Source organism: Lissotriton vulgaris, chromosome 12 (assembly GCF_964263255.1).
Source record: "Lissotriton vulgaris chromosome 12, aLisVul1.2, whole genome shotgun sequence".
NCBI lineage: Eukaryota > Metazoa > Chordata > Amphibia > Caudata > Salamandridae > Lissotriton > Lissotriton vulgaris.
In genome coordinates, this window is record NC_141700.1 from 8,465,182 (window position 1) to 8,708,974 (window position 243,793).

A 243,793-nucleotide genomic window follows, 5' to 3' on the forward strand; every position below is an offset into this window, starting at 1 on the left:
TAGCTGTCATGGAGGGGGTGTGCCTTGGTATTGTAATATTTCTTTCCCTCTTTCTGGGCCTGCTGTTGACATCTTAAAGTGCTCTCCAAGTTTGCTCTTGGGTAGGGCCCAGTCTTCCAGTGCATGAATAAGAGGAGGGGTTGGTAGCGGTGTCTTCTCATGTCTACTGTGTTCATGTCGCGATGCCGCCCAGAGAGTGTCCAAACGTCTTGTAGCAGCACGTAGCAGTGTTGTATGTACGAAAGGGTTTGCAAGAGAGTTTGAGGGTTGACTTGACAGGCATTGTATATAAATGAGTGTAATTTCTGGTCAATTTTGTTAAATTGTAGGAGCAACCAAGTGTTTGTTGTTCATGTGATACCAATGTCATTGATCGCCGTTATTCTCCATCGGGGGAGTGTTGAGGTTTGCATGGCAGGACAAGGAGAGGTGGTCCCCCAACTGCAGGACAGGGAGAGGTGGTCCCCCAACGGCAGGACAATGGAAGGTGGTCCTCCAACGACAGGGGAAGGGAAGGTGGTCCTTTAACGACAGGAGAAGGGAAGGCGGTCCCCCAATGGGGGACAAGGGGAAGCGGTCCCCCAACTGCGGGACAAGGGAAGGTGGTCCTCCAACGACAGGAGAAGGGAGGACAGTCTTCCAACGGCAAGACCAGGAAAGGTGGTCCTCCAACGGCAGGACAAGTAGAGGTTGTCCTCCAATGATAGGAGAAGGGAAGGCGGTCCCCCAACGATGGGACAAGGGGAGGTGGTCCCCCAGTGGTCTATAGTCAGTGTCCAATCTGATACGATTGGGGTGATCCCTGCTGCCCTCTTACACCACCAGTAAATTACTCCATTGAGCTGCCCAGTGGAGGTTGGGGCCCCACCTCAGCAGGCACACTGAAGGCGACGTCGAATAATTCCTCTATACACCTTGAACTCCGGCTCAGTGTTGTGCGCCCTACTTGTGGATTTGGCAAGAATAACCATAGGGAGAGACGGAAGTGGAGACTTCAGGGAGGAGAGGGATTGGTTCGACCGCAGGCTCTACCAGGTCCCAACAGGGATAGCGCCAAGCTCCTGACCATGAGCCCTGAAGCACCCCACCCTCAACCACGACACCTTTCACCTCAATACCCACGATGAAGGTCTCACGGGAGACTTCACATAGTCTGGGTAGTAGATGGAACCGCTCCAGTGGAAAGACTGTGACGTCACTTTATGGCAAAATGTGTTTAAGCAGCACATTTGAAACCACTTGAACATTTTTCGACTTTTAGGTTACACAACTTGTAACAGTTGCACTAAAACAACAAACGTGAGCAAAATAGTTTTCTAAAGCAAAATACACCAATGTTATGCAGAGTAAACCGATTAAGCGCTCTCCATAGTTTTCAAAGCCGTGATGTGAGTTAAATAAAGGTAGGTGGCTTTGGCGTCATGTAAATGAGGTTAGTCTTGTGGGTCACCGAGGTGCTGGCTCGGAGGCAGGGGATGTGGACGTTGGTTTTAGGGGTCTTTGGAGACCGTGCAGATAGGGAGGTATGACAGGGTTTGTGGCTTAGGGAGTCATGGTAGACAACATGTCAACTTCTCTGAAAAAATGAACATTTGTGGAAAATATTATAAATTTTTTGCATGTGGGAGATGACAATTTGCACGGGAATATGTGAAAAAGATGTTGAGTATCAATATAAACTTTCCTCAAAATAATTCTAAAAATAGTATCTGATAAACACTCGCTATAATTGTTTTCAATTTTCTTTAAGGTTTAGAGCACAAGTTGGTAGAAATATGTGGACTTTTATCTTCATCTTCATTGCTCTCTTGTGCTCCCATGTGTGCATTTGGATATGCAGGTGATGTTGGCTCTCTAGCCTAGGGGTCTCCAACCTTTACTTCTGATCAGTGAAAATCGCTGTGAGCTACAGAAGGCCGAGCCGCTCGCACGTTGTTACCAGATGACTCTGCGCCCAGCTTCATTGACCTTCACCCGATGCCCATAGAGCCCGATACTATGGTTTGAATAAAGTACTTTGACTGGGCGCAGTCGCCTGTGTCGGTGAGAGCGCGGTCTTTGGGGATGTATGAACATGTGTGCATAAGAAGGGGATATATGTGTATTGGTGACTGAGAGTTTGTGTTGTATGTACTTGTTGCACATGACATACCTTATGTCATATGTTGCACCGTTACACAAGATACAACCAATTTTTGTAAATGGGAAACATTTTGGAGCGTAGATAAATGTTCTGCAAAAATGTTCATAATATAGAAAAAATGTCAGCACTTTATATTTCTCCCTCTTCAAATGTTGGCTGCATTTTTCAGTTATAAATATGGCACAGTGTCTATCACCCTCTGGGAGCAAGTTGCCTGCTGTGTAAAGGCAGCACTTTGAAATAGGAGTAAATTAAAGAGTTAACTTTGTGTTCATGTAGATTCCATAAAACCCTTCATTTACATTTAATCCCATTTCCAAGTGTCACATTTACAAATACCTGCTGCCATCTTGCACCTAGTGCCTGTAAACAAGGTGCCATATCTATTACAGAAAATACAGCCTTTTGTTTAACTGGGAGGAATGTAAAGTGAAGAAACATGCTCCATAAAACGTTAAGCATAATTGGCTTAATTGAAAGTGGAGAAAAACATTAAGACTTAACATGTCATAGAAATATTTTTCTTCGCTTTATATTTCTCCCATTTGAAAAAAAAATGGCTGTATTTTTCAGCTATAAACATGGCACGGTGTCTGCTGGCCTCTGTAAGTAAGAGGCCCGCTGTTTGTAAATGCAACACTTTGAAATGGGAGAAAATTAAATTGTAGAGTTCACTTAATAATTAAGGTAACTTTTCCTTTTCTCTCATTTAAAAGCATTCATAAATATCCTTTTGTACTCCTGCTCCAATATTGACTCAGCAAGAACTTAAGATTTGAATACCTCAGTGCTTCAGTTCTTCACCTCTGTGGCCAGCCTGGGTCATAAATCTGACTGAGCACTGCTCATTATCAGGCCCTGTGATCTGCAGCCTGATGATAATAATGTAACATGAACGCAGCCTTCCCTTAACTTTAAAAGGAAAATGTGACCCTGTGCTTATTTAAAAATGAGCTCAAGGCTGCAAGCTACTCTGAAGGGGCCTGTTAGCTACTGGTAGCTCACGATCTACTGGTTGGAAACACCAGTGCCTGATCTACATAATCTCATGGATGTCCAGTATCAAATTTACATTTAGACTTGAAAACACTGGATTCCGCCTATTACCAGCTAAGAGTGGTACGTCCTCATCCCTAACTAGATTGCTAAAATAAGGACCCCAAAGAATTTTCAGATGTTATGAAAGCAGCCATTTTCATTGGTGCTAAGCTGGGTAGCTCCTTCAGCAGTACTTAACTTGAGCCAGTAGTTTCCGGTGCTCGGCACCAGTACTTAATTGCCAACACCAGCACTTAGGACAGTCTGCCACATGGTAGCGCTGTGTGCCTAATTTGGAGACAAGCACAACATGTGTTTAATACTTCAATATACATTAAAAATGACTAATACCTGCTGTCAAAGCCATTCATAAGGGTTTGAGGACCTGGATTAGGCATAATTGCCAAACTTATATGAGTGTGATTGTTGGTAGTTTGGTTTTTCCTGTACTCAGCAGAACTGACAGTGGCAGTGGGTGGTGGAAGACAAGTGGCCTCCTGAAGAAGAGAGAGACACACACACACACACACACACACACACACACTCACACTCACACTCACACTCACACTCACACTCACACTCACACTCACACTCACACTCACTCTCTCTCTCTCTCATGGAGTGTGATAGATTTCAACTGAAGCTGATCCTTAACATCAGGCGCTTCATCTTGGATTCCAAAACCAGCTTTTTTATCTTCTGAGTTCTCATGACTGATTCTGCCTCCCCTGGTTCATTTTCTGTTCTTTAGCCCTCGGCTTTCACACCTGGCGTCTTAAACTCTCAGGTCTTTTGTTCTGGGAGTTCTCACCCGTGTTCTACAGCCCTGGCTTCCCCACCCATAGGTTGTGCAACTCTTTGCTAAGAAAGGATCGCCTTACAGGAGTCCTTTGTTCCTCTCAGATTCTTGGGTGTCCGGTTGGGTTTCCATAGGGACTCTGTCCAATTGCGCCTTGTGAGAGCCAGTATCCAGGCTCTGCAGAGGCACTTGCAGGGGAAATTTACAGCACATGCGAGCTGTATCATAGCAAGGTCTGTTACGACAACCTGTACACAAAATGCTCATATTTGTTGATTGTTTTTCTGAAATCTATTTTGTACAGAATTTGTACCACTTTGCAGTGCTTACAGCCAAGAGGTGAGACTTGCATCAGATGAATGATGCTTAAATGGAAGTAGTGAGACTTAGAAACCATGCTCTTGATCTCGGCTACTACTGACCCAATACAGGAAGGTTTATATTGATGACATTTTACAAAGTCCCACCTTGTAGTCAGAGCCTTAACACCTATTACACCACAGACTCAGACCTGTGCCCAGGCCCTGGGGTGCTCTGAAGTAACTGCAAGGAGACGCGTAGCACAATAGAATGCTTATAAAATAGTAATTTCGAGTAGAAGTTGGTGGTGTGCTAAACAGAACATCTTTAAAGAGTAAATTGGGTCTACTGCAACTTTTGGGGTGGGGCTGAGGGGTTAAACCCCCAGTAAACCTCTCCAAGTTTAGGCAAAAAGTTTGAAAACGTCTGCTATGTCTACCTGTCTCCGCTGCATCTCTGCCTCTTAAGAGGTTGACCTGCTAAATGGAGGACCTGCTCTTATTGAAATCTATATTAATTTCGTTTTCCATGTGGTCGAAAGTGGAAAGAAGTTTTACAAAATCAATCATTTTAGATCGCGTCGCCTTGGATGAAGTTTCTCAATCCCCCGGCTCTCTTACTTGAATGCATCTTTTTGTACCTTATTTAACTTGTCGGTGTGTACAGATTCACTCATTGAGGCAACTTTTTTGTAGCCCTAGGCATTTTGGAAGAAAGTGCGAAGAGCTGAAAAAATCGACGGTTGCTTTTTATATGTCGCTTACCCTGCGGGAAGGCTATCAAAACTATTTGTCCTGTGTCAGTAACGTCCACCGTTGAGTTGACGAGGCTTCGCGTCGGTAGGGTTCTTCATTTGGTCGCATTCCCTAATTTGAAGATTCGCCCCTCCTACATGACACCCAGCCCATGTGATGGTGTGACTAAGCAAAGCACTCAGCACTTTATGTAGTTCTGGGATTTTTACAAAAATCTGAGCTGCTATTATTTGAAACCAATTTTTCGTGCTCAATATATTAGAGATGATCAAAATGCACTGAATTTCCTGCTGGCCCCTGCTGATCACTTTGTTTTTTTTAACGCTGCCCTTTTTGTAACGAGGACTAAAAACCTCGGGAAAAGTATTGTGTTAGATATTATTAAGGGATACATTTGGCTGTTTTCTAAATATTGCTTTTATGATCAGAAAATAAAGTGGGGCTGTCTTTTTATATTAGCATTTTATGCTGCATTTTTATTGCATGTACTTTTATGGCTGTTAATAAACCGAACTGAGTAACTTGGTTAAGCTTAAAGTTCTTTTTCACCACATTTTTTGTTAAACGAATTTATGTACAGTTCAATACAGAAGCAAAAGGTTTCTCAGGAGGGAGTGCCTTGGAGTCTCGTACTGAAGTAGACGTGTCTGGCCTGAATCTGTGTCCTTGGAGCTGTGCATAGAAGTAGATGTGTCTGGCCTGAAGCTGTGTCCTTGGAGTTGTGTACAGAAGTAGACGTGTCTGGCCTGAAGCTGTGTCCCTGGAGTTGTGTATAGAAGTAGACGTTTCTGGCCTGAAGCTGTGTCCTTGAAGTTGTGTACAGAAGTAGACGTGTCTGGCCTGAAGCTGTGTCCTTGGAGTTGTGTATAGAAGTAGACGTGTCTGGCTGGAAGCTGTGTCCTTGGAGTTGTGTAGAGAAGTAGACGTGTCTGGCCTGAAGCTGTGTCCTTGGAGTTGTGTATAGAAGTAGACGTGTCTGGCCTGAAGCTGTGTCCCTGGAGTTGTGTATAGAAGTAGACGTGTCTGACCTGAAGCTGTGTCCTTGGAGTTGTGTACAGAAGTAGACGTGTCTGGCTGGAAGCTGTGTCCTTGGAGTTGTGTAGAGAAGTAGACGTGTCTGGCCTGAAGCTGTGTCCTTGGAGTTGTGTATAGAAGTAGACGTGTCTGGCCTGAAGTTGTGTCCCTGGAGTTGTGTATAGAAGTAGACGTGTCTGGCCTGAAGCTGGGTCCTTGGAGCTGTGTATAGAAGTAGGCGTGCCTGGCCTGAAGCTGGGTCCTTGGAGTTGTGTATAGAAGTAGACGTGTCTGGCCTGAAGCTGTGTCCTTGGAGCTGTGCGTAGAAGTAGATGTGTCTGGCCTGAAGCTGTGTCCTTGGAGTTGTGTGAGAAGTAGACGTGTCTGGCCTGAAGCTGTGTCCTTGGAGTTGTGTGAGAAGTAGACGTGTCCGGCCTGAAGTTGTGTCCTTGGAGTTGTGTACAGAAGTAGACGTGTCTGGCCTGAAGCTGTGTCCTTGGAGTTGTGTATAGAAGTAGACGTGTCTGGCCTGAAGTTGTGTCCCTGGAGTTGTGTATAGAAGTAGACGTGTCTGGCCTGAAGCTGTGTCCTTGGAGTTGTGTGAGAAGTAGACGTGTCTGGCCTGAAGCTGTGTCCTTGGAGTTGTGTGAGAAGTAGTCGTGTCTGGCCTCAAGCTGTGTCCTTGGAGTTGTGTATAGAAGTAGATGTGTCTGGCCTGAATCTGTGTCCTTGGAGCTGTGTATAGAAGTAGACGTGTCTGGCCTGAATCTGTGTCCTTGGAGCTGTGTATAGAAGTAGGCGTGTCTGGCCTGAATCTGTGTCCTTGGAGCTGTGTATAGAAGTAGACGTGTCTGGCCTGAAGCTGTGTCCTTGGAGTTGTGTGAGAAGTAGACGTGTCTGGCCTGAAGTTGTGTCCTTGGAGCTGTGTGTAGAAGTAGACGTGTCTGGCCTGAAGCTGTGTCCTTGGAGCTGTGCGTAGAAGTAGATGTGTCTGGCCTGAAGCTGTGTCCTTGGAGTTGTGTACAGAAGTAGACGTGTCTGGCCTGAAGCTGTGTCCCTGGAGTTGTGTATAGAAGTAGACGTTTCTGGCCTGAAGCTGTGTCCTTGGAGTTGTGTGAGAAGTAGACGTGTCTGGCCTGAAGCTGTGTCCTTGGAGTTGTGTGAGAAGTAGACGTGTCTGGCCTGAAGCTGTGTCCTTGGAGTTGTGTGAGAAGTAGACGTGTCTGGCCTGAAGCTGTGTCCTTGGAGTTGTGTATAAAAGTAGATGTGTCTGGCCTGAATCTGTGTCCTTGGAGCTGTGTATAGAAGTAGACGTGTCTGGCCTGAATCTGTGTCCTTGGAGCTGTGTATAGAAGTAGACGTGTCTGGCCTGAATCTGTGTCCTTGGAGCTGTGTATAGAAGTAGACGTGTCTGGCCTGAAGCTGTGTCCTTGGAGTTGTGTGAGAAGTAGACGTGTCTGGCCTGAAGTTGTGTCCTTGGAGCTGTGTGTAGAAGTAGACGTGTCTGGCCTGAAGCTGTGTCCTTGGAGCTGTGCATAGAAGTAGATGTGTCTGGCCTGAAGCTGTGTCCTTGGAGTTGTGTACAGAAGTAGACGTGTCTGGCCTGAAGCTGTGTCCCTGGAGTTGTGTATAGAAGTAGACGTTTCTGGCCTGAAGCTGTGTCCTTGAAGTTGTGTACAGAAGTAGACGTGTCTGGCCTGAAGCTGTGTCCTTGGAGTTGTGTATAGAAGTAGACGTGTCTGACTGGAAGCTGTGTCCTTGGAGTTGTGTAGAGAAGTAGACGTGTCTGGCCTGAAGCTGTGTCCTTGGAGTTGTGTATAGAAGTAGACGTGTCTGGCCTGAAGCTGTGTCCCTGGAGTTGTGTATAGAAGTAGACGTGTCTGACCTGAAGCTGTGTCCTTGGAGTTGTGTACAGAAGTAGACGTGTCTGGCTGGAAGCTGTGTCCTTGGAGTTGTGTAGAGAAGTAGACGTGTCTGGCCTGAAGCTGTGTCCTTGGAGTTGTGTATAGAAGTAGACGTGTCTGGCCTGAAGTTGTGTCCCTGGAGTTGTGTATAGAAGTAGACGTGTCTGGCCTGAAGCTGTGTCCCTGGAGTTGTTTATAGAAGTAGACGTGTCTGACCTGAAGCTGTGTCCTTGGAGTTGTGTGCAGAAGTAGACGTGTCTGGCCTGAAGCTGGGTCCTTGGAGTTGTGTGTAGAAGTAGACGTGTCTGGCCTGAAGCTGTGTCCTTGGAGTTGTGTAGAGAAGTAGACGTATCTGGCCTGAAGCTGTGTCCTTGGAGTTGTGTATAGAAGTAGACGTGTCTGGCCTGAAGCTGTGTTCTTGGAGCTGTGTACAGAAGTAGACGTGTCTGGCCTGAAGCTGTGTCCTTGGAGTTGTGTGAGAAGTAGACGTGTCTGGCCTGAAGTTGTGTCCTTGGAGCTGTGCATAGAAGTAGACGTGTCTGGCCTGAAGCTGTGTTCTTGGAGCTGTGTATAGAAGTAGACGTTTCTGGCCAGAAGCTGGGTCCTTGGAGCTGTGTATAGAAGTAGACGTGTCCGGCCTGAAGTTGTGTCCTTGGAGTTGTGTACAGAAGTAGACGTGTCTGGCCTGAAGCTGGGTCCTTGGAGTTGTGTATAGAAGTAGACGTGTCCGGCCTGAAGATGTGTCCTTGGAGTTGTGTACAGAAGTAGACGTGTCTGGCCTGAAGCTGTGTCCTTGGAGTTGTGTATAGAAGTAGACGTGTCTGGCCTGAAGCTGTGTCCCTGGAGTTGTGTATAGAAGTAGACGTGTCTGACCTGAAGCTGTGTCCTTGGAGTTGTGTACAGAAGTAGACGTGTCTGGCTGGAAGCTGTGTCCTTGGAGTTGTGTAGAGAAGTAGACGTGTCTGGCCTGAAGCTGTGTCCTTGGAGTTGTGTATAGAAGTAGACGTGTCTGGCCTGAAGTTGTGTCCCTGGAGTTGTGTATAGAAGTAGACGTGTCTGGCCTGAAGCTGTGTCCCTGGAGTTGTGTATAGAAGTAGACGTGTCTGACCTGAAGCTGTGTCCTTGGAGTTGTGTGCAGAAGTAGACGTGTCTGGCCTGAAGCTGGGTCCTTGGAGTTGTGTGTAGAAGTAGACGTGTCTGGCCTGAAGCTGTGTCCTTGGAGTTGTGTAGAGAAGTAGACGTATCTGGCCTGAAGCTGTGTCCTTGGAGTTGTGTATAGAAGTAGACGTGTCTGGCCTGAAGCTGTGTTCTTGGAGCTGTGTACAGAAGTAGACGTGTCTGGCCTGAAGCTGTGTCCTTGGAGTTGTGTGAGAAGTAGACGTGTCTGGCCTGAAGTTGTGTCCTTGGAGCTGTGTATAGAAGTAGACGTGTCTGGCCTGAAGCTGTGTTCTTGGAGCTGTGTATAGAAGTAGGCGTTTCTGGCCAGAAGCTGGGTCCTTGGAGCTGTGTATAGAAGTAGACGTGTCCGGCCTGAAGTTGTGTCCTTGGAGTTGTGTACAGAAGTAGACGTGTCTGGCCTGAAGCTGGGTCCTTGGAGTTGTGTATAGAAGTAGACGTGTCCGGCCTGAAGTTGTGTCCTTGGAGCTGTGTATAGAAGTAGACGTGTCTGGCCTGAAGCTGTGTCCTTGGAGTTGTGTATAGAAGTAGACGTGTCTGGCTCGAAGCTGTGTCCTTGGAGTTGTGTAGAGAAGTAGACGTGTCTGGCCTGAAGCTGTGTCCTTGGAGTTGTGTATAGAAGTAGACGTGTCTGGCCTGAAGCTGTGTCCTTGGAGTTGTGTATAAAAGTAGATGTGTCTGGCCTGAATCTGTGTCCTTGGAGCTGTGTATAGAAGTAGACGTGTCTGGCCTGAATCTGTGTCCTTGGAGCTGTGTATAGAAGTAGACGTGTCTGGCCTGAATCTGTGTCCTTGGAGCTGTGTATAGAAGTAGACGTGTCTGGCCTGAAGCTGTGTCCTTGGAGTTGTGTGAGAAGTAGACGTGTCTGGCCTGAAGTTGTGTCCTTGGAGCTGTGTGTAGAAGTAGACGTGTCTGGCCTGAAGCTGTGTCCTTGGAGCTGTGCGTAGAAGTAGATGTGTCTGGCCTGAAGCTGTGTCCTTGGAGTTGTGTACAGAAGTAGACGTGTCTGGCCTGAAGCTGTGTCCCTGGAGTTGTGTATAGAAGTAGACGTTTCTGGCCTGAAGCTGTGTCCTTGAAGTTGTGTACAGAAGTAGACGTGTCTGGCCTGAAGCTGTGTCCTTGGAGTTGTGTATAGAAGTAGACGTGTCTGGCTGGAAGCTGTGTCCTTGGAGTTGTGTAGAGAAGTAGACGTGTCTGGCCTGAAGCTGTGTCCTTGGAGTTGTGTATAGAAGTAGACATGTCTGGCCTGAAGCTGTGTCCCTGGAGTTGTGTATAGAAGTAGACGTGTCTGACCTGAAGCTGTGTCCTTGGAGTTGTGTACAGAAGTAGACGTGTCTGGCTGGAAGCTGTGTCCTTGGAGTTGTGTAGAGAAGTAGACGTGTCTGGCCTGAAGCTGTGTCCTTGGAGTTGTGTATAGAAGTAGACGTGTCTGGCCTGAAGTTGTGTCCCTGGAGTTGTGTATAGAAGTAGACGTGTCTGGCCTGAAGCTGTGTCCCTGGAGTTGTGTATAGAAGTAGACGTGTCTGACCTGAAGCTGTGTCCTTGGAGTTGTGTGCAGAAGTAGACGTGTCTGGCCTGAAGCTGGGTCCTTGGAGTTGTGTGTAGAAGTAGACGTGTCTGGCCTGAAGCTGTGTCCTTGGAGTTGTGTAGAGAAGTAGACGTATCTGGCCTGAAGCTGTGTCCTTGGAGTTGTGTATAGAAGTAGACGTGTCTGGCCTGAAGCTGTGTTCTTGGAGCTGTGTACAGAAGTAGACGTGTCTGGCCTGAAGCTGTGTCCTTGGAGTTGTGTGAGAAGTAGACGTGTCTGGCCTGAAGTTGTGTCCTTGGAGCTGTGTATAGAAGTAGACGTGTCTGGCCTGAAGCTGTGTTCTTGGAGCTGTGTATAGAAGTAGACGTTTCTGGCCTGAAGCTGTGTCCTTGGAGTTGTGTATAGAAGTAGACGTGTCTGGCCTGAAGTTGTGTCCCTGGAGTTGTGTATAGAAGTAGACGTGTCTGGCCTGAAGCTGTGTCCCTGGAGTTGTGTATAGAAGTAGACGTGTCTGACCTGAAGCTGTGTCCTTGGAGTTGTGTGCAGAAGTAGACGTGTCTGGCCTGAAGCTGGGTCCTTGGAGTTGTGTGTAGAAGTAGACGTGTCTGGCCTGAAGCTGTGTCCTTGGAGTTGTGTAGAGAAGTAGACGTATCTGGCCTGAAGCTGTGTCCTTGGAGTTGTGTATAGAAGTAGACGTGTCTGGCCTGAAGCTGTGTTCTTGGAGCTGTGTACAGAAGTAGACGTGTCTGGCCTGAAGCTGTGTCCTTGGAGTTGTGTGAGAAGTAGACGTGTCTGGCCTGAAGTTGTGTCCTTGGAGCTGTGTATAGAAGTAGACGTGTCTGGCCTGAAGCTGTGTTCTTGGAGCTGTGTATAGAAGTAGACGTTTCTGGCCAGAAGCTGGGTCCTTGGAGCTGTGTATAGAAGTAGACGTGTCCGGCCTGAAGTTGTGTCCTTGGAGTTGTGTACAGAAGTAGACGTGTCTGGCCTGAAGCTGGGTCCTTGGAGTTGTGTATAGAAGTAGACGTGTCCGGCCTGAAGATGTGTCCTTGGAGTTGTGTACAGAAGTAGACGTGTCTGGCCTGAAGTTGTGTCCTTGGAGCTGTGTATAGAAGTAGACGTGTCTGGCCTGAAGTTGTGTCCTTGGAGCTATGTATAGAAGTAGACGTGTCTGGCCTGAAGCTGTGTCCTTGGAGTTGTGTATAGAAGTAGACGTGTCTGGCTCGAAGCTGTGTCCTTGGAGTTGTGTAGAGAAGTAGACGTGTCTGGCCTGAAGCTGTGTCCTTGGAGTTGTGTATAGAAGTAGACGTGTCTGGCCTGAAGCTGTGTCCCTGGAGTTGTGTATAGAAGTAGACGTGTCAGACCTGAAGCTGTGTCCTTGGAGTTGTGTACAGAAGTAGACGTGTCTGGCCTGAAGCTGGGTCCTTGGAGTTGTGTGTAGAAGTAGACGTGTCTGGCCTGAAGCTGTGTCCTTGGAGTTGTGTAGAGAAGTAGACGTATCTGGCCTGAAGCTGTGTCCTTGGAGTTGTGTATAGAAGTAGACGTGTCTGGCCTGAAGCTGTGTTCTTGGAGCTGTGTACAGAAGTAGACGTGTCTGGCCTGAAGCTGTGTCCTTGGAGTTGTGTGAGAAGTAGACATGTCTGGCCTGAAGTTGTGTCCTTGGAGCTGTGTATAGAAGTAGACGTGTCTGGCCTGAAGCTGTGTTCCTGGAGCTGTGTATAGAAGTAGACGTTTCTGGCCAGAAGCTGGGTCCTTGGAGCTGTGTATAGAAGTAGACGTGTCTGGCCTGAAGCTGTGTATAGAAGTAGACGTGTCTGGCCTGAAGCTGTGTCCTTGGAGTTGTGTATAGAAGTAGACGTGTCTGGCCTGAAGCTGTGTCCTTGGAGCCGTGTATAGAAGTAGACGTGTCTGGCCTGAAGCTGTGTCCTTGGAGTTGTGTGTAGAAGTAGACGTGTCTGGCCTGAAGCTGTGTCCTTGGAGTTGTGTACAGAAGTAGACGTGTCTGGCCTGAAGTTGTGTCCTTGGAGCTGTGTATAGAAGTAGACGTGTCTGGCCTGAAGCTGTGTCCTTGGAGCTGTGTATAGAAGTAGACGTTTCTGGCCTGAAGCTGTGTCCTTGAAGTTGTGTACAGAAGTAGACGTGTCTGGCTGGAAGCTGTGTCCCTGGAGTTGTGTATAGAAGTAGACGTGTCTGACCTGAAGCTGTGTCCTTGGAGTTGTGTACAGAAGTAGACGTGTCTGGCCTGAAGCTGTGTCCTTGGAGTTGTGTACAGAAGTAGACGTATCTGGCCTGAAGCTGTGTCCTTGGAGTTGTGTAGAGAAGTAGACGTATCTGGCCTGAAGTTGTGTCCTTGGAGCTGTGTGTAGAAGTAGACGTTTCTGGCCTGAAGCTGTGTCCTTGAAGTTGTGTACAGAAGTAGACGTGTCCGGCCTGAAGTTGTGTCCTTGGAGCTGTGTATAGAAGTAGATGGTTTTGCCGGCCATCACTTTTCGGGTGGTTTGACGGGAAGCCTTGCATTTGTAGACGCATACGGAAGCAAATGTATCTGGGAGGAAGCTGTGTCCTTGCAGTCCTGTACAGAAGTAGATGGTACTGCAGAAAGCCAAACTTCTGAGCCTAATATGGAAGCAAGTAGTTTGTCAGAAAGGCATGCACTTGGAGTCTCAAAGCAAATGGTCTGTTAGTAAGCCATGCCTTTGGAGTCCTACACGCAAGCAGATGGTTTGACAGGAAGCCACACTCTTGTACAGAAGTAGTCCGTTTGTCCGAGAGCCATGCCCTTCATGTCCCCGATCAGATATGTCTGGCAGAAAGGCGTGCCCTGGGAGCCTTGTACCGAAGCAGATGTGCCCTTCTTGAAGCTGTTTCCTTGAAGTCTCATAAAGAAGCAGATGGTTTAGGAGGAGGCAACACCCTTTGAATCTTGTGTAGAAGAAGCTTGCTTTGGCAGGGAGCCATGTCCTTGAAGCCTCATACTGAAGCAGATGGTGTCCGGCAGAAAGCGGTTCCTTGGAGACTATACACAAGCAGATGGTGTCTGGCAGAAAGCGGTTCCTTGGAGACTATACACAAGCAGATGTGTCTGGCAGGAAGCAGTTCCTTGGAGACTATACATAAGCAGATGTGTCTGGCAGGAAGCGGTTCCTTGGAGACTATACATAAGCAGATGTATCTGGCAGGAAGCAGTTCCTTGGCGACTATACATAAGCAGATGTGTCTGGCAGGAAGCAGTTCCTTGGAGACTATACATAAGCAGATGTGTCTGGCAGGAAGCAGTTCCTTGGAGACTATACATACGCTGATGTGTCTGGCAGGAAGCAGTTCCTTGAAGCCTATACATACGCAGATGTGTCTGGCAGGAATAAGTTCCTTGAAGCCTATACATACGCAGATGTGTCTGGCAGGAAGCTGTTCCCTGGAGCCTATGTATATATAAACAGATGTGCGTGGTCAGAAGCTGTTTCTTGGAGCCCATACATAAGCAGATGTGTCTGGCAGGAAGCAGTTCCTTGGAGACTATACATAAGCAGATGTGTCTGGCAGGAAGCAGTTCCTTGGAGACTATACATAAGCAGATGTGTCTGGCAGGAAGCAGTTCCTTGGAGACTATACATAAGCAGATGTGTCTGGCAGGAAGCAGTTCCTTGAAGCCTATACATACGCAGATGTGTCTGGCAGGAAGCAGTTCTTGGAGACTATACATACGCAGATGTGTCTGGCAGGAAGCAGTTCCTTGGAGACTATACATAAGCAGATGTGTCTGGCAGGAAGCCGTTCCCTGGAGTCTATATATGTAAACAGATGTGCGTGGTCAGAAGCTGTTTCTTGGAGCCCATACATAAGCAGATGTGTTTGGCAGGAAACAGTTCCTTGGAGACTATACATAAGCAGATGTGTCTGGCAGGAAGCAGTTCCTTGGAGACTATACACAAGCAGATGTGTCTGGCAGGAAACCGTTCCCTGGAGCCTATATATATAAACAGATGTGCGTGGTCAGAAGCTGTTTCTTGGAGCCCATACATAAGCAGATGTGTTTGGCAGGAAACAGTTCCTTGGAGACTATACATAAGCAGATGTGTCTGGCAGGAAGCAGTTCCTTGCAGACTATACATAAGCAGATGTTTTTGGCAGGAAACAGTTCCTTGGAGACTATACATAAGCAGATGTGTCTGGCAGGAAGCAGTTCCTTGGAGACTATACATAAGCAGATGTGTCTGGCAGGAAGCAGTTCCTTGGAGACTATACATAAGCAGATGTGTCTGGCAGGAAGCAGTTCCTTGAAGCCTATACATACGCAGATGTGTCTGGCAGGAAGCAGTTCCTTGAAGCCTATACATACGCAGATGTGTCTGGCAGGAAGCCGTTCCCTGGAGTCTATACATACACAGATGTAAATAAAACAACCGCAAAGGTGCACCACAAAAAGCAAGACAATAAGTGCAAATGGTATTTAAGCACAATGAAGAAATTTTTCTCAAAGAGATGTTGATAGTCTTCTGTTAATCTTTATTTTCAGTTTGCAGTGAAACATACAGCCGACGCGTTTCGTCCGAAACTGGGACTTCTTCAGGGCTTTAAGTTTGTGGTACGTCGCTTGTGGAGAGAATGTGAGAGGTAACCGGGGTCCAAGGGGCGCCTTCCCGGACACTGTAATCCTGATGTGCGAGCCGGAATGTGTATTATTTCATTCCAATGCCGAATTAACAGGGTTGGACTGTGAGCATGCTAATGGACGATGAGGGCAGTGCTTTACAGGGTTCCTGAGCAGTGAAAACGTCCTTGCCACCTTAATTTGTGTCTGTCTTAAACCTTATACTGAGTAGTTTGTAATAATAGTGGTGGACAGGTGGTCCTCTTAGTCCAAGGGAGGAGGGTGCACATCGTCGCTGTGGGTGTTTCGGCGGGACGAGGGCCGTGGATGGGCGCCGGCTGTTTTACTAGGAACGGCCTGCTGGAACACAGTGCCCACACCCTCCTCCCTTGGACTAAGAGGACCACCTGTCCACCACTATTATTACAAACTACTCAGTATAAGGTTTAAGACAGACACAAATTAAGGTGGCAAGGACGTTTTCACTGCTCAGGAACCCTGTAAAGCACTGCCCTCATCGTCCATTAGCATGCTCACAGTCCAACCCTGTTAATTCGGCATTGGAATGAAATAATACACATTCCGGCTCGCACATCAGGATTACAGTGTCCGGGAAGGCGCCCCTTGGACCCTGGTTACCTCTCACATTCTCTCCACAAGCGACGTACCACAAACTTAAAGCCCTGAAGAAGTCCCAGTTTGGGACGAAACGCGTCGGCTGTATGTTTCACTGCAAACTGTAAATAAAGATTAACAGAAGACTATCAACATCTCTTTGAGAAATATTTCTTCATTGTGCTTAAATACCATTTGCACTTATTGTCTTGCTTTTTGTGGTGCACCTTTGCGGTTGTTTTATTTGCACTGAAATTCCCTAGGGAATAGGCATAGTTATGATGGGTGCCATCCAGTGTGCACACAATCCCCTTCATTAACTCAAGGGCCATAGAATATTACGGGGAGAAAGATAGTCAGGTGCTGACATTAGGAAGGGTCCATCATTACAATTTGTTCCTTACATACACAGATGTGTCTGGCAGGAAGCCGTTCCCTGGAGCCTATACATACGCAGATGTGTCTGGCAGGAAGCCGTTCCCTGGAGCCTATACATACGCAGATGTGTCTGGCAGAAAGCTGTTTCTTGGAGTCCATACATACGCAGATGTGTCTGGCAGGAAGCAGTTCCTTGAAGCCTATACATACGCAGATGTGTCTGGCAGGAATCAGTTCCTTGGAGACTATACATACGCAGATGTGTCTGGCAGGAAGCAGTTCCTTGAAGCCTACACATATGCAGATGTGTCTGGCAGGAAGCAGTTCCTTGAAGCCTATACATACGCAGATGTGTCTGGCAGGAAGCTGTTCCCTGGAGCCTATACATACGCAGATGTGTCTGGCAGGAAGCCGTTCCCTGGAGCCTATACATACGCAGATGTGTCTGGCAGGAAGCAGTTCCTTGAATCCTATATATAAACAGATGTGTCTGGCAGGAAGCAGTTCTTTGGAGACTATACATAAGCAGATGTGTCTGGCAGGAAGCAGTTCCTTGAAGCCTATACATACACAGATGTGTCTGGCAGGAAGCCGTTCCCTGGAGCCTATACATACACAGATGTGTCTGGCAGGAAGCCGTTCCCTGGAGCCTATACATACGCAGATGTGTCTGGCAGGAAGCCGTTCCCTGGAGCCTATACATACGCAGATGTGTCTGGCAGGAAGCAGTTTCTTGGAGACTATACATACGCAGATGTGTCTGGCAGGAAGCAGTTCCTTGAAGCCTATGCATACGCAGATGTGTCTGGCAGGAAGCTGTTCCCTGGAGCCTATACATACGCAGATGTGTCTGGCAGGAAGCCGTTCCCTGGAGCCTATACATACGCAAATGTGTCTGGCAGGAAGCAGTTCCTTGAATCCTATATATAAACAGATGTGTCTGGCAGGAAGCAGTTCTTTGGAGACTATACATAAGCAGATGTGTCTGGCAGGAAGCAGTTCCTTGAAGCCTATACATACGCAGATGTGTCTGGCAGGAAGCAGTTCCTTGAAGCCTATACATACGCAGATGTGTCTGGCAGGAAGCAGTTCCTTGAATCCTATATATAAACAGATGTGTCTGGCAGGAAGCAGTTCCTTGGAGACTATACATAAGCAGATGTGTTTGGCAGGAAGCAGTTCCTTGGAGACTATACATAAGCAGATGTGTCTGGCAGGAAGCAGTTCCTTGGAGACTATACATAAGCAGATGTGTCTGGCTGGAAGCAGTTCCTTGGAGACTATACATAAGCAGATGTGCCTGGCAGGAAGCAGTTCCTTGAAGCCTATACATACGCAGATGTGTCTGGCAGGAAGCCGTTCCCTGGAGCCTATACATACGCAGATGTGTCTGGCAGGAAGAAGTTCCTTGAATCCTATATATAAACAGGTGTGTCTGGCAGGAAGCAGTTCCTTGGAGACTATACATAAGCAGATGTGTCTGGCAGGAAGCCGTTCCATGGAGCCTATACATACGCAGATGTGTCTGGCAGGAAGCCGTTCCCTGGAGCCTATACACACGTAGATGTGTCTGGCAGGAAGCCGTTCCCTGGAGCCTATACATACGCAGATGTGTCTGGCAGGAAGCAGTTCCTTGAAGCCTATACATACGCAGATGTGTCTGGCAGGAAGCAGTTCCTTGAAGCCTATACATACGCAGATGTGTCTGGCAGGAAGTCGTTCCCTGGAGCCTATACATACGCAGATGTGTACGCAGATGTGTCTGGCAGGAAGCCGTTCCCTGGAGCCTATACATACGCAGATGTGTCTGGCAGGAAGCTGTTCCCTGGAGCCTATACATACGCAGATGTGTCTGGCAGGAAGCAGTTCCTTGAAGCCTATACATACGCAGATGTGTCTGGCAGGAAGCCGTTCCCTGGAGCCTACACATACGCAGATGTGTCTGGCAGGAAGCAGTTCCTTGAATCCTATATATAAACAGATGTGTCTGGCAGGAAGCAGTTCCTTGGAGACTATACATAAGTAGATGTGTCTGGCAGGAAGCCGTTCCCTGGAGCCTATACATACGCAGATGTGTCTGGCAGGAAGCCGTTCCCTGGAGCCTATACATACGCAGATGTGTCTGGCAGGAAGCCGTTCCCTGGAGCCTATACATACGCAGATGTGTCTGGCAGGAAGCCGTTCCCTGGAGCCTATACATACGCAGATGTGTCTGGCAGGAAGCCGTTCCCTGGAGCCTATACATACGCAGATGTGTCTGGCAGGAAGCAGTTCCTTGAAGCCTATACATACGCATATGTGTCTGGCAGGAAGCAGTTCCTTGAAGCCTATACATACGCAGATGTGTCTGGCAGGAATCAGTTCCTTGAAGCCTATACATACGCAGATGTGTCTGGCAGGAAGTCGTTCCCTGGAGCCTATACATATGCAGATGTGTACGCAGATGTGTCTGGCAGGAAGCTGTTCCCTGGAGCCTATACATACGCAGATGTGTCTGGCAGGAAGCCGTTCCCTGGAGCCTATACATACGCAGATGTGCGTGGCAGGAAGTCGTTCCCTGGAGCCTATACATACGCAGATGTGTACGCAGATGTGTCTGGCAGGAAGCCGTTCCCTGGAGTCCATACATAAGCCGATGTGCCTGGCAGGAAGCCATTCCGTGGAACCCATATATAAGCAGATGTGTCCTACCTTTAAGCCGTTCCCCGGAGCACATATGTGAGAAGGTGGCCTGATATGCAGTGGTCACTATTCTAGTGAACACTATGTATCAGTCCAGCAACCCTTATTGATGATTGGTTGTAAGTCAACCTTATAGACCAGCTATCCTAGTAGCGTGGATACGAGCAGTCTAAGGCTAAAGACTCGAGAGGGCGTGTTAAGCCAGCTGTTATACCACATATACCCCTTGAACACCAAGTGAAAGGACACCACACAAGTGTTATGAAAATAAACAGTTATTTATTAAAGATCACAACAGCCCTGTACTCTTTATGAGGACAGGGTACTAAGCACAAACCAAAACTCTTACAAGAATACTTAAGTTAGCACAGTATATACAAATGCCCGAGGGGCACGGAAAACCATATACTAGAAAAGTGGAATGCGAAATTACTAGCAGGTAAGTACAGTACTAATAGGCTTTGGAATCGCTAGGACTTGACTATAGAATCGTTAGATTACTTCTAGGAGACCCAGGGGACTCGGGTGCAGTGTGTGCACTCTCACGCGAGATGCGGGACAAAGTCTATGGTAGCTAGGAATTGCAAAGTTAGTGTTCTCGGGCGAACCCGACCTGGTAGGAAGAAAACGAAAGTGGATTCTGACCCTTGGATACTGAGGCTATGCTGGGGAACCGAAATGCCGAAGTTACCTAGCCCAGGGGCTGCAGCTGCATAGGACTCAAAGGACGTCGGGAATCCTCGTGGACGGACCAGGAGCCTGGAAGAAAGAAGTTGCTGGCAGGCGACCAGTGAAGAAAGTTCGGTGGATCCAAGCCTGGATCGGTGGAAGATGATACCTGAAAGCAGAGGGGACCAAGTTCGTGACTACTAGCCAGTAGTCAGTGGGCACCAGGAGGGCACCGGATGGTAGCCACCTCGACAAGGCGTGTGGGTGACGCTGGGCTCGGAGATCTCACGGACCAGGAGGCGTTGTCGGCGACCAGGAAGGAGGATCGAGCTGTCCCACGAAGATAGAAGCTGTCGGCGTCGCTGGACCCAGGATTGGGCAACAAAGCCTTGGCAAATTCAAGCCCACGCGGTGGACCTAAAATGGCGTCTGGAGTGGACCAGGAGGGTCCGGGGTGCCTCTCTTCAAGAAGGAAGCAAGGGCCAGTCTGGAGCAACCAGACCAGCAGCAGTGATGTCGTCGGGCGTCGTTCAGAAGGCCACAAGCCAGCCGGCTAGTAGCCAAACAACGCGGTGCACAGCAAACAGCAGAAGGGCCCCACGCAGATCGTGGAGATGCAGGGAGGCTGACCTTGGGTGCTGGAGCTGCGCAGGGTCGGGGCTTCTCGGACCCCAAAGCACTCACCCGTGGAGGACACGGTGGGCTTGCAGTAAAGATGTCGTGCAGTCTTGGCGATCGTCGGTCCCTCGAGGTCTCGTCGCACTCACGGTTCTCAGCTTGGCTGTAGAGGTGAGTAGAGGTCAGAGGTGCCAGGGAAGCCGGGTCTCGTCGAGCTGGGTCGTCGGATTCGTGATGAAGGACTTGCAGCAGACCGCAGTGTTCTTTAGGATGGTGCCCGCTTGATGCAGGGTGACTACTCCTTAGCCACAAGGGAGAATCTTGAAGAAGAAATCTTGAAGTCCTTTCGAAGAAAGTCGTGTCTTGATTCCAAAGATGATCTAATTTGAACAGGGGGCCCGCTCCCATCTTTATACTAAAAAAGGGGGCTGACCCGGTGACTAGGTCCTGCCTATGGGTGGGACTAGGTGGGGGGTGGTTACACCCCTCAGCCATGCCGGACTTCCCCAGGCCAGGGGCTGGTGTGCCCCTGGAACTGGTTCAGACCGGCCTATGCGTAGTGAGCACCGGGGTGCCACTCAGCAGTCACCTTCCTGAAAAGCCCTGCCTACCCAGGATACACAAAACCATGTCTGGGACGGTGCTAGCACCGCCCCTGACAGGAAACCCTTTGTCCAGGCTCCCCTCGCTGGAAGGACTCCCAGCTGCAGGGGGTCAGACTCGTGTCTGTGGTGGCAGCATCCATTTTGTGGAGCTGAGGCTTCGTTTAACTTTAACCGGGGTTCACAGTTACATACATGTCGTGTCCCTCTAGAAGGGTGGAATGCTAACCCCGTCGCCAGAATTGGTGAGGGGTTAGTATTCCAATTCGTATGACACCTTACTCGACATGTTTTGATAAAGCAATACCAAAGTTAGCATTTAACCGCGAGGATTATAATGCACTTAAGAGTATATGGTATGCGATATCATGGAACAGCTATTAGGACTTGGTTCCGCAAGCTGCAGACAGGCTCAGCTCATGCCAGAGCACCATCTCACACGATTCCAAGCACTCTGCCTTCAGGATTGTCAAGGCCTGCCATAGGAGTGACTGATAGGAATCTGTGTGTCCATTTTAGGGTTAGGTATAGGTATACTATACCTACAGCAAAGGGTGATTACACGACTTTGCCCCAGCTGTCATGCAGCCAGTTGTGTCAAATTTAGGAGGCCAGCCAGGGGTGGCATAATACATGCTGCAGCCCCTGGCAGCCCTGGGTACACCCATGCCCTGAGTTACAGGGTCTGATAGGGTGGCCCAGTACCAATTGGAAATGCACCTAGGGTGCATGGAATCCATTTTAAAGAGAGAGCAGTAGGCCTGGGGTCCTGATTGGCAGGGCCCCAGGTCGACTATGTCCAAAACCAGCTAAAACACAGGGCAAAAAAGTTGGGGGCAACCATAGTCAGGAGGTACCTTCCTACAACATACATAAGCAGATGTGTCTAGCAGGAAACAATTCCATGGAGTCCATATACAAGCAGATGTGTCACACCTGGAAGGTCTTCCCCACAGCCTATGTATAAGCAGATGTGTCTGACAGAGCAGATTCCTTGCAGCTCTGAACAGAAGGCGGTGGCTCTTGCAGGTAGCTTAGTCCTTAGTACTCAGTCTGGAATCATTTTCTGCCTGGCTTTTGAGCCTGTACGAAGGGTTCCCGCCCTCTAGCTGTTCTGCGGGATATCTTTTCATATGCACCTCTTTTAGGTAGTCCAGACGCCGAAACTGAGACCTGCAGGTCTTATCTGACAGCGGTTGGCAATTGTAGGGACTCTAACGAGGAACCTGTTTTTATTTCCTAACAACTTTTTATGGCAAACATTCTTTCTAGCCACCTTTGCATCAGCTCGCCAGATGAGTGAATCTCTGTTCCTCAAAATATAAAAATGCACTGAGGACAAACTTCTTTCCTGTCCAAGGAAGGCAAGTTCCAATTTCTATATTCATCTGGATATTTCCAGGCCACTAACCCATGACTGTTAGTGTCAATATATCACCAACTACTTTTTGATGGCAAATTCTTATTGCTGGGATCTGCATGGCAGCCAAGTGGGCTACTCTTTATTCTTTATGCAAGTACTGTACACTGGAGTTGAGCTATACATTGAGAATAGTCTGCTTAGCCAAAGAGGGTCTTGAGCTCTGTCTGCTTAAGTGCCTTCCCCACCGTCCTGTTTTTAACATGCACAAGAATCTGCCTACATAGAGAAAGGGAGCTGAGGGCTTTGTGGAAAGCACAAGTTACTTCTACTCCTACTGTGTCATCCCTCATTCCTTCATATAAGCCCCCACCTTCACAGGCTCTCAGGCCTTATACCGAGGACACCCATGGCCGCTGAAGAGAAGTAACTGAGGGGAGGCTGAGATGTGATTGCGTGGCGCCTTGGTGGCAGAGGACTGCGCTTTCCAGTTGGGCTTCCAAGATGCTTTGGTAAAGCCCATTGGTTCCTCGACGTTTGCAGACAACATGCCTTGTATACACAGACGAGGGGTGGGTTGAGGGTCACACAGTGAGTCCTTTGTGCTTCCATTGCAGCATGACCTGTGGCTCTTTGCTATGACGTCACATCTTTCTGTGTTTGTGACATGAATCTTCTCCTTCTAACAGGGAGGAGCCACAAGGTGTGCAGACTGTGTGGACGCTGGCGCCTCGTGAGTCCTCCAGATGATGCTGGCGCTCTGTGACCCTCAAAGACACTTGCATCAGTGACTCAAGGCTGCAGATAATGCTGGTGCTGGCATCGCGTTCATCATGGCATTCTGGGTTCAGCTGGGGCTCCTGCTATGGAAGAACTTGACCTATCGAAGACGACAAACTGTAAGTCTCTCTCACCCTTTCTTTCTAACTGAAAGTACTTTGCAACTTCAATGTAAGGCAGAGTGTTATTTTTACTATTATGCAGCTCTTGAAACATGTGATATCTCCCCTTTTCCAGGCCCGCTCTGTGGTTAAGCCGCAGGTATTCAGTCTCCTCCGGCCGCTACAAGTGAAGATTGCCTCATACTGCCATAGCCACATGTGCATACTGAAACCTCCCTCAACTACTGCTAGTGCTATGTGCACCCTCAAAGGCACATGCTACTCCTGAAACTGCTGCCCCCCCCCCAATGCCAGTGCTGTGTAGAGTCTAGAGGTGATATACCGCTCCCCTGACCACTACCACTGGTGATGATCATCCCACGTGGAATGCAAGATCCCTCTGACACTACTGGTTCTGTGTGTACTGCTCCTCAGCCAGAGGTAGCGTATGGCTTCCTCCAACCTCTGCTGGTACTCACAGCTCTCACAGGCCTTCTGCTAACCACTGTCAGAGCAGTGCGCAGCTCAGGGGTTTTCTCGTTCTAGCCCTGTGCTTTTCACAGGTGCTGTAAACCATGTGAAAACTTAGATGCATGAGTTTTTGAGTGCCTGATTCATGCGGACTGGTGGTGCGGCTTTGGGAGGCAGCAGTAGCTGTGTGCATTGTTTCAGTGCAGCGCGTGTGCTGGTCTTAGCTGGGACCTCTATGGTCGCCTCTGCCTGAGTTAAGTTCTGAGTTCTCCAGCTCTCTGTGTCTCTGGGTGGGATTGATTACAAACACTCTTTAAGTTATGTTATACATTTTATAAAGACCATAGCTGCCACAGCAACCGGGCTTCCTAGCTCTAGTTGCAAAATATAAACCAGCTGCAACAATGGCCAGGGGCGCAGAATGCTCAAAAAGAAAACCCTAAGAGGAAACAATCCAGGTCTTCAAAAATTGCTGAAGAGAAGTGGTTCTGAATGTACCTGATCGAAAGAGGAAGCGCATTCCAGGGAACTGGTGTGTTTGCATGAAACGAATGGCCTCCCACTCTTAGTGTCATAACACGAGGAACAGTGGCCAGCTTAAGGTTGGCTGAGCGCAGGGGCCATGGAGGTCGATGCAGGGATAGCAAACTAAACAGAACGGGCCCCTAGGAGAGTAAGATCTTATGGGAGGTACAGGAGGTCTTGTAGTGCACACGCTTCTCCACAGGGAGCCAGCCCAGTTTGAGAAGGAGGCCGAAAGCCGGGCAGAAGTTCAGAAAAGAGTACAACAGCCTCGCCACTGAGCCTGCCGGAGTCTTCGGATCACTGGCATGTTGACTCTTAGACATTGAATGTTGCAGCAGTCTAGCCGGATAGCATTGCTGCCTGAATGATGGTCTGTCGGCATGTTGACTCTTATACATAGAATGCTGCAGTAGTCTAGCCGGGATAGCATTGCTGCCTGAATGATGGCCTGTCGGGATGTTGAATCTTAGACATAGAATGTTGTAGTAGTCTAGCCGGGATAGCATTGCTGCCTGAATGATGGCCTGTCGGCATGTTGACTCTTAGACATAGAATGTTGCAGTAGTCTAGCCGGGATAGCATTGCTGCCTGAATGATGGCCTGTCGGCATGTTGACTCTTAGACATAGAATGTTGCAGTAGTCTAGCCGGGATAGCATTGCTGCCTGAATGATGGCCTGTCGGCATGTTGACTCTTAGACATAGAATGTTGCAGTAGTCTAGCCGGGATAGCATTGCTGCCTGAATGATGGCCTGTCGGCATGTTGACTCTTAGACATAGAATGTTGCAGTAGTCTAGCCGGGATAGCATTGCTGCCTGAATGATGGCCTGTCGGCATGTTGACTCTTAGACATAGAATGTTGCAGTAGTCTAGCCGGGATAGCATTGCTGCCTGAATGATGGCCTGTCGGCATGTTGACTCTTAGACATAGAATGTTGTAGTAGTCTAGCCGGGATAGCATTGCTGCCTGAATGATGGCTTGTCAGCATGTTGACTCTTAGACATTGAATGCTGCAGTAGTCTAGCCGGGATAGCATTGCTGCCTGAATGATGGCCTGTCGGCATGTTGACTCTTAGACATAGAATGCTGCAGTAGTCTGGCCGGGATAGCATTGCTGCCTGAATGATGGCCTGTCGGCATGTTGACTCTTAGACATAGAATGTTGCAGTAGTCTAGCCGGGATAGCATTGCTGCCTGAATGATGGCCTGTCGGCATGTTGACTCTTAGACATAGAATGTTGCAGTAGTCTAGCCGGGATAGCATTGCTGCCTGAATGATGGCCTGTCGGCATGTTGACTCTTAGACATTGAATGCTGCAGTAGTCTAGCCGGGATAGCATTGCTGCCTGAATGATGGCCAGTCGGCATGTTGACTCTTAGACATAGAATGCTGCAGTAGTCTGGCCGGGATAGCATTGCTGCCTGAATGATGGCCTGTCGGCATGTTGACTCTTAGACATAGAATGTTGCAGTAGTCTAGCCGGGATAGCATTGCTGCCTGAATGATGGCCTGTCAGCATGTTGACTCTTAGACATAGAATGTTGCAGTAGTCTAGCCGGGATAGCATTGCTGCCTGAATGATGGCCTGTCGGCATGTTGACTCTTAGACATAGAATGTTGCAGTAGTCTAGCCGGGATAGCATTGCTGCCTGAATGATGGCCTGTCGGCATGTTGACTCTTAGACATTGAATGCTGCAGTAGTCTAGCCGGGATAGCATTGCTGCCTGAATGATGGCTTGTCAGCATGTTGACTCTTAGACATTGAATGCTGCAGTAGTCTAGCCGGGATAGCATTGCTGCCTGAATGATGGCTTGTCAGCATGTTGACTCTTAGACATTGAATGCTGCAGTAGTCTAGCCGGGATAGCATTGCTGCCTGAATGATGGCCTGTCGGCATGTTGACTCTTAGACATAGAATGTTGCAGTAGTCTAGCCGGGATAGCATTGCTGCCTGAATGATGGCCTGTCGGCATGTTGACTCTTAGACATAGAATGTTGCAGTAGTCTAGCCGGGATAGCATTGCTGCCTGAATGATGGCCTGTCGGCATGTTGACTCTTAGACATAGAATGTTGCATTAGTCTAGCCGGGATAGCATTGCTGCCTGAATGATGGCCTGTCGGCATGTTGACTCTTAGACATAGAATGCTGCAGTAGTCTGGCCTGGATAGCATTGCTGCCTGAATGATGGCTTGTCGCATGTTGACTCTTAGACATAGAATGCTGCAGTAGTCTAGCCGGGATAGCATTGCTGGCTGAATGATGGCCTGTCGGCATGTTGACTCTTAGACATAGAATGTTGCAGTAGTCTAGCCGGGATAGCATTGCTGCCTGAATGATGGCCTGTCGGCATGTTGACTCTTAGACATAGAATGTTGCAGTAGTCTAGCCGGGATAGCATTGCTGCCTGAATGATGGCCTGTCGGCATGTTGACTCTTAGACATAGAATGTTGCAGTAGTCTAGCCGGGATAGCATTGCTGCCTGAATGATGGCCTGTCGGCATGTTGACTCTTAGACATTGAATGCTGCAGTAGTCTAGCCGGGATAGCATTGCTGCCTGAATGATGGCCTGTCGGCATGTTGACTCTTAGACATAGAATGTTGCAGTAGTCTAGCCGGGATAGCATTGCTGCCTGAATGATGGCCTGTCGGCATGTTGACTCTTAGATATAGAATGTTGCAGTAGTCTAGCCGGGATAGCATTGCTGCCTGAATGATGGCCTGTCGGCATGTTGACTCTTAGACATAGAATGTTGCAGTAGTCTAGCCGGGATAGCATTGCTGCCTGAATGATGGCCTGTCGGCATGTTGACTCTTAGACATTGAATGCTGCAGTAGTCTAGCCGGGATAGCATTGCTGCCTGAATGATGGCCTGTCGGCATGTTGACTCTTAGACATTGAATGCTGCAGTAGTCTAGCCGGGATAGCATTGCTGCCTGAATGATGGCCTGTCGGCATGTTGACTCTTAGACATAGAATGCTGCAGTAGTCTGGCCGGGATAGCATTGCTGCCTGAATGATGGCCTGTCGGCATGTTGACTCTTAGACATAGAATGTTGCAGTAGTCTAGCCGGGATAGCATTGCTGCCTTAATGATGGCCTGTCGGCATGTTGACTCTTAGACATAGAATGTTGCAGTAGTCTAGCCGGGATAGCATTGCTGCCTGAATGATGGCCTGTCGGCATGTTGACTCTTAGACATAGAATGTTGCAGTAGTCTAGCCGGGATAGCATTGCTGCCTGAATGATGGCCTGTCGGCATGTTGAATCTTAGACATAGAATGTTGCAGTAGTCTAGCCGGGATAGCATTGCTGCCTGAATGATGGCCTGTCGGCATGTTGACTCTTAGACATAGAATGTTGCAGTAGTCTAGCCGGGATAGCATTGCTGCCTGAATGATGGCCTGTCGGCATGTTGACTCTTAGACATAGAATGTTGCAGTAGTCTAGCCGGGATAGCATTGCTGCCTGAATGATGGCCTGTCGGCATGTTGACTCTTAGACATAGAATGTTGCATTAGTCTAGCCGGGATAGCATTGCTGCCTGAATGATGGCCTGTCGGCATGTTGACTCTTAGACATAGAATGTTGCAGTAGTCTAGCCGGGATAGCATTGCTGCCTGAATGATGGCCTGTCGGCATGTTGACTCTTAGACATAGAATGTTGCAGTAGTCTAGCCGGGATAGCATTGCTGCCTGAATGATGGCCTGTCGGCATGTTGACTCTTAGACATAGAATGTTGCAGTAGTCTAGCCGGGATAGCATTGCTGCCTGAATGATGGCCTGTCGGCATGTTGACTCTTAGACATAGAATGTTGCAGTAGTCTAGCCGGGATAGCATTGCTGCCTGAATGATGGCCTGTCGGCATGTTGACTCTTAGACATAGAATGTTGCAGTAGTCTAGCCGGGATAGCATTGCTGCCTGAATGATGGCCTGTCGGCATGTTGAATCTTAGACATAGAATGTTGCAGTAGTCTAGCCGGGATAGCATTGCTGCCTGAATGATGGCCTGTCGGCATGTTGACTCTTAGACATAGAATGTTGCAGTAGTCTAGCCGGGATAGCATTGCTGCCTGAATGATGGCCTGTCGGCATGTTGACTCTTAGACATAGAATGTTGCAGTAGTCTAGCCGGGATAGCATTGCTGCCTGAATGATGGCCTGTCGGCATGTTGACTCTTAGACATAGAATGTTGCATTAGTCTAGCCGGGATAGCATTGCTGCCTGAATGATGGCCTGTCGGCATGTTGAATCTTAGACATAGAATGTTGCAGTAGTCTAGCCGGGATAGCATTGCTGCCTGAATGATGGTCTGTCGAGTGCAAGGATCAAAAGATCCAAGAATGGGATTGAGCCCTCGCAGGAGCCCGATACACATGCCCACCACCGATCTCGCCAGACCGTTAAAGTTTAAGGTGCTGTTCATCCAGACGTCTAGATTTTAACAGCAGTCTTGGGTCAGGGGAGGGAGGTCCAAGGGAGGAGGCACAACAATGGTCGCCCCAGGAGTGGCTGTCTTTCCTAATAGGAGAATTTCTGCTTTGCTTGTGTTTAGTTGTAAACAGTTGGCCTCCATCCACTCTGCGACAGCGCGCATGCCCCTTTGAAAACTGGCCAGGTTTCACATGGGTGTTGTCAAAAAAGGAGCGCAGGAGCTGGGTGACGTCCGCATAAGACACCAGTGCAAACCCCAAAGATTGCACAACGTGGCCCAAAGGTTGAATGCAAATATTAAACAAAGTAGGGCTCAGAGAAGAGCCCTGGGGCAGGCCACAGCGCAGAGCATGCGATTGGGAACTGTAGCGGAGTGGGAGATGACCTGAACACTTCTCTCTGAAAGAAAGAAGGTGCAGTACCTATGCCGATGTCCTGTAAGCGCCTGAGAAGGATTTTATGGGACACCGTATCAAATCCGGTGCTTACGTCACGCACAATCAAAGCTGCGGGTCTGCCTTCATCTAAAGTACATTTAAGTCGCTATACCTTTGTCTCTCTCTAGGTGCCTTTTCTGCCCACTTGCTTGTCAACTTTTGCCTCTACATCTGCTTCTTGTCTCGGTATTGCGTTCTCATGGTTTCTCTCACCTGCTTATGTTGCGTACTGAGGTCGTTCGTCCCTGTGGGTCTCTTCCTGGGCTCTGCTCACTGTATTACTGCTCATTCTTCTCTTTACTCCTCCCAGGTGCAGCTGACCATCGAGCTCCTATGGCCGCTCTTCCTGTTCTTCATCCTGATCTCGGTGCGACAATCCCACCCTCCCGTTGAGCAGCACGAGTGTAAGTGCTTCGGATGCAGTGCGTCCTTTGTAGTCCATTCTTTTGTATTTGTTATCGTACACAAACACTTGGCAGCTTTCTTGTTTCTGCGTGTGGACTGCTATAGGCACAGAATTGAGTAGAAATAGAAATGGCTGTGATTTTTTATGAACACAGGGTCAGAAGCGGAGGATGGAGCTCTTTGAGAAAGTTACTGAAGGAACAAACGGCACAATACAGAATTTGCAGAAGGTTGATGTTAGTGGACAGAAAGCCTCAAGTCGGCCTGTGTGGTCCAAACAAAGAGCAGTGGACTGTGGGAAGAGTCGCGCGTGGGATCCTGTGCTCCATACACAGCTGGTCACCTGCCTTAAACTTGTCTGACATTTACTTCCCTACAGTTAGCTCACAAACACCTTTACTTTGCCTGCGTATATTGTGCTACACCATAACTTTGCCCAAAGCATCATGAAAATAACATTTAAATTGGATATAGTTGGGGGTTAAAAAACACAATAACAGTCCCTTTTAAGCCGCGAGGGCCGACTGCAAAGCCACTGTGGTGGGGGTCGCCCCTCCAGCAGTCCGGAGGTGGACAGCCCACTTGACTGGGAGTACCTGCCGACCTGCTGGCGAGTAGTTCTGGAAAGAGTTTCCACAGATATGGCAGGAGTCCCTACTCAGTAACTACTCGGATGGAAATCCTTCGGCTCCGTGGAGGTGGTGGTTCCTTCATGGCTGGCGTGCAAGCAGGATGTTTCTCATAGCAGAGACTAAGAGATGTAAGGCCTGATTTTGAGATCGGGGATGGGTTTACTCCATCACAAACATGACAGCTATTCCGTCCACTGTATTACAAGTACCGTTGGATATTATAGCTCTTGTAATATGGCTGACAGGATCGCGTCACTTTTGTGATGGAGTAACCCGTCTGCCGTACTCTTATTCAGGCCTTCAGTTTCTTAGGGAGAATTTACACCCCCCTAAGCTGAGAGCGAGGAATGCTGCAGCTAGCTGAGAGCGAGGAATCTTGCAGCTAGCTGAGAGCGAGGAATCTTGCAGCTAGCTGAGAGTGAGAAACACTGCAGCCAGCTGAGAGCGAGGAATGCTGCAGCTAGCTGAGAGTGAGGAACACTGCAGCCAGCTGAGAGCGAGGAATGCTGCAGCTAGCTGAGAGCGAGGAATGCTGCAGCTAGCTGAGAGCGAGGAATCTTGCAGCTAGCTGAGAGTGAGGAATCTTGCAGCTAGCTGAGAGTGAGGAACACTGCAGCCAGCTGAGAGCGAGGAATGCTGCAGCTAGCTGAGAGTGAGGAACACTGCAGCCAGCTGAGAGCGAGGAATGCTGCAGCTAGCTGAGAGCGAGGAACGCTGCAGCTAGCTGAGAGCGAGGAATGCTGCTGCTAGCTGAGAGCGAGGAATCTTGCAGCTAGCTGAGAGCGAGGAATCTTGCAGCCAGCTGAGAGCGAGGAATGCTGCAGCTAGCTGAGAGTGAGGAACACTGCAGCCAGCTGAGAGCGAGGAATGCTGCAGCTAGCTGAGAGCGAGGAATGCTGCAGCTAGCTGAGAGCGAGGAATCTTGCAGCTAGCTGAGAGTGAGGAACACTGCAGCCAGCTGAGAGCGAGGAATGCTGCAGCCAGCGATCTAAGAACAAAGAATGCTGCAGCCAGCTAAGAGCAAGGAACTCTGCAGCCAGCAGAGAGCGAGAAACGGTGTAGCCAGCTGAGAGCGAGGAATGCTGCAGCAAGCGATCTAAGAACAAAGAATACTGCAACCAGCTGAGAGCGAGGAATGCTGCAGCCAGCAATCTACGAACAAAGAATACTGCTGCCAACTGAGAGCGAGCAATGCTGCAGCCAGCTGAGAGTAAGGAACTCTGCAGCCAGCAAAGAGCGAGAAACGGTGCAGCCAGCTGAGAGCGAGGAATGCTGCAGCAAGCGATCTAAGAACAAAGAATACTGGAACCAGCTGAGAGCGAGGAATGATGCAGCCAGCGATCTAAGAACAAAGAATACTGCAACCAGCTGAGAGTGAGGAATGCTGCAGCCAGCGGTCTACGAACAAAGAATACTGCAGCCAGCTGAGAGCGAGCAATGCTGCAGCCAGCTGAGAGCGTGTAACGCTACAGCCAGCTGAGAGCGAGAAACGCTGCATCCAGCTGAGACCAAGAAACGCTGCAGCCAGCTGAGAGTGAGAAACGCTACAGCCAGCTGAGAGCGAGAAACGCTGCAGCCAGCGATCTAAGAACAAATAATACTACAGCCAGCTGAGAGCGAGGAACACTGCAGCCAGTCAGCTGATAATTGAGCAAGAAGGTGCTACTACTTGCAGGCGATCTGTGAGATAGGAATGGATCCAAGCAAGGCTGGTACAAGGATTCTCAATCCTGCTACTCAAGATTGAGTGGTTGATTTTGTCAAAGCTGCTTGGAATAAAGGTGTTCCCTTGACCGTAGCACCGGGACCACCAGGAGCCAAACAAAGCCACCCAACAGTTATGCCAGGATGGACAGGGAGATCATCCCGTAAATGAAAGAGTCATCAAGAGTCATCAGACTGAGACTGATTTTTACGCGTCCCACGATCCTGACTAAAGAGACAAGAACGACTCTGGAATCAACTGCAGCTTTCGGATGGGGTGCGGTCCTTGAGTTGGTCTGGATTTTACCTTCTTCTCCACTAAAGTGCTAAGGATGAAGTATTCTCGTCCACAGCCCAGCTATCCCCAGTGGTGCTGAAGGCAAGACTATCCTCAGCGCTCAAAGAGTTCTACGTTTCCATTGTTTGATTGGGAGACGTTTAATGGAAGCTTGAGTGCTGAAGGTGCCGGTGACTAATTTCCGTGCTAGGCAGAGGAAAATAGTTAATGTTGTCACATATTCCGACCCTTCTTATGTCCTGCCTAGACAGCACATACACTGCCTCTTGCGAGGCCTATTATTTTCTAATAGCGGGCTTAGAGCTCAACCATTGCTTACAATTGGTTGGCTTCATTACCACTTTACTCTCCTTGCTCTTATTGGTCAGCTACTATAGGCTTCCTTCTTCTTCCACTGGCGCATGGATGCATTACTTGTGTCCTTCCACTGCTCACTTTTTAAGCCTTATATTTTCTTTGTGTTGAAGCCCTATGTAAGGCGAAGGGCTTTTTGCAGGTTTCACCCCATTTTATATCCCCGTTTTGAGTACTAGGCTCTGGTGCAATGGCTACAAAATGCCCTGCGCCCTCCTAATCAGGACTCGGTGCATGTGCTCTGATCCTTAAAAAGGTAACTGGTTGATTGGCTTATACCAAATTTACATAAAGTAATCTACTTATAAGTCCCTAGTATATGGCACCAGGGTACCCAGGGCCTGTAAATCAGAGTGTCCCCTCAGGACTGCGGCACATGTTGTGCCTCTTGAGTGGGACAAGGTAAAACGTGTCTCCCAGCCTGCCTCTGTAGAGTCGATGGGCAGCTTTAAACTGCTAATTCAACTCTGCTATTTCAAGCAAAGGCAACTCCCAAACTCCCTTTCTAAGGGTGCAAGTCATCCCTACCGCAGGCTTAACACGTTCTAAGGCAGGGTGCAACATATTAGTAAAGTAGAACATGTATTTAACATGTTCTAGTAGTAAAAACCTGAAATTTTACTGTGAGAGAGATTAGTGGCCCCTTTGCAAAGTACAGAGTTGCAGCTGACAACTCAGCTGTGCTAACTTCCGAATGAGGCTACCGAAGCACCTTGTTACATTAAGTCTGAATTGTTGCTGAAGTCGAAATCAATGTAACTTGTTGCTACATGCAATTTTTAGAAAGTTGCTACTCTGTTGCCCAAGTGTTCCAGTGGACATTTCCTGAGGCTGGCCATGAGACAGACTTCTGCCTGCCTGGGGAGACCGTCTACCCGCCTGGAAAGACGTGCAAAAGGCTCCCAGAACAGGTAACAATGGAGGCCGGCTGTTGCAGGAGGCATTACCTCATCCTGGAAGAAAGCCACACAGGGTGTTACCCAAAAGGTGAGATTCAAAGGGGAAGCCGCCATTCAAGGGCAAATGGTAACCACACACAAGAGGGCTGGCGCTTCTCTTTTGGTGGACAGTTTGGCATCTGGGACAGAGAGGCAGAAACGCTGGCAAACTGCTTTGATTGTAGCTGCACCTCTAGGGCGGGCTACTGAACTCTTGAGGCCGATAAAGGGGTTCCTCCATCTTGACAGTGGGCAGAATGTAGCCTTCTGGGGTAGCTGTATGACACGTTTTACAGGAAGTTTGAAATCAGATGAGAAGTAACCTAGTAGACCATTGGCTAGTGACCCCAACCTCCCTTGAGGGCTATTTATGGGCATAAAAGGGACCTCTGGCACACAACACTCAGATGTTACTTGACTAGAAGGAAAGCACTGAAGAAAGACCACCCTGCTGACCTTTGAACTGGCAAAAAAGAGGCTGCACTGTGGCTGGACTGCACCTGCTGCTCCTTGGGCTAGTGAAGGAAAGGACTGTCCCTCCTTTTTCCTGCTCGTGGAGCAGTCGTCCACCAAACCCAGCTTGAAGCGGGGACTCCAGGAGTCAGTGGCTTACTTCCTGTTTGTAGCACAGGGCCATAAAAGCTGAAGGAGCCGGATGGGGCGAGTTGGTAGCTCAAATCACTGTATCGCCGCTCCTCTCCATCGTGCGGCCCAAGAGACCAGGTTATGATGCTCAAATGTTGCACCCTGGTCTGCTGGACCCGGGAGAGTCATCTGAGTGTGGATTGGTCGTCCACAAGGGGGTTATTGCAGAAAGAAGAAAACTGCTGAATCTGCTCTACCAGGCGAATGGTAGCCCAGTGGCAAGTGGACGTCTACTAACCCAAAGAGGACTTCAAGAGACGTTGTTGTCTCCCACACAAAAATTTACACAGCCAGTGCTGGATGCTTCTGAGCGCTTTTTGCCTACTCCTCTATGGTCTGTGTTGCCCCCACACACCTCTCTTGCTCCATGTTGCCCACTGTCCTCCAGGCCCACCAGCAATAAACAAGCTCTATGACGCGGCCCTCACTGGCCATGCTTCTTCTTTGTTCATGCTCAGGCACCGCCGCTAAATACACAGCAAAGCCCACGGCTCTCCTAGGTGAGACCTAGATTGGATTGGCCAAACTTCGTAGCTACAAGGATCAACAAAAGCATTTTATCGATAGCGAGGCACAAATGGGGCATTAACAAGCTAAGAGTGGTAAAAGCATCTAGGGTTCACGAACAGAGTTTGCAAAGAGAGGGATAAAGCTCTCATGTGTTTGAAGTTTTGAATGTTGGCTTGTCTTTCCAAGTGTTCCTGCTCCTCGCCACAAAGCCGCAGCCTCTCGTGTCTTCTCAGAGTTAGTTCGAACTTCAATTTGTTAAAATTTCCATACAGCTTTTGTACACATTATCAGAGAGTTGTTATTTCAGCAGATTCCTAAATGACCTGCTTACACCCACGTCCCATCTAAAGCTCCCTGGATGAATATACTCCTTCCCCACAGCACAGACAGTGTGCTTGTGTGCAACATGTGTGCACTTCATAGCCAGTGGACAGTTTAATACATCATTTTTCGGGCATTTGAGTGCTCTGCAAAGGATGATTATTGCACACAAGGAGAATGTGGTACACCTACTAGGTAGCGCCTACGTGCAATAAAGTTTTTACTGTATGCTATATTTCATCATTCCACCTACTAGCACATGCAGTATTTTAATCAGGCGTTGTTTGCTGTAATGTATCGTGATGGAGAGTTCGTCTTCCCATTTATAGCGGTCACACGATACTTAAAGAAGCTTCACAGCGCTTGTCACCAATGTGATAATAAGAAACAGTCAAGCACTCTAGCACCGGCCGCTCACTAAATTGCATCTAGGCGCTGATAACAGGAATTACCGTTAATAAGTTCAACAGCAATTACTTCACCCACTCCATTTCCGGTCTGTCATCTACAACCCCCAGATTTATATAGGAGGCGCCAATCCACTGACTATCTCGTTGTCTTAGTTATTACAGTTGTCCGTTTGGCCTTGCCTCAGACCAGTGCAGCACCAAAGACGGCCAAATATTGGTTCTGGCATCGATGAGCTCACCATCTAGCCTGGTAAACCAGGAATTAGGGCCAACTAACCATGGGACGGGGCTAGTAAACCGCAACTTCTCAAAACGTAGCAAAAATTCTAGAACTGGCTCTGTCTTTTACCCCAGACAAGTGTAGCCACTTGAAAAATAACCCCTACATACATTGGAATTTCCATCACTACTTTCATGTTTGGCTGCATTAGGTGTTTTAGCCTTTCGAACTATGGCCCACATGCATCATTGTGACATTTTGCACTTCCTAATTTGCGAAAAATAAGGAATCGCAAATTAAGAAGTGCAAAATGCTATGCATCATTATTTTCGGTATTCATTTGTGATTCGGTAAAAATCGCAATTTTTACCGAATCCCAAATGAATACCGAATTCTTAAGTTAATTTTCGCAATTCCCATTGATTCCTATGGACCAAAAGGCCCATAGGAGTCAATGGGAATTGCGAGTGGCACTTTGAAAATTTCATGGGTGCAGGGGGGGGTCCAAAGGACCCCCCCATGCACCCCTGAAATGTATTTTTCGCATCATGTTTCACACACACATGTCCTAAGGACATGTGTGTGTGAAACATGAATGTTGAAAAAAAAACATTTTAAGCATTTTAAACACTTATCCCAAATTTACCGAGTGGTTCAACCACTCGGTAAATTTGGCACCCTAATTGCGAATTTACAGTTTTAAATTTAATGATGCATTGCTTTTAAGAAATCGCACATCTGCGACTTCTTAAAAGCACCCGCAATTTTAGAACTCGCAAACATGTTACAAATTCTAAAATTGCTTCATGCATCCCAAAAAGCACTTTTGCATTCGCAAACGGCCGATTTTAAGGAATCGCACCGTTTGCGACTACAAAAATGCTTGATGCATGTGGGCCTATGTGTACAGATCACTGAGGGGCGCAAACACTGACATATACACATTAAAGTGACAGACAATCATATGCAGATAGATGGCGGCCCGTACACTTACACAGACAAACAAACCCATGCCCAGACTGACAGAAGCATTCAGACACACCTCGCACTATTAAGAAAACATTGAGCAAATATGTTGTGCATCTCTCTACAAATTTCATGGAGATATGATTCTAGGAAATAAGGCCCTCACCCACATCTTATGGCATTCTTCATCATCAGACTTCCCACACCGGGCCTCTTGTGTGTGCAGGTGGTCGACCACTTACTATTAGAGCAAGGTTTCATTTTGTGAAGACCTATCTTTTATTCTAGGATATTCTGGCTGGATTTAAATTGCCTGTGACGTTGATGATGGGTATGGATTGTAGTTCCCCAGTCTTCTTAAGTCATCAGCATGTTTCAGCCGTTCTTTCTTAAGCCCTTTGTGTTAGCAGCCTTCATCAGGACGTTAAGTTGTCTCGGGCTGTCTTGAATATCTTATGGTTATTGGATTTTTACCCTATGTATATAAACAAAAGGTGTACATGTAACTTTCTCACATGCACCATTAACTTCTAAAGGTATTGATTGAGAATTACTGCCATCTGACTTGGAATTTTCGCATCATCCTGATTTTGCAGGAGAGAATATACAAAGATAATTGCTTGTTTGCTTAGTTATGTTTATCATACACTGCCTCTAGGCAGTGTATGATTCCTTTGGGACTTTATTCTAGATTGTCTGTGATTCCCTAGGCACTAATTTGTTGTTTGCTTGTGAGTTCTTGTATGTTAATTTCTTGCTGACTTTGTTTTTACTTGCAGGTCACTTCCCCAACAAAGCCTTGCCCTCAGCTGGCACCCTGCCGTGGATTCAGGGCATCGTCTGTAATGTGAACAACCCCTGCTTCCGCTACCCAACGCCGGGGGAGACTCCGGGCACCGTGGGTAACTTCAAAGAGTCCATGTGAGTTCCAGCCGTGTCCTGTGTATGTAATGAGGGTGCAGGGGGTTGAACTGGTGTCTCTGGGGATTGAAGCTATAAGAAGGTGACAGAAAGGGACAATTTGACAAGAAAGGACCCAGGGCTCTTGTTGTCTTACTCGCTACAGTGACGGCATTGACCCTGGTTATTTCATTATGCATTCTGGGATAGGGTTCGCATGAATGACCTTCTGTGGAGTCCCCTTCCACATGTTGACATTTCAACGTTGGTTCCAAGGGCCGCTTCTTCCATGTTGTGAAGTCTGTGGTTCCAGGAGATTTGTTGATTGTTGTGAAGTCTGGTACACACCTTACTAGCATGTTTGTGAACACACAGAATACATATATGGAAGTTTCTTTTGCCTGATGGCACAAGCGACACAATGTATCTTTTGCTGGGGCCTCTTTTGCTACTTGGGGACGAAGTTGAGGGTAGAGGCGTCCAAATCGCATCCTAATCAGTTCCTGTTTGATGGTCGATAAAAAAGCTGCCTCGGAGTAAGGCTGTTCCGTACTTGAGTCGTATGAATTTATTACTCACCACCTACGTGATCTTTTTGTGAGTACCGCTTTTTCTTCCACCCTGCTGTTCTGCTGTATGCATTTTTTCACATATTTCTTGAAGGTAAAGCTGTTCGGTTGCCATAAGTCTTCGATACCAAGATTCTGTAAACTTTCCTGCAGGTACTTGGTGAATTGACAAGATTTATCTTAGCCCAGACTAGTTGGGCCGGCGATCCCTCCGGGGCACTCCATGGTGGATGGCAGGACTCTTGCCTGGCTTTCACCAGGGCAAATTCTAACCTTAGGTGGGCGGAAGAGGCTGACCTTGGAATCTGGAAAGCTTGTTCATCCGTTCCCATTGCAAGCTTCTCCAGCAGGGCTGCACCTTCGCCAGCACTATCTAAAGTTGGAATCAATTTTGATTTGATAACTGTTATCAGTGCCTTTAGATTATGCGCCCACAAACTGTTCCTCAGGTTTGACAAGGCGAAGTTTAAAGCCTCTGCTTTTGCAATAATGTATTTTTGTGCATCAAAATAATTTTGTGAGTCCAGTTTGAACCCTAAGTACTTATGTTTCAGAACGTCATCAATGTTGAATCCATTTAGGCACCAAATTCCCATTTTTCGTTATTCGCCGTTTCAGCGGTATCACTTTAGTTTTCTTGAGGTTGATTTCCAACTGATTACTCTGAGTCCTCGGCGAGCCTGTTGATCAGCCTCTGCAGGCTCACACGGACATTACTTAACAGCAGAAGATTGTCTGCTTACAGGATGTTGCTCAATTTTTGAGACCCAAGACTAGGTGCATGAGAAACCACTTCTGCCAGAGATGAACAGATAAAACAACAGCGGCACGAATACACATCCGTTTCAGTCAAAAGGAGGTGTCAATCTTTCTGGATAAGTGGCGTCTGTCCCCCACCGTGACTTTTATCCATGTTGTTAGAAATGGGATTTCTGGTTGGCCAAGGCTTGCGCCAAAGCCAGGCAGAAAACAACCCCTCTAGTCAGGGCAAGTGTAGGAAATGGGATCCCCGGCCGACCAGGGCTTGCGCCAAAGTCAGTCAGAGACCACCACTCCCACGTCAGGGCAAGGGGGTCACACGCCAAGACAACCCCTGCTCACCCTCTAGGTAACGGGGCGCGAGCAGTCCGGCCTATCTCGGAGGTCATGTGTAAAGCATTTGCGCACGCACCCCCAGCAACAACCCCCCGGGCCCCCCACAAAAGGAACTCCACACAAGGTATATATGAAAATAGTCTTTGTATTAAAAAGGACACATGGGAACACACACTTTACAAGGTGCCAGAGGCACGGGCAGGGTTTACAAGGGACTATGCACAGGGCAGGGCCAAGGGACCACTGCTAGGGGTATGCACATGATGGAACTGGCATTAGAACACATAACCACTGGGAGCTTCCTAGAACTAGTACTAGAACACATAACAACCAGGAGCCTCATGGAACTAGCAGTAGAACTCACTCTAACCAGGATCAATATACATGGGACATCGGATAATCAGGAGGAAGGAAGGACAAGGTGCATAACACAACAGAGGCCCCATCAGCAGGGCAACACGTAATAACTCTCAGAATCACATTAATATTAGCCAATAGCGTTCCACAGGCCCGCTGGTCTTTCTGGGGCTAGGACGCCCAATGTCACGATGTTCAGGGTAGGCTGCTGGTAGCCAGGGACAAACCTACACGTGGCAGCTGCCCACGAAGTGCTGGGCAGCTGAGGGGCATCGTGGGAGCCTCGCAGGCTCGGGGGGATTAATGTGCCATGAAGGAGCCTCCAGGGCTCGAGAACAAGATGCTGGCTGAGCCTCACAGGCCCAAAGGAACAACGGCCAAAAAGGTGGAGCCCTTCGAGGCTCATGAACAAGGGGGGAGTCCCCCTCGGCGGACTCGATCTCGCTGGGGCCCCACGGGCCATGACTGAGCCTCTCGTGGCTCGGGAACGAAGCTGTGGGCAGGCGGGGTCCCCCTCGGGGGACCCGGCATCTCTGGGGGCCCTTCGGGCCTCGAGGCACAACAGGGGATTCACTAGAGGGGAGGGGCGGGCACCGGCAATGTGCCCCGACACCCCTCCTCTCTCTCCTGCTGCAGCACTCACCGGTCTAGGGGCGCCGGTCCTCTCTCGCTCTCCGGGGCTCTCCCTCACTCTCGGGAGCCCCGGTGGGGCTGGCAGCTTCTCGGGGGCAGTGCAGGAGCGCGGAGTAGGCTCCCGCCGCTCCTCCTTCGTCGCACTCCATGGGCCGGCCTCCCTCCTCTACTCGGGCCGGCAGCCAATCACGGCCCGGCCTGGGGGATGATGCTACGGGGGAATCCCGGGCCGGCAACCAATACCAGCGCGGCCCGGGGATGACGTCACGAGGGTCCCGGGTGGCGGCAGTGAACTCGGGGGAAATGACGAGGAGTGGGCTCCCTCGAAGAATACAGCAATTCGGGGGATAAGCGAGGTAGGCACTTGCTGGGGTTCAGGAACCTTCCTAAGCATGGGGCAAATGCCGGGTGGGCACCGGCTCGTTGAATGAAGCGCTCCCAGCGCTCGCCAAAGGAATGAAGCGCTCCCAAGCGCTAGAGGTCAAAGAAAACAGCAGAGTCCATAGAAGAGTCCAGGACCTCAGGTGGAGCACCGCAACTCCTATCAGGAAAAGGCCATCAGAAGTCCAGGAGCAGGGCAGGGCCCAGGGAGGCAAGCCAACCCTGAGCCCAAGCAGCAGCACGCCCCTCGTAGATTCAAGTTGGGAACAAGAACATTTTCAGAGTGTCACAGCACCCTTTTTATACACAACATCCTTTGTCTAAAGGGGCAGGCAGGGAGAGAACCAGCTGGAACTGGTTATGGGGGATTCTTTTCACTGGCCAGGCTAGGGACATCAGACGCACCCCAGGGGGTGGAGACAGCATTGTGTGGGGAAAACCCAGCCTCATTCAGGACCCTCAAACGAGACAGTCAATCCACAAGCAGGCCCAGGCTCACTCATCCCCTCACATCAGCATGCTAAACACTCCATTCACCACCGGGGCAGACCCTGCCAGATTCTGGGAGCCAGGCTCACCAGCCAGCCTCAGCCAATCACACGCCAGGCACACATTCCACAAATATGCCAACTTCTAAAAGTGGGACTTCTACACTAGACACACTCATGCCGCATATACCGTTGCACAGCATTCAATCTCACGAGTTCACACATACCAGACTCGACCCTGCACACCCTACGCATCGGGAACTACCAGGGACACATACATTCCCCATGCATTCCTATGGAAGGGCAGGTCTCTCTCTTCACACGCACTCAGAGGGGGAAACACCAGCCCCAGGTTACATATAACAACAAAACTTCAGGGGTGAACCTGCCAGAAGGGCCAAGTCCAACAGCAAGCAAGTCACCCGCCAAGATAACCCTTGCTCACCCCCTTGGTAGCGTGACACGAGCAGTAAGGCTGATCCCGGAGGCAATGTGTAAAGCGTTTGCGCAACACACACACCTAGCAGCAACACACTAGGCACACCACAAAAAGGAACTCCACACAAGGTTATATATGAAAATAGCCTTTGTATTACCATAAACACATTAGATCATAATCACACAATTACACTGTGCCAACGGGCACTGGGCAGTATTTACAGGGGATTATATACACAGGACAGGGCCACGTGGGCCACCGTCAGAATCAGCACTTAGTAGAAATAGCACTTCTAGAACATAGAATAATAGTAGCACAAAAATAACAATTGTAGAACACAACCAGTAACCACTGGTAAAATGTAGGCACACACTATGCAATCCTAATCACCTTAGGCGTAGATCACGCAGGGAAACATAAACTCACTAGTTTAAAATCTATTAGGCAAAACAACCTCCTACTCATAAAAACACTTTTAGAGGTATGGGCATAAAGGCATTGCACATTACGCATACATCATATTAGGCAATTATTATCACAAACATAGTAGGTAATCACCTTGCGCAAAAATCTCATGAGACATAACCATGCGCCCTAAGCGAGGGCACAACACCTAATACTGACCCCAGGCCAACTGGCCTCTCAAAAGGCACCAACGCCCTATGTCCAAAGGTCAGGGCTACCAAATTCGAATGCAGCAATGCGCAGGGCGCAGGGCACCACCTAAACGTTGCAGCTGCCCACTAAGTGCTAGGTAGCTGTGGAAAGGAATCTGGGCACCTGCGGGCCTCTTGACCCTCTTCTGTGGCTCTCAAATAAACCACCTGCATAAAAACCACGTGGGCTCTAAAACAAATATGCCCTGAATCGCCAGGAAATGCCCCCGTGGGTGTGGGAGCCACATGGACTCTGAAACAGAAATGACCCTAAATCAAGTTGGAGCCACGGGGCTCTGAATCACCAAGAAAGCCCCGTGAGTGTGGGAGCCATGTGGGCTCTGAAACAGAAATGCCCCCAAATCAGGTTGGAGCCACGGGGCTTCGAATCGCCAAGAAATGCCCCCGTGGGTGTGGGAGCGACATGGGCTCTGAAACAGAAATGCCCTCAAATCAGGTTGGAGCCCACGGGCTCTGAATCGCCAAGAAATGCCCTGTGGGTGTGGGAGTCACGTTTACTCTGAAACAGAACTGCCACCAAATCAGGTTGGAGCCACGGGGCTCTGAATCGTCAAGAAATGCCCCCGTGTTCGTTGGAGCGGCACGCTGCCTTCTGGGGCCGCTCTACAATTAGATCGGAGCTCCCCCCACCCGAGGCGCCCGTACTCACAGGCTGCGGCTGGGCATGTCGGGACTCCTCTCCTTGCTGTCCCGCTGCACTCTCGCTCCCCCTCCTCGGGACCCGGCCTTGGTTCTGGGGGCCGCAAGGCTGGCGGACCTTGCCAGGACTTCCCAGTGCGGGGTGGGCTCCCGCCTGGGTCTCTCAACGCGGCGCTTCCTGCCGCCGGGCACTTCCGCTTCAGTCCGCGAGGCCCCGCCTACAATCAGACGGGCCACGGACTTCCTTCATAATACGGGGAGAATGCGGGGTAGGCACCCGCCTAAATGACAAGGTCCCTGGCGGGGTGGGCACCCGCTAGGGGGTTTCAAAACGGGCACAAGGTCCTTGGCGGGGTGGGGACCCGCTAGGGATATAAAAAAAAATATGACAAATGAGTGGGGTGGGCACCTACTAGGGAGACCTAAAAACGGCAGGTCTGCGGGGTGGGCACCCGCGCCGTAAATCAGCGCAAACGGCGGGTCAGGTACCCGCTAGGACTGAGCCAATATGCAGGGTGGGCACCTGCCTTCTGAGTAGTGATTGTGGGGGAAATCCCACACAGGGCAACTGCACGCTGCAGGCCCTCCACAGTCCTCCTGGAATGGAAAATAAAGCGCTTACAGGAAGGCAAAGCAAAGCGCTCCACAGCGCTGTAGTCCCAAGGAAGTCTCTCAATATGCAGGGGGGCAAAGGCTGGGCCCAGGGGCCAGCTCACAGGGCCCTCCAGCAGGGAGGCAGTCCCCAGTGGCGGTTCCTCCAGGTGCCCAGCAGCATCAGGCCCCCTCTCAGGTCAGGAACAAGTGAGAACAACATACATGGGGTCACAGCCCCTTCTTATGCAGGCATTTCCTTTGTCTGGAGAGTGCAGGGTAGGGGGAAAACCAGACGCAGCTGGTTCTAGAGCACTTTGTTGTTCTCAGCCCCTCTCCCCATTCACAGCACAGGCTAGGGACATCAGTCGCACCACAGGGGGCTGAGCCAGCATTGTGTAGGGAAGGCACAGCCCTATTCAGGTCCCAGGTGCACTCCTCCCTGCCATCAACATGCAGATCTCTCCATTCACCACCGGGGCAGACCCATCCTGACTCCTGAAGCCAGGCACACCAGCCAGCTCCAGCCAATCACAAGCCAGACAGTCAACTCACATTTACTACACAGACGTGCCACCTTCTAGAAGGGGCACTTCCTCACTAGACACATTAAATCTGCGCACACCACCATGCAGCATTTAATCTCACGAGTTCGCACATACCAAACTCGCCCCTGCACTCCCCACACATCAAGAACACATACATTCCCCATGCATTCCTATGGGAGGGCAGGCCAATCTCACTACACGCACTCAGACTGCGCACGCACTTTACACTGGGACACAGGGTTAAAGTGCGCAGAAGCCTAAAACAACTAGTATCAGGTCACAATTAAAAGCAAAAAGTCCCAGTGTTGCATGCTGTTTTCATTATGAGACCCCAAACCATCAGGTTGGTGGTGGTTCCTTGCCTTTTAGGGAACCCTGTTTGGTTCATAGGCAGCTTTTTGCCTCCGTCTCCCGCTCCTGTAGTTCTTGCAGTAGTCGTATTAAAATGTATTTTAGGTCCACCTTGAGCCGTGATATCAACCTGTAATTGTTGGGGGATGCAGCTACCCCACCCTTGAAGATGGGGTGAATCACTGAGTCTCTCCAGCTTTCTGGAGAACTTTACATCAGTAGTATTTGCTTAAACATTGAGTTAAAGAACCCAGCCCAAGTTGTGACGTTGTTGTTGTGTAGCGCAGTTGCTATACCATTAGGGCCGGGTAAGCAGCTGGAACGCAACTTCTCGATTATTTTTACCAAGGCCTCCATTGAGAAATCTAGTGGTTACATTGAATGGCCTGGGATGTCGGTAACTCCATTACTGTTGGTTGGCGGGGTCATCAACTCATGTGGACTGTTGCTGTGATCCTTTCAATGTGCGGTCGAACCTGAGGCAGAATGGTCATCTGTTCTGCCCTTATAATGTGTTCTTAGATATTTAATCCATTCTTCCTCGCTTATGTTTGTGTTATTTGCAACACTGGGGCCCTTCTCGAGCTTTTACCAGTTTCCAGAAACTTCTATGGTCGTTTTGGTCAGAGGAGTAAAATAACTTTGCCCACAAGGCTTTATATCTGTCTTTCTTCAGCAGCCATGCCTCCTTCTTTAGGCTCTTATGCTCCATTCGTAGACATTTTAGTAAAGCAAAATCCTGTGGTGAGCGCCGCAGTTGATGGAGCACTTTGTTTATCCTTGACCTAATAAGGCGAACCAGATTTGGCTGGATAACAGAATGCTTGTGGGTAATATTTATACCTTTCTCTGGGTTGTTAGCCGGATATCTTGCTGCAACAGTCTCCGGGGGGGCACTCCCAAGCCTTTATTTGATTTTCCTTGCTGGGTGGTATTTCTTTCAGGGTTCCCTATGCCTTACTTGCCAAACCTCCAATGTTATCTGCTCTCCATTTGAGGCATTTAATTTTTTTGCGTTCGCTTCAGCCTGCACTATCCACGCCTGATCTAATACGGACATGTCGGCACTTAGAAGTTTTGTGGGTGGTGGTCACTTTCAGATCTGTCCTAGGTTTTCAAGTCAACTACTTTGCTAAACAGTCTGGCGCTCACCATTGTATATTCAAGGTAGGAAATCGTCTTATACGAGTGCCTTGTCCATGCGGGTGGGATGTCCCCCAGGGGCGCCCATTGAGTATTACCAGACCAGCTGCTTCGCAAGCCTTCAAGATCCTTTTCCCAAGGTTTTCATGGTGTCTGTGCATGGGAGGACTGTGTACTAGCATCACCTGTAACACATCGTTGCCAGCTTCGTATGTGTCTTGAAAAATGTTCCGATAAAATTCTGTGGTAATTACCAGGTTTGCCATCTGTTTATCCCCTTTCCACCTTGTTGATTGTTGTGAAGTCTGTTGTTCCAGAAGGATTGTTGCATATTGTGAAGGATCTCTTCCTGTACTGTGAGAGGTCACCGGGGTAACCAGAATCTCTTCCTTTACAGTGAGAGGTTACTGCGATCTCTTCCTGTATTGTGAAAAGTTACCGGGATCTCTTCCTGTACAGTGAGGGGTTACCAGGATCGCTTTCTGTACAGTGAGAGGTCACCAGGATCTCTTCCTGTACAGTGAGAGGTCACCAGGATCTCCTCCTGAACAGTGAGAGGTCACCAGGATCTCCTCCTGAACAGTGAGAGGTCACCAGGATCACCTCCTGGACAGTGAGAGGTCACCGGGATCTCTTCCTGTACAGTGAGAGGTTACCGGGACCTCTTCCTGTACAGGGAGAGGTCACCAAGATCTCTTCCTGTATCGTGAGAGGTCACAGGGATCTCTTCCTGTACAGTGAGAGGTCTCCGGGATCCCTTCCTGTACCATGGGAGGTCACTGGAATCTCTAACTGTACCGTGAGAGGTCACCGGGATCTCTACCTGTACAGTGAGAGGTTACCAGGATCTCTTCCTGTACAGTGAGAGGTCACTGGGATCTCTTCCTGTACAGTGAGAGGTCACTGGGATCTCTTCCTGTACAGTGAGAGGTCACCGGGATCTCTTCATGTACAGTGAGAGGTCACCAGGATCTCTTCATGTACAGTGAGAGGTCACCGGGATCTCCTCCTGTACATTGAGAGGTCACCAGGATCTCCTCCTGTACAGTGAGAGGTCACCGGTATCTCTTCCTGTACAGTGAGAGGTTACTGGGACCTCTTCCTGTACAGTGAGAGGTCACCAAAATCTCTTCCTGTACCGTGAGAGGTCACCGAGATCTCTTCCTGTACCTTGAGAGGTCACCGGGATCTCTTCCTGTACAGTGAGAGGTCACCGGGATCTCTTCCTGTACAGTGAGAGGTTGCCAGGACCTCTTCCTGTACAGTGAGAGGTCACCGAGATCTCTTCCTGTACCATGAGAGGTCACCTGAATCTCTTCCTGTACAGTGAGAGGTCACCGAGATCTCTTCCTATACTGTGAGAGGTGACGGCGACCTCTGCCTGTACAGTGAGAGGTCACCGAGATCTCTTTCTGTACCGTGAGAGGTCACCGGGATCTCTTCCTGTACAGTGAGAGGTTACTGGGATTTCTACCTGTACAGTGAGAGGTCACCGAGATCTCTTCCTGTACCATGAGAGGTCACCGGGATCTCTTCCTGTACCGTGAGAGGTCACCAGGATCTCTTCCTGTACCGTGAGAGGTCACCAGGATCTCTTCCAGTACAGTGAGAGGTCACCAGGATCTCTTCCTGTACAGTGAGAGGTCATCGGGATCTCTTCCTGTACAATGAGAGGTCACCGGGATCTCTTCCTGTACCGTGAGAGGTCACCAGGATCTCTTCCTGTACCATGAGAGGTCACCAGGATCTCTTCCTGTACAGTGAGAGGTCATCGGGATCTCTTCCTGTACCATGAGAGGTCACCGGGATCTCTTCCTGTACCGTGAGAGGTCACCAGGATCTCTTCCTGTACCGTGAGAGGTCACCAGGATCTCTTCCAGTACAGTGAGAGGTCACCAGGATCTCTTCCTGTACAGTGAGAGGTCATCGGGATCTCTTCCTGTACCATGAGAGGTCACCTGGATCTCTTCCTGTACCGTGAGAGGTCACCAGGATCTCTTCCTGTACCATGAGAAGTCACCGGGATCTCTTCCTGTACAGTGAGAGGTCACGAGATCTCTTCCTGCTTAGTGAGAGGTCACCGGGATCTCTTTCTGTACAGGGAGAGGTCACTGGGATCTCTTCCTGTACCTTGAGAGGTCACCGGGGTCACTGCGAACTCTTCCTGTACAGTGAGAGGTCACTGTGATCTCTTCTTGTACCATGAGAGGTCACCGGGATCTCTTCCTGTACCGTGAGAGGTCACCAGGATCTCTTCCTGTACCGTGAGAGGTCACCTGGATCTCTTCCTGTACAGTGAGTGGTCACTGGGATCTCTTCCTGTACAGTGAGAGGTTACCAGGATCTCTTCCTGTACCATGAGAGGTCACCGGGATCTCTTCCTGTACCGTGAGAGGTCACCGGGATCTCTTCCTGTACAGTGAGAGGTTACTGGGATTTCTACCTGTACAGTGAGAGGTCACCGAGATCTCTTCCTGTACCATGAGAGGTCACCGGGATCTCTTCCTGTACCGTGAGAGGTCACCAGGATCTCTTCCTGTACCGTGAGAGGTCACCAGGATCTCTTCCAGTACAGTGAGAGGTCACCAGGATCTCTTCCTGTACAGTGAGAGGTCATCGGGATCTCTTCCTGTACAATGAGAGGTCACCGGGATCTCTTCCTGTACCGTGAGAGGTCACCAGGATCTCTTCCTGTACCATGAGAGGTCACCAGGATCTCTTCCTGTACAGTGAGAGGTCATCGGGATCTCTTCCTGTACCATGAGAGGTCACCGGGATCTCTTCCTGTACCGTGAGAGGTCACCAGGATCTCTTCCTGTACCGTGAGAGGTTACCAGGATCTCTTCCAGTACAGTGAGAGGTCACCAGGATCTCTTCCTGTACAGTGAGAGGTCATCGGGATCTCTTCCTGTACCATGAGAGGTCACCTGGATCTCTTCCTGTACCGTGAGAGGTCACCAGGATCTCTTCCTGTACCATGAGAAGTCACCGGGATCTCTTCCTGTACAGTGAGAGGTCACGAGATCTCTTCCTGCTTAGTGAGAGGTCACCGGGATCTCTTTCTGTACAGGGAGAGGTCACTGGGATCTCTTCCTGTACCTTGAGAGGTCACCGGGGTCACTGCGAACTCTTCCTGTACAGTGAGAGGTCACTGTGATCTCTTCTTGTACCATGAGAGGTCACCGGGATCTCTTCCTGTACCGTGAGAGGTCACCAGGATCTCTTCCTGTACCGTGAGAGGTCACCTGGATCTCTTCCTGTACAGTGAGTGGTCACTGGGATCTCTTCCTGTACAGTGAGAGGTTACCAGGATCTCTTCCTGTACCATGAGAGGTCACCGGGATCTCTTCCTGTACCATGAGAGGTCACCGGGTTCTCTTCCTGTACCGTGAGAGGTCACCGGGATCTCTTTGTACAGTGGGAGGTCACCGGGATCTCTTCCTGTACCATGAAAGGTCACTGGGATCTCTTCCTGTACAGTGAGAGGTCACCGGGATCTCTTCCTGTACATTGAGAGGTCACCGGATCTCTTCCTGTACAGTGAGAGGTCACTGGGATCTCTTCCTTCTTAGTGAGAGGTCACTGGGATCCCTTCCTGTACAGTGAGAGGTCACTGGGATCTCTTCCTGTACCGTGAGAGGTCACCGGGGTCACTGCGATCTCTTCCTGTACAGTGAGAGGTCACCGGGATCTCTTCCTGTACAGTGAGAGGTTACCGGGATCTCTTCCTGTACAGTGAGAGTCCTGACGTCGCCTTCCTAACGGAAACATGGATGAACGCTTCCTCCGCCCCTGACATCGCCATCGCTATCCCTGATGACTATAAGATCACACGCAAGGACCGCACCGACCATACAGGAGGTGGAATCGCTATCGTCCATAAGAAAACAATCCGCATCTCAACCAGCTCTGATGCCAACCTCGCCAACTCCGAACACCTTCACTTCCAGATCCACATCGACCCCAAGACCACACTCAGAGAAACCCTCCTCTACAGACCACCTGGACCACACGCAAAATTCAGTGAAGACATCACGGACTTCATCACCCCACACGCGCTCCCCTCCAAAGACTACATCCTTCTGGGAGACCTCAACTTCCACCTTGAAAAGATCAACGACCGCAACACCGCCACCCTCTTGGACAACCTCGCCAACCTCGGACTTAAACAACTGGTCACTTCCCCCACCCACATCGCAGGTCACACTCTCGACCCCATCTTCACCTCCAGCAACCATGTCTCCTTCAGCCACACTACGGATCTCCTCTGGACTGACCACAGCTGCGTTCACTTCACCTACAACAAGCCGAAACCCATCAACCACCCCCAACCAACTCTGCAAAGAAACTGGAACAAAATCACCACAGAGCAGATCTCCACATCACTCCTTCAATCCTCCCCAGCCCTCTCTTCTAACGCCAACGAAGCCGCCTCCAACCTCACCCTTTGGTTATCCAACACCGCCGACACCTTAGCACCACTGAAAAAACGTCAACACAAACTTGGCTTCAAGAAGGCCTCATGGTTCAACGACGACCTCAAGAAATCCAAGAAACTGTGCCGCTCCCTTGAAAAGGCCTGGAAAAAAGACCCATCCACCAGCAACAAGGACGCCTTCAAAAGCGCCATCCGTACTCACCACCAACTGATCCGAAAATCCAAGAAAACAGCATTCAAAGATCGACTTGACAACAACGCCCACAACAGCAAGGAACTTTTCAACATCGTCAAGGAATTTTCCAACCCCTCGGCCAACTCCAACGACATCACCCCCTCTCAAACCCTCTGCGATTCCCTAGCCTCTTTTTTCCACAACAAGATTGCTGACATCCACAACAGCTTTGACAACCAACCCGGAAGGCAACCCACCCTACCATCAGCTGACCATCTTCCCCCCGTTAACACCCTTAACGCCTGGAACCCAATCTCCACTGAGGACACCATCCGCCTGATGAATTCCATCCACTCTGGATCCCCCACAGACCCATGCCCCCACCACATCTTCAACAAAGCAGACTCCGTCATAGCTCCGCACCTCCGAGACGTCATCAACTGCTCCTTCAACTCCGCTACCTTCCCAGAAGACTGGAAACACGCTGAACTCACCGCCCTTCTGAAAAAACCAACAGCAGACCCCACGAACTCAAAAACTACCGCCCCATCTCACTTCTTCCATTCCCGGCCAAAGTCATCGAGAAAGCTGTCAACAACCAGCTCTCCGCCTTCCTCGAAGCCAACAAATCACTCGACCCCTCACAATCTGGCTTCCGAGCCAAACACAGCACTGAGACCGCACTCATCGCAGCAACAGACGACATTCGAACTCTACTGGACAATGGAGACACAGTCGCCCTCATCCTCCTCGACCTCTCTGCAGCCTTCGACACAGTCTGCCACAGCACCCTTTTACATCGCCTCAGAAACATCGGAATCCAAGGAAAGGCACTGGAATGGATCACCTCGTTCCTCACCGGAAGAACCCAGAGAGTCCGCCTCCCACCATTCAAGTCCGAGGCCTCTGAAGTCATCTGCGGCGTACCACAAGGATCCTCACTCAGTCCCACCCTCTTCAACGTATACATGAGCCCCCTCGCGGCCATCGCCCGCCAACACAACCTCAACATCATCTCTTACGCGGATGACACTCAACTGATCCTATCTCTCACCAAGGACCCCAGCACCGCCAAAACTAACCTACACGAAGGAATGAAAGAAGTCTCCGAATGGATGAAACAAAGCCGTCTGAAACTGAACTCAGACAAAACAGAAGTCCTCATCTTAGGTAAATCCCCCTCTGCATGGGACGACTCCTGGTGGCCGGAAGCCCTCGGAAATGCACCCATCCCGACAGACCACGCACGGAACCTTGGCGTCATCCTGGATTCTTCACTCTCAATGAACAGACAAGTCAGCGCCGTATCCTCTTCCTGCTTTAACATTCTTCGCATGCTCAGAAAAACATTTCGCTGGATCCCCTCCGAAACAAGGAAAACAGTCACCCACGCTCTAGTCACGAGCCGACTGGACTACGGAAACACCCTCTACGCAGGTACCACCGCTAAACTCCAGAAGAAACTACAACGAATCGAAAACGCCTCAGCCAGGCTCATATTAGACATCCCACGCAACGAACACATCTCTGGTCACCTTAAAGACCTCCACTGGCTACCCGTCAATAAGAGGATTACTTTCCGACTGCTTACCCACGCACACAAATCACTCTACGACATCGGACCAGATTGCCTCAACTCTCGACTGTCCTTCTACACCCCCTCCCGCCAACTTCGCTCTTCCAGCCAAGCCTTCGCCACTGTACCTCGCATCAACAAGACCACCATGGGAGGCAGATCCTTCTCATACCTGGCTGCCAAAACATGGAATTCACTCCCCGCTTACCTTTGCCTCACCCAGAATCACCTAGCGTTCAGAAAGCAGCTTAAAACGTGGATATTTGACAAATAATCCACCTCCCCTTCCTAAGCGCCTTGAAACCCTCTGGGTATGTAGTGCGCTATATAAATGTTATGACTTGACTTGACTTGACTCCTGTACAGTGAAAGGTCACCTGGATCTCTTCCTGTACAGTGAGAGGTCACTGCCATCTCTTCCTGTACTGTGAGAGGTTACCAGGATCTCTTCCTGTACCATGAGAGGTCACCGGGATCTCTTCTTGTACCATAAGAGGTCACCGGGTTCTCTTCCTGTACTGTGAGAGGTTACCAGGATCTCTTCCTGTACCATGAGAGGTCACCGGGATCTCTTCTTGTACCATGAGAGGTCACCGGGTTCTCTTCCTGTACAGTGAGAGGTTACTGGGATCTCTTCCTGTACAGTGAAAGGTCACCTGGATCTCTTCCTGTACAGTGAGTGGTCACTGGGATCTCTTCCTGTACAGTGAGAGCTTACCAAGATCTCTTCCTGTACCATGAGAGGTCACCGGGATCTCTTCCTGTACCATGAGAGGTCACCGGGTTCTCTTCCTGTACAGTGAGAGGTCACCGGGATCTCTTTCTGTACAGTGAGAGGTCACCGGGATCTCTTCCTGTACCGTGAAAGGTCACCAGGATCTCTTCCTGTACAGTGAGAGGTCACCGGGATCTCTTCCTGTACAGTGAGATGTCACCAGGATCTCTTCCTGTACAGTGAGAGGTTACCGGGATCTCTTCCTGTACAGTGAGAGGTTACCGGGATCTCTTCCTGTACAGTGAGAGGTTACCAGGATCTCTTCCTGTGCAGTGAAAGGTCACCTGGATCTCTTCCTGTACAGTGAGAGGTTACCAGGATCTCTTCCTGTACAGTGAGAGGTTACCAGGATCTCTTCCTGTACAGTGAACGGTCACCTGGATCTCTTCCTGTACAGTGAGAGGTTACCGGGACCTCTTCTTGTACAGTGAGAGGTCACCTGGATCTCTTCCTGTACAGTGAGAGGTCACCTGGATCTCTTCCTGAACAGTGAGAGGTTACCGGGACCTCTTCCTGTACAGTGAGAGGTCACCTGGATCTCTTCCTGTACCATGAGAGGTCACTGGGATCTCTTCCTGTACAGTGAGAGGTCACCTGGATCTCTCTGTACAGTGAGAGGTCACCGGGATCTCTCCCTGTACAGTGTGAGGTCACTGGGACCTCTTCCTGTACAGTGAGAGGTCACTGGGATCTCTTCCTGTACAGTGAGAGGTCACCGGGATCTCTTCCTGTACAGTGTGAGGTCACTGGGACCTCTTCCTGTACAGTGAGAGGTCACCGGGATCTCTTCCTGTACAGTGAGAGGTCACCGGGATCTCTTCCTGTAAGCAGGGATGTCATAGTTGGCACCGGGATCTCTTCCTGTAAATTCCATCCCTGCTACCCTACTCCCTGCTTCCTTGGGTACCATTCCTTTTGTCTCTCCCATCATTTTAATATCCCTGCTTCTTGCCTGTGTTTTGCAGCCTGTCTCGTCTGTTTGCTGATGCCCAGAGACTCCTCTTTCTTGGACGGAACAGTCACCTTGTGGAGGGATTCCGGCGTCTCTTGGCTGCTCTCCGCGACTTTCAGGGGCGCCAGCGCCCAAACACAGGTAAAAGTCATGATACATTGCACTTAAGCTTCAGGTTTCTGTTCTTGAGTGGATCCCCAGTACCTCCCCAAAAAGCAGCAGTGATGCTCCCCCGTGACAAACGTCTGCCTAAAGCACTGTGGGACATCATAACCCCACCCTACTTTTCAGAGAATTGTTTAGGAACGCGTCATCTTCGCCCAGGTTGCTCTTATCGGCCCCACAGAATCTCACCCACCACCACATCATGTCGGCTTGGCTATAACTGGCTCCTTGTGCGTGAGGAGACCAAGGCACTCTCTGATGGGATGTCAGTGGATGAGGGCAATGTTGAGGGTGTGTTCCACCATCACTGCAGTATCCTCAATCCAAGTCTTACAGGGGGTCAGATGTACTAAGAAAAGGTTAAAAAAAAAGTGGTCACAGCTTTTTGCCACCGGACCCTGGTCTTCTGAAGTGACCTATGTACCCCTTGGTCAAGTCACAAAAATCACCATTCACAGGGGTTCGCAAAATGACCTTCCTATTGAATATTAATCAGAGAAATCACAATTTGTGAGCCCCTGTAACTTTCTGCAGTCACAGGGATAGTGCTCTGCAAGGGGCAGCAGACCACCCTACCTGTGTTTGCATTCTCAAATAGCAAACATTTTTCAAAGTAGCCCGTGAGTCAGGGCTGCGTTCAAAAATAGAAGTTTTTAATTTGGGAAAACATCAGGAAGAGCAGGCACTGCTCCCCTGGACCACTGTCCACTCCCTGGGAGGCTGCCAATATGATTCCGGAAGGGGAAGGGGTCCCAGGTTCCCTTCCCCTTTATGAATCCGTTAGCACCTCCCTTGAGGGGTTGGAAACGATTCAATGGTTTGCGACCAGAATTGTGGGCCAAACTGCATAGCATACCGATTCGCAGTTAGGAAGGAACGCCCCCGTGCTGGCCCCTGATGGATAGTGTTCGCAGTCCGATTGCAGGGAGCTGGCCCGTCAGAGCATGCTCGGCTCTTTAAAAGTGATTTGCTCTGGGGACGCAAGACTCTACATACGATACATAGGGCCAGATTTTCAAAAAAGACGCGCAGCGCAGCACCCAAGGAGGCCGCGCTGCGTTGCGTGAATGGGGAAGAGCAGGAGAGCGCCATATTCACAGAGCTAAAGCACTCTCCTCCCCTCTCCCTAGCACCGGCGCTGATTTCAGCTGCCAGGCGCCACGCACACACCTTACACCATAGCCCCATGGTGCAAGGGTGCTTGCCTGCGTCTAGCCTGGGGTTTGTGCAGGAAGGGGCCCGTACTGTACAAGATATTATGCCAACTCAAATTCAAACATTTTTCCTACTTTGCATGAAAAGTCTAAAAAAGACATTTGGAATAAAAATATTTCTCTTGTTAACATTTTTTGGAAGTGAACCCTGTCCACCATTGTTTGTAGATAGGGTTTTGTGTCATGAGTCATGGGTGGCTGCACGGGAACACCCTGACCGCCCATATAATACCCCCTTGGCGCTAAGTGACACAAAGTAGTGCTTCACACTGCTTTGCATTACTTTTAGGGCACTTTCCAGCCCACAATAAGTTTTGCACTGGAAAGTAAATTTTCACTTTTGTGACGCTAACCCACCACAAAATGTTTGAAAATCTACCACATAGTCTGTTCTTTAGAAGTGAAAAATTGGACAAACTTCAGGGTTTTTTGCCACCTGAAGACTGTCCTAAAGATATTTTGGGCTTCTGTTGTGGAACTGGAAGGATAGAAAGGGTCCGAGTCTGCTACGAATATAGGAACAACCCTACAGTAGGCAGTACCCAGTGCTCAAGATATACTTCAGAATGAGACGAAAATCCTGGATTTCTGGCCTTCTCTGAGTGGTCACTCCTAATCCAGTGAGTTGGGGGATTTTAAGAGCTGATGGGACGCTCTTCCTTTGGTACCTAAAGCGATCAGCCCAGTTTTAATTGTTTCAACGGATTGCCATGGGAGGCATGTCTTCGTGCTGGTGTTTGTCAGGTCCACGAGTCGCATGGATTGCAACTCCTACCAGTCTGCTTGCTAAACTAGATGTTTGCACATGTGGCCCTAAATGTATGAAGAATGAGCTTACCTTTGTTGAGCGTGACCAGGCGTCTACTAGCCGGGCCCGCCATCCTTAACTAAAATTCATGAGGTGGCAGCATGTTGTCCAATCGGGAACGATGATCATAATTCAGAAGCAAAACAGCGAACATGCTTCCATTGCACTGCTTTTCATCCCCTTTCTGGGCTGGGGTCACACCGGTCCAGTGGCATGCCTAATAGGCCCAAAAAAGCTGCACACAGCACTTTAGGGCTGTTCACCCAGTTTATTTGGCCTTTCTTCTGAGAATATGATGGCAGCCACTTAATCTTTAGTGTGTGCATGCTGCCTTCTCACACTACAGTGAAGTAAGTACTTCAGCATGGACTGACCGCGGTGTAGTGACTCTGCTGCGTCAGTCAGTAGGTATCCTGACGCCCAGAGTCAGAAATTCCTCACCCTTAGGAGGGAACAGCCCCAAAGGGGGCTTCAATCAGGGCAGGGAGAGTGAGCAGCCTCTTTGAGGGGCAGGGGGCCCTCAGTGATTTTAATCGGAAGCCGGGGAGCGAGTTGTCCCTCAGTGGCTGAATGATGAGTGCAGAAGTCAGTTGTACCCAAGAGGCCTCATTTAGAGTTGGGGAGGAGTGAGCTGTCTCGTTCCTGAAATTGCGACAGAGGGGTGAGAGTCCTTTGGAGGGTAAAATAAAGAGTGCAGAAGAGATCTACACCTAAGAAGGCTGGTTAAGGGGTGGAGGAGTGCGGTGGGCTCGGGTGCCTGTCTGTTGTGCTCTTCCATTGCTTCTTCCTTGCTCTTTTTCCTCTTCCACTCCTTCCCTCTTCCTATTTTGTCTTCTGTCTCTTCTCCCTTTTCATATTTCTCCTAGCCCTGCCTCATTTCTCTCACCATCCTCTCTTCCCTCCCGCCTTCCTTCCCTGTTTTATTCTCTTTTTCTTCTTTCCTCTTCCCTTGCCCTCTTCTTTTTCCAACCCTCTGTCTTTTTCTTCCTTCTTGTTCTGAGAGGTGTCATCCATTTCTTATACTTTCTCTTCCCTCTGAATCCTTCTAAAATATTTGTGTCTTTGTTTCAGTGTGGATTCTGCAGAACCTTCTAAAGTCCGAGGAGACCTTCTCCCAGTTCCTGCAGGCGAATGCCTCTCTGCCTCCAGGGGTAGCGGAGACCCTTCTGCAGGCTCAGCTCACGCCTCGCATTGTGAGTATCTCTGGAAGGTGATATCTTAGCACCATGGGTCTTTGATTTATCTACCTGCCCCTTAGGTAAGGATGCACTAAGAAAACCAAATATATTCGAATGATCAAACCCATTGAGCATTAGAGCACAAAGTCAGTCGGAATTACCAGCTGAGATCCAGTCGACAGCGGAACCCCTGGGAGTTGGGTGAGTAAGCTGGAATCCAATGGCTAATCGACACCTGTCACATTCATGTCACATACGGGATGTGCATAGTATGAACATGGTCTTAGTCAGAGTGCCAGAGTTTCAGGCATGTCCTCTTCGGTGGGTTATCCCTCCTCGATAAAGGCTTGAAATGTGACCCTCCTTGTGGTCTAAGGGAGTGCAGAGGGACCATGATCAGTGATTCCTGCTCTTTTTGGAAGACCGCCCTGAAAATGCTGGTTGCGTGTCTGGCTTGAAGCCTTGAAAACTGGGGTCTGTTCAAGTGTAAGGGCTCTTGTGTGCAGGTGTGGCTGAGATTGGCCTCATTCCAAGGCTTTCAAGTTGATTCTCTTATGGATAACAACGTATAATGCGATACAGTAAATCATTTAATATAATCTAACACAAATGTAAATGGGTCGATGGCTAGCGTTGTTCAGGAGGGTAGGTATATGTTTAAACGTCAATAATTAGAACAGGATTTTTGTTTTAATTTTTTTAACTGGGAGGTTGATGGTGTGCCCCCAGGCAGTTCCCAGCTGCCATAAGAGGACGCAAGTGTGCAAACTGTAGATCGACAGTGTCGTCACTGGAGAACGGATGTAGACGACTACAACAGTCACTATTTAGAGGAAGCTAGATGGAGCTTTCAGCGCTTGGCATTTGTGGCTGCTACATTTGCCCTGTCCCAGTATTTATCTAATGTATTTGTATTGCACTGAAAACGTCACACAGAGTCACTTCAACAGTAGTAAGGTTTACAAAAGTGCTTCTTGTCATTTTCCTTGAATTTCGTTTTTTTGGGCCTTCCTTCTTTAGAGACAGTATTGCCTTTTATTGCACCAAGTGTTTATTTTTCCTCTGTCGGGCTCCTTAGAATGTATTCCCAAACTGTGGCAATGGAGCTGCCATTGACTGTGATTGGCCTCTTTTCCTGGATGGTCTGTGAGGTGCCTAGGCTTCCCATCTGCTGGTGGCTGGTTGTTGACATGTCCACCCTTGGTGTTTCCTTTCTTCCCCAGCTATCTCTCGCTCGGATGGGGGTGCCCTTGAAAGAGGTGGTTTGCAGCACCTCTTTGCTGTCTCAGGTTTTAGTGATCAGCGACAATGAGACCTTCGTTGAGGTGCAGAGGGCGCTGTGCGCCCTCCCCGAGTCTAGCCTGCTGGCCATGGAGCGGACCTTCCTCTCACAGGTTGATTACTTCCGTCTGGTACAGGTAAGTGTGGCCCTTCATACATGTACTGGACTGCTGAGCGTGTGTGTGTGTGGGCATGGTTGGTCTGTCTACCAGGAGCACCAGGCTCAGATTGTTGGAAGCCCACGCCCCAGCTGTAGCATAGCTATGGACTTGTTCTACAGCTGTACCTCAGCTGTACCTCAACATCTCAAACAATTTGCATATTTGGAGGTCAGATTTTATGCCCCTTCTGCCTTTTGCCTTATTTGCTTTATCAGTGAGTAAGGGCACCAAAGAGTAGCAAATGTTTATGTAAGAGGGTGTGAGAATAGTTCACACCGCACAAACTCTGAAAACATCTACTCACAGCCCTCACACCATACTCCATATGATGAGCAAGAAATCAACCAAGCATAGACATATTAAGAAAAAATGCTCTTTCAGTACTTCCCAAACGTTTCACACAAAAACAGGACGGGTATTGAAACCCCCCAGGCTCTTCAGAACTAACCATTCCTGAGAGCAAACTCAGAATAATCTTACACCTTGGAGGTTGGGAATCCTTAGGAAACCCTACCGACATGTGGCTGTGTGTGATGGTGGAAGATGTAGGGATATCTGCATCTAGACGTTTCTCGCCAGGATAAACGCCACCGCATACCATGTCTACTTGCTTCCCCACACAGGAGAGGATGCTGTCTGAGGCAGATGCTGCGGAGGAGGTGATGAAGGCCTTAGACGCCTTCTCTCGGGGAGCAGAGGTTCTGGCACAAGAGGTAAGACCATCAGCTCCGTTGGTGGTAAATCACTGGCGCCAACTAAACTTCTTTCTTTCATAAGGGCAGTGGGTGAGCTCTAGAACAGGATGGAAGAGAGAAGAAGCACCCTCCAGACCCTCGCGGTATGAGAGGAAGAGAGTAGGCTCTTAAAATGTGTCTAGAAACAAGCTCGGCTCATTGGCTGTGAGGATTGAGAGGGGTCTTGGAGAGCAGCTTGGATGACTCACCTCCTCAGGGGCATTCAATATTGGGGGGCTTGGACAGCATGGAGGGCGCCAGCATTCAAGACTGAGGGGCTTAGACAACAGCATGGAGGGCGCCAGCATTCAAGACTGAGGGGCTTAGACAACAGCATGGAGGGCGCCAGCATTCAAGACTGAGGGGCTTAGACAACAGCATGGAGGGCGCCAGCATTCAAGACTGAGGGGCTTAGACAACAGCATGGAGGGCGCCAGCATTCAAGACTGAGGGGCTTAGACAACAGCATGGAGGGCACCAGCATTCAAGACTGAAGGGCTTGGACAGCATGGAGGGCGCCAGCATTCAAGACTGAGGGGCTTAGACAACAGCATGGAGGCCGCCAGCATTCAAGACTGAGGGGCTTGGACAGCATGGAGGGCGCCAGCATTCAAGACTGAGGGGCTTAGACAACAGCATGGAGGGCGCCAGCATTCAAGACTTAGGGGCCTAGACAACAGCATGGAGGGCGCCAGCATTCAAGACTGAGGGGCTTAGACAACAGCATGGAGGGCGCCAACATTCAAGACTGAGGGGCTTAGACAACAGCATGGAGGGCGCCAACATTCAAGACTGAGGGGCTTAGACAACAGCATGGAGGGCGCCAACATTCAAGACTGAGGGGCTTAGACAACAGCATGGAGGGCGCCAGCATTCAAGACTGAGGGGCTTGGACAGCATGGAGGGCGCCAGCATTCAAGACTTAGGGGCCTAGACAACAGCATGGAGGGCGCCAGCATTCAAGACTGAGGGGCTTGGACAGCATGGAGGGCGCCAACATTCAAGACTGAGGGGCTTAGACAACAGCATGGAGGGCGCCAGCATTCAAGACTGAGGGGCTTGGACAGCATGGAGGGCGCCAGCATTCAAGACTTAGGGGCCTAGACAACAGCATGGAGGGCGCCAGCATTCAAGACTGAGGGGCTTGGACAGCATGGAGGGCGCCAACATTCAAGACTGAGGGGCTTAGACAACAGCATGGAGGGCGCCAGCATTCAAGACTGAGGGGCTTGGACAGCATGGAGGGCGCCAGCATTCAAGACTGAGGGGCTTAGACAACAGCATGGAGGGCGCCAGCATTCAAGACTTAGGGGCCTAGACAACAGCATGGAGGGCGCCAGCATTCAAGACTGAGGGGCTTAGACAACAGCATGGAGGGCGCCAACATTCAAGACTGAGGGGCTTAGACAACAGCATGGAGGGCGCCAACATTCAAGACTAAGGGGCTTGGACAACAGCAGGGAGGGCACCAGCATTCAAGACTGAGGGGCTTAGACAACAGCATGGAGGGCGCCAGCATTCAAGACTGAGGGGCTTAGACAACAGCATGGAGGGCGCCAGCATTCAAGACTGAGGGGCTTGGACAGCATGGAGGGCGCCAACATTCAAGACTGAGGGGCTTAGACAACAGCATGGAGGGCGCCAGCATTCAAGACTGAGGGGCTTGGACAGCATGGAGGGCGCCAGCATTCAAGACTGAGGGGCTTAGACAACAGCATGGAGGGCGCCAGCATTCAAGACTGAGGGGCTTAGACAACAGCATGGAGGGCGCCAGCATTCAAGACTGAGGGGCTTAGACAACAGCATGGAGGGCGCCAGCATTCAAGACTGAGGGGCTTGGACAGCATGGAGGGCGCCAGCATTCAAGACTGAGGGGCTTAGACAACAGCATGGAGGGCGCCAGCATTCAAGACTGAGGGGCTTAGACAACAGCATAGAGGGCGCCAACATTCAAGACTGAGGGGCTTAGACAACAGCATGGAGGGCGCCAGCATTCAAGACTGAGGGGCTTGGACAGCATGGAGGGCGCCAGCATTCAAGACTGAGGGGCTTGGACAGCATGGAGGGCGCCAGCATTCAAGACTGAGGGGCATAGACAACAGCATGGAGGGCGCCAGCATTCAAGACTGAGGGGCTTAGACAACAGCATGGAGGGCGCCAGCATTCAAGACTGAGGGGCTTAGACAACAGCATGGAGGGCACCAGCATTCAAGACTGAGGGGCTTGGACAGCATGGAGGGCGCCAGCATTCAAGACTTAGGGGCCTAGACAACAGCATGGAGGGCGCCAGCATTCAAGACTTAGGGGCCTAGACAACAGCATGGAGGGCGCCAGCATTCAAGACTGAGGGGCTTGGACAGCATGGAGGGTGCCAACATTCAAGACTGAGGGGCTTAGACAACAGCATGGAGGGCACCAGCATTCAAGACTGAGGGGCTTGGACAGCATGGAGGGCGCCAGCATTCAAGACTGAGGGGCTTAGACAACAGCATGGAGGGCGCCAGCATTCAAGACTTAGGGGCCTAGACAACAGCATGGAGGGCGCCAGCATTCAAGACTGAGGGGCTTGGACAGCATGGAGGGCGCCAACATTCAAGACTGAGGGGCTTAGACAACAGCATGGAGGGCGCCAGCATTCAAGACTGAGGGGCTTGGACAGCATGGAGGGCGCCAGCATTCAAGACTGAGGGGCTTAGACAACAGCATGGAGGGCGCCAGCATTCAAGACTTAGGGGCCTAGACAACAGCATGGAGGGCGCCAGCATTCAAGACTGAGGGGCTTAGACAACAGCATGGAGGGCGCCAACATTCAAGACTGAGGGGCTTAGACAACAGCATGGAGGGCGCCAACATTCAAGACTAAGGGGCTTGGACAACAGCAGGGAGGGCACCAGCATTCAAGACTGAGGGGCTTAGACAACAGCATGGAGGGCGCCAGCATTCAAGACTGAGGGGCTTAGACAACAGCATGGAGGGCGCCAGCATTCAAGACTGAGGGGCTTAGACAACAGCATGGAGGGCGCCAGCATTCAAGACTGAGGGGCTTAGACAACAGCATGGAGGGCGCCAGCATTCAAGACTGAGGGGCTTAGACAACAGCATGGAGGGCGCCAGCATTCAAGACTGAGGGGCTTGGACAGCATGGAGGGCGCCAGCATTCAAGACTGAGGGGCTTAGACAACAGCATGGAGGGCGCCAGCATTCAAGACTGAGGGGCTTAGACAACAGCATGGAGGGCGCCAACATTCAAGACTGAGGGGCTTAGACAACAGCATGGAGGGCGCCAGCATTCAAGACTGAGGGGCTTGGACAGCATGGAGGGCGCCAGCATTCAAGACTGAGGGGCTTGGACAGCATGGAGGGCGCCAGCATTCAAGACTGAGGGGCCTAGACAACAGCATGGAGGGCGCCAGCATTCAAGACTGAGGGGCTTAGACAACAGCATGGAGGGCGCCAGCATTCAAGACTGAGGGGCTTAGACAACAGCATGGAGGGCACCAGCATTCAAGACTGAGGGGCTTGGACAGCATGGAGGGCGCCAGCATTCAAGACTTAGGGGCCTAGACAACAGCATGGAGGGCGCCAGCATTCAAGACTGAGGGGCTTGGACAGCATGGAGGGCGCCAACATTCAAGACTGAGGGGCTTAGACAACAGCATGGAGGGCACCAGCATTCAAGACTGAGGGGCTTGGACAGCATGGAGGGCGCCAGCATTCAAGACTGAGGGGCTTAGACAACAGCATGGAGGGCGCCAGCATTCAAGACTGAGGGGCTTGGACAGCATGGAGGGCGCCAACATTCAAGACTGAGGGGCTTAGACAACAGCATGGAGGGCACCAGCATTCAAGACTGAGGGGCTTGGACAGCATGGAGGGCGCCAGCATTCAAGACTGAGGGGCTTAGACAACAGCATGGAGGGCGCCAGCATTCAAGACTTAGGGGCCTAGACAACAGCATGGAGGGCGCCAGCATTCAAGACTGAGGGGCTTAGACAACAGCATGGAGGGCGCCAACATTCAAGACTGAGGGGCTTAGACAACAGCATGGAGGGCACCAGCATTCAAGACTGAGGGGCTTAGACAACAGCATGGAGGGCGCCAGCATTCAAGACTGAGGGGCTTAGACAACAGCATGGAGGGCGCCAGCATTCAAGACTGAGGGGCTTAGACAACAGCATGGAGGGCGCCAGCATTCAAGACTGAGGGGCTTAGACAACAGCATGGAGGGCACCAGCATTCAAGACTGAGGGGCTTGGACAGCATGGAGGGCGCCAGCATTCAAGACTTAGGGGCCTAGACAACAGCATGGAGGGCGCCAGCATTCAAGACTGAGGGGCTTGGACAGCATGGAGGGCGCCAGCATTCAAGACTTAGGGGCCTAGACAACAGCATGGAGGGCGCCAGCATTCAAGACTGAGGGGCTTGGACAGCATGGAGGGCGCCAGCATTCAAGACTTAGGGGCCTAGACAACAGCATGGAGGGCGCCAGCATTCAAGACTGAGGGGCTTGGACAGCATGGAGGGCGCCAGCATTCAAGACTGAGGGGCTTGGACAGCATGGAGGGCGCCAACATTCAAGACTGAGGGGCTTAGACAACAGCATGGAGGGCGCCAGCATTCAAGACTGAGGGGCTTGGACAGCATGGAGGGCGCCAGCATTCAAGACTGAGGGGCCTAGACAACAGCATGGAGGGCCCTCAAGGTTGAGATTAAGGATTGAGGACTCCGAAGGCAGCACAGTGAGCTCTGGGGGTCCGGATCATGGCTCAATGAGAAGGATTAAGGACTCCCGCTCTGGATTGAGGGTCTTAGAAGGTATGACCTCTCAGGCTCATCTAAATGAAGGTGATATCTGCTGCTCAGAATAGGGGTGCTCCTTGGGCAGTAGGAACAGGGGTGGGAGCACACCGCTCCACCTCCCAGCAAGCTTCGCTCCTGGCATTGTGGTGAATGCAGTCTCAGTTACTTGCTTGCTTCAAGAGTGTTCGAGTGTTTCGCCACAGTTGGCGCAGATAGCGCTGATCTCTAGACACGTGTTTCTGGTTCTTTAACCGTTATCAGTAGAGATTACAGTCTTTCAAATTTGGGGTATGCTGAGTAGGCTGTCAACATCTTTCTCAGGTCAGGTACCTCCTTGGGCAGTAGTTCACGCTCTCAAGCTGATTAGCTGGAGATCCAGCTTTTCATCACGAAGAGATTGCAGAAGCATGCAGTTGAATGTTTTAGAGTACAGCATGGGAGGCCCTCCCGGTCTGGTTTGAGGACCTGGAGGGCAGCATGGAGGGCTCACATACCCTCGGACCTCTAGGAATGAGGTGTCAGAAGCAGAGCGGTGGTCATAGGAGCTAAACGCCTCTTATGAACCAGAGAACAGAGAGGCTCGGACGCAGATCAAGTGAGTTCCAGGTTTGTGACTTTATGGAGTGTAGACCCAGAGGCCGTGAAGGGACAGGGCTGAGGATTCACAGGTCGCAAGAGTTCCATACGGTTGATGTCATCCAGGAATTAGGGGACAATCGGCTCATCCACCATCAGTCTACAAATGCCAGTTATGCGTTGGAGGACAGAGAGATCCAGTGAGTAGATAAGAGCCCGCCTGTAGAAATGTGTGCACTGAAGTTGTTGCAGGGACCGTGGGACTCATAACCATGTTTGAGCGTCCTGGCGTCATGGGACAGACATGGTCTCACTGGCTGGAGCCCTCCGATCATATGGAGTTCAATTGTCCAGTTATGGTCCCTGTAGCACATATAGCCAGTATATTAAATGCTTACATATTTATTTTGTGTTGTTTCCTCCTACCTCTTGATAGCTTCCTGCTATGACCAGCTTTCCCGACTTCCAGAAGGAGGTTCAGGGCCTGACGCAACGCAACGCCAGCACTTCACAAGGAGTGTTTGAAGCTGTCTCTCGGATTGTCTGTGGCCCTCAGGGCTCTGGTGGGCTTAAGATACCATCACTGAACTGGTACGAAGACAACGACATCAAGGCCTTCTTGAACCGGAGCGGCACAGAGAATCAGGAGACATTGCAGGACAACTCCACAGGTGAGGGGAGCTGGGCCCTGGGTTAAAGGTTCTGTTTCAGAAAGCGGGTGGTGGAGAAATAGCTGAACTGGCCACTCAGGGAGGAGTGACCGAGGCTAAGCTTTTTGGCGCACAAGCTGGACCAAAAACAGAACTGGTGGCATAAGAACAGTTTATGTTTTTATGGAAAACACTTTAACTTTGGGGAATTTGAGTTTGTAGTGTTGGGTCTAGGCGCTCAGTTGAACCAGTGCTCCGACAGGGCTTTGCTCTGAGCCCCTTCAGTTGAGCCACTCTTCTTCCTTGACCTGCTCAAGACTCCTCAGTGCTCATGAACGCTGCTCTGCGTGATTCACTTGTTAATACTATGCATGCCCGAGGTTGAACGAAGTGTGTTGGCGGCTGGGAGTTGTGCCCCATTAATAATGCATTTTGATTTTCTTTAGGTCTGGGAGATATCCAAACTAGTTAGCAGGAGATGAAAGGCTTTGTAAGCCTCTGCCAGGCAGTGGCCCTTGTTTGCCTTAGTACAGAAATATGTGAGGCACCTGCACATTTTCACTTCTAGCCACAATTCTGTTGTCGCTGCACTGTGTACATTCCCACAATAGTTTCCTTTTCTTTACTTCTGCAATGCTTGCTTCTCCTCGGAGAGATCTATGCTCAAGGCTGTGCCGGACACCTGGTCTCAGCATCCGGCTTCAAGGAGCAACGTTCATTCAGATGAGACGAGAGCTTCATCAAGGTCTCCCACGAAGGAAGCCTGCCTTCTAGTCCCTGAGTCTTCTGCATGTTAAGGCACTTGAAGTTTTTAGTGCTGTTAGAAGATGTTTGACCTTTAAAGGGAGGAAGGATTCCAACCACCCCACTTCCATTCCAAAGTACCACATAGAAGGTGGCACGAAAACAGACAATAAAAGCTCTCATTTGATGATAACTCCCAGAAATCTTGGCACTACTGAAGAGAATGAATCCAATACAGAGAAAATACAGCACGCAGTGTCCCTTTAACATATCCTCTGAGCTCAGCAAGAGGGAAAACAATCGGTCAGTGTTCACCACTAGGTGTGAGTGGGAGAAGCCTTCTTAGCAGGCAGAGCGAAAGTGGGAGCGTTAATAAGCACTCTGTCTATCTGGACTCGGATTATATTCATGTATCAGGCTCCTGCCGAAGCTCTGCAGAGTCCTCAAGGGGGAGAAATGCTGCTTCTTGATAGAAATAATAGATGCCCCTCTCCCCCCCACTGGTCCATCCTGGTGTCCTTGAGATTTGGCTGTGTGACTTCCTGACCTGTCAGTCACATCTTCTGTCTTAGGATCCCAGTGCTGACACGTGGGAGTAATAAACCCGTTCATGGCATACTTGCCTTAAAATGTTCTTGTGTTCTTGGTCATCTGGTTCTGAGACCACATCAAGCGAAGAGCCGGCTAGGCTGATCTCTGGTGGACTTCCCGTCAGTGCTTCGAAACGAGTCCATCCCACCAGTTGTCCAGGACGAGCAGAGAGGTAAGACGCAGAGGGACAGTTGTGGTGCTCTGTTTAGATTTATCTGCCACCTTTGACACGGGCACCGTCCGAAAAGGTGGTAACAACATTATTATTTCTTCAACTTAGAATTCTGTAGAAAACCCTACCATGGCTACCTTGGTCTGCGCAGGCCGCAGTAGCAAGGACTTGCATGCTTCCGCCTAGACTCCGGAAATGCACTGTGTCTTGGAATGAATAGTACTGAAGAAGCTCAGTGGCTTTCAACTGATCCAGCATTTCATTGTCCTGTTCTGCACACAACTCAAACATGGGGCAGTATTGCTGAGGGTCCTTGCTGTTTCTCTTGGTTACCTCTTCAATAAGGGATTCAATCTAAAGTGCTATGTGTAATACATTTGGAAATGTATGACTCCTACGCTCTGCTTTTGGATAATATTTTTTCTATTTCCTTCCTTTTCAGAACCCTGCAATCTCCAGCTAGTCGCTCCAGGGTTTAGAAAGGCCTGATAGGGTGCTGGCTACTTGAGAGTTGTGCTGCCTTCTCTATGAGGCGCTCTCTCTTTCAGGCTGTGTTTTACCCCAAAACACTCAGCATTTCAGGCCCTGAAAATTTATTCATACTGCTGAGGATTTTCTTTCTATTTCTCTTCAGACTATTCTGATGACTTTGCTATAACGTACAGAAGCCTTTAGGTGCCAGTGAACTTTATATACCCCTTCATCAGCCTTCAATCACTCATCTCTCTCACTCTCTGTAGTTCTAGCTCCCAGATTATTCTAGTGCAAACAAAGTACTGGTAGAACTATTGCCACCCTGGCAAACCTACCAGCAGGCCTATGGAATCTCCTCCATAAGTTCATCATTCTTGCCCATCCAAGTGGGCACAACTCCCAAAATGTGATTGGTGAATTCAGTCTTTAGGCATTACTTGGGGACCTTACTCTTGGGTAGAGTCGGTGATGCCAGAGCAACTCCTAACTTTGCAAAGTTTTCTGAGGGGCAACTTAAACAAGCACATTGAAGCAGTTGCCCACCCGATGAGCCATTTTTGCATCAACACCACCATAAACTCCACCTCATCCACCTCCACCCTCACCATTTATAGTATCTCTGCGCTTACCCCATACCTCTGCCCAGAGCCTGGCTGAAGTTCAAGCAGCCATTACTGCTTCCTGTCACCCTGCCTTAAAATACCTCGAGGCAGCTGCGGCGCTGCGGGAATCAATCCCCAGAGCCCTAGGGCTTGACATGCGCCTTCAGTCCCAGCCACGCTCGCCCCATGGTCACCTGCTATGGGAATCCATTGCTTGTTGCTGAAGTTATCAATACTTTGGTATTTTCCTTTTATTCATTGGATTGAGATGTTTAGAAGATGCTTAATTCTGTGATGTGGGCGATGCAGTTTGTAATGTCTTTACCCCAAACTGTGGCAAGAGATTACCAGCGCTTACACACAGCCAGAAGGCGCACTCCTTCTGTCAGGCTGTATGGTGCCGGATACCACAATCAGCCCGAGGTTGTGCCTTTGTATCACCTAACCCCGCACAGATGCCTCCGCGCCCCGGTCACCTTGAGTGGTGTTCTGCGAACCGAACCGTGTGGAGAGCCAGACGTGAAGAGTTCTGGCAGGACTGCTCAATTCAACCCTGGGAATAGTTAAATCAATCAGGGAGATTGTAGGCACGCTACTCACCCGTGCAGGGTCTCAAGGTGCCGAGGGGATGGGTGGGGTGGGTGGGGGGGGGGGGTTGTACTAGCAGTTCCGCGTTAGTCGAATCTTGAGCTTCTTCCTTTGTTTGCCAAATGGATCCCATGAGTTCCATGAAGGGGGATGAATACGCCTTGTGCTTTACCTTTGCAAGATGGTGGTCTATGCATAGAATGCTATCTGAGCTTCCTGATGCAAGAATAAGTAGAGTCTATACTGTGAAGTCAGTTCCTTTTTGAAGCATATAGTAGTCATTTTGAATGGATGAGTGTGTTCCCTTTGTTAACTCATTTTACGCTGCTTTCATTGTATTATTGATACTACTTCTACCCCTGATTTTTTTATTTCACATCTACTGGATTCTACTTATGTATTATCTCAATTGGCTCTTTGTTCTTTCCTACTTGCAGGGCTACTTTGGTGCCTTGCTAATCGCTTCAATGATTTTTTGTTTATCCTTTCTGTTTTTTTTTCTTCCTATCTGGGACCCTCTTAAGGAGACACTTGTCACACACATTGCAGGGTGATGCTGTGGCTTCAGAGGAGTCGCCCGTTCTTCAGGCAGTCATGAAAGTGTCTAAACAGACCATCGGAGCATCTAGTCTTGACACAGCTGTCCCTTCCCTACTCACATTTTCCTTTTAACATTTAATACCTCGCTATTCTCTTAGTTGAGCAATTGGCATCCGTCCAAACATGTACTTAGTAATTTAATTTTGATGATTAGCGGGTGGAAGCTGTAGATTTTGAAGTCGGGGGGATGAAATGTTATAAGATTGCTGAACTCTCACTTGCCTTGTTCGCAGCTCCTCACTGTAAAGAGATCATCAGAACCCTGGAGTCCAACCCCTTATCTCGGATCATCTGGAGGGGGATAAAACCACTCTTCCTGGGGAGAATCCTCTATACCCCGATCACGCCGGTCACCGAGAGAATCATGGCTGAGGTGAGGCGTCCATCCACACACCCTCCGTGGTCACACTACCTTGCAGTTATGATAGTGTCTGTCACTTCAGGATTGGTCAATTAACAATGTCAGTGACATTGAGGAAGTATCATGTTTGGATGCACGTGTGCATTCAGGGCGAGAGGACGCGATGCTGCAGGACGGGCAGCGCAGGCTGTGCCCATCGGTCATCCTGCACCTCACAGAGTCAGTTAGGAATGCCCACCCTGGGACAACCCTGGCCAAGGAGAGGAGGAATGTTCACTGTATCCCTCCAGGTCCCTGAAGATCTGAATGATCTCCGCGGGCCTCCCCTGGTGAAGGAAGGGAGAAGGTATTCATTCTGTGCGGCTCCATGTCCGCGAAGACCAGTGGTGGTCACCCTGGTGCACCCCAGGCCATGCCGGGGAAGTGATGTATGTTCTCACACACTCCATGTTCGTGATAGTCGTATGTGATCATCGTAGGCCACTATAGGTCCATGACAAGCAGCATCAGCCACCGAGAACCACACGGCCACAGAATGCAGTTTAGGGCATCTTTGTCTACCTGGCCTGGTGGCGGCAGACCTGCTGTTGATCTCTTTCACGTCATCAGACGCTGGGATGGCCTTTTTAGACCATACTGGAGTATGATATAGCAAGGTATCCCATAAGGTATGTGGAGCCACATTCAGGAAATGAGGTTGTGGCCCATCCTTCCCAGGATTCCCTGTGCCAGTGTACCCGAAGAGGCCAACACACATCTCATGAGAGGCGTGAACCTGTGCATGAGCCGTCTGTGGCCTGTCGGGGTCAGTAACCCTGCAGCAACGCTGTGCCTGGTCCACAAACTCACCAAAGTCCCTCGAGCTAGGGGAGGTCCCATGAGGTTCACAAGCTGTCAAATAAAAACTTTGGACCACATAAACTCTGCTTCATCTCCTTATTCTCTTCTCCTTTAGGTGAATCGCACGTTCCAGGAGCTGGCGCTGCTGCGGGAAGTGAAGGATGCCTGGGCAGAGATCGGGGGTCAGATCCAGGCCTGGATGACAAGTAGCCGGGAGATCGTCTTACTTACAGTCAGTGTCTGTGTAGCCATTTCTTATTTGGCAAGATTGTAGTGGGTGTGCAGAAAGGATTCCTCTACAGGGCCTTCACACACATGATTCAACCGGAATATGTATTCATAAGAATGTGGGAGGGTTCGAAGGACGGGTTCGTCCCCTTCAAACCCTCCCACGTGCTTATGGTGCCTTTGAACATGTGAGTCTTATAACAACTGCAATTTGTGTCAATGTCATGTGATGGAGTGTGTAGAAAGAGTAAACCTGCATGCATGTGTACAAGCAACTAGCCATGGTGCGTCTGTAAATAGGCTCTTGACTGATGCAAGGTGTAGGCGGCAGCGGCAGGAAGGTTCAGGTGGGTTGATGGGGGTTCACTGAGGCAGCGGGGTAAACCTTCTTTTGAAGGAACCTCTGCAACAAACGTGTATTCCAATTTTTCATTTCCACCTTGGAGAAAAGGAAACTTTCTACAGGCCGACATCAGTACAGCTGTGCGCAAAGGATCTCTGTTATGAGTGACTTGACAGACTTTTACAGGGTGAGGGTGCAAGTAAGCAGGTGCTCGCCAGGTAAATAAGCTGTATCCCTCGCCTGCAGTCACTTCCACCACCCTCTGTCACCTTGTAGCTTCAGTTGAAATGCAATCCAAAAATTCCCTGTACCCAGGATATGAGTTAGCAATTGTCTTGTGGGCATGAGAAAAAAAAAAAAAACTCCTCTAGAATATTCTATAATAAAATTCTAGGTATACCTCTTCGTAATTCTCTAAGTAGGTATTGTATTGTCTCTAATGCCCCGCTCTCCTAAGCAAACACATTACTTGTAAATACTAGTGAAAAAAGAGGGGGGTTCACTGTGTATTCAACTCGGCGCGACCAATATAGTCAGCCCTAAGTAGGACTATACCAACATCCACACTTACACAATTCGTACCAGAAAAAAAGTTGTGGCGGAGAGGAAGGCACCTCACAGGCGAACACCCTCGGGGCAAATATTGTGCCCCTTTCTCATCATAGGTGGCCGTTCCTATTTCCAGAATTTGTGAATCAAGTGAAAAAAAGGAAAAGGGTAAAGAAAAAGTGCAGAGAAAAGGAGCTTCAGAGCATAGCTCCTAACAGAGTGATAGTAAAATCAACAGTCAGACCTCTTGAACCACTTTATTACTAACTGAGGTCTAGGCTGCTGAGTTAAAAAGGCTGGTAGCTTATTGTCGCTTACCACTACCTGCAACCGACATGTTTCACTGCCCGTAAGAAATTATGGCAGATTCTTCAGGTTTAACACTCTGTTGCTGCACCCACATCAAAACATCTTTAAAACTGGAAGCTGCCGAGTTGAAAAAACAAACATAAAATAATTTTAGGACCCATTCTGAACCTTAGCATTATTAATGTTTGGATTCTTAAATCCAAAACAATGTCCTCCACCAGTTTATTTTGATTAGAATAAAGTAGAACTTTACCCTGGATCAGCTATGCTCGATCGTACCAGCTGAAGAGGCAGATCTCCGCCTTACTGTTGGTTGTCGTATCAACCTAAAAAAATCATTTAAGGACAATAGGTATAAAACTAGCTATAAGACTAGCATGCCCTTAGTAACTAATTTCAGTACTGTCCTGTTATCACTTCGCCGGAGACAATGTATTTCAAACAAGATATCTATTGTTTCAGTCAGATCCGATTGTGTGTAAAGAAAAAATGTGAGATGTATCCCACTAAACCCATTTCAAGCGTTTACTGTGGCTACTGGGTTTTGGTCCCGGCTGGTAGCTAAACAAGATTTCCCAATTGTGAACATGTAATATAAATGCCTTCTTATATCAATCTCGCGTCTCAAAATCGTTCATTTACTTAAAGGAAAATCCTCACTCATCACATATGATGTTGCAGCCCATTAAAAAAATTCCATCACAGTTGCCATCGTGAAAGATATTGACAACCACGGAGGAAGCCGCTGTGCCGCTAAACTAAATAACACCGCCCACGGGTCCCCTCCTCACCATACAGGTTTTGAAATCGCGCCGTAAATCATCCCAGGAACAATTTCGGGATTGAAAGCGCGCAATTTAAATGCTCCGTGTAGACGCCTGAAAACACACAACCCCCGGTCACGTGATCGTGAACACCTCGTCACGTGCAGCGGTGTAGCGTGTAGTCATCCAAACAGAGGTGGAAAGCCGACCAATACGGGGGCCATTTTAACGTGGTGGAATCAACACAACCATGTACATATTATGCCCTAAATATTACAAACTCACGGTGTTTGGTTTACAACCCGGAGTGTTAAGTGTTATTGAAAAAAGGTTTTGATCGCATTCATCTCTGATTAAATGGTGAATATAATTTTATCAACGGTTAACTAGATCGAATTATTAACCGAGAATTCACTATTTTTTGTTTTTATAATAATGAGCAAAGGAGGGGGGAAATATACCAGGCTCTGCCACTCTCGAGTATTAAATCTGGATGGAATACATAGATGTTTAATAATACAGTGCAAAGTCGGTAAAACGGATGGAAATGACCAACTAATGCGGGGGCCATTTTAAAGTGGCAAAGTCATTGACACTTTAGAGTTCAATTTTGATGGGGTACATTTAATGTTTACTGTGCTTTCACAGAAGATCCAGAGAGGGGATTCCAATCAAAAAGATATAAACCCTATCCCTTACTGTTGGGATGTACACAGTGATTGATTGCCTCACCCAGTAGCATTGTATAGTTGTTGATGTTCTAACAATTAATGTACTATCAACAAAGGAAAGGGTGGTATACTCTCAAATGGGTTCAAATGTTCCCCCTACTAAGGCTATGTGATGGAGCACAACATGGTTGTTCGTGCCTGTCACTCATAAAGCTGAGGACACAACCGACAGCGTGGGTAGAAACAAACGATGATGGTAAATGAACTATTTAACTTTGTTCCACTCGATAATTTCATTCAAGCCATGCTTGTCACTGCCCTCTCTGAAGATCCATTTCGCTTCCTTAGTGATCAAGATTGATTCGGCATTTGTAGGGTTGCCCCTCACTGTCTCCAACACTGTCCATGTGAAAGTGTGTTTTTCTTGATGACAATGTTGGACCAGTTTGGTTGTGAGCTTTCCTGCCCTAATGGTACTAAGATGTTCCTGTATACGGACTTTTACTTTTCTCGTAGTGAGTCCGATGTATTGTAGGCCACAACTGCACAGTAAACGATAAACCACATTGGTGGTATTACAGTTACTGAACTGGTTAAGAAACCATTCTTTCCCTGTGGATAAAATGACACTGCTGCAACTCTTGGTCAACGGACATACAGAACATGTTCTGCACGGGTAGTGTCCCTTTGGTATTGTTGTGGAGTCATTTCTCATAGGTACCCGATCCCGGGTATGCACAAGCCTGTCCTTAAGGTCACCTGACCGTTTAAAAGCAAATCTGGGAGGAGGCATGGAAAAATCCTTGTTACTTAGTAAGTCCCAGTGTTTTCTAATAGATTGCCTAATCTTGGTAGCCATAGGTTCATAAGTCATAACCACTGGGAGGCAGTCCTTTTTCTCTTTGGTACTGTGCTCAAGTAAGGCACTGCGGGGAGTATTGAGAGCCCTCTTCCTTGCGTTCCTAACAACTTTGTGGGGATAGTTCCATTGTTCTAATCTCTCGATAAGGTCACCAGATTGCTCAACAAATGCTTCGGTTTCGGTGCAATTTCTTCGGTATCTAAGAAATTGGCCCACCGGGAGGTTATCCCGAAGGGCCCTGGGATGGTACGAGTTGTACAGTAGGAGTGAATTTCTGTCTGTGAGTTTTTGATGCACTCGTGTGCTCAGAGTTCCATTTCCATTGGCCTCTATGTCCAGATCTAGATAAGTCGCTTTTGTGCGGCTATAGGACCAAGTGAATTTCAAACTCTGATCTTGTGAGTTTAACCAGGTGAAAAACTCAAGTAATGACTCCTCTGAGCCAGACCAAATGCAGAGCACATCGTCTATATATCTCTTCCAGAGACAGATCTGACTCTGGAACGGGTTGGTATCCGGATAGACGATGTGCTCCTCAAACTGGCCAACGTATATACAAGCCAAGCTGGGGGCCATAGTGGCCCCCATCGAAGTGCCAGAGGTCTGCAGGTAGAGCTGATTTTTATACATGAAATAGTTGCGGGTCAAGGCCACCTCGACACATTCCATGACAAATGACTGCGGAACATCATAGAACCATTCGAGTTCCCCCAGGGCGCGCGCTGCTGCCACCAGCGTAGCGTCCTGGGGGATACTCGTGTACAGGGACTCAACGTCAATGGTTGCTAACCATTGCACTTCTGGATCATAAGGTACATTCTCCAAGATGTTCAAAACATCAGTAGTATCCTTTATAAAGGAAGGTTGATTAACCACTGCTTCACGTAGGAAGAAATCTGCGTACTGTGAGAGAGGCTCAAAAATAGATTGTATCCCCGACACTATAGGCCTACCAGGTGGTGGACGGGTGGGCTTGTGTATCTTTGGTAAGATATATAGTGCCGGGGTCCTGGGGGTGTCATTAACCAGGAACTCTGCCTCTTTCACCGAAATCCATCTGTTAGTTTTAGCTCTGCTTACCATTTCCTGAATAAGTTTTGATAGTTCATCAGCGGGGTCTTTGTTTAGAGGGCGGTAGTTAGCGCGTACACTTAGCAGTCGTTGTATCTCTGCGTCATAATCCTTAGTGTTTAGTACAACAACTGCACCCCCTTTGTCTGCTGATTTTATAGTTAACAGACTGTTCTGTTCCAATGACCTTACTGCTTTCCAATCATCTGTAGTCATATTCGTTTGTCTAGAATGTTCCTGGGATTTTTCGAATGTTTCAATATCACGTAGAACCCTTTCCTCAAAGACAGCCACCTCTGGACCTATTGTGGCCACATCTGACCAATTTGCCCCGAGGGTGTTCGCCCGTGAGGTGCCTTCCTCTCCGCCACAACTTTTTTTCTGGTACAAATTGTGTACGTGTGGATGGTGGTATAGTCCTACTTAGGACTGACTATATTGGTCGCGCCGAGTTGAATACACAGTGAACCCCCCTCTTTTTAGGTTTTGCCTCGCGAAAAGATGCGCTCTGCGCATCTTTTTTGCGCAGGCAAAAACCTAATGAGAACTGTAGTGTGGGTTTGGGTCGGCCCTCGTCATTCATTGGCTGGCTCCATAAATGGAGCCTAGCCATTGGACGAGGGGCCTGTCCGTCAATGCCGGAGGAGACACGGGGGCGTTCCCGAGATTCTTTGGCTTTTGGCTACGTCAGCCGAAAGCCTCTTCTCGGGAACGCCCCCGAATCTGGTCCGGGATTGAGGGCACCCGCCGGGAAAGGGCATGAAGGTCAAACCAAGCTGCAGGGAGGTATCGCCGGCAGCCCGTCATCCGAGGAGATGGTTGGCTGCAGGGAAAGTAGGAGGCATGAAGATTATACCGTGCTTACTTTGAGCAGCTGAGCTGGTTGCAGGGGTCCACCAGCGCTCGTATGTGAAAACCCGCACTTATTATTGTTTTAACACCAGCCTCCATCCAAAATAAGAGACAGAAACGGGGTGAAGACAGATAAAGAAAATGACGGTAAAACGCTGACAAAGGGAGAAAGCAGGGATTAAAAAAAACCATGCATGAGTGAAATAAATGGGCAGGACATGTATGGTGGTTCATGAAAGAGATATGAGGTGGAATCAAGGTTAGACAGCCTTGGTGTTTTACCTGTCGCCCACCCAAAATTGCGTGTGCAGAGTGCAGAGTGGAGATTCAGATTCCAGAGTGCAGAGTGCAGAGTGGAGCTTCAGAGTGGAGCTTCAGAGTGGAGCTTCAGAGTGGAGCTTCAGAGTGGAGCTTCAGAGTGCAGAGTGGAGCTTCAGAGTGGAGCTTCAGAGTGGAGCTTCAGAGTGGAGCTTCAGAGTGCAGAGTGGAGCTTCAGAGTGGAGCTTCAGAGTAGAGCTTCAGAGTGGAGCTTCAGAGTGGAGCTTCAGAGTGGAGCTTCAGAGTGGAGCTTCAGAGTGGAGCTTCAGAGTGGAGCTTCAGAGTGCAGAGTAGAGCTTCAGAGTAGAGCTTCAGAGTAGAGCTTCAGAGTAGAGCTTCAGAGTGGAGCTTCAGAGTGGAGCTTCAGAGTGGAGCTTCAGAGTGCAGCTTCAGAGTGCAGAGTGGAGCTTCAGAGTGGAGCTTCAGAGTGCAGAGTGGAGCTTCAGAGTGGAGCTTCAGAGTGCAGCTTCAGAGTGGAGCTTCAGAGTGGAGCTTCAGAGTGGAGCTTCAGAGTGGAGCTTCAGAGTGGAGCTTCAGAGTGCAGAGTGGAGCTTCAGAGTGGAGCTTCAGAGTGCAGAGTGGAGCTTCAGAGTGGAGCTTCAGAGTGCAGAGTGGAGCTTCAGAGTGGAGCTTCAGAGTGCAGCTTCAGAGTGGAGCTTCAGAGTGGAGCTTCAGAGTGCAGAGTGGAGCTTCAGAGTGGAGCTTCAGAGTAGAGCTTCAGAGTGGAGCTTCAGAGTGGAGCTTCAGAGTGGAGCTTCAGAGTGGAGCTTCAGAGTGGAGCTTCAGAGTGCAGAGTGGAGCTTCAGAGTGCAGAGTGGAGCTTCAGAGTGCAGAGTGGAGCTTCAGAGTGGAGCTTCAGAGTAGAGCTTCAGAGTGGAGCTTCAGAGTGGAGCTTCGGAGTGGAGCTTCAGAGTGGAGCTTCAGAGTGGAGCTTCAGAGTGCAGAGTAGAGCTTCAGAGTAGAGCTTCAGAGTAGAGCTTCAGAGTAGAGCTTCAGAGTGGAGCTTCAGAGTGGAGCTTCAGAGTGGAGCTTCAGAGTGCAGCTTCAGAGTGCAGAGTGGAGCTTCAGAGTGGAGCTTCAGAGTGCAGAGTGGAGCTTCAGAGTGGAGCTTCAGAGTGGAGCTTCAGAGTGCAGCTTCAGAGTGCAGCTTCAGAGTGGAGCTTCAGAGTGGAGCTTCAGAGTGGAGCTTCAGAGTGGAGCTTCAGAGTGCAGAGTGGAGCTTCAGAGTGGAGCTTCAGAGTGCAGAGTGGAGCTTCAGAGTGGAGCTTCAGAGTGCAGAGTGGAGCTTCAGAGTGGAGCTTCAGAGTGGAGCTTCAGAGTGGAGCTTCAGAGTGGAGCTTCAGAGTGCAGAGTGGAGCTTCAGAGTGGAGCTTCAGAGTGGAGCTTCAGAGTGGAGCTTCAGAGTGGAGCTTCAGAGTGGAGCTTCAGAGTGGAGCTTCAGAGTGGAGCTTCAGAGTGCAGAGTGGAGCTTCAGAGTGCAGAGTGGAGCTTCAGAGTGCAGAGTGGAGCTTCAGAGTGCAGAGTGGAGCTTCAGAGTGCAGAGTGGAGCTTCAGAGTGGAGCTTCAGAGTGCAGAGTGGAGCTTCAGAGTGGAGCTTCAGAGTGCAGAGTGGAGCTTCAGAGTGGAGCTTCAGAGTGCAGAGTGGAGCTTCAGAGTGCAGATTCAGAGTGGAGCTTCAGAGTGCAGATTCAGAGTGGAGCTTCAGAGTGCAGAGTGGAGCTTCAGAGTGGAGCTTCAGAGTGCAGAGTGGAGCTTCAGAGTGGAGCTTCAGAGTGGAGCTTCAGAGTGCAGAGTGGAGCTTCAGAGTGGAGCTTCAGAGTGCAGAGTGGAGCTTCAGAGTGCAGAGTGGAGCTTCAGAGTGGAGCTTCAGAGTGGAGCTTCAGAGTGGAGCTTCAGAGTGGAGCTTCAGAGTGGAGCTTCAGAGCGGAGCTTCAGAGTGCAGCTTCAGAGTGGAGCTTCAGAGTGCAGAGTGGAGCTTCAGAGTGGAGCTTCAGAGTGGAGCTTCAGAGTGGAGCTTCAGAGTGGAGCTTCAGAGTGCAGAGTGGAGCTTCAGAGTGCAGAGTGGAGCTTCAGAGTGCAGAGTGGAGCTTCAGAGTGCAGAGTGGAGCTTCAGAGTGCAGAGTGGAGCTTCAGAGTGCAGAGTGGAGCTTCAGAGTGGAGCTTCAGAGTGCAGAGTGGAGCTTCAGAGTGGAGCTTCAGAGTGCAGAGTGGAGCTTCAGAGTGGAGCTTCAGAGTGGAGCTTCAGAGTGGAGCTTCAGAGTGCAGAGTAGAGCTTCAGAGTGGAGCTTCAGAGTGGAGCTTCAGAGTGCAGAGTGGAGCTTCAGAGTGCAGAGTGGAGCTTCAGAGTGGAGCTTCAGAGTGGAGCTTCAGAGTGGAGCTTCAGAGTGGAGCTTCAGAGTGCAGAGTGGAGCTTCAGAGTGCAGAGTGGAGCTTCAGAGTGCAGAGTGGAGCTTCAGAGTGCAGAGTGGAGCTTCAGAGTGCAGATTCAGAGTGGAGCTTCAGAGTGCAGAGTGGAGCTTCAGAGTGGAGCTTCAGAGTGCAGAGTGGAGCTTCAGAGTGGAGCTTCAGAGTGCAGAGTGGAGCTTCAGAGTGGAGCTTCAGAGTGCAGAGTGGAGCTTCAGAGTGGAGCTTCAGAGTGCAGAGTGGAGCTTCAGAGCGGAGCTTTAGAGCGGAGCTTCAGAGCGGAGCTTCAGAGCGGAGCTTCAGAGTGGAGCTTCAGAGTGGAGCTTCAGAGTGGAGCTTCAGAGTGGAGCTTCAGAGTGCAGAGTGGAGCTTCAGAGTGCAGAGTGGAGCTTCAGAGTGGAGCTCCAGAGTGCAGAGCGGAGCTTCAGAGCGGAGCTTCAGAGCGGAGCTTCAGAGTGCAGAGTGGAGCTTCAGAGTGGAGCTTCAGAGTGGAGCTTCAGAGTGGAGCTTCAGAGTGGAGCTTCAGAGCGGAGCTTCAGAGTGGAGCTTCAGAGTGCAGAGTGGAGCTTCAGAGTGGAGCTTCAGAGTGGAGCTTCAGAGTGGAGCTTCAAAGTGGAGCTTCAGAGTGGAGCTTCAGAGTGGAGCTTCAGAGTGGAGCTTCAGAGTGGAGCTTCAGAGTGCGGAGTGGAGCTTCAGAGTGCAGAGTGGAGCTTCAGAGTGGAGCTTCAGAGTGCAGAGTGGAGCTTCAGAGTGGAGCTTCAGAGTGCAGAGTGGAGCTTCAGAGTGGAGCTTCAGAGTGCAGAGTGGAGCTTCAGAGTGGAGCTTCAGAGTGGAGCTTCAGAGTGGAGCTTCAGAGTGGAGCTTCAGAGTGGAGCTTCAGAGTGGAGAGTGGAGCTTCAGAGTTGAGATTCAGAGTGCAGAGTGGAGCTTCAGAGTGCAGAGTGGAGCTTCAGAGTGCAGAGTGGAGCTTCAGAGTGCAGAGTGGAGATTCAGAGTGCAGAGTGGAGATTCAGAGTGCAGAGTGGAGATTCAGAGTGGAGCTTCAGAGTGCAGAGTGGAGATTCAGAGTGGAGCTTCAGAGTGCAGAGTGGAGCTTCAGAGTGCAGAGTGGAGATTCGGAGTGCAGAGTGGAGATTCAGAGTGCAGATTCAGAGTGCAGAGTGCAGATTCAGAGTGCAGAGTGCAGATTCAGAGTGGAGCTTCAGAGTTCAGATTCAGAGTGGAGCTTCAGAGTGCAGAGTGGAGCTTCAGAGTGCAGATTCAGAGTGGAGCTTCAGAGTTCAGATTCAGAGTGGAGCTTCAGAGTGCAGAGTGGAGCTTCAGAGTGCAGCTTCAGAGTGCAGCTTCAGAGTGGAGCTTCAGAGTGGAGCTTCAGAGTGCAGCTTCAGAGTGCAGCTTCAGAGTGGAGCTTCAGAGTGGAGCTTCAGAGTGGAGCTTCAGAGTGCAGAGTGGAGCTTCAGAGTGCAGAGTGGAGCTTCAGAGTGGAGCTTCAGAGTGCAGAGTGGAGCTTCAGAGCGGAGCTTCAGAGCGGAGCTTCAGAGCGGAGCTTCAGAGTGGAGCTTCAGAGTGCAGAGTGGAGCTTCAGAGTGGAGCTTCAGAGTGCAGAGTGGAGCTTCAGAGTGCAGAGTGGAGCTTCAGAGTGGAGCTCCAGAGTGCAGAGCGGAGCTTCAGAGCGGAGCTTCAGAGCGGAGCTTCAGAGCGGAGCTTCAGAGTGCAGAGTGGAGCTTCAGAGTGGAGCTTCAGAGTGGAGCTTCAGAGTGGAGCTTCAGAGCGGAGCTTCAGAGTGGAGCTTCAGAGTGCAGAGTGGAGCTTCAGAGTGGAGCTTCAGAGTGGAGCTTCAGAGTGGAGCTTCAAAGTGGAGCTTCAGAGTGGAGCTTCAGAGTGGAGCTTCAGAGTGGAGCTTCAGAGTGGAGCTTCAGAGTGCGGAGTGGAGCTTCAGAGTGAAGAGTGGAGCTTCAGAGTGGAGCTTCAGAGTGCAGAGTGGAGCTTCAGAGTGGAGCTTCAGAGTGCAGAGTGGAGCTTCAGAGTGGAGCTTCAGAGTGCAGAGTGGAGCTTCAGAGTGGAGCTTCAGAGTGGAGCTTCAGAGTGGAGCTTCAGAGTGGAGCTTCAGAGTGGAGCTTCAGAGTGGAGAGTGGAGCTTCAGAGTTGAGATTCAGAGTGCAGAGTGGAGCTTCAGAGTGCAGAGTGGAGCTTCAGAGTGCAGAGTGGAGCTTCAGAGTGCAGAGTGGAGCTTCAGAGTGCAGAGTGGAGATTCAGAGTGCAGAGTGGAGATTCAGAGTGGAGCTTCAGAGTGCAGAGTGGAGATTCAGAGTGGAGCTTCAGAGTGCAGAGTGGAGCTTCAGAGTGCAGAGTGGAGATTCAGAGTGCAGAGTGGAGATTCAGAGTGCAGATTCAGAGTGCAGAGTGGAGATTCAGAGTGCAGAGTGGAGATTCAGAGTGGAGCTTCAGAGTGCAGAGTGGAGATTCAGAGTGGAGCTTCAGAGTGCAGAGTGGAGCTTCAGAGTGCAGAGTGGAGATTCAGAGTGCAGAGTGGAGATTCAGAGTGCAGATTCAGAGTGCAGAGTGCAGATTCAGAGTGGAGCTTCAGAGTTCAGATTCAGAGTGGAGCTTCAGAGTGCAGAGTGGAGCTTCAGAGTGCAGATTCAGAGTGGAGCTTCAGAGTTCAGATTCAGAGTGGAGCTTCAGAGTGCAGAGTGGAGCTTCAGAGTGGAGCTTCAGAGTGCAGCTTCAGAGTGCAGCTTCAGAGTGGAGCTTCAGAGTGCAGCTTCAGAGTGGAGCTTCAGAGTGGAGCTTCAGAGTGGAGCTTCAGAGTGGAGCTTCAGAGTGGAGCTTCAGAGTGCAGAGTGGAGCTTCAGAGTGCAGAGTGGAGCTTCAGAGTGCAGAGTGGAGCTTCAGAGTGCAGAGTGGAGCTTCAGAGTGGAGCTGCAGAGTGGAGCTTCAGAGTGGAGCTTCAGAGTGCAGAGTGGAGCTTCAGAGTGCAGAGTGGAGCTTCAGAGTGCAGAGTGGAGCTTCAGAATGCAGAGTGGAGCTTCAGAGTGCAGAGTGGAGCTTCAGAGTGGAGCTTCAGAGTGGAGATTCAGAGTGGAGCTTCAGAGTGCAGAGTGGAGCTTCAGAGTGGAGCTTCAGAGTGGAGCTTCAGAGTGGAGCTTCAGAGTGCAGCTTCAGAGTGGAGCTTCAGAGTGCAGCTTCAGAGTGCAGCTTCAGAGTGGAGCTTCAGAGTGGAGCTTCAGAGTGCAGAGTGGAGCTTCAGAGTGCAGAGTGGAGCTTCAGAGTGCAGAGTGGAGCTTCAGAGTGGAGCTTCAGAGTGCAGAGTGGAGCTTCAGAGTGGAGCTTCAGAGTGCAGAGTGGAGCTTCAGAGTGCAGAGTGGAGCTTCAGAGTGCAGAGTGGAGCTTCAGAATGCAGAGTGGAGCTTCAGAGTGTCAAGAGCAATGCCAATAGCTCTAACTTTAACAAAGGCAAAACCATTGCATTGTAAATGCTTGTTTCACTAGTATTGTGTTTGCTTAGGAGAGCGGGGCATTAGAGACAATAAAATACCTACTTAGAGAATTACGAAGAGGTATACCTAGAATTTTATTATAGAATATTCTAGAGGAGTTTTTTTTTTTCTCATGCCCACAAGACAATTGCTAACTCATATCCTGGGTACAGGGAATTTTTGGATTGCATTTCATTGAGTGGAGGACTTTCCCTATCAGTACCCTTTATTTTCCCTCTAAGCTTCTCTTGTTATTATACCTTGTAGCTTCAGGCCAGGAGGCAGAACCCTGCCCATTCAAGCAATCCGGCAGTCTGGGTGCACTCCTGCCACCTTCGAGCCTGCTTTCTCAGGCAGGGAAGCACTTTGGATGCACCCCATGTCTAAACTCACTTGCACCCCCACCTGAAGCTCCATCACTTTACTGAGCAGTGGGAAGGTTTCAGTCTTTTATCTGGTGAACACATTCCGAAGCGAGAACACATCACAAGCCGTTGAAGAAGGTCTTAACAAGTGAAGGGAAAGGTTGCAATCAGTCGGATGTTGAGTGTCGGCTGTTGTCGAAGAGAAGGCGCATGTTTGCTGTAGACTTTGTAGCGCGCCCCAGAACACACCAGATTTCTGTTTCTTGAAGTTGCCCAGTGATACTGAGGAGAAATTGGAGCCTGGAGACTTAGAAATAGTGTTCCTTGTGACTAGGGAGCTGGTTTTGCTGGAGAAAGGAAGGAAGGTTTGAAAAGAGAAGATTATGTGGTTAGTGGGTTAAGTAGGTCATTCTTGGTCAACCAAAGGATGAGGAGGCAGCGTCTGAAGCAGGATTGAGTGTGAAGTGAAGTGTACTCTCCAGAGCCTGCTTCTAGCCGCTTGATAACAGCTCATTGGGTTGGTCCATAGTGACATTTGGGCGTAAACAGCGCAGTCTTCAGAAAAAAAAGGACTGGAACCGATTTGAATCGAGCCAATAGGCTGCAGGAGTGTTTGTTGTATAAGCATCTTCGGTTTCTTTGTATATTTCATACAATCTCTTCCCTTTCATTTGTACAGTGATTGCAGCCATTGTTTGTGCATCTTTGTTTTTTATTGACTGGAATAAGTAATGTTAATTGAGGGGGAACTTCAGTTTTATCGTATTCTTTGCACTGCAACCAACTCGAGTAGTCACTTTTACCTTCCCCCGCGGAGGCTGGTGGTAGGAGAGGTCCAGTTGTGTTGCTGTTGTCCCCTTAGTGCAGTCTCTCTTTGGCTTCAGTGGTAGGCATGTGGCTTTGTCACGCTTCTGCCTTGAGAACTTTGGATAAAGTCTTTAATCAAATGCAAAGCCTGTCTACATCCGCTTAGGGATGAGAATTGCTTCGGAATGGGTTTTATAATTCCCTGAAACACCTGCTGCATCGTGGCTGCAGTTACTTTGATACAAGTCAGTGGTGCGCTGGATTCGGGGACCAGTAAAGATTTCCAGATGGGTCCATCTCATGTGAGGTTGGGGTGAATCACGTGCACGCTAGTTTGCCTTGGACACACAAACTCGCCTTTGACTGACCCACTGATGGCAGTTCATGCAGATGTCATCTGCCGGCATCTCTCCTCACTTGTCTGTGGTCCGTTGCTGTCTTCACATCCTTCCCTCCTTCTCCTTCCATGGCAGACCTTGCTGAAGACTCCATCCGTGGCTCAGCTGGTGGATCAGAGGCTCGCCAACAGCTCATGGAACGCATCATCCATCGCCGGCTTCCTCGCCGGTGATGGCAGCTTGACTTGGAAAGAAGCCTTCGCCCAGGTGGACCGCCTCATCGCCTCGCTCTCCCGGTTCATTGAGGTAGCCGCGTGTTCCTTTCATCCTGTAATGTGTTTTGTGGGCTTCTTGCAGAATCCCTGGGATAAAAGCAAGCGTCTCCTCTTTCTTCATAACCTTGTACCCGTCTTTCCCTTCTCTCCTCAGTGCGTGTCCCTGAATAAGATCGAAGCTGTGCCCTCTGAAGAAGGCCTGGTCCTGCGGGCCCTGCAGCTGCTGGGAGAGAGGCAGTTTTGGGGCGGGGTGGTTTTCTTGAATCAAGATAACCAGACAGCCATGGCCAATGAGACGCCTCCGAGCCACGTCACATTTAAGATCAGAATGGACATCGATGACGTCACTAGAACTAACAAGATCAAGGACAGGTGAGCAGAGAGTGGGATCCTCTGAAGCGGGATTTGTGCAGACAGGGACCAGGCCATTGCTGTGCAGGTGCAGACCAGGTAAGGGGGGTACAGGCGTAGACCAGGTCAGGGGGGTACAGGCATAGACCAGGTAAGGGGGGTACAGGCGTAGACCAGGTCAGGGGGGTACAGGCATAGACCAGGTCAGGGGGTACAGGCATAGACCAGGTCAGGGGGTACAGGCGTAGACCAGGTCAGGGGGGTACAGGCATAGACCAGGTCAGGGGGTACAGGCATAGACCAGGTCAGGGGGGTACAGGCATAGACCAGGTAAGGGGGTACAGGCGTAGACCAGGTCAGGGGGTACAGGCGTAGACCAGGTCAGGGGGGTACAGGCGTAGACCAGGTCAGGGGGGTACAGGCGCAGACCAGGTCAGGGGGGTACAGGCATAGACCAGGTCAGGGGGGTACAGGCATAGACCAGGTAAGGGGGTACAGGCGTAGACCAGGTCAGGGGGTACAGGCGTAGACCAGGTCAGGGGGGTACAGGCGTAGACCAGGTCAGGGGGGTACAGGCATAGACCAGGTAAGGGGGGTACAGGCGTAGACCAGATCAGGGGGGTACAGGCATAGACCAGGTCAGGGGGTACAGGCATAGACCAGGTCAGGGGGTACAGGCGTAGACCAGGTCAGGGGGGTACAGGCATAGACCAGGTCAGGGGGGTACAGGCGTAGACCAGGTCAGGGGGGTACAGGCATAGACCAGGTAAGGGGGTACAGGCGTAGACCAGGTCAGGGGGTACAGGCGTAGACCAGGTCAGGGGGGTACAGGCGTAGACCAGGTCAGGGGGGTACAGGCGCAGACCAGGTCAGGGGGGTACAGGCATAGACCAGGTCAGGGGGGTACAGGCATAGACCAGGTAAGGGGGTACAGGCGTAGACCAGGTCAGGGGGTACAGGCGTAGACCAGGTCAGGGGGGTACAGGCGTAGACCAGGTCAGGGGGGTACAGGCATAGACCAGGTAAGGGGGGTACAGGCGTAGACCAGATCAGGGGGGTACAGGCATAGACCAGGTCAGGGGGTACAGGCATAGACCAGGTCAGGGGGTACAGGCGTAGACCAGGTCAGGGGGGTACAGGCATAGACCAGGTCAGGGGGGTACAGGCGTAGACCAGGTCAGGGGGGTACAGGCATAGACCAGGTAAGGGGGTACAGGCGTAGACCAGGTCAGGGGGTACAGGCGTAGACCAGGTCAGGGGGGTACAGGCGTAGACCAGGTCAGGGGGGTACAGGCGCAGACCAGGTCAGGGGGGTACAGGCATAGACCAGGTCAGGGGGGTACAGGCATAGACCAGGTAAGGGGGTACAGGCGTAGACCAGGTCAGGGGGTACAGGCGTAGACCAGGTCAGGGGGGTACAGGCGTAGACCAGGTCAGGGGGGTACAGGCATAGACCAGGTCAGGGGGTACAGGCATAGACCAGGTCAGGGGGTACAGGCGTAGACCAGGTCAGGGGGGTACAGGCATAGACCAGGTCAGGGGGGTACAGGCGTAGACCAGGTCAGGGGGGTACAGGCATAGACCAGGTAAGGGGGTACAGGCGTAGACCAGGTCAGGGGGGTACAGGCGTAGACCAGGTCAGGGGGGTACAGGCATAGACCAGGTCAGGGGGTACAGGCATAGACCAGGTCAGGGGGTACAGGCGTAGACCAGGTCAGGGGGGTACAGGCATAGACCACGTCAGGGGGGTACAGGCGTAGACCAGGTCAGGGGGGTACAGGCATAGACCAGGTCAGGGGGTACAGGCATAGACCAGGTCAGGGGGTACAGGCTTAGACCAGGTCAGGGGGGTACAGGCGTAGACCAGGTCAAGGGGGGTACAGGCATAGACCAGGTCAAGGGGTACAGGCATAGACCAGGTCAGGGGGGTACAGGCATAGACCAGGTCAGGGGGTACAGGCGTAGACCAGGTCAGGGGGTACAGGCGTAGACCAGGTCAAGGGGGGTACAGGCATAGACCAGGTCAAGGGGTACAGGCATAGACCAGGTCAAGGGGGTACAGGCATAGACCAGGTCAGGGGGTACAGGCATAGACCAGGTCAGGGGGTACAGGCATAGACCAGGTCAGGGGGTACAGGCGCAGACCAGGTCAGGGGGTACAGGCGCAGACCAGGTCAGGGGGGTACAGGCATAGACCAGGTCAGGGGGTACAGGCATAGACCAGGTCAGGGGGTACAGGCATAGACCAGGTCAGGGGGTACAGGCATAGACCAGGTCAGGGGGTACAGGCGCAGACCAGGTCAGGGGGTACAGGCATAGACCAGGTCAGGGGGTACAGGCATAGACCAGGTCAGGGGGTACAGGCATAGACCAGGTCAGGGGGTACAGGCGTAGACCAGGTCAGGGGGGTACAGGCGTAGACCAGGTCAAGGGGGGTACAGGCATAGACCAGGTCAAGGGGTACAGGCATAGACCAGGTCAGGGGGGTACAGGCATAGACCAGGTCAGGGGGTACAGGCGTAGACCAGGTCAGGGGGGTACAGGCGTAGACCAGGTCAAGGGGGGTACAGGCATAGACCAGGTCAAGGGGTACAGGCATAGACCAGGTCAAGGGGGTACAGGCATAGACCAGGTCAGGGGGTACAGGCATAGACCAGGTCAGGGGGTACAGGCATAGACCAGGTCAGGGGGTACAGGCGCAGACCAGGTCAGGGGGTACAGGCGCAGACCAGGTCAGGGGGGTACAGGCATAGACCAGGTCAGGGGGTACAGGCATAGACCAGGTCAGGGGGTACAGGCATAGACCAGGTCAGGGGGTACAGGCGCAGACCAGGTCAGGGGGTACAGGCATAGACCAGGTCAGGGGGTACAGGCATAGACCAGGTCAAGGGGGTACAGACATAGACCAGGTCAGGGGGTACAGGCATAGACCAGGTCAGGGGGTACAGGCATAGACCAGGTCAGGGGGTACAGGCATAGACCAGGTCAAGGGGTACAGGCATAGACCAGGTCAGGGGGTACAGGCATAGACCAGGTCAGGGGGTACAGCCGCAGACCAGGTCAGGGGGTACAGGCGCAGACCAGGTCAGGGGGGTACAGGCGTAGACCAGGTCAGGGGGTACAGGCATAGACCAGGTCAAGGGGTACAGGCATAGACCAGGTCAGGGGGTACAGGCATAGACCAGATCAGGGGGTACAGGCGCAGACCAGGTCAGGGGGTACAGGCGCAGACCAGGTCAGGGGGTACAGGCGCAGACCAGGTCAGGGGGTACAGGCGCAGACCAGGTCAGGGGGTACAGGCATAGACCAGGTCAAGGGGTACAGGCATAGACCAGGTCAGGGGGTACAGGCATAGACCAGGTCAGGGGGTACAGGCGCAGACCAGGTCAGGGGGTACAGGCGCAGACCAGGTCAGGGGGTACAGGCATAGACCAGGTCAAGGGGTACAGGCATAGACCAGGTCAGGGGGTACAGGCATAGACCAGGTCAGGGGGTACAGGCATAGACCAGATCAGGGGGTACAGGCGCAGACCAGGTCAGGGGGTACAGGCGCAGACCAGGTCAGGGGGTACAGGCGCAGACCAGGTCAGGGGGTACAGACGCAGACCAGGTCAGGGGTACAGGCATAGACCAGGTAAGGGGGTACAGGCGTAGACCTGGTCAGGTGGGTACAGGCATAGACCAGGTTGGGGGGTACAGGCATAGACAAGGTCAGGGGGTACAGGCATAGACAAGGTCAGGGGGTACAGGCATAGACAAGGTCAGGGGGTACAGGCATAGACAAGGTTAGGAGGTTACAGGCACAGACCAGGTCAGTGGTGTGCAGGTGCAGACCAGATCAGTACCAGGCACACAGACCATAGACCAGGCCTGAGCATGGAGGCGCAGGCCAGGTCATCGCTGTGCAGCCACAGAACAGGTCAGTGACACACGGGAATAAACAGGTGACTGTTGTAAAAGTGTTGACCAGGTCAGTGCCGGGATCATGTTGACCAGGTCAGTGACATCAAGGTGTGGACTACGTCTGTGTCAGGGTTTAGATCAAGTCTGTTTTATACAGGCACAGCCCAGGTGTGTTTCATACAGGCAAAGCCCAGGTCTGTTTCATACAGGCACAGCCCAGGTCTGTTCCATGCAGGCATAGCCAGGTCTGTTCCATGCAGGCATAGCCAGGTCTGTTTCATACAGGCAAAGCCCAGGTCTGTTTCATACAGGCACAGCCCAGGTCTGTTCCCTGCAGGCATAGCCAGGTCTGTTCCATGCAGGCGTAAATTAGGTCACTGTCAAGCAGGCGTAGCCCAGATCAGTGCCTCCAGGTATAGACAAGGCCAGTCCCACTGTGCAGGATTAGATCTGATGTTGTGCTATGCATAGGTCTGTTAGTGCACTTCATCCTCCTCTCCGAGAGCGCCTCGCCTGAAAGATCTCTCTGTTTCAGAGTGCAGGACACCAGGGGCGCTCCATGCCTGCTGTGCAGCTCTGTCTCTGAGAGCCTCCTGGCAGTGGGCTGCCCCGTAAATGACCCCATCACGCAAAAAAAGACCCGAAAGAGGAAGAAAATCAGAGAATGAGCGAGTAACAGTGCAAATCAGGGGTAGCAAAAAGCCCAGTCTTGAGCTGCTTCCTAAAAATGACTTCTGACTGAATGCATCCTACGTGGGTGGGAAGTTGGTTCCAGGCCTTTGTACCCAGAACAGAGAAGGATTTACCTCCTTGGGTTTTGAGTCTGAAAGAAAGGGGCTTAAGATTAGCATGGGAAGGACTCCGGGTCCTGTTGGCCGTATAGTGGGTGAACATGGCCATCCAATATCACGGCCCAATCGATCTGTAGGCTCTCAAATGAGTAAACAGATTTGAAAAGGACCTTTTAATGCACTGGCAGCCAGTGTAAGGCTTTTGGAGCTGCTGAGGCTGATGATCGCCGTGTAAGCTTCAGTGCAGCTGTAGCCATATCTTCTACCACCTGTCGTTTATGAGTAGTTTGTTTGAGGAATCTGCATACAAACTATTGCAGTAATCCAATCTGGAAGTTATCAGTGCGAAGGCCACAGCCTTTCTTGCAGCCAGTGGAAGGTACGCAAAGAAACGTCCATTGATTTTATTAGACTGAAAGACATGCCTGCTACGGCAAGAGCTTGTGGGTGGAAAGCAAATTGTAATCCAAGGTTTCGTACAACATCAGCAGTAGCAGGCGGGGTGGCCAAATGAGTCCTCCAATGGGCTGGGGCAAAGGAATAGGAGTTGCCAAGCAGCACAGTCTCAGTCTTATCAGTGTTACATTTCAAGTGGTTGGTCCGCCTCCACCTGATCACTTAGTTTAGGCATTTTTAAAAATGTCACTCCGAGCCAATGGATGCTTTATCCAACGCTAAGATCAGAGCGCGTCATCAGCATATGAGGTGGTTTCTATTAAAAAATAGGTAATCAACGAGATCAGGGGAGCCCTGTCAATGTTAAATAATGTAGGGCTGAGGATTGCGCCCCGTGGTACCCTGAGGTGACTCCTTTCAGGGGACGAGGAGGTCCTCACAGAATAGTTTGTCTGAGGTCTGTGAGGAAGGATTTAATCCTGGACCGGGCAAGTTGAGAAATCCCACAGTCTTAACACGTGCGAGCAAAATGTCATGAGAGATGGTATCGGATGCAGCAGATCAATCTAATAAAATCAATACCTCATTCTTTCCCGCACCCAAAGTCAATTTTAAAGTGTCTGCAACTTCCATCAGAGCTGACTCTTTGGAATACCTTGAGCAAAAGCCAGACTGCCGCGGAAGAAGTATAGTAGCCTCTTCCAGAAAAGCAGTTAATTGCCCATTTACCTGTTTTTCTGTGATTTTGCTTAATGCAGTAAGTAATAATGAAATAGGGCAGAGATTTGAGAGAGTTGTAGGGTCAGCTAGGTATTTTTCTGCAGCGGTTTGACGACTACCAGTTTCCAGTCCGTTGGTACCTCAGCAGTGGCCCTTGAGGTGTTCAGAATTTCATTAATCACTGGATTAACAATGTCAACAACTTTAGGAAGAATGCGAGGAGGGCAAGGGTTGTGGGGATTCTGATTTACAGGACAGTATAGCCTGCCGTGACTGAGCTAAAGTGATATCCTGGAAGGCTGTTAAGGGTTCAGTCCCTACTTTGGACGACATTTTCATCACCATATTGCCCATCGGAGGAGTGATAATTGTAAAACCCCGTTGAATGCCCCATATTTTCTCTAAGAAAAACACCGACATTTGGTCAGATAAATTCCGAGAGGGTGGGATCTCCATAGCCAGTACTCTATTTTAAAAAATATATATTTTTATTACATTTGATTTTTTATGCAAGGAGCAAACAGGTTACAGAGAAAACAAATAAATCAGACCCGCAAGTAATACGTACAAAACCATATGAGCAATACAATACAGTGTAATATAATATAACATATGAGCACATGAAGGAAAAAAAAAGAAGAAATAAAAAAAGGGCGGCATAAAAGCAATTAATCAAACATTCCGTTGATATGAGAAAAGCCATGAGAATAATCAGAGAATAATCAGAACAGAATAGTCCACTCATTATATCCATTCGCTAATAGGGTTCCAAATTTATAGCCCTATACCCCTCTTACGAATGCCCTTTGTTTTATATATTGCAACCTCAAGATTGTACACAGATAATAACTGGGCCCTCCACAAAGAAAATGAAGGAGAGTCCTGAGATATCCACTCTTTGGAGATACAACCCTGAAAAAATACTCATCACCACACCAATGACAACAGCAGAGGCGGAACGTTCCTTTTCCGCTTTGAATCGAATTAAAACATTCCTGAAAAACACCATGATTCAGGACAGACTGAATGCCTTAGCAATGCTTTCCATAGAGAGTGAGTTAGTTAAAAGAATACCAGACTTCAATGTTCAAGTCATTGAGAAGTTTGCTTCCATGAAAAACAGACGTGCTGATTTTCATTACAAAAAGTGAACACTCTATTTAAATGCTACTAGTTTGCGTCCTGTTTATTTGTTTGTTATTAAAATACATCTGTGAGGTACTCAGCAATGCATTGTGTTTCAAAGTCTGTTATGAAGCTCTGTGGTTATTATGAAGATGAATAAGCAGCTACCTATGTTATATGACACCACTTTATTAATGTAATAACTGCACTTTCACAATTGCTTTATTAACCTTCCTGCTTTCACAAATTTGCATGAAAATGCACCATTTGTCCACTCTTTTTAAAAAAAATTCTCGGGGGGAATTCCCCCCGAACCCTCCTTAAGGGGTTCGGGCTCACTCGCTACGCTCGCTCGCTACGCTCGCTCGCTACGGTGCAGTACGATTTGCATTTTACGCCACACCACTTTTAAATGTCACCAGCCGCCACTGCCTGTAATACTGACATACAAATGAAAAGAAAAGAGCTGTAGTCAAAACTGTGGCCTCTGTACCGAACAACACCAACTCAGCATTAATACATATGGGGGAGCCTAGTATTTCAATCAAGAAATGTTGAATAGAGCTGAGTAGGGGTCCAAGTTTAGGACATGAAAAAAACATGTGTTGCGCATGAGCCGCAAAACAGCCACATCGACTACAGCTGGTACCAGGACCGGTACTCCATTTGGAGACTTTCCTGGGAGAATAGTACAGATCATATAGAAGCATGTAATGTTGGGCCAGCATCTTACCCGAGATCAAAACCTCCTTGACAAGACAAATAGAGGAATGAAGATCAATAGTTGAGATATTTAATTTAGTTCTCCATTTCTCCTGACACTGATCCAGATGCTCTGGAAGTAACAGAATTCAACTAGAATAGAAGAAACCAATGGGAAGCCCTTTTCCCATCCCTTCTAACAACGGGAATTGTTTGAAACACGTTTCGTATTGCCCAAGCTGAACATAGTAACTGCGGATCTGAAGAAATTTAAAAAAATTGTTTTTATGTACTCCCTATTTGCGTTGTAAGTCATTAAAAAGTAGTGGCTGCAGGTCATTAAACATATCACCTACATTACTTATACCCAGCCAATACCATTTCCTAGTTGTTACATCTCGAAAGATATTAGGAAAAATTCCTTCCGCCTCAAACGGGACATAACGGTTTATTTGAGGAAGCCCCATATACCGCCTAATTTGCCTCCACACTGAAAATGCCGCAATCAGAACCTTAAACTTGTTTTTTTATAGTAGCTAGGCTCCAGTATTTTCAGAAGACAGCCATTGGCCTTCTCCCCAATAAAGAATTCATAGACTGCAGGTGTATGGCACTGCAATAGATTGCATTTTTTACCAATGATTAAAGGAGAAATAAATTGCAAAACAGATGCCCAATAATAAAATACGAAATACTGAATACCCCACCCACCCCTTGATCTGGGAAGTGCCATTTTTTTAAATGCCCTTCTATTTAGTTTATACCCCCAAAGAAATCTTGAAGAAATATTTACAAGTTTTTAAAGACAGGATAAGGGAAATTCTAATTCTACAGATCTAAAGAAATTTTGGGAGAACCAACATTTTTAAAACATTTGCTCTTCCATATAGAGATAAATGCAGATGATTAAGGCGTTCTAAAGTAGAATTAACACCGTCTAAGACTGGATTAAAATTAATCTCAGGGATCCTGCTAATAGGTGATGCAATTTTAATCCCTAAAAACGTAGCCTCTGTAACAACGGTTAAATTCCTTGGGACATCATCCCCCACATACAGTATCCGAGTTTTTTTTATGTTAAGCTTGTATCCCGAGAAATGACCGAATTGATTAGCCAATGTTTCTACTGTCATTAGAGCAGGAACCAAATCTGTGGTTAAATCACAATGTCATCCAGATAGGCGAGAGCTCCATATTCCATCCCTTTTATACTAACAGGTTTGATCTGTATTGATTTAGCTAATTTGACCCAAAAAAATCTATATATAATGCAAATAATAAAGGGGACGTGGGGCAGCCTTGTCTGGTACCACGTAAAATAGGAAAGAGGTCCGAATCTTTACTTGCTAGACGAATAGATGCTTCAGGGGCCAGATACAAAGTCCTGATAGCCTGAAACATGCGTGGTCCGAATCCCTTCAAGCGTAACACCGCCCACAAATATGGCCAGGCAACCCTGTTGAATGCCTTTTCGGCATCCAACAGGGTCACACCTATAGGTGTTTTAGTCACCTCTGCCCAGTCCATTAAAGAGAAAACACGCCTCACATGGTCTGTTGTGTCGCGGCCGGGGATAAATCCGTGCTGAAAGGGTGAAACTAAAGAGGATATCATAGAGGAAAGTCTAGTGGCTAAAATGTTGGGGTACTGCTTACTGGCGGCGTTTATTAAAGATATTGGCCTGTAAGATGATGGCAACAGGCCAGGTTTATCTTTCTTTAAGAACATAGTTATTATAGATTTATGCCAGGAGGCCGGAGGTGCCCCACATTATGCCCTGACACACACCCTGACACACACTTCCAGCAGATGTTTCTTCAGAATAGGAAAAAAAGTTCGAAAAAATTCCAGAGGAATCCCGTCAGGACCTACTGCTTTTCCTAAAGCTAGCGATGATATCGCCAGCTCTAATTCCTGCTCTGTATACTCCAACTCTAAGGCTTCCCTCTGGATATCAGTACATTTAGAGAACTCCTGATCACCCAAAAGCACCGTTAGTTCATCTTCTGTATCTTTATCCGAAGAGTCCTCACTAGAGTAAAGGTTAAAGTAGAGCTCTCTAAATACTTCCAAGATTTTGCCCGGCTCAGTGTTTATTAAACCATTGGCATCCTGTATTGCGTCCATTTTCCTAGCCACTACTTTCTGCCTTAATCGTTTGGCTAATAATATGCCAGATTTTTCCCCAGCCTCAAACATATCAGAGCGAAAAATCGCGATTTGAGCCGCTAATTTCTCAGCATAGCATTCGTAGATTTTCATTCTCTGAATAGCGAGATCTCGCACCCTCTGTTCAAATTCTACTTGATTAAAATTTGAAGTTTGCATCAGCGCCAGCTCTAAATCAAGCAGTTTAGTCATCTCTAATTCTTGTTTGGCCCTGATATATCGCTGTTTATTTATGGTAAAGCTTAGTGTTTCCCCACGCACTCCAGCTTTAAATGCATCCCAGACTATACCCACTTCAGCAGAGCCAGCATTAAACTAAAAAAAGTCAGGAATCCACGTGGCCATATGCTGGCGATATCCCTGATCAACCAATAGCTGGCGATCGAAGGTCCATGAGCTCCTAGTGTTAGGGGCAAAGAGGTATCTTCTACTCAAGAATAACCGGATTATGATAAGATATCATTTTGGGAAAAATATCTATTTTGGCATTGATTAACAGGTCTACTGGGGCAAGAAAAATAATCAATACAAACATGTTTTTGGTGAGGGGCAGAGAAAAAAGTAAAACCAGGAATAGCTGAGCACATAAAACCCCATACATCAACTAGCCCAAATTCGTTCAAAATACCCTTTATTGCTTTAAAGACTTTAGGCGTTCTACCTATATAGGAGGAATTAAGACGGGGATCAAAATCTCCTGGTAAATGAAAATTTAAATCTCCACAGATCACAAGGGGAGAAGGCCATTGAGCCAACTCAATACTAATCAGATAAAGCATTTCAGGATCATCTAGATTGGGGGCGTATATGGTACACAGAGTGAAAAAAGAGCTATAAATCCTAATTTCCACAATTGCCCACTTTCCATATGGGTCGGCTTTGGCACGTTTACACTCTCCCCACCCATATTTTTTTTTAATTGCTACCCCTTTAGTTGTTGTACCTTGACGTGTGCATACCAAGGTTTTAAAGCCAGGATCTTTCAGGCACATCCTGATATTCCACACAAGATGAGTTTCTTGAATACAAAGTATCTGTGCCCCCATACTCTTGAGAATCTGTGCCATCACCCCACTTTTCTTTCTATTATTCAGAGAAAATGTAGCCATTATCCAAAAAGATGTTGAAGATCAGTGCAGACAATTTATTGTTACATCTTCTCAGCTGCAGTCTCAAAAAATATAGTAAATTACACACTCTGGCCCACATGCATCAAGCATTTTTGGAGTCGGATTCCTTAAAATCGGCCGTTTGCGATTCCAAAAATGCTTTTTGGAATGCATCAAGCATTTTTTGAAATTGCAACATTTTTGCGATTTCCAAAAATGCGATTGCTTTTAGGAAATCGCAAATTTGCGATTTCCTAAAAGCAATGCATGAATACTTTTGAAATTGCGAATTCGCAATTAGAGGGACAAATTTACCGAGTAGTTGAACTACTCGGTAAATTTGCAAAAAGTGTAATTAACACTTTTAACGCATTTTAAAAGCATTCATGTTACGGACACACATGTCCTTAGGACATGTGTGTGTGCAACATGATGCGAAAAATACATTTCAGGGGTGCAGGGGGGGTTCATTTGAACCCCCCTCACCACCCTTGAAATGCAATCAGGATTTGCGATTTTGAAATTGCGAATTCGCAATTCCCTTTTGGCCCATAGGAATGAATGGGAATTGCAATTTCGCAATTTCAAAATCGCATTTTTTATGCGATTCGGTAGAAATTGCGATTTCTACCGAATTGCATAAATATTTAAAAAATAATCATGCATAGGCTTTTGCGAATTCTAAATTGCGATTCGCTTTTTATCGCAATTTAGAAGTCGCAAAAGCTGAGATTGATGCATGTGGGCCTCTGTACCTGTTGTTCCTTGCCCCCCAACCCCCACCCCTACCCCACCCCTCACACACCCTCCCGACTCTCCCTCCCAATGCACCCCCCCACAACCCACCACTGTGAGGCAAAGGGACTGAAGATTCCCTATAAAGGATGGAAAGAGAGGAGTAGGCGCTCCCCATACACCCCCTTGCCCCCTGCTATAATTGAAAGAAGAAAACATCTCCGAAAGGAGATTTAAATTGACCCTATAACAGAGAAGAGAAAAGAAGAAAAAAAAAACAGAAGCCAATACACACTCGGGCAGGACAATACTTGACCTTGAAAAAGAATCTACCCAACTCGCAAAGATTTGCAAGGGCCGAGCAAACCCTACTCCAGACTCTTAAAGAGAATCTAGAAACTCCTTGGCCTTAATCTCTGAAGTAAAACACACAGTTTTATCTTTAGTGATAACTGGCAGTTTGGCAGGATTTAATAAAAAAACCTGTGCTCCCTTGCTTTGAAAGGTCGGAATAAGTTGGCGGAGGTGCCATATCTGCTGTACGGTTGCCCGACAAATTCGCAACCTTTTGCGATCTGGACGCGCCAGGTTGTAAAGTTGCTCACGTAAAAGAAAGTTATTGAGGCAAATAAGAATTGCCCTTGGTTTGTTTTCGGCACACCCAGCCCCCTTCCGGATCTGGAAGGGAAATCTATGAGCTCTTTGAAGCTCCCTCTCCCATTCCCATTCTTTTAACTCCGGGAAAGCTTCTACACACAGATCTATTACGAATTGCCGAATATCTTTCCCTTCGGCCCCGTCAGGGACCCCCAATATAAGGAGATTATTCCTCCTTGCCCTGTTTTCCATATCACAAAGCTTCCAGCTAATATCATCCTGCAGAGTGTGCAATGCAACAACGTCGGCTTTACAAGAGGAAAAGTCATCTTCAATGGTGGAGATTCTGTTCCCAGCCTCTGCAACTCTGGTAGATAGTTCATAATTAGTTTTGACAATACGGGGAACAGAGTTCTGTAATTTTTGAACTGCTCCATGTATACGAAGGCTCTCTGCCTTCGTCTCCTCACGATGAATCATGATTGCCTGATAAATTGTCGAGAGGGTGAAATTACTGGCAGCATCGTCAATTGGGGGCAGATTACTCACTATGTCAAGACTCTCAGCCGGAGTTGCCATTTGCTCAGCGGGAACTTGTGATAGTAAAGAGTTACCCAACCCTGGAGCAGTTAGAACAGTATTTTACCCACTAGAAGATCTTAAAAAATCTTCTCTTCTTCCAGAAGAGCCGAGCTAGCAAGACTGCGATCATCTGCCCAGTCAATCTCCAGTTCCGCATTTACACCCTTTCCCTCCCCATCAGAGACCAGTGACACATCTGACATAGAGTAAAATTTCCCTCATGAGTCACACGAGTCAAGATCGTTCAATATGTCCTTATCCACGGAGGGATCAGTTACTACAGGTAAAGACCTTGTGTCACCATCCATGATATCAGAACTTGGTAACTCAGAAATTATACAAAGCGAAGAGGGTGGTGGATTCTGTAATAAGGTGGCAACAGCAACCTTGGTACTTGACTGGCTAGCTAACGTCGGCAGTGCATTCTTATCTTCCCTTGACTGAGTCTTTTTCTTAGTCTGATTAACAATAGCCCGAATTGTTACCTTTTGCCCTTGCGGGGGGTCATCAGAAGCTGATATCCCCGGTGCACCAACAGAAGAGACTACAGACAGAGATAGAGTCAGAAGGGGATACAACAGATCCAGCATCTTCGGGAGCTCCCTCGCCAGACTTCTCATTCACTCCATTTTTAGTTTTATCTGTTCTTCTCCCCTGTAACTGGATATCTGTGGTGCCTGGACCTGGACCTGGACCTGGACCTGGTAAAGCCCTCCCTGGAGTGTTGGCGGCCGCCGCTGCTCTCGTAGTAGCTCCCTTTGGTACCGTGATTGAAGCAGCATTCTTGGGTCTCATTATATAATTTTGAATAGTCCGCTCCAGGTTTTGCCACAATCCCTCCAAGTGCACCATGGTCTCCCTCCCAACCTCCCAAACAATCCATTATTTTGCCGCCCGTGAAGGCAATGTTTCCATTTTAGCAGAGGGTTAGAGCCACGGTGGGCAGGGGAACGCCGGCAGCTCACTTACTCGGACACAGCCGTGTCCGCCATCTTGCCTCCCAGATTGAACGTCCTCATAGCCAGTGCTCTAGGTTGTAGAAATGATTTAGAAATCTTAAAAATGTTTTTTTTATTGGATTGGGTTTCATCAATCTGAATGTAGGCTTTTTTGGCGGACTTAATCTGACATGATAGGTTTTCAACGCCATTTTAAAATGAAGCAAGTCCTCTGCGTTATAAGCCTTCCACCACTTCCGTTTAAGTTGCTTGCAGCGAAGACATTGTTCCGGTATGGCCCGGATAATCCATGGGGCTGAGTCGAGGATCTGTGCTTCCTAAAAGAGATTAACGGGGCTAGGTCATCAGTTGTATGGATAATCCAGTTATTAAAGGACGAGACATCCTCCTCAATGTTATGTTCCCTGTAAATGTAGGGGTGGAGCTGGATAACTGCATGGAGAGATTGGGGTTCAGCCAGAAATTTGACCCAGTTCCCTGAAGTTTGGGGGCCTGACACTGAGGAAAGAGTGGGGAGACTGTCTAGCTCGAGCCGAATTCTAACAGGATCCAGCAAGTGGTCAGACCAGGCCTGCCAGATGGGGAATCTACCACCAGATTTGTGTCATTGGAGCAGACCCCATCGGGGTATGACCTTCAGTGTGTGCGGAGGAAGTAACCAATCGTAGAAGACCAACTATACTTAAGGTCTCAGTAAAGTTAGCTCCCTCAGGATCTTTACTGCACTCCAGATGGAAGTTAAAATATCCCAAAATTGTGAAATGCACATAATGAAGTACAAGAGGCGGTAATGCATCTTCGAAAGATACTAAAACAAATAGGGTCTGGTCCTGAGGGACGATAATTAAGACCACCTACAAAAGACAGGGAGTTGTATCCAGGGGTAAAGCATGGGCAATGTCTGGGTTACACCACTCTTTGAGCCACGATTCCGTAAGAAAAAGAAAATCCAATAATCAAATATTAGGTTTCTTGCGCGTGTTCACTCTAGGAAAATACATTAATAAGACCAACTAGTAGTGACCTCTCAGCAAAAGCCTGGGCAGTAACAGGAAGTCAATAGTCAATAAGTCAATAAATTTATATAGCGCGCTACATACCCAGAGGGTCTCAAGGCGCTTGAGGATGGGAGGGGAATTACATGTCGAATATCCAGGTTTTAAGTTGCTTTCTGAATGCTAGGTGGTTCTGAGTGTGGCGAAGGTGAGTGGGAAGTGAGTTCCAGGTTTTAGCCGCCAGGTAGGAGAAGGATCTTCCTCCCATGGTGGTTTTGTTGATGCGAGGGACAGCGGCAAGGGCTAGGTTGGAGGAGCGTAGCTGGTGGGGGGGGGTGTAGAAGGAAAGTCGTGTGTTGAGGCATTCGGGTCCAAGTTCGTAAAGTGCTTTGTGTGCGTGGGCTAGGAGGCGGAATGTTATCCTCTTATTGACGGGAAGCCAGTGGAGGTTTTTCAGGTGGCCAGAAATGTGGTCTTTACGCGGGATGTCTAGTATGAGTCTGGGTCTAAGGGGGCTCCGAAAATGGCTTTCCTCTTAAGACAAGACAAAGGGCATAAATACAAGTTGGGGAGAAAGTGCAATCACAGTGTGGAATAGACTCATTACATGATTTTAAAAGAACAGATGACATAGAAATAGCTAGAGAGAAATGAGCAGGGTGGCTGGCCCTGGTTGTGTTCCGACCGTTCATGAGCACAGACAGGCTTACCTTTGGCGTGCCTTCGGCTACTTCCTAGAGTAGGGCAGCAACAGAGATGTGTGCCTCCATGTGACTGCAGCAGATCTCTTTACTTCAGGGGGAAAAGCCACAGCTGGGACTGTAGCAGAACCCCATATCCGAGACAGAGGGTCCATAGCAGCTCCCCTGACCTCACTGGCACTGCTGCAGCTCTCCCGGCCTCACTAGCACTTCTACACCTCTTGTGGTCTCCCAGGGACTGAACACAGCTCCTTGCACCTCTAGTAGTAGTCCATCCTGCTGAGTTCCTTCTGTCTTCTTCTCCTCAGGTTCTGGGACCCAGGCCCGGCTGCGGATCCGTTTAATGACATGCGCTACGTCTGGGGGGGCTTCGTCTATATCCAGGATCTGGTGGAGCAGGCGGTCATACGGGCTGTGACCGGTACCCGGGCACGGACTGGAGCCTATGTACAGCAGATGCCCTACCCATGCTACGTGGATGACATGTGAGCCCCAGCCCCTCTGACCTGTTCATTGTAGTAATAACACATGTTGTTTCAGGGGCCTAAGTGTGAAAGGTGCAACACAACAGGGCAGTCCTGTTCCAGTGCACAGTGATCACATATTGTACACGTCTTGTCTCTGTGTTGTTGTGTAGTTCTTAGATGTTATTATTTTGTGTAAGTCTGATCTATTCCTCTCACCCTTGATTTCTTCTTCTCGCTCATCTCTTCCTTCTTCTCCTTCTCCTGCACTCCTTCTCCTTCCCTACTTTGTGTATCACATTTTCTCCATGTCTCCCTACTCTCCTGCCCTGCTCTCCCTTTTGACCTTACCCTTCTCTTCTCCACACTTCTTTGTGTGTCGCCCAGCTCCTCCTCACCCTCTTTCTCCCATTTCTCCTTTACATCGACACAGATTCCTGCGAGTCCTCAACCGTTCCATGCCGCTCTTCATGACGCTGGCGTGGATCTACTCCGTGGCCATGATCATCAAGGGTGTGGTGCGAGAGAAGGAGACGCGGCTGAAGGAGACCATGAAAGTGATGGGGCTGAGCCGGGGCATGCTGTGGCTCAGCTGGTTTATCAGCAGCCTGCTCCCCTTCCTCATCAGCTCACTCCTTCTCATCCTCATCCTCAGGGTAGGTGCACCTCATTCTCTGGGCACGTTATTCTCCTTTTCAGGGTAAGTCATATTCATTCAGAGTGTAGTTTATCTGAGCTCTGCCAATAGTTTGTCCGTCCTCATCCCAAGGGTAAGTCATCCATAGCCTAGGAATAGATGGTCCTGATCCAAAAGGTACATCTTCTTTGTCCCAAGTCAGGTAGTCATAGTTCCTCTGGTACGTCGTCCTCATTCCGAAGACAGACCATCTTCATCCGAGGGTAGGTCGTTCTTGCCTCAAGAGTAGGCTATCCTCATCTCAAGAGTAGGGCAGCGTATCTTGAGTGTAGGGCATCCACATCCTAAGCGTAGACTGTGCCCATCCCAAGGGGTAGTGCCTATCCAGAAGGTAGGGAGTCCTTCTCCCGAGAGTAGGGAGTCATTCTCCTGAGGGTAGGGAGTCCTTCTCCTGAGGGTAGGGAGTCCTTCTCATGAGGGTAGGGAGTCCTTCTCCTGAGGGTAGGGAGTCCTTCTCATGAGGGTAGGGGGCCATTCTCCTGAGGGTAGGGAGTCCTTCTCATGAGGGTAGGGGGCCATTCTCCTGAGGGTAAGTATTCCTTCTCCGGAGGGTAAGGGGTCCTTCTCCTGAGGGTAGGGAGTCCTTCACCTGAGGGTAGGGAGTCCTTCTCCTGAGGGTAGGGAGCCCTTCTTCCTAGGGTAGGGAGTCCTTATCCGGATGGTTGAGATTCCTTCTCTTGAGGTTAGGGAGTCCTTCTCCAGAGGATAGGGAGTCCTTACCCTAAGGGTAGGGATTCCTTTCCCTGAGGGTAGGGAGTCCTTATCCAGAGGGTAGGGAGTCCTTATCCCAAGGGTAGGGAGTCCTTATCCCGAGGGTAGGGAATCCTTACCCTAAGGGTCGGAAGTCCTTATCGTGAGGGTAGGGAGTTCCTATCGGGAGGGTAGGGAGTCCTTATCGGGAGGGTAGGGAGTCCTTATCGGGAGGGTAGGGAGTCCTTATCCTGAGGGTAGGGAGTCCTTATCCAGAGGGTTGGGAGTCCTTATCCAGAGAATAGGAAGTCCTTATCCAGAGGGTAGGGAGTCTTTATCGTGAGAGTAGGGAGTCCTTATCGTGAGGGTAGGGAGTCCTTATCCAGAGGGTAGGGAGTCCTTATCCCGAGGCTAGAGAGTCCTTATCGTGAGGGTAGGGAGTCCTTATCGTGAGGGTAGGGAGTCCTTATCGTGAGGGTAGGGAGTCCTTATCGTGAGGGTAGGGAGTCCTTTTCCCGAGGGTAGGGAGTCCTTTTCCCGAGGCTAGGGAGTCCTTATCGTGAGGGTAGGGAGTCCTTATTCCGAGGGTAGGGAGTCCTTATCCAGAGGGTAGGGAGTCCTTATCGGGAGGGTAGGAAGTCCTTATCGTGAGGGTAGGGAGTTCTTATTGGGAGGGTAGGGAGTCCTTATCGGGAGGGTGGGGAGTCCTTATCGGAAGGTTAGGGAGTCCTTATCGGGAGGGTAGGGAGTCCTTATCGGGAGGGTAGGGAGTCCTTATCCTGAGGGTAGGGAGTCCTTATCCTGAGGGTAGGGAGTCCTTATCCAGAGGGTAGAGAGTCCTTATCCAGAGGATAGGAAGTCCTTATCCAGAGGGTAGGGAGTCCTTATCCAGAGGGTAGGGAGTCCTTATCCAGAGGGTAGGGAGTCTTTATCGTGAGGGTAGGGAGTCCTTATCGTGAGGGTAGGGAGTCCTTATTCCGAGGGTAGAGAGTCCTTTTCCAGAGGGTAGGGAGTCCTTATCCCGAGGGTAGGGAGTCCTTTTCCCTAGGGTAGAGAGTCCTTAACCAGAGGGTAGGGAGTCCTTATTCCGAGGGTAGAGAGTCCTTATCCAGAGGGTAGAGAGTCCTTATCCAGAGGGTAGGGAGTCCTTATCCCGAGGGTAGGGAGTCCTTATCCAGAGGGTAGGGAGTCCTTATCCTGAGGGTAGGGAGTCCTTATTCCAAGGGTTGAGAGTCCTTATCGTGAGGGTAGAGAGTCCTTATCCAGAGGGTAGGGAGTCCTTATCGTGAGGGTAGGGAGTCCTTATTGTGAGGGTAGGGAGTCCTTATTGTGAGGGTAGGGAGTCCTTATCCCGAGGGTAGGGAGTCCTTATCCTGAGGGTAGGGAGTCCCTATCCTGAGGGTAGGGAGTCCTTATCCTGAGGGTAGGGAGTCCTTATCGTGAGGGTAGGGAGTCCTTATCCTGAGGGTAGGGAGTCCTTATCCAGAGGGTAGGGAGTCCTTATCGTGAGGGTAGGGAGTCCTGATCGTGAGGGTAGGGAGTCCTGATCGTGAGGGTAGGGAGTCCTTATCGTGAGGGTAGGGAGTCCTTATCCTGAGGGTAGGGAGTCCTTATCCTGAGGGTAGGGAGTCCTTATCCTGAGGGTAGGGAGTCCTTATCCTGAGGGTAGGGAGTCCTTATCGGGAGGGTAGGGAATCCTTATCGTGAGGGTAGGGAGTCCTTATCCCGAGGGTAGGGAGTCCTTATCATGAGGGTAGAGAGTCCTTATCCCGAGGGTAGGGAGTCCTTATCCCGAGGGTAGGGAGTCCTTATCCTGAGGGTAGGGAGTCCTTATCCTGAGGGTAGGGAGTCCTTATCCTGAGGGTAGGGAGTCCTTATCCTGAGGGTAGGGAGTCCTTATCCTGAGGGTAGGGAGTCCTTATCCAGGGGGTAGGGAGTACTTATCGTGAGGGTAGGGAGTCCTTATCGTGAGGGTAGGGAGTCCTTATCGTGAGGGTAGGGAGTCACTATCGTGAGGGTAGGGAGTCCTTATCATGTGGGTAGGGAGTCTTTATCGTGAGGGTAGGGAGTCCTTTTCCCGAGGGTAGAGAGTCCTTTTCCCGAGGGTAGAGAGTCCTTATCCCGAGGTTAGAGAGTCCTTATCCTGAGGGTAGGGAGTCCTTATCCTGAGGGTAGGGAGTCCTTATTGTGAGGGTAGGGAGTCCTTATCCTGAGGGTAGGGAGTCTTTATCCTGAGGGTAGGGAGTCCTTATCCTGAGAGTAGGGAGTCCTTATCCAGAGGGTAGGGAGTCCTTATCGTGAGGGTAGGGAGTCCTTATCGTGAGGGTAGGGAGTCCTTATCGTGAGGGTAGGGAGTCCTTATCGTTAGGGTAGGAAGTCCTTATCGTGAGGGTAGGGAGTCCTTATCTTGAGGGTAGGGAGTCCTTATCCAGAGGGTAGGGAGTCCTTATCCCGAGGCTAGAGAGTCCTTATCGTGAGGGTAGGGAGCCCTTTTCCCGAGGGTAGAGAGTCCTTTTCCCGAGGGTAGAGAGTCCTTATCCCGAGGTTAGAGAGTCCTTATCCTGAGGGTAGGGAGTCCTTATCCTGAGGGTAGGGAGTCCTTATCCTGAGGGTAGGGAGTCCTTATCCTGAGGGTAGGGAGTCCTTATCCTGAGGGTAGGGAGTCCTTATCCTGAGGGTAGGGAGTCCTTATCCTGAGGGTAGGGAGTTCTTATCCAGAGGGTAGGGAGTCCTTATCCAGAGGGTAGGGAGTCCTTATCGTGAGGGTAGGGAGTCCTTATCGTGAGGGTAGGGAGTCCTTATCCTGAGGGTAGGGAGTCCTTATCCTGAGGGTAGGGAGTCCTTCACCTGAGGGTAGGGAGTCCTTATCGTGAGGGTAGGGAGTCCTTATCGTGAGGGTAGGGAGTCCTTATCGTGAGGGTAGGGAGTCCTTATCCAGAGGGTAGGGAGTCCTTATCCCGAGGCTAGAGAGTCCTTATCGTGAGGGTAGGGAGTCCTTATACCAAGGGTAGAGAGTCCTTATCCTGAGGGTAGGGAGTCCTTATCGTGAGGGTAGGGAGTCCTTATTGTGAGGGTAGGAAGTCCTTATCCTGAGGGTAGGGAGTCCTTATCCTGAGGGTAGGGAGTCCTTATCGTGAGGGTAGAGAGTCCTTATCCTGAGGGTAGGGATTCCTTATCCCGAGGGTATGGAGTCCTTCTCCTGAGGGTAGGTCATTTCCATCCCATAGGCGAATCCTCCCCGTCACAAGTATTGGTCTTCCTCACGCTGATGATAGGCGATCATCATCCTGAAGGTAGATGATGCTTATCACAAAGATATTATGTGCTCATATAATGGATATGGGTTCCTCATCCCAGGGCAACGCCTTCCTCATCTCAGGGCAACGCCTTCCTCATCCCAGGGCAACGCCTTCCTCATCCCAGGGCAACGCCTTCCTCATCCCAGGGCAACGCCTTCCTCATCCCAGGGCAACGCCTTCCTCTTCCCAAGGCAACGCCTTCCTCTGCCTTATCCCAAGGCAACGCCTTCCTCATCCCAAGGCAACGCCTTCCTCATTGTGAGGTTATTCTACCCTCTTTCTGAGATAGTCTCACAAGGTATCAGGTGCCCATCCCAAGTGTATGGGGCATAACTTCGACATCATCCTGAGGGTACTTTGTCATCATCTTGAGGGTACTTTGTCATCATCCTGAGGATACTTTATCATCATCTTGAGGGTACTTTATCATCATCTTGAGGGTGCGTTATCATCCTTGAGGTACATTGTCCTCAACCCAAGAGTTGGTGATTCAGTTGACCTGGGTAGCTGGTTGGCATGCTGAGGGTTTTTGGTTGTCATGGTGATGGCAGGAGATTTTCATTTTAAGGGTAGGTGCTCCTTTTCACAGGGGAGAGTCGGCACCCACCACGAACTTTCACAGCCTCTTACATGCTCCAGGTTACTTCAGGATGTTAGGTCGGTGTGTGGCCTTTGACTGGCTTGCCTATAAGCACCATCTTGACAGTAGATTTCAACAGATGATGTAGCAGGTGCTAACGCCTCTTTCTCCCTTGTTCCACCAGGTGGGGGACATCCTCCCATATAGCGATCCCTCGGTGGTCTTCCTCTTCCTCTCAGCCTTTGCAGTCGCAACCATCGCCCAGTGCTTCCTCATCAGCACCTTCTTCTCTCGGGCGAATCTAGCATCGGCCTGTGGAGGTATCATCTACTTCTCCTTCTACCTGCCCTACGTGCTGTGCGTGGCGTGGAGGGACTACATTACGTACACGCTGCGCATCTTCGCAGTAAGTATGTATGTCACATTCTTCTGAGTGGGCATATAGGTCTGTGTTTATACCATACTGGTGCAAGTGGTGGGCACTGGTGCAAGCCTCTCACAACTGGACGTGTTGTAACTGTCTTGTTTCCCTGCAGAGCTTCCTCTCCCCAGTCGCCTTTGGCTTTGGGTGTGAATACCTCTCCCTGTACGAGGAGCAAGGAGTCGGACTACAGTGGTACAACATGAATTCACGCCCAGTGGAGGGAGATCCATACACCTTTTCCTCCTCGCTGCTTCTGTTGCTACTCGATGCCTGTGTCTATGGAGCAGCCACCTGGTACATAGAAGCAGTGTTTCCAGGTCAGTAGCATATCACAGGCATGCACGCTTTGCCTGTTCCCATAGCATGTCCAACATAAATTCCACTCATACCATGACCCCTTAATGGTACACATAGCGCAACGCTTCTTAATATCAGTGGTGAAGGAATGGAAGAGGGTCGGTTGGGAAATCTTGTGAGCGGGTAAACAATCTTTAATGCTCCACACACTACAAATCGGATTTCTTTAGACCATTGCAAAAGTTTTTGGTACGACTTTGGTCTTTATAGAAGTTGCTAGATTAGTTGGATATCCTGCTGGTGCCCTCACCAGTGAAAGGTTTGCCCTTTCTCACCTGTAACGATTACTAATGCTACTAACGCTCACTGCCCACTGGTGTAAGCTCCTCAGACTACAAGCGAGTGTCGGCTTTTCACACTGTTCCTCAGTGCTAACTCCTATTACTGCCTATCTTACCAGTGTGCCCTACTGTCCAACAGTGCCTGCTTCTCACACTGGCACCAGAGCCAGCTCTTCACTGTGCCTGCCAATGCTAGTTTGTCTCCTGGTTCACCCTTGCCAGCCCTTGACACTAGCCACCTGTTGAAATCATCCGCGCTCTAGAGGTATAGAGGAGTGTACAAACTGAATGCTTTCTTGTCGTCTCGACACAGGCTGTTAACCGGGTGCCTATTTTATTGCAGCTCTCAACCAATTTTATGAAGAAAATGTTGGAAGTCGTAACGTGGCCTTATATCTACTACACAGATAGGGGCAGCGTCAGGGTTTTTGACTACACTCCCTTCCACATGCACATATTCCTGTACTCCGATTTAAGAAACCCAATATACAAGAAGTGAATCCAGGAACCCATTAAAGAATAATTTCATATGAATTGGATGAGAAAACACGACAGGCGTAGGCGAAGCGATGCTTTGTAAGCCGTGAGATGGCACTTTGATTTCTATCATAGTTAAAAAAACTCCGCTTCGTAGTCTGACTATGGTGCTCCGATGATATGCTGATTTTCCACGGTGCCCCCATGCTCCCGGTACTAGCACTGTTGGAGGGGTGGAGCATGTCTCAGGCAGTGGCTGTCTTCATAATTGAGGAACATAGAAAAAGTTTACACTCCTCGTTCTCTACAACATGAGCTGCTGTAAAATAAGAGTCTTTTTTCATTGCTGTGTTGGCTCAAATGTCTCTGTGAATCACCTGGAGCATTTTATCAGATCAAGAAATAGAAACACCATAATCTTCATAATTACTCCACATGCCTCAGTTTATTTCCAAAAGGCTTTCATCTTAGCATGCCAGACTTGTAAGCAGTGGAACTCGCAATGCCAGGGGGCATTGTGTGAACGCTTCGGCCTGCCAGGCTGAAACACTCCCTGCAATCAATAACTCGCTTTACTATAGCCTGGCACTTCTGCTTTGCTTTTCTTTGAAGCAATAATAACGTGTTTTGCTTTTAGGGTAAAGGCAAAAGTAGTTAGAAAAATAATGATTTTATATTTCAGATTTTCTGCCTTTGGATAGGGAGAACCAGGTGGAAAATGGGAGGGCCTTTTGGGGTGGGTGTGTACGTGTTTCAGAGTAAGAGCACGGGGACACCGTTATGTACTTGTGTTCGAAGAGTGAAGTGTCAGTGGTAGAGAGCTGCATGGCTCTTTGTTGGGTCACAATGTGGTGTGGTTGTGAGTGAGGGGAAAGCAGTCGGTCTTGGCAACAAATCCTTCCAGTCATTCTGCGCATTGCATTTCGTTCTAGGTCAATATGGGATTCCCAAGCCCTGGAACTTTCCTTTTCTCAGAAGCTACTGGTTCAATGCCTCTCCGTATGAGGACAAGATTCCATTGGCACCCGATGTCCTTCCATTGGATGGTAAGAGCTTTTTCTCTTTTCTCATATTTGTCTTTCTCGACTGGCATCCCTGCCTGTTTCACTTCTAACATTTTTCCTCTCTTGCCAGATGTTTTCATTCTCTTATTGTCTATCCGAGCTCCTCGTCAGGCAAAATAGGGTAGCGCTGTTTCTGGGTTGGGGAGGTGGTGCAAGCTCTGCGATAATCACCTGAAGTTTTAAGTGTGAAGCGAGAGCGAGTGGCTTGAGTGACTGATTGGACTAATTGTGTGTTTGTCTCTAGTGTGACCACCTATTAACAACAGACCTAAAATAATATTGTTCACCCCATACATCTAGAGCGAGGAGTTTTTGTTTTCAGATGCCCTAGAATAGAGGTCATCAAAGCGCCGAGCTGTGGCCTCTGCGTCCCGCTAGTATCTGCAGTGGGGTGCACAGTGGGACATTTCTACAGTCTTCCCAGTTGGTGCAGGGGAAGATCATGAGCAAAATGTTTTAAAGTAATTTATTATTCTCAAGATTTTTTTCTTTTTCTCCATGCCACTGTGACATTAAATTGTGGACTGTCACCTACAACCTGCCCTATACAGGGTCCAGAATCTACCACTTCCTGGCATCCTTTCCATCCATGTATAAGATTCTAGTATCTGTGGTTCTAGTCACGGGCCCTAGCATCTGCAAGGAACAGTTTTCTTTTTGATACATCTGAGTATTTCAGCATTTATTTATAGTTGCTCACAGTACGTAGTTGACCGCAAGAGTGTTTTAATCAACATAGATGATTTGTCAAAACATTGAAGGGTGCTCTTTGAGCCCGCATCACCTCATTGCTCTCTCTGACATAAGCAGTGCTGATGATTGGCCAACCATGGAGGCCTCCGGGTCCGGTGCACGTGGGGCACTGGGAGGACGCGAAGGCAGAAGATTGAGTGGCCATTGAGAGGCCAAGTCTTGTGGTAGGGGCAGAGGAGTGCTTACTACATGGTTCACCCCATGATACCATGTGGGTTGATGAGTTACCCAATGTTGACTTGTTGTGTGGAGCTTATGTCCTCATGCTTCATCAGAGTCATGAATGCAAAAACCGTTGCTGGTGCAAAAGATCCCCTCCCAATATGGAACTGCTTGGCACTGCGGACCACACACCCGCGTGACCTTCTCTGTTCCCCGGGCGCGCAAGCCTCGAGCTCTGCAAGCATTGGTGCCAAATCCCATAACAAGTTGGCACCTCCAACAAGGTCATCATGGGAGATGTCGTGGGTGGAATAGCAGCCTTCTGTACACCTTTCCGCTTGTGCCACTACTACCCAGAGTGCTGAAGAAGATCAAGCTCGACCGGGCCCAAGTCATTTTTGTGGCTCTGAACAGGACACGAAGAGTCTGGTATCCTGAGCTCTTGAGCATGGCTATCGATCCTCCGATCAGACTGCCTCTTCGGGAGGATCTTCAGTCGCAGCAGGAGGGGACGGTCCTCCACCGAACCCGTCCAGCCTCCACCTCCTTGCGTGGATATTGAGCGGCGATAGTTGACATCCTTCGACCTTCCTCCTGAAGTCTGTAAGGTCATCTTGGCAGCCAGGCGTCCCTCCACTAAAACGGTATACGCCTTTAGATGGAACAAATTTGCGGCATGGTGCACAGCAAAGGCTGTGGATCCCCTTTCTGCCCCTTTTTCAGAGATTCTCCTCTGCATTCTCCCTTTGGCCCAGCAGGGCTCTGCTCTGGGGACCCTTAAAGGCTATCTTTAGGCCTTTCTTCGCCTTCCTGATCAGCCTTCTCTTTTCAAGTCCCCCATTGTAGACAAATTTCTGAAGGGTATTACTCATCTCTTTCCTCCTTCTCCTTTCTTAATGCCCCTGTGGGACTTGAATCTTGTCCTCACTTATCTTATGTGCGCTCCCTTTGAGCCCCTACATAATTGTCCTCTTCGTCGTCTTACTTTGAAAACTGCTTTCCTGCTCGCCATCACCTCTGTCCGCAGGGTGAGGGAGCTTCAGTCTCTGGCTTCCAAACCTCCTTTTCTTGCTGTTCATCCGGACAAAGTGGTCCTTCGTACTAGGCCCTCTTTTATGCCCAAAGTGGTTACCTCTTTCCACATAGGTCAGACCATCACTTTGCCCACCTTCTCCCTCCCCCGCATCCCTCCAAGGAGGAGGAGAGACTCCACCGTGCGCTGTCCTTCTACCTTGATCGCACTTAAGACTTCCGGGTGGACGATCAACTCTTCGTGGGTATGTGGGCGCCAAGAAAGGTTGGGCCGTACACAAATGTAACATCTCTCGATAGGTTGTCTTATGCATCAAGATCTGTTATTCTTTGGCTAAAAAAGAACCCCCAGTAGGAATGTGCGTCCATTCCAGCAGGGCGACGGCAGCCACTACTGCATTGGGACGTGGAGTTCCGCTGGTTGACATCTGCCAGGCAGTCACGTGGGCATCACTGCACACATTCACAAAACATTACTGCCTGGACAGTCATGTCCAGAGAGAAGGCTTTTTCGGCTGTTCTGTTCTCCAGGACTTCTTGGTGTGAACTTAGTTCATAGACCCACCTCCGGGGTTGGGATTGCTGGGTTATCTGTTCTAAGGAAACGAATCTATAACTACAGTCTCTTTCAGATAAACAAGTTACTTACCTTCGGTAGTGAGGTATGTACTAGACATATGTAGTTATAGATTCCTCACTGCCCCACCCATCCTCCCCGTTCTGGAAACTGACTTCTAGGGATACGGACTCTCTTACAGGGCCCTAGTTATGTGCACCAGTGGTCAGTATCTGGCATGGCTCTGCACTTCTGGCGCGGAAAGTCATGTCAGAAGTGACCAACATGCAGGGGCGGCGCCTAAGAAGACACCGCAATATCATCTCGGCGGCCATGACCCAAACGACAGACGCGGAGTCGACCAATGCCACCTACCTATATGCAGGGGTACTGCTACTAAACAATTTCTCCGGATCCAGAGTGACTCCTGGGGGTAATTCTAAAGTAAGGAATCTGTAACTACATATGTCTCTTACAGATACATTGTTACCGAAGGTAAGTAACTTGTTTGTTAAACTGTGCTGTGAGCCATGTAGACTGTGCTCTGAGCTGTGATATTCAGTTTCTGGTTTGGTTCACTGATGCTCCTTCGGTGCACTGAAGTTCCTGTTTTTTCTGTCCCATGTGTTGTCAGAGACTCTGCTAGTGACCTCTTAACCTTTGGCATCTTTGGGAGTTCCAGGTCTCACTGAGGAGGCACCAGTGCACCTGCCGCTGGGAGTGGCGGTCTGTAACCTGGGGAAGGTCTACCATAGCAGGAGCAGCGGCCCCAAGATCGCCGTCAACAGCTTGAACTTGAACTTCTACGAGGGGCAAATCACCTCCTTCCTGGGTCACAACGGAGCGGGAAAGACCACCACAATGTAAGCCTTAGAGATGGGAATATCTGGAAACAGGGCGACACGAGCAGTGATGGATAGAGGGGGAGGGCGACCACCAAAGAGAGATTGAGGACCACCACAATGTAAGCCTTAGAGGTGGGAAGTTACATCATAATTTGAGAGAAAGACCACAGCACAGCACAGTGTGTGACATAGAGATGAGGGAGGGACAGGGTGAGGGATGAAAAACGATGATTAGAGCAGAAAGGGGTGACAGAACAACTGGACATGAACAGAGGGGTGCACAGTAGGTGACAAAAGAAGCTACTAGAGAAAATGTGATGGGAGAGGAAAAGAGATGAGAAATGTAGAAATATATACAGCACCCAACATTGCACTAAAGTATATGAAAGCAACTCTGATTTTTGAGAATGAATTTAGTTCTCACTATCCAACCTAAAACTAACACACAACAGATAATAGACGACACTTTCCACACGCAACAAGCAAACCTCTGATAACCCATATTTTGCCTTTGTTCTGACATCCAACAGATCTGTCTGTACTCGGCAATAACACTGTTGTTCCTGGCCGACCTACAAATGGTCATACTACTTGCTCATCATCCTATTCATAACAATGCACCTGTCAGGGTTCGTTGAAGTGTGACATTCCACAAGGGATATAGCCAGTGGTCCACGTCGTCCACTTGTTCTTATCAAGATACGGAATAGTAATGCCACAATGAGGAACCAAGTGAAAATGGAGAAAGGGTAAGACTCAGGAGACCCTGGTTCAGAAATCGTGCCGCCTTTTAATGAGCCGTGGCTCTGCAATCTTGACAAAGCCAAATACCGGCCAAGACTGTGTACAAAATAATAGAACGCACAGCACATGGATCAATAGTGTGAGCAGCTTACCTCTGGCCCAGCTCAGGAGGACACTAACTGGCCCAACCCTACCTGGATACAGGCCCAGAGCTGAAAGACGCTGAGGAGAGCCGCGCTGCGTAGACGGTTTGGAGGCAGGGTGCTGCTGGATGAGTAACAGATGAAGATGCAGTGTGCAGTTAAGGAGAAGAAGAGGCTGTGGAGCTTTAAAGGAATCCTCTGTACAAGGCCACGCGATAAACTGGTTTGACAGCGAAAAGCTAACACCAGTAGGGATGTTGTTGGGCACATACCAAGTGCCTGTTGATAGTCTTACACACTAACTCTGCCCTACATGCCCCAGAATTTCTGCCCCTAACCCGGAAGTGTAGCTACACCATCTCTGTCTTATGCTAGTTCCATGTGCACACCTTACACAGTGTCCATGCCTAACCTCTTCTGATCCTAAATGAGGTCTAACCCCGGATTACTGGTCCGGCTGTACTGTGAAACAAAGGGAAATGAGGTAAGGGGTAGTGAGAAGTGAGAGGGAGTGGGACAGTAAAGGGTGTTCTGGAGCAGCGTGAGAGGTAGGTTTAGGTAGGGTAGGAGGTTTGAAGGTCAGTAAAGGCGAACTGAAAAGGAAGAACAAAAGTAAAGGGAATAGATGGGCCGAAGGGGCCTGACCCGCGCGCGTGGTGGAGAGGAAATGTCTGCAGCGAGTGACCATGCCTTTCCTTTGGTTTCCACAGGTCCATCCTCACTGGCCTCATCCCTCCCAGCTCTGGTACGGCCTATGTCCTGGGCCGGGATATTCGCACAGAGATGGATAGTGTCCGGACCGCAATGGGCATGTGCCCTCAGCACAACGTCCTCTTCGACATGTAAGTGATGGAGGTGGACCTGGAAGGTCTGTGCGACTGGGGAAACTCAGACTGTGGGAAAGGGAAGAAGAACCTAGGGTACAGGACACAGAGTCGAGGATTGAGTGACCATGTCTTGAGCACCGGGCCATGTGTGTGTCATCAGCACAATGTCCTCTTTGGTGCTTAGGTTCCACGGTTACAGAGGTGGAGCCTGGACTTGGGATTCAGAGATGGGGACTCCTCACAAACTCTGCACCCAAGTCTAGAGTACAGGAGGAGGTCACGTCTAAGGTAGAAAGGCGCTACTAAGTCTAGGATGGAGGGAGGTGAAGTCTGTGATCACAGGGGGAAAGGTGTGTCGCAGCATAGAGGAGAGCAGTGTATAGCAAACAGGCACAACGTCAGGGGAGGTAGGATACAGAGCATAGGGTGGAAGGATGCAGAGCACAGGGTGGAAGGACGCAGAGCATATGGTGGAAGGATGCAGAGCATAGGGTGAAAGGATGCAGAGCATAGGGTGGAAGGATGCAGAGCATAGGGTGGAAGGATGCAGAGCATAGGGTGGAAGGATGCAGAGCATAGGGTGGAAGGACCCAGAGCATAGGGTGGAAGGACCCAGAGCATAGGGTGGAAGGACGCAGAGCATAGGGTGGAAGGATGCAAAGCATAGGGTGGAAGGATGCACAGCATAGGGTGGAAGGATGTAGAGCATAGGGTGGAAGGACGCAGAGCATAGAGTGGAAGGACGCAGAGCATAGGGTGGAAGGATGCAAAGCATAGGGTGGAAGGACGCAGAGCATAGGGTGGAAGGATGTAGAACATAGGGTGGAAGGATGCAGAGCATAGGGTGGAGGGATGCAGAGCATAGGGTGGAGGGACGCAGAGCATAGGGTGGAAGGATGCAGAGCATAGGGTGGAAGGACGCAGAGCATAGGGTGGAAGGACGCAGAGCATATGGTGGAAGGATGCAGAGCATAGGGTGGAAGGATGCAGAGCATAGGGTGGAAGGATGTAGAGCATAGGGTGGAAGGACGCAGAGCATAGGGTGGAAGGATGCAGAGCATAGGGTGGAAGGATGCAGAGCATAGGGTGGAAGGACGCAGAGCATAGGGTGGAAGGATGCAAAGCATAGGGTGGAAGGATGCAGAGCATAGGGTGGAAGGACGCAGAGCATAGGGTGGAAGGATGCAAAGCATAGGGTGGAAGGATGCAGAGCATAGGGTGGAAGGATGCAAAGCATAGGGTGGAAGGATGCAGAGCATAGGGTGGAAGGATGTAGAGCATAGGGTGGAACGACCCAGAGCATAGGGTGGAAGGATGCAGAGCATAGGGTGGAAGGATGCAGAGCATAGGGTGGAAGGATGCAGAGCATAGGGTGGAAAGATGCAGAGCATAGGGTGGAAGGATGCAGAGCATAGGGTGGAAGGATGCAGAGCATAGGGTGGAAGGACCCAGCGCATAGGGTGGAAGGATGCAGAGCATAGGGTGGAAGGACGCAGAGCATAGGGTGGAAGGATGCAGAGCATAGGGTGGAAGGATGCAGAGCATAGGGTGGAAGGACCCAGCGCATAGGGTGGAAGGACCCAGAGCATAGGGTGGAAGGACGCAGAGCATAGGGTGGAAAGACGCAGAGCATAGGGTGGAAAGACGCAGAGCATAGGGTGGAAGGATGCAGAGCATAGGGTGGAAGGATGCAGAGCATAGGGTGGAAGGATGCAGATCATAGGGTGGAAGGATGCAGATCATAGGGTGGAAGGATGCAGAGCATAGGGTGGAAGGATGCAAAGCATAGGGTGGAAGGATGCAGAGCATAGGGTGGAAGGATGCAAAGCATAGGGTGGAAGGATGCAGAGCATAGGGTGAAAGGATGCAGAGCATAGAGTGGAAGGATGCAGAGCATAGGGTGGAAGGACCCAGAGCATAGGGTGGAAGGATGCAGAGCATAGGGTGGAAAGACGCAGAGCATAGGGTGGAAAGACGCAGAGCATAGGGTGGAAGGATGCAGAGCATAGGGTGGAAGGATGCAGATCATAGGGTGGAAGGATGCAGAGCATAGGGCGGAAAGACGCAGAGCATAGGGTGGAAGGATGCAGAGCATAGGGTGGAAGGATGCAGAGCATAGGGTGGAAAGACGCAGAGCATAGGGTGGAAGGATGCAGAGCATAGGGTGGAAGGATGCAGAGCATAGGGTGGAAGGATGCAGATCATAGGGTGGAAGGATGCAGAGCATAGGGTGGAAGGATGCAAAGCATAGGGTGAAAGGATGCAGAGCATAGGGTGGAAGGACGCAGAGCATAGGGTGGAAGGATGCAAAGCATAGGGTGGAAGGATGCAAAGCATAGGGTGGAAGGATGCAGAGCATAGGGTGGAAGGATGCAGAGCATAGGGTGGAAGGATGCAAAGCATAGGGTGGAAGGATGCAGAGCATAGGGTGGAAGGATGCAGAGCATAGGGTGGAAGGATGCAGAGCATAGGGTGGAAGGATGCAGAGCATAGGGTGGAAGGACGCAGAGCATAGGGTGGAAGGACGCAGAGCATATGGTGGAAGGATGCAGAGCATAGGGTGGAAGGATGCAGAGCATAGGGTGGAAGGATGTAGAGCATAGGGTGGAAGGACGCAGAGCATAGGGTGGAAGGATGCAGAGCATAGGGTGGAAGGATGCAGAGCATAGGGTGGAAGGACGCAGAGCATAGGGTGGAAGGATGCAAAGCATAGGGTGGAAGGATGCAGAGCATAGGGTGGAAGGATGCAAAGCATAGGGTGGAAGGACCCAGCGCATAGGGTGGAAGGATGCAGAGCATAGGGTGGAAGGACGCAGAGCATAGGGTGGAAGGATGCAGAGCATAGGGTGGAATAGGGTGGAAGGATGCAGAGCATAGGGTGGAAGGACCCAGCGCATAGGGTGGAAGGACCCAGAGCATAGGGTGGAAGGACGCAGAGCATAGGGTGGAAAGACGCAGAGCATAGGGTGGAAAGACGCAGAGCATAGGGTGGAAGGATGCAGAGCATAGGGTGGAAGGATGCAGAGCATAGGGTGGAAGGATGCAGATCATAGGGTGGAAGGATGCAGATCATAGGGTTGAAGGATGCAGAGCATAGGGTGGAAGGATGCAAAGCATAGGGTGGAAGGATGCAGAGCATAGGGTGGAAGGATGCAAAGCATAGGGTGGAAGGATGCAGAGCATAGGGTGAAAGGATGCAGAGCATAGAGTGGAAGGATGCAGAGCATAGGGTGGAAGGACCAAGAGCATAGGGTGGAAGGATGCAGAGCATAGGGTGGAAAGACGCAGAGCATAGGGTGGAAGGATGCAGAGCATAGGGTGGAAGGATGCAGAGCATAGGGTGGAAGGATGCAGATCATAGGGTGGAAGGATGCAGAGCATAGGGCGGAAAGACGCAGAGCATAGGGTGGAAGGATGCAGAGCATAGGGTGGAAGGATGCAGAGCATAGGGTGGAAAGACGCAGAGCATAGGGTGGAAGGATGCAGAGCATAGGGTGGAAGGATGCAGAGCATAGGGTGGAAGGATGCAGATCATAGGGTGGAAGGATGCAGAGCATAGGGTGGAAGGATGCAAAGCATAGGGTGGAAGGATGCAGAGCATAGGGTGGAAGGACGCAGAGCATAGGGTGGAAGGATGCAAAGCATAGGGTGGAAGGATGCAAAGCATAGGGTGGAAGGATGCAGAGCATAGGGTGGAAGGATGCAGAGCATAGGGTGGAAGGATGCAAAGCATAGGGTGGAAGGATGCAGAGCATAGGGTGGAAGGATGCAGAGCATAGGGTGGAAGGATGCAGAGCATAGGGTGGAAGGATGCAGAGCATAGGGTGGAAGGACGCAGAGCATAGGGTGGAAGGACGCAGAGCATATGGTGGAAGGATGCAGAGCATAGGGTGGAAGGATGCAGAGCATAGGGTGGAAGGATGTAGAGCATAGGGTGGAAGGACGCAGAGCACAGGGTGGAAGGATGCAAAGCATAGGGTGGAAGGATGCAGAGCATAGGGTGGAAGGATGTAGAGCATAGGGTGGAACGACCCAGAGCATAGGGTGGAAGGATGCAGAGCATAGGGTGGAAGGATGCAGATCATAGGGTGGAAGGATGCAGAGCATAGGGTGGAAGGATGCAAAGCATAGGGTGAAAGGATGCAGAGCATAGGGTGGAAGGACGCAGAGCATAGGGTGGAAGGATGCACAGCATAGGGTGGAAGGATGTAGAGCATAGGGTGGAAGGACGCAGAGCATAGAGTGGAAGGACGCAGAGCATAGGGTGGAAGGATGCAAAGCATAGGGTGGAAGGACGCAGAGCATAGGGTGGAAGGATGTAGAACATAGGGTGGAAGGATGCAGAGCATAGGGTGGAGGGATGCAGAGCATAGGGTGGAGGGACGCAGAGCATAGGGTGGAAGGATGCAGAGCATAGGGTGGAAGGACGCAGAGCATAGGGTGGAAGGACGCAGAGCATATGGTGGAAGGATGCAGAGCATAGGGTGGAAGGATGCAGAGCATAGGGTGGAAGGATGTAGAGCATAGGGTGGAAGGACGCAGAGCATAGGGTGGAAGGATGCAGAGCATAGGGTGGAAGGATGCAGAGCATAGGGTGGAAGGACGCAGAGCATAGGGTGGAAGGATGCAAAGCATAGGGTGGAAGGATGCAGAGCATAGGGTGGAAGGACGCAGAGCATAGGGTGGAAGGATGCAAAGCATAGGGTGGAAGGATGCAGAGCATAGGGTGGAAGGATGCAGAGCATAGGGTGGAAGGATGCAAAGCATAGGGTGGAAGGATGCAGAGCATAGGGTGGAAGGATGTAGAGCATAGGGTGGAACGACCCAGAGCATAGGGTGGAAGGATGCAGAGCATAGGGTGGAAGGATGCAGAGCATAGGGTGGAAGGATGCAGAGCATAGGGTGGAAAGATGCAGAGCATAGGGTGGAAGGATGCAGAGCATAGGGTGGAAGGATGCAGAGCATAGGGTGGAAGGACCCAGCGCATAGGGTGGAAGGATGCAGAGCATAGGGTGGAAGGACGCAGAGCATAGGGTGGAAGGATGCAGAGCATAGGGTGGAATAGGGTGGAAGGATGCAGAGCATAGGGTGGAAGGACCCAGCGCATAGGGTGGAAGGACCCAGAGCATAGGGTGGAAGGACGCAGAGCATAGGGTGGAAAGACGCAGAGCATAGGGTGGAAAGACGCAGAGCATAGGGTGGAAGGATGCAGAGCATAGGGTGGAAGGATGCAGAGCATAGGGTGGAAGGATGCAGATCATAGGGTGGAAGGATGCAGATCATAGGGTGGAAGGATGCAGAGCATAGGGTGGAAGGATGCAAAGCATAGGGTGGAAGGATGCAGAGCATAGGGTGGAAGGATGCAAAGCATAGGGTGGAAGGATGCAGAGCATAGGGTGAAAGGATGCAGAGCATAGAGTGGAAGGATGCAGAGCATAGGGTGGAAGGACCCAGAGCATAGGGTGGAAGGATGCAGAGCATAGGGTGGAAAGACGCAGAGCATAGGGTGGAAGGATGCAGAGCATAGGGTGGAAGGATGCAGAGCATAGGGTGGAAGGATGCAGATCATAGGGTGGAAGGATGCAGAGCATAGGGCGGAAAGACGCAGAGCATAGGGTGGAAGGATGCAGAGCATAGGGTGGAAGGATGCAGAGCATAGGGTGGAAAGACGCAGAGCATAGGGTGGAAGGATGCAGAGCATAGGGTGGAAGGATGCAGAGCATAGGGTGGAAGGATGCAGATCATAGGGTGGAAGGATGCAGAGCATAGGGTGGAAGGATGCAAAGCATAGGGTGAAAGGATGCAGAGCATAGGGTGGAAGGACGCAGAGCATAGGGTGGAAGGATGCAAAGCATAGGGTGGAAGGATGCAAAGCATAGGGTGGAAGGATGCAGAGCATAGGGTGGAAGGATGCAGAGCATAGGGTGGAAGGATGCAAAGCATAGGGTGGAAGGATGCAGAGCATAGGGTGGAAGGATGCAGAGCATAGGGTGGAAGGATGCAGAGCATAGGGTGGAAGGATGCAGAGCATAGGGTGGAAGGACGCAGAGCATAGGGTGGAAGGACGCAGAGCATATGGTGGAAAGATGCAGAGCATAGGGTGGAAGGATGCAGAGCATAGGGTGGAAGGATGTAGAGCATAGGGTGGAAGGACGCAGAGCATAGGGTGGAAGGATGCAGAGCATAGGGTGGAAGGATGCAGAGCATAGGGTGGAAGGACGCAGAGCATAGGGTGGAAGGATGCAAAGCATAGGGTGGAAGGATGCAGAGCATAGGGTGGAAGGATGCAAAGCATAGGGTGGAAGGACCCAGCGCATAGGGTGGAAGGATGCAGAGCATAGGGTGGAAGGACGCAGAGCATAGGGTGGAAGGATGCAGAGCATAGGGTGGAATAGGGTGGAAGGATGCAGAGCATAGGGTGGAAGGACCCAGCGCATAGGGTGGAAGGACCCAGAGCATAGGGTGGAAGGACGCAGAGCATAGGGTGGAAAGACGCAGAGCATAGGGTGGAAAGACGCAGAGCATAGGGTGGAAGGATGCAGAGCATAGGGTGGAAGGATGCAGAGCATAGGGTGGAAGGATGCAGATCATAGGGTGGAAGGATGCAGATCATAGGGTTGAAGGATGCAGAGCATAGGGTGGAAGGATGCAAAGCATAGGGTGGAAGGATGCAGAGCATAGGGTGGAAGGATGCAAAGCATAGGGTGGAAGGATGCAGAGCATAGGGTGAAAGGATGCAGAGCATAGAGTGGAAGGATGCAGAGCATAGGGTGGAAGGACCCAGAGCATAGGGTGGAAGGATGCAGAGCATAGGGTGGAAAGACGCAGAGCATAGGGTGGAAGGATGCAGAGCATAGGGTGGAAGGATGCAGAGCATAGGGTGGAAGGATGCAGATCATAGGGTGGAAGGATGCAGAGCATAGGGCGGAAAGACGCAGAGCATAGGGTGGAAGGATGCAGAGCATAGGGTGGAAGGATGCAGAGCATAGGGTGGAAAGACGCAGAGCATAGGGTGGAAGGATGCAGAGCATAGGGTGGAAGGATGCAGAGCATAGGGTGGAAGGATGCAGATCATAGGGTGGAAGGATGCAGAGCATAGGGTGGAAGGATGCAAAGCATAGGGTGGAAGGATGCAGAGCATAGGGTGGAAGGACGCAGAGCATAGGGTGGAAGGATGCAAAGCATAGGGTGGAAGGATGCAAAGCATAGGGTGGAAGGATGCAGAGCATAGGGTGGAAGGATGCAGAGCATAGGGTGGAAGGATGCAAAGCATAGGGTGGAAGGATGCAGAGCATAGGGTGGAAGGATGCAGAGCATAGGGTGGAAGGATGCAGAGCATAGGGTAGAAGGATGCAGAGCATAGGGTGGAAGGACGCAGAGCATAGGGTGGAAGGACGCAGAGCATAGGGTGGAAGGACGCAGAGCATATGGTGGAAGGATGCAGAGCATAGGGTGGAAGGATGCAGAGCATAGGGTGGAAGGATGTAGAGCATAGGGTGGAAGGACGCAGAGCACAGGGTGGAAGGATGCAGAGCATAGGGTTGAAGGATGCAGAGCATAGGGTGGAAGGACGCAGAGCATAGGGTGGAAGGATGCAAAGCATAGGGTGGAAGGATGCAGAGCATAGGGTGGAAGGATGCAGAGCATAGGGTGGAAGGATGCAAAGCATAGGGTGGAAGGATGCAGAGCATAGGGTGGAAGGATGTAGAGCATAGGGTGGAACGGCCCAGAGCATAGGGTGGAAGGATGCAGAGCATAGGGTGAAAGGATGCAGAGCATAGGGTGGAAGGATGCAGAGCATAGGGTGGAAGGACGCAGAGCATAGGGTGGAAGGACGCAGAGCATAGGGTGGAAGGACGCAGATCATAGGGTGGAAGGACGCAGAGCATAGGGTGGAAGGATGTAGAGCATAGGGTGGAGGGATGCAGAGCATAGGGTGGAAGGACGCAGAGCATAGGGTGGAAGGATACAGAGCATAGGGTGGAAGGATGCAGAGCATAGGGTGGAAGGACCCAGCGCATAGGGTGGAAGGACCCAGAGCATAGGGTGGAAGGACGCAGAGCATAGGGTGGAAAGACGCAGAGCATAGGGTGGAAGGATGCAGAGCATAGGGTGGAAGGATGCAGATCATAGGGTGGAAGGATGCAGAGCATAGGGTGGAAGGATGCAGAGCATAGGGTGGAAGGATGCAGAGCATAGGGTGGAAGGATGTAGAGCATAGGGTGGTAGGATGCAGGGTCTAGAATAGAAGGGTGCAGGGTCAAGAGTGGAGGGGCCTATTGTGTAGGATAGAGGGATGCAAAGTCTAAGGAGGGAAAACAAGGTCTAAAGAATAGGAACAATGAATCTATGGTGGGGAGTTGCAGAGTCTAGGGGGCCTCTTCTCCTACAGACCTGTAATTTCCTCCCACCCAGATTATGTGGCCGTATATCTTAGTCTTTGAACTCCCATCAGAGGCTCAGTGACTCCCCTCACCTGCTTCCCTATGGTTAATCTCTTCCCAGGACTCAGTGTCCCTCTAGACTGGACTTTGTGGCTCCTCTCCCTTGGGCGGTGTGTGCCCCTTCCCTCACTGGTTCTCTCTACCTAAGACTCTATACTGTTGTGCTTCTATACAAAGTCTGTACCCTAGACTCAGAGACTCCTGTCCTCTGAGCCATGTGTTGCTGGCCTCCCCACTGACTCGCTCTACTCTAGACCCAATACCCCTGTACGTTAGAACCTGTGACTCCGCTGAGCCGTGTGTTGTAGGCCTCCCCACTGGTTCTCCCTGCCCAGAGCCACTGAGGCTCTGGGCATGATTTAGAGGTGGCCAGACTGGTCCATCACAAATGTGACCAATATTAATTCTGTCTAATTCCAAGTGATTTAGGACTCTACTTATAATAAGGTGAACATGACATCAGTCACGTTTGTGATAGAGTACTCAGCCGCCAGCATTAAAACATGCCCACGGTGTCTCACTACCCTGTTCTCTCTGACTCCTCTCTCCTGGACGGCGTGCGGCCTCCTCCCATTGGTTCTTCCAATCTTTCAACCCAGAACTCTATGCTCCCGTAGCCCAGAACCTGTGACTCTTTTACACTGCGCCCTCTGACTCCTATCCGGGACGATATTCTCTCATGTTAGCAAAAGCAATTCCCACAGGCATTTATCCAAAACTGACAATAGTGTTTATTTTTCGAAGCAGCCACAAAACTAGCTAATTTCGGTATGGTATTTTTTTTGATTTTGGTATTTCTCCGTGTATTCTATACAGTACAGATACAGGAGCTTTCTCAGATGTTTCTGGCATGCCTGTGTCTGGTTGAAGCCCTGGTGGTGGCCCTGATGTAGGAGAGGGTATGGGATTAACTCCAGCTGGAAGAACTAGGCTCATGTGTGTGGCTTATGCATTTATGTATGTTAACGGGCACCCTGCTTTTGCCTGTACAACTTAATTGTGGTGTGGGGCTTAGCATCCTTTCAAGTCCATCACTGGTTAATTTTACAGACAAAATGGTGGTTATGGATGTGTTCTGAATGACTTCTGTGTACCCAGTTAAGGGTGTACATGCAGCTTCCTTTCACCCCCACACTCCGGAACATTGCTCCTGCCTCCCTCTAGCTCTTGCTCACTCTCACATTGCAAATCAAACACTTAGATTAAAAGCTCTTAGTTGCACATGAAAAACTTGGCTAACTCCCTGGTGTGTTTGTTCTCATCTTGGATGGGGTTCACGCTCAGGTTTATAGATATTGGACTGTTGGTGAGCATCAAGCTGGTCTTCGTGATGGTAACTGCTGAGATGGTGTAAATGTTAGTCCTAGAGAGTGTGGTCAATTCTCCATATGACCACGGCAGCCCGTTGGATGTCCCATAGAACAAACCACTGTCTCTTGATTGTCTCGTCACTTGCATGAGTCTTCTGCCCTCTGAGTTCCTCTTTCCTTTGAGTGTGGTCTTTGTTCCGTGACACTGCGTCTTCTGCTTTCTCCCCAGTCTCACCGTGGAGGAGCACGTCTGGTTCTATGGCCGCTTGAAGGGTTTGACCAATGAGCAGGTGAAGGAGGAGTCCAAGCAACTCATCCGGGATGTCGGGCTCACACACAAGTCCAAGGAGCCAACGCGCAGCCTGTCAGGTGAGTACACTGGCCATCAGGGAACTGTGAGATGATGATGTCAGAGCTGGTCAATGTGCAGTGTTAAAGTGGAGCTCATCAACAAGCTTACGGGCAACCGCACAGGAGAGGGCACTGTCCTCGAGCCAAAAGGGGTGCTTCTGAAGTAGTGCATTTTTAAGTGTGTAAAGCACTTTCTCAGGTGAAGAGCACACAGGTATGTTGGCTATAGAATGACCGAGCAATGTCACAATGTCTTCTTTCAGCATCCTCTCCTGCCCTAGTTGTGTCGCACACGATCAGTGTTCAGCTGAAACAGTAAGCTTTCCCAAAGTTTTGTCTGGTCCCCTTTGGTCTGGTCCCCTGCTCTTTGCGATAGTGGAAGGTTTAGGGCCTCGCTTGCATTTAACCAGCATGATTTTTAGGTCTCGCCAAGGCAGCGCTTACGCTGTCTCGTCGAGACATGCTGTATTCAGGATATGTTTGAAACAGACAGTTTACCTATACCTCAATGCTGAATTCAGACAATGAATGCTGACTTAGGGATAAACCAACTTTACTAGTTTTATCCCGACATTGATTTATGTCATTTATTTATAACTTAATTGTCAAAATCTTTCTTTTGTGCAGAAACAAGATCGTTATCAACTTCATGTATTGCCATATATTTAAATACAAACAAACAAATCCTTAAAATAAACAGTGAAATAAACACAATGGTGAACATGTGATTACACATACAAAAAACTTTTTTCCTTCTGATTGTGGCGTGTCATGGAACAATTAATCAAATACTGGAGAAAAAATCACAAATGACAGTGCAAAGCGTGAGGCGAGGGAAATTAATCAAGGTCACACCCCAAATCCCGAGGACAAATGAATTAGATCAAATCAGGAAAATGTCATTGTCCCTAGTCATTCACCATCTTGCGGGTTCTCTGAATCCCAGAGTAGCTGAACTCAGCCTTAGATGTCTATCGGATCACGAATGGAATTTCCTACCAGAGGTGGTGCAAGGTCTCTTTCAGGAGTGGGGGGACCCTTGGTTAGATCTATACGTGTCCGCTGAGAAGTGCAATGTCAGCAGTTTTGTGCGAAAGAATTTCCAAAGCGGCTCTCACTCATAGACGCTTTTCATCTCAGCTCAGGCCTCCTGTACACCTTTCTGCCCATACCACTCCTGCCCAGAGTTCTCAAGAAGATTAGGAACGATCGTGCCCAAGTCACCCTTGTGGCTCCAGATTGGGCACAGAGAGTCTGGTATCCCAAGCTGCTGAGCATGGCCGTTGATCCTTCGATCAGGCTGCCCCTCCGGCAGGATCTTCTGTGGCAGCAGATAGGGAACGTTCTCCACCTAACCTGTCAACGCTCTGCCTTCTTGTGTGGAGATTGAGTGGCAACAGATGTCAGTTTTTGACTGTGAGAAGGTGGCCTGATATGCAGTGCTCACTATTCTAGTGAACGCTATGTATCAGTCCAGCAACCCTTATTGATGATTGGTTGTAAGTCAACCTTATAGACCAGCTATCCTAGTAGCGTGGATACGAGCAGTCTAAGGCTAAAGACTCGAGAGGGCGTGTTAAGCCAGCTGTTATACCACATATACCCCTTGAACACCAAGTGAAAGGACACCACACAAGTGTTATGAAAATAAACAGTTATTTATTAAAGATCACAACAGCCCTGTACTCTTTATGAGGACAGGGTACTAAGCACAAACCAAAACTCTTACAAAAATACTTAAGCTAGCACAGTATATACAAATGCCCGAGGGGCACGGAAAACCATATACTCTGAAAGTGGAATGCGAAATTCCTAGCAGGTAAGTACAGTACTAATAGCTTTTGGAATCGCTAGGACTTGACTAGGGAATCGTTAGATTACTTCTAGGAGGCCTAGGGGACTCGGGTGCAGTGTGTGCACTCTCACGCGAGATGCGGGACAAAAGTCTATGGTAGCTAGGAATTAGAAAGTTAGTGTTCTCGGGCGAACCCGACCTGGTAGGGAGAAAACGAAAGTAGATTCTGACCCTTGGATAGTGAGGCTATGCTGGGGCACCGAAATGCCGAAGTTACCTAGCCCAGGGGCTGCAGCTGCATAGGTCTGAAAAGACGTCGGGAATCCTCGTAGACGGACCAGGAGCCGGAAGAAAAGATGCTGGCCGGTGACCAGTGAAGAAAGTTCAGTCGGATCCAAGCCTGGATCTTGAAGATAGATGACACCTGAAAGCAGAGGGGACCAAGTTCGAGACTACTAGCCAGTAGTCAGTGGGCACCAGGAGGGCACCGGATGGTAGCCACCTCGACTAGGTGAGTGGGTGACGCTTGACTCGAAGATCTCACGGACCAGGAGGCGTTGTCGGCGACCAGGATGGAGGATCGAGCTGTCCCACGAAGATAGAAGCTGTCGGCGTCGCTGGACCCAGGATTGGGCAACAAAGCCTTGGCAAATTCAAGCCCACGCGGTGGACCTAAAATGGCGTCTGGAGTGGACCAGGAGGGTCCGGGGTGCCTCTCTTGAACAAGGAAGCAAGGGCCAGCCTGGAGCAACCAGACCAGCAGAAGAGTTGTCGTCGGGCGTCGTTCAGAAGGCCACAAGCCAGCCGGCTAGTAGCCAAACAACGCGGTGCACAGCAAACAGCAGAAGGGCCCCACGCCGATCGTGGAGATGCAGGGAGGCTGATCTTGGGTGCTGGAGCTGCGCAGGGTTGGGGCTTCTCGGACCCCAAAGCACTCACCAGTGGAAGACTCGGTGGGCTTGCAATAAAGATGTCGTGCAGTCTTGGCGATCGTCGGTCCCTTGAGGTCTCGTCGCACTCACGGTTCTCAGCTTTGCTGTAGAGGTGAGTAGAGGTCAGAGGTGCCAGGGAAGCCGGGTCTCGTCGTGCTGGGTCGTCGGATTCGTGATGAAGGACTTGCAGCAGGCCGCAGTGTTCTTTAGGATGGTGCCTGCGGATGCAGGGTGACTACTCCTTAGCCACAAGGGAGAATCTTGAAGAAGAAATCGTGAAGTCCTTTCGAAGAAAGTGGTATCTTGATTCCAAAGATGATCTAATTTTAACAGGGGGCCCGCTCCCATCTTTATACTAAAAAAGGGGGCTGACCCGGTGACTAGGTCCTGCCTATGGGTGGGACTAGGTGGGGGGTGGTTACACCCCTCAGCCATGCTGGACTTCCCCAGGCCAGGGGCTGGTGTGCCCCTGGAACTGGTTCAGACCGGCCTATGCGTAGTGAGCACCGGGGTGCCACTCAGCAGTCACCTTCCTGTAAAGCCCTGCCTACCCAGGATACACAAAACCATGTCTGGGACGGTGCTAGCACCGCCCCTGACAGGAAACCCTTTGTCCAGGCTCCCCTCGCTGGAAGGACTCCCAGCTGCAGGGGGTCAGACTCGTGTCTGTGGTGGCAGCATCCATTTTGTGGAGCTGAGGCTTCAGTTAACTTTAACCGGGGTTCACAGTTACATACATGTCGTGTCCCTCTAGAAGGGTGGAATGCTAACCCCGTCGCCAGAATTGGCGAGGGGTTAGTATTCCAATTCGTATGACACCTTACTCGACATGTTTTGATAAAGCAATACCAAAGTTAGCATTTAACCGCGAGGATTATAATGCACTTAAGAGTATATGGTATGCGTTATCATGGAACAGCTATTAGGACTTGATTCCGCAAGCTGCAGACAGGCTCAGCTCATGCCAGAGCACCATCTCAAACGATTCCAAGCACTCTGCCTTCAGGATTGTCAAGGCCTGCCATAGGAGTGACTGATAGGAATCTGTGTGTCCATTTTAGGGTTAGGTATAGGTATACTACACCTACAGCAAAGGGTGATTACACGACTTTGCCCCAGCTGTCATGCAGCCAGTTGTGTCAAATTTAAGAGGCCAGCCAGGGGTGGCATAATACATGCTGCAGCCCCTGGCAGCCCTGGGTACACCCATGCCCTGAGTTACAGGGTCTGATAGGGTGGCCCAGTACCAATTGGAAATGTACCTAGGGTACATGGAATCCATTTTAAAGAGAGAGCAGTAGGCCTGGGGTCCTGATTGGCAGGGTCCCAGGTCGACTATGTCCAAAACCAGCTAAAACACAGGGCAAAAAAAGTTGGGGGCAACCATAGTCAGGATGTACCTTCCTACACAACCCCCCCCCAAACGAAAGGAGATAAGGCTATCCTTGTCCAGGTAAGCCTCTATTACCTAAGTGGCCATATAAGGAAGTACCAGCTCTGGCTTGGTTTCCCCCTGTGTCATGGTCCACTAGGCAACCCCTCACCCTAAGGGTATCTGAGGGTCTCCACCATAGGGAATCTCTGTCTCTGGTGTGTCTTGGGAAAGAAGAAGGCTGATGCTGGGATGGAGTACTGAAGTGAGGCTCCTCTACCTTTGGGCTCAACTTCCTCCAATCACCATTCATCATGTGTGCCTTTCTTTCTTTAGCTGAGATGCACTGAGCTCTCAGGGTCAGCCTCTGGCTACCTAAAGCTGGAGGCTGAGTCCCTCTGTTTGGCTTACTGGAGGGACAGGTCAGGTCTGGGGTTTTTAGGCCCCATGTTTGGCTGTGCCCAACAGTGTCCAGCTGTGGGAGTTCCCTAACTACTTTTAAGGGGGATCCCTCAGGAGTCTGTTCTATTTTCACTTGGCTAGGTTTACCAGCTTCAGTGATCCTAATCTGCTGATTAGGGGGTTCTTTTGGACAGGGGGCCCTTTGGGGTCCACCACTGGCCTCCCTGGTCTCTTCAGCCCTGGGCTGACTGAGGCAGGGTAGAGAGGTGCAGGTTACCTGCTCCAGACTGGGTCCCACCTGGGAAGGGTCCACTGCCATCAGGGGTTCTGCCAGGCTAGGCCTGACTACCTCTGGGGCAGTTCCTTCAACAGGGGTAGAGTCAGTTCCCTGAGGAGGCTGGCTCTCACCTAGTGTCTGGGAGGGGGAAGACTCTTCTTCCTCCTCAATGCTCTCTGTTTGAGTGGAGTGATCCATTGTTTCAGGCTTCACAACCTCACTATCTGTCTGAGTAGAGGCTGAGACCATTTCAACCTTGCCAACCTTTTCAGGAGGGCACTCAGTCTGTGTTTGGGCTGTGACTGTCACAGCCCTCCTATCCTGTTCTGAAAAGTCTGTCTGAGCCTGGGCAGTGGCTACCACTGCCCTTCCAACCTTTTCAGGGAGGAATGGTGCTTGGACTGGGGCTGTAGCTATTACTGCCCCACTAACCTGTCTGGATAGGCCTATCATTCTGGAATGAGTTTCTTGTTCCACCTCAGCCCATGCTGAGAGTTCCAGGTCATTCCCCAGTAAGCAATCTACAGGTAGGTTATCTGTCACTGCCACTCTCATGGGCCCTGTGACATTACCCCAGCTGAGCTTGACTACTGCCATGGGATGCCTTCTTTTCATTCCATGAATGTCTGTCACCTGATAAGTAAAACCAGGGGTCAGTTGAGCAGAGGGGACCAGATGGTCACTCACCATGGTGAGGCTGGCCCCTGTGTCTCTGAATGCCTCAACTTTCTGACCATTCACTAAAACTTCTTGTCTATACTTGCCCAAAATGTGGGGTCCAGTAGTGAAGTTGGCAAACCCCATGCCAGTCTCACAGACAAGAGTGTGGTCAGGGAACCTGGCTAAGCCATAGTCCTCCTGTTGGCCCAGAGTAATGCCCACCACATTCTTGGGGGCACTCCCACCACCTGGGGGATTACCACTAGTGGTAACAGGAGGTTTAGGAGTATTACCTGGGGGTGTATTTCCCTTATTGCCATTTTTAGGGCAACTGGCATCACTTTTGTAATGGCCCACCTGTTTACAGGTATGACAATAAGGTTTCTTTTGCTCTGAAGGAGTATTCTGGGACCCACCACCCTTGTTGGAATTTTGGGGCCCTTGGGAAGTCTTCTCTGTGGATTTATCCCCACCCTTCTCTTGAGGCTTGGTTGATTCCTTTTTCTGGTCACCACCCTGGTTTTTAGGCCTAACCCTGGTTCTGACCCATTTGTCTGCCCTCTTACCCAATTCCTGTGGAGAGGTCAACTCAGAGTCTACCAGGTGCTGATGTAATAGCTGGTTCTGACAATTATTTAAGATTTGCTCCCTCATAATTAGATTATACAATCCTTTAAAATCAGTAACCTTACTACCCAGTAGCCAGCCTTCAAAAGCCTTAGTGGCACAATCAACAAAGTCAGTCCAATCTTGAGACTGAGTTTTCTGGGTGTCTCTGAACAGCATCCTGTATTGTTCAGTGGTTAAACCAAACCCATCAACCAGTACATTTTTCAAGACTTGGTAATTGTTAGCATCCTCCACCCTTGTGGTGAGGAGCTTATCTCTACCTTTACCATCAAAGGAGAGCCACAAGATAGCTGCCCACTTACTTTGGGGAACACCCTGCACAGTGCAGGCTCTCTCCAAAGCAGTAATCCATTTGTGGATGTCATCCCCTTCTTTAAAGGGGGGCACTATCTTATTCAGGTGCTTTTTATCAAAACTCCTTTCCCTATTGCTAGGTTTATTGCTGCCACCAGTGGGAACTAGCCCACATAATTCTTGCTCTCTAGCAAGGGCAAGTCTCTCTTTGGCCAGGGCAAGTTCTTCCCTTTCAATCCTCAGTTTGACTGCCCTTTTTTCAGCTTCATACACTCTCCTCTTAGGGGAAGACATTCCTCTGTGAGAAGAGTTGAGAGAGCCATTGGTTCGAAAGGATCTGCTAGAGCCTCTTGATAGAGACCTAACTCGTCCATTCCCAATGTTAAGCTGACCTGAGAGTGGGCCCAGGGGTCCCCCAGTACCAAGCTCATGTCTGCTTAAGTTGGACCTGCTTAGTCTACTGACTTCTAGCTGTCCCTTATCTGCCTCATCCCCAGACAACTCATCCTCCTCCTCAGCATCATCTGCCTCATGGAGGGGATGGATATCAAAGGGACCCTGTAAGGAGGGCATACTTCCTTCTGGATTAGAAGGGTCTGGGTTACCAGCCCTACTGGCATCATAGGCCTCTAAGAGACCAATCAGAAAGGAAGTGGTGGGGTTAGACCCCTGTTTTAGTTTCCTGAGAGTACACACTTGTCTCATCTCATGGAAGCTAAGAGCAGTATATTTAGAAGGGACCTGTGGAGGGTCCACTGACACAAGGGGAGACTCAGCGTTTCCTCCTGTGACTGACATACTGCTTCTAGTGTGGTGTAAGTGATGCACCTACCTACACTATGTGTTACCTACTGGTCCCTTGCTAGAGTTGTAGCCAAGGTGTGCTAAGCCTTGAGGAGCTACAACAGCTGGTTCAGTAGAACTCAGAGTATTCTAAGCTTTAGTTATATGTACCTAACAGTACTTTATGTGATCTTTCAACAAGATATTCTTAGGATACGTGTGGTAAAACAACAGCAAGCTCAAATCCCAACCGCTGCTCACCAATGTGAGAAGGTGGCCTGATATGCAGTGCTCACTATTCTAGTGAACGCTATGTATCAGTCCAGCAACCCTTATTGATGATTGGTTGTAAGTCAACCTTATAGACCAGCTATCCTAGTAGCGTGGATACGAGCAGTCTAAGGCTAAAGACTCGAGAGGGCGTGTTAAGCCAGCTGTTATACCACATATACCCCTTGAACACCAAGTGAAAGGACACCACACAAGTGTTATGAAAATAAACAGTTATTTATTAAAGATCACAACAGCCCTGTACTCTTTATGAGGACAGGGTACTAAGCACAAACCAAAACTCTTACAAAAATACTTAAGCTAGCACAGTATATACAAATGCCCGAGGGGCACGGAAAACCATATACTCTGAAAGTGGAATGCGAAATTCCTAGCAGGTAAGTACAGTACTAATAGCTTTTGGAATCGCTAGGACTTGACTAGGGAATCGTTAGATTACTTCTAGGAGGCCTAGGGGACTCGGGTGCAGTGTGTGCACTCTCACGCGAGATGCGGGACAAAAGTCTATGGTAGCTAGGAATTAGAAAGTTAGTGTTCTCGGGCGAACCCGACCTGGTAGGGAGAAAACGAAAGTAGATTCTGACCCTTGGATAGTGAGGCTATGCTGGGGCACCGAAATGCCGAAGTTACCTAGCCCAGGGGCTGCAGCTGCATAGGTCTGAAAAGACGTCGGGAATCCTCGTAGACGGACCAGGAGCCGGAAGAAAAGATGCTGGCCGGTGACCAGTGAAGAAAGTTCAGTCGGATCCAAGCCTGGATCTTGAAGATAGATGACACCTGAAAGCAGAGGGGACCAAGTTCGAGACTACTAGCCAGTAGTCAGTGGGCACCAGGAGGGCACCGGATGGTAGCCACCTCGACTAGGTGAGTGGGTGACGCTTGACTCGAAGATCTCACGGACCAGGAGGCGTTGTCGGCGACCAGGATGGAGGATCGAGCTGTCCCACGAAGATAGAAGCTGTCGGCGTCGCTGGACCCAGGATTGGGCAACAAAGCCTTGGCAAATTCAAGCCCACGCGGTGGACCTAAAATGGCGTCTGGAGTGGACCAGGAGGGTCCGGGGTGCCTCTCTTGAACAAGGAAGCAAGGGCCAGCCTGGAGCAACCAGACCAGCAGAAGAGTTGTCGTCGGGCGTCGTTCAGAAGGCCACAAGCCAGCCGGCTAGTAGCCAAACAACGCGGTGCACAGCAAACAGCAGAAGGGCCCCACGCCGATCGTGGAGATGCAGGGAGGCTGATCTTGGGTGCTGGAGCTGCGCAGGGTTGGGGCTTCTCGGACCCCAAAGCACTCACCAGTGGAAGACTCGGTGGGCTTGCAATAAAGATGTCGTGCAGTCTTGGCGATCGTCGGTCCCTTGAGGTCTCGTCGCACTCACGGTTCTCAGCTTTGCTGTAGAGGTGAGTAGAGGTCAGAGGTGCCAGGGAAGCCGGGTCTCGTCGTGCTGGGTCGTCGGATTCGTGATGAAGGACTTGCAGCAGGCCGCAGTGTTCTTTAGGATGGTGCCTGCGGATGCAGGGTGACTACTCCTTAGCCACAAGGGAGAATCTTGAAGAAGAAATCGTGAAGTCCTTTCGAAGAAAGTGGTATCTTGATTCCAAAGATGATCTAATTTTAACAGGGGGCCCGCTCCCATCTTTATACTAAAAAAGGGGGCTGACCCGGTGACTAGGTCCTGCCTATGGGTGGGACTAGGTGGGGGGTGGTTACACCCCTCAGCCATGCTGGACTTCCCCAGGCCAGGGGCTGGTGTGCCCCTGGAACTGGTTCAGACCGGCCTATGCGTAGTGAGCACCGGGGTGCCACTCAGCAGTCACCTTCCTGTAAAGCCCTGCCTACCCAGGATACACAAAACCATGTCTGGGACGGTGCTAGCACCGCCCCTGACAGGAAACCCTTTGTCCAGGCTCCCCTCGCTGGAAGGACTCCCAGCTGCAGGGGGTCAGACTCGTGTCTGTGGTGGCAGCATCCATTTTGTGGAGCTGAGGCTTCAGTTAACTTTAACCGGGGTTCACAGTTACATACATGTCGTGTCCCTCTAGAAGGGTGGAATGCTAACCCCGTCGCCAGAATTGGCGAGGGGTTAGTATTCCAATTCGTATGACACCTTACTCGACATGTTTTGATAAAGCAATACCAAAGTTAGCATTTAACCGCGAGGATTATAATGCACTTAAGAGTATATGGTATGCGTTATCATGGAACAGCTATTAGGACTTGATTCCGCAAGCTGCAGACAGGCTCAGCTCATGCCAGAGCACCATCTCAAACGATTCCAAGCACTCTGCCTTCAGGATTGTCAAGGCCTGCCATAGGAGTGACTGATAGGAATCTGTGTGTCCATTTTAGGGTTAGGTATAGGTATACTACACCTACAGCAAAGGGTGATTACACGACTTTGCCCCAGCTGTCATGCAGCCAGTTGTGTCAAATTTAAGAGGCCAGCCAGGGGTGGCATAATACATGCTGCAGCCCCTGGCAGCCCTGGGTACACCCATGCCCTGAGTTACAGGGTCTGATAGGGTGGCCCAGTACCAATTGGAAATGTACCTAGGGTACATGGAATCCATTTTAAAGAGAGAGCAGTAGGCCTGGGGTCCTGATTGGCAGGGTCCCAGGTCGACTATGTCCAAAACCAGCTAAAACACAGGGCAAAAAAAGTTGGGGGCAACCATAGTCAGGATGTACCTTCCTACATTGACCTTCTCCTCAAAGTCTGTACCATTATTTTGGCAGCCAGCATCCCTCGTGAAGACGGTTTACGCCTGCCATTGTGTAAAGTTTGTGGCATAATGTACAGAAAGACACTTTGATCCACTTTCTGCCCCCGTTTCTCAGAGTCTCCTGTTCTTTCTTTCCCTTGTCCAGCTGGGCTCTGCTCTGGGCTCTGTTAAGGGATATCTTTCTGCAATTGCTGCTTTTCCTCGGTTTCCTGACCAATCTTCCCTTTTCCAATCTCCTAGTGTGCATAGGTTTTTGAAGGGTTTGCAACATATGTTTTCTCCCACTTCTTTTGTTATGCCTTAATGGGACCTTAATCTGGTGCTGACATGTCTTATGTGCGCTCCTCTTGTGCCCTTTTACAACTGACCTCTCAGGCTCCTCACCATCAAGATGGCCTTCCTTGTGGCAGTAACATTTGCCAGGAGGGTCAGTGAGCTTCAGGCCTTGTTATCCAAGACAAACTGGTGCTTCATTAAGGCCCTAGTTTTCCACAGCAGTGGTCAGTGTACTGTGTTGGCTCTGCACTTCTACAGTGGAAAGTTACAAAAAAGTAACTGCCATGCGCGCCCTTGGGTGGCGCCTATACCGGCATCCCAAACACCATTTACAGCGCGGACGCCGCTAATGCTGTTAAGCGGACCCGAACGACACCACCTACTGGTGTGCGGTGGTACTGCTCATAAAAACAATTTGGATCCCGCCTGACGCCGGGGGATAATTCTAAGGTAAGAAATCTGCAGCAGATAGAGTCTGTACTAGATAAGGCATTGCAGAAGGTAAGTAACTTTCATTAAGTCTGTCATCATAAAGCGAGCCAGGTCATCCTACCACCAATGTTTGCCAAATATGCTCCTCCTAAGAATCTCTGCCAAAATGATGCACAGATTAATCGAAATATACCTATCATAAATCGCTTGAGGAGATGGGCCCCTAAGGTATGGTTATTACAGATTTGACTCTCAGGAGCCGTCCTGTACCATGTCTCAAGTGGTAATTTCATATGGAATTTGTCCCGTTCTGTAATAAAAGATCGCCCGCCGCCCTTTATTTATTTATTGCTTTGTGAGGTCTGTTCCTCTGCCCATGTTGAGAGTTCTCCCCTCCAGAGTCGGATACATGGGGGTCCCATTACACTTTCCATGCCGTGGCTATTTGTGGTTTGGCTAATAGTGCATGATCAGAGAACCTGCACGCCATTCTACTGTATTTTGTTCTTGTGTGGGCCGTTGTGGTTCCACCACCTGAATTTTAAGCATGACTACATGAGTCCAGTTGGAACTTAATAAGGAACTTGTCCAAAAATTATCCTTGGGATTGGCTCCCACCAGCTCACATCTCGGGCATTTATCTGGCACAGTAGTGAGTATTTTATGTTAGCGGCTGTGCAGCCAGAGGGACAGAGCACCACAGACTCTTCCAGTGGGTGAAGGCAGAGGAGCCCCTTTCAGAGTGAAAGCTGCTGCTGTCCTTTCTTCACAGAATATGAGGTGACTGTCAATGGTTGCAGTGATTACTTTCCCAGGTGGAGAGAGATGACCGTGGGCAGACTGTCTATAGGCTGTCCAAAGAGGTTTGGGTGTGTGTGTGTGTGTGTCCCTTGCTTTGTTTGTGTGTGTATGTGTGAGAGAGAGAGCTTTGTATGTATGTGATGCATGTTTTACATGTGCTAAGTGAGTGGCCCCTCTTCATGCCAGCCTGCGTGTACCCCCTGCTTATGGCCACCTCCTTGAATCTTGATCTACCTGGTGAGTGCTGGAGGCTGCCTCCTTATTCCTTTGTTACCGGAGGTCCCCACCATATTCCACCGCTGACCTGAAACACCGCTACCCCAGTTTGTGGCTGAGTTGTTGTTGGTCACCTAGAAAAGGTCCTGTCTGACTTGAAAAGTACACATCGCCTTGAACATTTTAAACTGGATCTGAAAGTAGGCCTTCTGCTTAACCCATTCTTAGCCCTGCTCTCATAGGACGCCCTGGGTCTCACCAGTAAATCACTTTTGTTCTTGTAATTCCCTCCAGAATATCTCAAATCTGTTAATAAACACATTCAAATGGCACTAATTGCATCATAATTAATGACACTGTGCTCAGAAGCCAGACAGTCCCCACATTTCTCTGTGGAGCCCAAGCCTACTTCATCATTCAGAAGTGTCAGTCGTTCCCATCATGATTCTCCCCAAAAAATGGTCTATGTTTGAAGTGTTCCAAGTCAAAGCATCCGCAGTAGGTTTCAGTGTTGTGACTGTCAGACAATATATTTGAATGCAGTTTATAAGTTTCTAGCATCGAAATCCCCATCAGGGTTGGTGCATCGATGTTCAGGGGCTGCCTGATGGAGTGTGTCTCAGCAGCGTTACTTAAACTTCTGGCCTCTGCAAAGAGGGCGTGTCCTTCACAGAAACAGCTTTGTTTCCAGTACATTGCAAGGGTATCATTCCCTGGATAGTAAAACCATCTATAAGACAGCCCTCAAAGAATACCGCAGAATGATCGAGGAGCACAAAAGGGACTTTCTGGCTTCCAGAATTAAACATGCTAATAACGGTGCCAGGGAGATCTTCAGCATAGTTAGGTCCTTTACGGACCCCAACGCGCTGACTCGGATTCAGCCTGCCTCCCAGTCTTTGTGTGATAAACTTTCACAATTCTTTGAGAAAAAAATAGAGACCATCTATTCCACCTTCCCTATTTCCACCAGTGAAGGCCCGAAAGAGGAATCCACTTCTCACATGCCCCAGTCCCCCAAGCTGATTGACTTTTCAGTCATCTCCGAAGCCGACTCCATGGCAGAACTACTCAAATGTAAGTCTGGCTCGCCCAATGACCCTTGGTCAGCCAAACAATACAAGAAATTGGCTCCCCTGCTCAATCCCTACTTGAACCACATCTGGAACGAATCCCTAAGAATGGGCTGCTTTCCCGCCAAATGAAAACATGCCTCTCTGATTCCTATTTTGAAAAAACCCAACCTGGACCCTGACAACCCCAGTAACTACAGGCCGATTTCTCTTTTGCCTGCCCCAGATCCTAGAAAAACTGGTACATTCCCAGCTGGCGAATTATATCGAATCCAACGGGCTCCTACATGACTCTCAGCACGGCTTTCGGTCGGGCCACAGCACGGAGTCAGCCCTTGTCGAAATGGCATACTCGGTGAGATGGTCGCTAGACCGGGGGTTGAGGGCGGTGTTAGTGCTGCTGGATCTTTCAGCGGCATTTGACATCGTCTCTCATAAGATCCTGCTGAGAAGACTGGGAGACCTAGGCATTGTCGGAACGGTTCTTAAGTGGCTCTCTTCTTACCTATGTGACCGCACACAGCAGGTATATACCTCTCCTTACACCTCCTCAGCTAGACCACTCAAATGGGGAGTCCCCCAGGGCTCATCCCTGAGCCCGCTTTTGTTTAATGTTTATTTTACCCCCCTGGCTAAACTGATTGCGCGAACCGGGATTAAATCCACCTCCTATGCTGATGATATTCAGCTACTTTTTACCTTTGAGACTCCCTCCGCCTCTGCCTTCGATCCCCTGAAATCCTGTCTTAAAGACATCTCTAGTTGGATGGACTCCAATTCCCTCCGACTCAATGCAGGAAAGACAGAGATCCTGTTTTTTAACTCCCCATCCCCTTTGGATTCCAATCTCTGGTGGCCAGCTGACCTGAGCCAAGCCCCCACGCAGGGAGTGCGCTGGGACAATCAGCTTAGTTTTAACGCTCAGGTCCAAACAGTAGCAGCATCTTGTTTTGCAAAGATCAAGACGATTAACCGGCTTATCAACTATCAGCCGGCAGACTGCCGTAAGACTGTGGTACATGCACTTATAACATCCCACCTTGATTACGCCAACGCACTATATCTTGGTATCACAGCAGGCCTTTGCCACAAACTTCAGACTGTCCCAAATGCTGCCGCCCGGCTGGTCGAGAGAATCCCAGCCAGACATCACATCTCTCCTCTCCTCCAAAAACTACATTGGCTACCGATAGCCAAGAGATGTGTATTCAAGGCCATGACGCTGGCCTTTCGTGCTTCCAAGGGCAATGGCTCTGCCCACTTGAAAAGCACTCTAAGGCCGTATGTCAAGGCAAGGACATTACGTTCTAACTCCCGTGGGACTCACGGTATTCCTAGCGCTTGGACGCCTCCGGGCAGCAATTCGCGCTCTACAAATTCACATCCTATCCTATCCTTCTTCTCCTGGAAACCCCAAGATTCAAACGTTATCGTACCGGAGGGAAAACCTTCGAGGTTTGTGCCACTCAGTGCTGGAACAAGCTTCCGATTACTCTACGCGCATGTCAAACTGAAGCATTCCGAAGGTCACTAAAGACCCACCTTTTTTCCTCATAAGGTTCTCCTCTTTTTCCTACCCTCACTGTCTCCAAGTTTTACCAGCGCCGGGACGCCCCGTTGGGGCAGCTATGTGCTTTACAAAACACACAATAATAATAATAATAATATCATTCAGGGGTCCTCGTTCCTCACCCTAATAGTGCATGGAACGCTGTGTCCACTGAAGAGACGTACCCGAACTCAAGAGGCCAAGGTTCCTTGTTACAGAGGACGTCAAGACAATTCTTCTGGAATCGAAGGTCGAATGCACATCCTGATGCTCCAGAAGCAAAGGGATTCCTTACAAACCTCTACTGATGGTCTGGATCCTACATGAGGTGTTCAGTGGTTCAGGTGTTAAAGACTCTTTCATCCGCTCACCGTCTCCTTTGTGTGAGTGATGCTGCTTGCTTGTCTGTGCCAGGAATGGAATGTGAGTCTGGAACAAATTCATGTTGCAAAGAAACATGTTACTTTCCTGTAACAATACTTTGTCAGATTCCCATTTGTTAGAGATTTGCTGGTGAGCCCATCCACTCCTTACCCTATGATCAGTCAGACTGAGGACGAAGGGCTTACAACATAACCTGAAGCGAGTGGAGGATTTGGGCATTCTAGGTTTCCAGTTGATGTCATCGACTGGTCTCTCCATGTATACCGCAACAAACACATAAAAAAAAATACCATCATCAAACGCCGCATGCACCATGGTTTTCCACTCTCTCTACTGTTATTCGCCCTGGCGATAGAACCCCTGGCGCAGCTTATCCGCTGTGATACGCAGATCTGGGTCAAGCAGGTGGGGATTGGCCTCGAGAAACTGCATCTGTTATACGCTGATGACATTCTTCTGTTTCTGCTAAATCCGCAGCGCTCCGGGCCACAATTTCTGTCCCTCCTTCATTTGTATGGCGAGGCCTCTGGCCACCGGATTAATGAGGGCAAGTCCTGCCTAGTGGAGGTGACGGGCAATGCTCAGGAGAGGGTTTGGAGCCCCAACATTCCTTTCTGGCGCAACTCCTTTAAATACCTTGGGATTCACATGTCCTCCTTCCTGGACCTGGTGTGGAATCTTAATTTCCAGGGGCTGGCCCAAACACTCAAACGCGACTTAGGTCGCTGGGCGACCCTTCCATTTAATCCTCTGGGGTGTACCACCCTCTTTAAGATGGTGTCTGCCATGCTACTTATATGTCCTGGGTAATTACCCCCATCCCATGCAAATGGTTTTACTTTCTGAATAACACAATCACCACTTTTGAGTGAGCGGGTGGCAGGCACTGGGTGGCTTTTCAAACACTGCGCAAATCCTCCTTTGATGATGGTCTGGGGCTATCTGACATATATCTTTATTACCTGACAACCTACTTAGTACCACTCAATGAATGGTTCACAGGTGACCTGACGTACCGCTTGGAGATCCACTCTCTGGGTTTAGATAGTCTGCTCGAGCTAATGTACGGGCCCGTCTGCCCATTACACTGCCCTCTTGTACACAGGTGTCTCTTACCTGCTGGAGGACGTCCCTTCGCCTCGTCGGCTGGGACCGTCGGCTCACTGAGTTGCCCCCTTTGTGGAGAGAAGCACGGCTGCCTCAGCTCTCAACCCTGGAGGGCTTTGCTCCCTGGGACCGGATTGGGATCTTTTATCTGGGGGATGTCTTTAGAGGGGCCACCTTGTGACGTTTCAGGATTTGAGGTCTAAATACTCCTTCTCCAACTTAAATGTTTCCGATATCTCCAACTACGCCATGCCTTACAGGCACACGCCCTCCCAAACAAGGCATTAACGGAATATAGCCGGCTTGAAGCGAAGATTTTCTTTGGGCGTCTGGGTAAGGGGGCCATCTCAAAGATTTATCGTTCATTGGTCATCCATGCCCCCGATGGCCTTGCATGTTCGAAGCAGCGATGGGAGACGTGGGTGGGAGACCTGGATGAAGACAAATGGAGGAAGGCTTTCATGGCACCCTGTGAGTTGGCGATTTCAGCGCAACTGTGTATGGTTCATTCTGATTATCTGCACTCCACATACTTCGCCCCCCAGTGTTTGCAACGCTTCTCTGCTGATGTCTCTGCTGTGTCCGCGAGGTGTGCGCTCCCGGCAGCTGATTTCCTTCCACATGGTTTGTCCAATCTTCAGGCCGTATGGGGAGGGGATAGGCCAGGAGCTTTCCTCTGTCCTGGGCCGCACAGTGGAGTTCACTCCTTGCACTGTAGTGCTGGGGCTGGTGGAGGCCTTTGGGGGCCCGCAGGGCGAGTGAGCCATTTTGGAAGTGGCCTGTCTGGTCACCAGGAGGGATGTGGCGGTGTCTGGAAGTAGCAAACTCCACCAAATGCCAAATGCTGGTGTAAGGGGGTGGACTGGTGCGCGCAGCAGGAAGAGGCAGTTTTTGTGGCCCGTGGCTGTCCTCAGAAGCACGGCCGTATATGGGGAAAACGGTGTAATCACTACGCACTGTCATTGTAATTCCATGCAGTTAAGCCATTCTGTTGTCAGGTCATATGTCATTGCCTGTAAACGATTTCCGTCTTGTGAAATTATGTGTCTTGCTGTAAAACCTTTAATAACATTTGTTATTAGAAAAAAATCATCAATTCCAAATGCAGCCGCTAGAAGCAGAATGATGCCAGGCACGTGAATCTAAAGAGGTGTCGAGCTGTAATGCCATCGCTACTGGTAGCTGATGTCTTCCCCTCCACCCTCACAGGGCCTGCACTGTATGTGTATTCTGAGTGTTCCATTATTTAACCAGTCGTCCAGTGAGCTCTCTTGACCTCTTCTCCCTAGGCGGGATGCAGCGGAAGCTTTCGGTGGCCATTGCATTTGTTGGTGGCTCCAAGGTGGTGATCTTGGACGAGCCAACGGCTGGTGTAGACCCCTACTCACGCCGTGGGATCTGGGACCTGGTGTTAAAGTATCGTAAAGGTGAGACGGTGGGAGATACACAGTCGAGGCTGCTCGTCTTTGGTGGACTCCATACATTGGTATAGGATCTGTTGTGCTCCTCGGGGATGGAAGACAGGTGTTCATGGTCTGTACCACAGGATGTGTGAATCTGCTCCCCAAGGAGGTTTCACTAAACAGGCAGTCTCTTCTTCACTCAACAGGCAGTCTCTTCTTCTCAGCGGTCTGTGCCACAGGACGCTCTCGTTCATGCCTTTCCTGCATGTCAGTACCTGCTCTGGGATTTCTATTCTGTAGCCCTGTGAAACCAGCATTCTTGAATGTTGCCTTAGCGATTTGTGTAACTTGTTTTCCTTCATGATTTGACTTTCGTACTTGTAGGATGTCTTAGTGTAGTGATTAGGGGGATATTAGGTAGATCTGTCTAATATTGCTGCTGCATGGAATTTAGGGCTGTTCTGTAAAACAAGTATACCTCTTGGGCTGTAAATATATAAAGTGAAAAGCATTGTATAAAGTGAAATGCATTGTATAAAGCAGAAAGGATTCCTTCGACAGAAGTGGTGTGCTTCTTCTGGTGGCTGGTGGACCAGCATTCACATGTGCCTCATTTCCACACTCTCCAGCCTTCCTTCATGCTTCCCAGCTCTGCTATGATGTATGAGGACTTGGAATCCTAGAGTTTTAATTTGTAGATTTTCCAGACCCCGATGATCCTTTCGATTGTACCAGCCGTCTCTTCTGGTACCCCAACATTGTCTGCTGGTGTTGATTTGAAAAATATCAGAGGTGACAGGTCCATGTGCTTCTGTTTGCTTTTGGGATTTATTCCTCCAGGACGCACCATCATCCTGTCCACCCACTACATGGATGAAGCTGACCTGCTGGGGGACCGGATCGCCATCATCTCCCAGGGGCGGCTGCGCTGCTGCGGGTCACCGCTCTTCCTGAAGACCAACCTGGGCACCGGTTACTACCTGACCCTGGTCAAGCAGCAAAGGACCAACGTGACCAGCAGCAGCATTGCCAGCATGGGCAAGAAGGTAACTCTGGGGGGATGGAGAAAGGGAGGTGTCTGATAGTAGAGACTGAGCTCAATAGGAGGAGGCAGGGAAGAGTTTGGGCACCTCTGACGCCCCAACATTGTCTTCTGTCACTATATCTCTCTGTATCCTTTTCTCAAACACTCTGTCTTGTTCTTCGTATGCTCTCTCTCACTTTGTCACTTGGTTTTATCTCCTTTTCTAACTCTCTTTGTCTCACCTTCTTTCTCCTTTGATATTTCTTTCTTTCTGTGGCCAGTCCTAAACTTTTCACCTACCAATCACTTGTTTGAGATGCCCTAGAATAATAAGCCAATTGGAAGCAAAACAAGACCACCACTCCCAGAATGCTTTAGGCTATCAAACTAATGCCAAGAACTGAAAATGGTGTCTGTAATGACCCTGAGGGAGGCAGTCAGCCTACATTAGCTTGAAACCAATATTCTGTTGCCTCAGATTTCACTTTTAGTTTTTAGTTGCTTGCTTATTCAGTTTGTATTAGCACGAGGTGGGAGGCAGCAGGTTTATCACTGGAAGCAAGAGCAATGTTACTGCTTGTTCCTCATGATGTCCGTCATTCGCTGCAGCAAGATCTGTTTTAATATTCTAATTGATTGGGTAAGTCGACGATGGCCCGGCACACACGTGCTATACCAGTTACCTAGCAGTGTTACCCTTCGCATACGTAGTTTAGGCTTGCGGGAGCCTCTCTTGTTTGTTCTCATTTACATTTCTGATCACTTCTGTTTCAATTCACATGCATGATAGTTTGGCATTTCATGGCTTTCAGCTATTTATTGGATCCAGATCATGTTGTGAGCGCAAACAAGATCTTCAGCATCCAGTCCTTGATTATTCAGCATCTCAGAAATCACAATCCTCTGATCATATTATTTGACGGAGACCACTAGCTCGAGGTGGTTTCCTCTTTCATTATCTCGTTCATGTTTCAGAGTCTTTTACTTCCTGCACAATTAAGAAGAGGCGAGTTTTTGGAAGGATTTGGCCCTTGATATGGCTTTCCCTTCCAGGGCCCGGCTCAGCTCAGGAATGTAAACTTCCTTAGACTAGAATCAGCATCAGTTTTATGTACTCAAACCGGCTCTTTAACCTTTTCTCAGTAAGGTTTTAAGAAAGCTGTGCTTGTTCTCTCTCTCTCTCTCTCTCTCTCTCTCTCTCTCTCTCTCTCTCTCTCTCTCTCTCTCTATGACCGCCTGAGATTGGAAATTCCACTAAAATCTTCCGAGAAGCAAGTTGTAATTGCGTTGGGTTGTTTGCAGGAGGACAACGCGTCGCAGCAGAGCTGTGACACCGGCCTGGGCAGCGAGCAGCCGAGCGAGACCAGCTCTGCAGGTCAGTGAGCACTCTTCATCCCACCCTGGGAACCACGTAGATCTTATCCATCAGTATCTCAAGCCGCCTCCATCTCCTCCCTATCGAACCCTTCTTGATGTCTCCATGATCTGATCTCTGTTCTTGATGCACATCGACCACTGAGGGAGAACCTGTTGCAGCGGTATCACAGGAAGTGGGCTCTTTAACGTATCCTTGTTTTGGCCAGGGATGTGACCTGTGCTTTGCATATAAGTTGAAGTGCACAACCTTGTAAGCTGAGTGCAAGGATGCCTTCTTTTTTGCATAGAAACAGATTGAAATGATCCTGAAGAACTAAGCATATTTGCGATTTCACTCTACGGCTGCCTCACACATGAAGTACCGCTGTTACATGTGTCTGGTACCCGGCTACCCCTCCCTGCATCCCACCCCATTCCTACTGTAAACCATTGGTGCCACAATGGTCCAAAACCCAGCAGAGTGGTGCACATCCAGCACGCAACACAATATGCCAGAGGTGGCCTCCAGGTTTGAGTACGGCGCACCAGAGGGGCATCCAAAATGGTGCACCACATGCCAGGGGAGTTCTCCAAATTTGAATACGGCACACCAGAGGTGGCCTCCGGATTGGAAAACAGCATGCCTGAGTTAGAGTTTGGTGGATGGGTTACTCTGGCACAAACGTGACTGCTATCTCGTCATCCGTCTCACAAGTGCGGTGTATCCTATGCAGCTTGTACTACGGCGGACGGATTTCCGTCACATTTGTGACAGTGTCGCATGTCCACCAAACTCTGAATCCGGCCCTAAGTCTGAAAATGAGGTGCAAGAACAAGGCACAATGTTCTAGCAGAACTTTCAGACGCGGGGTACAGTACTCCAGATGAGGCCTCTCCATTGACGCTCACAACATGCAGCTGTAACTCGCCTCTGTTTTCATGCTGAGGTCATTGCTTCCCCTTCATTGTAAAACCCCCCTTGCCAAGGTGCTTGTCCAAATGTTTACTCACGTCTACCAAAGGTGCTTGTGGGTGTGTGTAGATGGTTTGTCTGTTTTTATTTGGGTATTAGGGGCCAGTTCTGTCTCCTGAATCTGTTGTGCCTCCTGCAGCTCTGTCCATTCCGTACATCCCCAAACTCCAGCACGTCCTCCTTTAGTCTATCTCCCAAATATCTATCTTTCATTCCCTCGTGAGCATGTGCAGGGCTGTAGTGTGTCAGAGCAGAAACGCACACATTTTTATTAGCTCTTTCATTAAAGTAAAGCTGAAAAGATAAAGTAAAAACATTATCATACATAATGTGTGAGCCGGACCAGAGCGAAGCATTAGATATCTGTTCATAATGCATCGAGTAGTGTTGGTATATACATTTTATGCCTCCCAGCACTCTTGCTCTGCTTGGTTGCTCTTCTGTGTTTTAGCTCACTCCAGCCTGTCTTCTCTTCTCTTCCAGATGTGTCTCTCCTCTCTGCTCTGGTCCAGGCGCATGTCTCCGGCTCTCGCTTGGTGGAGGATATGGGCCATGAGGTGGTTTACGTCCTACCGTATGGTGGTGCCAAGGATGGCAGCTTTGCAAAGCTTTTCCAGGAGCTGGACTTGCGTCTGGCTGAGCTGGGCGTGTCAGGCTACGGCATATCGGACACCACGTTGGAAGAGGTACGGGACACCTTCTGCCACCATGATGGGTTATCTTTATTTTGTTTTGTTGAGAATTCAAAACTTTATTATAATGAACACCATTGCAATATATTTAGATGTAAGAAGCATTATCGGTTACAATAGTCAAAACTAGGACAAATCTCCAACCGGGATTGAGGATGTAAAAAACTAACTACCAACAGTATATTGCAATCCATCTTGAGAGGAATTCAGGTGCATTGACAGCACTATACGGAGAATAGAAACGGAGGACTTTTTAATTCATTGCAACAATACAATTCTCTGCTGACTTAGATACAAATATCCAAGTCGTAGGCTCAGACAGACTTAAAGGTTACTATTCCTGCTAAGGTGGGCCATTTGTTAGCTCAGTGAGCCAGTCGATGACCTGCAACACCCCAGGTGATTTCCCGTTTGGGATCATCGTGTTCCTTTCTCCAGACTCTACACTGTCCACAGAGTGCAGAATCTGTTTGGTGTTTCACTTTGAAGATTCCATCCATAAGAACATAGATGGCTGCAGGCAATGACCTAAATGACATAAAGTGGGCTGCAGACCACTTTAAGAGGCTGATCTGTCAAAGACCGTACAGTGCAATCAGAGAGGGTGTGAGCCTCACCTCTGTGGTGCTGTGACAGCTAAGTCATGATTTTCTTTTTATTTTTGTTACGAGTTTCGGGGCCAATACCGGCTTGCTTCCTTTTCATTTATAAGTAGTTGGTCAAACGCACTCCAAGATCTTGCTTGCAGAAAGGTGTTCAGTAGCCAAGTTGCCTTTAAAGGCCCTACAAGTTTATCTGCTCTCTTGTTAAGGACATTTTAGGTGCAGTAGAGATTCTTGGTGCCCCCACCAGAGCCAAGCAAGAAAGAGGCCCCTCAAGGGACTTAGCTGCCGTGGGGTTAAAAAGGAAGTGCTCTGCAATTGGTGAGATCACCAGCCCACTTTGACTTTGCTTCTGTAAGGACGCCTGTTTGATGGCCATCAAGGACTTGGGAGTCTAGGTTTTGGAAAAGAAGACCTGGGTATCTATAATGTTGAACTGGGAACAGCCAAACCTCAGATTCAGTTCTACCATAGAGTACTTAGTCATTCAGTTTGAGGCAACAGCAGTGTGACTCAGGACACAAGTGGAGAAAGACATTGTTTGTTGCAGTGGATGCCTGATACCATCTGCCTGACCTGGAACCCCAAGACAAGGCCTCTCACTGGATACAGTTTTAGACCTCAGGACTGGGGAAATTACAGGTGACTGAGCACTCCATGCAGTGTGAGACAGTACACAAGTACTTACGGGGCACTGGATTACAGCAGGACACCGTATGCAGTGTGAGGCAGTAGATAAGTGGTTACAGGGCACTAGATGTACAGCAGAGAACAGTATGCAGTTTGAGGCAGTAGAACAAGTACCTACAGGGCACTGGATGTATAGAAGAGCACCTTATGCAGTGTGAGGCAGTAGATAATGGGTTGCAGGGCACTGTATGTATAGCAGAGCACTGTATGCAGTGTGAGGCCTAGGAACAAGCAGGTACAGAGCACTGCATGTACAGGAGCACCATATACAGCCCGTGGCAGTGGGTAAGTAGTTATAGGGCACTGGAGGTCCAGTAGAGCACCTTATGCAGAGTGAGTCAATGGAACAAGCAATGACTAGGCACGGGGGGCACAGCAGAGCTTGGATGCAGTGTGGGGAAGTAGACAAGTATGTATAGGGCACTGGATATATAGCAGAGCATCATATACAGTGTGAGGTCATGGAACAAGCAGTTACAGGGAACTGGATGTACAGAAGAACACTGTGCGCAGTATTGGGGAGCAGAACAAGCAGTTTCAGATCACTTGATGTACAGCACACCACTATCCACAGTGAGGTAGCAGAGCAAGTACTTATTATAGGTCACTGAATGTACAGCAGAGCACTGTATGCAGTGTGAGCCTGTAGAACAAGCAGTTACAGGTCGCAGGATGTACAGCAGAGCAATGCAGTGTAAGGCTGAACAAGTACTTACAGGGCACTGAATGTACAGCAGAGCACTGTATGGAGGGTGAGGCTGTAAAGAAAGCGGGTAAAGGACACTGGATCTTCAGCAGAGCATTGTATGGAATGTGAGGCAGTAGAGCAAGTACTTACAGGGCACCAGATGTATAGAAGAGCATCGTATGCAGTGTGAGGCAGTAGACAAGCGGTAACAGGGCACTAGATGTACAGCAGAGCACCGTATGCAGTGTGAGGCAGCAGATGAGCAGTTACAGGGCACTGCGTGTACAGCAGAGCAGCGTATTCAGTGTGAGGCAGTAGATCAATCAATCAATCAATCAATCATGACATTTGTATAGCGCACTACGAACCCGGAAGAGTCTCAAGGCGCTGGGGGGAGAGGGGTCCGTTATTGCTCGAAAAGCCAGGTCTTGAGTTGCTTCCTGAAGGAGAGATGGTCCTGGGTCAGTCGAAGGTGGGTGGGGAGGGCGTTCCAAGTCTTGGCTGCCAGGTAGGAGAAGGATCTTCCCCCGGCGGTGGCTCTGCGGATGCGTGGAACGGCGGCGAGGGCGAGGCTGGTCGACCGTGGCTGGCGGGTGGGCGTGTAGAAGGTCAGGCGGTTGTTGAGGTACTTGGGGCCCAGGTCGTGGAGAGCCTTGTGTGCATGGGTGAGGAGTCTGAACGTGATCATCTTGCTGACGGGGAGCCAGTGCAGGTCTCTCAGGTGGGCGGAGATGTGGCTGTGTCGGGGGATGTCCAGGATGAGTCGTGCGGAGGCGTTCTGGATGCGCTGGAGTCTTTTCTGTAGTTTGGCTGTGGTTCTGGCGTAGAGGGTGTTTCCGTAGTCCAGTCGGCTGGTGACGAGTGCCTGGGTGACTGTCTTCCTGGTTTCCGTGGGGATCCATTGGAAGATCTTTCGGAGTATGCGCAGGGTGTTGAAGCACGATGATGAGACGGCGTTGACTTGTCTGGTCATCGAGACGGAGGAGTCCATGACGAAGCCCAGGTTACATGCGTGGTCTGTTGGCTTGGGAGTAGTGCCCAGGGCAGGGGGCCACCAGGAGTCGTCCCAGGCGGAGGGAGATGATCCCAGGATGAGGACTTCCTTCTTGTCTGAGTTCAGTTTCAGACGGCTGTTCTTCATCCACTCGGCGACGTCTTTCATCCCTTCGTGTAGGCTAGTTCTGGCGGTGGCTGGGTCGTTGGTGAGGGAGAGGATCAGCTGGGGGTCGTCGGCGTAGGAGATGATGTTGAGGTTGTGTTGGCGTGCGATGGCTGCGAGGGGGCTAATGCAAACGTTGAAGAGGGTGCGGCTTAGCGATGATCCCTGTGGTACGCCGCAGATCACTTCGGTGGCCTCGGATCTGAACGGGGGGAGGCGGACTCTCTGGGTTCTTCCGGCGAGGAACGAGATGATCCACTCAAGTGCCTTCTCTTGGATTCCGATTGCTCAGGCACTGCCCTAGGGTGCGGTGGCAGACAGTGTCGAACGCTGCGGAGAGGTCCAGGAGGATGAGGGCCGCTGTTTCCCCGTTGTCGAGCAGGGATCTGATGTCATCAGTGACTGCGATGAGGGCGGTCTTGGTGCTGTGGTTGGCTCGGAAGCCGGACTGCGAGTCGTCTCGAGGAAGGCGGCAAGCTGTCTGTTGACGGTCTTCTCGATGACTTTGGCAGGGAAAGGGAGGAGCGCGATGGGGCGGAAGTTCTTGAGGTCGGTGGGGTCCGCAGTTGGTTTTTTCAGGAGGGCGATGAGCTCGGCGTGCTTCCAGCTTTCCTGGAAGGTGGCAGTGTTGAAGGAGGCGTTGATGATGTCCCGGAGTTGGGGTGCGATGATGGAGTCGGCCTTGTTGAAAACGTGGTGGGGGCAGGGGTCGGTTGGGGATCCGGAGTGGATGGTGTTCATCGTGCGGGTGGTGTCTTCGGTGCTGACCGGGGTCCAGGTGCAAAGGGTGGTGGTGGGGGGCGCTGGTTCGGTGGTTGGGTGCGTGGTTGGCACGCCGAAGCTGTTGTGTATTTCGGCGATCTTGCGGTGGAAGAACGAGGCGAGTGAGTCGCAGAGATCTTGCGAGGGAGTGATGTTGTTGTTTCCGGCGCTGGGGTTGGAGAGCTCTTTGACGATGCTGAAGAGTTCCTTGCTGTTGTGGGCGATGTTGTCCAGTCGTTCTTTGAATGCTGTCTTCTTGGTGGTGCAGATCAGCTGGTGGTGATTGTGGGTGGCTTGCTTGAGGGCAGTCATGTTGTCTGTGGTCTGGTCGTTGCGCCAGGCTTTCTCGAGGGTACGGCAGTTCTTCTTGGAGTTCTTAAGTTCTTTGGTGAACCAAGAGGCTTTCTTGCTGCTGTGTCTGCTGAGGGGGGGTCTTCAGTGGTGCGAGGTTGTCTGCGCAGTTGGTGATCCACTGTTTGAGGTTGCTGGCTGCTTCGTTGGGGTCCGTTGTGCTGGCGGGAGGGTTCTGGCTGAGGCAGGTGGTGAGCTGGTCGGCGGTGATCTTGTTCCAGTTCCTGTGAGGAGCCTGTTGCGGGTTGTGGTGGGTCATGGTTCTTCTGAAGCTGAAGTGGACGCATCTGTGGTCAGTCCAGTGGAGTCCGGTGGCGTGGCTAAAGGAGATGTGCTTGCTGGAGGAGAAAACTGGGTCAAGCGTGTGGCCAGCGTAGTGGGTGGGGGTGTTCACCAGTTGCTTGAGACCGAGGTTGGTGAGGTTGTCCAGCAGGGTGGTGGTGTTGCTGTCCTTGTTGTTCTCCAGGTGGAAGTTGAGGTCCCCTAGGAGGATGTAGTCAACGGAGGGGAGGGCGTGCGGGCTGTTGAAATCTGTGATGTCTACGCTGAATTGTGTGCGTGGTCACGGGGGTCTGTAGATGAGGGTGCCTCTGAGTGTGGTCTTGGGGTCGGTGTGTATCTGGAAGTGTAGGTGTTCGGCGGCTTTAACGGTGTCGTCGGAGCTGGTCGTGATGCGGATGGTGTTCTTGTGTATGATGGAGATGCCACCTCCAGTCTGGTTGACGCGGTCCCTCCGGGTGATCTTGTATCCGTCCGGGATGGCGATGGCGACGGCGATCTCGGGCGCTGAGGAGGCGTTCATCCAGATTTCCATGAGGAAGCCGACTTCTGGTGATGTTGTGTCGAGCAGGTTCCAGAGTTCGACGGCGTGTCTGTGGACGGAGCGGGTGTTGAGCAGGATGCACTTGAGGTGGTTGCTACTGGTGCTTTGCTTGGCGGGTGCGGTGCAGGTCCGAAGGCAGGTGTATTTGCAGGCTTGGCAGGTGAAGGGTCCGTGGGTGCGCCTCGGGGTGGCTTGATAGCAGGCGGGGGTTCGGCCGGCATTGAGTGTGTTGAGGGTGGCGGCGTCGTAGGTTCGTCGTGTGGTCTGGCGTCGGCGGGAGCCAGTAGTTGTGGCGCTGGGCACGGTCCGGGCGCGGACGGGCATAGACAGGCTTGCCTTTGGTGCGCCTTCGCGCAAGATCGGCGCGCCCGCTGCGCGTGACCGCTGCGCGTACGCGCGGTCTCCATTTAAGGCGAAGTGGGAGGGAGGAGCAGCTGGGAGGCGGGAGCTGGGAGGACACAGAAAGAAAAGGGGGCGGGCCGCGATGTAACAGCGGCGGGAAGCGGGGAGCGAAGGGGGGTCACACCAGGGGCACAAGAGGCAAAATCGCTAACCTACAGAAAAATCAGAGTTACAGTGCAAAACAAAAACGAAACAAAACAGATGCACAGGAGGGCAAAAACAGAAGGAAGAACGAGCAGCAGCGAGGGGGCAGCGAGGGGGCACCGAGGTCAAGGGCGGACCTGAGGTGCTGGGCACAGACTCGCCTACAGCTGGAGGGCCGTGCGGCGTGGGGGTGTCCTGAGGTGGTTACACTGCACTGGATGTACAGCAGAGCACTGTATACAGTGTGAGGCAGTAGACAAGTGGTTACGGGGCACTGGATGTACAGCAGAACACTGTATGCAGTGTGGGGCAGGTGATGAGCAGTTACAGGCCACTAGATGTACAGCAGAGCTCTGTATGCAGTGTGAGGCAGTAGATACGCAGTTACAGGGCACTGGATGTACAGCAGAGCACCGTATGCAGTTTGGGGCAGTAGATGAGCAGTTACAGGGCACTGGATGTACAGCAGAGCCCTGTATGCAGTGTGGGGCAGTAGATGAGCAGTTACAGGGCACTGGATGTACAGCAGAGCCCTGTATGCAGTGTGAGGCAGTAGATACGCAGTTACAGGGCACTGGACGTACGGTAGAGCACAATATGCAATGTGAGGCACTAGACAAGCGGTTACAGGGCCCTGGATATACAGCGGAACACTGTATGCAGTAGATAAGTAGTTACCGGGCACTGGATGTATAGCAGAGCACTGTATGCAGTGCGAGGCAGTAGGAACATGCACATGCATTTCATTGTGTGTGGAGCACTTTACACAATGGAGCACGACAAGGGAAGGAAGAGTCTGTGATTGTATCTTGTTTTCTCACAGTGTTCATTTATACATTCCAGATATTTTTAAAGGTTGCGGAAGAGACAAATGTTGATACGGAAGAGCCCGAAAGGGATGTGGGCGTCTTTAAAGGAGCTACTGACCTCTGCCAGGACAGTGTGAGAATACAAGGTAAGATGGGGAGGCCCGTGTGAAACGAATAAGGTGTTTTAATCCTGTCATTAGACGTAGATGATTAATTTGTATCACAAGTGTTCTTACTTCTTTACATGCAATTTGTATATTCATGCAACATGCATATCCCCGTTGTACACACACATCTCAATGGTACATGCATAATGTCATGATACATGCCCATCATGATAGTACTTTTGTATCTCCATGGCACATGCACATCACCTTATTACACACGCATCTGTGGCACATCACCATATTGCACATGTATCTATGGCACATACAGTTCAGAATAGAACATGTATGTTACCATGTTGCATGCACATCTCAATATCACATGCACATCTCTATGGTGCATGCATATCACAGTGGCACATGTATTTCTCCACTGTGCTTGTTGTGCACCACCTGCCAGGTTACCATGAATTAATTTCCCGACTTGAGTTGGTGGCCTGGGTTTAATAACCTGCATGGAGCGGCAGATTGTCATCGGGATGCTGACAGCGGACAGTAGTGGGGAACTGACAACTAGTGCAAGTCGAAGAATGATTCTTTGTTTCAATGAGGTACTCTCACATTAGTGGTGTGGATCCTCTGTTCAGTTGTAAAGCTGAGTTATTCCGGTGCGGTCACCTCACCCGGAACCAGAGCGCTTTTTTGAACGGCACCACCGCCGAATACATCCCCGCATTACGGGAGATCGACTTTCCTATCACGAATATCGCTACCTTTCCTTCACCTCAAAATATGAGGACTTGTCCAGTCTCCTAAACCCAAAGGCTTCAGAATAACTCAGCTTTACAACTGAACAGAGGATCCACACCACTAATGTGAGAGTACCTCATTGAAACAAAGAATTGCTACACCTACAGATACTAATAACCCGGTCTCGAGCGGAGCCGGGTCGGAATTATCACCGGCACCGCGACCTGTAGCCATAATTCTCTGATCTACAGCCCTGAGGAGTCGCGAAAAGTGTGTTTTTCCTGCGACGAAACACGTGTCGGCTGGCCTTCTGGAATCAATTAAAGAAAAATCTGAAACACTGATGATCGAATCCTTCGCCTTTAACAAATGAACTTTATGTCCATTGAGACATCTTATTGCTTTATACTTCATTCTTTCTTGTGTGCAACAGGTTTTGTTTGTAAACATGCCGAGGGCTGCTGCCTGTCCCTGTGGTGCAGACATAACGAAGAGTTACTACCCCTAGAAGGCAGGGCGAGAAGTAAACAAGGGCGGGAATGGAGACCTGCTGGGTGGGGCTCATCTTTGGGGTCTTCCCCATTCAATCCACATGTATGTGTTTGACCAATTCCTTGTCATGTGCATAAAGGTGTGTGCTTTGCATGTGCACTATGGACCAATGCCTGACTGCGTAGGACAGGCCAGGTTGGGAGCTGTTGGTGCAGGACAGGCTAAAGTCTGAATGTGCAGAAAAGCCAAGGTCTGCCCATGCATGTGCATACAGCTTCACTGCTCTCACTGGACACATACACTGGTCAGTGGGGTTCACTGCCATCCTGTGATGACCTGTCTTGTTGTTCTCTGCAGACGGCAGTGTAGCAGTGCAACTGGGGAGCATCAGTGGAAGAGCCTCGGCCTGTATTCCGGAGAAGGCCTGTGAGGACGGAGATGCTGTGGACGCTGAGGCTACAGGTGAGTCTGTGTCTGGTGACTGTGTGTATCTCTGTAAAGGTACCTGTGTATGCATGATTCAGTGTCTTTGTTCAAGGCTCCTGTCTGTGTGAAGGGCTTGTGTGTGAATCGTATGTGCCTGTGGTTCAACCTGTGCAGGTGCTTATGTGCCTGTGGAAGTCTGCCTGTACAGGTGTATCTGTGTAGGCTTCTATGTATCTAGGGAATGAGTGAATACATACTTTTCTCAGGGATCTCAAACTCAAGCCACAAGACCATGTAGTTTATGTATTACATCAGCTGTACTGGCGAGTTTCCTAGATTTAGAGGGCATGCTCTTTCACTGCGACTAGCTGGGCCGGGATCAGGAAGATACAAATAAAAGTAAGGAAGGGCAAGGACACAGCCCTGCTTTAAGCCCTTTATCTGATAGATACTAGTAGCCGCAGATTCCTTAACGTAGAAATATCCCCAGGCGTGAGACTGGATCCAGAAACTTTTAGCCACAGCATCCCTGCGCGCCGGGGGCGGGGGCGGCATCACGAAACTCCCCCAGGCGTCGTCCGTGTACGTGACGTCAGCGAGGTCACATAAGTCCCACCCCAGCGCGGGTATGTCAATTTTTTCCTTTTCCGCGTGCCACGTGGATCCGGTCTTGCTCGGGCCTGCCTTGGACCCTTTTTTCCTTACCTCATTATGACTATTTTTTGTGGAACAGTGTGTGAATGCCTTCGGGCTTCAAAACTTGCACTTCGTGTGGGCGTCTTATGTCGGCGACGGACCCTAACCTCATTTGTATGTGGTGTTTGGGGGAAGATCACAGCACCACTGATTGTGAGGCGTGCCAACAGTTGAAGCCGAAATCGCAGCGGGAGCGCCGGATGGAACTTCTCTCAGCGCGTCTTTCAAGGTCGGCTTCATCCCCTCAATCTTCCTCGGCAGACGGCTTCAGAAGCGGCCGTTCTCGTCGTCCTCACTCCTCTCTGATGTCACGAGAGCGTCGATCCCCGGTGGGTAAGTGTCGCAGCCTGTCCCCGGGGGGCGGTGTTTGGCCTGCCGGGGGCGTGGACTCTCCGCGGGTGATGCGGCCCCACGTGTCATCTTCCTAGCCACCGTTTCCCGGTGAAGGGGCGTCGAGAGTCCATATGGAGACATACGTGGCAGCTTTGCAGGCCTTGCTGGCGTCTCCTCCTTCCCCTCCTGGGGCATCAGCGGACCCCTTGCCTTGCACGGGGCCCTCCACGGCTCCGCTGGTGACTCTGGCGCCAGCTGGTTCGGATCCAGGCTTGGAGGATGTGGTGCTGTTGGGGTGCGGCTCCGCTGGGGTCCCTCCTTCGCACTACGGCACCTCTGCTTCGCCACAAACTCCCGCAGGAGTCCCTGTGGTGTCGCGGAAGGTTGCCGGGGCTCAGGTCGCATCCCCGAGCCCCGCTCGGCCCTCTGGGCAGGCGGAGGCCTTGTCCATGGCTAAGCTGAAGCCGCCACAGCGCCGGCACCTGCTGGTCCGGGCGGTGCCACAGGTGTCAGTGAGCCCTCCTCGTCCGGCTGTGGGTCGAGGAAGGGTGGGGACCCCTCGTCCCCCTACAGGCTCCTCTCGTCCCTCCCTGCGGATGGCTGCCTCGTCGGAGGGCGAGTTGGAGGTTGAATCGTCCCTGGCGCCGCCACATGGTTCGCCAGACCACCTCTGTTACATCCTGGGCCGAGGCTGGCGGAGATCTTTGTGTCCCTCCCCTGGTCCCCCTTGTTCCTCCACGCAGGTGGCTGCCTCGATGGCGTCATCGAAGGGTGGCTCCCCGCCTGTTCCAAGGCCGCGGTGTCCGCTGGAGGAGCGGCAGGTTCCCCATTCTTCGATGCCTTCTGACTTCCAGGTCTGGCCTCTGCCCACCCCGATTGGCTTCGGGGCAGCTGCCTTAGTTTGCAGTTGTTGCCCACGGAGGAGCTGCGTTCTCCACCGCTGGGCCCTACGGAGGCGGGTGCGGCCTTCGCTCACACAGTGTCCACGGCTGTGGGTATCCTGCGCATGGGTGACCCGATTGCTCATTTCCCGGTGGACCATCTCTTGGAGGTTCTCCACCAGGGCTCTGGTGGGAGGGAGCTGTTGCTTCCCTTTGAGGGTTTGCTTCTTTCCTCCCTGATGGGGGCTTGGAGGCGACCTGCCTCAGGGGACCCGGTGCCCCAACATCTTTTGCACCGGCACCTCCCAGCCCCGCGTGACCATGCGTGTCTTTCCCTCCACCCCTCTGCCGCTACTGTTGACTCCGCCATCCCGGGAGGCCCGCTGGCTGGACTCTTGGGGGCGCAATATGTTTGCCTCGACCAGCGCTACCCTGTGGGCCATGAACACCTTTTGCATGTTGGCTAGGGACTCCTCTTGTTTGTGGGACTCGGCTGAGTCCTTGGAATCCGCAGCTTCCCAGGAGTCTGTTCAGGTGGACCCTATGTGGGGTAGTGGTAGCTGTCATATAGCTTACGCTCTGCTAGGGTGTTCTGGGCGCCGTCGGGCCTCATCCGGAGGGAGGAAACTATGGGACTCAGTAAGGAGCCTATGGCAGAGAGATGGAAACATATGCTAAACAACCTGCAGGAGACAGGGGACACTATGGAAGAGGGGGTGGCGGGGCACTAGGCTGACACTACATGCGAGAGGGGCGGGGGCGCAGAGAACGCCACACCAGACACATACTTCGGTGCACTACGCGAAGCAGCGGCGAGGCAACACCTGATGAGAAGCCATGAGAGTCAAATGAGTGGGAGCAGGGGGGTGGGTTTAGGCTGGAGGGGCCGAGAATTAGGGCAAACGGTAATGTTATTTGGTGACAGTGTCGCAGTTAGTTGTTCCTGTTCTATTGCACATGCTTATCATTTGGGGTTGGGATGAATATGCAAAGCTTGTCCCCTCCCTTGTAGAGGGGTGAAACGTGTTAACTCCTGTTTACCAATCGGAAGGCACACCTGGGCGCTCGTATCCTGTCCACGAACTAATTACATGTACTGTCATGGCGCCCTCGAAGAATCGCACTGTTGATGTAATACCACCCGTGAATAATTGAAGAACTATTTTGATTGTAAAGATGTGCCTATTGTATTGTTGAATTTTACAAATAACAATAAACAGATTTAACAAAAAATAAATAAAATAAAGCTCAGTGTCGGGGCAGGACCTGAAGCGTACTTTGCGTTTAAAAAAACCAACATAAACCATGTCTTAAACCCACAGCGGTTTAAATTTATAAAATATTATGGCATGAGCAGCGTTAGAGGTGCGGCCACCATTCTTGAAGCAAAACACATAAAATAAAGCATGGCTGCGCTGCTTAAAAGAAACAAGAGGTTTCAGGAAAGCAGAACGTGCGTGCAATATGAGAACCTCATTTAAGAAAATAGTGCTCACAGACTGTAAATAAAACATACAGAGTAACAACACACGTAAGAGGTCCAATCCTCATGGGAGGTTACAAAAGAAGAAAAGGCGGTATTAAGGAGGGACTACAATGGCTTATTTCACAAATCTAAAGCAACCATTTAGAAAGGCCAGTAACAGGAGCCAAATGAAAAGATGAGCGGAAAATTAACCAAGCTTCAAGTACCTGAGTACTGCATGTCTCGAAGAGACCGCACAAGCGCTGCCTAGGCGAGACCTAAAAATGATTGCTTTATTTAAAAGCAATCACAGACATTGTGGTCTGCTGACCCCAGCAGGCCACCATCCCTGTGATTTTAGCGATTCCTAATGGGTCGCAAATTGCGACCTGCGTCATTAATATTAATAAGGTTGGTCGAATTGTGACCCATTAGGAAACGCTAAATGAAACTCATGGACTTAAATACATTCTAATAGCGATTTCCTAATTGTGATTTGCAGAGTGTCAAATTAGGTAATCGCTATTTTAATAATGATACACATGGCCTGTACTAACCCCATTTTGTGATTCGGTAACCTATTACAGACTCGCAAAACAGGGTTTGTGAGTCACTATTCGGAAGGGGTGTTTCATGGGTGTCCCTTCCTAATAGAGAGTTGCAGTGGCATGTATGAATGTTTTGCGTCCGGAGTGCATTACAAACATTCCTATTTTACCGACTCCATGAAGAAGGTGGTAACCCTTTCGCAGACGGGAAAGGATCCCCAAGGGACCCCTTCCCCTTTAAGAATGAGAGTGCAGACATTTTTCTTATTAAAATGCATCCCGTTTTCCTTTAAGATTTCAGAAAATAAATGCTTTATTTAAAAAGCAATCACAGAGATTGTGGTCGTCTGACCCCGGCAGCCACCATCCCTGTGATTACAGACGATTCCCAATGGGTTGCAAATTGCGACATACCTCATGAATTATTAAGGCCAGGTGTACAACCATTCCGTATTGCGAGTCGCAAATTGCAATGTTTTGCAACTTGCACTTTGCGAACCACAAAATGGAATATATAACAGTGTCTCAGACACTGTTTGCGATTCCTAATGGGGTCGTGTTGGACAGGCCACATGAAAGGCCGCTCTCCCCCGGCCCGACCAGGCCTGAGCCCGGTCACGCAGGTACTACACACCACCCTTGCACGTCCTCCGTCCCCTCAGGGACCCCTGCCCTCGAGCATGTCCACCTCGTGGGTCCGACCCACTGCCAGCCTACGCGCCCATCCTGGGGCGCCATCTTGGACACTCCCCCACGTGGCCGCCTGGCCCCCGGCCGACCTCAACCCTGGGCCTGGCCAGGCCTCAGACATCCCGGCACCACCATCCACCCAGGAGGTGAGCGGGCTACTTGGCAGGTCAATGGGAGAAGGAGGTGTCGATGGCTCTCCACCACCAAGTGCCGCTCGCCCATCGCCTCCCCGGGCGTTGGCTCCACCCCCCTGCTGGGTGTCTGGACTCCCTCATCCCGGACCTCCCGACCTCCAAGTGCGAGGGTCCGGACATCAAAGCACACCAGCCCTATAACTGGGGCAGCTCCAGAGCAGGAAGGCAGTTGTATCTTGGAGTCGAGAGACGTAAAGAGGAACTCATCCTAGGCCGACTACTGGCGCTGCCGTAGCCCTGTCTTGTGCACCATCGTCCTGCCTGTTGGCGCTGCCACAGCCTTCGCAACCTTCATCTCCTTCATCGTCGTCGGGACCTGCTGGCGTGGCCGCGGACCGTTGTAACCGTCATCTTCACCGGGACCTGCAGGCTCCGCCGCGGACCGTCGTTTTTCCTTCGTCCATCTCGGGACCGGCTGGCTCCGCCGCGGCCCGATCATCTAGAACGCCGAGCTCGAGGATTGAGAGCTATTTTCCACTCATTGGTAACAAGACTGTCCCGCTACCCCTTTTCCTAAACCAGAGACCAGAACCGAGGGGACCCCTGAGTCCAGACCTCCTTGTATCATATCATCGTAACCTAAGAATTGCATATAAAGCCTCGTTAAACTTCAACCTTGTGTGGTGTCCGTCTGTGGGGGGGAAGTTACTTGTCTGTACAGTCGTTGGAGACGGCTCTCCCCGGAGACCTCTCCCCGTAGTCTCGGCCGACCCTCCCGGTCCGTCTAACATTGGTGGCCAGCGGCGCGATCCGAATCACCGCATAACGTACAGAGAGTAGCTCACCCCACGACGAAATCACAATGACAACTAAAGAAAGCGGATCAACCGAGAAGTTCCAAATGGAGAAATTGGAGGAGTACAGCCATCGTGAACTAAAACAATTCTGCATCGAACTGGGTATCGCTACCACCGGACTAAGCACCAAAGACGATTTTAAGCATGCCCTAGAATCTTGGGCAGAGACCGGGGCTGCCGGAACCCCCGATCAAAGCACCGCAGAAAAAACCACCACGGCCCCTGAAGGGCAAAGAACGGGTCTCTCGCAAGACGAGATCCAGGAAAGAGAAAGAACCCGACTACACGAGCTAGAAATGGCCCGGCTCAAAATGGACGTTGAACTTAAGTTGGCCGAACAAAAAATCAACTTAGAGCACCTGCGTCTCCGAGAAGAAAGAGAGGAGAAACAGAGACAAAGGGAGCTCGAGGAAAAGAAACTGGCGTACGAACACGAACGGAACCTAGCCGAGATCAACCTGCGCAAGCAGAATAAAGAAGTAGGGGTGCCCGAGCGACCCCACACCTCAGAGGCCACAGAGAAAAAGGTACACATCCCCAAGGATGTTGTCCGAGAATATTTCCGAGAGGACGACATCCAGCAATGGTTTAAGGCCTATGAAATCGCTATGACTGCACACCGGATCGATAGAAGCGATTGGGGAGCCGGTCTATGGGGGAGATTCCTCAATGAGGGCCGCGATACCCTGCTACAGCTCCCGGACCACCAGATGACCTCCTATGACCATATGAAAGCGGCACTCCTCACCCGCTATGGCCTCACACCCGAGATGTACCGTCAGAGGTTCCGAGACTGCACCCGCATCCCGGGTACAACTTGGGTGGACTATGTAACCTACTTTAGCCGAGCCTTCGAGGGCTGGATCAGAGGAAGCAACGTCACGACCTACGAACAACTGTTCAATCTGATGGTATGGGAGCATCTGTCGAACAATTGCTTCATTGAACTCCGCCAGCACCTCCTCGACAGCAAGTTAACGGATCCCCGGCAGCTCGCAGCCGAAGCTGACCGGTGGGAGATCACCAGAGTGGGCCGGAATGGGTCCTACGAACAGAACCGGAACAACAATGGTCAGCACCGACCCAGAGGAGGAGGAGGGGGCCAAGGACGAGGAAGAGACAACGCTCCGGTCGCCCCCGCTACCAGCACCACCCCCCCGGCCAACCGGGGCAGCACCCCGGCGCGACCGGGGTACAGAGCCAATGTCACGTGTCACCGATGCCAACGGGTCGGCCACTATGCAAACGACCCAAATTGCCCGCAGTACCAGAGCCCAAGACCCCGCCAAGTGGCCGCTGCGGCCCTAGGGGAAGAACAGATCTCCGAGGAGCAGGAAGAATACGAACAAGAGCATCAAGAGTGGGAGCCAGCCGCCATGGCTCTAGCATGCTTAGGGGGGAAAGACATGGTCCCGCGGGTCCCCCTACCCGCTAACACCCAGAAGTACAGCCAATGGGTGAGCATCAATGGACGCCGGGCCGAAGCCCTTCGTGACACCGGGGCCAGTGTAACAGCCGTCCGCTGTCACCTGGTGACCCCAGAACAGTATTTACCGAACATTCTCTGCCCTGTACGATCAGCCGATAACTCGGAAAGTCTGTGTCGGATGGCCTGCGTCCCTTTCGAATGGGGAGGGGTCTCCGGCATGTTGAAAGTAACGGTCCGAGACGATGCCCCCGTAGACTGCCTCCTGGGGAATGACCTTGAAAGCTCTCCGTGGGCAGCCGTGGAGCGAAGAGAACACCTGGGGATGTTAGGCGTCCCGGACTGGGCGTGCGTCACCACCCGGTCCATGGCCGCCCGTGCCAACCACCGCCCAGAAGAACCCGAATGGCCGGCACCACCGCCCCCGGTCGCCCCAGCCGAAACCACCGACCGTGACGTTCCCCCCGAACCAGCTCAACCTTCCGACCTTGCTAACCTCGACCAGTGGCCTCAAGAGGGGGGGCCCACGCAAGAACAATTTCGCCAAGAACAGAAGACCTGTCCCTCCCTCGAGGGACTCCGCCAGCAAGCGCTCGCCCAAAGCGCAGGAGATACCTCCGGTACTCATTGGGTCTACTGGGACAATGATCTGCTGTACAGCGAGCAAAGAATCGCCGAGCTGGGGGCCAACCGAGTATTAGTGGTGCCCCTCCGTTTTAGAGACTTTCTGCTCAACCTGGCCCACGATGTCCCCCTGGCAGGACACCTGGGACAAGATAAAACCTACAGTCGCCTAGTGACCCACTTCTTCTGGCCCAAAATGAGGAACGATGTGCACCAGCATTGCCGATCTTGCCCCACGTGCCAAGCCAGTGGAAAGAGCGGCCGCAAACTAAAGGCTCCCCTGCAACCTTTTCCTGTGGTCACTACCCCGTTTGAGAGGGTCGGAATAGACATTGTGGGGCCCCTGGACCCGCGCACCAAACAAGGCCATCGATTCATCTTGGTGCTAGTGGACCACGCCACCCGCTACCCTGAGGCTGTCCCTCTGCGGACTGTGACAGCCCCGGTAGTCGGCCGGGCTCTGATGGGGATCTTCTCCCGTGTGGGCTTCCCCCGAGAAGTCGTCAGCGACAGAGGCACGAACTTTATTTCTAAATACATGAAATCCCTCTGGCAACAGTGCGGGGTCACCTACCGATTCACGACCCCCTATCACCCTCAAGGGAACGGACTCGTTGAGCGGTTCAACCGCACGCTAAAGGGGATGATCGGGGGGTTGGAAGAGCCCCTCCGTCGCCAGTGGGATGTGCTGCTGCCGTGCCTCCTCTTCGCTTATCGAGAGGTCCCCCAGAAATCCCTGGGCTTCAGCCCATTTGAACTGCTATATGGACACCCAGTGCGGGGGCCGCTCAGCCTAGTCAAAGAAGGCTGGGAGATGCCTCCGTTAAAGAACCCTCCAGATGTCTTCCGGTATCTCTTAACCCTCCGCAACCAGACCCGGCGGTTCCGGGAACTGGCAAAAACCAACCTAGAGGCCAGTCAAGAGGACATGAAAAAGTGGTATGACCGGAATGCCTCATCCATTGAATTTGAACCTGGCCAACAGGTATGGGTGATGTCCCCCACCGAACCATGCGCCCTACAAGACAAATGGACGGGGCCCTTCAAAGTAATCGAGCGCAAGGGCCCTGCCACCTATCTCATCGACATGGAATCCTCCCGGAACCCACTCCGGGTCCTCCACGCTAACAGACTAAAGCCCCACTTTGTGCGCACAGAACTCAGCCTCCTGATGGCCACAGACACTGGGGCTGATGAAGACTCCGAGCCCCTCCCTGACCTCCTACGGACTCGGGAGCAAGACGGCTCCGTGGATGGGGTCCGACTCTCGGAGGCCCTCACCAGAGAGCAACGCCAGGACTGTCAAGCCCTCCTATCACAGTTCGCCAGCCTGTTCTCCCTCACCCCAGGTGTCACTTCCTGGTGTGTGCACGATGTGGACACGGGGGACAGCCCCCCTATCCGCCACCGGGCCTACCGCGTGCCAGATCGGGTACGGGCCTGCATCCAGGACGAAGTAGCCAAGATGCTCACACTCGGGGTCATCGAAGCCTCAGACAGCCCCTGGGCCAGCCCTGTAGTACTGGTCCCCAAAGCAGCTGCCCCCGGCACCACACCAGAACTCCGGTTCTGCGTCGACTACCGGGGCTTGAATGCGGTCACCCGAACAGACGCACATCCCATCCCCCGGGCAGATGAACTGATCGACCGCATGGGAGCTGCCCGCTACCTCAGTATCTTCGACCTGACGGCGGGCTACTGGCAGATCGGCCTCACACCCAGGGCGCAAGAACGTTCTGCCTTTTCCACACCCGATGGCCATTACCATTTCACCGTCATGCCCTTCGGCATGAAGAACGCCCCAGCGACATTCCAACGGCTCGTCAATCAGGTCCTGGCGGGGCTCGAAGGATTCAGCGCCGCCTACCTAGACGACATCGCTGTGTACAGCCACCATTGGTCCGAGCACCTCCACCACCTCCGAGCAGTGCTGCAAGCCCTACAGCGGGCTGGCCTCACGATCAAGGCCAGCAAATGTCAAATTGGGCAAGGGTCTGTAACCTACCTCGGGCACCAGGTGGGAAGCGGCCTGGTGGCCCCTCTGCAGCTAAAAATTGCCGCCATCCAGTCCTGGCAGTCCCCCATCACCCAGACCGAGGTACGAGCCTTCCTGGGCCTCACAGGCTACTACCGAAGGTTCGTGAAAGACTATGGGACTATAGTGGGGCCCCTCACAGAACTCACGTCCAAAAACCAGCCCAAGAAAGTCAACTGGACCCCAGAGTGTCAAGCTGCCTTTGAACAATTGAAAGCCGCCATGTGTTCCGCCCCTGTGCTCCAGGCCCCCGACTACAGCCGAGAGTTCGTCGTTCAGACGGATGCCTCCGACCATGGCATTGGGGCAGTCCTGTCTCAAGTGAACACCGACGGCCTTGATCAACCGGTGGCCTTCATTAGCCGGCGACTCCTACCACGGGAACAGCGCTGGAGCACCATAGAGAGGGAGGCCTTCGCTGTGGTATGGGCCCTCAAGAAGCTCCGGCCCTACCTTTTTGGCACACACTTTCGGGTACAGACCGACCACCGACCCCTGCAATGGCTGATGCAGATGCGGGGGGAAAACCCGAAGTTACTACGCTGGTCCATCTCCCTACAAGGTATGGACTTCACAGTCGAACACCGGCCTGGGCCAGATCACGCCAACGCGGATGGCCTGTCCCGGTTCTTCCGCCTCGACGAGGAGAGTCCCCAAGAGGATGGGTAACTCTCCCCGCCTTCAGCTGGGGGGGACGCATGTTGGACAGGCCACATGAAAGGCCGCTCTCCCCCGGCCCGACCAGGCCTGAGCCCGGTCACGCAGGTACTACACACCACCCTTGCACGTCCTCCGTCCCCTCAGGGACCCCTGCCCTCGAGCATGTCCACCTCGTGGGTCCGACCCACTGCCAGCCTACGCGCCCATCCTGGGGCGCCATCTTGGACACTCCCCCACGTGGCCGCCTGGCCCCCGGCCGACCTCAACCCTGGGCCTGGCCAGGCCTCAGACATCCCGGCACCACCATCCACCCAGGAGGTGAGCGGGCTACTTGGCAGGTCAATGGGAGAAGGAGGTGTCGATGGCTCTCCACCACCAAGTGCCGCTCGCCCATCGCCTCCCCGGGCGTTGGCTCCACCCCCCTGCTGGGTGTCTGGACTCCCTCATCCCGGACCTCCCGACCTCCAAGTGCGAGGGTCCGGACATCAAAGCACACCAGCCCTATAACTGGGGCAGCTCCAGAGCAGGAAGGCAGTTGTATCTTGGAGTCGAGAGACGTAAAGAGGAACTCATCCTAGGCCGACTACTGGCGCTGCCGTAGCCCTGTCTTGTGCACCATCGTCCTGCCTGTTGGCGCTGCCACAGCCTTCGCAACCTTCATCTCCTTCATCGTCGTCGGGACCTGCTGGCGTGGCCGCGGACCGTTGTAACCGTCATCTTCACCGGGACCTGCAGGCTCCGCCGCGGACCGTCGTTTTTCCTTCGTCCATCTCGGGACCGGCTGGCTCCGCCGCGGCCCGATCATCTAGAACGCCGAGCTCGAGGATTGAGAGCTATTTTCCACTCATTGGTAACAAGACTGTCCCGCTACCCCTTTTCCTAAACCAGAGACCAGAACCGAGGGGACCCCTGAGTCCAGACCTCCTTGTATCATATCATCGTAACCTAAGAATTGCATATAAAGCCTCGTTAAACTTCAACCTTGTGTGGTGTCCGTCTGTGGGGGGGAAGTTACTTGTCTGTACAGTCGTTGGAGACGGCTCTCCCCGGAGACCTCTCCCCGTAGTCTCGGCCGACCCTCCCGGTCCGTCTAACAGGTCGCTAAAGACCTACCTCATTATCTCACATATCATAGGGATGGTGGCCTGCTGGGGACAGCAGACCACCATGTCTGTGTTTGCTTTTTAACTAAAGCAACGCTTTTTTCCCAAATGCAGCCGTTTTCCTTATAGGAAAACCAGGATGTGTTTGAAAGAAAAAAATGAAAAGTTTTCTTTTAATTTATTAAGGGCAGGCTGCGGTCCGTGGGACCACTGCCTGTTCCTAAAAATATTTCTTGCGTACATAAACAAAGGGGTAGGGTTTCCCTGGGGACCCCTTCCCTTTTGAGTTTGGCTTACCATCTATTTAAATTAAGTGGTAACTGTGATTGTCGCAAAACAATCGTACATACCAGTATGACGCGCTATTATGAAGGGTTGCCCTTGACACGCCCCTTCCTAATAGTTTCTCCAAACCCTATTTTGCAAGTCGGTAACAGGTTACAGACTCACAAATTGGGGTTTGCACATAGCACAGCCCTTGTGAGCTGTCACAAACGGGCCAATTTCCCATTTGCTGCTGCTAAAAAGGGTCCTACATCTGGCCCTTAATGAGGTAGGTCATTTGCAACCCCATTGGGAATTGCTAAATGTGTGTGGGACACATTAGTACATTTAATTTTGTGACTTGCTAATTGCGAGTCACTAAAAATCGCAATTTGCGAGACACAAAATGAAATGGTCCTACATCTGGTCCTGAATCATGCCTCTTGCTTCTCTCTGCCTGGATGTGAGGGCCTTCCAGTGTGAACAGAAAGGTCTGGGCACCTCGGCGACTGGGAGTGGCAGAATGCAATAATATTTCTAATATTTGAAAACAGGATTGACAAGCGTGCCTCCAGAAATGTAAAGCTATTCAGAGCAAGGACTTTGACATCTTTAGGAAAGAGAGAGAAAGCTACTGAGAAATGTAGTGCTGCAGAGTAGGACTGGGTTAGCAGAGGGTTTCAAGCAGGGCTGGAGCAGACACGTGGTGGTAGAAATGTGCAAAAAGGACAAACCAGTTTAGAGGCTGGCATCACTCAGGGTGTACAGCGATAGACTTGGACAGCTAGAAACAACGCCAGTCTTGCGACTAAAGCGTTCAGCTGATTACTCAGACTGCACCGGAACTTCGAACTGCTACTCCATTCAAGCTTCTTGCTTGATTCAGGCTTTTCAAAGCCGTCATACTCGTAGGAACGTTTCAAGCAGACTACTTCATAGCGGTGCATGCCACTTTCTATTCGTATTTTTGTCGAATATACTGCTCGGCTTTATACTTAGTGTAAGAAACTTTTCTTGGACGCCATTTCAGCGTTTCAGATTTCCATTCTGTGTTTTTTTAACTGCCTTAGATATTGTCTGTACTACGGGACACTCAGCCTTGACAAAGTCCAACGGGCGAAACATGGCGGCTGCTTCTACTTGTACATACCAGATATTGCTATAAACAATTCACAAAAAAGAAGTAATAACTTGATGGACTATGTAGTTTGGATCACTTTTCGACTACCCTTTTTCTACAAAAACCTTAATTGAACAGACTTCTTTTGTGTGCTTGGGTACTTATTATTTTGTTAAGTGTTACAGGTAAGGTTTGTGGGGAGTAATGTAAAGAGTTAGGCTTAGGTGTGTGGTTGAGGTTGAGATTAGGGTTAGGTTGACGTTACAGGTAAGGTTAGTGTGGAGTGATGCCAAGAGTTAGGGTTTGGAGTACAGTTGGGTTTGGGATTTGTGTTTCAGGTAAAGTTAGTGGGAGTGACGCAAAGGGTTACGAGTTTGGTTAGGGTTGGGATTAAGTTAGGTTAGTGTTACAAGTGAGGTGAGAGGGGAGTGATGTTGGGTTTGGGATGAGGACTTGGTTAGTGTTACAGGTAAGTTTAGTGGGGAGTTATGAAAAGAGTTAGGATATTCTCATGAAGGCGGGCCAATGTGCAAGCACATGCGATATCTCTGCATGTCCCTCAGTGTGGGATATCTGTCAGATGTCTCTCTGTGATGTCTCTCTGGAGTCATCTTTTAAATCTCTCGGGGAACCTTTGTGAGAAGTCTATAGTATGGGTAAGACATATGTTCAAGTATTTGCATAGGTGAATGGCCAACATTTCTGTGTGGGTGTGTGTGTGTATGTGTGCTTGCATGCGTGGATGTGTGCAATATACAGGGTATGACACAGATGTGTGTGTATCTGTGTGCAGGCACCTGAGTGAGAGATCTCCCTGGCGTGTAGCGTTTTATGTTTTCTTTAGGTAACATAACTGTGAAACGCAGTCAGTGCTTGGTCTGATGTCCTTTCTTTTCTCTCCTCTGCTGGGCCTGGATTCAGCAGTACGCAAAGGTAGGCCCTTCATGCCTCGGCATCCTGGGGGACATCCAGCCATCACGTGTGGATCTGGCTCATCGTTTTTTAGTGAGAACTACCTGTTCTTTCGGCTGGGCTGCTCCTGCGGGCTGTAGTGCACACATAGAGGGAGGGAACGAGAAGTGTGGAGAAGGGCGCATTCATGTCCCAGCGGAAAAGTGTGGGTGACCATTACCACTGCAGGCATTAGATGCGAGGTACCTCTGTTTATCACTCTTATCAGAAGTACTCTCCTCTACTGGCCATAAAAGCAAGAAATCTCAGAGGCATTGTCTGGTTCACACCAAGCCAAAAAATGGCAAGAATGGGTGTCCTGAACATAAATCTCTGGCTGCTGGCAACAGGCTGGTCTTGTCCATCCGTGTAGTACTAAGACCAAACATTTCTGACAAAGCTACTTATATTTTTCGAAAAGGTATCAAAAGAGACCGTATTCCCCTCAGTCATAGATCCCATAATCTATGCCTACACTTGTCCGTTGATCAGACCCTGTATTGATAACTCCCTGCCGGTGCCAAGGTGAACCCTCTCTAGATGCAGTGGACTCTAGCATCACTCCTTTGAAAATATTGCACTTTGTTTCCGGGTGATGGAGCCCTTCAGTGTTGGGGTGCGCAGTATCTCTCACCCTCGTACCTCCCCAGTATAAGCAAACACCTCGCCCTCTGTATTTCCAGGTGAGCCTCAAGAAACGGACTTCCTGCGGGGTGCTGCTGGCACAGGCTCCCGCCAGGTGATGGGCTGGGCCCTGACGTGGCAGCAGCTCCGGGCCTTGTTTTTCAAAAGGGCCCTCTATGCTCGGCGCAGCCGCAGAGGGTTCTTCGCTCAGGTATGCACTTTCACCTTCCTGTTTCTGTGAATTTTCATGTTTAGACCTGCTGCCCCCTCAGATGAATCACCCCTTGATTCATGCTGAGTCCATCACTCCCTGGCTGGCCCTGTGTCTCTTCTCATTCTTCACCTCTCGTTTGTTGCTGATTCTTTGGCTCCCTGGATGACCCTGTGTCTATTCTCATGCCCCCCCCATGTTTGATGTTGATTCTATGACGCCCTTCCTAGCCCTCTGCATACTCTTAGGGCCTCTCTTCATCTAAGAGATTATCTCCCGCTCCCAGGCTAATCTCATATGTGCATTCATAGTTCCTTGCTTGAACCTGTGTTTCCTTTTGTGGTTTACCCCGCGACGTTCGGTCTTACGCATGCTCGCTGGTTGCTTCCTCTCCAGTAGTCCTTCCGTTTGCTGGCAGCCTTGTGTCTCACAATTAGATGTTATACTGTCCCCTCAGGCTTCCTTTGGTCTCCTCTGAGGGTCTCTCCGTCCCTGTTTGACCTCCTGTCTCTTCCTGTTGCACAGATCGTGTTGCCTGCCCTGTTTGTGTTCATCGCTCTTCTCTTCAGCCTGATTGTTCCCCCATTTGGCAAGTATCCCCCTCTTCCCCTGGACCCCTGGATGTACGGACAGCAGTACACCTTCTTTAGGTAAGTCTGGCTGCTTCACTGGCCTTCTCCATGTGTGTCCCCGGGCGGGAGCTTCTTGTTCCTACCTGGATTCCTCTGTGTTTGAATTCTGTTGCCCCTGATGGTTGCCCCGCCCCTGGTCTTTGAGGATACTTGCCCTCTACGGTGCTTCCTTCAGCTTTGTGTACCCTCTCAACCCTTGACTGCAGTCTTTTTCACTCTGTATTTTTCTGTTTCAGTGACGATGCCCCGGGGGAGCCCAGCTCAGAACAGCTCCTGCAGGCTCTCCTGGCCGAGCCAGGCTTTGGGACAAAATGCATGAGGGACGTGACTGGTTTGTGAGTACACCTCTCACTCTCGTGGGACACTGGGTGTCTTTTAACTCTATGGTTGACACGGTGGCATCTTTGAGTGACTGTTCTGGGACCTGGAATTAATCACAAACCTTTTTGGGGTCTTAAGTTTCTCTGTAGCTCGTACCTGTGGCTCTGCAGGCATCTATTGCGAAGGACTCTTGGGGGCATTTGTAGTGCTGTGCAGCAGTGGTTTTGGAAGGATTCTCCTAAGTGCTTATCTTCTGTGCCCTTTGTCTGCTCTCAGATCCTTTCCTTTGCCCACGTGCCTGGAGATTGTCTTTCTTTTCTTTATCAGAGAACAGTGCCAATCGACGGACCCCAACTTCCGAACCCCCGAACTGCCCCCATCCCTGGTGCAGACTTTCCAGAGTGGGAACTGGACGTCAGACCGGCCCTCGCCGGACTGTGTGTGCAGCTCCGAAGGCACGAGGAAGATCCTGCCAGACTGTCCAGAGGCTGCAGGAGGCCTCCCACCCCCTCAGGTAAGGACTGCTCCTGGCTGTGCACCCCCCCCACCCCCTGTCAGGCTTCAGGGGATGATGCTGCTTACTGACTCTGAAGAGCTGCAGCTTTTGTAAGGCATGCAGCGCCTCTTTCCATAATGTACTGTTCGTGCTCAAATCCTTATAATTGCAAATTTGGAAAGGAGGAACACAAAGCCATTACAACATGCATAGCTTGCTGTAAGAAAGATACATCATCATTTGAAACCACGAAGTAGCCGTGGAACAATTGGTGGCATATTTAAAATAGTCTAATTAGTCGCTTTGCGGTCTACATTGTAACAAAGCCCAGATGGACTTCATTATGAGCACTTGAAGAAGACACGAGCTAAAACAAGCAATGAAGAGAGGAACTGATAGAAGAAGAGAAAGAGGAAACTTAAATCGAAAGCTTGGTCATAAATCTATGGACAGATGGGTGACCGACGTATTACATTTGCAGTCACATCTGCAATACAATAATCAAATCAAATGCAGCGTCTGTGAAGTGCAGTCACTGGAGCTCAGTCTAATGTGTTTATAGACCTTGTTTATTTCATAGTTGATTGGATTGAAGGACTTACTCCTCGTGTGTAGTTTCCAGGTACGATTGTCATATCTTTGCGCGTGATTAACCTTGTTCGTAACATATATATTATTTGATCAGGTTGGTGTTTCAACTATTTTGGAGGAGATCGTGATGCCCAATATACCCTCTGAGGGTTTCAATGATACAATCGAACCCCTCAGTCTCAGGAAAGAGTAGAAATCAAAGTCTGGAAGACCACGGAAGGGAATTATTCTGAGATACAGAGTGCAGTCCTCACCCAGTACCATCCCTTTCTATTCTCATATGTACTAGTACGCCTCAGCATTATCTGTTGATATTAGATCAGACTTATATAGTGCAAGGAAGGTCGTTTCTCTAACTTTTAACTGTAAATTCTGTTCATTTGACCTACCAATGAGTTCTATTCAGTATTGTTCTGGATTCAACCGCAGCTAAATACCTTCTTGGAATTATCAGTGAAAAAAGGAACCCGTGCCCAGTTATTCTTCCGAGCAGGAGCCAGGGCAGGTCTGTACTCGTATTAAAGGTCGTTTGACAGCATCTAGTCAATTCGGCGTAAGAAATGCCGTGTGATGCTGTTTAAAGTCCGGCGCTCGGACCATCATAGTGTTTGTCAGATCCAAGTTTGACTGTGGACGTTTCTGTTTCCTTGTCAGCCAAAATGTACTTGGAGAAGATCTCATCAATCACGTAATAAAAGGCTAGCCAGGCTTTTGAGATAACGTACATAAATGCCCCCCCTATTAAATAATGGGGTTGGGGCATTTATTTGTGCTGCTGTGCTACGCTGTGCTACGCTGTGCTGCGCTGTGCTCCTTTACCATCCGGAGTTCTTGTGAATAATGGAATTATCCTCCGGGCTGAACTGCGATGCCTGTGGATCGCCCTTAATCAAAAGTCACCAGGGAAAGAACTTGTTGCACTTTTGCAAGTACGCAACCATGTGTGTGACCCCCAGGAGTATCAGAGACCCCAGCGACCCCTGTACTTCTCTCACACATCTTCCTGAGTGACTACATTCCCAGTCCCCCTCTCTGTAGCGCACCTCACTTTTCAACCTCGCGCCTTCCATCCTTCACGCTTTATTCCTGGACGCTTGGGCTGTCGAAGGGGCTTGAATGTAGACCTTACTGGGTACGTGGAGTTTGGTAGATGCAGGACATCTGCCAGACTAAGCATGGGCGGAAAATCCGTTCCGCTCGCGGATTTTGCAGATTTTCGGTAAATTCGCGATCCGCGAACGCTTGCAAATTTACTGAAAATCCGCAAATTCGCACGCAGCGGATTTTCTTTTCTTGGTGATACAATTTTGCGGCGTGCGGCGTAAGTTCGCAATTGCGAACATGTAGGTGCGGCGGGCAGCAACAATCTCGCACTCGCGAAATTACAAAATTTGCAATTGTGCACAAGAAATCCACTAGCAATCAGCATAGACCGTCTGAAAATGATGATTTTTATCAGAATAACTCCTCAGGTTGACATTTGCCTGCCCTTTTTTGGATTTGAGGCCTTTTGACTTTCTTTGGATCACTTTTGGATTAGAAATCAACTTTCACAAGTAAGTTTGTTTGGGGCATTACATTTGCTGTTCTGCAGTAAAACGAGTTTTGCTAAACTGAAAGCACTCAGCAGGTGCAAAAGTTCAAACTCATCATTAGTAACCATTCCCTGTAGTGCTTCCTGACTGGGGCCCCTCCAGAGTTCAGTTGCTAGTTGCAACAATTGTATGACCCTGCTCTGACCCTCACAGCCGGATCATAGAATAGCTACAAGTAGGCCACAAAGGTCCTGGAAAAAAAATTGCACTGCAACAGAAAGCAAATTACAGATAAGGAAGCAGGTGCCAGACTGGAATTTTAAAATAGTGACACATTAATAAATCAACCCCAAATTAATTCATGTCAGTTGAAGCAGGGCAGGTGTGCTTGCTTTTCCCCCCCATAATCTACAGTGATGATGATGAACCAGAGGGTGGCATTGATGTACCAGAGGGTGGCATGGGTGAAACAGAGGGTGGCAGTGTTGAAACAGAGGGTGCTGTGAACCTGTGATGATGAACCAGACGTAGAAACAACATAGTCGCGACCGTTGTGTGCCGACAAGTAAGTTCGCAATTGCGAACTGGTACAAAATCCTCGCAAACTGGCAGAAACCCTTGCTAACACTATAAAAACAAAAAAATCCGCAAATTTGCGAGAATTCGCGGATTTTGCGGATTGCGAGTTCGCAAATACGCAAATTCGGGAACGCCAGATTTGCAAAATTCGCCCATGCTTATGCCAGACACTGGAGTGTGTCGCCTCCATCCTATTGAGAGTATAGACCCCGCTGTACGCTCTAACATGGGTGAGCGGGGCAAACACCATGCACACAGAAACCTTTCCTCAGCATTCCCTGCTCTTCTCCTGCAGGTGGAGAGGAACACGGGAGACGTCCTGCAGAACCTGACGGGCAGGAACATCTCGGACTACCTGGTGAAGACGTATCCCAAGATCATCCGGAAAAGGTACAAGTGAAAAGCTGCAGAGGGAGGGTGGCCTCGGTGGGGGGTAGACACCAAGGGACAAGGGACAGAGATGGAGGCAGCAGGAGCATTCAGGGCTTAGATGGAAGAGGGAAGGGGCGACTGGGTCAGAGAAGAGAGCAGATATGGGAGGAAAGAGACTGTCTATGTCTCAGAGGGAGGTCAAGAGAAGAAGAGGCAGCAAAGAAGGAACCATCCCCAGAATATGTTGTGCTCAACTCAGTCTTTTCGAGAACGGCTTGTCCCCAGAGGGATCGGAGTCCTGTGTATGGCAGTATATTCCTTCTACAGTTGGCAACAAAGGCCTATGGGGCTGGGGCAGAGTGGCGTCTGCTTATAGGGAACGGGCTCGGACAGCTTTATATGTGCAGAGATTTCTATGAACCTCTGTTGGTGCCTGCGCTCCGATGCAGCGATGTGAAGGTCGCTTTCCATGCAAAGCTCACTCCTGTCTACTGTCTCTTCTCTTCTAGCCTCAGAACCAAGAAGCTGGTGAATGAGCAGAGGTAAGTCAGTGCACGGCCTCTCATCCTCACGTGCACCTCCTGTGAGCGTCGTATGCTGCCGCAGACCCTCTTTCACTCCCTCGTGCAGGGGGTGTCATCAGCCTCTGCTCAGCCTGGACGCTGGTCGAGGCTGAAGTTGCCCCAGAGGCTGGTGGCGGGCAAGTTAAATACTCTTCACAGAACTTTAAAAGTGCTGCTGCTCTCCATGCCTGGCGTGAGAAGGGCATGAGGGACTTCTTTTGGCCCCATTTTCCTGTCTGAAACAGTTGCATGTGATTTTGTTTTGGCAGCTAAGACCCTTGTAGGGCAGAACCATGTACGTCATCTCTCCTCACCAAACCCACGCACCTCCCCCTCTCCAGTCTTTCAGCAGGCGCCCAGTTAATTCCATACGTTTCTTACACCATGCTACCTGCAAAAAAGTGAACCGTACCTACTTGTGGTATCTGTACCCATTCCTGCATGGCAGAGGCTTGGCTCTTAGTATTGGAATTTAGTCTCTGTGTGTACCTCCACCCTCTACTGCCAGAGACATGTTTAAACAGCGGGTTACCTGAGTACCGCTTTTCTGCACACCAGAGGCCCATATCTGCCTACAGCAAAGTACCCACAGGTACCCAGAACTTGTGCTCTGGAGGCGTGTCTCCCGACCGCAGAGTCTGAGTAACCTGCATTGTCATTGTGCCTGCACATCAGATGCCTGGGTTTTGATAATGCACAGGCTCCGCTCAACCTGCACACTGGAAGCCTGTGCTTCGTACCACAGACCCGTGAGCCACTCTCTAACTCTATGCCGGAGACACATGTCTCCATCTGCATTCCTCCACCATGCGAGAGGCCGGTATGTCCTTATCATCCTGTGCCATCATTCAGGACACCTGTCCACATGAGGCTGCTTCCCATTCCAGACCTTTCCTGAGTGCTCCCACCTGCTCACTGGAGGCTGCTTCCATTCCACACATTTCCAGAGTGCTCCCACCTGCTCACTGGAGGCTGCTTCCATTCCACACATTTCCAGAGTGCTCCCGCCTGTACACATGAGGCTGCTTCCATTCCACACATTTCCAGAGTGCTCCCGCCTGTACACATGAGGCTGCTTCCATTCCACACATTTCCAGAGTGCTCCCACCTGCTCACTGGAGGCTGCTTCCATTCCACACCTTTCCTGGGTGCTCCCGCCTGTACACATGAGGCTGCTTCCATTCCACACATTTCCAGAGTGCTCCCACCTGCTCACTGGAGGCTGCTTCCATTCCACACATTTCCAGAGTGCTCCCGCCTGTACACATGAGGCTGCTTCCATTCCACACATTTCCAGAGTGCTCCCACCTGCTCACTGGAGGCTGCTTCCATTCCACACCTTTCCTGGGTGCTCCCACCTGTACACTTGAGGCTGCTTCCATTCCACACATTTCCAGAGTGCTCCTACCTGCTCACTGGAGGCTGCTTCCATTCCACACATTTCCAGAGTGCTCCCACCTGCTCACTGGAGGCTGCTTCCATTCCACACATTTCCAGAGTGCTCCCGCCTGTACACATGAGGCTGCTTCCATTCCACACATTTCCAGAGTGCTCCCACCTGTACACATGAGGCTGCTTCCATTCCACACATTTCCAGAGTGCTCCCACCTGTACACATGAGGCTGCTTCCATTCCACACATTTCCAGAGTGCTCCCGCCTGTACACATGAGGCTGCTTCCATTCCACACATTTCCAGAGTGCTCCCACCTGCTCACTGGAGGCTGCTTCCATTCCACACATTTCCAGAGTGCTCCCACCTGCTCACTGGAGGCTGCTTCCATTCCACACATTTCCAGAGTGCTCCCACCTGTACACATGAGGCTGCTTCCCATTCCACACCTTTCCTGAGTGCTCCCACCTGTACACATGAGGCTGCTTCCTATTCCACACATTTCCAGAGTGCTCCCACCTGCTCACTGGAGGCTGCTTCCATTCCACACATTTCCAGAGTGCTCCCACCTGCTCACTGGAGGCTGCTTCCATTCCACACATTTCCAGAGTGCTCCCGCCTGTACACATGAGGCTGCTTCCATTCCACACATTTCCAGAGTGCTCCCGCCTGTACACATGAGGCTGCTTCCATTCCACACATTTCCAGAGTGCTCCCACCTGCTCACTGGAGGCTGCTTCCATTCCACACCTTTCCTGGGTGCTCCCACCTGTACACACGAGGCTGCTTCCATTCCACACATTTCCAGAGTGCTCCCACCTGCTCACTGGAGGCTGCTTCCATTCCACACATTTCCAGAGTGCTCCCGCCTGTACACATGAGGCTGCTTCCATTCCACACATTTCCAGAGTGCTCCCACCTGTACACATGAGGCTGCTTCCATTCCACACATTTCCAGAGTGCTCCCGCCTGTACACATGAGGCTGCTTCCATTCCACACATTTCCAGAGTGCTCCCGCCTGTACACATGAGGCTGCTTCCATTCCACACATTTCCAGAGTGCTCCCACCTGTACACATGAGGCTGCTTCCCATTCCACACCTTTCCTGAGTGCTCCCACCTGTACACATGAGGCTGCTTCCTATTCCACACATTTCCAGAGTGCTCCCACCTGCTCACTGGAGGCTGCTTCCATTCCACACATTTCCAGAGTGCTCCCACCTGCTCACTGGAGGCTGCTTCCCATTCCACACATTTCCAGAGTGCTCCCACCTGTACACATGAGGCTGCTTCCATTCCACACATTTCCAGAGTGCTCCCGCCTGTACACATGAGGCTGCTTCCATTCCACACATTTCCAGAGTGCTCCCGCCTGTACACATGAGGCTGCTTCCATTCCACACATTTCCAGAGTGCTCCCACCTGCTCACTGGAGGCTGCTTCCATTCCACACATTTCCAGAGTGCTCCCGCCTGTACACATGAGGCTGCTTCCATTCCACACCTTTCCTGGGTGCTCCCACCTGCTCACTGGAGGCTGCTTCCATTCCACACATTTCCAGAGTGCTCCCACCTGCTCACTGGAGGCTGCTTCCATTCCACACATTTCCAGAGTGCTCCCACCTGCTCACCTGAGGCTGCTTCCATTCCACACATTTCCAGAGTGCTCCCGCCTGTACACATGAGGCTGCTTCCATTCCACACATTTCCAGAGTGCTCCCGCCTGTACACATGAGGCTGCTTCCATTCCACACATTTCCAGAGTGCTCCCACCTGCTCACTGGAGGCTGCTTCCATTCCACACATTTCCAGAGTGCTCCCGCCTGTACACATGAGGCTGCTTCCATTCCACACATTTCCAGAGTGCTCCCACCTGTACACATGAGGCTGCTTCCATTCCACACATTTCCAGAGTGCTCCCACCTGTACACATGAGGCTGCTTCCATTCCACACATTTCCAGAGTGCTCCCACCTGCTCACTGGAGGCTGCTTCCCATTCCACACATTTCCAGAGTGCTCCCACCTGTACACATGAGGCTGCTTCCATTCCACACATTTCCAGAGTGCTCCCGCCTGTACACATGAGGCTGCTTCCATTCCACACATTTCCAGAGTGCTCCCACCTGCTCACTGGAGGCTGCTTCCATTCCACACATTTCCAGAGTGCTCCCGCCTGTACACATGAGGCTGCTTCCATTCCACACATTTCCAGAGTGCTCCCACCTGCTCACTGGAGGCTGCTTCCATTCCACACATTTCCAGAGTGCTCCCGCCTGTACACATGAGGCTTGTTGGACAGGCCCCATGAAGGGCCGCTCTCCCCCGGCCCTACCAGGCCCGAGTCCGGGCCCGCAAGTACCACACACCACCATTGCACGTCCTCTGTCCCCTCAGGGACCCCTGCCCTCGAGCATGTCAACCTCGTGGGTCCGATCCACTGCCGGCCCTCGCGCCCATCCTGGGGCGCCATCTTGGACACTCCACCACGAGGCCGCCTGGCCCCCGATCGACCCCAACCCTGGGCCTGGCCAGGCCTCAGACATCCCGGCACCACCATCCACCAGGAGGTGAGCGGGCTACTTGGCAAGTCAATGGGAGAAAGAGGTGTCGATGGCTCTCCCCCGCCAAGTGCCGCTCGCCCATCGCCTCCCCGGGCGCCGGCTCCACCCCCCTGCTGGGTGTCTGGACTCACTCATCCCGGACCTCCCGACCTCCAAGTGCGAGAGTCCGGACATCAAAGCACACCAGCCCTATAACTGGGGCAGCTCCAGAGCAGGAAGGCAGTTGTATCTTGGAGTCGAGGGACGTAGAGAGGAACTCATCCTTGACGGACTACTGGCGCTGCCGTAGCTCTGTCTTGTGCACCATCGTCCTGCCTGTTGGCGCTGCCACAGCCTTCGCAACCTTCATATCCTTCATCGTCGTCGGGACCTGCTGGCGTGGCCGCGGACCGTTGTAATCGTCATCTTCACCGGGACCTGCAGGCTCCGCCGCGGACCGTCGTTTTTCCTTCGTCCATCTCGGGACCTGCTGGCTCCGCCGCGGCCCGATCATCTAGAACGCCGAGCTCGAGGATTGAGAGCTATTTTCCACTCATTGGTAACAAAGACTGTCCCGCTACCCCTTTCCTAAGCCAGAGACTAGAACCGAGGGGACCCCTGAGTCCAGACCTCCTTGTATCACATCATCGTAACCTAAGAATTGCATATAAAGTCTCGTTAACCTTCAACCTTGTGTGGTGTCCGTCTGTGGGGGGGGAAGTTACTTGTCTGTACAGTCGTTGGAGACGGCTCTCCCTGGAGACCTCTCCCCGTAGTCTCGGCCGACCCTCCCGGTCCGTCTAACATTGGTGGCCAGCGGCGCGATCCGAATCACCGCATAACGTACAGAGAGTAGCTCACCCCACGACGAAATCACAATGACAACCAAAGAAAGCGGATCAACCGAGAAGTTCCAAATGGAGAAACTGGAGGAGTACAGCCATCGTGAACTAAAACAATTCTGCATCGAACTGGGTATCGCTACCACCGGACTAAGCACCAAAGACGATTTTAAGCATGCCCTAGAATCTTGGGCAGAGACCGGGGCTGCCGGAACCCCCGATCAAAGCACCGCAGAAAAAACCACCACGGCCCCTGAAGGGCAAAGAACGGGTCTCTCGCAAGACGAGATCCAGGAAAGAGAAAGAACCCGACTACACGAGCTAGAAATGGCCCGACTCAAGATGGACGTCGAACTCAAGTTGGCCGAACAAAAAATCAACTTAGAGCACCTGCGTCTCCGAGAAGAAAGAGAGGAGAAACAGAGGCAAAGGGAGCTCGAGGAAAAGAAACTGGCGTACGAACACGAACGGAACCTAGCCGAGATCAACCTGCGCAAGCAGAATAAAGAAGTAGGGGTGCCCGAGCGACCCCACACCTCAGGGGCCACAGACAAAAAGGTACACATCCCCAAGGATGTTGTCCGAGAATATTTCCGAGAGGACGACATCCAGCAATGGTTTAAGGCCTATGAAATCGCTATGACTGCACACCGGATCGATAGAAGCGATTGGGGAGCCGGTCTATGGGGGAGATTCCTCAATGAGGGCCGCGATACCCTGCTACAGCTCCCGGACCACCAGATGACCTCCTATGACCATATGAAAGCGGCACTCCTCACCCGCTATGGCCTCACACCCGAGATGTACCGTCAGAGGTTCCGAGACTGCACCCGCATCCCGGGTACAACTTGGGTGGACTATGTAACGTACTTTAGCCGAGCTTTCGAGGGCTGGATCAGAGGAAACAACGTCACGACCTACGAACAACTGTTCAATCTGATGGTATGGGAGCATCTGTCGAACAATTGCTTCATTGAGCTCCGCCAGCACCTCCTCGACAGTAAGTTAACGGATCCCCGGCAGCTCGCGGCTGAAGCTGACCGGTGGGAGATCACCAGAGTGGGCCGGAATGGGTCCTACGAACAGAACCGGAACAACAATGGTCAGCACCGACCAAGAGGAGGAGGAGGGGGCCAAGGACGAGGAAGAGACAACGCTCCGGTCGCCCCCGCTACCAGCACCACCCCCCCGGCCAACCGGGGCGGCACCCCGGCGCGACCGGGGTACAGAGCCAATGTCACGTGTCACCGATGCCAACGAGTAGGCCACTATGCAAACGACCCAAACTGCCCGCAGTACCAGAGCCCAAGACCCCGCCAAGTGGCCGCTGCGGCCCTAGGGGAAGAACAGATCTCCGAGGAGCAGGAAGAATACGAACAAGAGCATCAAGAGTGGGAGCCAGCCGCCATGGCTCTAGCATGCTTAGGGGGGAAAGACATGGTCCCGCGGGTCCCCCTACCCGCTAACACCCAGAAGTACAGCCAATGGGTGAGCATCAATGGACGCCGGGCCGAAGCCCTTCGTGACACCGGGGCCAGTGTAACAGCCGTCCGCTGTCACCTGGTGACCCCAGAACAGTATCTACCGAACATTCTCTGCCCTGTACGATCAGCCGATAACTCGGAAAGTCTGTGTCGGATGGCCTGCGTCCCTTTCGAATGGGGAGGGGTCTCCGGCATATTGAAAGTAACGGTCCGAGACGATGCCCCCGTAGACTGCCTCCTTGGAAATGACCTTGAAAGCTCTCCGTGGGCAGCCGTGGAGCGAAAAGAACACCTAGGGATGTTAGGCGTCCCGGACTGGGCGTGCGTCACCACCCGGTCCATGGCCACCCGTGCCAACCACCGCCCAGAAGAACCCGCATGGCCGGCGCCACCGCCTCCGGTCGCCCCAGCCGAAACCACCGACCATGATATTCCCCCCGAACCAGCTCAACCTTCCGACCTCGCTAACCTCGACCAGTGGCCTCAAGAGGGGGGGCCCACGCAAGAACAATTTCGCCAAGAACAGAAGACCTGTCCCTCTCTCGAGGGACTCCGCCAGCAAGCGCTCGCCCAAAGCGCAGGGGATACCTCCGGAACTCATTGGGTCTACTGGGACAATGATCTGCTATACAGCGAGCAAAGAATCGCCGAGCTGGGGGCCAACCGAGTATTAGTGGTACCCCTCCGTTTTAGAGACTTTCTGCTAAACCTGGCCCACGATGTCCCCCTAGCAGGACACCTGGGACAAGATAAAACCTACAGTCGCCTAGTGACCCACTTCTTCTGGCCCAAAATGAGGAACGACGTGCACCAGCATTGCCGATCTTGCCCCACGTGCCAAGCCAGTGGGAAGAGCGGCCGCAAACTAAAGGCCCCCCTGCAACCTTTTCCTGTGGTCTCTACCCCATTTGAGAGGGTCGGAATAGACATTGTGGGGCCCCTGGACCCGCGCACAAAACAAGGCCATCGATTCATCTTGGTGCTAGTGGACCACGCCACCCGCTACCCTGAGGCTGTTCCTCTGCGGACTGTGACAGCCCCGGTAGTCGGCCGGGCTCTGATGGGGATCTTCTCCCGTGTGGGCTTCCCCCGAGAAGTCGTCAGCGACAGGGGCACGAACTTTGTTTCTAAATACATGAAATCTCTCTGGCAACAGTGCGGGGTCACCTACCGATTCACGACCCCCTATCACCCTCAAGGGAACGGACTTGTTGAGCGGTTCAACCGCACGCTAAAGGGGATGATCGGGGGGTTGGAAGAGCCCCTCCGTCGCCAGTGGGATGTGCTGCTGCCGTGTCTCCTCTTCGCCTACCGAGAGGTCCCTCAGAAATCCCTGGGCTTCAGCCCATTTGAACTGCTATATGGACACCCAGTGCGGGGGCCGCTCAGCCTAGTCAAAGAAGGCTGGGAGATGCCTCCGTTAAAGAACCCTCCAGATGTCTTCCGGTACCTCCTAACCCTCCGCAACCAGACCCGGCGGTTCAGGGAACTGGCAAAAGCCAACCTAGAGGCCAGTCAAGAGGACATGAAAAAATGGTATGACCAGAATGCCTCATCCATTGAATTCGAACCTGGCCAACAGGTATGGGTGATGTCCCCCACTGAGCCATGCGCCCTGCAAGACAAATGGACGGGGCCCTTCAAAGTAGTCGAGCGCAAGGGCCCTGCCACCTATCTCATCGACATGGAATCCTCCCGGAACCCTCTCCGGGTCCTCCACGCTAACAGACTAAAGCCCCACTTTGTGCGAACAGAGCTCAGCCTCCTGATGGCCACAGACAATGGGATTGAAGAAGACTCCGAGCCTCTCCCTGACCTCCTACGGACTCAGGAACAAGACGGCTCCGTGCATGGGGTCCGACTCTCGGAGGCCCTCACCAGAGAACAACGCCAGGAGTGTCAAGCCCTCCTATCACAGTTCGCCAGCCTGTTCTCCCTCACCCCCGGTGTCACTCCCTGGTGTGTGCACGATGTGGACACGGGGGACAGCCCCCCTATCCGCCACCGGGCCTACCGCGTGCCAGATCGGGTACGGGCCTGCATCCAGGAAGAGGTGGCCAAGATGCTCACACTCGGGGTCATCGAGCCCTCAGACAGTCCCTGGGCCAGCCCTGTAGTACTGGTCCCCAAAGCAGCTGCACCCGGCACCACACCAGAACTCCGGTTCTGCGTCGACTACCGGGGCTTGAATGCGGTCACCAGAACAGATGCGCACCCCATACCCCGGGCAGATGAACTAATCGACCGCATGGGAGCTGCCCGCTATCTCAGTATCTTCGATCTGACGGCGGGCTACTGGCAAATCGGCCTCACACCCCGGGCGCAGGAACGTTCGGCCTTTTCCACCCCCGATGGCCATTACCATTTCACCGTCATGCCCTTCGGCATGAAGAATGCCCCGGCAACATTCCAACGGCTCGTCAATCAGGTCCTGGCGGGGCTCGAAGGATTCAGCGCCGCCTACCTAGACGACATCGCTGTATACAGCCACCATTGGCCCGAGCACCTCCACCACCTCCGAGCAGTGCTGCAAGCCCTTCAGCGAGCTGGCCTCACGATCAAGGCCAGCAAGTGTCAAATTGGGCAAGGGTCTGTAACCTACCTCGGGCACCAGGTGGGAAGCGGCCTGGTGGCCCCTCTGCAGCTAAAAATTGCCGCCATCCAGTCTTGGCAGCCCCCCATCACTCAGACCGAGGTACGAGCCTTCCTGGGCCTCACAGGATATTATCGAAGGTTCGTGAAGGACTACGGTACCATAGTAGGGCCCCTCACAGAACTCACGTCAAAAAACCAGCCCAAGAACGTCAACTGGACCCCAGAGTGCCAAGCTGCATTTGAACAACTAAAAGCCGCCATGTGTTCTGCCCCTGTGCTCCAGGCCCCCGACTACAGCCGGGAGTTCGTTGTCCAGACGGATGCCTCCGACCATGGCATTGGGGCAGTCCTGTCCCAGGTAAACACCGAAGGCCTTGATCAACCGGTGGCCTTTATCAGCCGGCGACTCCTACCACGGGAACAACGCTGGAGCACCATAGAGAGGGAGGCCTTCGCTGTGGTATGGGCCCTCAAGAAACTCCGGCCCTACCTTTTTGGCACCCACTTTCGGGTGCAGACTGACCACCGACCCCTGCAGTGGCTGATGCAGATGCGGGGGGAAAACCCGAAGTTACTACGCTGGTCCATCTCCCTGCAGGGTATGGACTTCACAGTTGAACACCGGCCTGGGCCAGATCACGCCAACGCGGATGGCCTGTCCCGCTTCTTCCGCCTCGACGAGGAGAGTCCCCAAGAGGATAGGTGACTCTCCCCGCCTTCAGCTGGGGGGGACGCATGTTGGACAGGCCCCATGAAGGGCCGCTCTCCCCCGGCCCAACCAGGCCCGAGTCCGGGCCCGCAAGTACCACACACCACCATTGCACGTCCTCTGTCCCCTCAGGGACCCCTGCCCTAGAGCATGTCAACCTCGTGGGTCCGATCCACTGCCGGCCCTCGCGCCCATCCTGGGGCGCCATCTTGGACACTCCACCACGAGGCCGCCTGGCCCCCGATCGACCCCAACCCTGGGCCTGGCCAGGCCTCAGACATCCCGGCACCACCATCCACCAGGAGGTGAGCGGGCTACTTGGCAAGTCAATGGGAGAAAGAGGTGTCGATGGCTCTCCCCCGCCAAGTGCCGCTCGCCCATCGCCTCCCCGGGCGCCGGCTCCACCCCCCTGCTGGGTGTCTGGACTCACTCATCCCGGACCTCCCGACCTCCAAGTGCGAGAGTCCGGACATCAAAGCACACCAGCCCTATAACTGGGGCAGCTCCAGAGCAGGAAGGCAGTTGTATCTTGGAGTCGAGAGACGTAGAGAGGAACTCATCCTTGACGGACTACTGGCGCTGCCGTAGCTCTGTCTTGTGCACCATCGTCCTGCCTGTTGGCGCTGCCACAGCCTTCGCAACCTTCATATCCTTCATCGTCGTCGGGACCTGCTGGCGTGGCCGCGGACCGTTGTAATCGTCATCTTCACCGGGACCTGCAGGCTCCGCCGCGGACCGTCGTTTTTCCTTCGTCCATCTCGGGACCTGCTGGCTCCGCCGCGGCCCGATCATCTAGAACGCCGAGCTCGAGGATTGAGAGCTATTTTCCACTCATTGGTAACAAAGACTGTCCCGCTACCCCTTTCCTAAGCCAGAGACTAGAACCGAGGGGACCCCTGAGTCCAGACCTCCTTGTATCACATCATCGTAACCTAAGAATTGCATATAAAGTCTCGTTAACCTTCAACCTTGTGTGGTGTCCGTCTGTGGGGGGGGAAGTTACTTGTCTGTACAGTCGTTGGAGACGGCTCTCCCTGGAGACCTCTCCCCGTAGTCTCGGCCGACCCTCCCGGTCCGTCTAACAAGGCTGCTTCCATTCCACACATTTCCAGAGTGCTCCCACCTGCTCACTGGAGGCTGCTTCCCATTCCACACATTTCCAGAGTACTCCCACCTGTACACATGAGGCTGCTTCCCATTCCACACATTTCCAGAGTGCTCCCACCTGCTCACTGGAGGCTGCTTCCCATTCCACACATTTCCAGAGTGCTCCCGCCTGTACACATGAGGCTGCTTCCATTCCACACATTTCCAGAGTGCTCCTGCCTGTACACATGAGGCTGCTTCCATTCCACACATTTCCAGAGTGCTCCCACCTGCTCACTGGAGGCTGCTTCCATTCCACACATTTCCAGAGTGCTCCCGCCTGTACACATGAGGCTGCTTCCATTCCACACATTTCCAGAGTGCTCCCACCTGCTCACTGGAGGCTGCTTCCATTCCACACATTTCCAGAGTGCTCCCACCTGCTCACTGGAGGCTGCTTCCATTCCACACATTTCCAGAGTGCTCCTGCCTGTACACATGAGGCTGCTTCCATTCCACACATTTCCAGAGTGCTCCCACCTGTACACATGAGGCTGCTTCCATTCCACACATTTCCAGAGTGCTCCCACCTGCTCACTGGAGGCTGCTTCCATTCCACACATTTCCAGAGTGCTCCCACCTGCTCACTGGAGGCTGCTTCCCATTCCACACATTTCCAGAGTGCTCCCGCCTGTACACATGAGGCTGCTTCCATTCCACACATTTCCAGAGTGCTCCCACCTGTACACATGAGGCAGCTGCCATTCCACACATTTCCAGAGTGCTCCCACCTGCTCACTGGAGGCTGCTTCCATTCCACACATTTCCAGAGTGCTCCCACCTGTACACATGAGGCTGCTTCCATTCCACACATTTCCAGAGTGCTCCCGCCTGTACACATGAGGCTGCTTCCATTCCACACATTTCCAGAGTGCTCCCACCTGCTCACTGGAGGCTGCTTCCATTCCACACATTTCCAGAGTGCTCCCGCCTGTACACATGAGGCTGCTTCCATTCCACACATTTCCAGAGTGCTCCCACCTGCTCACTGGAGGCTGCTTCCATTCCACACATTTCCAGAGTGCTCCCACCTGCTCATTGGAGGCTGCTTCCATTCCACACATTTCCAGAGTGCTCCCACCTGCTCATTGGAGGCTGCTTCCATTCCACACATTTCCAGAGTGCTCCCACCTGCTCACTGGAGGCTGCTTCCATTCCACACATTTCCAGAGTGCTCCCACCTGCTCACTGGAGGCTGCTTCCATTCCACACATTTCCAGAGTGCTCCTGCCTGTACACATGAGGCTGCTTCCATTCCACACATTTCCAGAGTGCTCCTGCCTGTACACATGAGGCTGCTTCCATTCCACACCTTTCCTGAGTGCTCCCACCTGTACACATGAGGCTGCTTCCATTCCACACATTTCCAGAGTGCTCCCGCCTGTACACATGAGGCTGCTTCCATTCCACACATTTCCAGAGTGCTCCCGCCTGTACACATGAGGCTGCTTCCATTCCACACATTTCCAGAGTGCTCCCACCTGCTCACTGGAGGCTGCTTCCATTCCACACATTTCCAGAGTGCTCCCACCTGCTCACCTGAGGCTGCTTCCATTCCACACATTTCCAGAGTGCTCCCGCCTGTACACATGAGGCTGCTTCCATTCCACACATTTCCAGAGTGCTCCCACCTGCTCACCTGAGGCTGCTTCCATTCCACACATTTCCAGAGTGCTCCCACCTGCTCATTGGAGGCTGCTTCCATTCCACACATTTCCAGAGTGCTCCCACCTGCTCACCTGAGGCTGCTTCCATTCCACACATTTCCAGAGTGCTCCCGCCTGTACACATGAGGCTGCTTCCATTCCACACATTTCCAGAGTGCTCCCACCTGCTCACCTGAGGCTGCTTCCATTCCACACATTTCCAGAGTGCTCCCACCTGCTCATTGGAGGCTGCTTCCATTCCACACATTTCCAGAGTGCTCCCACCTGCTCACCTGAGGCTGCTTCCATTCCACACATTTCCAGAGTGCTCCCACCTGCTCACTGGAGGCTGCTTCCATTCCACACATTTCCAGAGTGCTCCCACCTGCTCATTGAAGGCTGCTTCCATTCCACACATTTCCAGAGTGCTCCCACCTGCTCACTGGAGGCTGCTTCCATTCCACACATTTCCAGAGTGCTCCCACCTGTACACATGAGGCTGCTTCCATTCCACACATTTCCAGAGTGCTCCCGCCTGTACACATGAGGCTGCTTCCATTCCACACATTTCCAGAGTGCTCCCACCTGCTCACTGGAGGCTGCTTCCATTCCACACATTTCCAGAGTGCTCCCGCCTGTACACATGAGGCTGCTTCCATTCCACACATTTCCAGAGTGCTCCCACCTGCTCACTGGAGGCTGCTTCCATTCCACACATTTCCAGAGTGCTCCCACCTGCTCATTGAAGGCTGCTTCCATTCCACACATTTCCAGAGTGCTCCCACCTGCTCATTGGAGGCTGCTTCCATTCCACACATTTCCAGAGTGCTCCCACCTGCTCACTGGAGGCTGCTTCCATTCCACACATTTCCAGAGTGCTCCCACCTGCTCACTGGAGGCTGCTTCCATTCCACACATTTCCAGAGTGCTCCTGCCTGTACACATGAGCCTGCTTCCATTCCACACATTTCCAGAGTGCTCCTGCCTGTACACATGAGGCTGCTTCCATTCCACACCTTTCCTGAGTGCTCCCACCTGTACACATGAGGCTGCTTCCATTCCACACATTTCCAGAGTGCTCCCGCCTGTACACATGAGGCTGCTTCCATTCCACACATTTCCAGAGTGCTCCCGCCTGTACACATGAGGCTGCTTCCATTCCACACATTTCCAGAGTGCTCCCACCTGCTCACTGGAGGCTGCTTCCATTCCACACATTTCCAGAGTGCTCCCACCTGCTCACTGGAGGCTGCTTCCATTCCACACATTTCCAGAGTGCTCCCACCTGCTCATTGGAGGCTGCTTCCATTCCACACATTTCCAGAGTGCTCCCACCTGCTCACCTGAGGCTGCTTCCATTCCACACCTTTCCTGAGTGCTCCCACCTGTACACATGAGGCTGCTTCCATTCCACACATTTCCAGAGTGCTCCCGCCTGTACACATGAGGCTGCTTCCATTCCACACATTTCCAGAGTGCTCCCACCTGCTCATTGGAGGCTGCTTCCATTCCACACATTTCCAGAGTGCTCCCACCTGCTCACCTGAGGCTGCTTCCATTCCACACATTTCCAGAGTGCTCCCACCTGCTCACTGGAGGCTGCTTCCATTCCACACATTTCCAGAGTGCTCCCACCTGCTCACTGGAGGCTGCTTCCATTCCACACATTTCCAGAGTGCTCCCGCCTGTACACATGAGGCTGCTTCCATTCCACACATTTCCAGAGTGCTCCCACCTGCTCACCTGAGGCTGCTTCCATTCCACACATTTCCAGAGTGCTCCCGCCTGTACACATGAGGCTGCTTCCATTCCACACATTTCCAGAGTGCTCCCGCCTGTACACATGAGGCTGCTTCCATTCCACACATTTCCAGAGTGCTCCCACCTGCTCACTGGAGGCTGCTTCCATTCCACACCTTTCCTGGGTGCTCCCGCCTGTACACATGAGGCTGCTTCCATTCCACACATTTCCAGAGTGCTCCCACCTGCTCACTGGAGGCTGCTTCCATTCCACACATTTCCAGAGTGCTCCCGCCTGTACACATGAGGCTGCTTCCATTCCACACATTTCCAGAGTGCTCCCACCTGCTCACTGGAGGCTGCTTCCATTCCACACATTTCCAGAGTGCTCCCACCTGCTCATTGGAGGCTGCTTCCATTCCACACATTTCCAGAGTGCTCCCACCTGCTCACTGGAGGCTGCTTCCATTCCACACATTTCCAGAGTGCTCCTGCCTGTACACATGAGGCTGCTTCCATTCCACACATTTCCAGAGTGCTCCTGCCTGTACACATGAGGCTGCTTCCATTCCACACCTTTCCTGAGTGCTCCCACCTGTACACATGAGGCTGCTTCCATTCCACACATTTCCAGAGTGCTCCCGCCTGTACACATGAGGCTGCTTCCATTCCACACATTTCCAGAGTGCTCCCGCCTGTACACATGAGGCTGCTTCCATTCCACACATTTCCAGAGTGCTCCCACCTGCTCACTGGAGGCTGCTTCCATTCCACACATTTCCAGAGTGCTCCCACCTGCTCACCTGAGGCTGCTTCCATTCCACACATTTCCAGAGTGCTCCCGCCTGTACACATGAGGCTGCTTCCATTCCACACATTTCCTGAGTGCTCCCACCTGTACACATGAGGCTGCTTCCATTCCACACATTTCCAGAGTGCTCCCGCCTGTACACATGAGGCTGCTTCCATTCCACACATTTCCAGAGTGCTCCCGCCTGTACACATGAGGCTGCTTCCATTCCACACCTTTCCTGAGTGCTCCCACCTGTACACATGAGGCTGCTTCCATTCCACACATTTCCAGAGTGCTCCCGCCTGTACACATGAGGCTGCTTCCATTCCACACATTTCCAGAGTGCTCCCGCCTGTACACATGAGGCTGCTTCCATTCCACACATTTCCAGAGTGCTCCCACCTGCTCATTGGAGGCTGCTTCCATTCCACACATTTCCAGAGTGCTCCCACCTGCTCATTGGAGGCTGCTTCCATTCCACACATTTCCAGAGTGCTCCCACCTGCTCACCTGAGGCTGCTTCCATTCCACACATTTCCAGAGTGCTCCCACCTGCTCACTGGAGGCTGCTTCCATTCCACACATTTCCAGAGTGCTCCCACCTGCTCACTGGAGGCTGCTTCCATTCCACACATTTCCAGAGTGCTCCCGCCTGTACACATGAGGCTGCTTCCATTCCACACATTTCCAGAGTGCTCCCACCTGCTCACCTGAGGCTGCTTCCATTCCACACATTTCCAGAGTGCTCCCGCCTGTACACATGAGGCTGCTTCCATTCCACACATTTCCAGAGTGCTCCCACCTGCTCACTGGAGGCTGCTTCCATTCCACACCTTTCCTGGGTGCTCCCGCCTGTACACATGAGGCTGCTTCCATTCCACACATTTCCAGAGTGCTCCCACCTGCTCACTGGAGGCTGCTTCCATTCCACACATTTCCAGAGTGCTCCCGCCTGTACACATGAGGCTGCTTCCATTCCACACATTTCCAGAGTGCTCCCACCTGCTCACTGGAGGATGATTCCATTCCACACATTTCCAGAGTGCTCCCACCTGCTCATTGGAGGCTGCTTCCATTCCACACATTTCCAGAGTGCTCCCACCTGCTCATTGGAGGCTGCTTCCATTCCACACATTTCCAGAGTGCTCCCACCTGCTCACTGGAGGCTGCTTCCATTCCACACATTTCCAGAGTGCTCCCACCTGCTCACTGGAGGCTGCTTCCATTCCACACATTTCCAGAGTGCTCCTGCCTGTACACATGAGGCTGCTTCCATTCCACACATTTCCAGAGTGCTCCTGCCTGTACACATGAGGCTGCTTCCATTCCACACCTTTCCTGAGTGCTCCCACCAGTACACATGAGGCTGCTTCCATTCCACACATTTCCAGAGTGCTCCCGCCTGTACACATGAGGCTGCTTCCATTCCACACATTTCCAGAGTGCTCCCGCCTGTACACATGAGGCTGCTTCCATTCCACACATTTCCAGAGTGCTCCCACCTGCTCACTGGAGGCTGCTTCCATTCCACACATTTCCAGAGTGCTCCCACCTGCTCACCTGAGGCTGCTTCCATTCCACACATTTCCAGAGTGCTCCCGCCTGTACACATGAGGCTGCTTCCATTCCACACATTTCCAGAGTGCTCCCACCTGCTCACTGGAGGCTGCTTCCATTCCACACATTTCCAGAGTGCTCCCACCTGTACACATGAGGCTGCTTCCATTCCACACATTTCCAGAGTGCTCCCGCCTGTACACATGAGGCTGCTTCCATTCCACACATTTCCAGAGTGCTCGCACCTGCTCACTGGAGGCTGCTTCCATTCCACACATTTCCAGAGTGCTCCCGCCTGTACACATGAGGCTGCTTCCATTCCACACATTTCCAGAGTGCTCCCACCTGCTCACTGGAGGCTGCTTCCATTCCACACATTTCCAGAGTGCTCCCACCTGCTCATTGAAGGCTGCTTCCATTCCACACATTTCCAGAGTGCTCCCACCTGCTCATTGGAGGCTGCTTCCATTCCACACATTTCCAGAGTGCTCCCACCTGCTCACTGGAGGCTGCTTCCATTCCACACATTTCCAGAGTGCTCCCACCTGCTCACTGGAGGCTGCTTCCATTCCACACATTTCCAGAGTGCTCCTGCCTGTACACATGAGCCTGCTTCCATTCCACACATTTCCAGAGTGCTCCTGCCTGTACACATGAGGCTGCTTCCATTCCACACCTTTCCTGAGTGCTCCCACCTGTACACATGAGGCTGCTTCCATTCCACACATTTCCAGAGTGCTCCCGCCTGTACACATGAGTCTGCTTCCATTCCACACATTTCCAGAGTGCTCCCGCCTGTACACATGAGGCTGCTTCCATTCCACACATTTCCAGAGTGCTCCCACCTGCTCACTGGAGGCTGCTTCCATTCCACACATTTCCAGAGTGCTCCCACCTGCTCATTGGAGGCTGCTTCCATTCCACACATTTCCAGAGTGCTCCCACCTGCTCACTGGAGGCTGCTTCCATTCCACACATTTCCAGAGTGCTCCCACCTGCTCACTGGAGGCTGCTTCTATTCCACACATTTCCAGAGTGCTCCCGCCTGTACACATGAGGCTGCTTCCATTCCACACATTTCCAGAGTGCTCCCACCTGCTCACCTGAGGCTGCTTCCATTCCACACATTTCCAGAGTGCTCCCGCCTGTACACATGAGGCTGCTTCCATTCCACACATTTCCAGAGTGCTCCCACCTGCTCACTGGAGGCTGCTTCCATTCCACACATTTCCAGAGTGCTCCCACCTGTACACATGATGCTGCTTCCATTCCACACATTTCCAGAGTGCTCCCGCCTGTACACATGAGGCTGCTTCCATTCCACACATTTCCAGAGTGCTCCCACCTGCTCACTGGAGGCTGCTTCCATTCCACACATTTCCAGAGTGCTCCCACCTGCTCACTGGAGGCTGCTTCCATTCCACACATTTCCAGAGTGCTCCCGCCTGTACACATGAGGCTGCTTCCATTCCACACATTTCCAGAGTGCTCCCACCTGCTCACTGGAGGCTGCTTCCATTCCACACATTTCCAGAGTGCTCCCACCTGCTCATTGGAGGCTGCTTCCATTCCACACATTTCCAGAGTGCTCCCACCTGCTCACCTGAGGCTGCTTCCATTCCACACATTTCCAGAGTGCTCCCACCTGCTCACTGGAGGCTGCTTCCATTCCACACATTTCCAGAGTGCTCCCGCCTGTACACATGAGGCTGCTTCCATTCCACACATTTCCAGAGTGCTCCCACCTGCTCACTGGAGGCTGCTTCCATTCCACACATTTCCAGAGTGCTCCCGCCTGTACACATGAGGCTGCTTCCATTCCACACATTTCCAGAGTGCTCCCACCTGCTCACTGGAGGCTGCTTCCATTCCACACATTTCCAGAGTGCTCCCGCCTGTACACATGAGGCTGCTTCCATTCCACACATTTCCAGAGTGCTCCCACCTGTACACATGAGGCTGCTTCCATTCCACACATTTCCAGAGTGCTCCCACCTGCTCACTGGAGGCTGCTTCCATTCCACACATTTCCTGAGTGCTCCCACCTGCTCATTGGAGGCTGCTTCCATTCCACACATTTCCAGAGTGCTCCCGCCTGTACACATGAGGCTGCTTCCATTCCACACCTTTCCAGAGTGCTCCCACCTGTACACATGAGGCTGCTTCCATTCCACACATTTCCAGAGTGCTCCCGCCTGTACACATGAGGCTGCTTCCATTCCACACATTTCCAGAGTGCTCCCACCTGCTCACTGGAGGCTGCTTCCATTCCACACATTTCCAGAGTGCTCCCACCTGCTCATTGGAGGCTGCTTCCATTCCACACATTTCCAGAGTGCTCCCACCTGCTCATTGGAGGCTGCTTCCATTCCACACATTTCCAGAGTGCTCCCACCTGCTCACTGGAGGCTGCTTCCATTCCACACATTTCCAGAGTGCTCCCACCTGCTCACTGGAGGCTGCTTCCATTCCACACATTTCCAGAGTGCTCCCGCCTGTACACATGAGGCTGCTTCCATTCCACACATTACCAGAGTGCTCCCACCTGCTCACTGGAGGCTGCTTCCATTCCACACATTTCCAGAGTGCTCCCACCTGCTCACTGGAGGCTGCTTCCATTCCACACATTTCCAGAGTGCTCCCACCTGCTCACTGGAGGCTGCTTCCATTCCACACATATCCAGAGTGCTCCCGCCTGTACACATGAGGCTGCTTCCATTCCACACATTTCCAGAGTGCTCCCACCTGTACACATGAGGCTGCTTCCATTCCACACATTTCCAGAGTGCTCCTGCCTGTACACATGAGGCTGCTTCCATTCCACACATTTCCAGAGTGCTCCCACCTGTACACATGAGGCTGCTTCCTATTCCACACATTTCCAGAGTGCTCCCACCTGCTCACTGGAGGCTGCTTCCATTCCACACATTTCCAGAGTGCTCCCACCTGTACACATGAGGCTGCTTCCATTCCACACATTTCCAGAGTGCTCCCATCTGCTCACTGGAGGCTGCTTCCATTCCACACATTTCCAGAGTGCTCCCACCTGTACACATGAGGCTGCTTCCCATTCCACACCTTTCCTGAGTGCTCCCACCTGTACACATGAGGCTGCTTCCTATTCCACACATTTCCAGTGTGCTCCCACCTGCTCAGTGGAGGCTGCTTCCATTCCACACATTTCCAGAGTGCTCCTGCCTGTACACATGAGGCTGCTTCCATTCCACACATTTCCAGAGTGCTCCCGCCTGTACACATGAGGCTGCTTCCATTCCACACCTTTCCTGAGTGCTCCCACCTGTACACATGAGGCTGCTTCCTATTCCACACATTTCCAGAGTGCTCCCACCTGCTCACTGGAGGCTGCTTCCATTACACACATTTCCAGAGTGCTCCCACCTGCTCACTGGAGGCTGCTTCCCATTCCACACATTTCCAGAGTGCTCCCACCTGTACACATGAGGCTGCTTCCATTCCACACATTTCCAGAGTGCTCCCGCCTGTACACATGAGGCTGCTTCCATTCCACACATTTCCAGAGTGCTCCCACCTGCTCACTGGAGGCTGCTTCCATTCCACACATTTCCAGAGTGCTCCCGCCTGTACACATGAGGCTGCTTCCATTCCACACATTTCCAGAGTGCTCCCGCCTGTACACATGAGGCTGCTTCCTATTCCACACATTTCCTGAGTGCTCCCACCTGTACACATGAGGCTGCTTCCATTCCACACATTTCCAGAGTGCTCCCACCTGCTCACTGGAGGCTTGTTAGACGGACCGGGAGGGTCGGCCGAGTATAAGGGGAGAGGTCTCCGGGGAGAGCCGTCTCCAGCGATCGTACAGACAAGTCACTTCCCCCCCACAGACGGACACCACACCAGGATAAGGTTTAACGATACTTTATAAGCAATTCTTTAAGTACGGTAAAATGATACAAGGAGGTCTGGACTCAGGGGTCCCCTCGGTTCTGGTCTCTGGATTGGGAAAAGGGGTAGCGGGACAGTCTTGTTACCAATAGATGAAAATAGCTCTCAATCCTCGAGCTCGGCGTTCTAGATGATCGGGCCGCGGCGGAGCCAGCAGGTCCCGGGATGGACGAAGGAAGCGACGGTCCGCGGCGGAGCCAGCAGGTCCCGATGGAGATGGTAGTTACAAACGGTCCGCGGCCACGCCAGCAGGTCCCGACGACGATGAAGGTTTACGAAGGTTGCGGCAGCGCCAGCAGGCAGGACGATAGTTCGCAAGGCAGAGCTACGGCAGCGCCAATAGCCCGTCAAGGATGAGTTCTTCTCTGCGTCTCTCGACTCCAGGATACAACTGCCTTCCTGCTCTGGAGCTGCCTCAGTTATAGGGCTGTTGCCCTTTGATGTCCGGACCCTCGCACTTGGAGGTCGGGGGGTCCAGGATGGGGGAGTCCAGACACCCAGCAGGGGGGTGGAGCCAGCGCCCGGGGAGGTTGTGGGCGAGCGGTACCTGGCGGGGGAGAGCCATCGACACCTCTTTCTCCCATTGACCTGCCAAGTAGTCCACTCACCTCCTGGGTGGATGGTGGTGCCGGGATGTCTGAGGCCTGGCCAGGCCCAGGGTTGGGGTCGATCGGGGGCCATGCGGCCTCGTGGTGGAGTGTCCAAGATGGCGCCCAGGCTGGGCGCGCGGGCTGGTAGTGGATCGGGCCCACGAGGTCGATATGTTCAGAGGCAAGTGTCCCGGAGGGGACGGAAAACGTGAAGTGGTGGTGTGTGACACTTGAGGGGCCGGGCTCGGGCCTGGTCGGGCAGAGGGGGAGCGGCCCTTCACGTGGCCTGTCCAACATGCGTCCCCCCCAGCTGAAGGCGGGGAGAGTCACCCATCCTCTTGGGGACTCTCCTCGTCGAGGCGGAAAAAGCGGGACAGGCCATCCGCGTTGGCGTGATCTGGCCCAGGCCGGTGTTCAACAGTGAAATCCATCCCTTGTAGGGAGATGGACCAACGTAGTAGTTTTGGGTTCTCCCCCCGCATCTGCATCAACCACTGCAGGGGTCGATGGTCGATCTGCACCCGGAAGTGTGTGCCAAATGGGTAGGGCCGGAGCTTTTTGAGGGCCCATACCACAGCAAAGGCCTCCCTCTCGATGGTGCTCCAGCGTTGTTCTCGAGGTAGGAGTCGCCTGCTGATGAAGGCAACTGGCTGATCAAGGCCTTCGGTGTTCAATTGAGACAGGACCGCCCCAATGCCGTGGTCGGAGGCATCCGTCTGGACGACGAATTCCCGGCTGTAGTCGGGGGCCTGGAGCACAGGGGCGGAGCACATGGCGGCCTTCAGTTGTTCGAAGGCTGTTTGACAATCTGGGGTCCAGTTGACCTTCTTGGGTTGATTTTTGGACGTGAGTCCTGTGAGGGGCCCCACTATGGTACCATAGTCTTTCACGAACCGTCTGTAATAGCCCGTGAGTCCCAGAAAGGCGCGTACCTCGGTCTGGGTGATGGGGGGCTGCCAGGACTGGATGGCGGCAATCTTGAGCTGCAGAGGGGCCACCAGGCCGCTTCCCACCTGGTGTCCGAGGTAGGTTACGGACCCCTGACCAATTTGGCATTTGCTGGCCTTGATCGTGAGGCCAGCTCGCTGAAGGGCCTGTAGCACCGCTCGGAGGTGGTGGAGGTGGTCGGACCAATGGTGGCTGTACACAGCGATGTCGTCTAGGTAGGCGGCGCTGAATCCTTCGAGCCCGGCCAAGACCTGATTGACGAGCCGCTGAAATGTTGCTGGAGCATTCTTCATGCCGAAGGGCATGACCTTGAAATGATAATGGCCATCAGGAGTGGAGAATGCAGATCGTTCTTGGGCCCGGGGTGTGAGGCCGATCTGCCAATAGCCCGCCGTCAGGTCGAAAATACTGAGGTAGCGGGCAGCTCCCATGCGGTCGATTAGCTCGTCTGCCCGGGGGATGGGGTGGGCGTCCGTTCTGGTGACCGCATTCAAGCCCCGGTAGTCGACGCAGAACCGGAGTTCCGGTGTGGTGCCGGGAGGGGCTGCTTTGGGGACCAGTACTACTGGGCTGGCCCAGGGGCTGTCTGAGGGCTCAATGACCCCGAGCGTGAGCATTTTGGTTACTTCTTCCTGGATGCAGGCCCGTACCCGATCTGGTACGCGGTAGGCCCGGTGGCGGATAGGGGGGCTGTCCCCCGTGTCCACGTCGTGCACACCCCAGGAAGTGACACCTGGGGTGAGGGAAAACAGGCCGGCGAACTGCAACAGAAGGTCTCGACATTCTTGGCGTTGTTCCAGGGTGAGGGCCTCCGAGAGTCGGACCCCATCCACAGAGCCATCTTTCTCCCGAGTCCGTAGGAGGTCAGGGAGGGGTTCGGAGTCTTCTTCGGCTCCATTGTCTGTGGCCATCAGGAGGCTGAGTTCTGAACGTACAAAGTGGGGTTTCAGTCTATTAGCGTGGAGGACTCGGAGGGGGTTCCGTGAAGATTCCATGTCGATGAGATAGGTGACAGGACCCTTGCGCTCGACTACTTTGAAGGGCCCCGTCCACTTGTCTTGCAAGGCGCAGGGTTCGGTGGGGGACATCACCCATACCTGTTGTCCGGGTTCAAATTCGATGGAGGAGGCATTTTGGTCATACCACTTTTTCATGTCCTCTTGACTGGCCTCCAAGTTTGCTTTTGCCAGCTCTCTGAACCGTCGGGTCTGGTTGCGGAGGGTTAGGAGGTATTTGAAGACATCTGGAGGGTTCTTTAGAGGGGGCATTTCCCAGCCTTCCTTGACTAGACTGAGAGGCCCCCGTACGGGATGTCCATACAATAATTCAAATGGGCTGAAGCCGAGGGACTTCTGGGGGACCTCTCGATATGCGAAGAGGAGGCACGGCAGCAGCACATCCCACTGGCGACGGAGGGGCTCTTCCAACCCCCCAATCATCCCTTTGAGCGTGCGGTTGAACCGCTCAACGAGTCCGTTTCCTTGAGGGTGATAGGGGGTCGTGAATCGGTAGGTGACCCCACACTGTTGCCAGAGGGACTTCATATATTTAGAAATAAAGTTCGTGCCTCTGTCGCTGACGACTTCTCGGGGGAAGCCCACACGGGAGAAGATCCCCATCAGGGCCCGGCCGACTACCGGGGCTGTCACAGTTCGCAGGGGAACAGCCTCGGGGTAGCGGGTGGCGTGGTCCACCAGTACCAGGATGAACCGATGTCCTTGTTTTGTACGGGGGTCCAGGGGCCCCACAATGTCTATCCCGACCCTCTCGAACGGGGTGGTGACCACGGGAAATGGTTGCAGGGGGGCTTTTAGTTTGCGGCCGCTCTTTCCACTGGCTTGGCACGTGGGGCAAGATCGGCAATGCTGGAGTACATCATTCCTCATTTTGGGCCAGAAGAAGTGGGTCACTAGGCGGCTGTAGGTTTTATCCTGACCCAGGTGTCCAGCCAGGGGGACATCGTGGGCCAGGTTTAGCAAGAAGTCTCTAAAACGGAGGGGCACCACTAACACTCGGCTGGCCCCCAGCTCCGCGATCCTTTGCTCACTGTATAGCAGATCATTGTCCCAGTAAATCCAATGTGTTCCGGAGGTATCCCCTGCGCTCTGGGCGAGGGCTTGTTGGCGGAGTCCCTCGAGGGAGGGACAGGTCTTCTGCTCTTGGCGAAATTGCTCCTGTGTGGGCCCCCCCTCTTGATGCCACTGGTCGAGGCCAGCGAGGTCCGGGGGTTGAGCTGGTTCTGGGGGGACGGCACGGTCGGTGTCTTCGACTGGGGCGACCGGGGGAGGAGGCGCCGGCCATTCGGGTTACTCCGGTCGGGGATTGGCACGGGTGGCCATGGACCGGGTGGTGACGCACGCCCAGTCCGGGATGCCTAACATCCCCAGGTGTTCTCTTCGTTCTACGGCTGCCCACGGAGAGCTTTCAAGGTCATTTCCCAGGAGGCAGTCTACGGGGGCATCATCCCGGACCGTCACTTTCAACATGCCGGAGACCCCTCCCCATTCGAAAGGGACGCAGGCCATCCGGCATAGACTCTCCGAGTTATCGGCTGAACGGACAGGGCAGAGAATGTTTGGTAGGAACTGTTCTGGGGTCACCAGGTGACAGCGGACGGCTGTTACACTGGCCCCGGTGTCACGGAGGGCTTCGGCCTGGCGTCCATTGATGCTCACCCATTGGCTGTACTTCCGGGTGTTAGCGGGTAGGGGGACCCGCGGGACCATGTCTTTCCCCCCTAAGCATGCTAGAGCCATGGCGGCTGGCTCCCATTCTTGATGCTCTTGTTCATATTCTTCCTGCTCCTCGGAGATCTGTTCTTCCCCCAGGGCAGCAGCGGCTACTTGGCGGGGTCTTGGGCTCTGGTACTGTGGGCAATTTGGGTCGTTTGCATAGTGGCCGACTCGTTGGCATCGGTGACACGTGACATTGGCTCTGTATCCCGGTCGCGCCGGGGTGCTGCCCCGGTTGGCCGGGGGGGTGGTGCTGGTAGCGGGGGCGACCGGAGCGTTGTCTCTTCCTCGTCCTTGGCCCCCTCCTCCTCCTCGGGGACGGTGCTGACCGTTGTTGTTCCGGTTCTGTTCATAGGATCCATTTCGGCCCACTCTGGTGATTTCCCACCGGTCAGCCTCGGCTGCGAGCTGCCGTGGATCAGTCAATTTGCTGTTGAGGAGGTGCTGCCGGAGCTCAATGAAGCAATTGTTTGATAGATGTTCCCACACCATGAGATTGAATAGTTGTTCGTAAGTTGTGACATTGCTTCCTTTGATCCAGCCCTCGAAGGCTCGGCTAAAATAGTTCACGTAGTCCACCCAAGTTGTACCCGGGATGCGGGTGCAGTCTCGGAACCTCTGACGGTACATCTCGGGTGTGAGCCCATAGCGGGTGAGGAGGGCAGCTTTCATGTGGTCATAGGAGGTCATCTGGTGGTCCGGGAGCTGTAGCAGGGCATCGCGGCCCTCATTGAGGAATCTCCCCCATAGACCGGCTCCCCAGTCGCTTCGATCGATCCGGTGGGCGGTCATAGCGATTTCGTAGGCCTTGAACCATTGCTGGATGTCGTCCTCTCGGAAGTATTCTCGAACGACATCCTTGGGGATGTGTACCTTCTTATCTGTTGTCCCTGGGGTGTGGGGTTGCTCGGGCACCCCTAATTCTTTGTTCTGCTTGCGTAAGTCTATCTCAGCTAATTTGCGCTCGTGTTCATATGCCAGTCTCTTTTCCTCGAGCTCCCTTTGTCTCTGTTTTTCCTCTCTTTCTTCTCGGAGACGCAGGTGCTCTAAGCTCAGTTTTTGTTCGGCCAACTTAAGTTCCACATCCATTTTGAGCCGGGCCATTTCTAGTTCATGTAGTCGTGTTTTTTCTCGTTCCTGGATCTCGTCTTGCGAGAGACCCGTTCTTCGCTCCTCGGGGGCCGTGGTGTTTTTTTCTACTGCTGCGATGTTTTGGTCGGTGGTTCCGACGGCCCCGGTTTCTGCCCAGGACTCTAGGGCATGCTTGAAATCGTCTTTGGTACTTAGACCGGTGGTAGCGATACCTAGTTCGATGCAGAATTGTTTTAATTCACGATGGCTGTACTCGTCCAATTTCTCCATCTGAAATTTCTCGGTGGATCCGCTTTCTTTGGTTGTCATCGTGATTTCGTCGTGGGGTGAGCTACTTTCTGTACGATTATGCGGTGATTCGGATCCCGCCGCTGCCACCAATGTTAGACGGACCGGGAGGGTCGGCCGAGTATAAGGGGAGAGGTCTCCGGGGAGAGCCGTCTCCAGCGATCGTACAGACAAGTAACTTCCCCCCCACAGACGGACACCACACCAGGATAAGGTTTAACGATACTTTATAAGCAATTCTTTAAGTACGGTAAAATGATACAAGGAGGTCTGGACTCAGGGGTCCCCTCGGTTCTGGTCTCTGGATTGGGAAAAGGGGTAGCGGGACAGTCTTGTTACCAATAGATGAAAATAGCTCTCAATCCTCGAGCTCGCCGTTCTAGATGATCGGGCCGCGGCGGAGCCAGCAGGTCCCGGGATGGACGAAGGAAGCGACGGTCCGCGGCGGAGCCAGCAGGTCCCGATGGAGATGGTAGTTACAAACGGTCCGCGGCCACGCCAGCAGGTCCCGACGACGATGAAGGTTTACGAAGGTTGCGGCAGCGCCAGCAGGCAGGACGATAGTTCGCAAGGCAGAGCTACGGCAGCGCCAATAGCCCGTCAAGGATGAGTTCTTCTCTGCGTCTCTCGACTCCAGGATACAACTGCCTTCCTGCTCTGGAGCTGCCTCAGTTATAGGGCTGTTGCCCTTTGATGTCCGGACCCTCGCACTTGGAGGTCGGGGGGTCCAGGATGGGGGAGTCCAGACACCCAGCAGGGGGGTGGAGCCAGCGCCCGGGGAGGTTGTGGGCGAGCAGTACCTGGCGGGGGAGAGCCATCGACACCTCTTTCTCCCATTGACCTGCCAAGTAGTCCGCTCACCTCCTGGGTGGATGGTGGTGCCGGGATGTCTGAGGCCTGGCCAGGCCCAGGGTTGGGGTCGATCGGGGGCCATGCGGCCTCGTGGTGGAGTGTCCAATATGGCGCCCAGGCTGGGCGCGCGGGCTGGTAGTGGATCGGGCCCACGAGGTCGATATGTTCAGAGGCAAGGGTCCCGGAGGGGACGGAAAACGTGAAGTGGTGGTGTGTGACACTTGAGGGGCCGGGCTCGGGCCTGGTCGGGCAGAGGGGGAGCGGCCCTTCACGTGGCCTGTCCAACAAGGCTGCTTCCCATTCCACACCTTTCCTGGGTGCTCCCACCTGTACACATGAGGCTGCTTCCTATTCCACACATTTCCAGAGTGCTCCCACCTGTACACATGAGAATGCTTCCTATTCCACACATTTCCAGAGTGCTCCCACCTGCTCACTGGAGGCTGCTTCCCATTCCACACATTTCCAGAGTGCTCCCACCTGCTCATTGGAGGCCTGCTTGCCCAGACCACTGAGTTATTATTCTGAAACCCTCACACAGCCTGCCTGCGTGCACCCAAGGCCTTCCTCTCGCTCTGGCCAGAGTGCTGGTTTACACCATCCAACTGTTCCACCTGGGAGTGTCCACACTGGAGCACTAAACAGACATCAATTCAGTACATTCGTCCCTCTCACACAGTACCAGCAGAGCCTGTTGTTGCCCACCAAACACAAAATCCCACGCTAAATGCGTGTGTACAGTATTCTGGAAAGCCATGGCTTGGGCCGGTGCTGCAAGTTCTGGCCAAGATGGCGGAGTTCGCTTCTGGGATGTCTCAATAGCAGGGAAGCTCAGTTACAGACTGCCCACTGCAGATGTACGTGAGGTAGCTTGCCTCAGAAGGTGAAATCCTTGCATATCTAACTTCCTTTCTATAGGTTGATAAAATGTGGGCCTTTAAATTGGGTGAATCGCTATTAAGAGGCGGGCGCACTGTAGTGTGTGATGTGCGCTGCGTGAACCTCAAATAATGGTGTATCCTGCTCCAGCAGCGACGTTCTTCTTTCTCTCTCTCCTCACACCTGTCACCTGCTTTGTCTCATTCTTTTCTCATCCCTCCACTCTTCCCCTCCTTGTCCTTCCACCCTCTCCCTTCTTTCTATTTGACTTTCTCCACCTCCTACCCACCCCATCTCACTTCTTGCCCTTCTGCCCTCTCTGCTCTCAGGTACGGTGGATTCTCACTCGGGTCCCGGACCTTGGAGACCGTCCTGACTGCCGACGAGCTGGAAGGAGCCACCCGGGAGCTGCGCTCCTTCCTGAATGTGTCGCGGGTAGGTGTCCAACTGCAGGTCTCATCTGAGCACCGCTGGGGCTGATGTGTGAGAGCATATAGTGTCACAGAGTGGGGGCTGTGGTGTGGAATGTGGCAGGTTGGTGCTCGATAACATGATCTTACAGCATGGAATGTTTATTATAGGGTACTCAGTGGTGGTTTGGGTGACATCCTGTCACAAGGCGGGCGCTGCTTGGAAAGTAGGCCGTGGTGCAGGACGTGCCGTCACAGGGTGAATGGGGATGATAATGAAATGTTGGCTTTGGGCTTGGAATATTTGTTGTTTCAAAGTGACTGACTGCACATAGTGTAGCCTGCACCAGGTGCGGGATAACTTGCTGTCGCTTGTTGGGGACATCCAGACAGACTTGCATGAAAGGTTGTTGTCCACTTCAGCTCTTTGAGATGCTCCTGGCTCTCTGTCCCTCTGCTCCTTCTGAATGGGGTGGTGTCAGGGGGTTGGCTTGCAATTTACAGGATGGGCATGTGATATCCCTCTATTTCTCCTTCCAGGGCGGCTCCTTTGAGCGACTCTTGGTGAATCTTCCCAGTTTCATTCAAGGGCTGACTACAAGAGACAATGTCAAGGTGAGTGTGTGTCTAGTAGACCTCCTGCCGAAGTGTCTGTCCAGTACTAACCCTGGGGGCTCGAGGCTGGAGAAGGGTCATTGTCTCTGCCCAGCATCGACCCGGAAGTGCCTGGAGGAGAGAGAACATCTGGCCAGGGCTGACCCTGCTAGAGCTGTACCAGGGTCAAGCGTTGACACAGCATCGACCCGGGAGCGCCTGGAGGAGAGCCCAGTGCTGGCCTTGAAGGAGCAGGTGGTATTTTGGGGAAGTAGATGACCGATAATGCAGAAAAGGCGATAAAAAAAGATCAATGAAGCTATAGCTGTGCCTTGCAGAAAAGGCGTTAAAAAAAGATCAATGAAGCTATTACTGTGCCTTGTCCCTCGCTGATCTCAACAGCGCACTCATCTCTCTTTCTCTCTGTTTTCTCTCCATCACTCCCTACCATCTTCATTCCTCCTTTAAACCTCACACGGGTTAAACCTTGTCCTCTCTCTCCTTCCTGTGTTCTCTTTTCAGTTTTGTACTCTTTTCCCATATTTATCTAGTTTTTTTTTACCCTGTTCCTCCTTTTAACTCTTTATCTTTCACTGTCCTCTCTCTGCCTGCCTCTTGTATGTTCCTCGATGTATGTATTTTAGGTTAGCCCATCTTTTCCATTCTCTCTCTTCTCCACTCCTACAGTTCCTCGATGCCCTTCCCTCTTTCTTCATGTTTTCCCTGTGGTTTAATGATTCTCTCTTTCTCTCCCAGGTTTGGTTTAACAACAAAGGCTGGCATGCCATGGTGTCCTTCCTAAACGTTCTGCACAATGGGCTCCTGCGGGCGTCCCTCCCAAGGGACGCTGACCCCACGTTGTATGGGATCTCGGCACTCAATCACCCCCTGAACCTGACCAAGGAGCAACTCTCGGAGGTGGCTCTGTAAGTGTGGGAAAGGATGCCGCGCTAAAGGCTGCCTATGCCCCATCATGCCTTCTCTTCTGCCCTCCCTTCCATAACACTCTCATTCACTGCTTCCGGGGGCGGGGGGGGGGGTTAGCAGGAGACCTCAAATCTACACTCATACTCTGCTCCTGTGACTGAACTTCCTACTTGAGGGGTCATCTGGGAAATCGGTAGTCCCACCAGTAACACCCAGAATTTGTTGTAATTATTCAAACTTGTCCTTGGCGCAGATGGTTCTTTTGCACCATTGCAGTGGGAAGGGTTGGTGTTCAGGAGTGTTTGTTGTGACTGGTCTGCTTTCCTTGCTGTGTCACTGGCATGTTGCCACCAGGTTGCTCCTACAAGTCACTCCAGTCATCTTAGAAAGATTAAGAATGGTCCACTCCAGAAATAAGCACACATTATTATGTTATGGAAGAAGATGACAAGTGCCCCATCCATTGCCTGTTTCAGAGCCAGGCTGTCTATCCCGGTGACCAGCTTGGAATGTGCCATAACTGCATTCTCTACCTGTGTATCCCTCTCTCTTACATAAACACACATTATCACACACACACCTCCCTACCGCTCTCTGCGCCGTTCAGTTTGCTTGCACGCAGCATGAAGCAAGGAAAAGAGCTGTGATCAAAGTTCAATCACATCTGTTTATTGTGTCCTGTCGGAGAGTCCCATCTAGTTATCTTCCCTGGGTAGTCCCCTCACTCTCATTTTAATGAAGATACCTAAATTTATGTTCAGTTCACATCTCCCCTTCACCATGCTGTTCCCTTTTGTCCTGTTTTTTGTAAGACATTTTTTCCACCTGTGTCAGCTGCACACACTCTTTCTTTGCCCTCTTCACCCTTCCCATCGATTCAGTACCTGGCTTCCTGTCTCTCTGTGATGGAACTGGCGCCTCTCCTGTGGAGCAAGCCTAGAAGCACGTACACTTCCCTGATACTTCTCTTACCAATTTGTATGAGCAAACAGAGCCATCAGTACACCCTTCCCAAAACTGTGGTAAATTACTGTAAATCCCATTGGATCTACTTCTCTCACTTAAAATTCATACTCGCTCAACCGCTCAAGCCACCGTTGGGGCCTTTATCTTGATAATAGGGTAGTTTAATGCACTGTCTCTGAACACGCCAGATGCACACTCCTTGATGGTGTTTGTACAGGTGATGCTCTGTCCCAGCATCACCTCTAATCTGTAAGAAGGGGCATCCTTGTCAATAACTGCATCCCTATCTAGGACATAATAAACCCTCACTAGCCATCTTACGAACATCTTTCTCAACTGTCCTAACCTTATCTTCACAACTCTTACCCGCCTAAACCCATCACCATCTTCAACAGTTTCCATGTCCATTTCCAGATTGTCAAAATTCCTCACAAATAACGTAGAACTTAGCCAACCCTAGAGAGTACAATTATTAATCCTTAATCATAGGTGAGAGTGCTTTCTCTATTTTGTGCACTAAGCTATCTTTCATCCTCGACCTTCAGTCTCACATCCACAGTATTGAATATCTGCTCACCTAAGTTTACAGTTTTCTTCCTTTAATGTGAATCCCTTGGTACATAGAACACACACTACCTTTCTTAATTGTGCATTGTGCTTTTACATGTATCTCCCTAACAATACATCACCCTGAAAAAACTGCACCCAGCAGAGAACATCAAACAGTTCATACATCACAATTACAAATATTACTATGATGGTTACCAGACCAAATATTATCCTTAGAAAATGCAATGTACCATCCATAGGTAGGAAGCTGGTTGGTTCCCAAGGAAAAAGAGGCAATCATAAATGTTGATAAACTGAAGCAAAATCCAGAAAGCACCAGGGCCTATGCTCGAGTCTTCCACTTCTTTGTCTTTACTCAACGCACATCCTTCTCCCCCCACTTGGGTTCTTTGCCATACCAACTGCAGTTAACACATTTGTCATCTTTTCAGTTTATTTGTCACTGCTTTAGTCATTGAAACTGGCACATTTGTCACTTTATGGACCAATGTTACTGCTGATGAACATCACAGTAACATGTGGAGTATCTCTGGTTTACTTGCAGATTGTTTCCTTAACTGGAACAACATCATAGGGCAGGCCACGAAAAAGTCACGGGGCAAAAAAGCACACCTTTTTAATTCCATACAGAGAGGACTTTTGTCCCAGCAACAAAACCTGCTCTTTGTCTGACTAATATGTGTCCAATTCAAAGCATCCTGTATGAAGACTGATGATTGGTCTGTGCCTGCATGCAATCTAAATCATACATCTGCTGGCATCCTGTGCACATAAGCACACTGCTTGCAGTCTGCAGCAAGGAATACATGAAGGCAGGCACATTCTTTGAGGAGGCAGAGGCATGCTCTTTACATATGTATAGATCATTGAATGTTCAGTGTGTAGTCTACGGAATGCTCTATGTGTACGTGTATGTGCCTCCATGGATGTATACTGCCTATTGCACACTCCGTGCGTGTGTAGAAGTCACATGCACTGTGCAGTGACAGATGTTTCTCACCTGTCTCTGCAGACACATCAAAATCTGGCGCCACTCCTGCAACTTCAGTGTCTTGTCGTTTAACCTCTCATCCTCCCTTTCCACCACACACGCTCTGGGTCTCTGCAACCATTCTGATCCCCCATTCTGTCTGAAATATATAACTCTGTGCAACCTCCACTGTTTGCTGAGATGTTTTGCCTCCTTGGCTCCTAGGATGACCACATCAGTGGATGTCCTGATTTCCATATGTGTCATGTTTGCCCTGTCCTTTGTGCCGGCGAGCTTCGTGCTGTTTCTGATCGAGGAGCGTGTCAGCAAAGCTAAGCACCTACAGTTTGTCAGTGGGATGAAACCCCTTGTGTACTGGCTGGGAAACTTCTCCTGGGACATGGTGAGTCATCTATGATACACTTGGTAAAGCCACCCTAGTGTGTGTTATGATTTGATAAGCGCGCTCTGCCATTTACTCTAACAAGCATTGGCAAAGCCAATACGCCTGGCTTTCATTCTGATGTTTTATTAAATTTGATTCAGTGTAATTTTGGACTGTAACATAATCCGCCAGGAGATACAATGCAAGCAATCCATATGAGGTGGAATAATACACCCAGTAGCAAGAGGTGAGCGGCTAACCCTCCTGTGTTTCCAAGCTAGAGCCTGATCAGTGTATGTTTTAAAGAATTGGTAGCAATAGATTCCTATAGGATCTGCAGTTCCAAAAGGGGGAACCTCTCTCTGCCCAACAAATAGGATATCAACAGTGACACATGTAATAAAAAGGATCTTACTTATTTCTTGGTAATGGTGCTGAGTAAGCTCTGCCTGCTGTGAGTGCATGCCCACTGACACCGGGTCCTGCAGAACTCGGTTTTGTGCCTCACCTCTGACTTCCTTCACAACCGGGAGAGCGTCCTTGCACTCAGGAGACATCGAGAATCTAGGACTAGGTTTGGGTTATGGGGTACAGGGGTATTTTTAGGGTTCTGGGCTGGGTTTGGGTTTTGGGGTACAGGGGTATTTTTAGGGTTTTGGGGAACTGGGGTATTTTTAGGGTTCACTTTTAAAATAAATAATTTAAATAACTTAAAAAAATTAATTTTAATAATTTTATTATTTATTAATAATAGTTATTTATTAATAATAGTTCTTATAAAAATAAAATTAAAGTAATTTTTTTCCCTTCACTATCCAGCACTTACCCTACTATTACACTCCCCTGGAGTTAGAAAATTATTTATAATTACCTTAACTATTTTTTAAAATATATATATATATATATATATATATATATATATATGTACAAATTAATTAATTTAAAAATAATTTAATTTATTAAATTTATTAAATTGTTATTAATGACATTTTTTTATAAAATAATATACTTACCAATACCTAATGTTGTAATGGCATGCGTTGTAATAGCATCTGCTATGTAATGTCATGCGTTGTAAAGGCATTCGTTGTAAAGGAATCTGCGTTGTAAAAATTGCGTTGTAATGGTGTGCGTTGTAAAAGTTTGCGATGTAACGTCATACATCCGTTCTGCGCAGACTGCTGAGTTGCCCGTTCTCCTTTGTTTGTTTTGCACAAAGCAATTGCTGTATGAGACTGCACAGGACCGGGCAGCTTAAGGAAGAAATCTTTGCTGTTGATTCAACCGTATATTCTTCTACCTTTAGTAACTGTGGTTGTGCTCAGTTCTTTTGATGTTACCCTACGAAAGATGGTGGCTGTTCCCTGATTGTATTTTAAGTCTTACCAATCCAAGATGGATTCCACTGACTCTTTCCTGTGACATCACTTCATGCTTACCATATATAAAGAAGACTGTACTGTTAATGGATGTATAGCAACACATATGAAGTTCATTTTTCATTACGTTTATTGCCCCATAAGCAATTTCTTTTGTCCCCATCTTTTTCTTTCGCCAATTTTCTGTCAGACTCATTTCCTAGATATTGTCAGCTTAGTTCCACCCTACTCAGTTTTAGTTATTTTTGTGCCTCACATCATTTCAATCTTCAACAATCTGAAACCACCTTTAATTCCAAGGAGGGTTGTTTCATGCATTTGGCCTTTTCTTCCTCTGACTTCTCGGAGAAACATCTTTCCGCACCCCAGTTGGCCATTTTGAATCCCATTTGATGCCATTCAGGTTGTCCAGTGCACCTGCTGTTTTCCAGTTCTTTTTTAATTTTATTTTTGCTGATAGTTTGCTCCAATGTGTGCTTATTTAATTAGATCATACTCTCCGAGAACCTCATTGAATATTGTGAACATGTGCCCACTTTTTTTGTGTAGGTTGCAGTAGAACTGAAAGCCAGCTGTGAGGTTGAAAAAAGAAATTGACTACATAGCATTTAGGTTGAGTTCATTCAGTTTATCGGTGGATCCTAAGACATTTCAGCAACCTTTGACTAGTCCTCTCCCACAAATGTTAAAGACAATCCAAAGTTTTCTCGTGGATGCGAAATTGAACAATTTATAAAAGGGTTCTCACAATTGTCTAGTGAGAGCAAACATGAAGTAAGGATTTCAATTGGACTTTTAACTTGAATTGGTATTTAAAGCCCTCAAGAGTTTATTGTCACAGCCCCCTCCCTCCTGATCGCCCCCCCCCCTCATCCTGATCCTGCAGAGAGGTCCTCAGTAGGAGCAGACGCCTCTTGGAGGGCAGTGGCGGCCGTCCTCCTCCAACAAAGGGTGGCACTGAGCTGCAGTGTCCACTTGTCTCACATGTTGTCTGGAAGTGAACTTCGATATTCAGTCCTGGAAAGAGAACTGTTGGCTGTGAACACAGCCCGAAGGAACCTTTTGAAACTCAAACGGAGTACAGGAACTTACAGCGCACCAGTAACATCCAATGTAGTAATAGTCATCAAGCTAAATGACTATTTTTCTGTTAACAGAATGCCGCCGTTGGTATTATACATCTGGCTCAAGCATTTTTTTAATGGTTTTTTTTCACAGCGCCTTTTACTAAAGGGTATTATTACAGCACTGTACAGAGAAATTTCATTATGTATACAAGATGTGTACATTGACAAAAAAAGTATTCATCTAGAGAGTGTTCAAGAAGGCAGAGTCAGGAGGGCGAAACCAGGAAGGATAAGCAGAGAAAGGTAAAGGACATTTGAGAGTTAGGAGAACATGGCGTCCTAGGCTTGTAAAGCAAGCAGACCAGGGTAACCTGGAGAAGAGCGGAAATGGGGGCTGTATAGAGTGGGCGAAAGTCTGAATTGTGTGGGCTCCTGGGTAGAATTTGAGCTGCACAGTGCATATTTTTCTTGAGATGTCCCACCACCACCACCAGCAGTTATTTTTTGTCCCCACATTTTTCCTTCTTCAGTTTTCTTTCAGATTCATTTCCTGCTTATTGTGAGCCGGCGCAGTCCTACTCACGAACAGCTGACCCTAAAGTGCTGGAAGGTTTTCTAGTAAAGACTCCACTGACTTAAAATAAGTTTTGCTTCAGGCTGCAGCGTTATTTATTCCTAATAAGAAATTACAACATGGGCTGATGCATATGTGTCTTGACTCTTCCCTTTCTGGGCTTGAAGAATCCAGACTCACGTTAAAGTTAGGTTTTACGATCCCTTTGGCGGCCTAAACTATGTTCTGAATACAGATCTGCATTCTCTTTGCCCCCTTGTTTGTAGAATTAGTTCATGCACTTTGAGGCTTTTTGCAACCCATACCTGTTTCCCCTGAACTATGACACTCTATCTGAAGCTAGTAAAATATTGTAAGTATTAAGGGAGCCGCGATTACTCTCATGCACAGGAAGGCCGCTGACCTCTCACCTTCTCTGGTTCTAGTGCAACTACCTGGTCCCTGCAGTGCTGGTCATTCTCATCTTCGTCTGCTTCCAGCAGGAGGCCTATGTGTCCCGCCACAACTTTCCGGCGCTGGTGCTGCTGCTGCTCTTCTATGGGTGAGTGACCGCGGGGAGCCTCTGCTGGTCATCCCTCTGTCTCTGAGTGCAGACTGTGGACACTTTGTGGGGTGTGAAGGATCCATAACTCTTCTTTCTCCAAGGGGTGGTGTGACGCCCACTTGTATCCTTCCTTTGACTCTCGATCCCTGAGTGTGTCCCTGTTGCGTGTCTCACTTCTTGTTCTCTCGCTTCATCCCAGTGGAATGGCCCCACCTATGCGTTTGCTTTCATTCACCCTGTTCCCTTCTTGCAGTCTCTCTCCTCCCAGTGGACACTCTTTCTCAAGATGGCCTCCTTACTTCCTTTTTCAGTGATCTGTCTCTTTCCCACTGGTCTCACTTCAATCTTTCTCCCACTGGATTTCTGACTCCTCGTGCTCTTTTTCTCTCTCAATCCCCCCTCTCTCTCAGGACAAGGTCCCCTCTTCACTCTCTCAGTGAAGTTAGGGTCACGCTCTATCACTTTGCCCCTCTGGTTTCTGTCACCTTTGTGATATTTCTCTACCTGTGGTCACTGACCCCCTTTTGGTCTTTCTCTCTCCCTGTCACATCTGTTTCCTTCCTGTAGTTGGTCTCACACCTGTTGTGTCTCTCTCCTCCAGTTGGTCCATTACTCCTCTGATGTACCCTGCCTCCTTCATCTTCCGAGTGCCCAGCACGGCCTACGTGGCTCTCACCTGCATTAATCTCTTCATCGGCATCAACGGTAGTGTCTCCACCTTTGTGCTTGAGCTGTTCCCAGACCAGGTGAGTACAGGGTCAGAGGGCATAGAGATGAGTGGGTCGAGTACCGGAGAATACAGGGACAGAGGGGACTGAGATGAGTGGGTCGAATACAGGGACAGAGGGGATATAGATGAGTGGGTCGAGTACAGGGACAGAGGGGATTGAGATGAGTGGGTCGAGTACCGGAGAATACAGGGACAGAGGGGATAGAGATCAGTGGGTCGAGTCCAGGGACAGAGGGAATAGAGATGAGTGGGTCGAGTACAGGGACAGAGGGGATAGAGAGGAGTGGGTCGAGTACAGGGACAGAGGGGATAGAGATGAGTGGGTCGAGTACTGGGGAGTACAGGGACAGCGGGTCAGAGATAAGAGGGTCGAGTACTGGAGAATACAGAGACAGAGGGGATAGAGATGAGTGGGTCAAGTACAGGGACAGAGGGGATAGAGATTAGAGGGTCGAGTACCTGAGAATACAGGGACAGAGGGGATAGAGATGAGTGGGTCGAGTACAGGGACAGAGGGGATAGAGATGAGTGGGTCGAGTACAGGGACAGAGGGGATAGAGATGAGTGGGTCGAGTACCGGGGAGTACATGGACAGAGGGGATAGAGATGAGTGGGTCGAGTACCGGGGAGTACATGGACAGAGGGTCAGAGATGAGAGGGTTGAGTACCGGAGAATACAGGGACAGAGGGGATAGAGATGAGTGGATCGAGTACAGGGACGGGGGGATAGAGATGAGTGGGTCGAGTACAGGGACGGGGGATAGAGATGAGTGGGTCAAGTACAGGGACAGGGGGAATAGAGATGAGTGGGTCGAGTACAGGGACAGGGGGGATAGAGATGAGTGGGATAGAGATGAGTGGGTCAAGTACAGGGACAGAGGGGATAGAGATGAGTGGGTCGAGTACAGGGACGGGGATAGAGATGAGTTGGTCGAGTACAGGGACAGAGGGGATAGAGATGAGTCGATCGAGTACAGGGACGGGGGATAGAGATGAGTGGGTCGCATACAAGGACAGAGGGAATAGAGATGAGTGGGTTGAGTACAGGGACAGAGGGGATAGAGATGAGTGGGTTGAGTACAGGGACCGAGGGGATAGAGATGAGTGGGTCGAGTACAGGGACAGAGGGGACTGAGATGAGTGGGTTGAGTACAGGGACAGAGGGGATATAGATGAGTGGGTCGAGTACAGGGACAGAGGGGATAGAGATGAGTGGGTCGAGTACCGGAGAATACAGGCACAGAGGGCATAGAGATGAGTGGGTCGAGTCCAGGGACAGAGGGAATAGAGATGAGTGGGTCGAGTACAGGGACAGAGGGGATAGAGAGGAGTGGGTCGAGTACAGGGACAGAGGGAATAGAGAGGAGTGGGTCGAGTACTGGGGAGTACAGGGACAGCGGGTCAGAGATAAGAGGGTTGAGTACTGGAGAATACAGAGACAGAGGGGATAGAGATGAGTGGGTCGAGTACAGGGACAGAGGGGATAGAGATGAGAGGGTCGAGTACCTGAGAATACAGGGACAGAGGGGATAGAGATGAGTGGGTCGAGTACAGGGACAGAGGGGATAGAGATGAGTGGGTTGAGTACAGGCACAGAGAGGATAGAGATAAGTGGGTCGAGTACAGGGACAGAGGGGATAGAGATGAGTGGGTCGAGTACAGGGACAGAGGGGATAGAGATGAGGGGGTCGAGTACCGGGGAGTACATGGACAGAGGGGATAGAGATGAGTGGGTCGAGCACCGGGGAGTACATGGATAGAGGGTCAGAGATGAGAGGGTCGAGTACCGGAGAATACAGAGACAGAGGGGAGAGAGATGAGTGGGTCGAGTACAGGGACAGAGGGGATAGAGATGAGTGGGTCGAGTACAGGGACGGGGATAGAGATGAGTTGGTCGAGTACAGGGAGAGAGGGGATAGAGATGAGTCGATCGAGTACAGGGACGGGGGATAGAGATGAGTTGGTCGCGTATAAGGACAGAGGGGATAGAGATGAGTGGGTTGAATACAGGGACAGAGGGGATAGAGATGAGTGGGTCGAGTACAGGGACAGAGGGGATAGAGATGAGTGGGTCGCGTACAAGGACAGAGGGGATAGAGATGAGTGGGTTGAGTACAGGGACAGAGAGGATAGAGATGAGTGGGTCGAGTACAAGGACAGGGGATAGAGATGAGTGGGTCAAGTACAGGGACAGGAGGGATAGAGATGAGTGGGTCGAGTACAGGGACAGGGGGGATAGAGATGAGTGGGTCGAGTACAGGGACAGAGGGGATAGAGATGAGTGGGTCGGGGATGGGGATAGAGATGAGTTGGTCGAGTACAGGGAGAGAGGGGATAGAGATGAGTCGATCGAGTACAGGGACGGGGGATAGAGATGAGTGGGTCGCGTATAAGGACAGAGGGGATAGAGATGAGTGGGTTGAATACAGGGACAGGGGGGATCGAGATGAGTGGGTCGCGTACAAGGACAGAGGGGATAGAGATGAGTGGGTTGAGTACAGGGACAGAGGGGATCGAGATGAGTGGGTCGCGTACAAGGACAGAGGGGATAGAGATGAGTGGGTTGAGTACAGGGACAGAGAGGATAGAGATGAGTGGGTCGAGTACAAGGACAGAGAGGATAGAGATGAGTGGGTCGAGTACAGGGACAGAGGGGACTAAGATGAGTGGGTCGAGTATCAGGGACAGAGGGGATAGAGAAGAGTGGGTCGAGTATCAGGGAGTACAGCGACAGAGTGGGTAGAGATGAGTGGGTCGAGTACCGGGGAGTACAGAGACAGAGGGTCAGAGATGAGTGGGTGGAGTTCCGGGTGAGAGGGAGTGTGGAGGGCGGGTCACACTCTGCATGGTGGTACAAGGAAGGCAAGACCATGGACCAGGTAAGTCCTGGTGGTCACTGAAGCGCTCACTGACCAAGGGCCTTGGAGTTCCTGTGGTTTACAAGTGTTAAGCTGCCGTTGCCATGGACCAAGTTGACCTGGAGATTGTTGGGGCAGTGAAGAAGCGTGGTGTTGGGGGTGTGGTCAGGGGTTGTTGGAGTGAAGCTTGATTTTCGGTGCGGTAGCCTCATTTGAGTGTTTTGGTGGTTGAGGTAATTGAAGGGTGTTTCAAAGCTGAATACGGTTCTTCTGAAGGAGCAGAGCTGTGAAAGGAAAGGGGCGCTATGGCAATTGTAGGGTAGCTGTGGGAGTGAATGATGTTAGTGTGTGATTGTGAAACGATAGGGCGTGGTGGATGGAGTCAGTGATTTTGAGGGTAGTAATGTAGTTGTGGTTTTGGGAGTGGTAGCTTAGTTTGTGGAAAGTGTACCGTGATTGGGCAAGGGTCTTGCATTTGTGAACTGGACATCTGTCTCATTCTGGACAGTCGTGCTTTGGAGAGTGGTATTGTAGGTTTTATCACGGCTCTCCTGCGTGTGAATAACCTCTGCCTTAGGCTGTGAGGATTGATGTGTGCATGCTCTTTCTTTTCTTTTCTCCTGGAGCAGAAACTGAAGGACGTCAACACCATCCTAAAGAAGGTCTTCCTTGTGTTCCCGCACTTCTGCCTGGGGCGAGGCCTCATAGACATGGTGAAGAACCAGGCAATAGCAGATGCCTTCGAGCGATTCGGTGACTACCTCCCTTCCCTTCTTGTGCATCTTGAGATGGGTCTTTTATCTGGTGCCTCCTCAGCTTGCGCCATCTACCCGCCTCTTCAGCCCCTTGAAAATTTGCTCCCTTAACCCAAGTCTGGGCACCCATGCCTACTCGCCCTGCACCAACTTCAGTCTTTCAGCTTTGTGCTGCCATGGCGCCTCTCATCCTTTTCTGCTGCTCCCTTCAGCCTCACTCTGTGCCCCAGTTATCCCTCCTCATTTGTGCCCTCTTTAGTCCACTTATTCTCTGCCACGTCTTCCTTCTCAACGTGTCCTCCATCCTGTCCAGCTACCACAGTGTGCAGAGTGAGCCCTTCACCCCTGCCTCCTCCCAGCGTCACCCCTTTGCCCCCTCTGCCCACTGAGCTGTGCTTTCTCTCCTTAGGTGAGGTGCCCTCCGTGTCCCCACTTTCCTGGGATGTCGCCGGAAAGAACCTGTTTGCTATGGGTCTTGAGGGGGTCATCTTTTTCCTGTTCACCCTCCTCCTGCAGTACAAGTTCTTCATCTCATTCAGGTGAGTGAGTGGGTATATTAGTCATGGTGCTCGGTGCATGGAGTGGTGATCTGATATTGGATTGATCATCTGTGCTATGGAGGTCCCCATTCTGCATTCAGGTGTACGTCATTTGTGGACACGCCCATGGCCCAGTGTCTCTTTGAACCTACACTAATCACGTTTGCCAGCTGTCGTTCTTTTTGGAAATCCGCTTCTCATGGACAAAGTTATTTCATGAGCGAAACCCTGGCACCTTTCTCTCTCTTTTTAGCTTTCACTGTTCCCAACTTCAGCTCAGGTTGCTTATGCCACAAATGTATCGTTTTTACCAATGTGTGCATTGCCTTTGGTCATTTGGAGCCTCAGTCGCACACAACGTCTCGATCACTTGTTTCGGGAACATTCCTTTGGTGCATGCCTCTGCTGTCTGTGCCACAATGGACGATGTGCCATGGGAACCCCCTGGTGTGCAAACAGAGAAAAGACAATCCGATTCCACAACAAATGTGTGATTTCATCAGTAAGAAGAGGGGTCAAGAGGTGGGTGCAGAGGGGTGGTACTGGGCACGCTTTCTGGCAATGAAGCGGTGAGCTGCTGCCCACTCCTGTTTGAAAGTATGAGGCCTTTAGTTGGTGATTGCAACAGCGAGCATTTATTGGGCAGTGTCTTCAGTGGGTGCTGTCATGTGCCACTGGCTTCACTGGTCCACACAGACAGCACAACAACCCTCACCCACAACAGGAATCAAGGAGGCACCCTCCTGCCACACCCCTGCAGGCTGGTTGTAGCTCTGTGAAATGAGTGCTGCAGCCACGCAGATTCCTGCTGCTACCCCACCTTGTGGTATTGGCAAACCCGAAGCTGACCGTCTCAGACGTCTCTGCTTGCCGCACACTTAGGAGATCCTTAATGTCCTCGGCCTGCGGTCTTCCTCCTTTCGACACCTTAGACCCACCTCAGCTCAAAAAATGCAAAAAGTGCACCTTTGTAATGGGAGCGAGCCCGGTTCCACGAAGGGCTGCCTGATGTAGGGCTGTCTGTTGCGGACATTTCAAATGCTTCAGGAAATGAGTGAGTGAAGGCTGCTTGGTGACCTTGGAAACTGTTCCTTGGCCGCTCTTGGTCTGATGCTCGTACATAAAGCACCTCATTCAGAGGGACCACACAGTCTCACTCCACGTGAACAATGTTGCTGCAGGAGTTTCATGTATTCCTTTAAATGTATTAATGCCATAACTGAGTGCAACTTGTTTCTCAAGTACGGTCTGATACTGGTTTCATTGTTACTTTGGACAACTTTTGGAAACTGTAGCTGGTCTAGCTGTCTCGGTTCCCTTTGGCTAGTCTGTGCCCTTTGACACCATGTACCTCTCGGTGTTTCATCGTGACATCTTTTTGCCATTTATAAATATTGGAAAATTACAATATCTCCTTCGTGCAACAGCATCTTGTGACACATTGAACAGATAAAGCTGTTCAAGCTGAAAATTATCTTATGATCAGAACCTACGCGTGAGAGGCAACATTTTCTGTGTTTTGGTTTTTATTTTTTCAGTTCAGCGCATTAGAAATAACGTTTATCCCAATGTCATCCATTTGGCCAAAAAGCCCCCTCCAGTCCTTCCTAAAACTGAGTAGTCGGTAGCTTGATTCTTTGTCTTGGAGATAAGAGGTATCTGGGCTCGAGAAAATCCACAGTCTAGAAGATAAGATTAAGAGAAAGGTTCTTCCAATACAAGGTCCGTGTAAACAAAGAAATCCCGCCCCAGTGGATTGATGGTGGAGCGATGAATGCACAAAACCTCCTGTCCTTTCCAGGCCGGTGAGAGTTATCGCAGAAGACCTCCTTCACTTCTTCCACTGATAGGGTCTGCTAATTCCAATATGATGGGATAGAAGTAAACCCCAAAGACAGGAAGGAGATGAGATCTCGGAGTCAGTGGCCAGTCGGGTTCTGCACTTGTAGGCGCTGGTCTGTGCACCTGAAGCTACAGTTGTGGGTTGTTCGCTGGAGCGGGTTGTCATCCTCCTTCCACTGCCAGATTTGGGAACGGATGGAGTAGAGCGTTTTTAACAGCCTGAGACACAGATAGTAATATCTGGAGAGAGCTTATGAACTGCATTGCCTGGGAAGGGACTGGGCCAGGTGTGCACATTGTGGCGTTCCCCTTTGTCTCATTGCCGTAGTTATTATTATTGAAACTTGTATGGTAGGGAGGATGCCGAGAGAAGGATACGCAGATTAAGAAAAGCCAGGTTTTCAGGCCCTGGCGAAAGGCAAAAGGAGAGGAGCAGTTCTACTGAGAATCTGGAAGGGTTCCATAGTTTTGGGCCTAGATAAGCAAAAGACCACCCATACGAGACAAACGGAACCGGCACTGTTAACAAGGCCCGATGTGAGGACCTCGGGGAACAAGAGGGATGATACGGGAATACCAGGTCCTGAATATAGTTAGGTCCAGATCCGGTTTTCACCTTGAACATATCGCATAGCGCTTTGAATTGATGCGATTCAGGATCGCAAGCCAGTGCAGCTCGTGAAGAAGATTTGAGACTGAGGCAGATCTGGGCAACCGTTAGAGGCGTCTAGCAGCAGCATTCTGCTCTAGCCGCAGCCGACGGATGGTAGCTTTGTTATCTCCCAGATACAACACATTTCCATAATGCAGTCTGGAGATATGGGCCTGGCTCTCCGTCCAGAAACGTGGGATCAGCCAGAGCATCCTTTGTTAGCCATTTGAGCACTGCAAAACAAGTGTCCGTCACCTTGGCCACTCGAGACTTCATAGACAGCGTGTCACCCGCAAGGAAGCCACAGTTATGTTATGTTATGTTAATAACACTTCTATAGCGCACAGATGCCCCAGCCAAGGGGCGTCCTGGCGCTTCTGGAAGGGTACCCAGACACAACACAGCAGTATGATGGAGGAGACACACAGATCAAGATCCTAAGAGAAATGAGGGAACAGATGTGTTTTGATGGCTCTCCTGAATTTCAGCTGCTCATCAATTTCGCGGATGTGGGACGGTAGAGAATTCCACAGCTTCGCAGCCAAGACTCGGAAGGAACGTCCTCCCGCTCTACACAGTCTGAATCGTGGGACCACAGCCAGCTTTTGGCCCATGGATCTCAAAGGGCGCAAAGGCACATAAGGCCTTCATGATGGTGGGGTCAAGCACCTAGGGAAGTAGGCCAATGCTGTGGGCCCTGGAGAGCAGGGTTTATGCCCAACATCAGGACCTCAGTTTTCTCCTCATTGAGCTTAAGTGAGTTGTTATTCATCCAAGGGAAGATGCAACTCAAGCTCAAACAAGGGTCGGAGGGGCCGTGATTATGAGTATATGATCTGGGCAGCATCTACCTAGGAAAAAAGGGAGAAGTGACTGCGCTCTTCCTCCTCCGCCTGAGGGTGGGTGTAGATGTTAAACAACATCGTGCTCAGCACAGAGCCCTGCGGGCTCCAGAGGAAAGTGCTTGTGAGTTTGACCTGACAGTGGAAGAAAAGACCTGAAAAGACCGGTCTTTAAGAAAAGATCGAAGCCCAGTGCCATCAGTATTTCCACTAGAATGGAATGAGACCCAGTACCAAAGGCTGCTCTAAGATCTAATAAGATGTGCACAGCTATTTCTCCCTCATCCAGGTGCAGTTCTAGAAGCTCATTTACCACGAAAAGGGTGGATTCTGTAGAATATCCAGCCCTAAAGCCAGACTGGGAAGGGTGGAGAAAGTTCTGAGCTTCCTCAAATGAGGTCAGCTGGTCATTAACATGTTTCTCCAGAATCATGGGTGACAGGGAAAAAGGCGGAAATTTGACAGATTGGTCGGGTCCAAATTCGCTTTTGGAAGGACCATGGCATGTTTCCACTTCTGGGGGACAGACCCTTTCAAAAGTGAAGCATTTAGCAGATCCATAATCATTGTTAACAGGTCAGGATCCAACTGGCCGGACACATGAGGCGGTAAAGGATCCAGCGAGAGCCAGACTTGATAGACTGAAGGATTGATTCGAAAGATGCAGTGTCCAAAGGGGACCATGTACTAAGCTTCGATGATCGGCTGACTGGTCCAAGAGCACCAAGAGAACGGGTCTGAATGGAACCGTCTCCTCCGATGGTGCTTCCGGTGGGCAGCCGCTGATCAGAGAGTGGATATTTTCCACTTTCTGAGTAAAGAAGAGGGCGAGGTCCCCACATTGAGCTTGAGAAAGGGCAGTAGGCGGAGGCAGATGGCAGGGGTCAGATAATTCTCTGACCACTTGAAAAGGCACTTTTGAGCACTTAGACATAGACTTCAATAAAAAGCAGCTCAAGCAGATTTACAGAGCCCACGATTTTTAATGATGCTCAAAAGTTGATTTTGCTGTCCTCCATGTAGGACTTTCTCCAAAGCCTTTCTAGAGCTTTGCATTGTTCCTTAACTTCTCACTAAACCAGGCTGAAGGCATCAAAGAAGGGCCTAAGCGCTTTACAGTGGCTGGAAAGCTTTCTTCTTTGGCCTCCGTAATCCAGCATTGAATCTGATTGTGGTCTAAGACCGATAGTTGTTTTATATCTGGCCTGGTACAATGAAGTAATTTGTTAAAAGCAGGGACATTCAACTTGGAACCGTTCCATATTTTAGTCTTAGAAGTGGGATGTAGAGGGGCATGGCCAGCTGCAATTCTGACAGTGAAGGGCACATTAAAATGATCAGACCAGAGTAATGGGCGGGGAGGAGTGGTGCCCAAGTCCAATAAGTTTGAAAAGACTGGGTCCAAAAGGTGGCCTGCAGCATGGGTAGCAGTAGAATTACACAGATTCAGATTAAGGACCCCGAGATCCTCTGTAAAAGTTGAACTCGGAGTACATTTAGGTCTCAAAAAAAGTGTGAAAAGTCCAGCACATTTACAGTATCAGGACTAGTAGCAAAAGCAGAAACATAGCATTGTAAACATTACAGATTAGTGACTTTGAACAGGTAAAATTGAATCCATTGCAAATCAAAGGGCTCACCCCAGGAGCAAACATCTGGCAGTTAGAAGAATGTTCAGACCGTAAAGCTTTAATTTGGTTTGCAGAATAGAACTGCCTCTCTAGTAAAGACAGACCAGGGATTGTGGCCCCTTGCCTAGGCCGGCTGCATATGAGCAAAGCGGGCTTGCCTTAGGCGCACGCACACTACGCGCGTCCACTGCATGTCCGCTCCCCGGGCCATCTTAAATAGGGCCGTGGTGAGGGGGTAGACCGCTAGCAGCTCCAAGTGACGGCACCACCAAAATGCCCGCCAAGGCGGGAAACAGCACTTAAATGTGTGCTTTCCTACAGCCTAACGAAAAACATAAAAGGCCCGATCCCCCAAAAAACACTTCATTCCCAACACAGTTCCCAAACAGATTAAAAACCATTATTAAAAGAATTCAACAAGTCGGTGTTAGAAAAAGTGCAGAAGATGCCAAGGAAGCTGTAGCGATGCTCAAGCAACCCCTACCAAGCCGCCGTAGTTTGTAGTAACTTCTTCCTAACTGAAGGAAAGTGCTCCTGGATCAAAGCAGGAGATGGCCTGATGGGAATGTGTGGAAGATACTGTGCTGGAGGCGAATGTTAAGGATAATAACTTTTCTGTCCAGAAAAGGTAAGTGACTTCTCTCTTCCCTTGTGGGAGGACCAGTGTTGCAGGTAATGTTCTTTCGCTGTTTGCAGTGAGTGTTGAGGGTTCTCTGTTTCCTGCATTGAGGGTTGAGGCCCCCCTGATGCTGCAGCAGTGTGTGAGACTCCACCACCTCCTGCTGCAGCAGTGCGTAAGACTCTGCCACCTCCTACAGAAGAGTGTAAGACTCCACCACCTCCTGCAGCAGCAGTGCGTAAGGCTCCGCCACCTCCTGCTGAAGCAGTGCGTAAGACTCAGCCACCTCCTGCTGCAGCAGTGCGTAAGACTCCGCCACCTCCTGCAGCAGTGCATAAGACTCCGCCACCTCCTGCTGCAGCAGTGCGTAGGACTCCGTGGCTCTTGTACTGCTTGCAACAATGGTGGTGGCTCTTCCGCCTCTTGTACCGATGGCGGTGGCCCTTCCTCCTCTTGTACCGATGGCGGTGGCTCTCCTGCCTCTTGTACCGATGGCTCTTCCGCCTCTTGTACCGATGGTGGTGGCTCTTCCACCTCTTGTACCGATGGTGGTGGTTCTTCCGCCTCTTGTACCGATGGTGGTGGCTCTTCCTCCTCTTGTACCGATGGTGGTGGCTCTTCCGCCTCTTGTACCGATGGCGGTGGCTCTTCCACCTCTTGTACCGATGGCGGTGGCTCTTCCACCTCTTGTACCGATGGCTCTTCCACCTCTTGTACCGATGGTGGTGGCTCTTCCGCCTCTTGTACCGATGGTGGTGGCTCTTCCGCCTCTTGTACCGATGGTGGTGGCTCTTCCGCCTCTTGTACTGATGGCGGTGGCTCTTCCGCCTCTTGTACTGATGGCGGTGGCTCTTCCTCCTCTTGTACCGATGGTGGTGACTCTTCTGCCTCTTGTACCGATGGCTCTTCTGCCTCTTGTACCGATGGCGGTGGTTCTTCTGCCTCTTGTACTGATGGCGGTGGTTCTTCCACCTCTTGTACCGATGGCGGTGGTTCTTCTGCCTCTTGTACTGATGGCGGTGGCCCTTCCTCCTCTTGTACCGATGGTGGTGGCTCTTCCTCCTCTTGTACCGATGGTGGTGGCTCTTCCACCTCTTGTACCGATGGTGGTGGCTCTTCCACCTCTTGTACCGATGGTGGTGGCTCTTCCGCCTCTTGTACCGATGGCGGTGGTTCTTCCACCTCTTGTACCGATGGCGGTGGTTCTTCCGCCTCTTGTACCGATGGCGGTGGCTCTTCCTCCTCTTGTACCGATGGTGGTGGCTCTTCCACCTCTTGTACCGATGGTGGTGGCTCTTCCGCCTCTTGTACCGATGGCGGTGGCTCTCCTGCCTCTTGTACCGATGGCTCTTCCACCTCTTGTACTGATGGTGGTGGCTCTTCCGCCTCTTGTACCGATGGTGGTGGCTCTTCCGCCTCTTGTACCGATGGTGGTGGCTCTTCCGCCTCTTGTACTGATGGCGGTGGCTCTTCCGCCTCTTGTACCGATGGCGGTGGTTCTTCCACCTCTTGTACCAATGGCGGTGGCTCTTCCGCCTCTTGTACCGATGGCGGTGGTTCTTCCACCTCTTGTACCAATGGCGGTGGTTCTTCCGCCTCTTGTACCGATGGTGGTGACTCTTCTGCCTCTTGTACCGATGGCTCTTCCACCTCTTGTACCGATGGTGGTGGCTCTTCCTCCTCTTGTACCGATGGCGGTGGTTCTTCCACCTCTTGTACCAATGGCGGTGGTTCTTCTGCCTCTTGTACTGATGGCGGTGGCCCTTCCTCCTCTTATACCGATGGCGGTGGCCCTTCCTCCTCTTGTACCGATGGTGGTGGCTCTTCCTCCTCTTGTACTGATGGTGGTGGCTCTTCCTCCTCTTGTACCGATGGCGGTGGTTCTTCCGCCTGTTGTACCGATGGCGGTGGTTCTTCTGCCTCTTGTACCAATGGCAGTGGTTCTTCCACCTCTTGTACCGATGGCGTTGGCTCTTCCGCCTCTTGTACTGATGGAGGTGGCCCTTCCTCCTCTTGTACCGATGGTGGTGACTCTTCTGCATCTTGTACCGATGGCGGTGGTTCCGCTGCCTCTTGTACCAATGGCAGTGGTTATTCCGCCTCTTGTACCGATGGCGGTGGCTCTTCCGCCTCTTGTACTGATGGTGGTGGTTCTTCTGCCTCTTGTCCTCTTGTACCGATGGCGGTGGCCCTTCCGCCTCTTGTACCGATGGTGGTGGCTCTTCCGCCTCTTGTACCGATGGTGGTGGCTCTTCCTCCTCTTGTACCGATGGCGGTGGCCCTTCCTCCTCTTGTACCGATGGTGGTGGCTCTTCCGCCTCTTGTACCGATGGCGGTGGCCCTTCCGCCTCTTGTACCGATGGTGGTGGCTCTTCCGCCTCTTGTACCGATGGCGGTGGCCCTTCCGCCTCTTGTACCGATGGCGGTGGCCCTTCCGCCTCTCTGCAGCATTGGTGGTGGCTTCTCCGCTTCTTGCAACAGTGATCTCAGATATTTTCCTTGCGGATTCCTCATCTCAGATGTCCTCTTTTCTTCTCACCCTCTAGACCCATCTCTTACAAGCTTCCCCCTCTAGGTGAGGAAGATGAGGATGTGGCCAGGGAGAGAGGAAGGATTACGGCTGGAGTGACGCACAGAGATATTCTAGTGCTGCGAGACCTGACCAAGGTGAGTGGAGCTCCCGGACTCCCTGGCGCTCCCTGCACAGTGTCTTTCTTTTACTCTTCATCTTTTCTTTTCTTTCTCCACTCTCTGTTTCTTTGGCTGTGTCCATCGCTCTCTTTTTCTTCCTTCGTTCTCCTCTCTCTCCCAGGCCTTCACCCTTGTAGGTCTGGGTTCCGTGTAACCTCCTCCATTCTGTGTATTGCTTATGAGCTTGAAGTACTTTAGCAAAATAAAATGTGGCCTTGTTCTATTGTAAATGTACCTATATGAAATAGCAGGAACAGCCCCACATTGTACTTGCTTCTTCAGTGCTCATTTCTTTTCTCACTTGCTTCTTTAGTCATAACTTTTTTAATTCTTCTGTTTTTATCTTGCGCCCATTTTCTTTTTCCTCTCACTCTTCCTTGCTCAATCCTCGTCTCTCTCTACCTTGGTTTCTGGCTCTCCATGCGGCTCTCTAATCCCTCTGTTTTCTCACTCTCTCCCTCTTCTCAGCTGATTTCTTCGCTTCATCTTGTTCTTTCTGTTCTGCTTTCAGGCCTGTCTGTCTCTGGGTTCCAAGATCTTCAAAAAGAGGCATTTCTTCCCTCCCAGTTCCACTCGTGCATTCTCTTTCACTCTTCACTCTGTTGCCATCTCTGCCTCTCTCCCTCTGTACCGCCACCAGACCCTCCACTCTCTCTGTCTGCCTTCTCTCTTGCGGTTTTGCTCATTTGTCATTCCATGTCAGTGTCCGCTTCCTGGATTCTCTCTCCTTCTCCTGATGGGTCTCTCGCATTTGTCACTCGTAGTCTGTTACTTCCATCCCAGCTCTCTCTCTCTCTCTCCTCCCTCTCTCTCCTTCTCCTGGTGGGTCCCTCTCAGTTGTCACTCCTAGTTTGTTTCTGCCTTCCCTACTCTCTCGCTCTCTATCCCTCTCTCTCTGCTTCTCCCGGTGGGTCTCTCTCAGTTGTCACTCCTCGTCTGTTTCTTTCTTCCCCACTCTCTCTCTCTCTATCCCTCTCTCTCTCCTTCTCCTGATGGGTCTCTCGCATTTGTCACTCCTAGTCTGTTACTTCCTTCCCAACTCTCTCTCTCTCCTCCCTCTCTCTCCTTCTCCTGGTGGGTCTCTCTCAGTTGTCACTCCTAGTCTGTTTCTGCCTTCCCCACTCTCTCGCTCTCTATCCCTCTCTCTCTGCTTCTCCCGGTGGGTCTCTCTCAGTTGTCACTCCTCGTCTGTTTCTTCCTTCCCCACTCTCTCTCTCTCTATCCCTCTCTCTCTCCTTCTCCTGATGGGTCTCTCGCATTTGTCACTCCTAGTCTGTTACTTCCTTCCCAACTCTCTCTCTCTCTCTCCTCCCTCTCTCTCCTTCTCCTGGTGGGTCTCTCTCAGTTGTCACTCCTAGTCTGTTTCTGCCCTCCCCACTCTCTCGCTCTCTATCCCTCTCTCTCTGCTTCTCCCGGTGGGTCTCTCTCAGTTGTCACTCCTCGTCTGTTTCTTCCTTCCCCACTCTCTCTCTCTCTATCCCTCTCTCTCTCCTTCTCCTGATGGGTCTCTCGCATTTGTCACTCCTAGTCTGTTACTTCCTTCCCAACTCTCTCTCTCTCTCTCTCTCTCAATCTCTCTCCTTCTCCTGGTGGGTCTCTCTCAGTTGTCACTCCTAGTCTGTTTCTGCCTTCCCCACTCTCTCTCGCTCTATCCCTCTCTCTCTGCTTCTCCCGGTGGGTCTCTCTCAGTTGTCACTCCTCATCTGTTTCTTCCTTCCCCACTCTGTCTCTTTTTCCCCCTCTCTCCTTCTCTTGGTGTGTCCCTCTCAGTTGTCACTCCTAGTCTGTTTCTGCCTTCCCCACTCTCTCTCTCTCTATCCCTCTCTCTCTGCTTCTCCCGGTGGGTCTCTCTCAGTTGTCACTCCTCGTCTGTTTCTTCCTTCCCCACTCTGTCTCTTTTTCCCCCTCTCTCCTTCTCTTGGTGGGTCTCTCTTAGTTGTCACTCCTAGTCTGTTTCTGTCTTCCCCACTCTGTCTCTCTTTCCCCCTCTCTCCTTTTCTTGGTGTGTCTCTCTCAGTTGTTGCTTCTAGTCTGCTTCTGCCTTCCGGCCTCTGTCTCTCCTTCTCTCTGCTTCTCCTGGTGTGCCTCATTTGCTTCGCAGGCTCTCAGTCGCCCCCTATCTTTCTCCTTCCTGTGTGCCTGTGAGTCCTCTCTTATAGCAGATGATCAGAGGGTGTAGGTAGTGATGCTCTAGTGTGGAGCCAGCTGATGTGCTTTGTTTCGTCAGGTGTACCAGAGGAAGAAGAAGCCTGCAGTGGACCGGTTGTGTGTGGGGATCCCACCAGGAGAGGTGAGTGTGTCTTGGACAGACTGCTGGACTCGGATGCACCCTCACACTGCATGCACAGGGCTGTTGTGTAATTCTCCAAAGCAGTGGAAGTCTCACCGCACCTGTCGTTAGGCTGCTTGGATGTTATTTCCCTGCTTTGGATGAAGATGAGTGCTTAGAAAAAGTTGTGTGTCTTACCGGAAGAAATTGGAGTTACTGTACAGCTTTAGACATGTCTTTTAGTTTCTTAATGTCATTAATACTCTGCTAAGACTTTCATGATTTCAACGTTGTTCCTTAAACTCTGAGAAGGTTTGCTTGTTTGTTTCGGTGTTATATGTTGATATTGATTTAAGGATCCTTATTTACCTAACATTAGCATCAGGTTAACCATTTTTAAGGATTCGGTATTTAGATATTGCCATTATTCATGTGTCTCTCAGCATCATCTATTTTCCAGCTGCAGCCTCTGTCTCCTAGACAAGGCTGAATGATGTCTTTGTGAAAGCTATTGATCTGAGACCATGGCCTTGCCGAAGTTCCACAAAGACTCGAAGAACCGCCCTGGCCTCTACCTGTCCTCGAATGAACTGAAGCCCCACTCTGTCCCCGAGAGGGCCGTGAACGCTCAAAATGTTTATTTTGAGTAAAGGCTTCTATTGCCTGAGGCGTAAACGAGCACATAACATAGAGCACGTTCCATGGGGCTCCTAGATTGCCACCTCGCAGTTAGTCCACCATAGGGGTCGTACTAGCACGGAGGCGGCACCCTTTACCTGATTAGCTACTTTTACCGCCTGTCCAGGTGCCAAGGGGACTCTGGACGGGGGTGGCTTCCTCTCCTTTGAGGGTAGCCGGATTCGCATTCCAAAGGGGCCGGCTCCTTTGAAGCTCCGTAGCCCAAGGAGGCTGGTCAGCAGGTCACCTGTGGTGGCCCAGACTTTTGTCCTGGGCCTCCTGAGGGTAAAGGCTCTCACCCTAGGTGGGCAAAAAAAGTGTCTCAGGTGGCAGGCTGGCAAAATCCAGTCAGCAACCGCACCAGAGGCTGGTAGGTGTTCAGGGGGTGCCTCTAAGGTGCCCCCGGAGTGTATGCATTGGTAAATCCAACACTGGCATCAGTGTGGGTTTACCAATACAAGATGCTTAATCCACATTTTGTAAAGCGCACAATCACCCGTAAGGGTCTCTAGGCGCTGGGGGCCATCGGGAAGATTAAGCAAGCTATTGCCCAGAGTCACATGGTGCTGGGCTAACCTGCCGCCGGAGCCGGGGATCGAACCGTGATCCCCAGATTCCGGAGTCAGTTGCCCTAGCCGCGGCGCCACACCTCTCCCTTGCTTGATACCAAACATCCTTATTTTCAGTGACGTCATCATGTAGCTGAGGAACTCGTATTCACCAGTGTCCAGCACATGTTTTGAAATGGCTTCCCTGGTCACTTGTTCTGGCAGCAATAAGACCAACCAGCACAGGGGCATGTCTGTTCATGCATGTAATATTTATCACCCTGCCTTAGGAATGTCAGACCTGTTGTAGGGGTGACGTACAAATATTACATTCAGTGTTAGGGACACGGCACACAGGGAGGTGTGACAAGTTGGGTTTTCACTTTTGTCTGAACCAAGACACGCAGCCCGCAGTGGCAGTCTTGCATATGCTTTGTGAAAGGTCCCTCGGGGTAGCACAGTTTGTACATCAAGCCCTGGGTATCAGGGTACCATTTTCTACAGACTTACAGGGGGTGCTAAAGGTTTGGCCAGCTGGGGTAACGATTGTAAATTTTTAGGTAAACAATACTGGTCAGGGGCGGCTTCTCCATGAGAGCGGAGGGGCGCCGGCCCACTTAAATGCCCCTCAAACCCCAGAGATGAAAAATAAAATGGTAATTCATTACCATTCATTTTTCATCATCGTGTCCTGAACTGAGTGTCAGGACAGCCCAAAGCCTGCTGAGTGGCAGCAGAGAGGAGGGGTGCTCATGTCTCTTTGGCTACCGTCTTGCGATGGCCAATCCGACATGCACACTTTAAACCTCTCAATCCAGCTGTCCCAGACGGCTGGGTTGAGAGCAAGTGCAGATCTCCAGTGCGCTTGGGAGCGCCTGGAGAGGCCGCTCCCTCCAATCAAGACTCTGCTCTCATGCTGATTAACAGCATGTGAGCAGCGCCAGGAGTGGGGAATGGAATTTGTTGGTGTCTGCTCTGCAGTCGATGGACGAAGAGGTCTGAGGTCCCGAGCAAGGAGCGCACGTAAGGTTAGTGTTTTTAGGTCGAGGACCGTAGGCTGCGCTTGCGCAGTCTCCGGGAGGAGATTTAATGTTTTGGAGTATAGTGGCTTGAACCCGCCTCTCTCCTCCATTCTCCTCCATTGGCTGGCTTCCTAAACGGAGGCGAGCCATTGGAGGAGAGGGAAGTCACTCCAATAAAGCCCCGTCTCTTTCGGATTCGGGGGGGGGGGTGTTTTTTTGCGTTCTTTCGACTGTGACGTCACCCATCACTCAGAACGCCAAAAACACCCCCCCGATTCCGAAAATTTCGGAAGTTTGCGGCCGCCATTTTTTTTTTTTTGGGTTGTTGTCTTCAGGGAACAAGAAATGTATATGTTGGGTTTGGCACACACTTGAGACTTGTGCAGTCAGACCTGGCATACAATTTAGATATTAGTGCTTTGGTACCAGATGTGTGGATGTTGGCTCATTCGTGTGACTGTATCTGGTCATTGGTGCTATGAGATCGGTGTATATTTGAAAATCAGAGGTTCGAAGTTCTGAGACACTGGGAGGATCTGTCTTTGGACCAGAGTAATAGTGTAGGTTTGTGACTGGCACCTAGAATTCTGAAATATTTGGGACAATGGATAACTGAGCCCCGAGACACACGATAGGCTCTGGCGTTCGGAGGTAGTTTGGCATTGAGTACATTTGGCAGAGCTGCGTTGGGACTGGCCATACCGTGCGCAAGGTACTACGGAGACTGTCGTCTCCCAGGGGCCCTGCTCTGAGCAGGGATACTGCATCAGCCTCGGGCGGGTACTTGGACCAAGCGTGAATTCCCCCTCAGAGAAAGCTGCCTTCGGCATCTCTGATCGCTTCGGACCGGAGCTCCTCCGAGCTCCCGTCCCGGAGGGCAGAGGCCGGCATCCCCCGCAGCCACCGCCACGACGCCTCGCATCCTGTACCGCGAGCCGGGCACCGAAGCCTAGTGCAAAATGGGCCGGCAGCAGAGCCAGGAGAGCGCGGACAGCGGCGGCAGCACCGTTAGCAGCGGCGGCGGCGGCATGCACCGCTCCCACAGCCGCGGCAGCCTCTCTGCCTCCTTCGAGGCGCTGGCCGGCTACTTTCCATGCATGAACTCTTTGGACGAAGACGAAGGTGAACTGTTCTGTATAGTCCGCTCCTCAATTGTTTTCTAAACATTTCGCATACAATAGGTAAGTAGTGCGCCAGAGCTATCGACATATTAGCTTGCCCCAGTTGCTTGTGTTTTTTATTTTGTTTTAGAAATGTAAATATTTCAACGTTTTTTCTTAGTATGCCAAGGGCTTCAGTACACGTCAGTTGTATAGTGTGAGATCCCGTTTTTCGCGCCACATGGCAGTATTCGAGAAGCTTAAAAGTCGGCAACCGAGAGCAGGGTTGAACTGGAAGAGGAAATAGGTCTGGATACCAAAAAAAAGAGTGCGCTTTTAGTTAATTGGATGCGTAGAAAAGTGGCCCATGTTTGCAAATTGGGACACTTTTGAACTTGTCAAGACAGGCTGTATAAATGTTTTGCAAGGTTCTGCCCCCTGATTGTTCCGTTTTTTCTTTCCTTCTGCCCCCTGATTGTGCCGTTTTTTCTTGCCTTTTGGCCCCCTGATTGTGCCGTTTTTTTCTTACCTTCTGCCCACTCACTGTGCTTGCTTCCCTGCCCACTCACTGTGCTTGCTTCCCTGCCCCCTCGCTGTGCTTGCTCCCCTGCCCCCTGACTGTGCTTGCTCCTTCCCCCTGGCTGTGCTTGCTCCCCTGCCCCCTGGCTGTGCTTGCTCCCCTGCCCCCTGGTTCTACTGCCCCCTGGCTGTGCTTGCTCCCCTCCCCCCTGGCTGTGCTTGCTCCCCTCCCCCCTGGATGTGCTTGCTCCCCTGTCCCCTGGCTGTGCTTGCTCCCCTCCCCCTGGCTGTGCTTGCTCCACTGCCCCCTGGTTCTACTGCCCCCTGGCTGTGCTTGCTCCCCTGCTCCCTGGCTGTGCTTGCTCCCCTCCCCCCTGGCTGTGCTTGCTCCCCTCCCCCCTGGTTCTACTGCCCCCTGGTGGTGCTTGTTCTCCTGCCCCCTGGCTGTGCTTGCTCTCCTGCCGCCTGGCTGTTCTTGTTCTCCCGACCCCTGGCTGTGCTTGTTCTCCTGCCCCCTGGCTGTGCTTGCTCTCCTGCCCCCTCGCTGTGCTTGCTCTCCTGCCCCCTCGCTGTCCTTGCTCTCCTGTGGGTGTGTATGTGGCTCTGGGGGTGTGTGTGGCTCTGTGTGTGTGTGTGTGTGGCTCTGTGTGTGTGTGGCTCTGGGTGTATGTGTGGCTCTGGGTGTGTGTGTGGCTCTGGGTGTGTGTAAATGCAATAGGTCATGCATTTGCGAGCGATTAAGCAATTGGCATTGTAAATGACAATGCCATTTATTTAGCGATTAAGCAATTGGCAATGTAAATGACAATGCCATTTATTTATGATTTAAAAAAAAAATGTCATGAGCAATGCCAATAGCTCTACCTTTATTAATGCTGAGACCATTGCATTGTAAGTGCTTGTTTAATTTTTGCCCCCCCCTTTAGATGCCAGCCTCCTCTGGTACTGGGGGCCTGGTTAGCAGGAACCCAGTACACTTCATCGAAGTTGCATCTAATACCAGGCAAAAACTAGGGTGGGGGCACGGGGTGGTACTGCATCAAAAGCCCAGTTTACTACAGTATGTTTGAGCTTCCTATGTGTCGGTGATATCAGTATGCATGAGCTCGTTATGTCTCATCTGTGGCAGTTTGTAGGAGGTCTCTGTACTCGGTGAGGTCCGTATGTATGAGCGCGGTATGCCGCCACACTGTAAGCGTGCCGCTTATACTCTATGCCAGTCTTCTGTCCTTCTTTTACTGGTGTCTTTGCTCCATGCGCCGGCACGGTGTTAGTGTGAATGAGCTCTCTATGCGTGGGTGGTGTCGGTGTAAATGGACTCCCGATACCTCAGTCGTGTCATTGTGCATGAGCTCTCTAAGCCTGGGTGGTTTCAGTACGTATCAGCTCCCTGTGCCTTGGCGGTAGTTTCCGTGTGTATGAGCTCCTGATGCATGGGTGGTGTCAGTGTAAATGAACTCCCTATGCCTGGGTTGTGTCAGTGTGTCTGAGCTCCTTATGCCTGGACAGTTTTATAGTGCCTCCTCCCGTCTATGCATGTGCAGTATGCCTCTGGTCCCTCCCCCTGATCAGTGTGCCTAGGTCCTATGCCTCTGCTGTTCTGTATGTTCCTGCTTTCTGTAATATTGTTTATATCTCACTAAAAGCCTCTCACTCTCTTGCAGTGTTTTGGTTTGCTGGGGGTGAATGGTGCGGGGAAAACAACCACTTTCAAGATGTTGACCGGGGACACAGAGGTGACACAGGGTGAGGCGACCCTGGTGGGCCACAGGTTGGTTTGCATTCTATGGAGATTGTGTGACAGACCCATGGTTTCCCGCGCCTCTACTGCTGCATTGTCACTGGACTGTGTCTTTCTCCCCAGTGTCCTGCATGAGCTGCAGTCTGTGCATCAGAACATGGGGTACTGCCCACAGTTTGATGCAATCTGTGATCTGCTGACCGGGCGCGAGCTCTTGGAGTTTTACGGACGGCTACGAGGCATCCCAGAAGAAGAAGTACCCAAGGTAACTAGCAGACATGCCTCCCTCTCAAAGTGTAACTGTGACAGACTCCTCCATCCAGAGCGGCAGGTCAGGAGCAGTGGTGAAGCAGAGATGCCCATCAGATAAGCATAGAAAGTGAGGGGTGACCCGAGGCCCAACCAGCATGGGATATCCCTGCCACAATGAACTCCAACCCCTATTCAGTCCGCACATTACTTGCAAACATTGAAGTCACAGTGCCATCTACTAAAGAGGGAGACTTCCAGCCCTATCTCATCCCTCCAGTCTCTGCTTGCAGATGCACACCAGCCAATCCATCTTCCTTCTCCCTGGCGATAAAGACCTCCTAACCCCTTCCCTCCCTGGATTCTTTTGATGCTCAAGTTCAGCGTGAATGTTACTTGCTGTATCAAGAGCAGACTGCGTTACGGTACAAGATGGTGCTGGCCCTCCAGTCTCTGACTTCAATCGAGTGAAATGAAAACCCCCTTTTCAGATCCCCTATAGGGCCGTACATGCTCGTTGATGCTTTACCATGGCCAGGGTGCCGCGCAGCAAGGGCAATGAAGTACCGCCTGATGCATCGCTTGTGCAGTTTCGTGCTGTGCTGTGCGAGACCTTCTAGTTCTCCTGGTGCAGCATTATCATCATTGTTATCAAGCAGCTGCTGATTAGTTCTCCCTGAACACTGGCATTTGGTTGATGATAGAGGTGAGGTGAGGGGTGGGACTGCAGTTTCTGTTGTACGAGATCAGGACGTTTTTCAGTCAGGCCTGCTCTTTTGTTTGTCTGATTACTGCTTCAGAGAGGCTGGTGACAGCCAGTTGCAGAAAGCGCACACTCCATTGTGCCCTTGTACTGTTGAGACAGCCCCATTGTAACCTGCTGTGAGAAGCATCACTGTACACAAAGACTGTGTCTGGAGAGCAGCCTGAGAAAGACACTTGAAAGAACGCTGCCCCAACCAGTTCTGAAGTTTGAGGTAGTGGATCCGCATCCCCACTTTCTTCCATTTCCAGGTTCTTAATGACCAAGGAAGAGAGTGTTTCAGAGAGTACTCCAAAGACTGCGGACTGAGCAGGGCTGGTGTCGGCCTGGCAGCCAGTTTCCCAGAGCTCAGGAACATCCCCTGAATTCTGAACTGTCAGGTTGAGGAGCTGAGGATCTGCCTAGTGCCTAGAAGCCTGCCTGCCTCTGAGTGGGTGTAGGAGTTTACCTGGGCTGGCAGGAGGAGAGTCTGCTGAGGTGTAGAAGCCCAGCATGTTCGTGGCCCGAGGAACTTCCAGAGAAAGCCAACTGCCTGCTAGAGTGAAGCAAGGAGCAACCATTGCTGCAGATTGTCTCCCCGTGAGAACCATGAAAGAGTACATATTTCTGTACATTGGCCCCACGCAGCCAGCATGTACCTTGCCTTCTTTATTGGTCTATATCTGGCTTTAATACCTGCTATGTGCGTTGGCTTAGGATGGGTTGCATCTGCCGTGCCGTGTGTATTGGCCCGGGGAGGGGCAGCGCTACCTGCAGTTTGTGTCGGCCCAGGCTGGGGCTCCAGCTGCATTGCTATGTGCATTGGCCTGGGTCAGGCTGCAGCTGCCTTTGATTGTGTCTTTCGTTGGCTTGGAAGCGGGTTGTGACTGCTGAAGAAGCCAGCCTCGTAGCAGCAGAAGCCACTGAACAGCATCCTGACTGTCTAAGGCAGTGATACTCAAAGTACGGCCCGGGGGCCGCATGCGGCCCTCCTGACCTCTACATGCGGCCCCCTGGGCAGCAGCAGGACTCAGCACGAACATGGAATTTTTTTAAAAACATACAACAATCACTTATTTAAAGGTTAATTGCAGTTAGGGAAAGGAAGTAGCTAGGCCCTTAACTTTAGGAACACTTTTATTTTTATAGACAGCTGCTAGAAGTACATGCTTTGCTTCCCCTACACCCACTATACACCCAGGGCGGCCCTCGGTCACAGCATAGACCAAACTTTGCGGCCCACGGGAAAATGTTTGTGAGTGCCCTATGGTCTAAGGCATCTACTCTCAGTCAAGACACGAGCTTTGCATGACGTCCATGGTGTCCATTGCTGAGGCCAGAAACCACTGCGAAAACACTGAGGTGAGTGCGAGGACTCAAGACTGTTTTTCTGTCCAATCAAGCGCCGGGTAAGAACTAGAGTGGACAACAAACTGACTGCACATTTGATTTGTGGAAACCTGGCTGGCTGGGGCTGGGGACACTCTTAGCCAGTGTTATCAGGGTGGGAGAAACAGGAGGAGGAGGGGCAGGTTTCAGCCCCCACAGTGAGTTGAGATCAGGGGCATCACTCCGTATTTGTCAGTGATTTGTGTAGTGTTAAGTACACCTGTGTCCTTAAAAGTACTTTTTTCCAAAAACAAAAAAGGTAGGCTGGGATTTAAAGTTCATGTTGGTCAACAGTCGAGTTGTGATCTTGTGTCCCCGCGCTACCTTCCTGGGTAGCCTGTGATTGCTCGTCCGCGCTACCGGGAGTGTCATGGCAGAAAGGATTGTACTTGTTCCAGATTGCACAGCCATAGGCCAGTGGAATAAACCACAACCGCCAGGGCCCGGTGGCTCCTGTCTGCCCTCTTGCCCCCTGAACAAGGTCTGATGAGATAGATTCTATTTTTTACCCTTTCGATGAAGGGGATCCCTGACCATTCCCTGTAGGTGGCAGGCACCTGGCGCCGGGCCTCAACCGTAAATAGATGTATTTGATAACTAGTCCTGGCTCCTCTGTGTTCGCCAGCTGGAATGGTGCCCTGTGGCATGGGTCTGATGGTGCCCTGTGGCATGGGTCTGATGGTGCTGTGTATCGCAGGCTCCAGGAGACGCTTCTCCATGGCCTAGGGATGCCACAGTGAGATGGTGCCCTGTGGCATGAGTTTGATGGTGCCCTGTGGTATGGGTCTGAAGGTGCTGTGTAGTGCAGGCTGTAGGAGACGCTTCTCTGTGCCCTGGGGATGCCACAGTGAGATGGAGCCCTGTGGCATGGGTCTGATGGTGCCCTGTGGCATGAGTTTGATGGTTCTGTGTCGCAGGTTCCAGGAGATGCTTCTCCATGCCCTCGGGATGCCACAGTGAGATGGTGCACTGTCTGTGCATGAGTTTGATGGTGCCCTGTGGCATGAGTTTGATGGTGCCCTGTGGCTTGAGTTTGATGGTGCCCTGTGGCATGAGTTTGATGGTGCCCTGTGGCATGGGTCTGAAAGTGCTGTGTAGCACAGGCTTCAGGAGACGCTTCTCCATGCCCTGGGGATGCTACAGTGAGATGGTGCCCTATGCCACAGGCTCCATATAATACAATCTGTACTGATGGCTCATTTATGCCCTGTAGGTAACATGGCACCCTGATCTTGGTCATGAGCAGCCTCTTTTTGCTTTCAGGTGGCCCAGTGGGGGATTACGAAGCTGGGGCTCGTGCAGTACGCGGAGCGTCCATCCGGGAAGTACAGCGGAGGCAACAAGCGGAAACTGTCCACTGCAATCGCTTTGATTGGATCACCGCCTGTCGTCTTTCTGGTCAGTTGCACACACGGTCCTCTGCAGATCCATACAGATGTGGGGGAGGGATGCTGAAGAGGAAAGCTTGACGGGGCCCAGATAGCCGTACCAAATGAGGGCAGTCCCAGTCCTGTGGAGTTCTTCTGAAGAGTCCAGGCCTCCAGCTTTGGAACTCAAGAGAGAGGATGTGGCCCTTTGCTCACACTTTACCTGCTCACATTAACCTGTCCTCTTTCTCTTCCTACTATTGGTCCAGGCGGTGAGCGTGAAAGGATGCAGTGCACCGTTAGTACTCAAAGATTCATGCCTTTGTAACAGAGCTATATGTGATTCCCACGAGGGGCCCAGTACCAGTAAAATGAACACATTCGTAGACAGGGATTATACGGCTAGAGCTGAGAGGGGGAGGGGTCGTATGGTAGGCAGAGGGGGAGGTGATAGAGCAGGGATTCGCCGTACTTCTGTGACATGTAGAGTCCTCACAGGCAGGGGCTAAGCCTGCCTACAAGAGAAGCAAATTATTAGAAAACGTGGACGGTATTCCATGCATGGATGACAGAACGTTGAGACTTTACCCTGCCCTGGAAGAAGGGCAGAGTGACCAGTGGGATCCATTTTGTGAGCAGCAGTGCAGAGGCACAGGGCAGGAGTCACGCTGGAGTGATCATCAGATTAATAAAAAAAGTTAAACGTCTGGTAGACGAAGCAAAGGATGCAGTGAACAGCGGACCAGCGTCACAGAGGGAGGAGTAGCAGAAAGTAGGAGTCCAACAAAAGACTGTGTTTAGCTGACGATGATAGAGAGTAGGAGTGGGAAACGTGAAAGCGGGAGCAGGAGATCAGTGACGGGGCTAGGACTGTCGGGAGACGACTGCATTCAAAGTTCACCCCACCCCTTTCGTTCCAGGATGAGCCCACCACAGGAATGGATCCACGTGCCAGAAGATTCCTGTGGAACTGCATCCTCAGCGTCATCAAAGAAGGCCGTTCGGTGGTTCTCACCTCGCACAGGTGAGGGGTCCGAGCAGGTAGTATTACTATTAACGGCGAAAGGGCCTCAGACATGAAGAGCCGCACATAGACCAGCGCGTGCACAGGTTCGCTTCAGAATGTCTATACAGATCAATGCGTGATGGGGAAAGGATGAGAACATGTCACTGGGACCGCGCTAGAGTGCAGGTGGTACACTGGTATTTATTTTGTTTTACATATTATATATACTCCGGTTTTAGGGCGAGGGTGATGTGGTGCTAGAAGCAGAATCATACAATGGATTGATCTGATGCTGATGTTAGGATTAGAACCCAGTTCTCCAGGTTCTAGGTTCGCAACGTACCCGCTAGACACATCTAAGATGATGAGTGTCCGCACCAGAAGGAGGCTAGGCATTGGTGCTCTTCAGTTGGAAGTGTCATGCCTTGGTTACCTTTAGCTGCAGAGCTTGAACTTTGGTGCGCTGCACCGATAGAGGCTATGCCTTGGTTACCTTTGGTGTAACCGAAACAAATGAAGGACGGAATGCTGAATGATTCAAACATTCACCCCCCCGTCAAGAGATCTGGGTAAAACCAATTGTTCTTTAGCTCAGTACGCCACATCAGTTTGGACCCAGCCATATGCAAATCAGTCTTGACCCTGTGCGTGATGGGAACAGTCCAGACCGAACTGCCAAGCCAGGCCCTCCCTGGACTGGAAACAAACATCCTGGGACCGGTTTCAAGGTATGTCACCCTTCATCTGCCCGGCTACCTTCAATCCAGTGGCACAGTGAGCAAGGGATCTACGTCTGGGCATACCCATCCCACTTAAGGTGAAAAGTGTAACTGCAACAAATGATGGAGGGAATGCTGAATGATTCAAATATTCTCCCCCAGTCAAGAGATCTGGGTTAAATCTCGGTTGGCTGATGAAGGGTGATGCCCTGAAACCGGTCCTAGGATGTTTGTTTCTGGTCCAGGGAGGACCTGGCTTGGCAGTTCAGGCCGGACTGTTCCCATGAGGCACAGGGGCAAGACTGATTTGCATATGGTGGGACCAGACTGAGGTGGTGTGGTGAGCAAAGGAATGATGGATTAAACCCAGATCCTTGTGACTGGCGATGAATGTTTGCATTGTCCGCATTCGGTCAATCAATTGTTTCCTTTTCATATGTCGCCCTAAGTGGGAAGGGCGTTGGTGTCCTGCAGTGTCTGGGCATTGGTGCCTGGCAAGCTATGGTCAGTTCTGCCCCACATGGCCTGGCGTTGGTTTCCCTCGGGTGGCAGGGCACAGGCTATTTTGTAACTCCGGTTCTGAACACTGGTTCTTTGCAAGCTTTGAGTACTGTTGTCTCTCATTGTCCGGAGTTGGTGTCATCCAATTCCTGGCAGCATCTAGGGGCAAATGAACTTAGGTATTAGAAACTTGGCATTGATGGGGTTTCGCCTGAAAAAGAATGGTGCGTTCCAAGATATCACAGTTAGTGCAGCTCAGGGCCAGGGCTCCCGTGGCGTGCTGTGTCAGGCACTGGGTATCATCGCCATAGGGCCCACTGATGCTCTGCAAGTTGCCGTCAAGGGCGCTTGTGAAAGGTAGAGTGACGTGACCCTGTGCTTTCCTTAACACTGTTTCCTTTCTCCTGCAGCATGGAGGAGTGCGAGGCGCTCTGCACCAGGATGGCGATCATGGTTAACGGGCGTTTCTGCTGCCTTGGCAGTGTGCAGCATCTGAAGAACAGGTATGGCTGCTTTTAAGCAGAGCGCTGTGAGACTGTCAGCTCCCCGTGGTCACGGTCAGTGCCTAGTGCTGGATGTTGGTCTGTTCCAGATTTACTGGATAGCAGTTTACTCACCACATGTGTCCTGAACATAGATGCTATCTTACATGTGTCCAGGCTTCCTGTGCGCACAAACAGCACTCAGAAAGCCAAGAACATGCCCAGCATTTTGCCAGGAACGATTTAGAAAAGGGGGTGGTGATGAACAGAGTGTCTGAGTTAAACAGACCACTCTTACCCAGTCCAAAGATCAGGGCCCGATCCATCACCGTTATTTATCTCACTGCCCCATCCCAGCTCAGAACCTGGCTATATGCAAATCAGTCTGTCCCTGGCCCAGTGCATCATGGGAACAGGGCAGACTGAACTACCAAGCCAATTCTTCACCAGAAAGGAGACAAGCTACCGGGGACCGGTTTCTGGCATTTCAGCCTTCTTCGGCCCGGCTTGCTTGAATCCTGATGGAGCAGTGAGAAAGGGACTCATGTCTGAGTATACCCTGCCACACCTATAGTGGCCAAAAACGATTTAGAAAAGGGGGTGGTGATGAACAGAGTGTCTGAGTTAAACAGACCACTCTTACCCAGTCCAAAGATCAGGGCCCGATCCATCACCAGCATTTTGCCAGGGCTTCTCAAGCCTCTGTCTACTAATGGAGGAGATATATTTGGAATAGATGAATGGAGGAACCTAATGTTTGCTGCATGCACTGCTGTAACTCCCATTCAATTTGCACTCTGCCTTTTAGAGCTGGGCTTGGATGTTTCAAGTTGTTTTATTTAGAGTAGGAGTTTCAGGTTCGAGGTTACAAGTGATACCCCTCCTGAAGTCTACAATGCACCAGACCACTGACTGCATCTTACATTGTTTTTCCTGCCATCACGTTTGGATGTGTTTTGAAATGTCCTCCAAGAATGTAGGTACGCATCGAGGTCTGCAGTTCCTGTAGTTAGGAAGGTCAGAAGAGCCTGAGGGATCCAGTCAGGGATCTGATCCTTCAGGAGCAAGAGCCCTCACACCCTCCCAGGGGTGTCAAGCTTGATCATCGGGCTCTGCAATGCTCAACGGGCGAGCATTAGCCAAGCCAGTGGCAGGTCGTACGCTGTCCAAGGCGATCTTGAACCGTGGGGCGACGCTCCTCTAGCGCAACTCCACGGAGCCTTAATCTCCCTCCATTAGTGGTTGGTTGATTTATCGATTACACTAAGGTACATCACATACCCTCATGCACTGGGAATGACACAGCAGTAGGTGAGACATGTGCCTCTGACCGTCCTCTCTTTGAGTAGTTTAGTTGTTTTACATTTCACAGTCCTGGCGAATTGCCGCGATCCTTTGTGACAATTCCGGCAAGAGACTTGTTGACCAACACTTGTGCTTAGAGCTAATGTGGACCATTATATCCACTCTGGCCTTCATTTGTTTTTTAATATAACCAAGCGTTCCTCACATTAAATATTGACTTGATTACCCGTAGAGTTATTTTTAACCAACCACCCTACTCACTCGCCACACCCTCACATCACACCGCATACTTCACTACGGCAGCCTAATAGAACTTCGGCAAAGAGCCCCCCTGCGGGGCCTGTTGGGCATTGCAGCACCGGCCCAACTAGACCGATGCCTCCTAATGGCAGGCGCAAGCAGAAGTCAGGGCAATCTCAATCGTGGAAAACCCACAGCGGACCGAGAGGACAAACAAATGACCAGGTAAATCCAGAATTAAAACAGTGTTAAGCAATTCCCTCTAAAACAGTTGTAAAAAATTCACACAATTATCTGTATCACACGCAAATTTAGAAAAGAGGCTCAGGGCTCCGTTCGGAGCTTGTACTAAGGTACTAGGTGTGCTGTGTACTTCCTGCAGCTTGTGGGTTCATGGTCTGAGCTCGATGTGTATTACTGTCCCTCTTTCCACAATCACTACCTTGTGTGAGGTTTCTGTATCTAGATTGTAAAATAATTGTGGAATTGAAATCACTGAAGCTGGCATGCAACGAGGGGCATCAAGGCCGCCTGTGAACTTCCATCAAGTGATCATCTCTTCATGTTTACTCCATCCAGGTTTGGTGATGGCTACACCATCATCCTGAGGGTGCGCAGCTCCAGCGCCAATGCTCTGGCGGTGCAGGAGTTTATGCAGGCCTCGTTTCCTGGCATTGTCCTGAAGGAGCATCATCACTGCACGCTACATTACCAGCTGCCCTCCGCCACCTCCCCGTCTCTGGCACAGATCTTTAGCCTCTTTTCCCAGTATAAGGACGAGTTGCAGATCGAAGACTATTCTGTGTCCCAGACCACATTGGACCAGGTAAGGTGGCTGCAAATGTCCTGTCTCTTTCCTTTCTTCACTGGAAAGTTTGTTTTCGTTTGCTTCTTGCGTTTGGTCTTGGGAGCGCCAGCACTGGTACAGCCCACTGACCACGTACTCTCACCACCTGCTACTGGTCCTATAACTGGCCCGATGCGGAGCTTCTATTTCCCCAGACTCTGTGAGCAGTCGTAATGTGTTTGTAAAATACCTGCTGTAGGAATGAGTATTAGATTAGGGCCCACTAGAATACAGAAGCTCCTTATTGTACGGAGGATTACAGGGAAGGGAATCTTCTTACTGTGTATGATTCTTCAGATTTTACGCTGATCGTCTGATTGTCAGGGGTGGAAAATCTTCTGTCATACGATCTCGCTGTAAGACGATCCTCTGATTGTAAGCCGATGGCCTGTGAAGCGGTCTTCCGTTTAAAAAGTGAGTGAGAGTAAGGCGTTGTTCTGATTGTAAGATGATCATCTTTGTGTAAGGTGATGCTCTGTCTTGCATCTTCTGATTGTGAATCAATTGACAGTAGGGCGTTCTTCTGATTGTACGATGATTGTCTGAGTGTAAGGTGGTGCTCTGCTTGCATCTTCTGATTGTGAATTGATTGACAGTAAGGCGTTCTTCTAATTGTATGGATATAGTCTGAGTGTAAGGTGGTGCTCTGTCTGAGATCTGACTGTAAAGCAGTCTTTTGATTACCATGTGCTTGGCTGATTGAACAGTGATTCACTAATTCTAAGTTGATCTTCTCACTGTAAGAGGATCTTCTGTAGAAGAGTGGATGTACCCTTTGGTCACAAGACCAGGTTCACTCCTCCCACCATTTTGACGGCACTTGTACAGCAAAGATTTTTATAGTAAGGGCTCGATCCACAAAATATTTTGTGCTGTGAAGTGATACATGGAGAACCAACATCTGTCTTCTGTGCCTGCGGCTGACACATCCTGATTCACAGACTCTGGCTCAGCAAATATTTATGGCACCCCTTGGACTTAGATGGTTGGGTTTTCCAGCCTTTAGTTTAGCAAAGAACAGGAAAGGGGAAGTTCCAGGTAGGGCAGCAGGGAGCGTCCTTTGGGAATGTTGGGAACATCCCATAGGTGCTAACTTTGTTCGATGGCTAACATTAAGAATGACTTTCTCCACCCTACATATATACTTAGCTTGCGTTTATCCTACAGCTGAAGTTATGGCAGGCGGGAGAGCCACACCTCAATCTGTAGTGTATTGTTTAAATGCCTTCAACTCATAAGCATTCTGTTATGTTATTTTCAGCAGAGTTGTAGAAGGGATTTCTTCTACAAAATAATGCCATTCATGTGCACAAATAAGTTCAGTGAAAAAATGTTTTCCTCCAGTCTTAAACTTCTATATAGTACAAATGTTGAGAGTTGGTAAGAAATATGCCATGAAGACTACAATTTGCATACATTTTCAGAGTTATTAGGGAATTTGGCCCATAAAAAAACATTTTTGTGGTCACAAACGCTCAAATTAGGAGTTTGTGGTTTAAAAATGTTTTTTTACAACGTACAAAGCCCATTTTGTGATTCAGGAAGAGGCTACGGAAACGCAACATGGGTTTAGAAGGGGCTAATGATTCACTATTTGTAAGGGAAACGCTTAGGACAACCCTTCCACATACCGACTCATTGTGGTACGCGCCGACATCTAGTCTCAAAGGTTGGTAACTCATTCCCAAAAGGCATGGGGTGTCCTTGTGACACCTTCCCCTTTGTGAATGTGAAAGAAAGCTCTGTTGAGGAGCAGGCAGTGGTCCAGACTCTCAAACAATCTTTGAAAAAGCTTAAATGTTTTTTAAACGCAGCCTTGTTTCTGTTAAGGAAAACGGGCAGCCTTTAAAAAAATATAAATTTAAATAAAAAGCGATTACAGATATGGTCTCCGGAACCCGGTTGGCCGCACCCCATGCTGGCCGGTAATCATAGTGTGTCGCAATTTGTGACCTGCCTCATGAATATTGATGCGGTCGCGAGTGTGACCCACTACGATTTGAAATTTTGTGACTGAGCTACTTTTACATCGGCAGTTAGTTTGCAAACTTTTACATTGGTCGCAAAAATACTGGTCACATTTTGCAACCAGCATCTTGTCACCAGTGTTTTTGTACAACTGGCCCTTTGTTAATACCAAAAACTGAGTATAGCTGCGGAAGTCTTATTGTGATCATTGTGTGTGTTTTAAAAAAAACCTTTTGTGTTTTTTTTCTGTAAAATTGGCTCCGTGCCCTTTTCAAATCCGTGCTTTTAGTTCCATCGGCCTTGTTTTCTTTTCACTTGTCGCCAGAATGTGTCCCTTCTTTGCTTGTTTTCCCTTCTGCTCAGGCTGGATGAGTAAGAGGTCACGTCTGTGCTTCACTCGTCTTTGTTTTTCTGACGTGCACTGCCCTTTAATGGGTCAATGTAGGATACGATACATATGTTTGCCTAATAGAGTACTCTGGGACTAGAGGTGGCTTCTTGCCCCTACAACCAACCACAGGACATGCACTGCCCTTTAATGGGTCAATGTAGGATACGATACACACGTTTGCCTAATAGAGTACTCTGGGACTAGAGGTGGCTTCTTGCCCCTACAAACAACCAACAAACGCTGTTAGGAATCAGCTGACAATGCTAAACAAGCAGGACCAGGGTAAAAGGTGTTCCACCAGAAACGAATGATTAACTATTGTACTCAGCTCATTTCAAAACAGATTGCACTGCTTGGCAGCCAGAGAGGAAAGGGCTGCACCACCTAATCCAGGAATCCTTATCCAAAGTAGATAAGACAACAGACCTTTCCACAACAGAGCAGTGTGCCCAGGGAATGCGGGTGGAAAGAGTCTGACAGCAGAGGTGGAGCAAGGTTATAGTAAGCCGACGGCCCAATGGTTATAGCTGCAACCTGGAGTTGAGTCCACTGCGAGCCAATGCAGTTTACCCAGCACCGCAGTATCACATACTCTGCCACCAATACCAGTTGCAAGGCAGGGGGGGGCATTTTTACTTTGCTGTGGTGACGCCGTTAACTTGGCATATCTAGGTGCCAATCATAGTAAAGCTGGTACGCCTTCCTTCGGTAAGGTTTGCATATGATCTTACGGAGCTTGAGAGGAATACCCCCTGACAAACTGTTCTTACACAGGAGATAAACTTGTAGACGTAGAATTGAATCCAGAAGAAAGACCCTTATCTGGCAATGGAAGAATATGACTGAGCATTTAAAAAGCAGCAGAGAGATTAAGAAGATGAGAAGTTAGGAACACAAAGGTGCAGTGTCAGTAAAGTGCACAGGACAAAATATACATTGAAAGGTAGCAAGAGAGAATACATTGTGAGTTTGAGGTGATCTCAGAGTAAACAAAGTGTTCAAGGATTTAAAAAAGAGAAGAAGGTACAAGATGGCGTTAAACTTAGTGTGAAAGACGGGCTGAGGAAGGGTTTCTTCAGAAGACGTAGAATCGAACCTGCCGTGAAAGAAAGGAAAATAACTAACTGATGAACTAACTTTGTTGGGAAACTAGGAAAGGAAGACGCCAAGAGAATTGAGAACATCAGGGTTGGAATCTAGAGAGGGTTGAGAGAGAGATCAGAGAGGAAATGAGTCAGATGATAAAGTGAAAGAAGGGAAGTAACCAAGCTAAAAAGAATAGCTGAGTAAATAACAACAATACATGAAGGAAAAAGAACTGAAGGAAGTTGGTTCAAGAAGAGGAGGGGACTGTGAAAGAAGAGGTTTGATGGAAAAGAGTTGGTTGATAAAAAATAGATGCAACTATAGTAGAAAAGGGGATGTTGTTGAAGAGGCAGAGTTAAAGAAACAAAGCTAAAGTACATACATCAAGGGGAGTCTGGGTCTCCAAGATTTGTGCCGATTGTCAAGAGTGCATGCAAAAAAAAGGTGTAGACCTCAGTGAGAAAGGTTGAGGAGGTTTTAGGAGACAGGTGTGTAAGAGAAGATATTGAAGAACAACAGTTGTTTGAGGCTTTTGAGCCACCTTTACAGGTAGACTGTATTGAAATAATATATTATAATGGATTGAATCTTACAACAGATCCCACCTCCATTTCACAAACAGGCCCCACTTACAGTTCACAAACAGGTCACTACATGCAGATTATAGGGTGTAGAAGCCACAAATGGATCTCTTTAGGGAAACATTCAATTTACTGACCTCTGTAAGGCAGCACCGGGGTGTTGTGTAAACACTGTTGCAAGCCTCTGCTGGTTAGATACCAATGTTCAACTAGGCCGGGCCGCAATGTGAAAACTCCTCACAGAAGGGAAACTTCTTCATATCTCGGCTTGTGTCTATACTTTTCTTCTCTGTGTGGTTCAGTTGCTACTCACTGCACATTGTGTGAATCTATTAATGATCCATGTGGTGGAAGTCACTCATTTGTAATATTTAGCAGTAGATGTTCATTGTTCCAGGTAACTCCTGCCTTGTCCCTCTAACATGCTGTCTCTCTCCCGACAGGTGTTCATACATTTTGCAAAGGACCAAAGTGACGAGGATTCTCCCGTAGATGAGCCACCGACGGCTCTGCCGGGCGACCCTCAGCAAACGATACCACCTCCGTCTCTGACGAATGGGCTGAAGACCACTCCTGAGGCCGACCTGCGGCTCCAGAGACTCTCCCAGTTCTTGACGGATGAGACTGTGAAAGAAAGCTACCTCTGACGTGCAGAAGAGCACACTGCAGTGATCAGAGCTTAGTGTACTCCCTGCAGTCTTCCAAGATGCTGGAACCAGACTCCTCGTCTTCTCCCAGGTGAAGTCTCCAATTCTGAGGTCTGGGAATCATGCATCCGCCTGTGGGACTAATCACAACCCAGAAAGGATGGGGACACACTCAAGCCTGTCCACATGTGCCTGTTACAATGTGATACGTTTACAGAAACACACTCCAAACCTCTGCACAGTCTCCTGACCGAGAAGAGATGTGCCAATATCCGCCTTTTGCACTGTTAAGGCAAGGAAGAGACAAGCGGCTCTGGTATCTGCCTGCTGCCAGGTGCAGGTCCAATTGAAAGATGCAGATATTGGCCGGCTGCACTCTCCTCTGTACCAGAAGACAGGATTTGGTGTCTGCCTGCTAAATGTACTATCAAGGAAAAGTGATTCTGTTATCTGAATCTGAGCTTGCACACTGTACTGACAGGGGAAAGTGATTTGGTCATCTCTGAGACTGCTCACCAAACAGGCATGGAGGAGAGAGGGCCTGTGATCCGCCCGCTGCACTTTACAGGCATACAGAAGAGGTTCTGTTATCTGTGTGCTGCTCTGTCTACTACCCCTGAATAGTGGATCTGATGTCTGCCTGTATAGGCCTAGAGGTAGGGTTGTGTTATATCTCTGCCTGCTGCACTCTACAGGCATGGAGGAGAGGTTCTGTTTTCTGTGTGCTGCACTGTCTCCTACCCCTGAATAGTGGATCTGATGTCTGCCTGGTCACTGTACAGGCATGGATGTAGGGTTATGTTATCTCTGTGCCTCCTCATTGTACAGGCAAGGGGTAATGGTTCTTATTTGTGCCTGCTGCCAGTGCTGACCCAGAAGAGTGATCCAGATGTCCAATCACGCACTCGTCTTTTTGTGCTCGCCGTCTCTCTCCTGAACTCCTTGACTCGCGCCTCGGTGCCGGCCCAGCTGTGATGAGCTGCTGTGTCAGGCAGACCGTCCGGAGACCACCATGCAGCTGCTCTCCCTGCTGCGTGGACCCCAGTGTAGGATTATTCCGTTATATTCTTCAACCACCCTCCCAGATCCACTCAGCCCGACATTACTACTGTGATAACCCCGCCCCACAGATCTCCTCAGCCTGACAGTGCCACTATTACAGCCCCCACCCAGATCGCC

General features: G+C 50.8%; 1 protein-coding gene across 1 annotated transcript; it reads left to right on the forward strand.

The window, feature by feature from the left end:
- The first annotated feature begins 22,861 nt into the window (after window positions 1–22,861).
- Window positions 22,862–242,756, forward strand: ABCA7 (ATP binding cassette subfamily A member 7). The gene is given in 49 exon segments (XM_086946714.1): window positions 22,862–23,068; window positions 29,239–29,332; window positions 37,111–37,252; window positions 53,072–53,199; window positions 56,317–56,438; window positions 57,647–57,841; window positions 58,489–58,578; window positions 64,412–64,646; window positions 68,630–68,769; window positions 69,713–69,829; window positions 83,092–83,262; window positions 83,386–83,603; window positions 99,375–99,551; window positions 99,964–100,186; window positions 104,981–105,202; window positions 105,333–105,537; window positions 107,268–107,381; window positions 110,585–110,765; window positions 112,345–112,476; window positions 122,445–122,584; window positions 139,850–139,987; window positions 140,804–141,009; window positions 142,290–142,362; window positions 143,800–144,002; window positions 150,473–150,584; window positions 152,142–152,246; window positions 166,681–166,832; window positions 167,358–167,482; window positions 167,701–167,803; window positions 168,090–168,299; window positions 171,282–171,376; window positions 171,868–171,900; window positions 200,002–200,107; window positions 200,623–200,697; window positions 201,433–201,602; window positions 204,335–204,512; window positions 207,940–208,055; window positions 208,660–208,804; window positions 212,276–212,399; window positions 212,811–212,940; window positions 221,073–221,193; window positions 223,445–223,507; window positions 229,018–229,124; window positions 229,218–229,359; window positions 232,738–232,872; window positions 233,762–233,865; window positions 235,478–235,570; window positions 237,674–237,920; window positions 242,411–242,756. Coding segments are annotated over 49 exon segments (6,927 nt in total). The 5' UTR covers window positions 22,862–23,002; the 3' UTR covers window positions 242,615–242,756.
- Window positions 242,757–243,793: the final 1,037 nt, after the last annotated feature.